The sequence below is a fragment of the Clarias gariepinus genome, chromosome 26 (assembly GCF_024256425.1).
Source record: "Clarias gariepinus isolate MV-2021 ecotype Netherlands chromosome 26, CGAR_prim_01v2, whole genome shotgun sequence".
NCBI classification, from domain to species: Eukaryota; Metazoa; Chordata; class Actinopteri; order Siluriformes; family Clariidae; genus Clarias; species Clarias gariepinus.
The window spans coordinates 12,552,415-12,796,764 of record NC_071125.1 but is presented as its reverse complement, the minus strand read 5'-3'; the positions used below and the strand labels follow the sequence as shown (position 1 = coordinate 12,796,764).

At 38.3% G+C, this 244,350-nt stretch overlaps 1 protein-coding gene across 4 annotated transcripts; it reads right to left on the bottom strand.

Moving 5' to 3' along the window:
* Positions 1 to 10,405: 10,405 nt before the first annotated feature.
* LOC128514134 (dnaJ homolog subfamily C member 13-like) lies at positions 10,406 to 233,927 on the bottom strand. Of its 4 annotated transcripts, XM_053487839.1 has the most exons (57): positions 233,327 to 233,493; positions 210,316 to 210,405; positions 202,341 to 202,416; positions 201,845 to 201,994; positions 199,025 to 199,066; positions 167,822 to 168,022; positions 166,568 to 166,774; positions 161,426 to 161,521; positions 159,743 to 159,834; positions 153,733 to 153,899; positions 151,026 to 151,105; positions 139,436 to 139,605; positions 135,841 to 135,940; positions 124,707 to 124,814; positions 124,398 to 124,553; positions 123,368 to 123,424; positions 122,617 to 122,738; positions 122,348 to 122,423; positions 122,045 to 122,140; positions 121,813 to 121,953; positions 112,193 to 112,210; positions 111,030 to 111,112; positions 107,455 to 107,608; positions 103,548 to 103,651; positions 103,290 to 103,449; positions 101,543 to 101,605; positions 99,646 to 99,747; positions 99,393 to 99,497; positions 93,053 to 93,255; positions 92,760 to 92,844; positions 87,868 to 88,022; positions 87,496 to 87,541; positions 87,192 to 87,346; positions 86,892 to 87,093; positions 86,074 to 86,189; positions 69,312 to 69,390; positions 66,493 to 66,628; positions 65,819 to 66,003; positions 65,641 to 65,715; positions 62,023 to 62,142; positions 61,059 to 61,442; positions 45,367 to 45,480; positions 44,973 to 45,089; positions 44,243 to 44,420; positions 41,807 to 41,898; positions 36,938 to 37,037; positions 36,690 to 36,764; positions 36,147 to 36,259; positions 30,049 to 30,218; positions 28,136 to 28,178; positions 27,882 to 28,055; positions 27,405 to 27,584; positions 23,344 to 23,484; positions 19,638 to 19,781; positions 18,914 to 19,013; positions 13,133 to 13,227; positions 10,406 to 11,389 (listed from the first exon to the last, which is right to left on the bottom strand). In XM_053487839.1, exons 2-56 carry the CDS (start codon positions 210,381 to 210,383, stop codon positions 13,172 to 13,174), a joined length of 6,732 nt encoding a protein of 2,243 aa, XP_053343814.1. In that variant the 5' UTR covers positions 210,384 to 210,405; positions 233,327 to 233,493; the 3' UTR covers positions 10,406 to 11,389; positions 13,133 to 13,171. The 4 variants fall into 4 exon arrangements, with proteins under 4 accessions (XP_053343814.1, XP_053343812.1, XP_053343811.1 ...); XM_053487837.1 differs by lacking the exons at positions 13,133 to 13,227; positions 233,327 to 233,493 and adding an exon at positions 233,885 to 233,927; XM_053487836.1 differs by lacking the exon at positions 13,133 to 13,227.
* Positions 233,928 to 244,350: the final 10,423 nt, after the last annotated feature.

Genomic DNA, 244,350 nt, shown 5'->3' with positions numbered 1-244,350 from the left:
GGCGTGGTGACATCAGGACGCCATATTGGTTGTTGGTAGACCCAGAGATAAAGGATGTGTGCTATCATGAGGTTGTTTTTATTTACATTTAATTAATATTGTTTTGCCATGTAATTGTGTGTATATTTATCAAAAAACTAATATGGGTTATGTGGTGTGCAGTAGAATTGCATTTATAAAAGCCAGCTCATCACTCAAAATATAAAGTAAATAACTTAACCCAGGTGGCACGGTGGTATAGTGGTTAGCACAGTTGCCTTACACCTCCAGGGTCCAGGTTTGATTCCTGGCCAGGCTCGATTCCCGTCTCTGCGCAAATGGAGTTTGCATGTTCTCCCCGTGGTGGGTTTCCTCCGGGTACTCTGGTTTCTTCCCACAGTCCAAAGATATGCAGGTTAGGCTAATTGCCATTACCAAATTGCCTGTAGTGAGTGAATAAGTGTGTGCATGTGTGTGTGCCCTGCAATGGATTGGATTGGATTGGTGTGCCCTAAGCCTCCTGGGATAGACTTCAGGTCCCTGTGACAGAATAAAGTAGTATAGAAGATGAGTGAGTGTGAGTAACCTCATCCAGTATACGGTACAGGTCATTAAATTCTCTGACAAAAATCTATTGTTAAAATGAATATATTTAGACTGCAGTAAATTAATACCAAAGTAGTAAATAGCTAAGTAATCATTTCTATTTAATTTCCGCATAAACTATGGCAAAAACACATCCCCCAAATTTCCCCTTCACTTTGAAAATTTTATAAACCAAAACATTCTAAATTATTATACAATATTGCACTTCTCATTACTAGGAGTTAAATTCAACAATAGTTTATATATTTTTTTATAGATTTAAAAATAGTCCTGAGAACCTGTAACGATGTGGTCGGTCAATGAAAAAAAAACGTGTTAGTCTTTTTTTAGGGTGCTCCCCCCTACTTTTGGGGGTCTTAACATGCTCAAAAGCTCATGAAAATTAGCAGAGAGGTTGGAATCTGCTGCAGAGACGCGTGGCCCGTGGCCCTTAGTGGCCCCCCACATGAGATTTTGCTGCATATCTCATACACCCTTGCACTGTAAAGGACCATTAAACCCTCTCAAGCACAGAAGTGGGACGTCATCTTTATCTGCAGCAAAAGAGGGCAGTGTTGCCATAGATAGCTTATAAAAGTTTTACAAGGAAGGCCTTTATTTGTGGAAATGTAGAATGGAAACTCTTTAATGGTTGTGTTTTGTTTTTCCTTGATGTTAATTCTAATATGGACACTTTATTCTTATTTGTTTTAAATTTGCATTTTATATCACAGACTTTTATTTTAAAGTTCATAAAGGAAAGTGAAAATGGAAGACATACAAGACCACTGATAATCTCCCTCGATCTGGGGCTCCATGCAAGATCTCACCCCGTGGGGTCAAAATGATCACAAGTACTGTCAGCAAAATATCCAGAACCATACAGGGGGGACCTAGTAAATGACCTGCAGAGAGCTGGGACCAAAGTAACATAGCCTACCATCAGTAACACACTGCTCCGCCAGGGACTCAAATTCTGAAGTGCCAGACGTGTCCCCTGCTTAAGCCAGTGCATGTCCAGGCCCATCTGAATGATCCAGAAGGGGCTTGTGAGAATGTCATATGGTCAGATGAAACCATAATAGAACTTTGCGTTTGGAGGAGAAAGAACAATGAGTTGCATCCAAAGAACACAATACCTACTGTGAAGCATGGGGTGGAAACATCATGCTTTGGGGCTGTTTTTCTGCAAAGGGACCAAGGACGACTGATTCGTGTAAAGAATGAATGAAGCCATGTATCGAGAGATTTTGAGTGAAAACCTTCTTCCATCAGCAAGGGCATTGAAGATAAAATGTGCCTGGGTCTTTCAGCATGACAATGATCCCAAACACACCGCCTGGGTAACAAGGGAGTGGCTTCATAAGAAGCATTTCAAGTTCCTGGAATAGGCTAGCCAGTCTCCAGATCTCAACCCCACAGAAAATCTTTTGAGGGAGTTGCCCAGTGTAGCGAATAACAGGGCTCCCATAGAGAGAACAGTCAATAGATCACATTCCTGAACCCCTTCTCCCGGCATGCATGGCGCCATCCTGATAACCTTATCTGGTTCGCTATCTTAAGGGGGACGTCTGTAAAACTAAAAAACTCCACAAGGCCAGATGCTTTGAAGTAGACCCCCGAAATCAAGGGTGTAAATCGGCGATCCGGTAAACAAAGCAGACAGTTTTACAGCTTCACCCCGAGCTGGGGGGAGAACCTATCACACCTGGACACTCTCTTGACCTCTGGAAGACATGCCTTTCAATGAACAAGGGCATACGGCATGGACACTATTTTAAACAAACAAGTGTGCCAGTGGGGCAAAATGCATTTACATATATTTACTCATTATCTTTTATTCCTGTGTATATGTTTGATTATTCTGCATAACTTTAAAGGTGTAATCAGAATTTACAAACCCCTTTTATTAGATAAAGAAAGGAGTGTATGGAGTTAATTATGTGCCAAAATTTGACAAACAAACACAATCTGCTTTGCAAAGAAAAAAACACTTTCTCACAAATGCGCCCAACCTATTTTCTATTATGTACATTTAAATAATCTGTGTCTGTAGTACAATCCTACATTGTAGACAGCTGTTGCAGCGCGAGGTGTAGATACAGTAAGATGCAAGAATCATTGTATTAGACTGCATGAAATTTATAAAACTTTTTACAAGCAGGTTTGTAATAGAATTCAGTAATTCAGTATGTTTACTGTTCATTTAAAGCTTTTTCCCCCGTTATAACTTTGTTAAAGATTATTTAAATGTAGATATGATCACTAATTATAAAAGATTTTGATGCATCATGTCGCCTACGTCCATTATGGATATAAAAAGCCAATGGCAGTTCTTTCAGCCTTCAATAGTTCATTAAAATGCAGCTGTAGTTTGATATAACTGTATTCCCCTACAGGGCTCTATCCTAAAGATAGTGGATTATTAATATGTCTGGCTGTCTGGATATATAATGGACACCTCAAAACTGTTCCCCACTCATATTCCTCTGAGACATAAGGGTAAACCATATAAACACGTTGTTTGAGGTCTCGGGAGAATAAAGTAAATTGACCGATAGCGCCATCTGCTGTTTTGGAAGAGGAAGTTGCTCCATTGCATTTGTGAGAAAATTGATTTTTTTGCTTTGCAAAGCAGATTGTGTTTGTTTGTTAAATTTTGGCACATAATTAAATCCATATCCTTCGGCTCAAACTAATCTGTGTGAATTAGATTGGTCATACACTTTGATGCTTGCCCCAGTCCAGATAATAATTCAAGCAGTACCGGTAAGCTTGCAAAATAAGCAATAAATGGTTGCCATTTGTGAGAAAACATATTATTAGAACCTCTTAGTGTTGAAATTTTGTTATTGACCAAATACTTATTTTCCTCCATAATTTGCAAATAAATTCTTTAAAAATCCTAAAATGTGATTTTCTGAATTTCTTTTTCTTATTTTGTCTCTCATAGTTGTGGTATACCTATGATGAAAATTACAGACCTCTCTCATCTCCTTAAGTGGTAGAACTTGCACAATTGGTGGCTGACTAAATGCTTTTTTGCCCCACTGTACATCACACACCACACACACAAACATGCACAAGCACATTTACTCACATTTAATCACACACAGACTGACAGACCCACACAGACACCAACACACTCAACAAATATTTAGGACCCAAACTGACATCAGCCCTATATAGTGTGTGAAGTGTGAAAGTTGTGCAGTGCACCTGGCGGCGATGGCTTTTTTACTAGGCCCTTTTTCTAGGCATTAGGATGCCTGAGAGTCGCGTGACCCATGACCCTCAGGGGTCCCCACAAAAGATTTTGCTGCAAGAAACTCGGTACACATTTAGAGCTTGTTGAGCCAAACAACTTTCGCACTGCACTCAACAGGAAGTCAGTTATTTTGGAAAAAAAATGGAAAAAAAAAAAATATATCACTCATGCACTATATATATATATATATATATATATACACATACATGCACATATATATATACACATATGTATACACATATACATATGGAGCTGGAAGTTTTTTAGTTCTGCATGCAAAAAAAAAAAGGAAAAAGAAAAACAAACAGACAAACAATTAAATAGGAATGGAATCAAACTATTAATGTATATGAAAAAAGCAAAGGAAGGGCCCCCACACCTGCTAAAATTTCAAGTCTGAATAACGGATTGAGTAGTGAACCTTCTCCAGGGACAAACAGGACATAATATCTCTGAGCCACTGGGCATGAGTGGGTGACGTGGCATCCTTCCACTTGAATAAAATAGAACACCTAGCCAGGAGTGTCGCAAAAGATAACAAACGCTGTTTAGCTGGAGTTAGACACTTGTCTTCCTCTCCAGTGACACCAAAGAGAGCGATCAGAGGGTCTGGTTCAAGGTTGCATTTCAATATGTACGACAAGGTTTTAAAAACATCCCTCCAGAATTTTTCCAAATTCGGGCATGTCCAGTACATATGAATAAGAGACGCCTCAACACTTTTACATTCATCACAGCAAGGATCAATGCCTGGGTAGAAACGGGAAAGTTTAAGTTTAGAAAAATGAGCCCTGTGTACAACCTTAAACTGTAATAAAGAGTGGCGAGCACATAAGGAGGTTGAGTTGACCATTTTAAGAATTGAATTCCAAGTATCATCTGATAGTGACAAATTTAAATCTTTCTCCCAAGCAGCTTTAATTTTACTTAAAGGGGTGTGACTCAAACCCATCAATCCACCGTAAATAGTGGATATTAGGCCTTTACGCAAGGGGGACAAACAGAGGAGATTATCTAGAATATTTACATCAGGCGCTTCAGGGAAATTTGGTATTGAAGAGCTAATGAAGTGTCTTACTTGCAGGTATCTGAAAAAATGAGAATTGGGTAGGTTAAACCTTTCAGAAAGCTGCTTAAATGATGCAAACCTATGGTCAACAAACAGATCTTTGCAAAGCTTGATGCCCTTATTGTACCATTCCTGAAACATTGAATCATGTAAAGAAGATTGGAAGAGATGGTTAGAGACAATAGGACTGGACAGAGAGAAGCCCAAAAGACTGCTGTGCTTTCTGAACTGAGCCCATACTCTCAAGGTATGCCTAACAACTGAGTTATTGATAGATTTAATTGAGGGGATGGGGAGTGCAGATCCAAGAAGTGCAGAGACAGAGAGATTTTTTACGGACTTTATTTCCATTTCCACCCAGGCAGGCCGATTAGGTTGGTTGTGGAAATATGCCCAAAAGATGACAGATCGGATGTTTGCTGCCCAGTAGTAAAAACGAAAATTTGGCAGAGCCATGCCACCGTCTCTTTTAGATCTTTGAAGTAGGGACTTATTCAGTCGTGGATGTTTACCTTTCCAAAGGTAAGAAGATATAATTGAATCTAAAGCACCAAAGTAAGATTTGGGAATAAAAACAGGTACAGACTGGAAAAGATATAAAAATTTAGGAAGAACACTCATTTTAATGGCATTAATGCGTCCCACCAGGGACATGGACAGTGGTGACCATTGTCCCAAGTCCTTTTTTGTTTGGCTCAACAACCTAATGAAATTTTCTTTAAAAAGGTGTTTATGCTTTCTTGTGATTGTAATACCGAGATAGGTAAACTGATTTTTCACTATGTTGAAAGGAAAATTGTGGATACCAGTTGTTAGTGCTGTATTATTTAGCAGAAAGAGTTCACTTTTGTGCAAATTCAGCCTATATCCTGAAAAATAGCTAAATTCACTGAGCAATGACAGCACAGGTGGAAGGGAGGAGATTGGATTTGATATAAAAAGTAGAAGCTCATCTGCATAAAGGGAAACTTTATGTTCTTCTCCCTGCCTCCAAATCCCAGATATATCCCTACAACTGCGAAATGCAATTGCTAATGGCTCAATGGCAAGGTTAAAGAGCAGTGGGCTAAGAGGACACCCCTGACGAGTTCCCCGCTGAAGGCTGAATGGTTTGGACTGCTGAGCATTTGTCAGAACTGAGGCAATATAATAATAATTTAACCCAAGTGATAAAACTTGGACCAAAAATTTTTTAAAGCCCTAAATAAATACTCCCATTCCACACGATCAAAAGCCTTTTCAGCATCCAAAGAAAGGACACACTCAGGGATCCCCTCTGATGGTGTGTACAGGATATCCATAAGGCATCTAATGTTAAAATAAGAAAAACGATTTTTAACAAAACCGTTCTGATCCTCAGATATAATTGAGGGTAGAATATTCTCTAATCTACGAGCCAAGACTTTAGCAAGGATTTTAACATCCACATTAAGAAGAGAGATTGGTCTATATGAAGAGCACTCTGTTGAGTCCTTATCCTTTTTTGCTATGAGGGTGATGCGAGCCTCATTAAATGATCAGCTTACCTTGGTTACCTACCTTGGTTACCTACAGCTTACCTTGCTGAAAAGATTCAGATAGAACCGAAGCTAGTTGTGGTGCAAGGTATGAGGAGAATAGTTTAAAAAACTCTGCAGGGAACCCGTCAGGACCCGGGGACTTACCAGATTGCAATAATGAAATAGCTGAAATGATTTCCTCCTGTGATATGGGCCCTTCTAATTTTAATTTAGAATCTGGGGACAGTGTTGGGATATCTAGTTGAGTCAGGAAATTCTCAACTGAACTATGGTCTTTAGGGAACTCAGAAGTATATAATCGAGAATATAAATTCCTGAATGCATCATTAATTTTAGAATGATCGGTAGTAATGGTACCATCCTCCATCCGAATTTTTGTAATGTGTTGTTGTGCTCTAAATCCTCTTAACTGACTAGCTAAAAGTTTCCCAGATTTGTCACCATGAATGTAAAATTGGCTCCTACTCTTTAATAATTGATGTTCGATAACATGTGTTGAGATAAGTTCAAACTTACTTTGCAATTCTATGCGTTTTTTATACAGATCGGGGTTTTTAAATAGAGCATACTGCTGATCAATATCTTTAATTTGGTTGATTAGATCTTTTCGCTCTTTATAACCCCACTGCCCCCAAACAAACAAAGATAGCTGCTAACAAACAAAGCAGCAAGCTCTTCCATCCTTCCATTCTCCACCTAACCACTCTTCCTGCCGCTTACCACACCATCTTCTGCTCCGACACAGTTTATAAAAACTAAGAATTAAATATATAAATAAAACATTTCCCACTCCAATACTGAAATCTCTCAATAAGAAAACAACACAAAACAACCCCCCTCCCCCCACGTCACATTTTAACACTAAAAAATAAACAAACATGTAAATTACATGTGGCTAGAAATAGAGAAAATAATAATAGAAAAATAACAACAACATGTGTTTAACACAATACTCATACCAGGAAAAAACGTAAACATGGCTAGATTTAAAGTTAAAAAGGGTAGGGTATTTTCTGAGAATTGTAGTATTAAAAAATAAAACTATAGTGCACTACGTAGTTTTCGGCAGACTGTCTATGTGTTTCTGTGCCTCTTCTACCAAGCGTAGCCACCTTTTCTGTCCGGTAGAGAGAGTTATTCGGAGCCGTGCTAGATACAGGAGAAGGCCAGAGTCCACGGTTGTATAACTCAGTCATAACGTCTCTATACTCGGCTCGCTGGCTTAAAACTTCGGGAGTGTAGTCTTCCACGATACGAACCTCCTGACCGCGGTATTCCAGCTTCCCTCTCCGCCGAGCCTCCCGAACCAGAAGGTCTTTAACCTGGTACCGGTGCACACGGAGAATAACGGGCCGAGGTCTCTGACCTGAAGCGGGTTTGGATGCAGGTATGCGGTGGGCTCTGTCAATCTCAGGGGATGGGAGCGTTTCACTCCCAAACACCTCGCACAAAAATTTCAAGAAGAACTCGGTAGGGAGTCCACTCTCAGTACCCTCCGGAAGACCCAGGACACGCAGGTTTTGTCTCCTGCTCCGGCCTTCTAGGTCTACTAACCTATTACTACTAGGCCGTTAACTTAGTGTTACTTTCCCGAAGCCTGGAGCATATGTTTTCCAACTCGCTTACCCGCTGGCTCAGGTCATCTGTAGCAAGTTCTAATGAAGGTACTGTAAGCGCTGTCCATGGTCCTCTACTTGGGCTTGGATTTGGTCCAGTTTACTTTCTAGTAAACTAAACGATGATTTAAATTCAGCCGCTAACGCTTCACGATGTTTATCTAACAGCGCAGAGATAGCCTCGACTGTTAGAGCGGTCGCAGTGTCGTCTTTTTTCCTGCTTTTAACACTCCTTGTAGCCATTATAGATGAAAAGTAGTTAGCCGTGGGGTAGAGTATAAAGTTATTGTAAACTAAGGATTTAATTCAGAATTTAAAGACGAGTAAGGGAGTAAAGAAATAAAAAATTGTCTGAGCACCTAACTCACACGTCTACTCCATGTGGCTGCTAACCGGAAGTCCCGGATGCAAAATTTTAAAGGGATTTTTGTTACTTCAAATAGTTCAGCCCTAAACCTACGCTAAAAAATGGTTAAAAACTTTGAGTGGCCTTATATTCAGTGACACACTTAGTGACATCACACTGTGTAACATCATATTGTGCTACTTTTTTTTCTTTAGCATTTGCATATTTGGCCTATTCTACATATATACACATCACAAATGTTAACACAGATACACAAATCTCTTACGCACTCATATCACACACATACTCCTATCTCTCTCACACAGACACACTTATACAGTGCGTCTGGAAAGTATTTACAGCGCTTCACAGCTCACAGGACCTCTGGAGCTCTGACAGACTGACCATCGGGTTCTTGGTCACCTCCCTGACTAAGGCCCTTCTCCCTTGATCGTTCAGTTTAGATGGCCAGCCAGCTCTAGGAAGAGTCTTGGTGGTTTCGAACTTCTTCCTCTTACGGACGATGGAGGCCACTGTGCTCATCGGGACCTTCAAAGCAGCAGAAATTTTTCTGTAACCTTCCCCAGATTTGTGCCTCGAGACAATTCCTGACTTCATGCTTGGTTTGTGCTCTGACATAACCTGTCAACGGTGGGACCTTCTATAGACAGGTGTGTGCCTTTCCAAATCATGTCCAATCAACTGAATTTACCACAAATGGACTTAAATTAAGCTGCAGAAACATCTCAAGGATGATCAGGGGAAACAGGATGCGCCTAAGCTCAATTTTGCAAAGGCTGTGAATACTTATGTACTGTACATGTGCTTTCTCAATTTTTTATAAATTTGCAAAAATCTTAAGTAAACTTTTTACATGTTGCCATTATGGGGTGTTGTATGTAGAATTCTAAGGGAAAAAATAATTTAATCCATTTTAGAATAAGGCTGTAACATAAAATGTGGAAAAAGTGATGCACTGTACACCACACACATTACAAATGTTAATTTTTTAACATAAACATAACAGAAATTATAACACTCACACAGACTCACATTCCTCTCACACGCATGCACACAGAAAAACACACACACATCACATACATACTAACACGCACATCACAAATGTTAACACAAACTCCTACACCACACACAAACATGCATAAACACATTTACTCGTCATATCTCTCTCTCACACACAGGGTGCTTGAGTCTGCTCATCATTGCATGCAACTATATTTTATATTTAAAGTTATATGCAAATATTTTTAAATAATATCAATAAACAGACATAGGCTATACAACAGTTCATTCTTTTTACAAATAAAATTGTCAGCTCCTGAACAACAACATCTGTCTGGAGTTTTCTCCCGGTACTCCGGTTTCCTTTCAGCCCAAAGACCTGCAGATTAGGCTAATGGCTGAGTGGTGGCACGGTGGTGTAGTAGTTAGCACTGTCGCCTTGCCCCTCCAGGGTCCGGGTTTGCTTCCCGGCCAGGCTCAATTCCTGTCTCTGTGTGAATGGAGTTTGCATGTTCTCGCCATGCTTGGTCCTGAATACAGGATAAAGTGGTATAGACGATAAGTGAGTGAGTGAGTGTACAGAAAATGCCAATAGCTCTGGTTCAGATTTTTCATGTTTGTTGTACAAAGTACTTTATTCCAAAACAGCTGACCTTGGTGTCTTAAATTAACAGCTGACTGGTGTTGTTGTTACTTAATTATCTGACTACCTAATTTCACGATGTAGAAAAATCAATTCAAACTTGTGTCCAAACTAGTGCTAGGGCTACTGCTCTGGCTGGTGCAAATTTATGAAGTACAGGTTGATCTATTACATTAGACAAAAATACAGTGTCAAACAGTCTGCCAAAAGATCATGATGTAGATAAGGGTGCCTGACAAACACTTTTGGAACCACTGCTCTACACTCAGGGAATTGTGCAGTATTTAATACAGTAGTTGAGTTTAAAGTTCAGTTGCTGTTGGCAGAGCCAATGACAAAACACTGTAGACAAACGAAAGGACTGAGGATTCCCTTTTATTCTTAAAATTTTATGTACAAGTGTGACTGATTTTTTTTATTATTGTACATTCAATATAGAAAGTTTATATGTCACATTACATACAGTTTGATAACCGCAATAATATTTCACATATATTTTCATCAGAGTCAGTGTCATTTCTCCTAGGAACTTTTACTGAACCTCATTCTTTCAGGTTATGAACATCATTCTTCACTTAAGTATTCAGGCAGTTATAAATATTTAAGGGATTTCTTTGCATTCTGGGTGAATAAGGTAAAAAAAGCAGTATATCTGGAGGAACTTAAAGATTGTGGTGTGCGAGTGTAATGTGCAGGGGCAGTTCTTAATTTGTCCTTCAAATTGATCAAGTATTAATTTATTTTGGGGTTAAAATAAAACACATGGGTAAGAAACCATGGTATGGTATTACAAAGCTGAAGGTCTGAAAACTTTTTATAGACTAAGATGTGGTTAAAGTAAGAAATCAACAGAAGTCTTATACAAAACAAGTCGGTGCACTAAAGGCATGACATGGAAATTAAGTTGAAATGGAAAGAAAAGTATGGGCTGGTTCTCTAAAGGGGTCTTTCTTTTCCAGGAAAAAAACAACAACATACAAACGTAAACATTTCCTCCTTCTTGTAATACAATAGGAACAAGAGCAAAAAAAATTAAAAGAAAAAACGGAGGTGATTAATTGCTGTGCACTGTAAGAGAACAAAATGAACAGGACATAGCAGCAGACACCTAAGGTAAAGTTTACACAAGGACTCTAATTAACCAACCATTCACTCTTTCTTTAATCATTTATCTGGCAGTCCAATTAAGCCTGCTTCACTTAGAAAAGCGGTGAATTCTCTGGACTATTTGCGCAGATTTGGTTTTCAGCCCAGATCTCCCGTATCATTGTCTACGGGTGGTGGGATGCTGGACAGAACTGTAGCACCTGTGCCAGCAGTTAGATAGCCTGCTACTGCTGGACCTGAAACAAACAAACAAACACACACACACAGACACACACATTACCCACAATATCCAGCATTTGAAAAAATGTTTGTATATTCTAGACTTGTTTTTTGTTTTAATTTAATTAAAAAATATTTCCAAAGATTAATCTTTACAATACAAAAATTCGGAACAATTTGTAAGAAAAAATCCCTGCACCCTGCAATGCTCTTCTTTGGTGCAAATCACAAGTGGAGCATTCATTTTTGCTCGCACCACAGTTATAAATAAACTGATGTATAAATGAACCGATGTAATAAACATTTATCACCTTTAGCTTCGATTACAGCACACCACCTGACTATTCCAAGTCCAATCTTTATGCTTCCAAGCAAATCCAGGCCTTTTTTCTGATTAGTCTCACCAACAAGTGGTTTTCTTATAACCACATATCTGTTGGGTCCAAATCCTGCGGGTTCCAGGATCCAATGTGTTGAAGGGTTCGTAATCCTTTTCCAACAAATTTCTTTAGTTGTTTTTTCAGTTGCTTTGCTTAATGCAACCCAATAATTTAACCCTTCTAAACTAAGTCATTTTTGGCCAAAGATTGTTTATATATACACACTATATTGGCAAAAGTATTTGCTTGCGTGCCTTCACATGCATATGAACTTGAATAACCTCTGATTCCTAATCCATAGAGTTGATAGGATATTGAACCACTATTTGCAACTAAAAAAACTTCAACTGTGAAGGTTTTTCACAAGGTTTAGGAGTGCAATTATGGGAAATATTAACAATTCCTACAGAAGCGTATTTGTGAGGTCCAGACACAGATGTTGGATAAGAAGACCTGGCTCGCAGTCTCCTCTCTAATTCATCCCAAAGCCTCGGGTTGAGGTCAGGAATCAAGTTCTTTCACACTAAACTTGTTCATCCATGTTTTTATGAACCTTGCTTTGTCAACTGGCGCGCAGTCATGTTGAAACAGGAAGGGGCCATCCCCAAACTGTTCCCATAAATGAATTGTCTAAAATGTTTTGATATGCTGTGCATCACACACACACCAGTCAAAATATTACCACCACCATTAACACGTTAAAACCAATAATTCATTATATAATATAGTGGAGTTGTGTCTTGACTGGCCCTTTTTTCCCCCAAAAAAAGCATCATATGAAAACATTTTACAAACAAAAAACAAGATAAAAGTTGAAAAAGATGCAACACAGTACCCAGGAGGCTCAGTAAAACTTAGCTCAAGAATGCCTTTAAAAAGAATGAAATGCTTCTACATTTATTTTTTTTAATAGTTTAGCAACATCAATATTTGTTGCAAAGAAACCTTCACTTTAAAATAATCTGATATGTTTTGTGCAATAAGTTTTACTGAGCAACCTGAAGAACAAGCCACAGTCCTTCTGAGGACTTCACCCGTCGCACCTGTTTTTTTTTCTTGGCAAAACACAGCAGCATTTTAAAGTTTTTTTTTGCCTTGCTTTTTTACCTGCTAATTGCAAATTATTTGGCTTTTGACTATGTACTTTTAAAGCAATCATAAGCCTTAATTAAAACACATTAGGCTTGGGAAGAAATACATTTCTTACTATATACAGTAAAGGGTAAAAAGTTTACTTTACTGAAAGGTAGTTACAAACAGTTCAATGATTCCTACATTTTGGAAGAAAATTCTGATGAGGCAGAAACTAAAAAGATGTATGAAATATAGAAAAGAAGAAAGTAAAAGATGCTGTGAGCATGGAAAAACAGGAAACTCTACCTGCGTAAAAGTTAAGGAGAAGAGGAGGGGGAGAGCCCCCTAGAGACCGCTCCGCAATGGACTACTGGCAGCCAGGAGAGAAGGAGTGGACACACCTTAAAGAGAATAAGAAAGCAAGCAAAATACAGCAGCAAGAGAGGGAAAAGCAAGAAAAAGAAACCAAGCAAATTCTAAATCAGATTGAAAGAAGGCTGTTATGCGATTATCTTTGTAATTACACATGTTTATATTTTTGTTGATGCATGCACGCACAAACACACTACCAAAAACACTGCTCTGTCTGGATTCTTTTCAAAGGTAAAGTGCAGGTTAATTTGTTTTATTTTTACTTCAAAGGCAGACAGCTTGATACTCTTAGAATAACAGTTTAGTGAGTAGAATGTTTTCCTGTCAAGAGACTAATCTCACTAGATACAAAAAACAAATTTCACCAATTTCTTAGTTAGCAATTTGTTTTTGCTTATTAAAACAAATAATGCCAGAAATAGTTGAAAAAAAATACTAGAATAATAACTCGATAATACAAGAAATATCTTCTTGTTGTAAGTCTCTCAAGTGCTCCTGTTGAGGAGTCGCCACAGGGGACGAACTCATCCTCACAACCATTTAGCACAGGTTTTATCTGGGCTTGGGACGGGCACTGCTTCTAGTAGCTGGGGTTTGGGCATTAGCTGAGAATGTAACCCCGGCCTTTCTGAGGTCACTAACCGACCAATTTCCTAACCTTTTAAAAATAATCTATTTAGCTCTTATCAATGGCTATGTACCCAAATCTTGCAGGTGTCAAACCCTTTTTGGAAACCTGACCTTAACCTATCAGCTGTCCAATGATAAATGGGTACTTTGATATTTTCTAGGATCTCCAAGACCCTAGAAAATGTTGCTGCCTAAAAATTTTTATTCATACCCTACATACAGTCCTGCTCAACATTATTGGCACCCATGTTTAAGTACATAATTTCAAACAATGAATCATGTGAAACTGCTTTTTTTCTTATAGAGAACTTGTGATTGATAGAAAAGAGCAAATGATAAACTTAAAAAAATGGGAGAAAAAACTAAAGGTTGCTGTGGCACTGCTATTGGGGCCCTTTAACTATAAATCAGAATGGAAATACATTTTGATACACCAGTGGTAATTCACAAATGACAATCACTGGTGATAAACTGTCAGTCACACATGTCACATAAATTAGCTACTAAATGATGAATTCAGTGTTTTAAAATGTCACATGACACTCTCTGTTTCATAAAGGTGATGACAAAGTAGCTGTCTGAGAGCATCAGAAGTGTCCTTTAGCTTTTTGGCAATGCATACCAAAAGTTTGTTTACAGATGGCGCAATACAGCTTACAAGGAAGAGAACAACATACCAACAGTTAAGCATGGTGGAAGATCCATAATACTGTGGGGCTGCCTTGACTGCTGGCCTTAAATAACTACATACAACGCTCCTCTTTCTTTCTACCATCTCTCACTCACTACAGCCATCCGCTTAGTGTCGCTGAATTATATGGCAGAAAAACAAAACAGCAAAGCAGGGAAGCAACATGGTCATAGGAGATGTGAAAGGAGCAGGGTAAGCACAGACCTGTTTACTCTGACGAAACTGGAGCAATTTTCTAGACATAAACTAAATGCTAGTATTGATCTAATACCAATACCAACACTGGCATCAATACTTATAATATTTGGATCAATCTGCCCAACCCGTGATACAGCCTAGAAATGAGACATTTTAATTGTTTCATGAGCCCCACTTACAATTTCTTCAGTAATTGTCTTTAGCTATGCTCACATTAGAAGCCACATTTTTCATCTATGATTTTTCTTTTTTGGGGGGCAGATTGGATCTGTATACAGTTTCACGACAGTTCAAAATCATAATTATCAGACTTTTATCTGACTTAAATGTGGATGTATCTGTTCTCTGAAACAGCATGTATGCACATACTGTATCAATATGTCTTAACTTGTGCCATCTGGGTTGAAACACGTCATGGGTTTGTGCGAGCACTAATTTCAAACATTGGATAAAATTTTGGCAACAACTATGCTTGGGATTTTGCTCTGGAGGATGTCAATCAATTACCTGTTTTATCCGCTATTGCTACCCCTGCTATGAAATCCCCATGGTTCTGGTGCTGACTGTGCAGAAGCAAAAAGTTGCAAGAATTCAGTTGCATGACTAGGACAATATAAGATGACTCTGATCTGAAAAACATCAGAACTGTGCATTCACACAGCCCTGGAAAATCAGATGCGTCACATTAAGGTAAACAAATAAATCTGAATTTTAATTTTCCACCAAAGTGCTCAGGAGACACAGTTGTATGCTTCAGAAGTAAGCTTTCTGATCACACAGTTGGCTTCGAATAGACCAGCCCTTCAAAGCACTTTGTGATTATAAAGTTAGTACTCAGAATGAAAGTCACCGAGTGTTGTTTCCGTGGAGTGTTTTGGCAGTTGCACAATGGTAGTGGACCTAAAGTATGTGTGGACAGCTGGCTGAGCCCAGACCTCAGCTTTTGTCGAGAAATAGACTCAACAGCGTGTGTCTGCACCAGTGCCAGACAGAAGTGACTAGTTTTTTTATTTATTTTTATTACTATAAGTGTAATAAATATAAATAATTTTTCTTTGCAAAAACAATTGTCAAAAGTACTAAATAATAAAATTCAAATACATGAATTAAAATAATTACATATATCTGAAATTTAGTTTTCCCACCTTGGCCTACTAAAATTTGTAGCTTTTAAACAGGTGAGCTGCAGAAAGGAAAACACTAAATTGTGCTGTGGTTTTGTTGAAAACCCAGATCATACAATATTGATAAAATAAAATTGCCATGACAATTTATAATTTCATAATCATAATTCATTTTTAAAACTTTATTAAAGTGGTTGGTTCCTTGGTAAACTGATAAAATGGTACCTTGTTTAGAGGAGAGCTGGTATAATACTAATAATAATATGTTTTTACATGCTTTACATTAACATTAAAAAGGTAGAGCACTCAACATAGCAGTTAATAAAAGACTTGAGAATGTAATCATTAAAAGTGAAAATTGTAGACAATTATAATCAACTAGACTAAATATAGAATACAATATTAAGTAAAAGTTAATAATCCATATGTAGAAAGTAAAAAAATAATAATAAAGTAAGTAAAATAAACTTGATTCTGTTAATAAAAAAAAAAAAATAAAATTGTCAGGCGTGTATAACTTGGAGTGTCAAATATTAAAAGGGGAATTCCAGAGCTTTGGTGCCACAATTGAGACTGCTCTAGCACCTACTGTTTGTACTGATTCAGTTTGCAGATTGCAGTAATTAAATGGGAGATTAAAGTGTCATAAATTCAGCATAGTTATGCTTTAAATGTCAATAAAATAATTTTAAAATATGCACATCAACAAAGGTGTGACATTTTTAATTGCTTAATAACTTGCTGAAGAATTTGGAATAACCTGTAATTACTGCAAATGTGTTTTTGGGGATGCTAAATAAAAGAGAGTTACAGTGGAACCTTGGATTACGAGCATAATTCATTCCTAAAGCTGGCTCGTATTCCAAAACACGTAAACCAAATTGGATTTTCCCACAAGAAATAATGGAAACGCAAATTATTCGTTCCACAGACCACCACCCCCAAAAATAAAATAAAATAAATAATTAACACAAAATATTAAGTAAAAAAAAAAATTAACCTGCACTTTACCTTTAAAAAAGGTCAAAATAAATCCTGACGGATAAGTGTTTCCGTTTGTGCGTGCAGGCACTGTGTATGTGTGTGAATCTAAAGTAAGCTCCCCTTTCCCCCCTTCTCGTCTTACACATTTTACCCTTTCTCCACTCTTTTTACACATGTGCATGCCAATGACACAGACATAAAAGAACAGGCTGAGCCTTAACAGAAAGAGAAAATGGATTTTTAATCTCTCTAATAAGACTTGCTTTTGCGCACTGTACGCACATGCACAGACACAACATTTGTTTTACGCGCACACACACGTGGTCACAGTGTTATATTTAACAGTACACCTGTGCACTGATGTTGATTATACCAGTGAGAGACGCGCACTAAGACTCAGCAGGGGAGACGATTACCAACAATTCCGCATTATAAGAGAGAGATAAACCGTTGCCTCAGTTGTGATCACGTGACGCTCTGCGTCAAAACAAGAAGCGCATGAGTGATACATGATCGTTTTCCAAGACAAAACTTTTTAAAAAAATCTTTGCTTGTCTTGCGGGACACTCACAAACCATGTTACTCGCAATCCGAGGTTTCACTGTACAATAGTCAGTGCGAGATGTAATGAGAGCAATGACCAGGACCTCAGTGGTTGCCTGAGAAAGATAAAGCAGCCTTGCAATGTTATGAAGATAATAAAAAAAAAAAGGCAGAGAGAGACAGGCAGAGACAGGCAAGACACAGCCATTAATGGTAAGTGTTTAGGCACATACAATATATTAAACAAGACTGATCTAAATCCTGCAACCAACATCTCTGATTTATTAACATTTAATTTGAGATTGTCTTGCTCAAGGGCTCGACGGGGGCTTAAAACCCCAACCTTACGATCAGTTGCCCAATAACCTACAACCTTAACCGTTTAAGTCTCCACTGCAATAAATGATATCCTGCTGTGTCCGAGGTTTTGTAAGCATCAGTGAGATATAAGAATAGAAGAGTTTTGTGATCCGAAATGAGCAGTACAGCTGTGCTGAGCAGGTCTGGAATAAAACCTGAGCAGCAAACTAGGTCCAAAATGTGATTTTTATAGGGAGTTGAAATGTCAATGAGTCAAAAGAAAAACTATATAACACAGAAGCATTGTACTCCGTAGTGAGTGAACTGCTAGTGTTGTTATAGTGCACATTAAAATTACCCAACAATACAATGTTACTTGACATGTTTAAAGTTGAAATTATGTCAATACGTTCTGTGCAAAATACATTTGATGGTTTAAAAGTCTATAGATTACCACAAATATTGTAGATGTTGAGCCAAAAATCTTGAAAGCTAGGCGTTCAAATGAGGTGTGATCTGGCAGAGTCGTGTACTCAGTTTTATGGTATTATGGTAAACCAACACAAAATCACAACCTCGGCAGCACAGAGTTTATAAAATGCATAGTTCATATAAAATAAATAAATAAATGAATGAAAAACTAAAAACGTAACGTGGTGGAACAGCTCAACTGGTAAAGAAGAATCCCAATTTAAGTCACCAGCAGCAAAATGTTAAATTTTGTAAATGACCATGTACATGGTCTACTCAAGGTTAAACTTATTAAACCACCCTTATTAAAACCAGGGAGGAATCTGGTGCTGCAGATTTTGAAGGAAGTTTTGTAATCCCTTTATACAAACTTGAAGAATGAGACAAAGATGTCTGTTTATTGCAGTTGTAAATGTTTCTTAAATTAATTCCACAACCATTCAGGTGTTTTACAATTTTTTTTATGCTGTCGGTCTGGACAGCAATGTTCTTGTTTAATATAATGTTACTGCACACAAGATCATTACAAACACACATATGAGCATATACACAGGCTTACACGAAGCTCATTACAACACAAACACTCGATTTCCCATAACATTTCCACGCCTAAAAATGTGATTTATAAATTCTATGATTTCTTTTCCATATTTTCTTCACTGTGTGATCTCTGTGAAGTGTTGCAATAAAATAGAATATATAAAAGTAATGGAAAGAAAATGAAGACCCTGTAGTCATGTAATTTTAACCAGTAAGCTTGTGTGGACTGTATACCTGTCAGAAAGCCTGCAGTTTGGGATTCCGAGATGAAGAGATCATGTTTTTGATCTTTGAAGGCACTCCACACAGTGGACCGAGACAGGATTTCATTCACCTGCAACAACACTAAAATCTCAAACTGCATGTTTTACCACACCTTTATATATATACAGCATATATATATATATATATATATATATATATATATATATATATATATACACAGTATATATATATATATATATATACACAGTATATATATACAGTATATATATATATATATATATATATATATATATATATATACAGTATATATATATATATATATATATATATACAGTATATATATATATATATATATATATATATACACAGTATATATATATATATATATATATATATATATATATATATATATATATATTTGTTTAAAGGCTTGTTTGACAATTCAATCCTACTTCTTTTTAGTATCAGATAAAAATAGTTATAATTTATTTACTATTTGTATGTGTGCTTTATTTGGTGGTTGATGGCATTAACTAATAAGGTTACATATTAATAAATCTATATATCTAGATATCTTATTATATCTAGAATTTTTTTCTGTAATTCTACTTTTTAAAATGTCAATTGTTAAATGCATTATATATATATATATATATATATATATATATATATATATATATATATATATATATATATTTAAAAAAAAATTATTGAAATTATTTGCGTTTCTCACCTGTTCTCCATACTGCAGACTGCGAGTCATGGATTTAAGAGCTTTGACGATTTGGGCTTTGGTTGCTGAGGGATTGTCCAGAGTCTCTAATCCCACTCCCTCCAGAAGCTTCAGCAAATAAGGCACCAGCTCTACTTTAAGAGCCTGAATAGACACACACAAAAAAAATACAGTATATTTAAAAAAAAAAAAAAAAAAGTACAGTGGACCCTTGCCATGGATTTTGCTTTGACATGCTATGCAGTTTCGGCATACAAACTAGCCAGCCGCGCACACTTCCAATTCCCCACATCTCCGGTAGCCGGTCAAAACTTGTTTGGTTCAAACTTTTTATTGTGTAGTCATCATGACAGATTTTAAGCGACTGTCCGTTTTTAACAATATAAACATGTAAAGAACAATAAAACAAGCATCAAGTACAATAAAACAAGAACCAACAACCACACCCCAAACATTGAAACAAACAAAACAAAAAACAAAACAAACAAAAAAAAATAAAAAATTAAAAATAATTACACTAAACTAAAAATAAAGAGATTTAAAATATGAAATAAAAGATTGCCATTTTTAAAGAAAGCAACTCAACCTGGTATCTACAAGCCATTAAGTAGGAGTAGGAGGCTTAGCAGTAGGAGGCTTAGCAGACCCCAAAAATTGCAATAACAGGGCAAACATCAATACCAACCCGGAGCACCTTGGACATCACTGTAAAGTAGTTAATTTATAAGTTGTACTAGAACGTATTTTGTCTAATGCAGCGGCCCACCATTCCTCTTCAAAATCCTCTCCAAGTTCCCCCTCCCAGGCTCGTTTAATTTGATCAATAACACTGCCATCTAAAGATAATAATCAACCATAAATTCTTGAGATTTGTGAAATATGATGAGGGTTAAACTTCAAAAATTCTTCCCATTCTTGCATAGGAGGTAAAGAGGGGTAGCTAGGAAACAGAGTGGCAGCACAACGTCTAACCTGTAAGAACCGAAACAGATGGAAATCAGGCAGCCCCAGTTCTGAAGACAGTGTATAACCCGCGGCTCGCACTTTCACTTAACAAAAGGCAGCGTTTTAGTCAAAAGGATGATAAACGCGTGCGATTTATCGATAACAATGCAGACATCCCCCCCAGAAGTACAACAAACACAAATATTTAGGCTACTCGCTAGATAAACGCTGGCTTTTTCAACACGCCAGCATGCTCTGATGTGATCTGATTTGTTCAAATCATAATAAGAGAATATATTCACACACACAAACACACACACATATATATATAGAAAGAGAGAGAGAGAAATATATATATATGTATATAAATAAAACGCATTATATATATATATATATATATATATATATATATATATATATATATATATATATATAAGCATAATACGACTGTCCATACAGTAAATAAAAAGAAAAGTATCAAATTCAACTATTAAGTCTGATTTAATTATCATTAATCAATCAAATATAAAATAAATATCAAAATATATCAAATAAATCAAAACAATTTTTTAAATCTATTTTATGCAGAGATGTCCGCTCTGCCTACTTAGTTCATCTAAACCGCCAACAGTGCACACAGTTTGATAAATTCACACCCGTCGTGAATGAAAGCTGAGAAGAGACTCCGCGGAATCTTCTGACACAATGCTTGCTCTGAAGGACTATACTCAACAAGTATATAGAGAATTAGAATCATATTTATAATGAGATAAATAATTAAATAATAAAATTATATCAAATAAGAACTTCATCTAAAATCCAGAACAACCAAAATTCTCATGAAGTAGTTAAATATGCTTATACTGTAGATACATAGGTTACATTTTAAAAGTACAATCGCAAGTAAATTACAAACTGCATGTAATGTTGTAAAATATGATATGGTAGTATAAACAAAGAAAAAGCAATTTACACAAGTGCTCAAATGTAAAGCAAACGCAATTATTAATTTATTGTGCATATTTAACTTCATTCAGCCGTTTAAGTTATATGAAAAATTACGTTCCTACCAGCCCACTATTATTTTCTATTCAAATTTAAAGATGCCCGCGCATCTAGCGTCTAGTATAACAAAGAATACGTGAATGAAGTGAATAATCTTTAATAAAGTTGGCCTAATACAATATTATTTCCAATGGTGAAGCAAACATAATTTTGTTTTAGTCTATTCGCTGAATACAACACGACAACGCGCTCCTAGGTGATACCCACAGAACCCCCCAGTTACTGTAATCCCTTTTCTCACATTTCATTCACGATAATTGTGAAGTTATCAACCCGGTTTCGCTGATGGGGGAATTCGCAGACTTGAGGGGTTTAAAACGACTTAACAAGACTGAGTAGACCTACATGAAAGGTGAGAAGAGGGATTACAGTAACTGAGCGCGCTGTCGCGTTGTATATACTGTACAACACACGTTTATTAGCCTTTTAATAAAAACGCTGCCTTTTGTAAAGTGAAAGTACTTTACAAAAGACGAACAGCTTTATTTCAGTCATAAATTCAAAAGCACATCACATTCCAGCTATTATTTTCAGCTGTGGTTAATAATGGATGAAATAATTATTCAATGCTGGACACAAACAGCAAAAAACATTATGATGATTATTATAAAAAGCCCGAAGCATTTCATGTTCATAAAATAATATTTACTTAATATGACAATATATATATATTGTTCATTCATGTCTACTGATGATGGCGACACATTTCTACGTTTTAAATAAGACATGTTGGCATAGTCACAAATCAGGACATTCGCATAGTTAACACTATCAGATAGCCTACTATCAGGAAATGTAATTCATTTCAAGACCATTTAAACCCAGGCATTGCCATGTCTTTCACTGTTTTGTCCCTGTTAAGACATTACAAAAACTATATAAGAAACTTATAAGGAATTTTAAAGCACGATTTTGGGCATCTCATTTCATCATTATGAAAATAATATGAAGCACATATACACACATTCATCATGAAAGATCTATTGTAAAACAAAATAAAATTCATGTTTGCTTTAGCATTGGAAAAATATTGTTTTAGGCTAACTAATTATACACAATTCTTCATTGTACTTAGTCTGGCTTTTGGATAAAGTCCTTCCATGCCCCATCTGGCAGATATTCAGTGAAGCACAACACATTTATTTAAATTCCCGAATGTTGCTTACGGCAAGTCATGGCATGCCAAGTTGCGGCATCTTGCGGGAAAACATGCGCATTCTTAATGGCCACATCTGTAGGAAATAATGTAAATGTGTGTAACTTATGTGCATGCACAACATTGGTGCAAACCGCCGCGTAAAGTGTTTTCCTAAAGAAACTACCAAGCTCTTTCACATCCTGCTCCACTGTCATGATAAAATACTGAATGTCTTGCACTACTATAAAACATTTCAACTTTAACGGATAGGGAACATTACTGCTGGCCACACAACACCAGCTACACATGCTAAAAACAAAACAAAACACGAGTACTGTGGAATGACAAAGATCAATTAAACTTTTTTATACAGGCATTTTAAATCACAGCCAATAAAATAAACCTCAGACTGATGCAGAAAGAAGCAACTCATTCCGTATAGGAACAAAATTAACTGCCATTGCACCATGCTGATTTTTAACTACTGAATGTCAACGTTGAAAATGAACAATATGAGAGAAATATGTTGTGATGTGAAGAAGGAATGTGAGTGTTTACCTGTGCAACTAGATCAGTTTGCTCTCGCTGGAACATGCGGTTGAGGGCTTCACATCCTAGTCCTGCCATATCAGCTCTGACCTTCATCCCACACATTAATGGCCCAATGATCTCCAAGGCTGCCATGGACCGCACACACAACTGTAGAGAGCGGGTTCACAAACGCAATTAATTTGGATGTAGAAATTACAGCACTTTTTATGTTCAGTTTCTTTAGTTTGGACTTTTTTGATCTTAATAAAGAAGTTTGATCTTTATTTCGAGGGGTTTACCATTAAACGTTTGGGAATTACAGTGCATCTGAAAAGTACAGTATTTACAGCAAAACATTTCCTTGGATTTCATGACTTGGCATGTGCTCTGACATCCACTGTTAACTGTGGGACCTTTAATAGACAGGTGTGTGTCTTTTGAAATAATTTCCAATCTGTAAATATATATATATACTAAACTGTATTTACCTTACTCAAATTGAGCTGTAGAAATTTTTAAGATGATTATTGGAAACAGGATGCACTTGAGCTCAATTTTGAGTGTAACGGCATAGGCTGTAATACATGTGATGTTTTATTATTATTTTTTTTATGAATTTGCAAAGATTTCAAACAAACTTTTTTCATGTTGTTATTATGGGGTATTGTTTGTAAAATTTTGAGAAAATAATTCATTTAATCCATTTTGAAATAAGTCTACAACATAGCAAAACTGTGCTATGCAAAGCAGCGCTGTGAATACTTTTTTGATGCACTGTACAGCCTTCAAAGTCTCTCCTTATCCGTCCCTTCTTTTAATTAAAAGAACTGGCATTGACTCGAAGTGTTGAATTTGCTTTGGCTGTTTTTGGGAACCTGCGTAGCAGATGGCACCAGGATGCTCTATAAAAAGAAGGCAAGCCAGCAAAGTGGCCTCTTTCAGTAGAATAATGCACAGTAGGGTACAACACTGCAAAAGTGATTCAAGAATGGTTTGAGTGAACCACAAGTTTGAGGTGTTAACTTGGCTTTCAATTTCTCCAAATCTCAATCCAATCAAGCAATTATTCTATGTGCTAGAAAAACACATTCAATCCATGGAGGTCCCACCTTACATCAAGACTTAAAGGATCTGCAACTGATGGCTTACTGCCAGATACCACAGCATAACTCTAGTGGAGTACATAGTGGAGTCCATACATTGACAGGTCACGTCTGTTTTGGCCAAAGGGGGAAACACCAAAGATTTGGAAGGTCTTCTGTCGGTCTGTGTCGGTTTATTCTCTTTTTTTTAAAGGAAAAAAATTATTAGACACAATTAAACCCATAAATTATGTTATTTTTAATACTTTGCACTCAGTGACTGGCTGAAGTCTAGAACCCACTGAAATCCCTAGATGCTGGGCTTCTGGTCTGGTGATTGATCTTCCAGGCCTTTTCTGCAGCTTATCGTTGTAGAGCAACAATGCACAGAAATGGACACTCATGGACATTATTCATCTGTGCACACACTCCAACGCACTGTAGACGGACAATCATGGACATAGCACACTTGCACACACATTGCACATTTGCACAAACAATGCTCAATTGCACAATTGCACACTTCAGACATGTTTCATTCATTCTACGTATTATTTGCATTTGAATTAATTTTTGTTTGTACAGATAGGTTTATATTTTTTATATATTTTGGAAAAAAATTATATTTTGTTCTACTTTCTTATAGTTAAGATATTTATTTATTGCCTCTTTTCTATTTCTCATTATTATTTTGTGTTAAAATAGGAAGAAACTTTGAGAGGAACCAGACTCAACAGGGAACCCATCCTTATTTTCGTGAAAACGGATATTAGGGATTGATCTGCATAAAACTATGTGAGACTGGAAGTTCAGTATAACAGGAGATGTGTTAAATTAAATGGAGTCCAGTTTGTTCCTGGAGGCTCAGGTAGACTGTAGGAAATTCCAGTCCTGAACTAGATTTAACTTGATAAACAAGCAGGGTCTTGACATACGAGTAAGTACGCATTCGCTTTAATTGCAGAGTCTCACGTGATTACAACTTAGCCAATGATTCTTCCCTCTTGCATGCTGTGTAATTGTAATCGTCTCCTATGGTCATTCTCAATGTGTGTGGGTCACTCGTAACACATACGTCACATACAAACGGACGCGCGCACACACTAACAAACACTGCTCTGTCGGGATTCTTTTCAAAGGTAATGTGCAGGTTAATTTATTTTATTTTTACTTTATATTTTGTATTAATTATTTTTAGATAAATATTTCTGGGTCGTGGAATGAATCATCAGAGTCTCCATTATTTCTCATGGGAAAATCTGCTTTGTTATACAAGTGCTTTAATATACAAGCATGCTTCTGGAAGGAATTATGCTCGCAGTCCAAGGTTTAACTGTGGTTGCTAGCGTGTTTCTAGGTCACTGCTTTGTTAGTTATTGTTTGTTTCTAGGTCACTGCTTTGATTGCTAGTTATGATGTTTTTAGGTGGTTGATATGCTATATCAATAGGTTGCTATAGTGTTACTAATTGGTTCCCAGGATATTACCAGTGTTGGGTGTAGAGATCACAAAACTCTGGACTTCTTGTAATTCCCAGAATCACAAAACTCACAAAACTCTGGACTTCTGGATTTCTCTAAATCTACAAAAGGAGGTAGGGCTTTTTCATATTTAGCTCCAAAGCTTTGGACTAGCCTGCCAGACTGTGTTCAGGGCTCAGACACAGTTTTTCAGTTTGAAAGTAGACTCAAGACGCATCTCTTTAATCTAGCATATGCGTAACTCATCCCATAACTTCATACTTTAGAACATCTATCCTAAATGGCAATTACGCTAATTCCTCCATCTGTTCTGTACTTTTCTACCCATCCCGAGGCATCTGAAGATTGTACCAGCTTCAGTAGTGCAGGCCAACCCTGCGAGGATCCTGAGGCATCCAGAGAAAACCAGCTCCAGCTGGATTTTGCTTTATGATGGTTGGAGCTACACATCCTGCTCCCAGTGATCCAGACCCCATCTGCCCTCTGCACCTACGGACTCATCCCTATGCTGAACTGGACTTCATGTTAATTTAAAGAATTTCTGTTATATTGTACTTTCTGCTGCATAACACACATGATGTTATATCATCTCTATCTGTTATCACCCAAATGAGGATGGGTTCCCTGTTGAGTCTGGTTCCTCTCAAGGTTTCTTCCTATTGCCATCTCAGGGAGTTTTTCCTTGCCACTGTCGCCGTCACCCTTGGCTTGCTTATCAGAGACATTTCATTCATTCATCTCATTATTATCTAGACACATTTTCCTCACACATACACAAATTATTATTATTAATTTTATGAATTTTTTTCATTTTTGTGAATCTGTTTTGAGACAATGACCATTATTAAAAGCGCTATATAAATAAAATTAAATTGAATTGAATGGAGTACTTGAATTACTTTTTTGATGTAACGAGTAATCTAACGCGTTAGGCCTGCCATTTAAGTACTCAGTTATTTAGTTATATTTTTAAAAGTATTGATGACTAAAGTTAATCTGTACCCCAGCCTCTATTAAAAACTCCAGCCCTAACACACAGGCGAATGCAAGATCACTGTCTTTCATAATAAAAAACAGACCTCAGATTCTACTCCCTGCAAGTAACATTGGGCAAGAAATGGCCTACTCCACTCCCACCGTTTTCCGGGTGCAGACGTCCCTTTAACTTCGACGTGGCGGACGCGGAAGATCCCCTCCTCACAAGCGACGTCAAGATTTTACAAAATCTTAGCTTTTAGCATTAGCACTTAACTACTTAGCCTCGGCTGTGATACGGCTGTTGTTACTTAGCCCACAGCGCCTCTGCTGGCCGAGAGCTCATAACTAGGCAACCGCCTATTACACAAGGGTGTTGCTAGCTGATATTGCTACCAGCAATATCAATCAGGTGCTATAAAGTGCTGCTAGATGATACTGCTGGTAGCTATGCTATTTTAGATCTTTGTTGTGGTATTGCAGACTAAATGACAGGTCTTTCAGTCAAAACATATGGGAAATAAGACTTGGATTCTGTTTGTAAGTATACCTCATTCTCTGAGAGGACATGGATGAGGCGGATGGAGCTTTTAGGAACAGCGCTGTTCTTGTGGTTGAGGGCTGCTAAAATTCGAGGCAGGTGACCAAGAGGAGGAACCTGATCAGCCAACTGAGTCTGAGTACTGAACAAACAAACAGCTGCTGTGGTAACCGTCTCCAACACCTCACCCTGAGATATAGGATGTAAAGGGTGGAAAAAAGAGGGGGAAAGAAATATTAAGAGAAGGGGGCACAAAAAGGATAGAAAATGAGAAAACAATAGAAAAGAGAATGAGAAAAAAGGATAAGGACAAAACAGGAGAAGAATAAGTAAAAACATGGCAATGAAAAATTGGTGAAAAGGATGGTTTAAGAGAAAAAGAAAAATGGAACAATATTGTTATTTTAAAGTAAAACAAATCATATTAGAGCATCATATTTTGCCATCATTTTAGATATCATGAATATGTGTAGAGCCCAGGCTTACATTAGGGTGGTTCTTCTCGAGCAGCTCAGTGAGGGTCTCGAGCAGGGAGACCAGGAAATCTCGAGGCTTGCGCAGCACCCAGCCTGGCTGAGCAATGAACATCCGTAAGAACACTCCACCCACCTCCAGCTCACCGTGCCCTGCTGCATACGGTATTGTGAAGTCCTCAGGAAGCTAGACAAACAAACACAATCAGCTATAGTAACAAATTTACACCTCCTCCCATGAATTAAACTACCCTCTTGCACAATCACCTTCCAGTTGAAATCAGGGTTATCCTTCTGCTGCTTGAAGTGTCTGCAGAAAAAAAACAGAAATAAAAAGCTGATAAAATTTGTGACAAAAATTTGGATAAATATGCGAAAAATTAAGGTTTAAAAAAAAAACGAATAATAAACTATCAAGCTAAATATGAACAAATTTGTGTGTAAATTCTTTGCAGAAGGATTTATATAAGAAATTAGGTGTTCATGAAAATACAGGTATGGAGCATCCAGATACGTTTGATATGTTTCACAAAATTGTAAGTGTGTCCACTCTGAAAAGCAACACCACGCACAAATGGTCTCAGAATGCTTTACTGTTTAGTGACAAACAATGCCTTTTCCAGAAAAATGCAGCACCTTGCCATAAGGCAAAAGTGATAACTAAGTGGCTAGGCGAACAGAACATTAAAATTTTGGTCCAAGGCCAGTAAACTCCCCTGACCTTAATACCATTGAGAACTTAGGGTCATTCCTCAAGCACAAAGCAAAACCAACAAATTCTGACAGCCTCCAAGTATTGATTATGCAAGAATAGGCTGCCATCAGTCAAGATGTGGCCCAGATGTTGATTGACAGCATGCCAGGGCGAATTATTCTTGAAAAAGAAAGGTCAACACTGCACATGTTGACTCTTTGCATAAACTTAACTTATTTGTCAATAAAAGCCTTTGATACTTGTCAAAGCCAAATGCTTGTAATTATACCTCAGTACACCATAGTATCATCTGACAAAAAGATCTAAAAACACTGAAGCAGCAGACTTTGTGAAAAATTAATATTTGTCATTCTAAAAACGTTTGAGCCACAGCTGTATAGTTAACATTTAAAATTTTATACGCAGTTTCTGCTTTTAAAATAAAAAGTGCATTTATGTATTTATTTAGATCATATACACCAATTTAATGAAGATTTATTAAAACTCATTGTTTTACATCAATGATTTGATAGCAATCCAAAATAAATCCATAAATTAAAACAATGATCAGCCATTTACCTAGATCAAATGAAATCATTACCAACTAAATTAACTCAAAACCAGCCATGAGCTTAAATATTGTACATCCATGCGCACAAACTTCTACAATTTAGTTTCATTTGTCATGTATGCCATCCGTAGTTGTTTTTCCGCGGTAAGTTTCATGCGGTACTTTTCACCAAATAAACATGTACTGTTTGCGTGTACTGTTTACTATAACACTGTGACCATGTGTGTGTGAAACATATTTTATTTTGTGTTTGTATGAGAGTGGAGATCCCACTATATAAATAACCAGTTTTGTAGTTGTAGTTGGTAAATTCTAGGCAATTTATCAATGTCCATAAATGTAAATGAAATTATTGACCGAACTTTTGTCTGGCAGAAGTTTTTTTCTTGAATATTTTTCAAGTGGTGTCACGAAATACATTGGAACCTCGGATTGCGAGTAACACAGGTTGCGAGAGAAAAGATTTCAATAAATTTTGACTTAAAAAACGAGCATTGTCTTTTTTTTGGAGCTCTGAGTAGCATGTATCATGCATGCGCTTCTAGTTTTGACGCTGAGCCTCACGTGATCACAACTGAGCCAACGTTTTTTCTCTCTCTTGCGCAGCGGAATTGTAGGTAATCGTCACCCCTGCTGGGTCTTAGTGCTCGTCTCTTACTGGTATAATCAACATCCGTGCACGCGTGTACTGTTTACTGTAACACCGTGACCACGTGTGTGTGTGTGTGTGTGTAACATAGTTTATTTTGTGTTTGTAAGAGAGTGGAGGTCCCTCTGTATAAATAACCAGTTTTCTATTTGTAGTTGGTAAATTCTAGGCAATTTATCTTGTATTTACCCACCATCTGCATGACTATGCCAGTACATGCACTAGTGTATGTACTAAATATAAATTTAAGTAAAGGAGCCACTCACTCAAGCATCATTTCCCGGACAGTCGTGGAGACAGTCTCTCGTGATGCATCATTCCAAATTAGTTCTGGGTTTTCATGAGTGCCCTCAAAGATATGCACTGCAGCTTCAGCATTGTCCCGCATGGCATCCATAAACACACCTGGCAGAAAACGCATTAGGATCAGGCGCACCTGTGTGCCACAGAAGAAAGGAGGAAAAAAATAAGCTAAATACATTTTGCAACCGACATCCTCAAATCAAATCATGTCTCTGATTTAGCACTGTTTACCAATTTCTATGAAGTCTAATTATTTGGAAAAGCTTGTAATTTTATAGTGCCACAGGGTGCACTTTGGAAACAGCACTATTATGGATTCACATTGCATAAATCCTGAATTCTGTGGTCATGGCAAAGATACTGTATGACTGTTTTAAAGGTTCAAATTATTGGCCTACGTAAAGAAAATAAAACAACTAAGGTGATTGCTGAAACTACAAAAACTGGGTTAAGAACTATAAAGTGGATTTTTAAAACCTGGAAAGATAGTGGCGAACATTTTCATCTTCAAGAAAAAAAAAAGGGGTTGGAAAAACATTATGAATGACCGTGATAGATCACTTAGTGAAATTAAATAATAAAAAACGACAGTACAAGTGTAACTCATGGCTCTGTTAAGTAGTGATAGTAAGAGCATTGTCACACTGAGAAATCTAAAAAAAACGCAAGGGATTGGAACTTTACCATTAGGGAGTTCACTTTTCTCTTTGCTAGAGGAACCCTGAATATATTGAATGGATTCTGAATATATTGAATGAAACTCTATATATATATATATATATATATATATATATTAAATGAAACTCTCTCTCTCTCTCTCACTCTCTCTCTCTCTCTCTCTCTATATATATATATATATATATATATATATATATATATATATATATATATATGATATATATTTATAGAATGAAAGTCTGAATATATTGAATGAAATTCTGAATATATTGATTAAAACATGATGTCATTGAAACACAGAGCCATCTTTAGAAAGAATGAGTGAGTCAGTTAGAAACTTGGTTGCTGCGATTCTGAGAAATGAGATTGTCAACAGGTTAGTGAGGGCGTGTACGGCCCAAAATCCATTTCCTCCTCTTTTCCCCTTCCGAATACTTACACTGGAGTTGTATAAAGTGATGTTTGGTAGCGAAAGTGAAGACGGTAGCACTATGGAAGTATAATAGTGGCAAAATTCTTTAAAAGCAAAATAGCAGCTTAAATTACATGAACTGAAAAAAACATGTTGCAATAAAAATGTTTGAATTTTTCTGCATTGCAATTTAATCTGAATTGAAAAAAATCCGTAGAGCTATTACAATGTTTGAAATTTTTGCTACTGCAATGTATTGTGGTTGTATATTTCAAGTGAAAATGTAATTCAAGCATTTAAAATTCAATGCAAAAATATTCAAGTTACTAAATTGTAGCAAAAATATTTTCAAGTGTTAAAAATACAATCTTCATTATTTTTCAATCTTACAAATTCAGGTAGACAAAATTCAGGTTGCAAAAATTCAGGTAATAAATTCAGGTGGCTGAAATGGTCAGAGACTTCATCATTTTTTCACTACCTGACACACTGGACCCTCTACAGTTCGCTTACCGTCCAAATCGTTCCACAGACGATGCCATCTCTCTCATCACCACCAAGCTGGAGCACCTGGGACTCAGCTTATCCATGTGTCAGTGGATCTCCAACTTCCTAACTGGCAGACCACAGGCAGTAAGGATGGGCGGACATGTCTCAGCCTCCATCACTCTCAGCACTGGAGCCCCCCAGGGGTGTGTTCTGAGCCCCCTGCTGTACTCTTTGTACACATATGACTGTGTGGCCACTAACAGCTCCACCACCATCATTAAGTTTGCTGACGACACTGTCGTGGTGGGCCTGATCTCTAATAACAACGAGACGGCCTACCTGAAGGAGATTAGGAATCTGGAGAACTGGTGCCGGAGGAACAACCTCCTTCTAAACGTCAGTAAGACTAAGGAGTTGATAGTGGACTTCAGCACCAAGCAGGAGAGGAACTACCAGACCCCCGTCATCAACAAGAGCCCAGTGGAGAGAGTGGATAGCTTCAAATACCTCGGTGTTAACATCACGCAGGACCTGTCATGGTCCTGTCACATCAACACTGTGGTGAAAAAGGCCCGACAGCGTCTCTACCACCTCAGACGCTTGAGAGACTTCCGACTGCCCTCCAAGGTGCTCAGGAACTTTTACTTCTGTAAAAGTTCGGGAACAGCACCATGCAGGACAGACGAGCTCTACAGAGGGTTGTGCGATTAGCTGAGCGCACCATCCGCATCAAGCTCCCTGACCTGCACTCAATCTACAGCAAGCGGTGCTGGACCAAGGCCAGGAAGATTGTGAAGGACCTCAGCCATCCCAATAATGGACTGTTCTCTCTGTTGAGGTCAGGAAAACGATTCACACCACCACACAGTAATGACCCACATATGGTTTTTACACACACACTGGACATTTGTTTACACTAGGGGCCACTGCACAACTACACTTCGTGGTCATCAAATCACTTAATCACAAGTCACTTTAAATAAATCACTTTAAGCATATTTGCATTGCATAAATCACTTTAAATATGTGGATTGCAAAACCATGGACATTACCATTTTTTTATTACTATTTATTCCGCTGCTCTTATTGTTCTACATTTCTTTATACATTCTCCATATATTTTCTATATTGTGTATTTTTGTTGTACAGTTATTTTATTTGTAACTTTTATTTGTATATTTTGGTTTATTCTTTCCTAGTTAAATTTACCCTTTATTTTAATTTTCATATTTATTTCCTATTCCTATTCTTTTATTTTTAGGTCACAAGCAGTTGTCTAAGCATTTCACTGCATATCGTACTGTGTATGACTGTGTATGTGACAAATAAAATTTGAATTTGAAATTCAGGAAATAAAATTCAAGTCGCTAAAATTCAGGTCTTTACATCCGGGATATCACAAGAAGAGCAGTGGAGTGCCGATTGCTGCTGTTCGCGTTGCAGTGTACTTTAAAGTGTGCTTCCTGCTCCCTGTGCAGTCTACTTCTCAGAAACTACTTACCGGTCGGAATGCAGCACTCTTAACTAACAAGGTTGCCAGTTGCACAATAAACGGTTAAAATAATTCCTCTGCCGTAAACGCTATATTAAAAGCAAATTCCAGATATCCCGCAGCATTGGAGACAATAACGGTAAGACAGGTTATAGACTGCACACTGTATATCTTACATACAGTCAGTATACACAGGGTAATGTGAGAACTGACCAGAGTTACAAGTGCAATGATGAACAAAAACTACAAGATATATAAAAAGGATATAAACAAAAAAATATATAAATTACAATAAAAAAGAGAAATGGGGTTAATTGCAGTGCAGCCATAAATGTACAATTTTATATGTGACAAAGTCACAGTGCGACAGGTATTTATGAGGCGCCGTTGTAACAGGCAGGTGTTTTAATATTAATAGTAGCGAGTTTGTTACACCGTACAGTATACAAAAAATATTAAATCAAACTTCACTCATGCACACACATATGAAACGCTTGCATACACATATATGAAACAGTCACCCATACAGTACATATATACTACTAACTGCTCAAACAACTACATAAAACACTTATGACTTCATATTAAATATTAAACTGAAATGTTGTAATTGCATTGCATAAAATAATTTGTGACAAAAATTAAATTTATTTTTTAATCAGACTGACATTAAACCGTACTATCCACACTTTACGTTTTTCTAATTACAAAGTTTTTATGGTTACCTTTATTTATAAGCAATATAAATTTAACAAAGTGTAAACAGCATGTAGGTTGTTGCTGCTGCTGAGGAAATTAATCCTATTTTGTTGCTGGATGTGACTGTACATTACCGAGCGCAGGGGCAAGAAACCCATCGCTCTCGCGTGTGAATAAGAGCGCTGGCTTTGCTTTGAATATAGCGTTTACGGCAGAGGGATTATTTTAACACATACACCCTTTATTGTGCAACTGGCAACCCAGCCTGTTAGTTAAGAGTGCTGCGTTCCGATCGGTAAGTAGTTTCTGGGAAGCAGACTGCACAGGGAGCACGAAGCACACTTTAACACTAGAAGCACCGCGCCAGTGTGACCTACTTATAACGCGGTTCAGCAGTCATTTGACCGCCTATTGTTTTGAATGGGAAGCTGCTGCTGACACACAATGATCGCTACATGGCGCTTTCACCCAAAGCAAATAGTTTAGCTACAAGATCACTTGAAAATATTTTTGAACTGCAATTTAGTAACTTGAATATTTTTGCATTAAATTTTAAATGCTTGAATTACATTTTCACTTGAAATATACAACAAGCAAAAATAAATAAATTTAAACATAGTAAATGCTCTACAGATTTTTTTCAACTCAGATTAAATTGCAATGCAGAAAAATTTAAACATTTTAATTGCAACACGTTTTTTTTGAGTTCATGTAATTCAACCTGCTATTTTGCTTTTAAGAATTTTGGCACTAATATACTTCCATATAACACTCACTGATTCGTAGTCAAACCAAAAACAAAGGCAATTAAGGCGAAAAAGTTCAGTTGATGTGCAAACAACAGAATTAGACGTAAGGCGAACTCATTCATTGACCTTATTATTCAATATATTTAGACTGATTCTAAATATATTTAATGGATTCCGAATATATTGAATGAAAAATTCAATATATTCGGAATCCATTTAACATTTTCAGACTTTCATTCAATATATTCAGAATCCATTCAATATATTCAGACTTTTCATTCAATATATTCAGACTTTTCATTCAATATATTCAGAATCCATTCAATATATTCAAACTTTCATTCAATACAGCATATATAAAGTTTCATTCAATATATATTTAAAATCCATTCAATATGTTCGCAAGCCGTTTGCCATGGCAAGCTGTTTAGGAAAATTCAATATATATTTTTTATTTTATTTTTAAATGCAGTTTCTCTTTACATAACCCCTAAAAATAAAATAAACACAAATATATACTTGCTAAATAAATGCTGGCTTTGCAGCGCAGCTATGTGGGACGCTTTATTTCAGTAATTAATAGACTAACATTTTTGCTGTGTAGTTGTTTTGTGTGTGCATAAGAATTGTACTTCAATGAGTGTTCTAAAACCATGCTTTTTTTTCCTTTTCTCAAAAGAAGCCCTGTTTTTGTGTGAGGAATCTGAGTATAGGTGTGAACAGCTGAGAAATCAATAGGAGTCCTGGGAAAGACTTTCATGAACTTGGTCCTGTGTTCAAAACAATCTCCCAGGTTTTTTTATTCTCTCTTTTCTGCTAGATTTTGAAATTGCAATTTATGTGCACTTAAATAAGTTTAAAAATCACACATGAATCTAACATATTTACATCAGTCACATTATGAAAGCCCAGTTTGTGCTCTAAATAAATAAGGTATTATTTACATAAAAAATTTATTATCTAATATATTGGTAAAGATTTTAAATTTACACAAATTTAAAAAGATCGCTGAATCAGAAAGACCTCAGACCCTTAAGGGTATTAACCGCTAACAGCAGTGTAGCTTAAAGAAAACAGCGAGGCTAATAGAAGCAACTCTGGACTGAAAGAAACGTTGTACATTGCACAAGTTTATCAAAAAAGAAAAAAGGCACATCAGGACCTACAGGAGGTCCAATAAGTGTGTGACTTAAAATTTATAAATATGGTAATGTTAAATGTGTGGATCAAAGAGATTGAGTATCCTGAGTATTATCCAAAATGTATGGAGTTTGGTCTCAACTGTCAAAGTGAAATATTACTGTAATTCCAATAGTATCATACCAAGTGAACACAGCAGGCTCTAAATTTTGAGCTCATTAAAAAAAAGTATACAATTTAGATTTTCCGTCAATTTATTGTCAATTACACTTTATTCTGTTAATCAATCAGGCGCAGTAATAAAATGCATTTCTTACATTCTGTCTACATTTGTATTCACTTATTATTATTTTGTTTATTAATTTATTTAGCCAAAATTTACCATGCCTTTTGAACTCTTACCTTGGGGCCTACAAGCTTGTCTGAAGTCATCTTGGAAAAGAGCTCAGCCGTCTGAGTGCGCACCTGAGGGTGGGTGGAATTACAGAATAGATCCAAAAGGTAGATCAGTGCACCTGTAAAATGACAGCAGCACAGTAAGCGGTGGTTCTCTACAACTAAATACACTACTGCAGTTTTTCCCCTAGCTTTTTCCCTAACTTAGTGATGTTCAATTTCCAACCAACAACCTTGCCCAAAAATACAAAACCTATCAACCCAGAAGAAAAAAAGACCATCAGGTTCTTCCTCTGAGGTATGTGAACTTCTGCAGGGGCAGCATAACACATTTGGAGAAAAGTGCATTTTGGAGACATAAGTAATGTCCACTCTCCTAAAAAAATTTGTATATTTTGCCCTCAGTATATGTCTCTGTCATCATCGAGATCCCAGCTCTGGATGACAAGTCTAAATTTCATGTGACACCACTAGGGATCCCTACAGTTGATATTAAGCTAGATATGCAGACAACAATCTGGCGCATTAAGTAAACAGCTACAGACTTACCTTTGGTCATTGCCTCTTTGACAATCTTGGTGTTAGAAGTAAGAGCATACAAAGTCTCCAGGACAAGTTGCCTGCCTATGTGTTTATGACAGTGATATGGAAAAAAAAATTACAAAACACAATTAGAATCTCCAATTCATAAATAGTATTCCAATGTGTTAAATGCAAGACATGTTCAAAAAGATAAAAGGTGGAGCACTATTTAAATCATTCTTTGTGTAATTGTGTAATGCAAAAGACTGTTTTACTGGATGGTAAGGAGTGCAGCAACAACAGCAGGTTGGCCAGCACCATAGACTCTGCTATGTTGCTGACGCATTCCTGGTTTGAAGTCACAGTGCTCACAACCTGAAATCGAAATAGTATGTTTATTAAGAAAAAGGCTAATAATTTGAGGTAAAACTACAGGTCAGTTGAACTACACATAATTAAAACTTGGAAGCATAGTGCTGATCTTTGTGGAAGAAATGTGGTTGAAAATAAAATCACGGAAAGAGATCCTTAAACACTTAAATTTGCATGGTAAAAAGTTCAAAAGTTAGTACCCCCTTTTTTAATGAAAAGGTTTTTTTGTGTGTGTAAAAACATCGGATTATAGTGGGTCTCAGTATTAGGCAAATACAACCTTAGACAAATAACATAGTACCCCTTTACTGCTTTTAAACTGCCTTTGTGGTGACACAGCAAAGGTCAGTGACTTACTTACTTACACTCACCCATCTTCTATATCGCTTTATCCTGTATTCAGGGACATGGGGACCTAGGGCTTATCCCAGGAGGCTTAGGGCACAGGGAAGGGTACACCCTGCACAGGGCACGCACACATACACACATCCATTCACACACTATGGGCAATTTGGGAACGGCAATTAGCCTAACCTGCATATTTCGGACTGTGGGAGGAAACCGGACTACATGAAGGAAACCCACCAAGCACGGGGAGAACATGCAAACTCCATGCACACAGAGACGGGAATCGAGCTGGCCAGGAATTGAACCCGAACCCTGGAGGTGCAGGGCGACAGTGCTAAACACTACACCACTGTGCCACCAAGGTCACGTACGATTTAATAAATGATGAATAGTTAGTTTTTATGTCATAAATTGAACAAAGATAAAAAATAAAAACATTATTGTGGCACAATGCAAACGTTTGGGCACCCTACATAGTCAGAACTCCTCCTCTGGCAGATATCACAGCTTGCAATCGCTTTTTATAGCCAGCTTAAAGTCTTTCAATTCTATTACTTGGAATTTTTTTCCATTCTTCCTTGCAAAAGGCTTTTATTTCTGTAATATTCTTTGGTCGTCTTGCATGCACAGCTTTTTTAAGATCTACCCACAATTGTTCAACGATGTTTAAATCAGGGGACTGTGATGGCCATTCCAAAACTTTCGGCTTGCGTCTCTTGAGGTATTCCAGTGGATTTCGAGGTATCTTTAGGATCATTGTCCTGTTTTAGAAGCTATCCTTTTTTTAACTTCAGCTTTTTCACAGATGGTGTAATGTTTGCTGGTATTTAGTGGAATCCATTTTTCCCTCCACCCATGCAATGTGTCCTGTGCCACTGGCTAGAACACAACCCCAAAGCATGATAGATCCACCACCATCATACAAGCAGTTCTCTCAGAGAGTTTTCTTGGTCTTCTAGATCTCATCTTGACCTCCACAGTTCCCCTGAACTGCCATCTCTTAATTACATTTCTCACTGTGGAAACTGCAAGCTGACAACGCTTTGCTATCTTTATGTAGCTTTCTCCTGCATTCTGTGCATCAATAACTTTCATTTTTTGGGTCTTACACAGCTGCTTAGAGGAACCCATAGTTGTTGAGTGTCCGCAAATGTGTGCACAAGGTTTGAAGAGTCAAAGTATTTGTAAAGCTTTAAAATTGTAATTATATATATATATCCTAAAGGATTATTAGGAACACCATACTAATACGGTGTTTGACCGCCTTTCGCCTTCAGAACTGCCTTAATTCTACATGGCATTGATTCAACAAGGTGCTGAAAGCATTCTTTAGAAATGTTGGCCCATACTAATAGGATAGCATCTTGCAGTTGTTGGAGATTTGTGGGATGCACATCCAGGGCACGAAGCTCCCGTTCCACCACATACCAAAGATGCTCTATTGGGTTGAGATCTGGTGACTGTGGGGGCCATTTTACTACAGTGAACTCATTGTCATGAAACCAATTTGAAATGATTCGAGCTTTGTGACATGGTGCATTATCCTGCTGGAAGTAGCCATCAGAGAATGGGTACACGGTGGTCATAAAGGGATGTATATGGTCAGAAACAATGCTCAGGTAGCCCGTGGCATTTAAACAATGCCCAATTGGCACTAAGGGGCCTAAAGTGTGTCAAGAAAACATCCCTCACACCAATACACCACCACCACTAGCCTGCACAGTGGTAACAAGGCATGATGGATCCATGTTCTCATTCTGTTCACGTCAAATTCTGACTCTACCATTTGAATGTCTCAACAGAAATAGAGACTCATCAGACCAGGCAACATTTTTCCAGTCTTCAACTGTCCAATTTTGGTAAGCTCGTGCAAAAAGTGTAGCTTCTTTTTCCTATTTGTAGTGGAGATGAGTGGTACCCTGTGGGGTCTTCTGCTGTTGTAGCCCATCCGCCTCAAGGTTGTGCGTGTTGTGCAAATGCTTTGCTGCATACCTCGGTTGTAACGAGTGGTTATTTCAGTCAAAGTTGCTCTTCTATCAGCTTGAATCAGTCGGCCCATTCTCCTCTGACCTCTAGCATCAACAAGGCATTTTACCCCACAGGACTGCCGCATACTGGATGTTTTTCCCTTTTGACACCATTCTTTGTAAACCTTAGAAATAGTTGTGCGTGAAAATCCCAGTAACTGAGCAGATTGTGAAATACTCAGACCGGCCCTTCTGGCACCAATAACCATGCCACGTTCAAAATTGCTTAAATTACCTTTCTTTCCCATTCTGACATTCAGTTTGGAGTTCAAGAGATTGTCTTGACCAGGACCACAACCATAAATGCATTTAAGCAACTGCCATGTGATTGGTTGATTAGATATTTGCATTAATGAGAAATTGAACAGGTGTTCCTAATAATCCTTTAGGTGAGTGTGTATATATATATATATATATATACACACACACACACAGTGAAACCTCGGATTACGAGTAACGCGGTTTACGAGTGTTCCGGAAGACGAGAAGATTTTTAAATAAATTTTGACTTAAGAAACCAGCGTTGTCGTGGTTTACGAGCTCCGAATATCATGTATAACGCATGCACTTCTTGTTTTGACACCGAGCGTCGCATCATTACAACTGAGCCAACGTTTTTTCTCTCTCTGGCGCTGCGGGTATTCATCTCCTCTGCTGGGTCTTAATGCTCGTCTCCTACTGGTATAATCAATCCGTGTGTGTGTGTGTGTGTGCATATTTTGACACCGCCGGTTCGCACACACACATGCTCTCTTTCTCTCTCGCCTTTACTGTGTGTCAGTGTTTGAGTGTGTGTGTTGTGTGTGTGTGTGTTTCTTTCTCTTGCAATTTTAACTGTGTGTGTGTTATGTGTGTCTCGTTGTTAGTGTGTGTCAGTTTTTGAGTGTGTGTTATGTGTGCGCGCGTGTAATTTGACACCGTGCTGGTTCACTCTCTTTTTTTCTCGCCTTTAATGTGTGTGTGTGTGTGTGTGTGTGTGTGTGTGTGTGTGTGTGTGTGTGTGTGTGTGTGAGAGAGAGAGAGAGAGAAACAGTGCGCTTCACTCGCACAAAACCGGCACGGTGTCAAATTATGCTCGCGCACACACAACACACACTCAGCAGCGCAGGAGAGAAAAAAAACACACATAGCGCCTGTGCGCATAAATGGAAACACTTATTGGTCGGGAATTATTTTTTCCTTTTTTTAAGGTAACGTGCAGGTTAATTTGTTTTATTTTTACTTTATATTTTATATTAATTATTTTTATGTATTTATTTTATTAACGAATAATTTTAATTTCCATTATTTCTTATAGGAAAATGTGCTTTGATTTACGAGTGTTTTGGAATATATATATATATATATATATATATATATATATATATATGCTTTAAATATGAAAGGGTCAATAAGAAATTCGTCCACAATTATGCGAGAGACTGAGAAAGTCATACAGGAAACGATTACATTATTGCTACAAAGGATAGATCTATAAGGATCTGTAATGTATAATCACAGGGGTGATATATATATATATATATATATATATATATCATTATTATAAATAATGGCGCAGTGAAAAAAAAGTTGTTTATCTGAGGTTGTATTTGTCCAATAGAAAGACCAGCTCTGATCAGATGATTATGTTTTTACATAAAAACAATCATCTGTTGATCTTACACACAGAATTAAAAGAGGGAATACTAATATTTGACCATGACTGAGTCTGTATTTAAAAGTGTAAATAAAAGCATTTTTATATGTACACAATGTGATGAGATCTCAAAGGATTGGGACTAAACCACTGTGTGGCCATAAAAAAACTTGTTGGTGAGGCTAATCAGAAAAAAGGCTTCAATTTGCTTTCTTTTTGCATGGAAAAAGGTTATGTGGCCTGATGAGTTAAGATTGACCCTGGTCTAGAGTGATGAGTGCATCAGGGTAAAAGAAGCACCACATGAAATAACGCACTGTGCACCTATTTTGTACAGTGGCCACTGTACAAGCCTCTAGAAGCAGTTTCATGATATGAATGTGCTTCATTTGGTCATTAGGTGCAACAATGTTATGTGGCAATAAAATGAAGTTAGCTGACAACCTGAATGTACTGAATAACCAGGTTATCAATATCAGTGGAACTTTTCTGATGGCACAGGTGTACTTCAGGGCTCAAATTGTAAAAGGGAAGTACCTAATACACATGATCTGGCCACCACACTGTGTCCTATAATCAAAGCTAAAGATTGTATGGAATACATTTTTAGGTCACACTAATAGAAAAAGTAACCATCGTTAGGTGATCTGCACGTTATAAGGTTTAGCCATGTTTAAATGTATTGATCCACTATAACAAGGTTAAGCCCAGTGAAATGCAAACCATTCGTGTTTGTGCAGATGTGTCAGAATTAAAAATACCTCCAGGACTAGTTGCTGAACTTTGCCAGCCCCATGGACTCTGAGCAGCGAAAAAAGCAGTTTAAAATGGCCAATGCATTCTGTTTCAGATCCTGTAAAAGAGCAGAAATGAACACTAACATTTTAAAGCTATACATTTAAAGAGAAAAATTATTACTTGTTAAATATAAAACTTATGCCATCAATAACAACTAGAAATAGATTCCAGTTTTCCCACAGGATTTTGTGAAATTGTGGCAGGTGGCCCTCTGTGGCAAAATGGCCCGAAATAAAATTTTGTACTAATGAATTTTGTAATAATGAAGTCAAATGCACCAATCTGGTGAAGGTTTTGGTGCAAATTAAGATGCTAGAAGTAACAATAAAATTCCACTGGTATTCTAATAAATTTTTTTCTTAAAACCTTTGAAGTACTCGCCCTATCATCCGGAGATCGCTGGTTCGATCCCTGGGTGATGCTGTAGCATTTTGGAGCCGATGGCCTAGAGAGAGTAAAATTGGCCGACCTCTCTAAGCGAGGTGGGATGGGAGGCACTTAGTGCTCTCACATTTATTACAGCGCCATGGCCAGTCAGGGGCGTCTGCGCTTATGCAAACGGAAGGAGCAGATAGCACTGTCCGAGTGTGTTATGCTGCCCCAACGGTGTGTGAGTGAGCAGTTTGAAAAGATGCAGTCAGTAACGTCACATGGTTCTGAGGAAACACGTGATAGTCTGCGGCCCTCCTGACTGAGTGGTCTAAATAGCCTTAATGTGTTGCCCCTAGTAATGGGAAGGAATTGGACAAAAAAAAAAAAATCTATTTTCCTAATCTAATTATCTAGTTGATTATTGACCTGCCAAGTATTTACCCTAGCTACCTTGTTTTTTTTTTTCATCTGGTAATTGATTTTGTTTTCTTGAAATATATAAAAATGCTCATAATCTGAAAATCAATGCTGTAAGCAATCTTAAAACAGGAGTGTTACTTCAACTTGATTAACATAAAAAGTCTGTCACATGAGAAGCAAACTTGCTCTACAGATACATGTTGATTACATCAACATGGTCTGGCAAAACCCTCACTCAAAACCAGTTACAAAGGCACTTTTAGCAAGAAAACATACCTGAGCTAATTGCTTTTATGTTGTCCCAAACTGCCCCTGTGATGTTTTATTTATGGCAAAAGCTACAAAGTTAACTAGTGATGAGGGAAACGAGTCACCCTCACTGGATAGAATGACTCAGTCATTATAATAGAAAATAGCTGTCCTGTAAAGCTGTCCTGATGGTAGATAATCCTAATTTCAGAATCCGTATTAATGGGAATCCGTATTAAAGGCTCAGAGACAACACTTCCATTCCATGTAAGATCCACTTCCTTAGGCACAGTTACGGTTTTGGCCACAAGATGGCAGTATTGGGATAGGGGACAGAGATTTAGTGAAGTGGATTGGTATGCCTTACTTGGTATACAGTATTTGTGTTAAAAGCGTACAAGACTTGTCTTAAAAACAAATCCAATTTACGAATGTGCTCCTGGAACTGAACTTGTTTGTAAGTACCCCCACTTGTACTTAAAAGTCCCCTTTTGTACTTAAAAGACCCCACTATTACTAAAAAGAATTTAAAACTACGTTTACTTTTTAATTATACTTACTGTCTGTCACCAGTTCCCCAAGTTGTTGTTAATTAGTTTCACCAGTCATGGAAGAATGTGTTGGTGGTACAAAATAAATGATTGAATAAACAAACAAATCATAATTTGTTGATAATAAATGGTGTTTTCGGAACTGTTTGTATAAAAGCAATATCATACTAGAGGAAATGCTGTGCACCGCACGTCCATGAGCACATCACAGCCATTCTGATATTTAAGAAAATCAGCACTCTCTCATTTGATACTGATTTTATACATTATATGTTGTTCAACTCTATAGGCCAGTCAACATAAGCAAGGTGACTGATTGCAAACATCATGTAGTAGTGTTAACTAAGGTTCCGACCATTAGATTAGGATACTTCTGAAGTAATGTTATCTATTTGCATATACACAGGTCATAACAAAATTATGGTCAGACAAGTGAATAACTGCAGAGGATACTGTAACATATTCCAATAATGTTTTGGTAGCTCAGATGCAGCTTAGAGATTCCACTGTGTATGACGAAATGAGTGGGGGTGGGGTTAGCTGACTGACAAAGTGAGAGGTGCTTTGCCCAAGCAGTGGTGCAAAACACAATGTTATGTTGTTTTAAACAGTGTTAAAATATTTTTCGATTCATTGTGAAACCGTGAAAGGACAAAGGCTAGGGCTAGGGTTATAGCCTTTGTGCTTTCACAGTTTCACAATGAATTGAAATAAATGATACTGTGCTGGGTTGCCACAGTCTGGGTAATTAATGGATTTATTTATTCAGGATTTATTTATCCTCTGTAGTTCTTCTATAAGCATTACCTGGGTTGTTTCTGATAACATTGCACAGTGCCTCCAAGGCCATCTCTGCTCGGTGTAATCTGTGAGCATGCTGCTGTGACTCCACTTTATTTGTCTGTGTCATAGCCAGCAGTGTGTGGAGGTACTGTGCTTGAGAACCCACATAGTCCAGAAGACTTCCTGCAAAAACCTTTGGATGCTGAATTATGGGTGAATGGATAGAGAGAGAGAGAGAGAGAGAGAGAGAGAAAGCACAATTCCTAAAAAATGATTGCACAATATATTTATAGTATGGTACAGTATGTTGTGTTTAAAGTTGTAAGGTTCTTCCATGTCCTAAGAAGATTGCAGCCAATGTTTTGCTTAATCTTGACTATATTCATTTATATAAAAAGGAGCAGTACTTTATAAATTGAATTAGAATGTTTAAATGTAAATGTCACCAAACATAATTTATAATAAATAACAGGTGACAGTTTATTCTTAGAAATATCAACAAAACATACATATATTCTATATGTTTTAAGATTCTATATTTGTACAAATTAACACTTTTCGTAGGTAAAGAATTTTTAAAGGTGAGAAGATTATTGTTTAGTAAATAATTTATCACTGCTGTTTTCCCACATTTGTCCCCCCTGATTTCATAATTTCCAAATGGAAATTCCAACCTATTTTTAGGCAGAATGATATATAAAATTCTTTAAACCAAAATGAGTGTCTAGTTAAATAATGTGTTAATGTTTCTCACCTCCAAAGGAAAGGTGGGCTGCTCATTATAGACACGTACAAAGATCTCTCCAACAATGAGCTCTTTACTGTGCTCACTAAAGAAAAACTCTGCTCCAAAGCTTTTGTCACAATCACCCTATGAAGAGACACATTTCCAGTCAAATTATGTTCAATGCTTAAAAAATAATAATACAAGCAACTAAAAAATGTGTTGAATTTAGGAAGTTCAGCATCATCTTTCCCATTTTTGCTCCAACACTCCTGCCCCAACTTAATCACAAATTATTACAGTAAGTCAATTATGAAATAAACTATGTTCAACTATGCTATAAAATGATGTGATATTCAGAGTAGAGCAGGTAATTACTAAGTAAAATGTTCATAATGACCCAAATAAAAATCTTTGTGTTTACCTTCTTAATGTTTCCTTCTTGCTGTGCCTCAAGAAACTCAAGGAGCTCAGCTCTGGTTCCATTGTTCCATATAAGATATGGGGTCTCCGAGTTGCTATTAACCAACTTGAGCACCTACAATCAGCAATGACCCACAAATCAGCACATGTTCAATCTACTATTAACATAATACTGATGAATTTAATATATAAAATTTAGCTATAGGTTGATGCACAATATGTTTTATGAATGTTTAACAATCCATTAAATACTAATATGCCAAATTATGTTTTGACCCAACCCCATCAGATCCATCAATCTACAAAAAAGATGAAAACCAATGCTGAAGGACAAGTTCAAGGTAAATATTTTATCTTTCTATAATACACCCATAATAAGTCTAATAAATATAGACGCCGCTTAAGACAGACCCTCCAAGCCGTTTCCCATGCAGGTCCCTGCAAGATGGCAGCTGAATGGCATGAACCCGCCACCTCTTCAATTCATGATGTGTTTGTGTGTGTCAGCGCGCACGTGTAAGAGAGAAAGAGATCTTCTCTACGACACTAAATATCCTACAACATTAAGAGATGTGCAGTATACCGTATAATTAATATAGTTGATAAGTGTTTAACGTGGTGTGTACTACATGACATAAGCGCGATATATGGATAAAAATGTACTGCCATTCTCAAGACACGAACCAGGAATTATCACCTTAACCATTTCACCCCATGGGAAGCTGTGAGGTTAATTGGCTAAAAGTCTAATTTTATGTTAGTAAACCCTTACCAATTACCACAAAGAATACAACATTTACAACACAAAAGACAGCTAGTGTGAATGTGCGTCTCTCTGTCCACAGGTGTGACTTTGCATAGTGTTAAAGTGAGTTATATATTTTAGCACAGTATGTTATGTTCTAACACTCTTAACTCATGCTCTTACATACTTAGTTATTTATTGATGTAAAACATGCTGGTGCACCATTAGTAAGGCAAAAAAGTATTTAGTCAGCCACCAATTGTTCAAAATCTTCCACTTAAAAAGATGAGAGAGGCCTGTAATTTTCATCATAGGTTTACCTCAACTATGAGAAACAAAATAAAAAAATAAAAATAAAAAAAAATTCCATTGTATGATTTTTAATGAATTAATTGGTAAACTCCTCTGTAAAATAAGTATTTGGTCACCTAAACAAGCAAGATTTCTGGCTCTCACAGACTGATAACTTCTTTAAGAGGTTCCTCTGTCCTCCACTCGTTACCTGTATTAATGGCATCTGTTTGAACTCGTTATCATTATAAAAGACACCTGTCCACAACCTCAAACAGTCACACTCCAATCTCGACTACGGCCAAGACCGAAGAGCTGCCAAAGGACACCAGGAAACAAAACTGTAGATCTGCACCATGCTTTGGGGCTGTTTTTCTGCAAAGGGACCAGGACGACTGCTCTGTGTAAAGGAAAGAATGAATCGGGCCATGTATTGTGAGATTTTAAGTGACAACCTCCTTCTATCAGCAAGGGCATTGAAGATGAAATGTGGCTAGGTCTTTCAGCATGACAATGATCCCAAACACACCGCCTGGGCAATAAAAGACTGGCTTCGTAAGAAGCATTTCAAGGTCCTGGAGTCCCACAGAAAATCTTTAGGGCAAGTTGAAAGTCTGCAACAGTGTATAAAAAACCTTGTGAAGACTTACAGAAAACGTTTGACCTCTGTCATTGCCAACAAAGGGTATATGAAAAAGTAATGAGATGAAATTTTATTATTGATCAAATACTTATTTTCCACCATAATTTGCAAATAAATTCTTTAAAAATCCTACAATGTGATTTTCTGGATTTTTTTTTCTTATTTTGTCTCTCATAGTTGAGGTATACATATAATAAAAATTACAGACCTCTCTCATCTTTTTAAGAGGGAGAACTTGCACAATTGGTGGCTGACTAAATACTTTTTCGCCCAACAGTACCTATTACATAAAGAATATATATATATATATATATATATATATATATATATATATATTATTTTTTTTTTTTGTCTGACATTTATAATTTTGTATAATTATTTTGAAAGTATATGAAACCATCCTTGATGTAATGATGTAATAAAATATGTAAATAGGAAAACTTCCAGTGGCACAGTGTCTTATATGCATTAAAAGTCTAACCATTAAAGCATAGTTGGTGACTGATACTCAGACACTGACACGGACATCTCCAAGATGACAAGCTTGACTTAATTATAAAAATATGTTGATACTGCAAAAACTGCAATTAACTGCTTCCCCTGGCAGGACTGTACAGTATTGCAACCAGCTTATTAGAACAATGCAAGAGGGTGTTAATGGAGCGGCGCTTCGTTCACTGTGTCATTGCGGGGGGACCACAGATCGGGCAGGGATCCGTCACGAGTTGGGGAGGATCCTGCCATTGGCCCAGACTGCTGTTTAAAAAGGCTACTACTGTATATCCACCCGTAAGAGAAATTTCAACTTTGCAGATACAGCTTGTTGAAACAGTTTATATTTTACACATTCACAGCCATTTGTCCTCAATACGTGCAAAAAGGCGTCGTCGGGGAAGTACAATTTAAAGTTTTTATACATATTTTCTCTAATCCTGAGCCTTTTTCCAGATTAGCCTTGCTAACAAGTCATTTTCTTTTGGCCACACAACTGAGTTCTCGGCACACTGTGCATGTGGAAATGCTCTTACATTTACTATTAAACTAAAGACATTTCCATTGTAAATTTTTGTGATACACTTTGACCAAGTGTTTAAGTAATTTCCAATCACAGTCATTCATAATTTTTTTACTTTTGTGAAGTCGACAGCTTAGCATTACGGTTCCAAGTTTTAAGAATGATGAACAGTCCTTAAACCTTGGATTGCGAGAAACACGATTTGCGAGTGTTCTGCAAGACGGGCAAAAATTTTTAATGATCAAAACTGGGCCATTTTTCTCTGTCTTGCGCTGCGGAATTGTGGATAATCGGCGTCCTGCTCGGTCTCCTAGTACTGATTATTATAACACGTGTGCGCGCGCTTGTAAAGCAAAAAAAGTCTCATTAAAGAGGTGAAAGATCCATTTTCTTTCTCCTTCTCTGTATCAGCCTGCACACACCTCCTCTCGCCGTCACGCACACACCCTTCCTCCCCTCGCTTTCACACACACACACACACACACACACTCTCTCTCTTTAATGGAAACACTGCTCTGTCGCGATTCTTTTCAAAGGTAAAGTGCAGGTTCATTTGTTTTATTTTTACTTTAAAGCAGTGATTCTGTTAGCATGCGCTCAGCCGGGTGTCATTAACAATGTTTCTTGTTAATTTTTCCTATAAAAAGTCTTTCCATTAATGTGTGTGTGTGTGTGTTTGTGTGTGTGTGAAACCTAAATAAGAGAGGAAGAACCGTTCTAAATCCTCCTCTCCTCTTACTTTAGCTTCACACACACACAGCGCCTGCAAGCATAAATGGAAACACTTATTTGCCAGGATTTATTTAACTTTTTTTTTAAAGGTAAACTGCAGGTTAATTTGTTTTTGGGCTGTGGAACGAATAATTTAAGTTTCTTTTATTTCTTATTGGAAAATTCACTGGTTTACGAGCCCGTTTCCAGGATGATTTATGCTTGTAATCCAAGGTTCCAATGTACCAGCAATTTCAGCAAATAAATTAGCTGTTTTCTTTGCTTGACACAGGACAATAATTTAACCCTTTTAAAAGAAAACAACATTTTCCATGACCACAATATACCTCCGGTTGTTTAAGAAATGAAAGCTACTCACTACATCAGTAAGCGTTAAAATAAAACTATTTTTGGCCTTAAACATATTGATCATTATTAATCATAGATTGTCCAATCTACTGCTGATGGGTATTTACATATTTAAATTTAAATAGTGTCATTTTGGCTAGGTACTGTGGAATTCATCACATTATATGGGAGCAGCATAACATAAAACAAATGGTTACAAGTATAACCTTTGTTCCCTGAGAGAGAGAAACGAGGTACAACACATCATATGGTATATCACGCCGTGTCCTGGCTTAGGACACCTACAGCCAAGCTATGAAGGCAGGCAAACCTGTGGTGACGGGCATAGCCCCGCCTATGATAAGCCGTCGTCAGCACAGTTGACTCTCAGTTCGACAGCTGCTCCTAGCCGAGCTTAGCTGTGAGGCGGGGCAGCAATGTGTGTACCTTGTTCCTCTCCTTTAGGAATTTCCACATCTGAGAACTGTATGCAACAAAAATAAAAATCTGAACCAGAGCTATTGATATTTATTGTATAATAATGAGTCAAAAAACAAACATTGGTTAAATGTTGTTTGAACAGACAATCAAGAACGAACTGTTGTATATCTCTGTACAGCCTTCAAAATGTTTGAAATATTACTGTTATTGTGTTACAAGTGTAGTTTTTGGAGATGTAAGCTTCATAAGCTCTGCACATAACACTGGCCCAATGGAGCCTCAAAGAATTTCTAAACGTTTTCTAAAAGTGGGCAATTGTTATTTACTTACAATATTTTAAAATTTATTTTAAATGAGGTTTGGGCTTGGACTTTTGATTTGGTATCTGTAACAGGTTCGACCCTATTTGCATGGGCGGCACCATGAAGGACAGACACAAGGCAAAGTCTTATGGGAAAAAAGATAATTTATTTAGGTAAAATAGGGAAAAAAAGGGTTAAAGGAGGGAGGACGGAAAGAAAGGGGAAGGGATGAAGTGCACATGCAGGTCCGGGGGCTGTGCCATACTGGCATGCGGGCAGACGACTGGCAAAAAGTGGCAGTGGGCGGAGTGGCAGAAAGGAGCACACGGAGGCAGCGCTCCTGCAAGGAGTGTCTTGTTTAAAGTCTCTGCAGAGCGTCACATTGCCCCACTCACATGCCACTCTGTTTTGCTCCACCACATCACGTACTTCCCGGACCCCGGACTAAACTCTGTGCCTTGCTTTTATAATGCGGAGCAAGCTTGAGATCCTATTAACGTTAATTATCACCAGCCGGCCCGAATAGGCGGCTCCGTCCCTTTGCATACCTGCAGAAGAGGGTGCCCCCTATCTAAATAAATCACATGGTAGCTGGTGTTGCACAAAATTTTAAACATGTTTAAAACAAAAAATTAAACATGTTTTATTACAAGATCACCATAATCTTTAAATTTAGAACTACATTTAAAAAAGCTCCTTCTTTGTCTTTCAACTGTTCCCTTTCAGATGTCGCCACAGCGAATCATCTGCCTCCATCTAACTCTATCCTCTGCAACCCCTTCTCTCACACCAACCAACTTCATGTCCTCTTTCACTGCATCCATAAATCTCCTCTTTGGTCTTCCTCTAGTCCTCCTGCCTGGCAGTTCCAACCTTAGCATCCTTATACCAAAATATTCACCATCTCTCCTCTGAACATGTCCAAACCACCTCAATCTGGCCTCGCTGACTTTATCTCCAAAACATCTGACATGGGTTGTCCCTCTGATGAACTGATTCTCTTGAAAAAGCTATGAACAAATGTATGAACTCATACATTTGAAAAAGCTAATCAACTAAAATAAAAATTTAATTCTGATTTATTATATGAGTATTTTATATATTATTTATATTTTATATTATTTATATTATATATATATATATATATATATATATATATATATATATTATTTATTTTATTTACAAATATTTATTTATATAGCAGGGGGATGAAAGAGCCACATGCAAGACCTCTACTAGTTTCTTATGATCCACCATGCATATTATGAAAACAACAGCAGGGGGGCAGAACATTTTCCTTAGAAAGTTATGGAATAGCCCTCCAATAAATGTTCAGGACTTAAACTCAGAACTTTGCTTATTAAATTATTCAGCCAAGCTTATTTTTAAATAGATTTCCCTTAGGTAAAGAAGCAGATCTGGGAGACTCATAAACGTGGAGTATTATGGTAAACTGATATATTTGGATGCTGTCTTTCCCACTCTCATTGATCACTCAGGTTTGTTGACGAAGTGATTAGTTGCTTTACATCTCAGGAAGCTGTCTTTCCTTCTGGCTCCCCCTTTTAGTTATGCGGTCATAGCCGTCCATCATAGTCATGCCGGAGTCCCTGCTTGTACTCTGCACTACCATACAGGAGCTGGTGCAAGTGCCAGCCCATTCAGTAGCTCGGTGTGTCTTTTCTTTCTACATTTCTTTTGGTTTCTACTGTTAGGTTTAACTTTTTCCCTCCATTCTAGTTTTTAATAGTCTATCTTATGGATATGGAACCCATCTCTGCATAATCCAGTTGTAATCATTTATTCAAAAGAAGAACTCACAAAAGAGTCACCCGCTATTACTTTCCCTGTTCTGGAGGAATTAAGGTGCAGGTATTGGAGCTGCAGAGCTGGCATGAAGCTAAAAGCTAAGCCAAAGGCTAAGCAGTGGAGATACAAGCCCTCTGTTCCATCAGCCATAATTCGCTAACTAATAAGATGGACAAGCTAGCGGTCCTGGTCAGCGAGCAGAGGATATACCAGGAGTGCAGCATGATTTTATTGAGACGTGGCTAACCAGCAACATACCAGACGCTAGCGTGGACATCCCTGGATTTACTGCAGTGAGGGCAGACAAAGACGCCAAGAAGAGCGGCAAGCACAAGGGTGGAAGACTCCCTGTGTATATTTACATCAGATGGTGCAACCCGGAACATAGTATTTTAAAGGAAGTTATCAGCTGTTGGGACATTGAGAGGTTAGCGGTTAAAGTCTCTGTCCTTACTTTGTTCCAAGGAAATTCTCGCAGGGCATTATAGTTTGTGTTTACATCCCACCACGTGCGGACACGGACACAGCAGGTGACGTCATACACACATAACGAGACTGCAAACTCAACACCCTGATGCCTTTGTCGTGTTGTCTGGAGACTTCAATCACGTAACTCTGGATACTACACTCCCTACTTTCCATCCGTTTGTGGATTGTGCTACCAGGAAAAATAGGACAATAGACCTTTTGTATGCTAATGTGAGTATAGCTTACAGTGTCACTCCCCTCCCCCGACTGGGTAAATCAGATCATAGTCTTGTTTTCCTAAAGCCCCACTACAAGCCCGGTGTCATGAGTCAGCCTACTACAACACATACATTCAGAAAACGGTCTCCTGAAGAGATGCTAAAGGACTGTTTTAAATGTACTGACTAGAGTGTGCTGCAGGAGCCCCATAATGGTGACAATGAGGACATTACACACTACACAACAGACTACTGAACTTAAGATCAGTCTGAAGGAGGCCCAGGTGACATACAAAGGGAAAGTGGAGACAAAGTTGCAGGAAAACAACATGAGGGAGGTCTGGGATTGTACAGTATGAAAACCATCACAGGCTGTAAAAAGAAGGACAGCAATATAACAGTTGGGGATGTGGTGAGGGCTAAAGAGTTCAACCAGTTCGTCAACAGGTTTGACTGCCTCACTACTTTACCAACGACTGTCACCAGTCCTATTATCACCTCCCCTGTCCATCAACTACTGTCTCAGTCCGTACCCACACTACAACTACACTATACTAAACATCTTTAACCTGGGAAAGTACCTGAACTCTGGAAAACATCATCACAGTTCCGAAAAAAAAATGTCCTAAAAGATCTTAATGATTACAGGCCTGTGGCGCTGACGGCAGGTGAATTTACATCTGGTGATCTGGATCACAGAATACCTCACCAGACGTCCACAGTATGTCAGAATGAGGCATGGGAGCATCAAAGGGGACTGTCCTCGCCCCTTTCCTGTTCACTCTGTACACCACGGACTACATGCCACATGAAGTTCTCAGACAACACTGCCATTGTGGATTGTACTAGAGATGGACAGGAGGGCGAGTACAAAAGCCCGGTCAAGGACTTTGTGGCATGGTGCAATCTAAACCAGCTACAACTAAACATCATTAAGACCAAAGAGATGGTTATTGACTTTCGTCAGTCCAGGTCTCCTCTGCTACCTGTCTCCACCAAGGAAGTGAATGTTGACAGGGTCAGGTCATACAGATACCTGGGACTACAACTGGACTGGTCAGTAAACACTGACTATCTGTATAAGAAAGGTAAGAGCCAGCTGTTCTTCCTCAGAAGACTAGGATCTTTCAACATCTGTAAAAAGCTCCTGTTGTTGTTTTATCAGTCAGTCATCGCCAGTGTGCTTTTCTACATGGTGGTATGCTGGGGAGGTTGTCTCAAAAACAGGAATGCCGGGCCCCCAGTGTGGCGCAGTGGTAAAGTGCTCACCCTATTATCTGGAGATCGCAATTTTAATTTCAGGGTGATGCCGCAACCTCTTGCAGCCGGTGGCCTAGAGAGAGCTAATTGGCCAAGCTCTCTCAGGGGAGAGGGATGAGAGGCCAATAAGGGGCGTCTGTGAGCTCAGGCAAACGGAAGGAGCGGATAGTGCTGCCCTCCAAGTTTTTTACACCGCACCCAACCACCCAGTTTTCTGTAACCAACAAAGTGTGTTCAGTAAATGACTTTTGTCGCAAAGCTGCTTAACGGACAGACTTAAAAAATGCTTTGTCCCCAGAACCATTCGGCTCTTCAACACCTCACTACAATGACATGGGAATTGTGGACTAGGAGATCTATGCTAGGCTAGTCTGCTATTTACATTTACACACATACAAAATTTCACTGTCACTTTCAAGCTGCTCTTTGCACAATTAATAATAATAATAATAATTCATTTTATTTAAAGGCGCCTTTCTGAACACCCAAGGACACCTTACAGCAAAACATCCAATAAAATAGTAACAATATAAAAATCACATTATAAAATTTACAACATAAATACATCCATCACACATCAAAATAAGAAAAAACAGACCTGCAATTCACACGTAAGCCTCAGTAAAAAAAATACGTTCTAAGACAGGATTTAAAAATATGAAGACTGTCACTGTTCCGTATGTTGGGGAGGGGCAAGTTCCACAACCGTGGTGCCACAAAACTAAAGGTTCTCGCTTCCATTGTACTTAAAAGAATGAGCGGCATACAGAAATGTAATAAATACATAAAAATAATTAACACAAAATACAAAGCAAAAATAAAATTAACCTGCAATTTACCTAGTAAAAATAAATCCAGACAGATAAATGTTTCCGTTTGTGCACGCAGGTGATGTGTGTGTGTGTGCATGAGTAAATCCCCCTTCCCCTTCTCATCTTTTTTTTAATTTATTTTTTTTATAAAAAATTTAGTCCTGTCCAATTATTTTTCCCCGATTTTCTCCCCAATCTAGTCGTGGCCAATTACTCCCCGTCACTAGGAGGCTCCCACACACATCAAGGCTACTACAACCACTCAGTCGGGAGGACGAAAGCTATCCCGTGTTTCCTCCGAACCACGTGACGCGAGCCAACCGCATCTTTTCGAACTGCTCGCTCACGCACCGTTAGGGGCGGAGTAACACACTCGGAGGAAAGCGCTAGCTGTCCTTCCGTGTGCGCGAGCTCACAGACGCCCCTGATTGGCTGTAGAGCCGTGATTAATGTGGGAGCACAAGTACCTCTCATCCCTCCCCCCTGAGAGATCTCGGCCAATCAGCTCTCTCTGTGCCTGTGAGAGGAAAACAGCATCACCCGGGGTTCGAACCAGCGATCTCCGGATGATAGGGCGAGCGCTTTACCACTGCGCCACTCGGAGACCCCCCTTCTCATCTTACACAGTTACCCTTCGTCCACTCTTTTCACACACGCACATACCGAAAACACCGTTATATGAGAAAAATAAACAAGAAATCTCTCTTATAACACTCGATAGAGCGACATACTAACGGAATCACTGCTGTAAAGTAAAAATAAAAAATTAACCTGCACTTTACCCTTGAAAAGAATCGCGACTGTGCAGTGTTTCTGTGTAGAGCAGAGAGAAAGAGCGTGTGTACGTGTGTGAAGGCGAAAGTAGGAGGGGTCTATGTGTGTGTGGCACAGTGTGGCTTGAGCAGAGAGAGAAAATGGATTTTTTGTCCTCTCTAATGAGACTCGCTTTTGCTTTATACGCACGCTATACACACATGCATACAGACACAAAATATGTTTTATGCACACACACGTGGTCACAATGTTATCGTAAACAGTACACACGTACATGGATGTTGATTATACAAGCAAGAGACGCGCACCTAGGTTCCAGCAGGGGAGACAATTACCCATAATTCAGCAGCGCAATAGAAAGAAAAAATGTTCAATCAGTTGTGATCACATGACGCTCAGCGTCAAACTAGAATCGCATGCATGTACATGATACTTGGTACTCGTAAAACCAAGACTTGTTTGTTTCCAAGTCAAAATTTATTAAAAATCTTTGCTGGTGTTGCTTGCAAACCGTGTTACTTGCAATCTGAGGTTTTACTGTATCTTGTACTGTTTTTTCTTGTAGTGTAATTTCTGGTCTGTTCTAACATTACCCTGTTTAGGGACTAGCAGGCCACTCCAAAGGGAGCCGTGAATCTGTCACCTTCCAGCAAAACGCACCATGCTGATAAAGTTCTTTCTCTCTGTGGTGTAAAGCAGTTGGAAACCAGTGGCGGCTGCTAGCTTTTGAAACAGGGGAAGCTCATATTAGGACTTCATCATAAAATTCATTGTTATTTGTACGTAAATTCTGGCTATTTTCCCCTTTCACGAGCTACTTTAATTATATGAACGAACTACCTTTACAATGCTGAAACACTGAGCAAAGTCAAGAAGGCTATAATATGTTTTTTTTTATGGCTAAGTTTATACATAGTTTTATGTTCATCGTAGCACTTCATCTGCAAATCAGCATGGGCAGTGGCGGACTGGCCATCTAGTGGAGTACCGGGAGATTTCCCGGTGGGCCGCTGGCCAGTGTGGACCGACCCAGTCAGTACGCAAATATATAAAAAAATGACGGAAACCATAATATTGCATCTTTTTCCCACTCGAGTGTGTCGATCGCACGGGCGCCGCTGACAAAGAGCGTGTTGTTGCGGGAGAGAGAGGTTGATTTACGACAGCTGTTTAGGGGAATGTAGTCCAGGGCGAAAGATGCATTGTGGGTAATGCAGTCCGGTGTGTGTGAAGTTGAACGCGAATGCGATATGTAAGCTGGGATATAAAGCCTAAGTTTTGTTTTCTTTTCAGTACTTTTTAGTTGGATTTAAGTGCGGGAGCCACCCGAAAATTTGTACTATAACCTGACAATGGGACTGAACTTGAATCTCTGTAGCGCTGATGTATACTTAAGACATGCTGTCAATCAAAAAAGGGGTTCCGCCCTTTAAACAGCTCCTCCAATCATCATGCAGAAGCTCGGAGTCCAGGCCAGCCCACTCCTCGTTTGCTCCTCATTCACCCCCAGAGACGCTGAGCGTCCGTGGGCGGGACATAATCGCAGCGTTTATCCAATGACTGTCTAGTTTCTAAGCACAAAAAAAAAAGTTCAAAGCAGCCGCATTGAAGTCAATAGACGCTGGGCTTCAACGGGGAAATGCATTGTGACGCTACGGGAATGTACGAGAAGAAAATCAAGTCAGCCGACCTGCTATATCTAACTGATTCTGAACGAACTCGTCTTAGAGATGAACGTTTCTAACGCATTTTTTGTCAATAAAATGTTAATACAATAGTACATAATTTAACCATTAATTTTGTGACATTATAGGGGAAGCTGAGCTTCCCTTGCAGTCTTAAAGAAATTCAGACAGCTTTCACCAACCCTGACCTCAAATGGTGCAAATCAGCAAGCTATTGAACAAGGAAGAGACAGTTCACATCATCAGCAACCAAGGAAAGAAACAGTTTCACGTCTCGAACTCAGATGGTGTAAATCTGCAAAGCAACTTGCTTGCACAAGAGAGAAGCATTTTGCATCCCCACCTAAACGGTGTAAGTCAGCACGCAAACCTAGAATGAGGAAGAAGCCAGTTACACAACCCCCTGGCGGTGGCTGACCCCCTGGAATGCATTTTCTGCTTTACCTCTTGGCCCCAGAACAGAGAACATACAGGCTTCATAATGCTAAATCAGTTAAAGTATGCCAGTAGGGCAAATATAAAATTATATGTATGTGCTCATATAGAATGTGTGATATATTTGTGTTGTGTTCAACATGTTTATCTAAACTCAAGATATGGAATATTTGGTATCGCATGAAAGCTCTGTGTAATCAATAAACGTTGATGTGTATGAAAAGTATGTCCTATAAACCGGACTCGTATTTAAATTACTAAAACTACACTGAGGTAGCCTCTCACATGACAGGCCAAACCACAGGTCAATGTATCCACGAAAAGTAGGAACCATGCAGGGCGTGTCTACGCCCACAACCACCTCTGATTGGGACAACCGCCTGTGGGACAAACCCGCGCCATAAGGTCAAAACCCAAGATCAGCCTTACAGGAAATTTGTCATGGGCGTCTAAAGGTAAAGCTCGACCACTTTCTCGGAGCTTGTGCTTCCGCCCTTGCGGGCGTCATCCGCTCTTTATGAACTCTCAACGAGACTTTGTGCCCGAACTCCAAAGTCCTGCAACGTAGAAACCCTCAGAAATAGTTCCAGAACGTCGCCATCGGTAACCACGTAACCTGCTGTGTTTCTGCATTTTTTCCCCCAGTAATCTCCACAAATGTGTTCTGCCTTTCTACCGTTGAATGACAGAGATGGTGACAAAGCGCACATGACTCGGGCTCAGCTAGTGCCTTTCTACATGGGGAATTCCCAAACTGGTAAAGCCAAATAGCGGATTTCTTCTTTGCCGTATTAACTTCCATACTTGTTATAGTTAGCACTGTTAGCATGGTCAAACAGAAATTAACCAAATTGGGATGAAGCTAGTATTCTCACTGACAATGCACCTAAAATCACCGCTCCGCGAGTAGACGACTCACTAACTTAGGCTATTGTCGCTAACACCAAAAAGAACAGTTGATGAACTGGGATGTACCAAAAACATGGGATGTAGAGTTAACTAGCACCAGCTACAAAACTCTTGACAAGAGTCAACCATGGTGGTAATGACTTCATTGGTAGTGCCCTAATGATAGGTGGGAATTGGCACTAAATTAGGGAGAAAATGTGGGGAGAGCAGGACTGAGGGAAAATGCTCTCAGGTACTTGGGATGCTCAGTTGCTCATGGCATGGCTGTTGGAAAATAGAATTCAGTAGATTTATTACCCATCCTAATAAATTTGTGGGTTCAATGTCAATAAATCTTTTTACATTTTGTGGGGGCAAAATCCCTCAGTTTGAAGACACTATCCTTCAACTTGGCTTAAAAATTAATTATGGCAACAAATGTGCTAATTTGCTCTTAGCAAAATGCTCACATTTCTTCTGCAAATGTTACCAGGTCAATACATGTGCAAGCCTTAAAAATAGGGTCTCTCTCCACAAAGACTAATAAATACCAAATAAATAAAATGCACCAATTCACTTACAACATGACAGTAATGACAGGTTGGAGAGCCACTTTTAAACAATATTAATTCCTCATTATATCTAGGTCACGTCTCTAAACCTTTCAAGTTGGTAGTTATTATGCCGCTTCTTAAACAAATCTAATTTGGACGGGAATGAAATAAATTATAGACCGATTTCAAACCCCCCTTTATATCAAAAATATTAGAAAAAGTAGTATCAGCTCAAATATGCACATTCTTGCAGGAAAACATCCTTAAAGAATTTCAGTCAGGTTTTAGGCCCCATCATAGTACAGAAACTGCACTAGTTAAGGTTGCAAACGACTTGATTTTAGCTTCGGACCAAGGCTGCATCTCAACACTAGTCTTGCTTGATCTTAGTGCTGCATTCAACACTATAGTTCATAATATTCTCATGTGATTTTGTAAGCGATCTATAGGTATTCAGCGACAGGCATTAAAATGGTTTAGATCATACCTGTCTGATCGATACCATTTTGTAGATCTAAATGGAAAACTGTCTGGTGTAATGCTAGTGAAATATGGGGTCCCACAAGGGTCAGTTTTAGGACCTCTGCTGTTCTCAATATACATACTTCCCTTATGTATCCCTTATGTAACAATGGATTAGTTTTCATTGTTATGCTGATGATACCCAATTATATATCTCAACAAAACCAGACGAAATACCCAAGTTGTCTAGATTAACTGAGTGTGTCCAGGACATAAAAGATTGGATGACCAATAACTTTCTTTTACTAAACTCAGACAAGACCGAGATATTACTCATCGGCCCAAAAACCAGCACACAACAGCTTTCACAATTCAGCCTGCGTTTAGGATGTACTGTTACTAATAGCTCAACAGTAAAAGACCTGGGTGTAATATTAGACAGTAACTTGTCCTTTGAAAATCATATTTCCAATATCACAAAAACAGCCTTTTTTCACCTTAGAAATATTGCCAAACATAGGAGCATCTTATCCGTATCTGATGCAGAAAAGCTAGTTCATGCATTCATGACCTCCAGACTGGACTATTGTAATGCATTACTAGGTGGTTGTCCTGCATCCTCAATAAACAAGCTTCAGTTACTCCAAAATGCAGCCGCCAGGGTTCTCACTAGATCCAAAAAATATGATCATATAACCCCAATATCATCCCTGCACTGGCTACCTGTTCAGTTTAGAATTAATTATAAAATAGTATTACTTACATACAAGGCTTTAAATGGTTTAGCTCCCCCACATACCTAACCAGTCTTCTGATAGGCTATGATCCACCACGCTACCTAAGATCGCAAAACACTGGACTTCCTGTAATTCCCAGAATTTCAAAATCTACAAAAGGGGGTAGGGCTTTTTACTCTTTAGCTCCCAAGCTTTGGAATAGCCTTCCAGACAGTGTTCGGGGCTCAGACACAGTTTCCCAGTTTAAAAGTAGACTCAAGACTCGCATCTCTTTAATCTGGCATACGCGTAACTCATCCCATGGAGCGTAACTCTCCATTTGTTCTGTACTTTTCTACCCATCCCGAGGCATCTGGAGAACGACAAAGGCATTAGACAGTAGACAAAGGCCAACCCTGCGAGGATCCTGAGGCATCTAGAGAAGGACCAGCTCCAGCTGGATTCTGCTTTATGATGGTTGGAGCCACACATCCTGCTCCTGTGCTCCCAGTGTTTCAGAACCCATCTGCCCTCTGCACCTACTGACTCACCCCTATGCTGAAATGTTAATTTAAAGAATTTCTGTTATATTGTACTTTCAGCTGCATAACACGCATGATGTTATATCATCTCTATCTGTTTGGTTCCCTGTTGAGTCTGGTTCCTCTCAAGGTTTCTTCCTATTGCCATCTCAGGGAGTTTTTCCTTGCCACTGTCGCCATCACCCTTGGCTTGCTTATCAGAGACATTTCATTCATTCATCTCATTATTATTATTTAGACACATTTTTCTTACACATACACAATTTATTATTATTGCTTTTATTATTATATATATTTTATTATTATTTTAATTTATTTATTATTATTTTTTAATGAAATTCTTTCACTTTTGTGAAGCTGCTTTGAGACAATGACCATTGTTAAAAGCGCTATATAAATAAAATTGAATTGAATTGAAATGAATTGAATAATCATTACTCTTGTGAACATCCTACAAATGATAAAATAGATAAATAAATTTATAAATAAATAAAAAATATAGAGAGAGCAGATCAGGACACAAAAATAATAATAATAAAAAAACATTAATTAACCTAATTTCTTTTGTTCCTACCTCGGCAGGTGAGCTGGTGCCTAGTTTACGGGCAATGTATGGCGTGAGCATAGCTGCCAGGCTTTTCCTGACTGCAGGGTTTTCTGGAGGTGGCTCTGGCGCAACCCCATTCTGCTTTGTTCCATCAACATCTCCTCCAGCACTATAGCCTCCAAGGCGGCCAAGAGCCAGGAGACTGAGTTTTGCAAGGCTGTTGGCCACATGCTGCTGATTGGTTTCCTGGCTGGCCTGGACCCCACTCTCCTCCAATGTGAAGTCATAACTGAAGAGGTTAAGAAGCAGTGGCCAGAGTGCACCAGCTTGATACACACGTGTCTGAAGAAAGAAGTCTACAGAGAACGAGCTTACACTCTCCACAGCTAGGGAGGCCAGACGAGGAAGAGTCTGGGGAAAAAGTATAATAACCTTTAGGGCCATTATTGTTTGTTACAGACGCTCATGGTTTTGGTATTAAATGATATGACACAATGTGTGTATTGTTTTATCCCTAATATATAGATAGATACATGTACACATACTACTAGTGCCTATGAATTAAGAACACACAGGTCAAGATTCAGTGCAGGTCTGACATTATTGTAGCTAACATTTTGTAAGTTAAAGTGTAAACGTTTTTTATTTTAATATGCAAGGTGAGAGATGGTGATTCGAATTAAATATTTTTGGAGTTACTTATTTGTAAAACTGGAACAGTTTGTCCTGGGAGACAAACAAGAGACACAAAGCAAAAATGGCCTGTGACTTCCTGAACATGAACTAATAAAGTATGACAAAAAGTTACTAATAAAAAACTAGTTTAGACTATTGACTTTCTTTAAGCTTGATCCTGTTTGAATAAATTTCAGTGGTAAATCCGGGTAAACACATTATGTCTACACTATTCAGTCCGAGAGGTATAAAAAAATCTTCAAGCACAAATTCTGATAAGAAAAGCAAACGCAGATAAAAAGAAACGTTTACTCACCTTGCCATAGTAAAGTATGTGACAAACATTTCTGATAATATTTGGAAGCTCAATGATTTTCTCTCTGCATTCCTCAAACTGAGCTGCTACACTGAAGCACCTACAGATGTGGCCACACACCTGTGAACCAAAAAAACTCCATAAATGTTCCAGAAGAGCTCTTTTAAACAGCACATAAGACAATATTATGCATAGTGAGTACATTTCTTAATTATCATGCACATACAGTGGTTACTCAAAGGGAATGTCTATTACTGCCGTGCACTCTGTCGTGGCCAAACGGCAACAGCCAAAATAAATCAGTCGCAATTCAAAGTAATTTGTAAAATGAATGCCAGGTGGCGCAAAGAGGCATTTAGCAAAACGGCTGCAATTAATTTTGTTTAGACAGACTCTCTGTTTCTATCTGTCTATTGTTATTATTAAAGAAAACAGCACAAACAACAGCTCAAGGACGTGTAAAAACTATTTTTATTTTTAATTGTAAAAAAGTCAATTTTGGAATCATAAGCTCAGTGGTCCGAGCACAACGTAATAATTTTTGTATGATCAAATTACTCGTGGGTTGAAAACATGAAGCGCTTCAGTTTCAAATAATCATTCAACGCTGAACCAGCAAAAGAACATGAAATTAATCATCAAAAAATAATATTCATGTGCTTTTTGCTGTTTTTGTCCAACATTGAACAATTATTTAATTATTAATAATTAAAGCTGCTCACATCTCACGCGCTTTCACTTTTAAAAAATGCAGTGTTTAATCAGCAAGTATATGCCGCCCCTCTTTATGAGAGATGAATATTGAAACAAAGCTGCTTGTGTGTGAATGGCTGAAATGTCGTTATGAATAAGCCTTTTAGTGGATGTAAAATGTTTGCGTGAACCAGTGGTTGATTTAAGAGATTTATAAGAGATTTCTCTTTCCCAGAAATACAACAAACACACATTAATGTGTTAAATAAGCGCCGTCTTTGAGGAGCTGTGTGAAACACACGCCAATGTGAGCTGCTTTATTTCAGTCATAATATACTAACATATTTGCTGTGTAGTGGACCGCGTGCGCACAACCTCTCGCGGGTGAGCCTTTCTCTGAATACGCTGTTTTAACGGGAGTGGGGCTAAGAAACACCACACCGGCAAAAGTAGACTAATGATTATGAATGCGTCGGGAAAAATCACTCTGGCTATTTTAATAATTCATTGATGTGGAGTTTCGGTTCATTTTCTGACACGCTTAAGTTCACTGAAACAAAATAGCGCTGTATCCCTGTTAGCTTTTATTATTTCACAAAATCATAACGTTTTGTCTTCATTGTGCATGCACTCACATAAAAGTAGAGTCTTATACAGGCTATGTATCCTATATGGTTTTATTATATAGTTTTTTTCCCCCATTAATCTAACAACAGCTGTGGCTTACCCACTTTTCCTGATGCACACCCAGAGTTTTCTGGCTCTGCGAGTGTTACACATGATAAAATGTAAAGGCTTACTGTGTTAACATTTACTTTGCCTAAATTCGATGGAACTAAGAAACGCCTATATTTATTTAAAATTCTAAATTTATACTGTAATTTTAGTACTGTAATTGTAAATTAGTTTAACGTTTCACTTGTATTTTATAAGGTTTTGCCGGCGGTGGTACAGCGCACCGGGGGGTTGCTGGGATGTTAAAATGTAATTTGTTAAAATGTTTTCATTATTTATTAAAGAACATTATGATGATCATAGCAGCCTACTGCATTCAATTCTTATAATAATGCAAAAACATCGACATCTGCTGACGCAGTAGCACGTCCTGACAATGTTAGAATTTTTATGGTCATTTAGTTTTGTTTATTTTAGTTTATAAATCTACTACAAAATTAAAGAACAAAATATTAGATGACAAAAAAACTTACAGTACATATGTAGATTTTCTAATTATACATGATAAAATCTAAAGGCCCACTGTGTTAACGTTTACTTTGCTTAAATTCGATCAAGGAGCTGCGGCCATTAATCCGTGAGAGAATGAACTGATGCCTGAGGCGTCAGTCTATAGTTATATAGCGCCACTCAGTGGTAAAAGTCAGCAAACGCACAAGCCAAATGCTGCCAACGTGAGGCGTGGCGGTAAAACCAAAATACCACATAACTAGCATCTGTAGTACTCATTTTATTTCTAATTTATTAGGAGAGCCCTCTTGTTCTTCTGAGGATTTTTATTCTTTGCACTATGGCATCATAGCTATTACATCATCGTCATTGCTATGATAGTGCTGATGTCTGAAAGTGTTGTCATACAGTTCTAAGCGTATTGGTATGCCCCCCTTTTCCAGCTTTACCCCACATGCATGTGCCCACTATACCTACTTTCTTTCTTGTATGTCCGGGTGGCGATGGCATTGGGTGCTTGGGCATGCTCATTGTTGCTTGCAATTATATTTTAATCATTTTGCTGGAAGTCGTAAGCACATCCACAGAACAGACTGTGCTGTCTGGGGCTTTTGGGGGGTCTTAACATGCTCAGACGCACAAATTAAAAGTTGATTGAGTTGAACAACTTTCACATTGCATGTCATGAGCTCCAATTAACAGGAAATCAGTTATTTCGGATTGCTTGCAAGACGCACCCAAAGGAATTGAATACACTCTTCCTAGGGACAAAACCAGGCCTATATGATCTTGAGACATTGAGGATGCAAAATAGGGGAAAGGGATTTTTGATATACTAAACAGGTCAGCCGTGATGATGCCTTAAACTTATGCTGAGTGGTAAATAACTTTGTGTGAGACATTATATTGAGTAACATCATATTTAGTGACATCATAGCGTGATGCTTTTTTCCAGCATCCGCAGCTTTTTGGAGGTCTTAACTTAAATATCCTCATATTCTATTCCTATTTTATTTACAGTCACACATTACAAATGTAACACACACCTCTCTCTTACACACACATGCACAAACACACTCATATATTACACACAAACACACACTAACAAGTCATATATCTCGCACACACATCACAAACACATTCACTCATCACACACAGACTGACACACCTAGGCGCACACACCCCTCTCTCATACACTAACACTCATGTCTCTCGCACACACTAATAATACTAATAATAACAATAGTAATAATACATTTAAATTATATACAGTAAAACAAGAAAAAATTGATAACAGATATAACATTGAGTAGTAAGACAAAATGCACTCACATGACACATACAAACACAGCCAGGCGATGGCGTGAGGTGCTATATATTTTTTTTTCTTTTCCCCTTCATTCAGGGCTTTTTGGGGGTCTTAACATTCTCAGAAACAAAAAGGTTGAAATCTGCTGCCATTAAGATGCCTGAGAGTTTGGGCCCCAGGCGTGGCCCAGTGCATTCACACAAGATTTTGCTGCATAGCACATAGACACTTGCATGTATGCATGTGAACCTCGGTGCACTTCTAAAGTTCATTGAGCTAAACAATTTTCACTATTTTCACCCCCCCCCCTGGAATTTGATATACTCCTCTAAGGAGATTTATATGATTTTGACCAAACAGCGTTCAATATAATCTCAAGACACTCATGATGAATTATGAAGTTTCTTTACTTAAAATTGAGTGCCTCATACCTGTACTGCCATGTCCTCCATTTTGCTGGAAGCCGTAAGCACATCCACACAGCGTGACAGTGCTTCAAGTAAGATCTGTAAGGAAACACATACCCATTATGTTAACTTGGTCAGACACACAACTCCAGCAAACTATTTTAGAATTAATTTTAATAATTATAATAAAAAAGTTTCAGACTTCAATGCCATTTTCTCGTCGCAGTTCTTCAGCATTGAGTGCTGAGCAGTTGACTGTATGAAAGGTGAGCTCAGATGCTGATGGTAAGAGTGGAGAGACTTTGGAGAAAAGCTGCTTATCATTGGTCTCCATGGTAATGGTTTTAATAAGCATGGGGTAGCCTGCATATTTATATGGCTCCAGTTCTGAAAGAGAGAGTCATTCCATTTATTCTATTTTCTGTCTATTTCTTTTTATTAATCCCACCTATGCATTAAAAGTATGAAGACCAAAGTATTAACTTACATCTATGTTCAATGCAATAAAGGCATCATTTCATTCAACTATTCAGGTACATAAATATTTAAACAATGACGAACAATAATACCAAATATTATGAATAATATACAATGAGCTCAAAGGTAAGAAAATGTCACAGAAATCTAACTTTACTTTAATCTAACTAACTTTTTCGGTCATATATTTTGTGAACAGTTTTTTGCAAAACTTCTTAATGGAATTACATTTCACATTACACATCACATTTATTTCCATATTTACACTGTAGTTTAACATCCAGTATGTTAAAAACTACAATACATGTTAATGAAAGAACAAACATAAATAAAACACTTTATGATTAGGTGTTTGCAAAATAACGAATGTTAGGATATAAAAATGTCTTACATACGTACCTTGCTTGTGTCGGTTGAAGAGAATGCTCTGGGCTTTGAGGATAAGGATGATGTTTTCAGGGTCCGGACCGTCTATGAGTCTTGTAGATTTAGTGCACAGAAACTCATATGCTTTGTTCACCTTTTCAAATGTGTCCTGTACGCACAAATATGTGCTTGCACAGTTATGAACACAGAAGATGTGTTTTCTACTGCTACTATATGGCTAGACCTTTACTATTAAAATACACTGCCTGGCAAAAAGGTCAAATCAATGGCCTGCATCAAGCAAACAATGCTGGAACTGGGTTAACTGCAAGTTAAAAAAAAGAATGAAAGAGCACTTACTATAAGTGCTTAGGGAAGCTGCATTGTAAAAAGAAACAGCAGCAGAAATCAGTGCTATGTTAAATAGTTTAAGTACAAAAAATTTCACACTCACTCAGAGGTGTGGACTCGAGTCATGTGACTTGGACTCGAGTCATGAATTTGATGACTTTAGACTCGACTTGACAAAATATAAAAAGACTTGCAACTCGACTTGGACTTTAACATAAATAACTCGGACTTTCACTTGGACTTGCGCCTATTGACTTGTAAAGACTTGCTACTTCCCATAAAAAGCCCAAAGATAAAAAGTATGTGAACGCGGACCGCTCTATCTCTGTTTATGTGTCTGTGCGCGTGTGTGTGACAGAGCGCATGCGCGCATTCGGCACGACATCCAATCAAAGTACGGTAGATTCTTTTGATTCGACAGCGTCCAACACGTGACAACAACGTGCACGCGCCAGTTCGCGAAATGATACCGAAGGTAGTTTTGTTTGGCTATAAAACATTGTCTATATGCGCGGACCACTGAGCTTCTACAGAACGCAGTAAAGGCCAAAAAGGAAATTGTTAGCGTTTTTTAATCCTCTGACGAACTCTAGCCATCAGGATGTGTTTCCCTCGTTATCTTGGACATATTTAGAATGATGAACCTCGGCTGAGTCACTTGTAGGCTGTAAACATGTCAGTACATGCGTTGCATTGTTTATATTTAATCACTGGTATACACTACCCATGATTTGCTGATTTCTTTCATATGCAGTTTGGGTTTATTCAAATAATGTGACCTAGTGAATTGACATCACACGGATGAAATGCTAATTATCTCGCATAATAATAATAATAATAATTATTATTATATAATATTTAATTATAATAATGCTTATTATTAATATTATAATATATAATATTTAATTATAATATAATAATAATTATTATTATTAATAATAATTTATATATAATAATAATTATTACTATTATTATTAATGTCTTGAGACTGTATCTGACGGGTCTCTATTTGTGCATTATGGTTTTGCTGAAAAGGCATATTTGATATGAAATATCAGACAAAATACTGGCATGTTTACAGCCTACAGGTGACTTAGCCGAGGTTCATCATTCTAAATATGTCCAAGATAACAAGGGAAACACATCCTGATGGCTAGAGTTCGTCAGGGATTAAAAAAACACTAACTGTCCTTTTTATTCTTTACCGCGCTCTATAGAATCTCAGTGGTCCGCGCATAACCCTTCGCGGGCGAGCCTTCTCCTAAATGCGCGTTCCCTGTGGCCTTTTCACGGGGGTGGGGCTAAAAAAACGCATCCTGATGGGGGAACCAACTTCGACACAGCACCGGATTGTTTGTATGAGGTAGCCTACGTGAGTGTATCACACAAGGTAGAGAGCAAAGTTCTTTAATGTTATGTGAAGAAAACAACGTTATTGTTTGTATGAAGTAGCCTACTTCATTGAGAATATGTGCTACCATTTTACATTGCTACTAGCATTTACTAACATTTGTATTTTTATGTATCTGAGCAATGTTCTTTCATAAAAAAAGATTTGTTTAATAAATACAGATCTTACAACCATACATAATCTGTATACATTTTATTTTTCTGCTAAAAAGACTTGAAAAGACTCGAAAGTCAAACCGTAGGACTTTGGACTTGACTTGAGACTTGTTGGCTTTGACTTGGGACTTGACTCGGGACTTGCCTGTCTTGACTCGGGACTTGACTCGGGACTTGAGGGCAATGAATTGAGACTTACTCGTGACTTGCCAAACAATGACTTTGTCCCACCTCTGCACTCACTATATACCAAAAACTCTCAGGATTCTGACTAAACTGCTATGTGGCTATAAGAAAACAATTGTTGGTGGGTGTAATGAGAAAAAATGTATTAATTTGCAAAGGCGCATAAAAAATAGAATAGAAAATGATCATGGGGGCTGATGAGGCCAGATAGACCAAACCCCAGAGAAATGGGTATTCCAGGGTAACAAGGAAACCGTATGAAGCAATGCACCCATCAAGCATACTGTTCACTGTACAAGCCTCTGGAGACAGTGTAATGATCTACAATTGCTTTAGTTGGTCAAGTCTAGGCTCAGCAATGTTATGTGGCAAAAAAAGAAAAAACTAAATTCCTGAATGCAGTAAATTACTATTTGAATAAATAACTAAATGACCAGATCTTCCCATCAGTAGATTTTTTTTTCCTTCTCTGATGGCAAGGGCATATTTCTGGATTCAAATCATAAAAGAGCAGATCTGGGAGCATGAGGAATAATTTTTACATATCAACTGACCACCACATTGTGTACAGCAATCAAAGCTAAAGCAGTCAGATGAAATGCAACTTTTTTGGCCAGGCAGTGTTTTTCATTTGTAATAAAATATCTGGCAGTACTATATTTCTTGTGTGTATATGCAAGCATGTTTATAGAAAAACAATCTTTTTAAAAATCTTTGAGAATATATGGGAAGGATATATGTGCACCTACCCTGCCCTCTGGATTTTTGTCTGGATGATATTTTTGAGCCAATCTGAAATATGCTTTCCTGATTTTGCTCTCCTCATGCCTGTTAATGACACACAGACCAATTAGCGTACATTAATCAACAATTAATCAACTATTGTTTTTACCTTAATTTAATAGCCTTCAGGAAAAAAATGCACATATACCAAGGCTGTCAGTGGATTGTCAGGGGTTTGTTCTATATTGTTGGGAAAGAACAGTGTTACCATATACATCAACAAAATGCCTTTCCTCCATTTGTAGCGGTTAAAGCAGAAAAATGTATATGCCAATTATCATAAATTAAATGTGCTGTATTTTACTGATGATTGGTTCATATGTGAAAATCCAGATAAAACCTTTATAGCTCTGGTCTTTGCTGACAGAATGTTGACAGAATGACAGTCCATAGTAGTTACCCAATTGGAATGGTTATTACCGTCGCGCTCATCACCGTGTAAAAAGTCAGCGACCAAAATAAATCAGTTGCATTTCAAAGTCATTCGTAAAATGGCAGTCAGATGGCGCAAAGTGAAATTTTCGCTCGTTGCAGTAAATGCAATAGTGACTGTTATATAACGTATCTCTGTATCTGTTTATTGTTATTTAAGTTCTGGATTATTTCAGGTACTTTAAACACATTGTTGGGTTGCTCATGGTGGCTCATATGAGATGTAGTTTACAAATGAACACCTGGTTGGGTTATTTTCACCCAACAACTGGTTTATCCATTATTCTTTCGTTTCTCCAAATATCAGCCTGCAAAATGTTAGAAATATTACTGTGGGGCCTATATATAATATATATATTACTGTTATTGTGTCACAGGTGTAGTTTTAAGAGTTGTTTAGGCAGGAATGCATGTGTATACAGCTCAAAACCTCCATCAGTTATTAAAGATAGTGTCTATTTAGAAAAAATATATATTTCAAATTAAATTTGTTAATTTAATTAAAATAAGGTTTGGGCTCAGGACTTCAATTCGGCATCCTCCTCTTTAATTTATTTCGTAGTCACATGAAGTTTTCCAGAGCGCACCGGCAGAAGTAGACTAATGATTATGAATGTGTCGGGGAAAACAGCAAGCAGACTGACTCTGACCATTTAAAAAAACGTTTGCATTCATTTTCTGACGTGCTCAAGTTCACCAAAAACAATGCAGAACAGTGCACCTTATTTGCTTTCAAACATTTACAAAATCATTAAGTTTTTTCGTTATTGTGAGTGCGCTTAAATAAAAGTTGAGTCTTATAAAGGCCATGTAGTCTTATATAGTTTTATTATATAATTTTTGCACATTAATCTGACAAATGTTTTTTCAGCCTGTCACGGCGTGCGCCCGAATCAATATCGCTCCTCGCTCACTAGTTAGGCTGTCACTAGTTCAGACATGCAAAAGAGCGGGGCCGCGGAATTAGGCACGGCTGGTGAGCTATTGTTGCTAATGATCCCGATCTTTACACCGCGCTATAAAATACTCAGGGTTTGTTGGGTTACAGTGGATTTTACTACGCGCTGTGTATGCGACGCGCGTGCAACAAACGGGGCAAATGGAACGCGCCCCAGGGACTTTAAAGGAGCGAGAGGTGGGAGGGCGAGCGGACAGATGGCCGTCGCACTCTCACCGCGTAGTAAAATCCACTGTAACCCAACAAACCCCAAGTATTTTATAGCGCGGGGTGCAAGCCCTGGAGCAAGGATAGCTCACCAGCCGTGCCTTATGTCGTCATGCCATGTGGGCATTATAAGATTTGCATTGAAAACTTCTAACTAAAAAGTGTCAGCTGGCACGCCTAAAAATTAGACGCAGGTTAATTTTTTTTATAGTCTAAATAAAAATCCTCCGCTTTAATTTCCTATAGTCTAATCAGCGCTCAACCGCATGCATAGTTTTCCCGAGCGCAAGAATTTTTTTTGTGCTAAATAATATTTATGCAGTATAATCAGGGCCTCTTATTTTTTATTAATCCTGGGTTGTTGTTCTTTTAGTGTCACTGTGTGTGCTTTACAATGCCAGACAACATTCAAATACAAATTATTTACCCTCCCCAGGTGTGAATTAGCTGTTCTCACCTATACATTCAGAGAAACTGAAATGCACCTATCCCCACTTTAAAAACCTCTTGAATCTGAGGCTGACTTTCAGTGATTTAAATTTGTGTAATTTTAATCTTCTGAATTCTAGATTCTAAAGTTGACACTGTTACCTTTTTTAATCCTTGGAATGGACGAACTTGAGATTTTCCTTATGATAGCATAAATTGCACTGTTTTTAATCAGTCTATACACAATAATATTCTTTGGTATTTTTATTTTAAAAAACGGGTATGGGGGCTATCTTGGTTTATTAATCCTTGTGCCTCGTTTAGGTTTAGTATTCAGTGCGCATCTGTTATATTACAACTATATTATAACACTCAGAAATACCTTTTATTGGGGGTTAAGTGACTGATGTGCCTAACATTTTTCAGCTGAGCCTTTGTTTCACTGAAGAATCAACGACCGCGACACCCCTCTCTCTCTCACACACACAAAGAGCAGACCAAATCATTAGCACGTCCCTCCCCCGAACAGCGCAGCCATTTACTTTCTATCCATTTACTTACATCTGAACTGAGTCATTAACATAAGTCACTGATCAATAGCTCATCATATCAAATTATTCATACAGATGTAACTGTTTTACATGAAAATTTACAGGCTTATTACTGAATGATTCACTCCGACAGAGCCATGAGATCAATGGCAGCTGGAACATTTAAAACAGATGCAGGATTATTTTTTATAATCTAAATAAAAATGCTTTTCTAAACGTGGGCTATTGTTATTTACTTACAGTTTTGTAAATTCGTTTAATGTTTAACTTGTATTTCATAAGGGTTTACCAGCGATGGTACAGCGTAACAGTAACTTCCTGTTTTCGTATCGTTGCCGCGAAGGTTTCGCATTTGTATTAGCATTTAATTATATTGCTTTTTCGTTTATACAATAATAATATTAATAGCAATTAGTTTTTACATCTTCATACTATTTGGCCTCGCCTTTTTTCCCCGTTTTTTTGCGCTTTTTGGAGAACGCGCGAGTTTCTTCTTCTAAGAACAACAAACGGAATTCAGCTCAAAACAACTAAAACTCCAACTCAGGTACAATATAATGCATAATATTCAGCTTGTTCAGTGTGTGGAGTGCAGGATGTTTAGACATTTTTCCTCCGTCGTTAGTGGTAATTTTACTTGTGATAGGTGTGTGTTAGTGAGCACTCTGACGGAGAAGATATCAGCGTCAGAGGAGCGCATCCAGTTTTTAGAGAAGGTTAGAGAGTGTGAGAGCAGCGTTATTCCTGTAGCGGACAGTCTGGATGCCACAGGCGGAGATAACAAGCCCCTGACTCCGGCATTAGAGCCCCCACAGCGGGGCGAGCGGGTAACGACTCGGCGGCCTACTCATTCAGCCAAAGCTAACGCTAAGGCTAGCCCCATGAAGCACACCTCTTCTGCGCTTCACGTGTCCAACAGGGTTGCTCTCCTCAGTGATGCACCTGCTGAGAAACCTGAAAGAGCTCTGGTTATAGGAGACTCTATACTGAGACAGGTAAAATTAGCCAGGCCTTTAGGGGCGTCAGCGGCAGTGGTTAGGTGTATCCCGGGAGCCAGAGCACTGGACATAGCAGGTAATCTTAGGGCTCTAGGACAGCACAGGTTCTCCAAGATAGTGGTACATGCTGGAGCGAACGATATACGCGAAGAATAACTTTTTTAGAGGTGTTTAAATTAGCGAAGGCGATGTCCGATGAAGTAGTATGCTCTGGTCCCATCCCAATGAGACGTGGCGACATAGGTTACAGCAGGTTATGGTCGCTGAACCGCTGGATATCCAGGTGGTGCTCTGAAAACAACGTGGGCTTCTAATTATTGGAAGATAATTGGAAGACCTTTGAGGGCAAAACTGGTGTTCACCCCACTCGGGAAGGTGCTGCTCTCATTTCCTGTGGTATAGCTCAGAGTCTCAAAAGAGGCCTAGTTAATTGGTGACAATCCAGAGCCCAGGCCAGCGAGCAGACAGACAGGCTAAACCAACCGTCTGCTAGCTGCATAGAGTCGTCACTCAGGGTTCACTGTATTGAGACTGTGTCTGTTCCCTGAGTTAAGCAAAAATGTAGAAAGACCCAGAAAGTCTGTTTTAGTCATTTAATTAACATAGATACCACAAACTCGGATCATACTGAATGTGCAGCCTGCACCTCTGATCTGAAGCTAGGACTGTTAAATATTAGATCTCTCGCATCTAAAGCAGTTATAGTTAATGAAATTATCACGGATCAGGAATTTGATATACTCTGTTTGACAGAAACTTGGACTAAACAGGATGGGTATGTAGCTCTAAATGAAGCTAATCCTCCTGAATACAGCTACATACACCAGCCTCGGTTAACTTCGCAGTTATTCACAATGATAATTTGACTATTATACAAAAACACGGACACAAATTTTATTTATTTAAAGTTCTCTATAGTAACATAAGTGTAGCTACAAATATTAAGTCAGCTCAGTCGATTCCACTAATTGTCATTTACAGACCTCCAGGGCCGTACTCTGAATTTCTTAGTGAACTTGCAGATTTCCTCTCAAACCTTGTCGTTTTTGTAGACAAGGCGTTAATTGCTGAAGATTTTAATATTCATTTTAAGAATCCAGAAGACCCTGTGCGTAAAGCATTAATGTCCATACTGGACTCGGTAGGAGTAAATCAGTGTGTAGTAGGACCTCTCATAAAGCAGGTCACACTTTAGATTTAATAATATTCTTCGGATTAAGTATGTACGTGCATGTTATTCACAAGTTCTGACGCGTGTCTTTTGTTATACAGTGTCACTGACGACTCCAGGCGTTTCGTTGATTTCTTTGTCTCTTGTTTATTTTTAACATTAAAGTACAACGGTTGTTACAGTTTCTTGCATAAATCCACTGTACTGTAGTCACGACAAGTCGCTTGCTGTGTTCTGTAGCTTCGATAGATTACAGTTACAACTCATTTTACTGTATTCCTTTTAGTTCACTGTCTCACCGGTCAAAAGCTTGGTCACACCTTTCTGTATCCTTCCGTGTCTTAACAACAACTAACAAGGGGTAGCTCAGTGGTTAAGGCATTGCACTACGATTCGGAAGATCCCAGGTTCAAACCCCACAACCACCAAGTTGCCACTGTTGGGCCCTTGAGCAAGGCCCTTAACCCTCAACTGCTCAGATGTGTAACAAGATAAAAATATAAGTCGCTCTGGATAAGATATTAGGTTAAAATTTGAATTAACTTTCTTAACACTTTAAAGATTCGTTAATGGTTTAACTTAAGGTATTCATATCGTTGCGTACCAAATGAAAGGAACATGACTACTTTATAAGGTAATTAACAGCCCATTTCACATATGAGGCACAGCTTATCAATGGGTCTTTCCAGGGTACTGGTTTTAGTTTTGACCAGCACACGTCTCACAAGTCCCTTTTTATTAGGGAACACTTTCGTGATCCCTCCGACGACCCATGAGTTTCTTGGAGAAGACTCGTCAATTATTAGGACTACGTCTCCGATCGTAAGGTTTTTTCTCACTTGAGACCATTTTTGGCGCTCCTGAAGCAAGGGCAGGTATTCACACACCCATCGCTTCCAGAATAAGTTGGCAAGGTATTGAATTTGCTTCCACTTGCAACATGCATAAATGTCCTCTTTTTTAAAAAGTCCAGGAGGCAAGTTTGGCTGTTTTTTCATCAGCAGCAGGTGGTTAGGTGTCAGGGGCTCCAGGTCTGTGGGATCGTCTGTAGCAGTGGTAAGGGGACGGTCATTCATTATAGCTTCCACCTCACACAGGAATGTATGCAAGCTCTCATTGTTTAGTGTTTGTTCTTTTAGTACGGACCTCAAGATTTTTTTAACTGATCTTATCTGCCTTTCCCATATTCCACCGAAGTGAGACCCAGCAGGAGGATTAAATATCCATTGTATCCCCTTTTGCATGAGGACGCCTTAAATTTTTGACTGATTCCACTGTTGGATAGCTTTACACAATTCAGTCTCAGCACCTATAAAGTTTGTTCCATTATCACTTCTCATAACTGACACCTGGCCTCTTCTGCACATGATGCGTCGAATAGCATTTAAGCAGGAGTCTGTATCTAATGACTGCGCAACTTCAATGTGCACGGCTCTTGTTGTTAGACAAGTAAACAATATGCCATATCTTTTAACATTACTTCTACCCCGTTTGACCTCGAAGGGTCCAAAATAGTCTACCCCTACGTTAGTGAACGGTGGGTGATCTGGTTTTATTCTATCACGTGGCAGTTCTGACATTTTTTGTTCACTAGTCTTTGCTCTGATCTTTCTGCATGTCACGCAACTGGATAGAAACCTTCTTACAAGGGAATTCACAGTCGGAATCCAGTATTTCTGCCGCAATTTTGAAAGCATATCATTCCTTCCACAATGTCCGACCTGTTCGTGAATGTCTCTTAAGATTAAAGTTGTGATGTGCGAGTCTTTGGGTATAATGACTGGGTGTTTTACATGCTCAGGCATTGCAGACCTACCAAGACGTCCTCCGACTCTTAGCACTCCATCCTGCAGTACTGGGTCTAGTTTGGAGAGACAACTGTTTCTTTTTTACGGATGCATTACCCTTTTGTAACATGGAAATTTCGTCTTTGAATTTTTGGTTTTGAACGAACTTAATGACTTAATTTTCTGCCATTGTTAGAGACTTATGGTTTTCTGTTATTGAGTTGTTTGCCTGTCCCTTAATCTTTTTTGTTCTCTGTTTAAGCATGTCCTTAACGCAAAGAATCCAGGCAACGGATCTTTTCAGCTTGTACCAGTCAGAGTGATAGTTAATCAATTTACTCACGGCATCTGTGCTCTCTGTAGTCTTTTCGAGATTCACTGAGGCTGAATGTTTAATCTCAATGTCATCCTCTTTCGTCGACAGATCGTGAATGTTTTCAGGCCATTTACTCTCTGTTTTTTTGAGAAAGGAGGGACCATGGATCCAATTGTTGTTTGTCATGAATTTTTTACAGGAAACTCCTCTGGAAGCAGCGTCAGCTGGGTTTTTTGAAGTGTTGACGTACCTCCACTGCTGTGGCTTGGTTGACTCTCGTATGATGGAAATTCTGATATCGACGAAGGTTTTAAAGCAAAGTTTTTCATTGACAATGTATCTCAACACAGTTGTACTGTCGGTCCAAAACACAGAGTCCAGCAGTTCTATTTCCAGTTGACCTTTCAACATTTTGTCGTTGTTTACAGCAACCACTGCCGCTGTCAATTCCATTTGGGGGATAGTAGTTTGTTTTAAGGGCGCTACGCGAGAATTTCCCATCACGAATGCACAGTGTGTGAGTCCATCAGCATTTACTAACCTAAAATATGAGACAACTCCATATCCCATTTCACTTGCATCTGAGAAGTGGTGAAGTTGTGCTGTAGTTGTAACTCCAAAGTCAACTGGTTTTACGCATCTTGCTACATAAAACTCAATTTGTCAAAACGACAATTGATGCAACTCTTGTAGGAGCCTCCATGTTTTTATAAATTGTTCGGGAATGTCATTGTCCCAAGCTAGTCTTTCTTTACACAACTGCTGCATTAAGATCTTAGCTGGCAGTATGACTGGTGCAAGAAAGCCTAAGGGGTCATAAATTAAACTAGTGACTGACAAGATTCCTCTTCTAGTCACAGGTCGCTCTTGTAAACTAATCTTAAACTTGAGCGTGTCTGAATTAATACACCACAACACCCCTAGAGCTCTCTCAACAGGGAGTGCGTCTTTACTCAAATCTAAGTCCCTTATGTCTTTGATTCTTTCACTCTCAGGGATGGAAGTTAGTAATGTACGACTATTACTTGCCCACTTGGTGAGGTAAAACCCTCTACTTTTGCACAGTTTGGTGAGATTACTATGTAGCGCAACTGCTTGATTGTGACTAGAAACAGACTTCAAGCAGTAAGTCTACATAAAACTTTTATATGGTCTACATAAAAGTTTTTAAGTAGTGTGTTGACTGCCTCGGCAGATGCATTGCTGCGGTTTTCCTCTGCTGTTTTCCTAAGGGCGAAGTTAGCTACACTTGGAGATGATTTTGCACCAAACGACCATTTTATACTCGACCAAGTCCTGACTCACGTCTCCATTCGGCCACCATAGGAAACGCAACAACTCTGTGTCCTTTTCCGGAACTCTAACCTGATAGTACATGGCTTCCACATCTGCCATCATGGCAACTTTCTCTTGTCTAAAGCGTGTGAGCACCCTAATGAGTGAGTTTGTCAGGTCGGGTCCCTGTAGAAGCTCGCTATTTAATGATATTCCCTGATAGCTGGCAGCACAGTCAAAGACTACCCTTAGCTTTTTCTTTTGAGGATGGTATACACCATGGTGAGGTATATACCACACTTGCCCGTCTTGTCAACTTGGGTGAGGTGTAGGGACCTTGACTGCATGACCCTTTTCAAAGGTTTGAATACTCTTCATGAAAGGAGCGGTTATTCTTAAACTTCCGTTTGAGGTTCAGTGTGCGCTGCATGGCTGTGCTTCAGTTGTTGGGCATTTGAGTAGCTGCTTTCTTAAGTGGTAGGCCAATGTAGAAGTGATTGTCAGTGAACTGCAGGGAGTTAGCTACATAGTCTAAAAACTGATAGTCCTCTTGTGACAACTCAGCTTTGTCATGACAGTTCCGTTCAGTACAATCGTGGTTGTACTGTTGTATCAGCATTTGTTCTACACTTTCGATGTAGACTCTGTTGACAGCAACGCTCGCTTGCTCATTATCACACGTGCCTTCCTCGACCAACTCTCGAAGAGGTCCATTTATGGTCCATCCAAGAGCGGTCTTTACTGCATATGGCGCAGTGTGCCTGCTGTTAATTACTCGCCATGGTTCTAGGAGCCTATGCTCTTTGTTACCTATGAGAATTTTAACTCTAGCATTAATCTGAGGCAATTTTACTTCGCTGGGGTATGGCCACTTATCAATGTCGTGCTGTTGTGGAATGTTTTCCACTGAGACTTCTGTGTGAACACTTTGGGGAGTTCGACAAAAGGGTTTTCTTCCAGACCACTAACCTCTAAGTCAGTAAGCACGTAACTTCCTACTTGTTTCCTCGCATTCATGGTGCTTAACATGATGTCAATTTTTTTACCTTGTACGTTCAATCGCCTTGCTAATGACTCGGTACAAAAAGTAACAGAACTACCTGGGTCCATAAAGGCGTACACTTCTACTGTCTTATTACCTTTCTTGGACTTTATTTTAACAGGTACAATGGGGAGAACACAATCATCTCCAGCCCCGGTGCACCCGCTTGTCTCATGACTCACTGTAACGGGCGGTGTTCTAACTGGTTCAGTTTCGTCAGCCTTTACGATCGCTTGAGCTGTGTTTTGTGCTGCGATGTGTAGCATGGGAGGATGTTTCCTTAAGCACAACTGACATGTAATTTTCTTTGTGCAGTCTTTGCTTAGGTGTCCTTTTACTAAACATCCAAAGCAGAATCCATTCCTTTTCAAAAAGTCCAATTTGTCCTTATATGTCTTATCATTAAACTGGTAGCATTCATCTAGGGTATGATCTTTCACACAGAATGCACAAGGTTTAGTGAAGGCACTGATAATTGATGCACCACTACTCTTTACTGTAATTAAGTCTTTATGATTTTTACCAACCTGTTTTACAACGGTTGCAAAACTGCTACCACTTTTTCCTTACGTTTTTTGCTTGAGCCCTGATGGAGATTTGTTGCAGTGTTTTTTATCACTAGTTGAAACGTTCAGGTCGCTGAAAAGTGGGTTGGACATTGCCGTTGCTTCTTGCTCTACGAACTCCATCAACCGCACAAACTTGGCTCTTGTTTGAGTGCGCCTTTCATGCTTGTATGCGTGGTTCCTCCATCGTTCACGCAGTTTGTAGGGCAGTTTTGAGACTAATCTCTATCTAGCTCATCCATGTAGTCGATGCTTGACATAGTATTGTGACAGTTTATCAGGAACAGGGAGAATGTGGTCAGCGACTTCCCGTCCTCTGACTTCATTTCCGGCCAGTTGAGTGCCTTTTGCATCAGCATTGTAGCGATTATTTGTCCATTTCCAAACTTGTCATGTAACAGTCTCATAGCTTCTGCATAACCGCGATGTTCTGGCATTAGCTGGCAGCTTTTCACAACGTCCCTAGGCTGTCCTCTAATATACTGCTCAAGAAAGAACAGCCTGTCCAGATTGCTATCAGTTTTGGTTTCGATGACATGTTTAAAGGCTCTTACAAAGGACGTGAACTCAAGAGGGTCACCATCGAATGAAGAAACGCCACGCGGAGGAAAGGAAAGTTGCCTCTGACTCTTCGCAAACATTTCTGTAAGATCTGCCTGAAGTGGCATCCTACCCTGAGGCTCCACTATGTCAGTGTTGTAAAGTGAGTGTTCGTTGCCTTGGGTAGGCCGTTCCATTAGGGTGCTTGACATTATGGGTTTGGCACTCACGGGCATGCTTAAGTGGGTTGCTCGGAGGCGTGATGGCAGTTCGAGGTATTCCGTTGCCGAACTGTGGTCGTAGTGGTCGTTGTGCTCCGGTTCGGGGGGGCATGCACCACTCGTTTCGACGACCACGCTCCGTCTCGCAGGATGTTGTTTTTTACGGTCCTGGTAAGAATTTAGTTCAGCATCGGCTATTGCAAGCGCCATTTCCATTTCCAGCCTTTCCTTTCGTGCCTTTAATTGTGCTTCCTCCAGTTCCAGCGCCTGCCGATCTCTCAAGGTTGCTGCTTTAGCCAGGAAAGCTGCTCTGTTGGCTTCTGCCTTTTTTATTCGAGCTTCAAATGCTGCTGACGTTAAGGACCTCTTGGATGCCACTGACGTTACGCTTCCGTGCCTTTGGGGGGCGGGCATCTTGCGCTCCAGCATTGACACACTGTCATTTGGCGAAACTCCATCGTCAACTGTTTGGGGCAACTTAAAGCGATTACTAGTTTCCACAATCCACGACTTCACTTTTACCATGAATTCTATGCAGCGTGTCAATCTAGGGTAATACCAGTGGTGCTGATCGGTTTCACGCTCTTCATCCTTTGCGCACGATCGCACTTTTACATTGCTTTCAATAAAGTCATTTAGCAGCCCTTCGTATTGGCGGCGCTTGGCTTTAACGTCATGCAAATTACAAGCATTATCCATAAGCGCCTCTAGTTCGTTGTATAATACAGTCAATTGACTCCACTTGCCGTCTCTGGCGTTCTTCAGTTCGTGAAGCTTGTCTGGAGAATAATTTTTGTTGAGCACCATCACCTGCTCAGATTCGATGATAGCAACGTTGTCCTCGCCGTGTGACATGGTGAAGTTTAAAGCAGGCAAGTTTTCTTGTTGCTTTCGGTTGCTGTTGGCAGTCGATGCGCGTTTTTGAAATCGCACGCGCGCTCTTCACTCCACGTTCACACTCTTAAATCACTTATCTTCATTTTTGCAGCGGAGCAAGCTTTTAAATTTACATGTACGAGTTTTACATGTTTACATGTTTTTCACAAGTTATGACGCGTGTCTTGTTACAGTGTCACTGACGACTCCAGACGTTTCGTTGATTTCTTTGTCTCGTTTATTTTTAACATCAAAGTACAACGGTTGTTAAAGTTTCTTGCATAAATCCACTGTAGTCACGACAAGTCGCTTTTTACTCGACCTCAGTGCAGCTTTTGACACCACTGATCATAGTATTCTTCTCTATCATAGCTCTCTCTCCTGCTAGCTAGAAGACGGATCTGGCCTCCACTGGTGTTGGCAGCTGTTTCTCTGAGGACTTGACTGTTCAATAGTTCAGGACTGGAACTTCATACAAGTCTACCTGAGTTTTCAATAACTAACTGGACTCCATATTAACATCAATTAACATCAACTGTTATGCTGAACTGCCTGCCAACTAACACACAGTATGAATGCAGATGAATGCTCTCTGTTTCCAGGGGTTCTCACCAGATATAGAAAATATGATCATATAACACCAATATTATCATCCCTGCACTGGCTACCTGTTCAGTTAAGAATTAATTACAAAATAGTATTACTTACATACAAGGCTTTAAATGGTTTAGCTCCCACATATCTAACCAGTCTTCTGAAACGCTATAATTCACCATGCTCCTTAAGATCAAAAAACTTTGGACTTCTTGTAATTCCCAGAATTTCAAAATCTACAAAAGGGGGTAGGGCTTTTTCATATTTAGCTCCAAAACTTTGGAATAGCCTTCCAGACAGTGTTCGGGGCTCAGACACAGTTTTCCAGTTTAAAAGTAAACTCAAGACGCATCTCTTTAATCTGGCATATGCGTCCCATAACTCATCCCATAACTTCATACTTCAGTACATCTATCCTGAATGGCAACTATACTAATTCTCTCCATCTGTTCTGTACTTTTCTACCCATCCCGAGGCATCTGGAGATTGTACCAGCTTCAGTAGACAAAGGCCAACCCTGCGAGGATCCTGAGGCATCCAGAGAAGGACCAGATCTAGCTGAATTCTGCCTTATTATGGTTGGAGCTACACATCCTGCTCCTGTGCTCCCAGTGATCCAGAACCCATCTGCCCTCTGCACCTACTGACTCATCCCTATGTTAAACTGGACTTCATGTTAATTTAAAGAATTTCTGTTATATTGTACTGTACTTTCAGCTGCATAACACACATGGTGTTATAATATCTCTATCTGTTATCACCCAAATGAGGATGGGTTCCCTGTTGAGTCTGGTTCCTCTCAAGGTTTCTTCCTACTACCATCTCAGGGAGTTTTTCCTTGCCACTGTCGCCCTCGGCTTGCTCACCAGGGACTATCTGACCATTTTGATTCATACACATTCAAATTCCTTACAAACTTAAATAATTCTTTTGATCGTGTAAAGCTGCTTTGGGACAATGGCAATTGTTAAAAGCTCTATATAAATAAAATTGAATTGAATTATTTACTATTTAAGGAAATTATGATGATCTGCCACGGTGTGCGCCTGTGATGGGTGTGTGCCCAAATCTACTATCGCTACTTGCACACTCCGTAGGCTCCCTGAATAGGCGGCAAAGGGCCGGAGGTGCCTATTCGCGCCGGCTGGCGATAATGCCCGTGCAACATGGGTCGAACCCGTTACAGATCTTAAAAGCCTACTGCATTTCATTCTTATTGCAAATGTAAAACCAATTATACTATAATGCACTCTAGCTTCGCTAATAACTAGAACCCTTCCCTTTGCAATAATCAGTTTGATATTAATTTAGTTAATAAAAAAAATAATAATTTTTTTTTAAAGGAAATCAAACTGAAACTGATGGAGTGGATTATAGTACAACTGGTTTTACATGTGTAATCCACATAACGAAAAAGCCATTGAACTTTATTTTTGTAATGTTATGCGCTAAAATGCCTCCACGGATTGCCCCTGCCCCTACATAACCTCTATCAAATATTATATTAGAACATAAATTAATAGGTTTAATAAAAAAAAATCTAATTTGGACGCAAATGAAATAAATTATAGACCGATTTCAAACCTCCCCTTTATATCAAAAATATTAGAAAAAGTAGTATCAGCTCAAATATGCACATTTTTGCAGGAAAACATCCTTGAAGAATTTCAATCAGGTTTCAGGCCCAATCATAGTACAGAAACTGCACTAGTTAAGATTGCGAACGACTTGTTTTTAGCTTCGGACCAAGGCTGCACCTCAATTTTAGTCTTGCTTGATCTTAGTGCTGCATTCAACACTATAGATCATAATATTCTCATAGATCGCTTACAAAATCACATAGGTATTCAGGGACAGGCATTAAAATGGTTTAGATCATACCTGTCTGATCTATACCATTTTGTAGATCTAAATGGAGAACTGTCTGGTGTAATGCCAGTAAAATATGGGGTCCCACAAGGGTCAGTTTTAGGACCTCTGCTGTTCTCAATATACATGCTTCCCTTGGGTAACATCATTAGAAGACATGGGATTAGTTTCCATTGTTATGCTGATGATGCCCAATTATATATCTCAATAAAAATCTCAGACTAAAATACATAAATTGTCTAGATTAACCGAGTGTGTCCAGGACATGATATTGGATGACTAATAACTTTCTTTTACTAAACTCAGACAAGACAGAGATATTACTCATCGGCCCAAAAACCAGCATACAACAGCTTTCACAATTCAGCCTGCGTTTAGAAGGATGTACTGTTACTACTAGCTCAACAGTAAAAGACCTGGGCGTAATATTAGACAGTAACTTGTCCTTTGAAAATCATATTTCCAATATCACAAAAACAGCCTTTTTCCATCTTAGAAATATCGCCAAGCTTAGGAGCATCTTATCTGTATCTGATGCAGAAAAGCTAGTTTATGCATTCATGACCTCCAGACTGGACTATTGTAATGCATTACTAGGTGGTTGTCCTGCATCCTCAATAAACAAGCTACAGTTAGTCCAAAATGCAGCCGCCAGGGTTCTCACCAGATATAGAAAATATGATCATATAACACCAATATTATCATCCCTCCACTGGCTACCTGTTCAGTTAAGAATTAATTACAAAATAGTATTACTTACATACAAGGCTTTAAATGGTTTAGCTCCCACATATCTAACCAGTCTTCTGAAACGCTATAATTCACCATGCTCCTTAAGATCAAAAAACTTTGGACTTCTTGTAATTCCCAGAATTTCAAAATCTACAAAAGGGGGTAGGGCTTTTTCATATTTAGCTCCAAAACTTTGGAATAGCCTTCCAGACAGTGTTCGGGGCTCAGACACAGTTTTCCAGTTTAAAAGTAAACTCAAGACGCATCTCTTTAATCTGGCATATGCGTCCCATAACTCATCCCATAACTTCATACTTCAGTACATCTATCCTGAATGGCAACTATACTAATTCTCTCCATCTGTTCTGTACTTTTCTACCCATCCCGAGGCATCTGGAGATTGTACCAGCTTCAGTAGACAAAGGCCAACCCTGCGAGGATCCTGAGGCATCCAGAGAAGGACCAGATCTAGCTGAATTCTGCCTTATTATGGTTGGAGCTACACATCCTGCTCCTGTGCTCCCAGTGATCCAGAACCCATCTGCCCTCTGCACCTACTGACTCATCCCTATGTTAAACTGGACTTCATGTTAATTTAAAGAATTTCTGTTATATTGTACTGTACTTTCAGCTGCATAACACACATGGTGTTATAATATCTCTATCTGTTATCACCCAAATGAGGATGGGTTCCCTGTTGAGTCTGGTTCCTCTCAAGGTTTCTTCCTATTACCATCTCAGGGAGTTTTTCCTTGCCACTGTCGCCGTCACCCTTGGCTTGCTCATCAGAGAAATTTTATTCATTCATCTCGTTATTATCTAGACACATTTTTCTCACACCTACACAATTTATTATTATTATTATTTTATTTTATATATATATATATATATATATATATATATATATTTTTTTTTTATATTTTTTTTTTTTATGAATTTTTTTCATCTTTGTGAAGCTGCTTTGAGACAATGATCATTGTTAAAAGCGCTATATAAATAAAATTGAGTTAAGTTGAGTTTATGATTTACAAATCGCACCAAACGAATCTGATTATAAAATAAGCAATATAAAAAAAAGACATGTTGTATTGGGAAAAATTATATAAATTATATATTTTTTCATATATATATATATATATATATATATATATATATATATATATATAGTGTAAACATTTTTGTATTACATGACAAGCCCCTGCAAAATAAATGTTCCACAAAATAAACATTATATGAGAATTTGTATTACGTCTCTTAATTTTCGTGTATTAATTTGTCACGTGCCTAGGGTTAATTATAATAGTAATCATATATTTGATAATAATAATAATATGAATTTTTGATTATGATATCCTAATATATTTGATAGAGATTTTGTGGAGGGTGCAATCCGTGACGGGGCATTTTAGCGCATAACACAACTTTACTGCTGTTCATCTTCATTGCTCAAATTCCCCCCTCTCGGTTGGCGACTTCGAGTGACGTCACTGACGCTGATTAACAGGTTTCCGGGTAACGTGTTGGAAATGCAATTTCAAATGGATTAGCGATTGCATTTGAATTTTGGCCAGCTTGATGCGCGACCCAGAGAAAGTAAAAAAAGCAAACGTGGTCATTGATTTTCCTATTTAAATATGTCAGGTTCATGACTTGTAAGACATGGGAAATACAAATGCAAATGGACTTTCCTTTTTCATTTGAAATTTGGCAGTCAGTGTGCGTTCACAAAGGCAAAAACAGGAAACGGTAATGCAAAGTTTGCAATTGCAGTTGAATTATGGCACACTTTGTGCGTCCACATATGGGAAACGCAATTGCAAATGTAATTCGCAATTCCTTTTGAATATTGTGAGGGGTTTTGCTCCATACAGAGCACACACTTCAATAAAAGTATAATCATATAATTTATCTGGAAAATGATATGATTATACTTTTAACTGAATTTTCCAACAAGCAAGGTTACAGATAGGTCTGTAGTATGCAGGGCAAAATTAATCGAACATATTCTGAAAACAAAAGTTACAAATGCAAACAAACAGTTCTACAATCAGGGCTCATCAGACAGTAGTTCTGTAAAGCTGTTCTCAGATCTGTTGCATTTGTGCAATTCTCGGTCATAGAATTTTTTTTTTTAAATTAGTGTAATACAGCAAAAAAGACATACTGGCCCTGTCCGACAGGAAGGTTCAGCATCTCATAGGCATCGTCCACCGACATGGAGGGGGGTTTTTTCTCCACCTCTTTTTTCCAGGCTTCCAAAGTGTCCTTTAATAGCTTCACCTGTGTATGCATTAAAAAAATTTAACAAACAGTGTAAAGGGAAACCTTTTCCAAGATATTAGTAGGTTTTGTGTACAATTATTATCAGATAACAATAATCCAGATAAATCCTTTAAGCCAGCACACCAAGCAGGTGAAGGCTGTAACATATTTCTTAGTCCCATGTTTTGACCAATAACCATTGTGTATATACGGTGTGGAAAATAATTATTTGATCCCCTGTAGATTAAGTTTGCCCACTTACAAAGAAATGAAAGGTCTATAATTTTTTATTATAGGTTTAATCTTGAAGAATAGAGACAATCCCTGCCTATCCCTGGAGACTTAGGGCACGAGGCGGGTACACTCTGGACGGGGTGCCAATTTAATCAAGGGCACACGCTAAATCACACACTACGGGCAATTTGGGAACTCCAATTACCCTAATCTGCTTCTTCCTAATTTTGGACTGTGGGAGGAAACCGGAGTACCTAGAGGAAACCCACCAAGCAAAGGGAGAACATGCAAACTGCATGCACACAGGCAGGAATCAAACCCGGTAGGCTAAATGAATAATTCAGACCCAGAAAAAGACTAGTACAAAGTAATCATTTAAAACCTTATACTACCATGACATACATGTTCATGATAAATGTATGTACAGTTCCGAATGTAACAATATATATATACTGTATATTGCATATATATTGTATTTTGACTTACCGGATCCCGTATAGGCCAATCAGGAAAGCGATTAGCGTCACAAAGGTGACGGAGGTAGTAGATGTTGCAGAACAGCTCATATTCCAGCTGAGGGAAGCTAATTACTGGGATAGGGCAGTACTGATATAGAGCACGAGTATTGCTCTGGAGCCGAGGAGTGAAATCAGCCAGGTGAGCAGCGATTTTTTCTATCATCATACGCCTGCATCATTCGCGTGCACACAAACACACACACATATCCAGACTTAGAGCACTGACAATTTAATTATGATGATTAACATCTGGTCTGCATTGACGTACCTCATCTCACTGCTCCAGATTGCTTCAGGGGTGTCAAATTCTCCTAGGAAGATCTCTGAGAAGTGCTCAGCCTCATAATTTTCCAGATAACACACCATTGCCTCAGGTAACACTGATCCTAATACACTCCTCTGCACAATGTCCTGACCTTTAGCCTTCCACACACAAACACAAGAAAAATGTTAACTAAATGTTATTATATTTTTAAAAATATATTTATCTTAATGTTTCATATCTACGCACTACCTATACTACTACTACTATTTTCTTGATCATGAGAGTTGGAATCACTGTGAGGATTTACCTCTTCTGATTTGAAGGCCTGTTTTAGGTGAGTGTACTTCAGAAACCTAGAGAAAAGAAAATTTTTATTTTGAATGTGTAAATCAGGAACAGTCTGCCTAATGCTAGTAAGGTATTTTTAGAAAATTCTTCAAAATATACTTAAGGGTTATTCCAAATATCACAGACATGATGGAATGATGGACAGCAGTTGCAAAACCTTTTTTAGAACCATGTACTATATGCATTTTTTCAGACACATCCTAATGCTATTAACAGCAACAAAACTGTCGATGTCATGATTCAGAACTATTTATTTACATGCCACCTGCAGTTCCGTGTTCATTTGGAATGTAACCGACTAAACAAAAGTGGGTGAATGCATGTGTAATACCGTGCCACTGGAAGAACATTAGAGCCTGTATACATCATGATGAAAAAGAAAACACCGGTGAGGTAGAGACGTGGCAGGTTGGGGTTGTCCTGCATCACCAGGTACAACAAGATGGCTACCTTCTCTACTAGGATGGGGTCAAACGTCAGCAATAGCTACAAACACAAAAGATCCAGCAAAGTTAGGCACACAATGGTTAAAGAAAATGTACATTTTAACATAAGGTGTAGCATGGAATATTTAAAAGCAAAAAAAAATAAAAATCATCATCAAAAAGTGTGACATGGTCACCCTGGGGGAAAAAACAGCACAGCCTCGAGTGTGATATTGCTTTTATATGACAGTTCCATAAATGGCATTTATTATCAATATATTTGTTTGTTTATTTAACCAGTTGTTTTGCTACGTGAACACAAACTTCCAAGCCTGGCGGAACTGATTAACCGTGAATGGTGGAGCTGGCAACAACCATTAGTGACCAACAGTCAGTTTAATTAACATGAAAAAAAGGAGTTTTAAATTGTTACCAATACTATGTAATAAAACATGAGAAGAATAAACTATGAAAGCGCTGCATATTCCTGTAAGTTACTCTTTATATTATAACTTATTCTATTTAAAAAAATTGTGCTATGTTAAGTTCTGGGTTTTGGGGTTAAATCTCAAATAGAGATAAATGGAAAATTTGGGTTTTAGGGTGTACAATCAATGGTTTACAGATTATTACCTAATCATTTTACTTTTTTTCTTTGCAGAAATGGCTAACATCAATGTAAATGCGAATTTTGGAGCATTAGAGGTACTGTATAAGTAACCTAGTTAAAACATCTAGGTTGTATTCTTATATGCTGGTATAAACATTAAAACAGTTTAAGTTAAGTCAGAGTTTTCATCCTAATTTTAGTTAGAAATCATTACTCTTTTTTTTATTATTTAAAAATTATTTGATGTGGCTGATAGAAATGTCAGATACCTTAGACTTTTTGGCAAAAATATTTAAAAACAAAATTTTGTTCTGCATTAGCATAATAATGCAGATTTCGCAAATACTGTAGATTAGTTAGCAGTCTTGCAGGCGTAAAGAGCCACGTAATGGTTTATTGGAGATAAAACTCTTTTTGATCAATTTTTAGATTGCATTCCAATGCAATCCAATGCCTCATGTAAACATAAAACATTTTCTGATTGCATGTTACAGAATGGCCTTCTAGAGAAGTGAAGTTTCCATAATCCTTCAACCAAAGTATTATATTTATTTTTATCCCATTTACCATCCGTATTCTAAATTCTATTGATGGTATTCTTAATTAATCAGATTGCTTAAGAATTGCAATGTCTGATTACACGTCTTTTAACAGACACGTATCTTTTAACTTACAACGTTATGACCACTAGGGCTGCAACTAACGATTATTTTGATAATCAATTCATCTATTGATTACTGAAATGAATAATCAATTAATCGTATTACAGCTGTCACAATTAACTAATGCCCCTTATTTTGCCGTCAGCTTTTAAATTGAGCCTGCTTTGTGCATGTTGTAACTAACAAAGATAAAGATTAAAACTTTATTTAAAATAATGTCTTTTAATTAACTATGCTGATTCAACAAAACCTAAAACTAAAGAAAATTTAAGTAGAAGCAGAAAAATATAACTATTAATTAAAATTAAAAATGAAAATTATTAATTATTATTAATTATGAAAATTAAGTTGGAATGATAAGAAAACTGAAGGTAAATCTGTGATGAGGGGCAGGGTCAAGTAAAGTGAAATGTGAAGGGCCAAACAGTGAAGTTATTAGAAAAAAGACACACACCTGAGAAGAATATGCCTAGTGGGTGTGTGCGTTTGTGTGTGAGCGCTGCTGTTACCTGAAAAAACAGCTCAATCAAGCATGTGTAATTTTACTTCAAAGGTAAATTAAGGAAAACTGGAATTAAAAAACGGATCAACAACACGGAGTCACTAATTATCTACATTTTGTTCAGGCATGAATCCTTTTCTGTTACCTGACTCTCACATCCTTCACAAGATAGTGCTTAGCCAGGTCCCTGCCAGCACAGTCTTTCCTCCGATTCTAGCGAATTAATTTTAGATTAAAATTAATCTAGTTGAGATTAATTAAAAAAAAAAAAAAAAAAAAGGTTTCCCTTTTGATTCTTTAGATCAGGCCACATTCTTTCACCATCTAGTTCTGATGATGTTCTGATCATGTGCCCATTTTATGTATTTTTGGCGGTGGACACGGGTTAGCACTGGCACCCTGACCAGTCTGTGGCTACACAACCCCACATATGCCAGAAACCCAAATTTTTTAGCCATTTGACAGCAGCACCTCCATTGGCCAGACCAGCCTTCGCTCCCCATGTGCATCAATGAGCTTTGGCCGCACATGACCCCATCTCTGGTTGGCTGATTTTTCTGCCTTGGTAGAAAGTAGTTTCCTTTTGGTAGATCCTGACCACTGCAGCCTGAAAACATCTTACAATAGCTGCAGCTTTTAAAGTTTTAGAGCTTTTCACAGAGTCTAGAGTTGCTTTTCCCAAATCATTCACCCACTTCAGGTGCCAGTGTAATAGGGTCAGCTGTCTATTAGCTGCAATCCAAGAAGGGTCCAGGCCCAATCAAGTTTTTTTTTTTTTTGATTGATTGATTCCTAAGACAAGATTGGCTAAAATATCCTGACGTCAAGGATAGATGCGACATTCCTCTCGTCACTTTCCTTATTATCAGCAGGGGTTCTGGGCAAGTTTCGTCAGTGGCACTTACTTGAAGTACTTTTGCAACTGTTTGCATTAATTGCTATATTTGGCACCAAAATATACAATCAATTCCATTGATCTTTTAACATAAAGATGTTATAGCTTTCTCTTCTTTGTTGGCCAGAAATTCCAAAAAGGCAAAAGGAGGTTTGTATTCCAAAACACTCTTAAACCAAATTAAATTTCTCCATATTAAATAATGAAAACTCAAATTATTCATTCCACAGACCCCCAAAATATACATAAAACCAATATGTAATATAAAGTAAAAATAAAACAAATTAACCTGCACTTTACCTTTAAAAAAGTACAAATAAATCCCGACATAAGTGTTTCCATTTATGCACGCAGGCACTGTTTGTGTGTTTTATGTGTATGTGTGTGAAGCTAACGTAGGAGACTCCTACTTCCAGCCCCTCCCGTCTCTCCCTTCTCACCTCAAAGAATCGTGACAGAGCAGAGTTTCTGTGTAAAGCAGTGTGTATGTGCGCGTAATTTGACACCGAGCCGGTTCTCACACACATTTTCTCTCGCCTTTATGGTGTGTGCGTGTTTGTGTGTGAAGCACCCCTCCCCTTCCCACACTAAAGGCGAGAGGGCGAGAGAGAGAGAGAGTCTGTGTGTGTGAACCGGCATAACGATGGGCTGAAGGAGAAAATAGATTTTTTACCTCTGTAAAGAGACTTTTTTGCTTTACACGCGCGCACACGTGTTATAAGAAACAGTACACACGCGCTTACAAACACAAAATAAAATATGTTTTACATACACATGTTGTTAGTAAACGGTACACGCGTGCACAAATGTTGATTATACCATAGACCCAGCAGGGGAGACGATTACCCATAATTCCGCAGCGCGAGAGGGAAAAAAATGTTGGCTTAGTTGTGATCACGTGACGCTCGGCGTCAAAACAAGAAGCGCATGCAGGATACATGATACTCGGTGCTTTATCGGTGCAAAATTTATTAAAAATCTTCTCCCAAGTTATTTAACCTTAACGGACGCAGTGAGTAGCTTCTTATTTCTTAAAAAACTATGTCAGAAGACATATCTTGTGATCATTGCAAAGATGTTGCCCTGCTTTAAAATGGTCAAATTATTGGCCTGCATCAAGCAAAGAAAACAACTAAGGAGATAGTTGAAATTTGGAGTTGGAGTTGGAAGAACTGTCCAACTCACTATTTCAACTGGAAAGCGATGGTGAACCATCATCTTCAAGGAAGTAATGTCGTCTGAAATATTTCAGAATGATTGTGATCAAAGATCACTTAAATATTTGGTGGAATCAAATCATGAAAAAAAAAGTAAGAGCATTTCCACATGCACTCCAGGATTGGGAGTAAATAGCTGAGTAGCCTTAACAAAACCGAACAGTGGAGAACCGGAAAAGGTCATGTGGTCTGATGAGCCAAGATTTACCCTGTTGCAGAGTCAAGAGCACCCTTCATGCTTAGTGCCTACCATACAAGCCTGTGAGGTTGCCTCTGTTGATCAAGTCTAGGTTCAGCTTATTAAAACAATGCCACAGCGAATGGCTGCCATAATTAAAAAAAAAGATAGTCTAACAAATCATTAGGCCGGGTAGTGTATAATATATATTGAGATGTGCCACGAGGAAGTTGGTTTACAAATTACAATAGGGTATTGAGAATACTCATACTCCAAGACCCATGTGTGTTTATGGATTTTTTATGGTTTTCTTCCCCCTTGTTCGATAAACTTGTACTGTAATTGATCAATTTAAATATTTTGGGGAAAATATGTCCTCATTATAATTTAATATTGTTTTTAGAGCAACAACATACGTCTGCCATGTATTGAAAATGCTCGACAAAATCAAAGCATGAACTAAACTGAAAAAAAAAACATCCTTGATGATGTTTCCATTTCAGCCATGGAGTCTCAGGTGTGCACTTTCTAGCAGTCAGCAAGGTTTCTGCTAAGAGTAAATCTTTTGAGCAGGAGAACATCGATAACTGCATCATCTGTTACATGAACTCTAACAATAAATAGACAAAATGCATAACATGTGATTCATTAGTAAATAAAAAACTGTAACCATTGTCATTCCCCCATCATATTTTAGCTCTAATTTATAGTCCATGTTAAGGTAAACTTAATACCTGAACAATGTGGGGAAGGCAAGTGTTGTCACTAATTAGCCTCTTCACTTTGGGTAAAGGTCTGATAATGGCATTGTCCTGATCTCTAAAGAAACACAGACGAGACAGAAAGAAAGACACACACACAGAGTATCATTAACACTAACACTAATCATTAGATAAATTTAAACAAAAATACAAACAAAAAAGGTGTTTTATTTATGCATCATATCAAATAGACAGGGCTATATAAAAAAAGAAAGTTCGAAACAAGCAAAGACCAATGCATAAACATATGTAAGTATGTGTTGCACCTGCTAGGGAAGTACGAGCACATGGTGATGAGCATATTGAGGATCAGTGTGGCCAGGTCGGTTTCATTCATTACAGCCTGTCCACTGGCCAGTGTGCACCACTTTAGCTGTGGAATGGCCTGAAGGGGGCGCCAACCATCCATGCCCTGAGCCCAGCACCGAGTCTTTGCAGTCAGTGTGCCCGATTTCCAGAATTCCTGCATCTGAGTTAGCATTCAAGAATATGCAAATTTTACTTTGACAAATTCCTATACAACGCCAACTTCAATACAATCAACAGCTTATAACTACATTTATGACCATTGGTTTTATTTATATCCCAAACTAATAATTCAGCCTTAAATTTAGCACTGAAAGTGGTTAACAATAATTTGAAACTGTTAAAGCCAATATCATAGTAGTAGGTTGAAGGAAAGCAACTAAAACTGTTTATCTAGTAATGTTATACCAATGCAGGCTGAAGCAAATGTACCTATGGCAAAATTTTATTTCCTTTCGACCATTAAACAGAACTCAACTTTAAACATGATTCATGTCTTCATTGTATGAAGATAACCAGTCTATAGTTTGATATACTGTGTTTAACAGAAACCTTAATTAAACAGAACAAATATATAGCTTTAAATCAAGCTAGTCCGTCTGGGTATAGCTACTTATACCAGGCTCAGCTAACTGGTAGAGGACGGGGCGTTGCAGTTATTTACAGTACAATGATAATCTGACTATCATACCAAAAAACATGGACACAAATTGAATGCATTTGTTCTCCATAGTAACATACAGATGTGGCAATTAAGAATTCATGTTTTCCCGCGAGATGCCGCAATTTGGCGCGCTGCATGCCAAGACTTGCCGCAAACAACATTCAGGAATTTAAATAAATGTGTTGTGTTTCACTGAATATCCGCCAGATGGCGCATGAAAGAACTTTATACAAAAGCCAGACTAAATACAAAAAAGAATTGTGTATAGTTAGCTAGCCTAAAACAATATTTCTTTTAATGCTAAAGCAAACATGAATTTTATTTAGTTTTACAACAGATCTTTCATGATGAATGTGTGTATATGTGCTTCATATTATTTTCATAATGATGAAATGAGATGCCCAAAATCGTGCTTTAAAATTCCTAATAAGTTTTTTTTACAGTATATGCTTTTTGTAATGTCTTAACAGGGACAAAACAATAAAAGACATGACAATGCCTCAGTTTAAATGGTCTTGAAATTAATTTATTTTCACGATAGTAGGCTATTTGTTAGTGTTAACTATGCGAATGTCCTGGTTCGTGAATATGCCAATATATCTTTTTTAAAACAGAGAAATGTGTCGCCATCATCAGAAAACATGAATGAACAATATATAATCAGGAAAAAAAGAAACATTCCTTTTTCAGGACTGTGTATTTCAACAATAATGTTGTAAAAATCCAAATAACTTTACAGATCTTCATTGTAAAGGGTTTAAACAATGTTTTCCATTCATGTTCAATTAACCATAATCAATTAATTAACATGCACCTGTGGAATGGTCGTTAAGACCCTTACAGCTTACAGAAAGTAGGCATTTAAGGTCACAGTTCTAAAAACGCAGGACACTAAAGAGACTTGTCTACTGACTGTGAAAAACACCCAAAGAAAGATGCCCATGGTCCCTGCTCATCTGCGTGAACATGCATTAGGCATGCTGCAGGGAGGCATGAGGACTGCTGATGTGGCTAGGGCAATAAATTGCCATGTCCGCACTGTGAGACGCCTAAGACAGCGCTACAGGGAGACAGGAAGGACAGCTGATCATCCTCGCAGTGGAAGACCACGTATAACAACACCTGCACACGATCGGTACACCCGAATATCACACCTGTGTGACAGGTACAGGATTGCCACAACAACTGCCCGAGTCACACCAGGAACACACAATCCCTCCATCAGTGCTCAGACTGTCCGCAATAGGCAGTCCATGAGGAGGAGATGCACTGTAGTACTTCAAGCAGCTGGTGGCCACACCAGATACTGAATGGTACTTTTGATTTTGAGCCTCCCTTCATTCAGGGGCACATTGTGAAACATTTTTAGTTTATGTCTTATGGTGTTGACTCTTAGTGTTCATACAAATTAAGTTTACTGAAAGTAAAAACAGTTGAAAGTCAGATAATGTTTCTTTTTTTGCTGATTATATATATTATGATAATTGGGAAAATATTATTTCATGAACACAAAGTGCTTCGGGCTTTTTATAATAATCATCATGTTTTTTGCTGTTTGTGTCCAGCATTAAATAATAATTTTATTCATTATTTAACCATGGCTAGAAATAATAGCTGGAATGTGATGTGCTTGTGAATTTATGAATGAAATAAAGCTGTTCGTCTTTTGTAAAGTACTTTCACTTTCCCCGGCCTTTTTTTAAAAAGTCGCACGCGCAACTCACTTTCACTTTGCAAAAGACAGTGTTTATTGTTTAGTGTATATTTAAAGCGCCTATAAAGCACAAAATACAGCTAGTTGTGAGAACTGCTGGTTACTGGCTGGCTTACATATGTTAATGGATGGCTGCTGTAAGTGAAAGGTGTTCGATGCCTGCTGTGATTCTTAAGTGGGAAGAAAACTGTCTGTATTGTAGATCACAACAAAGTTTGCTTTAATCATGTTTTTATAAAGTTATAAAAGCTACAACTCTTTTATCCAACTTGTATTGTTCCTTTTATTGTTTGTTGGGCCTGAACACTCTACAAAATCAATATATGCTCATGTTTTTTTTTCTTCCTAGCATTAATATAAAACCATTTTTAAGTTATTTTGGTGCAAGCCATTAAAACGTTTCCACTTTCGCTTTTTTTTTTTTACAAGAATCAATACATCTGCATAATTTAAAAAACAAATTGCACAGATATAATCCACAAACTGGGTGTGTTTTATATAAATATTTCGACAGAACTTTTTAATATTGTGTATTAAGTCATTATTATTAATTATGTCCACTACGTTTGATGTATAAAGCATTAAATGGTCTCATGCCACAGTATCTGAGTGAACTGCTAATGTCTTACGATCCGCCACGACTACTTTGTTAAGAGAATGCAGGCTGCTTGTCAGTACCACATATTATGAAAAATACAGCTGGGAGCAGAGCTTTTTCTTATAAAAGCCGCAAAGTTCTGAAATAGCCTTCCAATTAATGTCCGGGACTCAGTGTTTAAGTCTAGGCTAAAATATTATTTATTTAGCATTTTTGTAAGTAGATCTGCCGTAAAGGAGCAGATCTGGGGGACTCATGGACAGAGTATTATGGTGAACTGGTATTGGTTCTTCCCCACTCTCATTGGTCAATCATGTTTGTTTATGGTGAGGTGATTGGTTGCTTTACATCTCAGGAAGCCCTCATGTCTGTGTTTCTCTCTGCCTCTTCCTTTTTGTTAAGCTGTTATAGTTAGTCCTGCCAGAGTCCCTGCTTGAACTCGACAGATGCTACACTATATTTACATTCACCTTAAACATTATGCGACTGTGACCATACTTAACTGTTTTCTCTCTTTTCTATTTTCCTCTCATTGTTTGTCTGTCTCTGTCGAGCTACACATGTCATTCCTGCTGCCAGTAATTCAGACCCCTCTGCTCTCTGGACCTGTCTGACTCCTGGTGCCCTGCTTCTGGTTGGAGATCTCGTCGCATGAATGCCCTGTGTGGTCTATCTTGTGACTGCAGTCGCTCGATAGGTCAGGACTGAAAAAAGTCGATCTGAGCTTTCAATAACAAACTGGACATCATTTTAACTTAAGAAAATCAACTTTTATACTGAACTGCCAGCTGCCTAACACAGAGTATGACTGCAGATCAATCCCTTCTATCCGTTTTTACCAAAATAAGGATGGGTTTCCTGTTGAGTCTGGATCCTCTCAAGGTATAGCCACCGTTCCCCTCGGCTTATTTATCAGGGACCATCTAATCGTTTTGATTCATACAAACATCATTTTATTTTAATAGTGTAAAGCTTGTTTTGCGACAATGAAAACTGTTAAAAGCGCTGTATAAATAAAATTGAATTGAATTAAACATTAGCTAACTAGCTTTCTTATATATATATATATATATATATATATTTATATATAGCATTATATATATATATTTATATATAGCATTATATATATATATTTATATATAGCATTATATATATATATTTATATATAGCATTATATATATATATATATATATATATATATATATATAGCATGCATATTTATACATTTGAAATCTGCGTCTACATTTTCATGTATAGAATTAGTTTCAGCTGAAACTCATGATCAATGGTTTAGGTTAGTGTTTATTAGTTTCAGCCAAATCATTGAAACTAACAATAGACTATGGTACTCTCTTGAGAGGGGATTGGAAGGTGTTATTCATTTATTTATTCTCTACAAGGGCACTAACTGCACAGACAAAAACTGTTATCTTCTTGTACTGTTACAAAAATTCTAAATATAAACAAACAAAATACACCTTTTTTTCTCAGAGGTAAACGGAAAAGTGAAGTTGTTCAGCTGTTTAGTGTCACTATGCAGATGTTACACACACTGTAGTTATCGAAATCTTTGGTTTAGTTCTCATTGAGTGGCCACACATCACTTCCACATTTCCACATTCGCGTGGTCCGTTGCCTAGCAACATCAAACGAAACGAGGCATAATTGTGGTGTTTGCTTTGGTTATGACATAGCATAGTTTATTATTTGCTGTAGTAGATCTGATTTATTTAAACCCAATAATACAGTTTTATATCCTCAGGAGGGGTCATTACATTGTTCTAGCATAGATCTGCTCCATCTAAAGCACTGTCACACACAAAAAAAAAACATCCGACAGTTCAGAAGCTTTAAATAGAATGAATGAACTAATTAATTTTCTTAAAACGTGTTAAAATTATTTATCTTATAGATAGACTTAGTGACTCCCCTTAGAGACTCTGTAGTAGATTTTCTCAATTAAATATGGAAAAAAAAAATACAGCTGATTATCAACGCGGGAATGAATGGCGCATTGCCCAAGTGCAAGTTTATCTTGGAGCTAAATTATTTGCTTTGGGTGAAAGCGCCATCTAGCAATCATTATGTGTCAGCGACAGCTTCCCATTCAAAACAATAGGTGGTCAAATGACCGGTGAACCGTGTTAAAAGTAGGTGACACTGGCACGGCGCTTCTAGTGTTAAATGCTTAAAGTTTCTTTGCTATTTTTACAGTGCTGGCTGCTATGTAAATCTTGTATATCAGAAGTGATTGCAGTCTCTGACACTTACTGTAGTGATAATTTCGTCAACAAAAATACTGTCGAAAAATATCCGTTGACATCCCTTTTTCCTATGACTAAGACGAGATGTCATGGATATCACTAAACAGCAATGAAATCAGCATGCAATATTGTTGACCAAAAAGAAGAGACTAAAATGTGGTTTAAAAAAATACAAACTAATAAAACATCTTTCTATATTTTTGCCAACATTTTTTTTGTCAAAATCCGCTGTAATAGTGTGTTCATTTATTATTATTTAGTGTTTCCCAAGTTACAGCGTTCGGCATATCAAAAGTAGTTTGCGCACACTGTGAAGGGATGTTACAAGCTTTTTCTTTATATTGAACCAGAGAAAAAAGCGGATGTGTACTAATATACGACGGGAAACAGTGTGGGGACAATTGCTGGCAAAAATACCACAAGCCTGAAGAGACACATCAAGGCATGCCATAAAAATCTCAAGGTAGGTAATTATGTTTTGTTATGTGTAATGTATTTTATTTTATTTAATAGCTAACCCGTTTTTAAACCTACTAAGCTAAGAGGCTAGCTACTGATCCATAGGAGTTATCCTTACCAAGTGTGTAAATTCATTAAAAAAAAAGTTTTAAAACACTGTATTGTCCATACTGCTCCTATTGTTTTGTAGTTAAAAAAGGGTATTGGGCTTGCAGCAGCAGTTGTTGTGATGGTTAAAAAAAAATATAATTAGCTGAAAACATCAAATAAAAAGATAATTAAATGTTAAAATAAATTTTTTGTGGAAAAAAAGACTAAAATTTAAAATAGCTGACAAAATTAACACTACTGACACTACAGGTCTACAAAATCATGACACAGCTTTTAAAATATGTTAAAATAATATATATTGCCATGCATACAGACAAAAATTTTTTGCAAGACTGCTGCACCATGCAATCATTTGCTACACTATAAGGGTTCAAGGAAAGTCGTATAAATATAAATAAACCACACTGCTGTTTACTACTGTTATAAGTGTACAAATAAAAAGCATGGACACTTACTATACAAAATATCACTGTTTCGTAATGCAACTCACCTCCTCAAAGCTAAAAGGGCCTCTCCTTTCCTTATCAGCATTCCCAAAGTACCACTCCTTCTCATTTTCCCTCTTCATGTCTGGAGCTGCTTCTAATACATTACTCTAATGTATAAATGTGCACACACACACAAAAAGAAATATAGTAGTTTTATGCTCAAACAACATACAGTAAAGAAGCATTTTTTATTATAATAAACAAAGATGCACACATTCATAAAGCTATCAAACACAGAGCCACAAATTTACAAACCTGTAGTGGAACTGTAGCTCTGCTGGTATGGAGGTGGGCTAAGGTTAGCAAATCTACAAGGATGCGCACACCATTCGAGTCCATTATGTCCTTGACGTTTTTCTGTTTGAAATAAATTTAAAAAAGTTAGTAAGTAAGGAAATAAGTAATGGATCATTCTTGTTTGTCAGCATGGATGCTGTAGTCAATTAAAATCTGGGCCATTTAGAGGCTAAGTGAACACACCCCTGAAACCATTCCTAAACATTGTTTTTTGACAAAGTGGCAGCATGCATTATCCTAGTACAGTGGAACCTCGGATTACAAGCATAATTCGTTAACCTGCACTTTACCTTAAAAAAAAAGTAAAAATAAATCCTGACATATAAGTGTTTCCATTTATGTGCACAGGCGCTGTGTGTGCGTGTTTTTCTCTCTTTTGCGCTGTGCGCACGTAATTTGACACCGTGCCCCACACACACACATTAAAGGCGTGAGAGAGAGGGGGGGAGAGAGAGAGTGAGTGTGTGGGTGAACCGGCACGATGTCAAATTACGCGCGCACACATAACACACACTCAAACACTGACACACACTAAAGACGAGAGAGAGAGAGAGATAAAGAGAGAGAAAGTGTGTGTGTGTGTGAACTGGCACGGTGTCAAATTACATGCGCGCACACACAACACACACATTTTGTAGTGCAAGAGAAAGAAAAGCACACACACAAACATTAAAGGCAAGAGAGAGACAAAGGGAGAGAGTGAACTGGCATTACGCACACAATACACACTCTGCAGCGCAAGAGAAAGAAACACACACACATTAAAGGCGAGAGAGAACCAACACGGTATTAAATTACGCACGTGCACGCACACAACACACACACTGACACACAGTAAAGGCGAGAGTGTACAACACACACTATGCAGCGCAAGAGAAAGAAAAACACACACACACGGATGTTGATTATACCAGTAAGTGACGAGCACTAAGACCCAGCCGGGGAGATGATTACCCACAGCAGAAGAGGAAAAAAAAAACGTTGGCTCAGTTGTGATCACGTGACGCTCGGCATCAAATCAGGAAGCGCATGTGTGATACATAATACTTGGTGCTCCAAGACAATGCTCGTTTTTCAATTCAAAATTTATTTAAAATTTTTGCTCGTCTTGCTGAACACTCACAAACTGTGTTACTTGTAATCCAAGGTTTTACTGTATTACAGAATACTATTGCTGTCAAGACAGTTTAAGTACTTGGTACATGTTAAAGTCTCGTGCACAAAAACAGGAAGATTCGAGGTCCCAGGAGAACACTATTTGTTCACAAACTATTTTGTCAACTGTTAAAAGCACTATACTAATAACATTTAATAGAAAACCAGCAATCCAGCCTCCACCAATGCACTTCATATTACTTAAACACCTTTCCAGTTATACTGAGCTTCCAGCCTCCTAACAAACTGTCATCCTCAGATTACTCACCAGGGAGTATTATTATATTTTTATTATTTTTTTAATCTATAAAGAAGCTAATTTAACTAAATTTTATTGAATAAGGCCTGTGTGAGTGATTTTCACTTGGGCTCATTGAGGAGAACTAAAAAAATAAAAACCCCAACTCACAGCAACACTATCACTAATTATTCACATTCTCTTCAGGTGCGAACCCTTTCCTACTTACCTGACTCTCACATCCTTCAGTGAAAGGCCACCCACCACCAGCACAAAGTCTTTGCCTCTGATTCTTATAGACATTTTGCTTTAAGTTTAGAGTGAAATGGTATTTGGTATTTGCCATCATGCTATGATTCACTTCACTGCAGTAAGCCTAACGCTCTTAGTTTAAACTAATGAGAAATATAGTGAACTAAACTCAATAATGAAATTGGTTATATATTTTAACATAGCGCTAACCTTATTCAGAATGAGCTTGTTGAGGAAGAGAATAAGCCTGTCTCTCTCCAGTTTATCAGTACACTGCAAAAAAGATAAGAGAAGAAAAAAACATTAAAACATGTACATACACCTTGAAAATAGAAGACCAAAACTAAAAAGAACAGTCTGGAGCAGACCTACAGTATATAAGGTTACTATCAAATTAAATGTTGATGTAAAGAAATGCAAAAGGACATATAGATGCAAAAATTCTTTTTTTTTTTTTTTTTTTTTTAAATCTACCCATCTTGTTGTTTTGGCAGAAAACTATGAATGTCTATTTATGTTGTGCATGTCTTTACACAAACAAAAAAAGGAAGGAAAAGGCACAATAAAAGTAAGAGATGTTAAAACAAAGGGACTGTAACCAGTTAAAACATTGTGTAAACCATACCTTATAAATCAAATTAATGAAAAAGATACACCTTAACACAAAGGACACATAAATTGTACTCTAAAGACTGTACTTTACACTAAAAGTAAATATAAAGTGCCCTGTATAATGCTAGATTTGAAATGCATGTCAGTAGGGGTGTAGTCAAATGTCAGATGGACAAGTAACAGTTAAACCAGTAGGTAAATATTTTCATGTGTCTGTCAGTTTATTTGTGTGTGTTTCTTTGTACTTTCACAATCTGTTGTAACCAAAGTGCGAAGAGTGGCAAAGTAGTGGGAGTCTGCAACAGTATGAATTTGAACAGGGTGAAAGCAGTGAGCCACAGTAATGACACTTTCTAAGGTTTAAATGACTGTCAACATAAGGCCCTTTTCCTTCCTTCTTTCTTTTCTAATGCATCCTGTAGCTCAATCTATCTACTGTACACTAAAGCTGAATCTTCTGTACCCATCAGGACCAAGGCAAAGCCCAGCCAGGTTCACTTACAATCGGTGAGGGTGTGTGCATGGAGATGTTTAAGAAAATCTGCTGACTCAAAAAAAATACATACTTGATATGAGTACAAGATCTACAAATTTAATAAGTGGTTTCTGATTTCAGCAGGGCTCAAAAACTTGAGGTATAAAATTACAAGACTTGCCTTCTTTGGTGCTTGTTGCATTTTAGAGTGAATGTAAATTTTACACCTAAAGTGTATACAGAAGCTCCATAGTGAAAGAAAGGAAATGTAAACTGTACAACAAAACTGTCCTTGTAGCATAAAAAGTTTATACTAAAACTGTATACCAATGGCGCTTACACATTAGTGCCCCGGGATCATTTGCGAGAACACTTGAGCCCAAAGCCATTAATTTCGATCAGTTAGAATACACACATTCCACGCTCAAGTACTGTTCCCAAGTCCCCTGGAAGAGGTGGTCTCAGGAACGATACAGCATACTCAGGCAGGAATCGAATCAAACGTGGAAGCAATCGTACATGAGAATGGATGCTGATCACTGTTTACAGAGGATGTCATCAGTGCCGCCAGCTTCCTCCGAAATCTCTGAATGTGTGCGCCAATTTCATTTTCTGAACTACAAATCCATAGCTGATAAAGTAGGAAGGCACGGGAGAGTGTAAATCAATTGTTCCTAATGTGAAAATGTTCTAAGACTGTATACTTAAACAAAGAGACACTGTACTTGAAACCCCAAAAAAAAAGTAACTGCGCACTATTTAAAAAAAGAAAAAAAAAAGGAAACTATGACAAAATACATAAAAATTGTAGACCAAGACAAAAGGACTGTAAACAGATTTATTTGACCAGCTGATAATAAGTGAACTAACCCTATCCAACATGCCCACTATGTATTTGGTGTCGGTGAAAGGGCCGATTTCCTCACAGCACTTGCCGTATACTATCGTCAGAGCCTGCAGGCACAAACACTTCATTGCCACCTTTGGTGTTAAAAGGAAACGATGATATAGTTCGTTAAAGAATTCATACCTGCAAAGAAAAAAGTAAAAAGAGAGAAACAAAGAAACGTCATGAAGAAACCTCACAACAAAGAAATTGTGTGTAGTGCTTTGCAAGATGATATGTACGATCTCTTGATGGCTCCAGACTCCTCATTCTCATCCTCCTCCAGCAGCAGACGCAGATAATAGTCCCCAATTTTTATTTCATCAGAAAGGCACTCATACTTCACCTACACACAGAAAACAGACATGGGCACACTGAGAATTCTGAACAGAAATGCTATTCGATAATTTGAAAATAAAACCAACAACAACTAAATAATAATAGAAATTAAGCTTGCTTAACTAGGAAAATGGCAAAAAATGTAGAATGCAATCCAAATAAATCATGTTAATGGGACGATAAATATGAGACTCTTTTCTTCTACAGAGCTGAATATAGCTTTAACAGTACACTTTGGTGAACCTCCGCCGGTCTCAAGTTTCTTATAGAATGTTTTCTTTTAGGATTGACCTGTTGTCGGCTCCATCCATCTTGCCCTGGACTTTTCCCAGTAGTGCTAGGTTTCTGCCAAGCACAAATAGTTTAATTTTGGTCTCATCAGACCAGAAAACTTGTTTGCATGATTGCTCCAAATGTTCTTTTACATAGTTTTTTAATTTCTTTAGAGTTACCCTTGGCCTCTTAGTTACTTTTATGAATCGTACCCTCTTATGGGCTATTTAGTGTTAATACATGACATCTAGTCTTAAATAAGTAAATTTTGGTTCCAGGGTATAAAACCACGCATTGTGAAAAAAATAATAAAAATAAGGGAAGATTAACAATTAAGCAAAGCCATTGTAAGCATTATGTTATGCTATGGATATGCTTTAAACTGCTCTCAGCTTGCTTTCAAAATGCAACTGTGAGTAGATGGCCTGGTTACATAGTAGCTCTGAAGACACCTGTACCAATTAATTTGTGGGCTCGAAGCAAAATTCGAGTACAATTAAATGAAATAAAGAGATTTAAAACAGGTTTCCTTGGACAGACACATGATTTGTATAGTTAGCTTTCAGGTAAATTAAACTCAAATTATTAACATAAGTATTGCCTCAACAATATGCCTATATTCTGCCAGAAACTTAAAGAATGCTAGGCCTTGGGCTGTATGATGGTGTGCTATTAGTTCCTCTGTTAACAAACAAGAATAGGATAAATAGATCACCCCATTTTCCCTAATTCGCAGTCAGGTAAACAATAAGATGATGCACAATCTACATGTTTGTCCATCAGTTTACAACAATGATACACAAGTAAAACCTTAAGGAAAATGTGCATTAAGGACATACAACTACCAACCCTAAAAATAACACCACAGAACATGTCTGAGCCGGTCCCACAAAAAAGCTAATGTAACACTGGAAAAGTTTTAAAAGAAATATTGTGCCTCAGAGTGGCGCAGTGGTGCTCGCCCTATCATCCGGAGATCACTGGTTCGATCCCCGGGTGATGCTGTAACCTCTTGCAGTCGGAGGTGTAGAGAGAGCTGATTGGCCGAGCTCTCTCAAAGAGAAGGGATGAGAGGTACTTTGTGCTCCCACATTAATAACAGCTTTACAGCCAATCAGGGGCTTCTGTGAGCTCACGCAAGTGGAAGGAGCAGATAGCGCTGTCCTCCGAGTGTGTTATGGCATGTCCCAACGATGCGTGAGCAAGCAGTTCGAAAAGATGCGGTCGGCTGGCGTCACGTGGTTCGGAGGAAACACATGATAGTCTTCAGGCCTCCCAACTAAATGATCGTAGTAGCCTTAATGTGGAAGCCCCTAGTGACGGGGAGGAATAGGACATGACTAAATCAGCGAGAAAATCTGGAGAAATCCTGTTGCTTTTTTTCAGAGGAGTGCAGAATGGCTGTATATATATATATATATATAAATATTTAAACATTTAATTTAGTAATACTGTTAAGTGACTGATTATAAGCACAGGTTATCCCCTACTTACGAAGGAGTTCTGTTCCAGGAGCGTATTAATGAATCAGATTTGTTTATAAATCAGGAATCAAACAAGTCTTAAACGCTTTTGACACAAATATACAATATAAACCCTACCGATCCACTTGACTTAATCCGTCCCCTATTGCAACACTGCCATGTCAGGTGGCCTAAAACTGTAAACGCTCCTAATGATAAGAATCTTACAGTAAAAATGTTGTTCCTGCGCCTTTAACTCACATGGGAAATACTGGGTGCCATTTTGTGTCAGAGCGAATTTTCCTATAAGAAAAAAATGGAAATTCTTTTCCACTTTCTTGGACTGTGAACTCAGTTCTCAGTTTTGTTGAGGATTTCCTGAAATAAGAATTATTCATCATCAGGACAGTTTTACCAGACATCCATTTTCCATCATCGAGCTCCCGGACTGAATTATTAAAACTGGTGAGGCCGACTCATTTCTCCCGCACCCTCACATGCACACATACAATATACCGGACTTTAGACATTTTATATATTCAAAATATAAATTTTGTACAATAAAGGTGAGCTTTATATATATATATATATATATATATATATATATATATATATATATACACACACTCACCTAAAGGATTATTAGGAACACCATACTAATACAGTGTTTGACCCTCTTTCGTCTTCAGAACTGCCTTAATTCTACGTGGTATTGATTCAACAAGGTGTTGAAAGCATTCTTTAGAAATGGTTCCCGATAACGATAGGATAGCATCTTGCAGTTGATGGAGATTTTTGGGATGCACATCCAGGGCACGAAGCTCCTGTTCCACCAAATCCCAAAGATGCTCTATTGGGTTGAGATCTGGTGAATGTGGGGGCCATTTTAGTACAGTGAACTCATTGTCATGTTCAAGAAACATTCAATTTGAAATTATTCAAGCTTTGTGACATGGTGCATTATCCTGCTGGAAGTAGCCATGGTATGGGATGGACATGGTCAGAAACAATGCTCAGGTAGCCCATGGCATTTAAACGATTTGTGAAGCCACAACACGCACAACCTTGAGGCGGATGGGCTACAACAGCAGAAGACCCCACCGGGTACCACTCATCTCCACTACGAATAAAAAAAAGAGGCTACAATTTGCACGAGCTCACCAAAATTGGACAGTTAAAGACTGGAAAAATGTTGCCTGGTCTGATGAGTCTCGATTTCTGTTGAGACATTTAAATGGTAGAGTCAGAATAAGAACATGGATCCATCATGCCCTGTTACCACTGTGCAGGCTGGTCGTGGTGGTGGTGTATTGGTGTGGGGGATGTTTTCTTGGCACACTTTAGGCCCCTTAGTGCCAATTGGGCATCGTTTAAATGCCACGGACTACCTGAGCATTGTTTCTGACCTTGTCCATCCCTTTATGACCACCATGTACCCATCCTCTGATGGCTACTTGCAGCAGGATAATGCACCATGTCACAAAGCTCTAATCATTTCAAATTGGTTTCTTGAACATGACAATGAGTTCACTGTACTAAAATGGCCCCCACAGTCACCAGATCTCAACCCAATAGAGCATCTTTGGGATTTGGTGGAACAGGAGCTTCGTGCCCTGGATGTGCATCCCAAAAATCTCCATCAACTGCAAGATGCTATCCCATCAATATGGGCCAACATTTGCTAGAGAATGCTTTCAGCATCTTGTTGAATCAAGGCCATGTAGAATTAAGGTAGTTCTGAAGGCGAAGGGGGTCAAAGACCGTATTAGTATGGTATTCCTAATACTCCTTCAGGTAAGTGTACATCCACTAACATTTTCAGAGACAATTTTAGGGATAATTACAAATTAACAATTTTACTGACAAAAAGCAGAAACTAGCATTAGCATTAATTATAAGTTACTTTGTGATCAATTTCTTTTGTTAAGCCTCCTCGCTGCAACTGAACCCTTTTTATTATACAGTTAAAATGAAGAAAAATATTGTTTGTCCAACAAATTAAGCATATTTTTCATTGGCAAAAAATAAATAAAATTACAGTGCAACCATGGAAATCCAAAAAGCCTATACTCACCTCAAACTCTTGATGATTCCAGGAAATTACATTGGTACTCCCAAGCTCTCTGTCTATGTTGAAGGAGCGCATTTCTCCCTCCAAAGCATCACGGAGTTCTTCACGAGTCTTCAAGTTCCAGATAAGATTTGAGTGTGCATGATCCAAATGAAATCTGCAAATAGCATCAGCCATATACACATGCACATTACTCATATTTATGCCAGTTAGAAATAATACTGAAACTTTTTTACTGCTTTCAGTATGTACCCCCATATTTATGATTCACATTATAGATAGACAATGACCTGAAGTATTCTTAAAAAAATGCAATGCTCAGTATTGGCCACGAAAATGCACCAAGTTATGATGTGTCTATGGGTTTCAGACAGCAGGCAGTTATTAAAAGGGATTTGGAGATTCTAGCCAAGCCATCTAAAATTAAATACTTTACCTTCCAAAAACTGTTTTAAACTTACACAGTCAAGGACCAGATTACTGTGCCTGCAACTATACCAAACCCGCCATTCCTATTAGCAGTCAAGTTTGTATGGACTGTGGCAAAAAGTTTTGAGAATGACACAAATATTGATTGTCACAAAGTCTGCTGCTCTGGTAAAGTAATTTTCTCTGATAAATTTTCCCTTTTCCAATTATTTAGGATATTCAGGAAAAAAAGCTTATCCAAAGAGAAGGTTGTCAGTACTAACATCAGTTGATCCTTGGCTGCCCATTTCCCTGTCACAGGATCAATGGTTTTCATTCCTTAAGTCATTTTTAATAGGTCCTGTCCCTTGAAGACCTGGAACATCCCACAAGAGCTGCAGTTTTGGAGTTACTCTGAACCGGTCACTTAAATTTAATCACAAAGTAATTTTTGGCCTGAAAATGCTCAGTTGGTGCCCTATATATCCCACCTACTGTAACAAGATATTCAATGTTATTCACGTCAACTGTCAGTGATCATAATGTTATGGCTACAGCAGGTAAAATAAATATTAAACACATCACCAATTTTCTCAGTTAATCTATTTCTAAATGTGTTATTGACATGAGATTCTTAACAGGTATTGGTAACAACCCATGCAATCCACAAATGCAAAATCAAACCATAGATTTCCATAAAATACGTTGTGTATATGTGATATAAGAAGAGGAGGTGCAAAACGACATGGAAAGCCAAGACACCAGGTGAAATCAATCAGTAATCCTGCCCCTTGTCAGTGCAAATTAATATCAACTGATAGGCTATAAAAAGGGGTCTCATTAACAAAGTGTCACACAAGAAACCCCTTATGATGGGTAAAAGAAAAGTGCTCTCTTAAGAGCTTTGCAACTTTATTGTTGCGAAACATACTGATGGCATTGATTACAGAAGGATTTCAAAACTTTAAAAATGTTCCAATCAAAACTGTGGGGCCATAATTCGGAAGTGGAAAGAACATAATTTCACCATAAACTAGCCACGACCAGATGCTCTCACAAGATTTCTGACAGTGGAGTGAAAAGAATTATTAGAAGAGTTGTCCAAGAGCCAAAGGCCACTTGTGGAGAGCTTCTGAAACACCTGGAATTAGCAAGTAAAATTGTTTCAAAGAAGTAATGCACTCAACCACCATGGACTGTATGCTGAAGAAAAAGCTTTTAAAAGCTTTTTTAAAGTTGCTGCACAGCATTTGGACAAGATTTGGTAACATAATTTTAATCACCTTTTTATAGCCTATCAATTGATATTAATTTGCACTGACAAGGGGCAGGATTGCTTTCCAATTACTGATTATTTTCACCTGGTGTCTTGGCTTTCCATGCCGTTTTGTACCTCCTCTTCTTCATGTGTTCAGTACTTTTCCCTGTGTCATATCACATTATTATACACAACATATTTTATGAAAATCTATGAAATATAAAAAAGTATATAAAGTATTAAATTAATATATATATATGGTGGTAAAGTGCTCGCCCTATCATCCAGGGATCGCTGGTTCGATTCTCGGGTAATGCTGTAACCACTCACAGCTGGCGGTCTAGAGAGCTGTTGGAAAAACATGAAATAGTCTTTGGCCCTCCCGACTGAGTAGTATTACTAGCCCTAATGTGGGAACCCCCTAATGACGGGGAGGAATTGGACACTAATAAATTAGGGAGAAAATCTGGAAAGAACAAAAATCTTACTCCAAGCTTTTTTTTGAAAAGTTGGCAGCTATGACGCATATTTTTAGGAGTAAAACTTTGTCATCAGACTGAATTACGAAATTAAGAAATTCTTAAATAGACATTTTAGATTAACACATTTCTATTGTGCATCAGACTTTAACATGAATATATCTACATAATTAATCGTGTTTAATCATACCTATTTACCCTAAAATATAACTTTGTTAATTTTGTCATCACTTCCATCTACATTTAATAAAAGGATTTTTGACTGCCGAATGGTGCTAAACAAGTCAGGAGGTGATAAAAACCAATAATGACTCCATAAATGTGCTTAAAAATCAATGACGGCTTGATAACATTGCCTGATGAATTGATACCAAAAGATTAACGAGGTGTTAATGTTGGGAGCAAGGTGCCGAAATTTTTTTTTAACTTGCTCCAATTTTCCTCCCCACATTAACGACGCTGTTGAACAGGTCAGAATTCATACAGACCCTAAAAGAGCCTGTCCTTTAAGCTCTGCAGAAACTAAACAAATTTACCTCAGCAAGTAAGAGCATTTACACACACAAAGTGTTACATTTTCTCAAAAAAATGGGACAAAACAGGTGTGCGGACATAAAACAGAAACCTGTTGTGGAGCCAGAAAACAATATCAAGATTTATCAGGCTCAAATTAAATAGATCTTTTTTTTTTTTTTAGAAAATGTTTTTCAGTGTTTTGAGTGTTACCTGAGGGCCTGTCAGCTTCCATCATTTTATTATGTTAACTAGATGCTTTGCAATTGAAAGTAAATGGGCTTATCAAATATTTGCCCGTTTTAACACTCTATTATGCTATTTGATGCATCACTCATAATGCTGAACAACAAACACTAGTAGTACAGCAACATCACGTAAGGACAATTTTTCTGATCAATGCAAGAAAGACAACTATGCTACCCAAGTAATGATATAAGTTAGTAGCATCACCCAAGACACTCTGGCTAATGTGTGTTGAAATTATTGCAATGGCAAATTTTTTAGGTTAATTAAATACTACACAAATAGACTAAGGAACAGCTTATTCCCCAAGTTATGGCTTCCATCACATCTATCTCCATACAACCTGCAACTATACCTAAGCTCTGAAATTAAGCTATACAGTACCTTACTAATCAAATAATGCCTCCATTATACCCTTTCTGTAAAACTGGCATTATATAAATAAAAAAATATGTGAATTTTTAATTTGTATTTTTACACCTGCATCATTTGCACATGATAAAATGCTGCTTTTCATTTACCTATTTATTTTCCTCTTTTTTTCCCTTTGATGTTATAATAGAGTTTTCATAAAATAAAATACATTTTTATGTACCCAATATAATAATAATTGAGAACTTATTATTCTTAGTATAAATTACAAAATATAAATGATAAGCAAATACAGTATATACTTGTAGTAGAAGAGCTCCCAATTGGCTTCTATTTTGATCCGCTGTCTTCTTTTCCGCAAGACAACAGGCTTTTGGTTAGCGTTCTGGAACCAACAAACACGCATTAAATCACTGTAAACAAATGGTTATTTAATCATATAATTAATAAACAATTAATGTAAAATATAAAGTAAAAATTAAACGAAATATAGTTGCAAGCAACCATAAGCGGGCCCGAGCACCCTGTGCCATCAATCCATGGTTGTTTTGTGTGTGTGTGTGTGTGTGTGTGTGTGTGTGTGTGTGTGTGTGTGTGTGTGTGTGAGACGTGTACGTAAAAGTTTGTGATGTGTGTGTTAGTAGGTGTGTAATGTGTGTGTGTGTATGACATGTGCGTGATGTGCGTGTGAGAGACATGTGACTTATTAGTGTGTTTGGGTGTATGTGTTGTGAGAGAGAGGTGTGTGTGTGTGTGAGAGAGAGAGAGAGAGAAAGAGAGAGATGTACGAGTGTGTGTGCGTGCATTGAGACCACCAAAACCCCAGGCTGTAATGGCAAGAGAAGAGGAGAATGGAGGAGGCTACTGTGTGGGACTTTCACACACAAACACACACAAGGAACCTCTCTAATTAGAGCCTAAACACTAAGACATCAGCCCTATGTTGTCATTGTGTGTGAGGGCTATCTTGTTTTTTCTGAGGATTTTTGACAAATCCTCATGACAAATATTTAGGGTTCAAGCTGACATAAGCACCATTACCTCCTAGTGGCAAGTTGATGTGTGCTTGCTTCTGCTTAATGTGCATGCAAACACACATGGTCACTATGTTATAATAAACGGTACACACACAGATCTTGACTATATGAGTGACACACACCCACTGAGACTGAGCATGGGAGAGGAACACCCATAGCGCAGCGTGAGAGAGAACCACAATTGGCTTAGTTGTGATCATGTGACGCTGGGCAGACAAAGTGCATGTGTACTACTCATATATCAAGACCTTGCTCGTTTATTAAGGTTTTAAAAAATATTTTGCTTGTCTTGCAAAACACTTACAGATGTAGTTAATTGCAATCCAAGGCTCCACTGTATAATAAAAGTAACTAAACAAAAATTCCTAGTTAAAACTAATAGATTTAAAGAAAGTTATCAAACTGTGTTGGTGCTCAGTTATACTCACCAAATTATTCCTGTCCTGCTGCATTGATTCATAACAGACAACCAATGAACAATGAAAGTGGACAAGACAGAGATAAAAGAAATATTATTAATACTGTGCTCATACAGAAAAGGTGATAGTTCAATACAAATACCTTTTTTTTTTTTTACATTCTCTTTATTAAGTTTTTTAAATTGGCACAACATTTCAATACACTTCTTACAAAGTGTATTTATCAGAAATGATATATGAAAGGGGGAAAAGAGGGGTGATCTGGTTAGGGTTTTATTATTGCCTTCTTATAAAAAACTTAATAAAATTTTTTAGTCTTCTTTTTAGTGAAAATCTGATATTTTCCAATTGTAGGTAGGGTTGAGCAGTGTGGTGGATTTTTTTGTTTCCAGTTGGGCAAAATCAGCCTAAGTGCTAAAAATACCATAGTTTCAAGCACTGTACGCAAACCTTTAGCCAGCTCTTTATCACTACAAACACCAATTATAGCTAATATTGGGTCTTGCTCCAGTGTTTTTTTTTTTCAACACCTCAAACAATAACTGAAAAACTGACCAATTATTACTGATATTAGGGCAGTTTCAAAACATATGAGTGATGCTGGAATTTGACCACAACTGTCACATGGCGGATCCACTGCGGGAAACATTTTGGAGAGCTTTTGTTTGAATAGGTGCAGTCTACGTAAGATCGTAAATTGTAGAAGACCTAGTGCTTCATCACATTGCTTTTTTGCTTTTTCCCCATGCCTCTCTTAGATGCTCTAATAAAATGTCACAATCTATCTGTGATAATTTATTATATGTAATGAATATTCCTCCTTTAGTAAAAAAGGAGGTTTCTCTTTTCTTAAATTCACTGTAAAAACAGTCAGTTCATTTGTGTGGTTTACAGCTTGTTAAGAAATGACAAACTGTTTTAACAAAACTGCAGGTTTGCAAATATATATTAAAAAAAAGTCAATTAGGTAGATCAAATATCTGCTGTAGCTGCTGAAGAAATAATAAAAAAAAACAATTATTAAAATATGTTAAATATAAGAAAGAGCTAACACTGTTATCAGACCAAGTCTGAAATCTTGAGTCAGTTTGGTAAGAGGGAGAAATATATGATTAGCGATTAAGGGGCTTAAAATAGAGCATACTTGCCTCTTAAAAGGCCTTCATATCTGTTTCCAAAAGTTTTAAGCAACAAAGCTGAATAAATTTATGCTGACAAAGAGGAAGGTGTACTTGATTTATTTTCCATATCACACCATTCTACTGACCTTTATTTTATTCCAAATAAAAGTGTTCTTATGTTACATGCCTAACAGTACAGATGAAAATGAGGTAGACCATCCCTACTTTTGGCTTGATCCTCTATAACAGTGGTTCTCAAAGTGTGGGGCGCACCCCACTGGTGGGGAATACAGACATGACAGGTGGGGCGCAATGAACGGGAGGGAATTAGTGGAAAATAATAGGAAAGTACCTATTATAATTCATGCTTTTCTTTATTGACAATAAAGATCGGACACTCGAAACTAAACAATCACACGCCAAAAAATGGATCATTAATACAAGTAAATTAAAATAACGTCAGAGAAAAAGTGGAACCATAGTGCAACAATAACGGTTTAACGCCGGCATGTTAATTGCAGAGGAACAATATATAAGGAAACATTCGGTATTATATATGTCATTTCATTTATTCCAATGTGTATGCTGATGTTTATGTATTTTTGTTAAACATTAATATTTTATCAGGCAGTACTAGTCTGGCATTTCTAGTTTCCAGTGAGGAAACAAAGTAGCTTTTTGATCCTTTAGGCGCTGAACAGAGGGGAAGATCAATATCGTTCTACGCTTTTTGTTGCTATGCGGCATTTTGCGATGATCCCTAAATCATTCGTTGCACCGTAGAGAATAATGGTGTTTATGCTTTTAAACATGTATAATTTAAGGCGGATGTAGCTTAAAGACAATGTAGAGAGGAAATATATGTGGGTATCTTATTCGCGGGTTTATTTACGCAGCTATTGAATTCGGAGATGCGAATATCAAACTAACTTTACCGCGGACACAAACACGTGTTATTCGCTAAAATGCCCCCCTGCCATGGATTGCCCCCCTACGTAATCTCTATCAAATATTATATTAAGACATACATTCAAAGGTTTATTATTATTAAATATATTATTACTATTATAATTAACCCTAGCCACGTGACAGCCGAGACGACGTCGAGACGATTAATACAAATCCCCCAAAATTATTTATTTTATGGCACATTTATTTTGTAGGAGTTTGTCAATGTACAAATAAATTATTTATCACAAATTACACTAAATAAATATTGTTTGTGGTGAAAAATTACAGGAAATTATTTTTATTATAAAATAAGCAATATAAAAATATACATGTTGTATATGAAAAAATATATATAATTTATATATTTTTCCCCTATACAACATTTTTTATATTGCTTATTTTATAATTATATTCGTTTGTTATAATTTGTAATTTTTAAACCATAAACCTATGAATTTATGTTCTAATATATTATTTGAAAGAGATTATGTAGGGGAGGCAATCCGTGGCAGGGGGGGCATTTTAGAGCATAACACCTGTTCAGTAGCGTCCTGTATGTAGTGAGCATAATAACGTCAATGGATACATTTGTTACATGGACCACAAAGAAGCAGGTGATTCAGCACTATCAGCCTAATCAACCAAAAAGCCTATGATGAAGCCTATGTTACGCTTGGATTCATGGTGGGGATGGTGAGGGCAGAGGAGAGACCCGTGTGTGTTTTGTGTCTTAAACCACTGGCAGCAGACAGCATGAGACCCAACAAAGTAGGAAGACACTTAGAGACAACACACCCCAGTCTTGTTAATAAGCCACTCGACTTCTTTGAAAGAAAGCTCTAGATAAGTGACGAAGTAAGCCTGTTATAACAATTGCACATGTATTTTATCTGTTTTAAACATGCCGTTATTTGATCTTATTGGTTTAGAAATTGATATTTCAATAAATAGTACACTTGGCCGTTTTCGTTATCATTTTGTTGACAAGTGGGGCTTGAAAATTCACCCACCCCCTTAAGTGGGGAATGACAGAAAATGTTTAAGAACCACTGCTCTATAAGTATATCGTCTCAATTCTAGGGTTCTTTTAGTTCTAAATATATTGAGTAATTAATCTCTCCAAATCCCTAAAAAATATTGATTAATATAGACTGGGATACATTGAAAAATAAATATTTAGGTAAAATACTCATTTTCACCATATTAATATGACATGCCAAGGAAACAGAGAGATTAGACCACTTCATAAAAATATGTTAAGTATATTCATATAGCTTCAGTATGCTTTCTTTAAAAAAGTGTAGAAAAACATTTAGTTATAGTGATGCCTATGTATTTAAAAGGGTTTACTGCTTTGAAAGGAAAAGAGGAAAAAGCTTGGACCTTAGAGATGATTAAGAAATATAATACTTTTAGCAAAGTCAATCTTGTATCCTGGGATTTAGCTAAAATTGGCAATGTTTGGTATTGACTGTAGAGTGTTGGAGACGTAAACTAAAGGTCATTGCCGTATAACAATCTTCTTTGTCTTTCGGCTGTTCCCTTTCAGGGGTCGCAACAGCGAATCATTTGCCTCCATCTAACCCCATCCTCTTCTCTCACACCAACTAACTTCATGTCCTCTCTCACTGCATCCATAAATCTCCTCTTTGGTCTTCCTCTAGACCTCCTGCCTGGCAGTTCCAACCTCAGCATCCTTCTACCGATATATTCACAATCTCTCCTCTGAACATGTCCAAACCACCTCAATCTGGCCTCCTCAAAACATCTAACATGGGTTGTCCCTCTGATAAACTCATTCCTGATCCTATCCATTCTTGTCACTCCCAAAGAGAACCTCAACATCTTCAGCTCTGCTACCTCCAACTCTGCCTCCTGTCTTTTCTTCAGCGCCACTGTCTCTAAGCCGTAGAGCATCGCTGGTCTCACCACTGTCCTATTCTTTCATTCACCTGTCCTATTCTTTCATTCACCTATTCTTTTCATACACCTTTCCTTTCATTCTCGCTGATACTCTTTTATCGCACAACACACCTGACACTTTTCTCCACCCATTCCAACCTGCCTGTACCGGCCTCTTCACCTCCTTTAAACACTCTCCATTGCTCTGGACCGTTGACCCTAAGTACTTAAAATCCTGCACCTTCTTTATCTCTGCTCCCTGTAGCCTCACCGATCCTTCTGGGTCCCTCTCATTTACACACATGTATTCCGTCTTGCTGCGGCTAACCTTCATTCCTCTGCTTTCTGAAAGCATACCTCCACCTCTCCAAATTTTCTTCCACCTGTTCCCTGCTCTCGCTACAGAGCACAATGTCATCTGCAAACATCATAGTCCATGGGGACTCCTGTCTTACCTTATCTGTCATCCTGGTAATCACCAGAGCAAACAAAAAGGGCTTAGAGCCGATCCTTGATGCAGACCCACCTCCACCTTGAAATCTTCTGTCACACCTACAGCACATCTTCCCACGGTCTTACAGCTCTCATACATGTCCTGCACCACTCTAACATAATTATCTGCCACTCCAGACCTTCTCATACAATACCACAGCTCCTCTCTTGGCACCCTGTCATACGCTTTCTCTAAATCTAAAAAGACACAATGCAACTCCCTGTTACCTTCTCTGCACTTCCCTGCCAGCATCCTCAAAGCAAATACTGCATCTGATGTACTCTTTTTAGGCATAAAACCATATTGCTGCTCACAAATGCTTACCTCTGCCCTTAACCTAGCTTCCACTACTCTTTCTCTTTCCCACAGCTTCATTGTCTGGCTCATTAGCTTTATACCTCTATAATTGCCACAGCTTTGCACATCCCCCTTGTTCTTAAAAATTGGCACCAATACACTTCTCCTCCATTTCTCTGGAATCCTCTCATTCTCCAAAATCTTGTTAAACAAACTTGTCAGAAACTCTACTGCCACCTCTCCTAAGCACTTCCATACCTCCACAGGTATGTCATCAGGACCAACAGCCTTTCCACTCTTCATCCTCTTCAACGCCCTTCTCACCTCACTTCTACTAATATTTGCTACTTCCTGTTCCACAACAGTCACCTCTTCTACTCTTTGTTCTCTTTCATTTTCCTCATTCATCAACTCCTTAAAGTACTCCTTCCATCTTCCCATCACCCTCCTGGCATTTGTCAGTACATTTCCATCTCTATCTTTAATCACTCTAACCTGCTGCACATTCTTCCCATCTCTATCTCTCTGCCTTGCCAACCTGTACAGATCCACCTCACCCTCCTTACTGTCTAGACTAGCATACAAGTCCTCATATGCTCCTTGTTTGGCCTTTGCCACCTCTACCTTCACCTTACTCTGCATCTCCGTGTACTCCTGTCTACTCTCTTCAGTCCTCTCAGTGTCCCACTTCTTCTTAGCTAGCCTCTTTCCCTGTATACACTCCTGGACTTCCTCATTCCCCCACCAAGTCTCCTTGTCCACTTTCCCCTTACCTGATGATACACCAAGTACCCTCCTACCTATCTCCCTGATCACATTGGCTGTAGTTGTCCAGATTCCTGACAGACTCAGTACAAAAGTAAATAGTGATAAATAGTGAAATAAATAAATAAAATAAATAAATAGTGAAATAGTAATACAAAAGTAAATAGTTTTGCCTTAGGTAAAGCAGCAGATCTGAGGGACTCATGGAGGTAGAGTATTATGGTAAACTGGTATGTTTAGATGCTGTCTTCCCCACTCTCTTTGATCACTCAGGTAAGTTGATGGTGTGGTGATTGGTTGCTTTACATCTCAGAAAACCCTCACGTCTGTTTCCTTCTGACTCTCCCTTTTAGTTATGCTGTTATAGTTAATCCTGACTGATGTTGACAGCTGGTTCTCTAGGACTTGACTTGGCAGCAGTCGCTTGATAGTCTAGGACTGGAATTTTCCACAAGTCTACCTGAGCCTCCAATAACTACCTGGACTCCATATTAACATCGATTAATATCAACTGTTATGCTGAACTTCCTGCCACCTAACACACACAGTATAAATGCATATCAATTCCTGCTTTCTGTTTCACCCAAATGAGAATGGGTTCCTCCCTATTGCCATCTCACAGAGTTTTTCCTTGCCACTGTCGCCCTCGGCTTGCTCATCAGGGTCTATCTGACCATTTGAATTCATATACATTTCCATTCCATACAAACTTAAAGTCTTTTAATTGTGTAAAGCTGCGACAATGACGGTTGTTAAAAGCGCTATACAAATAAAATTGAATAGAAATGAGTACCCTAGTTTAAAAGGGATTGGGACTTGGTGTGTGAATAATAATTAATAATCGCCTAATATATAAAAAAAAACAGGAGGCGATTCTTGATTTATACTGTTTGATCCCTGGAGATCAGTGAGGGAAGAACTTTAAGACGAGTGGCTAACACCTTAGCCAAAATGTTATCATCATCAAGAAGACTAATGGGTCTATATTTTGACTGGGGTCTAATGGGTCTTTATCTACCTTGTGTATTGAAGAGATTGTAATGTCCCCTGTTCACAATTGTAAATAGTCTGCTTGTTCACACTGTAAATAGTGCACTAAGACAGCCAGATAAACATCCTTCCTTCAACCATGACTCTGAAGACATTAGATGCTATTCCACAGGTTTATTGGCTTTATAAAGGGTGAAACTAAAATAAAAACAATCTTACATTAACAAAAATGCACGTTGTGCTTAGACTTAAAACTTATGTAACTATGCCATGTGATCAAAGACAGTTAGCATTACATTTTTATAAATAACCAATTCTCAAGCTCCATTTGCATACATATAAATCAATTAACTAATATGAAATGTAATACATACAGACGATGCCACAGTACAGGTAAGATGTTTACAGATAGTAGGAGGTTGCAACTGAAGCTACCATGTGGTCATCTACTTTGTATAAGTCAACTTCCTGTGACATCACTGCTAAGAAAAATAACTACAACAGCCACTAGTGGGTGCTAAATACACACTAAATAAACACTGTATAATAATTGTAACAGCACAGAGATATTTGCCTGATACAATATTGGTGGTAGACAACCTTTCTCAAATGATTCAATAAAGACCTCCAGCAGTGGTGAAATTTGGTTACTGGAGCATTTATAAAATTCAGTTGTAAAGCCATCTGGACCTGGGGATTTTAACTTTTGCATGTTGGATAGTGATTTCCAAAACTTCCCTATTTTCCATACTTAAGGAGGGAATGTTCAAATCAAAAGAACTAGGCTATATATGATGGGTCATTAACAGATTCTGAGAAATATCATTTGTCCTGTCTCTCTGCAAATTTCTGTTATCATTCTTTATGCTGTTATCTCTTTAATTTGCCTAGCAAGAAGGTCTCTCTATCTTTGCACTCTCTCTCCTTGCTCGTATCAAACATTCAGCAGTCTCTGAGGTAGGGAGCAACTAAAATTCTACAGTTCTGGTAAAGGGGATTGTTGATCTATTTCAAGTATTTTGTTAGTTTATTTAATATTTTGTTTTTTAGCATTGTTTCTTAGCAGCACGGTGATGTAGTGGTTAGCACTGTCACCTTGCTCCTCCAGGGACCAGGAGTTGCATGGAGTTTGCATGTTCTCCCCATGCTTGGTGGGTTTCATCCAGGTAGTCTGGTTTTCTCCCACAGTCCAAAGACATGTATTGGTATTCCCCCCAAAATTGCCCGTAGTGTGTGAATAGGTGTGTGTGTGTGTGTGTTCCCTGCAATGGATTGGCACCCTGCCCAGGGCGTACCCCGCCTTGTGCCCTAAGCCTCCTGGAATAGGCTCCAGGTCCTCACGACCCTGAATACAGGATAAGCAGGAAAGCGGTATAGAAGATGAGTGAGTGAGCATTGTTTCTTTATCGTAGAATGAGAAATAATTTGCCCACGCTTTAAATGCATCCCAAATTGTGGATTTAGAGATGTCTATCGTCTTGTTTGTTTCTAAATAAAATCTTATTTAAGATCTGGTTTGTTCTACAAATGTTTTTTCAGCTAATAATTTATTGTCAAATCTCAATTAATACTAACTAAACTAATAGTGTCTTGTTTGTTATCAAATAATATTAGTTTTAATTAAAGTTGTTTAACATTACAATTACCTTGTGTTGATCATATACAGTAGGAATGACATTTTATTTACAAAGACCCTTCATTTTAACATGCTAAAAAGTAATTGGACAAACTAACTTATAAACATTATGATTACTTTCAATACCCTGATGCATAAACTTTTTCATTTACTTTTGAGCCTGTAAAAATGGAGCACTGTATAAAAAGGCTGTAATTCCATAACACAATATACAGTGAATCTCTAAAAATAAATAGCCTTTTTTATTATTTAATTAGTTAAAAAAGTGAAACTCATTCTAGATTAATTACACGTAATTACACATTTCAAGCCTTTTTTGTTTTCATTTTGGTGATTATGATTTACAGCTCATGAAAATCCAATATTCTTTCAAAAATATTAGAATAATTTACTTTGAGTAAATTACTATTTATAATTTGTGGTGTCATGTCAACTGCCGGTGTTAGTCCACTGTGTCCAAAGTCAACGGAGTCATTTACCAGGACATTTTAGCGCATTTCATGCTACCCTCTGCTGACAAGCTTGTGTGATGCTGGTTTCCATTTTTCCATCAAGATTAGCACCAACCCAGATGGCCAAAACAACCACTAACTGTTTTTGACCATAATATTACCGTGCCTTAATTGCCAGCCAACTCCCCTGACCCCAAGCACATCAGTGGGGTATTGTTTCAAGCCTTTTGATTTTGATGACTATGGTTTCCAGCTCATGAAAATCAAAAACCCAGTATTTCAAAATATTAGAACATTTTATGAAGATGAATTAAAAAAAAGAAATTTGGATTGATTTTAATAAATGTTCTAAAAAAATTTACAGGCAAATGAGAAACACCAGACCCACAATACAGACGAGATGAAGGCTGTTATCAAAGCAACCTGGTCTTTAAAAAGACCTCAGCTGTGTCACAGACTGATTGCCTGTCACCATGCCACATTGATGCAGTACTTAATGCTAAAGAGCCGAGACTTTAGAATTGAGTGCATTGTATTGAGAATTTCTGTATGTAAATATTTTTTTTAAATAATCTTGATAAATGTTCTAATATTTTGAAATACTGGGTTTTTGATTTTAATGAGCTGTAAACCATAGTCATCAAAATCAAACTTCAAGAAGATATTAAAATTTTTCAAATTGCATTGTATTTGTTAAACCCCTTTAACCTGAGGATGTACAGAAGCAAAAATGCACAATTGTGTCACTATTGTAATACTCACGTACATTCCAGTAATTAATATTGATAAAATGTTGTCGACAAACAATTTTTTATTTTGGATTACTAGAAAGTAGAGATACAAAAGAGACATATGATTAAGTAAAGAGAGATTCTAGAGGTGCTTGTACATATGTGGTTGAGGACAGTTGGGACATAGAACCAGTGTCCTTTTGCACAGATTTTAGAATGTGCTTTTCTATGTTTCTGCATTTACTAAGCGTATCTGCCTTTGGGGGAATCCTTAAAGATTACTTGGCTCACCTCCTTCTGTGCAATGCCCATTTTGTCTCTCCAGTGCATGAGCACCTGGTCAGCCTTTTCTTTAGCAAACTTCTCCACTTCTTTGGCAGCCTTGCCTGCAATTCGCTGCCACTCTGGAACCTTAGAGCGCCCAAACTGGTCCTCCAGAGACAGAAAATAGGAAGTGATGTTAATTGGGCATATGAAATAGCTTTTGTTCATTGTAACTAACTCAATAAAGATCTCAAATTACAGAAGCAATCTTGAGGTTGTCACGGATGTGCATTCTGTCCACGTCCTTCTCTGGCACAGGGTCAGTGCTGTCCAGACATGCCAGGAGCCCAGTTGGCTGGAGGAACAAATGTAAACAAAGAAAAAAAAACATCATAAAAAGCTATTTAAAAAAGAAGGAATTAAAGAAATAAGCAAAACAACCAAAGAAAGATCACCAGAAGCATGTTGGAATTTAGACCAATTGACTGTTTTTTAATAATAAAAAAAGAAATAAATAAAAGAAATAAAACCCTTAATAGGGATAGTCTGTGTGCAATCTCACTAAGATTCTCTTGAGGAGGTTCATAGCAATAGGATTCTCAGCCATCCACAAACCCACAAGGTGACGGCTCAGCTGTCTACAAGCAAAACAAGAGCATTTTCTTTTTACTTAATTTATTTAATGTTTACAAAATGCAGCAAGATAATTATAAATTCTGCACTTAATAAATTTTACCATGTTCTGTAATGACATTGGGCATTTTAATTGTCCAAAAAAAACAGGCTTGGGATAAAGACTGGGGTGTGGTGCTGATAATAAAGGGTGTTTACCTGTTTGTAAGCATCCTCTGATCAGTGCTGACTGTAAACATTGATGTGTGTAAATGTCGAAGTAATGCACCTTCACTTAACGCCAAGTCTTGCATCTTTGTGGCTATTTCCTTATCCCCCTCCTAAATACACACACACACACGCACACACACACGCACAGATCTAGAAAATATAATAGACCACTGGAAAAAATAATCAGTTATTTAAGTTTTTTTTTCTTACAGGTGCATGTATTGGTTAATTTTTTTGTGAACTGCTGACAATATTTATTCTAAATTCAAAATATAACTATTGTTATTTGGAGAGTATATTTAAAGGAAATGACAACCACAACACAATAAAATGAGTCAAGATCATGCAGTATTTGCAGAGTTTTAATAACAAAATGCAAAAAAACAAATGCAAATAATTTGTAAATAAATTGTGTTAATATTTTTTTTTGTCTCTCCAGTGCCTAACCCTAACCCTTGGCTGAATAAAATGAAGTCAGTATTTGGTGGAATAATCGCGATTTGAAATTACAGCTTTCATGCATTTTGGCCTTTTCACCATTTTTTCACATTGCTGTTGGGTAACTTTATACACTCTTTTTGCAAAAAAGCAAACAGCTCAGCTTTGCTTGATTGTTGATGACATTCCAGAAGTTTTCTGGAGTAAATGCAGTGGTGTCTTATTTTTTCCCAAAGCTGTATATGTATATACATTGTTCACGCAAACAAAAGTAATATTTTACAAATTAACAGAATCTCACCTCAATGATGGCCTTCATAACCAAGCCTGCACCCTTAACTATAGCCATAGAAGGATGCTGCAGAGACAGACAACAGATAAAGAACAACAGTATAAATCTAGAAAAATTTAAGACGTAACCTAGCGTATACACAATATGACCAATTGTCAGTGACCACTATTATTATTATTTGTATTTATTATTTTTATTATTATTATTTGTATGCTGTAGACCTTCCTGAACATGTTTAGTGTTGGTTGAAAACCTTTGTACCACTTCATGATTAAATTACAATGGACCATATAATAATTACACAACTGTAGCTTTAAACCAAATGTTTGACAAAAACATTGAGAAACGTATGCCATTTGTAGGAACTTCTTTATCACACATGTGAAAGCATTAACAGTTGAAAGACCAGTGGAACCGTGTCACTGGTGTTTACTGATGGTTTGGCTGATGATAAAATCAACACAATGAATCAACACCAATTTCAATTAAATGATGCTTAAACGTTCTTAAAGGGCTCAATTAATCTGCTGTGCTAAACCTAACTGAGCATGCATTTTACTTACAGAAGGCAAAACTGATGGCTGAAAGAAGCAGCACCTCAAGCTGCAGTAACAGACTGGCAAAGCATCTCAAGCGAGGAACTTCAGCATTTGCTGATGTCCTAGGTTCCAGACTTCAGGTAGTCAAGGATTTGCATTCAAGTATTAAAAAATTATCCTCATGTTAATAAATATGTTACTGTAGTTTCTCCAATTTTACTCTTGAAAATGAAGACTACATATAAATGGATGTATTTCCTAAAAGGGCAATAAATATTTTTGATGAACACATCTAATTTAACCAGAAATTAAATCCATTGTGGAGGTGTACACAGCCAAAATTATGAAAATTGTCACTGTCCAAATACTCACTGACCTGACTGTATAAGTTTACAAATTTTTGCCCATATAGTGTATCTTTTCCGAAGCACAAACAAGCAAAACATATTGTTTTGCTTACATTATGTTAGCATTCATAAGCAAATAGTTTTGACTCAGACCTGGAAAAGTTTAAAAAGTGTGCGTCCATTGGCGGCCACCATCTCCAGCAGCATGTCAAACTGCTGGCCTTCACTCGTCTCGCTGTAAGGTGCACAAAGGGCAAAGGTCAAGAAATCTAGCAGTGCACTGATCACTAAAGCACCTGTACCGTGGCCCTGAAATAGAAGACAGATAAAAACAATGTAAGACTGTTGAACCCTAGACCAGAACTATGCATATTTGATGTCTTTGAGGTTAGCAAAGTATATGATCTGACATTTAAATAGCTATAATCAAAACACTTTATGGCAATCTAATGAGCAGTTTACCACATTACTGATGAATTTCTCCAAAAGGCTTTCCAGGAACTTTTTGGAAGATAGAAGAGAAGCTTTGTTGAGCTGCTCCTGTCTCAAGTCATAGTCATCATGCATTGGCTGTAATAGCAACAACACAAATATTAATAAAAAAATAAATACTGACTGTGCTTGTCAATTCTACCACTTAACCCGACATGAAAGAGTTATTGAATATTACTAAAGTCACAACTCAAGGTTGACTGTGTGGATTTTACAAGCATCAATCACTCCACACTATGATACACTGAATAATTCAGCCTTTGGCATGCCCCCTCAGATGCATGCCCTAAATGAAGCAGACAATACTAATGAATTTTAAAATTCAGTTAAGATTAATTCAGTTAATAAATAATAATATTAGTTAATCAAACATAAAAAAATTATGAGCTTATTCAATTAGCATGAAGCCATATCAGCTTTCAATGACAGGTTTATCTGCAGCTCCAAACACTCTGGATGTTTTGCAGAGGCCTTACTGTTAACGTTTTCAATGGATCTTTTTTTACATTTGATATAAACATTAAGCACTAAATTGTAAAAGGCCCCACCACGAGAAAGATAACTCATTGTTAAGCAGAGGAAGATTAAAAATAAAGCAGGAAAACATGTACCACAAGGGCACTTCAAAATACTGTCTGTCCTGGAGCCCAAAGACACAAAGCCACTACAGATAGTCTTAGATTCATTAGCAAAAGGACAGAATGGCAGAGAAAGAAAAGGTGTAGGAAGGCATATATTGATACTAGTGAATAGATTTAGTAAGTGGATGGAAGCATGGCCAACAGCCAATATAGATGCTAAAACAGTGGCTATAGGTTTTTTGTATCAAGGTTTGAAATCCTAAATACATTCTGTTTAGATCACGCTAGCCATTTGGTAAATTATATTCATTGGGATTTGTACATTACAGTGGAACCTCAGATTACGAGTAACGCGGTTTACGAGTGTTCCGCAGAACGAGCAAAATTTTTTAAATAATTTTTGACTTGAAAAAACGAGCATTGTCTTAGTTTACGAGCACCGAGTATCATGTTCCACGCTTGCGCTTCTTGTTTTAACACTGAGCGTCACGTCATCACAAGTGTGCCAACGGTTTTTCTCTCTCTTGCAGCGGAATTGTAGGTAATCGTCTCTCCTGCTGGGTGAATACACACTGCTGGGTGTGTGTGTAATGTGCGTGCACACACACATGCATTAACGGGGAGACCTTTTTAAAACCATTTAAAAATTAGCAAGTAACATCGCTAGTCACACTCGCGTGAGCGCATACTAACGGGATCACTACTGTAAAGTAAAACAAGAACAAAAAAAATTAATTAAACAGCTCTGAAAAGCTTTGAAAACAGTCGCGACAGAGAAGAGTTTGTGTGTTTGTTTGGCAACCTGAGAAGAGGGTAGCTGTAAAGCCGAGACCTATCGTCTCCCCTGCTGGGTCTTAGTGCTTGCAGTGTTTTTGAGTGTGCATGTGTGTGTTTGTGTAAGGCAGAGAGTTTGTGTGTTTGTTTGGCAACCTGAGAGAAACGGGCTGTAAACGTAAGCGAGCCCCCCTTCAGCCCACCTTCTCTCAGGTTGCCAAACATACACACAAACACTTCTCTGTCACGATTGTTTTTAAAGGTGAGGAGCTGTTTAATTTGTTTTTTGTTGTTGTTGTTGTTTTACTTTACAGCAGTGATCCTGTTAGTATGTGACTAGAAATGTTCCTTGCTAATTTTTAAACGGTTTTAAAAATGGTCTATCCGTTAATGTGTGTGTGTGTGTGTGTGTGTGTGTGTGTGTGTGTGTGTGTGTGTGTGTGTGTGTGTGTGTGCGCGCGCACATTTTACACACACACACCCAGCGTGCACAAACGAAACCCCTTATCTGTCGTGATTTATTTTTTAAATTTTTTTAAGGTAAAGTACAGATTAATTTGTTTTATTTTTACTTTATATTTTGTATTAATTATACTTATGTATTTATTTTTTTGGGCTGTAGAATGAATAATTTAAGTTTCCATTATTTCCTATGGGAAAATTAAATTTGGTTTACGAGTGTTTTGGAATACGAGCCCACTTCCGGAACAAATTAAGTTTCCAGTTCCACTGTATTTGCAATGACAGGAAGGGTCAAAAGGCCTACAGAAACGTTGGAAGCAAAATGGTCTAAAGTATGTAAAAGTAGAAGGATATATTGGGTGCAGGCCCTACTAGTAGCATTGATGAACCCACAAATGCAAAGTAACTGCATAATCTGACCCTGCCTAAAATGCTTACTGGACAAAAATTGTCTGTGCCATACTTATGACTTACAAAGATCAGCTTCAAAGTGTGAATGGCAACTATGTAAAGCACTTAACTGATATGCACCAAGTTCTTTGCCAAAAGGTAAAAAAAAGTACAGTGGAACCTCGGATTACGAGCATAATTATTTCCAAAAGCGGACTCGTATTTCAAAACACTCGTAAATCAAAGCACATTTTCCCATAAGAAATGATGGAAATTAAAATTATTTGTTCCACAGCCCAAAAAAATAAATACATAAAAATAATTAACCCAAATTATAAAGTAAAAATAAAACAAATTAACCTACACGTTACCTTTAAAAAAGTAAAAATATATCCTGACAGATAAGTGTTTCCATTTATGCGCACAGGCGCTGTGTCTGTGTTTTTCTCTCTCCTGCGCTGCTGAGTGTGTGTTGTGTGTGCGCGAGCGTTATTTGACACCATGCTGGTTGTTTTTAAGTGAAGCACCCCCTCTCTGTTTCTCACACACACACACACACACACACACATTAAAGGCGAGAGCGAGCGAGCGAGAGAAAGAGAGAGAGAGAGTAAACAGGCACGGTGTTAAATTACGAACACACACACTCAAACACTGACACATGTGAGGTGGAAGCTATAATAAATGACCGTCCCCTTACCACCGCTACAGACGATCCCACAGACCTGGAGCCCCTGACACCTAACCACCTGCTGCTGATGAAAAAACAGCCAAACTTGCCTCCTGGTCTTTTCAAAAAAGAGGACATTTACGCACGTCGCAAGTGGAAGCAAATTTAGTACCTTGCCGACCTATTCTGGAAGCGATGGGTGCGTGAATACTTGCCCTTGCTTCAGGAGCGCCAAAAATGGTCTCAGGTGAAGAAAAACCTCTCGATTGGAGACGTAGTTCTAATAATTGATGAGTCTTCTCCAAGAAATTCATGGGTCGTCGGACGGATCACGAAAGTGTTCCCTGATAAAAAAGGACTTGTGAGACGTGTACTGGTCAAAACTAAAACCAGTACCCTGGAAAGACCCATCGATAAGCTGTGCCTGATATGTGAAATGGACTGTTAATTACCTTATAAAGTAGTCATGTTCCTTTCATTTGGTACGCAGCAAATGTCTAAAGTGTTAAGAAAGTTAATTCTAAAGTGTTAAGAAAGTTAATTCAAATTTTAATCCAATAGTAAATGTTGTGGCCCAATTGTAAAAAAAAGGAAAAAAACAACAAAACAAAAAATGTGTGTAATTGTCAGTCTTCCTGCCTGTCAATTAGGGGCTGGAAATGTAAGGGCCATATTTCATTCTTGTGATTTGTTGTTATGTTTATCTTATTTCAGTTTATTAGTTAAGCATTAAGCATTAAGTATCATACATATAATTTGTATTGTGACATCATTTCATGTGTTGTTCTGTGACATCATCCCACAGTTATGCAGTTCCATGTCTATCACGCACGTTAGTTGTAGTTGTTGTTAAGACACAGAAGGATACAGAAAGGTTTGGAGCACACAAGCTTTTGACCGTGATAACGTGAGACAGTAAGCTAAAAGGAATACAGTAAAATAAGTTGTTGTAACTGTAATCTATCGAAGCTACAGAACACAGCAAGCGACTTGTCGTGACTACAGTGGATTTATGCAAGAAACTGTAACAACCGTTGTTTTTGATGTTGAAAATAAACAAGAGACAAAGAAATCAACGAAACGTCTGATGTCGTCAGTGACACTGTGTAACTAAAGACACGCGTCAGAACTCGTGAATAACATGCACCTACACTAATGACGGAAGAAAAAAAAGAGCAGCACAAGAGAAAGAAAAACAAACACATGCACTCAAACACTGACACACAGCAAAGGCGAGATAGAGAGAGAGAGAAAGAGAGCAAGCGTGTGAGAACCGCCGAGGTGTCAAATCACACGCGCACACACAACACACACACTATGCAGCCTAAGAGAAAGAAAAACACACACACGGACGTTGATTATACTAGTAATAGACGAGCACTAAGACCCAGCAGGGGAGATGAATACCCACAGCTCAAGCGGGAGAAAAACCGTTTCAGTTGTGATGACGCAACGCTCGGTGTCAAAACAAGAAGCGCATGTGTTTTACATAATACTCGGTGCTTGTAAACCACGACAACGCTTGGTTTTAAGTCAAAGTTTATTAAAAATCTTTGCTTGTCTTGCGGAATACTCGTAAACCGTGTTACTCGTAATCCAAGGTTCCACTGTACATCAAAGACTACTACAGTCCGGGGGAGTAAGACCGATAAGAGTAGTCTTAGTCACACCCACAACTTAAAGTAGAGGGTGAATTACAAGTCATTACAATAGGGATCATCATATCCAGAAGATCACAGGATAAAGTGGGACAAAATTTGACATTTATGTACAACCGATCAGAGGGATTTGGGCGGAACAGATACATCACTCCAATTTCCATTCAAAAGCTGTGGCCATACTCATCAAAAAAAAAAAAAAAAATACACTATTCAATATGACTAGTGTAGAGGCTGATTCCTTGGGGCAATATGTTATTGTGGTGGGCCAGCTTTATTCCCTCACAGTCATCCTGCACAATATTTATGCACCAACCTGGGATAACCCTGCATTCTTTTTAAATCTTTTCTCTCGGTTACCAGATATATCACCACACCAACTTATTCTTGGTGGCGACACGAATTGTGTACTTTCCCCACGTTTTAGACCTTAGCTCTTCCAAAAAAGCCCCCCTTTCAAATCAGCAAGTTCAATTAAACTTTTTCTTAAATCATATAGCTGATGTTTGGCAGTTTCATAACCCTACTTCCAGAAAATATTCCTTCTTTTTCTCTGTTCATAAGACCTTTTCCCATATAGATTTTTTTTTTTCCTAGACAAGAAACTTCTTCCTTTTATTACCAAATGTCCTTATGGAGCTATAGTTGTATCTGATCATGGTCCCCTAATTATGAAAATACATATCCCCAATACCCAATCCAGCTACCGTCCCTGGAGGTTCAACTCCTTGCTTCTATCAAAGGAAGCTTTTACTGAATTAATTACCTCTCAACCAAACACCAGGGATGTCCTCTTTGACTATATGGGAGTCACTTAAGGCATATTTACGAGGCCAGATAATTTCATATTGCGCAAGGAAAAATAAAAATGAAACTCCATGCCTTAAAAAACTGGCTGATGAGATACTGGAGCTAGATAGACTATATAGGAATATTCCCTCTGCAGACACAATGAAAAAGCGTATACTTTTGCAGACTGAGTTTGATCTTCTGTCAACAAGGCAGGAGATTAAAAGTATTATTACTTATTTTTAAATCAAGATATATGTCCTATGAGCAGGGTGACAAGGCTGGGCGAACACTTGCTCATCAGCTAAGACAAAGGATTGCCAATCAGTCCATCCCTGTAATAAACAATAAGCAAGGCTTAAAAAATACTGATAGCCTTAAAATTAATGCTTGTTTCCGAAATTATCATCAGTCACTATATACTTCCGATTTACATGTCGATCCTCTTTTCCTGGAGGACTTTTTTCAATAATATACATATCCCTCCTATAGATCCAGTGACGGTTGCTGAATTAGAGAAAAAAACTCATGGTGGAATAGATAGCCTTAGCAATTAGATCTACAGTATGCAGAGTGGCAAATCACCAGGACCGGATGGTTTCCCAACATATTACTTTAAAGAAATTTCAGAGCAGGTTTCTCCTTTACTGTTATCAGTTTTTAAAGAGTCACTTTCCTGACCCCAACCATGCGTCAGGCAGTTATCTCATTAATCCTTAAAAGAGAGTATAGCTCATTCCGTCCAATCTCCCTTCCTAATACCAATGCCAAAGTGCTTGCCAAAGTGCTTGTGCGACGTTTAGAGGCCCTCCATCATATCACCTAACCAAACAGGGTTTATTAAGAATCGTTATTCTTTTTTTAACATCAGACGACTTTTGAATATTGTTTATGGCACCTGTCCACCTGGCACACCAGAGGTAGTTCTCTCATTGGATGCAGAAAAGGCATTTGACCCCAATGCACAATCCATCTTTTTAATACACTGGTGAGGTTTGGATTTGGTCGTAAGCTTATATCGTGGATAAAAACTTTTATACAAGTCTCCATTAGCCGCTGTGCGTACTAATAACAGCATATCTGCTTATTTTGAGCTTGAACCCTGCACAAGTCAGGAATGCCCTCTGTCTCCACTTATATTTGCACTCGCAATGAAATCACTTTGCTTTAACTGTGAGACAAAAATTCTCCAATTATCAGATTTTAACCTTTATTTGGAACAAAAAAAACACCAAGAATTAAAAGAAGTACACTGCAGAGACCTCGTGCAAAAGGAGGGATGGCACTTCCAAATTTCATGTATTATTACTGGGCAGCCAATATAAGAGCACTTATGTTCTGGTTAAGTAATGACATTAATCCCCCTGTTTGGACAATTCTGGAGGGGGCCTCAGTTAGGCCATTTCTCTAATAGCATTATTGTGTTCTAAAATACCATTTATTCAACCAATCTCTAGTTTAACCTCTAATCCAGTTGTTACTGTATATATTCAGTTAAAATCTGGAATCAATTCAGACTATCATTTTCCCTTAAAGAGTTACCACAGGCTTTCCAAATTGCTAAGAATTACACATTTGTTCCATCTATGATGGATGATGCTTTTAAAGTTTGGGCTAAAAAGGTCTTATGGTCTGGAACTTATATAGATAGAAATTTTGCATCCTTCGAACGGTTGTTACAAAAATACAACATTCCCAAATAACACTTCTATAGATACTTGCAGCTTTGGAATTTTGTGGCATTGAATTCTAATAATTTCCCAGCATGCATTCTACTTTCTTTATTAGATTCAATATTTGAATGTAAATCAGTCCAAAAACAAACTATACACAGGATCTATAAAATACTCAATATGTATAATTCAACACCCTTAGATTTACTCAGAAATAAATGGTAGACAGATTTAGATGAACCAATTTCAGAGGAAATTTGTATTATATCATTACTCCATCACTGTTTAGTACTCCGTGAACTTACTATATTCATCATTACATCAACACCAGTCACTTAGTTGTATAACTATTCTGAATTTGTTGATTTCCCACTTTTTGTATTTGTGTTATTTTGTGATCTTTTTTTTTTTTTTATTCTAAGCAGCTTAAATAAAGCAATTTTTTTTCCTATTGGTAAAGTAGGGACGAACAGAGCCCCCAAAGAGAGCTATCAACCGATCACATTCCAGAGCCCCTCTCCCAGCCTGCATGTCGCCATCCAGATAACCTTATCTGATCCGCAAACATAAAGGAGCGTTTATAAAACGAAGCCGCAGGAAATTTAACTAGGCATGGGACAGGAAGTTTGCTGTTCCTAGAGCCACGCTAAGAGCAGATGCCTCAAAGTAAGCCCAAAAACAATGGTGTAAATCAGCGACCTCGTTGACCTACAGAGCATGCTTTTCAATGAACAAAGAGGCATAGAACATGGCCACTATTTTAAACCATCTTTAAAGAGTGCCAGTAGGGAAAAAAACTTGTATACATATATTTAATTAGTGTGTTTTTATATTTGTGTGTAATGTTTGATTATTTGATATAACTAAGACTTGTAATCAGCATTTACAAACCCCTTTTTATTAGATGAAGATAGAAATGAGTGTGTAAGATATGGGATATGGGATACGTAATATCGATCGAAAGCTTGCTTTATTTAAAGAACAGTGGTGTGTGTCTGTGTGCGCATGTGTTTAACTAGCGTAGTTTTATGTATCGTAAATTAGTCAAATAAATTCTTGTTTCTTTATAAAGAACTGTTGACTTCTGATCCAGAGCTAAAACACTACATGTTAATGGTGGAGAATGCAACAGTCATTCTTTGTCATTATTATAAAACCCTACAGGATTAATAAAAGTCTTCTGAATTGAATGCAGTGAATCGAATTGTACTACATGTAAGATTTAAAACTTACCAGCACATGTGTTACTAAGAAATGTTATATAAATTGTGTCTCAATGCTTTGGTAAAAAATATTAATATGCCAAGGAAGAAACAAAGCAGTCGGTGAAGCTGTACCAGATAATACAGGCAAACAACTCATGTTGGAATAGAAAAGGGCCTCCCCCAAACTGTTGCCACAATGTTTGAAGCATATTATTGTCCAAGATCTCTTGGTATTCTATAGCATTAAGATAATAAGATTATCTCCTTCACTTGAGATAAGGGGCCTAATTGAACTTGTGAATTAATTATTTAACAGGTTTGGCCAAACACCTTTGTCCATATAGCGTATTGGAGAATAGATTTCACAGCCCATGAGGTTGCAAACATCTTTTGTGTGCTATAGCAGAACAGACATTAAGACAGTTTAAACCATCTGGGGTCTGAATACTTAAAAAAAAAAAAATCTAAATGATTTGATTCAGTGCTCTTTTTAAATTAGTGTAAGTTTAACATTTTTACCAATGTAGTGACTAATTTCACTTTTTTACATAAAACACAAACTGGGCTTTCATAATGTGGCTGATGTCATGGATTCATGTGTGACTTTTAAACTTATGTCAAAAAATACAATTTTAAACTCTAGCAAAAAAAACTGTGAAAATGGAGAAAAAACAAACCTCACAGATAATTTTGAACACAGAAATGAGTTCATGAAATTCCTGAATGAGTGCCCATAGCAAAACAACTTAATTAATATAGTGGTAAGCAATGATAAGCAAGTCCAAGCACCCTGTGCCATCGCCTCCCGGATGCACCACACAACCTGTGTGTTATTTGAGTGTGTTAAGACCCACTAAAAGCAATCACAGCCCGGGTGCACTGCACAACTTGCGCACATCACACACTATATAGGGCTGATGTCAGTTTAGCCCCTAAATATTTGTTGAGTACGTTAGTGTGTGTGTGTGTGTGTGTGTGTGTGTGTGTGCGTGTGAGAAATGTGAGTGTTTAGTGTGTGAGAGAGAGAGACAGAGGTGTGTGTGTGTGTGTGTGTGTGTGTGTGTGAGACAAGTAAATGTGTTTTTGCATGATTGTGTGTGTGGTGTATGTGTCTGCATGTTAACATTTGTGATGTGTATTAGTATGTGTAACGCGTTTGCGAGACGGGACTTGTTAGCGTGTGTACATGTGTGATGTATGCGTCCATTTCTGCATGCATGCGAGTGTTAACATTTGTGATGTGTGTGTGTGTGTGTGTGTGTGATATGCAAGTGTGTGATATGCGTGTGTGTATGAGTGTGTGCGTGCATGTAGATATGTTTGTGTGAGTGTGAGAGTGTTAACATTTGTAATGTGTGTGCGTGCGTGTTATTAACCTTTCAGCATAAGTTTAAGGCATCGTCACGGCTGACCCGTTTGAGATATCAAAAATCCTAAATGTCTTTAGATCACATCGCCCTGGTTTGGTGCCGATTGTATAGATTCCGTAGGAGGAGTATATCAAAATCCATTGGGTGCGTTTTTGCAAACGACCCAAAATAACTGGCCTCCTGTTGAGTTGAGCCAAGGACATGCAATGTGCTATGAGCTCTAAATGTGTAGCGAGTATGGTGTGAATACATGCAAGTGTGTATGAGCTATGCAGCAAAATCTCTTGTGAGGGCCCTGAGGGCCACAGGCGAAGACTCTCGGGCATCCTAATGGCAGCAGATTCCAAACTGTCTGCCAATTTTCATGTTTTTTTGAGCATGTTAAGACCTCCATAAAGGTGGGAAATAAAAAAAAAAATAATAATAAAATAAAAAAAAAAAAAAAAAAAAAAAAATTAGGATGCCCGAGAGTCTTCGCCTGTGGCCCTCAGGGCCCTCACAAGAGATTTTGCTGCATAGCTCATACACACTTGCATGTATTCACACGATACTCGCTACACATTTAGAGCTCATAGCACATTGCATGTCCTTGGCTATATATATATATATATATATATATATATATATATATATATATAGACAGAGAGAAAGAGAGAGAGAAAGGGTTTGCAAGCAACGATGAGCGGGCCCAAACAACCTGCGCCATCGCCTGTTAAGACCCACAAAAAGCTATCGCCCCCAGGTGCACCGGACAACTTGCACACTTAACATAATGTGGCTTAATAGTTTGTGTGTGTGTTTGTTAACATTTGTGATGTGTATGTGCGTGGAATAGGCTGCAGACGGAAAAAACATGATGTACATGTGTTTGTGCAGGTTTGTGTGTGGTGTCTGTCTGTGATAACATTTGTGATGTGTGTGTGTTAGTATGTGTGTGTACGACTACCTTGTTAGTGTCTGTGTGTATCTTTGTGATGTATGTGTACGTTTTTGTGTGTGAGCGCGAAACAAATCTGCTAGCATTATGTCATCTTACGTAACACTTTATCTACCTAGGTTGCTTCCAAAAAGATGTACTAAAATGTGCACAATCGCAACAGTTTGTTCTTCTTGCTTTAGGTACCAGCAAGATTTTAAAACTACTTGCACCCTACCTAAAAATTACCCATTATAACTAAAACTAAAATGTGAGATCGCACTGAAACCTAAGTGAAAAATAGGAGTGAAGTCACAGAAAAAAACAAAACTAAAAATAATAATAAATACAGTCCACAATGACAGAAACCAAAAACATGGATATAAGGAATAATATGAGATTGTAAGGGGGTGAAATTAAACTGTTAGTCAGTAGATCTTGAAAATAGCTTGGCTATTGTATACAGATTTAATTCCAATATTTTTTTTTTTTTTTTTTTTTTTTACATTTACCCAGCCTGTTCAAATTAAAACATTTATGTCTTAAAGTAAAGGCTAGTCCAGACAGTCCGGGTGAAATAGAGAAATATCCTTACAAGGGTCAGCCAGCTACTTACACACATAAGAGCACAAAGCATGTCAACAGCAGCATGCGTCACACCATTATTGTTCCTCTTCAGTGCTTTAACAGTCTTCACACCCAGTCGCTCCCTAAACCTGAAGCACACACATTTACATCTGTGAACACCATATATTAGTAGTTATGAGTTCACCAGACTCATAAATAAAACAATGTCTGTAACTGCACTAACAAGCACAATGAATAAGCTTAAAGAGCATCCATAAAATAAAATAAATAAGCGATAAAAAGGGGAAAAAAATCCAAGAAGGAGAAGAAAATCTAAAATAATATTCAATAAAGGAGCTCACTGGACCAGGATATGATTAAAAGACAGTTTAGCCAGAAACAGTAATATGAGTAACTTTAGGGAGCAAGCCAATTTACTTAGTCCCATTATGTGGAAGTGTAGATCTTTTACAGATAAAAGGCTCAACATGCTACCCATGAGCTGCGTTTAACAACCTTCTATTTAGTAAGGAGTTTTATTAAGTAAAATTAGGTTAAGAAAAGAAGGCAGAAATAATGATCTTTATACAAGTGTATAAATTATTATATTTCTTTTGATTTATCCTTAGGAAAAATATTGTTACAACTGCCAGGAATTCCCATTTTTTAAGACATTTTGGGCTGTGACATGACAGTAGTTTATTTATATAAATACATTTTAACTTTGGACACAATGCTTTTTTTTTTTTTTAGAAAGCATGTTGCTAGCAAGTGTTAATGTCAAACATGGGATGCTACAAATGTGACTAAGCAAACTGCTTACAGTAGGAAGACAACCAGCATGCCTATTACCGCCGTAATTATCGTGCAAAATGACAGCGGCCAAAATAAATCAGTTGAATTAAAAAAAAAAAAAAACTACAGTGATGGTAATTTTCACATCTGAGTACTTTATACAACAAAAATGAAAAATCTAAACCAGAGCTATTGATATTTATTGTACAATAATGAGTCAAAAAAACCAAACACTGGTTAAATATTGTTTAGACAGACCATCAAGTTCACTATTGATAATAATTTATAACTTGATAATTTTATTTGAACAAAGAATGAACTGTTATATAGCCTATCTCTGTTTGTATCCGTTTATTGTTATTTTAAGAAATACATTCAAGGACATCAAACTTTAAATATAAGAATAACTGGTAAAATAGACTTTCAGAATAAAACATAATAACTCAAAAAATTGCTCATGTTGGGTCAAATGAGATGTAGTGAGTCATTTACAAATGAATAACTTGTTGGGTTATTTTGACACAACAACTGGTTTATTCTTTATTCTCTGGTTTCTCTAAACGGCAGCCTGCAAAATGTTCGAAATGTTAATGTTATTGTGTCACAAGTGTAGTTTTAAGAGTTGTTTAGGCGAGAATGCATGTGTGTACAGGTCAAAACCTCCATCGGTTATTAAAGATAGCGTTTATTTAGAAAAAATAGCCGAACAATTTTAGAGATCTGAGCTTCAGGAAATCTCCTAGCGCCTGCGCATAACAGAGACCCAACGCAGCCTTATCCTGAAATAATTTCTAAACGTTTTCTTAACGTGGGCTATTGTTTAAAATTAGTTTTTAATTAGTTTAAAAGCAGACATGTCAAGTATATATTTTTCACGTCTGTAAGGCAAGTTTCGTTTCATTTTCTGACGTGCTCAAGTTCATGTAAAACAATACAGAATAGCGCACCCTGTTTGCTTTCATTACTTTACAAAATTAAAGTTTTTTCATCATTGTGAGTGCACTTAAATGAAAGTGGAGTCTTGTAAAGGCTATGTAGCTTATATAGTTTTACTATATAGTTTTTGCACATTAATCTGACATTCTGATGCACACCGATTTTTTTTTTGTTGTTGTTTTTAATTTCATTCTTATAATAACACAAAAACACAAGCTGGGCTAAATGACAACGACGTCTGCTGAAGCAGTAGCACATCCTGACAATGTTTTAATGTTATGGCCATTTAGTTTAATTTATTTTAGTTAATAAATCTACTACAAACTTAAAGAATCCAAAATCTAAGATGACACAAAACCCTAAACGTGTAGCTTTTCTAATTACACATAATACAATCTGAAGGCTCACTATGTTAACGTTTACGTTGCTTAAATTCGATCCTAAAAAGATTTAATTAAAAAAATTGTGCTGTAATTTTAGTACTGTGATTATGAATTTGTTTAATTACAATGTTTTAATTGATTCTCATTAATCCTGGAGAGAATGAACTAAGGGCTGAGGTCTCAGTCTATAGTTATATAGCGCCACTCAGCGGTAATAGCCAGCAAACGCAAAAACCCAAATGCTGCCGCCGTAAGGCGCGATGGTAAAAGTAGAATTCCATCTGTATGTGACATTAAACATATACATGAGCTCCCTGACCATGAGAATATTCTGGTCAGAATATATGAAAATGTAGTTTCACATACATTTTTGCTAATCACCTTCAATGTACTAAGCTCAAATAAACAGTGTTTAAGTAGATATACACTGACCAGCCATAACATTATGACCACTAAAATGACTAACATTGATCAACTCTGGAAGAGACCTGGAAGAGGGTGGTTATATTAGGCATAAAGTAAACAGTTTGGACATAGGCAGTTGTCAGAAAATACAGTTCATAGTTGCAGACTGTTCAGGGTGCCCATGCATACACTATCAAAAGCTCCTGCAATGTGCACAGGAGCAGTAGATGAATCACATTTTCTTTTGCCTTATGTGGATGGTTGGGTGGCAGATGGTGTCTGTTACTTACTGTAACTGGGGAAAAGATCATGGTTCATCAGCATGTGGGTATTACTTCGATATTTACCACCTACTGAACCCTACTGAACATTAGCATGAAGGCTGTCATGTGATATAATTTACGTGAAGAGTAACATTCCGCTAATAACTGTAATAACAGCCCAATTGGGAAAAAGAAGAGGCAAAAATTTAAAAAGACAATCAGATAGCAGTGAATTTTCAGTTAGGGTGAAACCGGTGATTTGACAATCCATTCAGTAGGTATGTATTAGCAACACTTGAGCCAAGTGTTTCTCTTTAATTAAAATAAACATCTTTCTGCACATGCTTGCAACATAAGAGAGTAAACTTAGGTGAAGTTTCCTTTTTGCTTCCACTGCTGATCAGTAAACTACATGAGAACAATTAACTGTCACCTGTTTACGTTCATCCAATGCATCCTGCCAGACTGCAAACATAGCTCAACAATAGTGTAAAGGTGTTGACTAAGCCTCGAAATTCTTTAGATCTCTATTTAACCAAGCATCTATCGGACGTGCTGGAAAAACATGTCCAAGTCGCAATTTACATGACTTAAATGATGACTACTGACGGCTTGGTGCCATTTACCACTGAATAACTTGAGAGGTCTAGTGGTGACCATGCCTTGACGATGTTTTGGCGGGAACCTACTCAATATTACATGGGTGGTCAAAATGTTATGGCAGATCTATATTGAGATATATTGAATTTAGAAAGTTAATGTCACAACATATGTCATAATAATAACAATAATAATAATAATAAAATAATAATAATCATCATTATCATCACTATGCATTTGTAGTAGTAGCAGTTGGTAGTACTTAGGGAGCTGGGTAAAAGCTTGAAAGCCAGCTTTAGAGGCAACGAGTCGTCTGATGGCCTGAAACTGAGCCTCCAATTCAGCATTGGGCCCACCCAGTTCAGCATCCTGGGACAGGAGTGCCAAGACAGCATTGTTAATCAGTTTTTCCTTGTTCTCTGAGAAAAGGCCCTGCAAATAAGGAGATTTAAACACATACATTTACACAGGTAGCATATGACATTAACTGTTCTGTCTATATATTGTATAAAAAAATGTTTTTGTATTATATTTATAAATTTATTGTAAAAAATATACTTTACAAAAGCTTTTTTTCCTGGTTAAACTCATCTTTAGCAAGCCAACATTTAATATATGCAGCCTGGCCATAAAATTAAGCAAATATTAAACGGCCTTTGTATTGAAAACTAGTGATTGTTTTTGTTGGCAAAAAATCTTTTAGCCTTATCCAATGTATTAAACAGCTTCTCATTCCTTAAACAGGCATGTCAGATGACATATCCTACACATGTGGAAAATATGGTACTGTGTTTCAGAAGGGTCAAATTATTGTCATGCAAGCCGCTAACTCCGTATGCTCTGATATGTGCCGTTGTGAATGTGAGAATGTGTTTGGTTGTCCACTAAAGGGTACCTACAGCTCCACCCACATGCAACTACTGTATTACCTAGAAATGGAGTGTGGTCAACTCGCTGCCGTTTCTTATGCTGCTCCAGTGTTTCGGCAGATATATTATTAACTCACAGTATGACATAAATGTAGAAAGTGATTGTCACGCTGTCTTGTGTTATATTCTACACTGGCACAGGCCTTCCTTGCCGAACATAACTGCACGCATCACAGTATTACAAAGTTGATGACATGAGAAATGCCTATGACACATTTGTGAAAGATCTAGCAATTTCTTTGCAGTATTCCCCCTAAAATATTTGGAGGTGATCGTATAAATTATATAAATCCCTTAGGGGAAGTACATTGACTTAGTACCCATTGTGTGTGCGCGCGTGTGTTTTTGTGTCTGAGTGTGTTGCAAACAACCCAAAGTTGGCTTCCTGCTGAGTAGAGTCCATGACATGCACAGAGAAAGATGTTGGGCGCCACAGGTTTCGCTTGCATACATGCAAATGTGTATGAGCTATGCAGCAAAAACTCATGTGATGGCCCCGTGCCACGCCCGAGACCCAGCCGCTCAGACATCCTAATGGCAGCAAATTCCAACTTGTAGGTTAAGACCCCAAAAAAGCCCCAGATGCTGATGTCATAGTGCTTGGGCCCTAATAAGACACTACTACAGCACCTCTACAAGTATGGCACCTATTTCATTCCAGGGTCCCATTCCACCACAAACTAAAATTTGATTAGGTGATTGCCCAAAATCGATGTCAAATCTTATTTATTGAGGAAAAGTATGAAAACCACTGCTGTGATAATTAGTTTCCTCTTCCATGTTACAGACTGCATAGCAAACACACGGCAAAATCAAACTGCAGACACTAGGGACATAAAAAATTAATCTCTACTAATAGGGATAACCAGAAACAAATTTTCATGTCATTCAACAACTGTAATCTGATATCAATTGACATTTAAACACAGTGGCAAATTAAAACTGATGCATAGATAGTGCGGATTGGAACAGGATCCTAGATGTGGGGGTGAAGTCATGCAAAGCCAGGAAAAGCACTTCATCAATATGAAGCAATGAAGAACCAAGCAGACGTATGGAAAGGACCACAGGAACTGGACTGTAAATAAGTGGGGAAAGGTCAGCTCCAAATGAATCCAATTTTCAGTTTTGGCCAACAGTTGGTCGGCTCATGGTTAAATGAAGGCACAGAGCAGACTTTAGGCCACATTGACCACTTGATCAAGACCCAGTCGTATCCAATCAAGCCTTGTGTCACAGTGGTGTAACAAAAACAAACTGTACACCCTTGGGTCATTAGCACAAAGCTAATCGTGCTAGCCAATACACCTAGAAGTAATTAACAGGAATAGCTTTAGCATTACTTAAGCTATACACATTTTAGATTCTCCTGGTAACCTTCATTAGTGGTGCTTGCAAGGCAAAGCACTACTATTACTATCTTACAGGCTTATTTTTAGTGGTGCTTGCAAAGCATCACTATTGTTATCTTGCAAACTTATTATTCTTTTTCTTCTTCTTCTTCTTAAGTTCGGCGCGTAACTAGTCTCGCACCCCCAAAATCCTATTGACTTAACATTGATACCAACTTTGAAGGATTGTAGTGCGGACAGGGAATTTTGTAGAAACGGGAAATTCACCACATTTAAAGAGGTTTGCAGCCTGTGTCAAAAGATACCATGCACATGGGTATAAGTTTTACCCCCGGGGCAATAAAGGTCCCCAAAGTTGCCCTGTTGACTTATAATGGGGATTTTTGTGAATTACTAGTCCTGCACTGTTCATCGTAGACCCATGAATGAGGTGTCAAATCGTGCAGAATATTCGGGAATAATTTTCTTTGACTTTTGGTAGACATTCGTCGCACAGTTTTCCCAAAATTCCCCAAAAACTATCCCGTTTTTCCCCATTAATTTCAATGGGAAATGGCCTGAAAAAGGGTGACAACCCAGGCCAATTTAAAGGCCTACCGTTTGGCCCTAGTTTGTCGTAGAAACATCATTTAATATCTTTAAACGGGTCACGAGACTTTGGACTTTTATGGATTAGGTCCATGTCTCGTCATCTTTTACGGTTGTTTCACAAGAGCAGTTTAAGTTTTATGAAAATTTAGATTTTTCATGAAATGTTCGTGCCACTGTCAACTGCCATAAAAAAACAGAGTGTGGAGTATAATTTGAAAAAAAGGCATTTTCTCCTTCTTTGCTGCCCAGACCTTCTGGCCTACATGTATAATTTTCACGGTTTTCTCACAAATGCCATCAAAGCGCTGCCTCATCCCTCTAGTTCCCCCCCAGACGCCTATTCTAAAACTGTAAGAATAACTTTACAAAGGTGTTTAAACTCAGTGGTAGCTCAGTGGTTAAGGCACTGGACTACGGTTCGGAAGATCCCAGGTTCAAACCCCACAACCACCAAGTTGCCACTGTTGGGCCCTTGAGCAAGGCCCTTAACCCTTAACTGCTCAAATGTATAATGAGATGAAAATGTAAGTCGCTCTGGATAAGAGCGTCTGCCAAATGCCAAAATGTAATGTAATGTAAATGTAAATACATTGATATCTGATGCAGTAGTATGATCTGGCCCCATCCCAATATAGCATGGCGACATAGCTTACAACAGGTAATGGTTGCTGAACCGCTGAAGGTTTTCCGAAAACAATTTGGCCTTTATAGACAATTGAAGTACCTTTTAGGGCAAAGCTGGCCTGTTAGGGCGGGACGGTGTCCATCCCACTTTGGAAGGTGCTGCTCTTATTTCTTGTGGTATAGAGCTCATAGTCTTAAAACATGCCTAGTTAATCGGTGACTACACAGTGCCCAGGCCAGGAAGCAGGCAAACAAGCTAATCCAATCTGCTAGCTGTGCAGAGTCGTCACTTAGGTTCCCATATTGGGACTGTGTCTGCTCCATAAGACAAACTTGTTTTAGTAATTTGATCAACATAGAGACCACAAATCCAAAGGCCCATTAAATACACAGCCAACCTTTCTGATCTGAAGCTAGAATTGTTAAATATTAGATCTCGTACATCTAAAGCGCTCACTGTTAATGAAACTATCACAGATCAGGACTTTGATACTGTGCTTGACAGAAACCCGAATTAAACAGAACGAGTATGAGATCCATTCATTAGTGAAGCTATTTCTTCTGCATACAGCTATATACATCAGCCTCGTCTAACTGGTAGAGGAGAAGGCATCGATTAACCAGGTATAACACCACCACAGAAATCTCCACAACATGTAGTAGTGAGGACTTTAGGCTTTGAAACCAGACAATTTATTGGGTGCAGATAAGCTAACCATATCAGATCAAAACCTAGAATATTTTACCCCCCTTGAAAAGAATGAACTAATTTTGCTGTTCTCAACCTGTGTATTACAGAAGGTACCCAATTGGAATGGTTATTACGATCGCGCTCACAGCCGTTGTAATAAAAACAATGTTCGAAATATTACTGTTATTGTGTCACGGGTGTAGTTTTAATAGTTGTTTAAGCGAGAATGTGTTTGTCTACAGCTCAAAACCTTTATCAGTTATTAAAGATAGCGTTATTTAGAAAAAATGCTTCAACGATTTCGGGGGGCTTCAGGAAATCTCTCGGCGTTCTGCACATAACACCAGTCCAACTCATGTCGGAAAGAATTTATAAACGTTTTCTAAACGTGGGCTATTTTTTTTTTTTTTACTTATATTTTTTAATTTAATTTACAGTGGCTTGCAAAAGTATTCGGCCCCTTTGAACTTTTCCACATTTTGTCACATTACAGCCACAAACATAAATCAATTTTATTGGAATTCCACGTGAAAGACGTGAGAAGTGGAACGAAAACCATACATGATTCCAAACATCTTTTACAAATGAATAACTGAAAAGTGAGGTGTGCGTAATTATTCAGCCCCCCGAGTCTATACTTTGTAGAACCGTTTTGCTGCAATTACAGTTGCCAGTCTTTTAGGGTACGTCTCTACCAGCTTTGCACATCTGGACTGAAATCCTTGCCCATCCTTCTTTGCAAAACAGCTCCAGCTCAGTCAGATTAGATGGATAGCATTTGTGAACAGCAGTTTTCAGATCTTGCCACAGATTCTTGATTGGATTTAGACCTGGACTTTGACTGGGCCATTCTAACACATGGATCTTCTTCTTTGTCTTTCACGGGTCGCCACAGCGAATCATTTGCCACTATCTAACCCTATTCTCTGCATCCTCTTCTCTCACACAAACTAACTTCATGTCCTCCCTTACTGCATTTATAAATCTTCTCTTTGGTCTTCCTCTAGACCTCCTGCCTGGCAGTTCCAACCTCAGCATCCTTCTACCGATATATTCACAATTTCTCAATGTCCAAAATTTCTCCAATTTCACAATTTCTCCTCTGAACATGTTAAAATCCTGCACCTTCTTTACCTCTGCTCCCTGTAGCCTCACCAATCCTCTTGGGTCCCTCTCATTTACACATATGTATTCTGTCTTGCTGCAGCTAACCTTCATTCCTTTGCTTTCCAGAGCATACCTCCACCTCTCCAAATTTTCCTCCACCTGTTCCCTGCTCTCGCTACAAAGCACAATGTCATCTGCAAACATCATAGTCCATGGAGACTCCTGACTTACCTTCTCTGTTATCCTGTCCATCACCAGAGCAAACAAAAAGGGCTTAGAGCCGATCCTTGATGCAGACCCACCTCCACCTTGAACTCTTCTGTCACACCTACAGCACATCTCACCACTGTCTTACAGCTCTCATACATGTCCTGCACCACTCTAACACTTATCTGCCACTCCAGACCTTCTCATACGATATCACAGCTCTTCTCTTGGCACCCTGTCATACGCTTTCTCTAAATCTACAAAGACACAATGCAACTCCCTGTTCCCTTTTCTGTACTTCTCCGCCAGCATCCTCAAAGCAAATACTGCATCTGATGTACTCTTTCTAGGCATAAAACCATATTGCTGCCATATGTTTTGTTTTAAACCATTCCATTGTTACCCTGGCTTTATGTTTAGGGTCGTTTCCCTGCTGGAAGGTGATCCTCCGCCCCAGTCTCAAGTCTTTTGCAGACTCCAAGAGATTTTCTTCCAAGATTGTCCTGTATTTGGCTCCATCCATCTTCCCATGAACTTTCAGCTTCCCTGTCCCTGCTGAAGAGAAGCACCCCCAGAGCATGATGCTGCCACCACCATACTTGACAGTGGGGACATTAGATTACAGAGTAATGTGCAGTGTTAGTTTTCTGCCACACATAGCGTTTTGCATTTTGGCCAAAAAGCTTTATTTTGGTCTCATCTGACCAGAGCACCTTCTTCCACATGTTTGCTGTGTCCCCCACATGGCTTGTGGCAAACTGCAAACAGGACTTCTTATGGTTTTCTGTTAACAATGGCTTTCTTCTTGCCACTCTTCCATAAAGGCCAATTTTGTGCAGTGCACGACTAATAGTTGTCCTATGGACAGATTCCCCCACCTGAGCTGTAGATCTCTGCAGCTCGTCCAGAGTCACCTGGACGGCCTGTCTTGGTAGGTTTACAGTTGTGCCATACTGCTTCCATATCCGAATGATCGCTTGAACAGTGCTCCGTGGGATGTTCAAGGCTTTGAAAATCTTTTTGTAGCCTAAGCCTGCTTTAAATTTCTCAATAACTTTATCCCTGACCTGACTGGTGTGTTCTTTGGACTTCATGGTGTTGTTGCTCCCAATATTCTCTTAGACAACCTCTGAGGCCGTCACAGAGCATCTGTATTTGTACTGACATTAGATTACACACAGGTGCACTCTATTTAGTCATTAGCACTCATCAGGCAATGTCTATGGGCAACTGAATGCACTCAGACCAAAGTTATATGTAAATGAGGTTTGGGCTCAGGACTTCGATTCGGCATCGTAATCCCCCTTTTTAATTTTCTTTTACAAAATCATAACGTTTTTTTCGTTATTGTGAGTGCACTTAAATAAAAGTTGAGTCTTATAAAGGCTATGTAGTCTTATATAGTTTTATCATATACTTTTTGCACATTAATCTGACAATGTTTTAATTTTATGGTCGTTTAGTTTCATTTATTTCAGTTAAAAAATCTACTACAAATTTAAAGAACATAAAATATAAGATGACAAGACCCTACACTTGTAGCTTTTCTAATTACACATAAAATCTAAAGGCTCAGTGTGTTAATGTTTACGTTGCTTAAATCCTTTAAAATTAAAAATGTAATCCTTAAAATATTTAATTTTAATTATAAATTTGTGCTGTAATGTTACTACTGTGATTATGAATTTGTTAAATTACAATGTTTCACTTGATTTTATCTGTCTAGACGAGCTGCAGCTCATTAAGCCTGGAGAGAACGACCTGATGCCTGAGGCGTCAGTCTATAGTTATATAGTGCCATTCAGCGGTAAAAGCCAGCAAACGCACAAATGTAAATGCTGTAGCCATACGCCGCGACAGTAAAAGTTGAATACCGCTTGTCCACCTACTGTATGTAACACCTCTCGACACCCCTCACACACACAGCAGACCATATCGTCATTAGCCCGTCCCTCCCCCAACCAGCGAAGCAATGAGCATTTACTTACATTTGAGTCAGTTACATAGGTCACTGATCAATAGCTCATCATTTCAATTTATTCATACAGATGCATCTGTTTTACATGGAAATTTACAGGCTTACTACTAAATGATTTACTCTGACAGAGCCATAAGAACAGTGGCAGCTGGAACACCTAAAACAGATGCAGGATTATTTTTATAATCTAAATAAAAATGCTTTTCTAAACGTGGGCTATTGTTATTTACTTACAATATTTGTTAATTCAATTTAAATAGGGTTTGGGCTCCAGGATGTTGAGCATCGTGATCCTCCTCTTAACTTTCCTACGTAGTCTAATCATCCCTTAACTGCTCGCATATAGTTTTGTAAATTCGTTTAAATGTTAAACTTGCATTTCATAAGGTTTTGGCAGTGGTGGTACAGCGCAACAGGGGTAATTATTTACCTGTGATGGGCGTGCGCCCCAAATCTACTATTGCTACTCGCTCACTTCGTAGGCTCCCTGAAAAGGCCCACTAAGGACAGCGCGAGAAAGAGCTGCGCGAGCTCCCGCTGCACCTTCACTCCCACACCACCGAAATGTAGAATTAAAATTTAATTTGAATTCTACATTTGTACTGTCATTTTAGTACTGTGATTATGAATGTTTAACTACAATGTTTCACTTGATTTTATCCGCTACTACGTGCAGCTCTAATTAATCCTGCAAACAATGAACTAAGGCATAGGGGGTCAGTCTGCAGTTATATACTGTAGCGCCTCTTAGCGATAAAAGCCAGCAGACGCACAAACGCAAATGCTGCCGCCGAGCGCCGCGACGGTAAAACCAACATTCCGATTGGGTAACTACTGTAGATCCTATACCGACATGTTTTCTCAAGCAGATAGTATCAGGAATAACATAACCCCTGTTGGAAATAGTTACCTGTTTACTTAGCAGTGGGTATGTTTCAAAATCTTTTAAATAAGCAGTCATTAAACCACTAATTAAGAAAACTGACTGTGACCCCTGTCAGCTGTCCAACCACAGGCCAATATCAAACCTCCTCTTTATCTCTATGATCCTGGAAAAGATAGTAGTACAGCAGCTATGTTTATATCAACATGGGTATAGCATACACAAACTGTATCAGATTTATGCCTCATCTAAGCACAGAGACAACGCTTGTTTAAGTAGTAAATAACCTACTATTAGCCTCTGATCAGGGTTGCATCTCTTTGCTTGTGTTATTTGACCTTGCAGCTTTTGTATGATATAATCAGGGTTGCATCTCTTTGCTTGTGTTATTTGACCTTGCAGCTTTTGTATAATATTAGTTTTCACTGTTATATAACTGGGTGTCATCAGCATGTCACAGCAAAACCAAATAAGAAAAGCCAGCCAAATAAAGCTGAGGAATGTATGAAGAACATAAGAGACTAGATGTTAATTAACTTGCTTCTGTTTAATCCTGACATGAGGTTCTGGTACTAGAACCAAATACAACTTAAAGTAGGCTTTTCGATCACACAGTATCTCTGGATGACCTTAATGTTTTATAATTCATCAAGTGCAACAGTAAAAGACCTTTGTGTATAGATTCCAATTTTTTATTTGAAGCTCATCTAGATAATATTACCAGGATAGCATTTTTTTTCATCATATTGTCACTAAACGATGCAGAAAAATTAGTTCACACTTTTATCTCTAAGTTGAATGATTCTAATGCCTTACTGTCTGGATGTTTAGCTAGGTGCATAAACAAGTTTCAGCTAGTCCAGAATGCAGCAGCGAGAGTCCTCACTAGAACCAGAAGATATGAGCACATCACCCCTATCTTATCTTCACTCCATTGGCTCCCTGTGAAATTTCGCATTGATTTTAAAATACTACTCTTGACATATAAAGCATTAAATGGTCTCGCGCCGCAGTACCTGAGCGAACTGCTAGTGTCTTACGAACCACCACGCCTACTTCGATCAAAGGATGCAGGCTGCTTGTCAGTACCGCGTATTATGAAAAATACAACTGGGGGCAGAGCTTTTTCTTACAAAGCCCCAAAATTATGGAATAGTCTTCCAAATAGTGTTCGGGCCTTAAACACAGTGTCTCAGTGTTTAAGTCTAGGCTAAAAACCTATTTATTTAGTCAAGCATTTTTATAAATAGATTTGCCTTAGGTAAAGGAGCAGATCTGGGGGACTCATGGACGTAGAGTATTACGGTGAATTGGTATGTTTAGATGCCGTCTTCCTCACTCTCATTGATCACTCAGGTTTGTTGACGGTGAGGTGATTGTTTGCTTTACATCTCAGGAAGCCCTTATGTTTGTGTTTCCTTCTGGCTCTCCCTTTTAGTTATTCTGTCATAGTTAGTCTCTGCTTGCACTCCACAGTTAATATACATTCACATTATACATTGTGTGACTATGACCATACCTAACTGCCATCTCTTCTCTTCTTCTCTTTCTCCCCTTTTTTTCTTTCCTCTCTCCCCGTCTCCCCCTTTCACTCTTTCTCTCTCTCTGTCGAGCTACAGTACACATGTCGTTCCTGAGCTGCCAGTGATCCAGACTTCCTCTGCCCTCTGGACATGTCTGACCCATCCTGATGCCCCGCTTCTGATTGGAGATCTCGTCACATGGTTGCCCCGTGTGTCTCTTTGGGATGCGTCTGGTGTCTGGGGATGATTCTCTCTACCTAGAAGATGGTTCTGGCCTTGACTGGTGTTGGCAACTGTTTCTCTGTGGACTTGACAGTTCGATAGTTCAGGACTGGAACTTCTTACAAGTCTACTTGAGTCTTCAATAACATGGACTCCATATTAACATCAATTATCATCAACTATTATAGCTGAATTGCCTGCCACCTAACACACTGTATAAATGCAGATCATTTCCTGCTTTCTGTTTCACCCAATGAGGATGGGTTCCCTGTTGAATCTTGTTCCTCTCAAGGTTTCTTCCTATTACCATCTCAGGGAGTTTTTCCTTGCCACTGTCGCCCTCGGCTTGCTCACCAGGGACAAATCTGACCATTTTGATTCATACAAATTCACATTTCATACAAACTTAAATAATTCTTTTGACTGTGTAAAGCTGCTTTGCGGCAATGAAAATTGTTAAAAGCGCTATACAATTGAATTGAATTGAATCTTATACATTATGTGACTGTGGCCATACCTAACTGTTAGCTCTTCTCTTCTTTCTCTGTCAAGCTATATGAGCCAATCCTTTTCCTTGCCACCATTGTCCTCGGTTTGCTCATCAGGGCCAATCTGATCATTTTGATTTATACAAATTTTCACATTTCTTACATAGGACCATAATTATGTAAAATAATTGTGTGTAAAGCTGCTTTGTGATAATGAGCACTACACAAATAAAATTAAATTGAACTTGAGGTACACTTTTTCCAGGAACACTTCACTTGAGTGTTCCTGGACATATGTGTATTTTTACTAAATAACATCCTAAAGGGAAAAAAAAAAAAAAAAGTTTCCTTTCTTTATTTATGACCTTGAAAGTACTTCTTGTAAACTCAAGTATTCATGCTTTTAAGATTTTAAAAGTGATAAATTTGATACTGAATTTGATATTCAAAATACCTGTAGTGTTTTGAATATGTAATGTCACGTACCTGGTGTGATTTAAAACTTTTTAACCGTTGCTGTGATTCTGCCACATTAGACATTGTATCTCATGGTAATGGAAAAATGCTACCATGTCAAATTACCATTACTGAAATTGGGTTAAGAACTTTCCAACACAGTATTAAAACCTGGTAGGTTAGCGCTGAATCAGCGCTTTTGGAAAAATAAAAAAAGCCATGAAAACAAATCAAAGCTATATTTAATATTAAAACTAAAAGCATTTCTATACACAACATGCAATTAAGACTCATAGAAAAGGGAGTAAAAAGCTGTGTGGCCATAAAGAAACCAATTTTTTGTTATGCTAATTGAAAAAAAGGCTTTCATTTGACTCTTACTGGAACTCAATCAACTCTGGCCCATGCAATACAGGTGAATTTATATGGATGTACATATACTACCAGCATGTAATTAGTGGTGCTTGCAAAGCAAAGCATCACCTGCATTATTCTTGCAGGCTTCTTTTTCTTTTTATTCTTCTTCCGTACAAACTAGTTTGACATGTAACAAGTTTTGTACCATTTGTCGTAGACCCACTAAAAAGTCGTGAAATCGTGTGGCTTATTCTGGAATCGGGTGCTATGACCTCCTACTCCACCCCCACCCCCTTGCCCCATGTTGTCCAAATCATTATCATACAAAGAAATATATATGACTTTATTTTAATATTCAAAACACAACTGTTAAGATTTAATAAATTTGCTTAATAATTGAGTCAAATTCTGATTGCTATTTTGAAATACCAGAGAATAACTTACGTCTTGGGTGACTGCATGGAGAACTCCACTGTAGGAGATGTTGGCGTTGAACCTGAACACTGCATCAGCAAAATTTCCATCTATGTAAAATAAAACATAATAAAAGAAAAAGGTGTTAAAAATATTTATTTAATTTTTGTTTGCCACCTAAAGGAAACAATAATTGCTTATTATTATTAGAAGAAAAAAATTGACACCCATCAATTAAATATGTAACGTATAAAATAACTTTCAATTGAACAGTAATAGGTAAATACATAGTTAAAAGATTATGGCAATTATTATCAACTGTATTTAGGCTTTAAGTGTGGGGTTGACCTTGAATTTGTTACATTCCTGTTAACATACCCATGTGACCCCCATAGTTTTAAATATCTATTATAAACTTAGAAATTCCATTGCAACTACCTTAGTCTGACATCTCAGCAACATTGAACTATATATAAAATTCCACATATCTTATTCAAAATTCATATCATCTTTTTTTTTTATTTAATTTTGTATTCAAAACATTTTGTGTTTTACTGTGATAGATTGGTGATAGATGTGTACTTACAGTACATTACCTTTTATGGTAATTGTTTATGTAATGCATATTTAAATACATTTTCAAAAAGACAAAATGCAGTACTTGAATAATCATAAGCATGATCATGAAAGCCAAATTATTATTTTTTACCACAGTACTGTTTTCAGACTGTAACCAGACTGGTCAAAAGACTGATCATTTTCTATAACAGCATGGCTCTGATCGTAGTCCCAGGTGTAATTTAAAATCACAGGACTTAAACATTAACATACACCAATCATATGCATAGTATGCAGTTATTTCTATGCCAAAAACTGTTTTGCACTGTGTAATGCACTGCATAGCGTTCATGGGAGTCACTTGTCAAAAGAACGAATGATTCGGAGTAGAAGAGTCATTGAGAAATAATCGTTTAATTCTGTTTTCTGTGTACTAGCAGAACCCTTCAATTCGGTTTCCTGTACTGCACTGCACAGCATCTATGGGAGTCACGTGACAAAAGAACGAACGAAAAGACTCAAAGTTAGGGAGGTTTTGCGATGCTTTGCGCATGCACGCCCAATAGAAAATTAACGTATCACTCTCCGAGACTACTCGTTTATCTGAGTCATGTTAAAGATTTGTTCAAAAAGAACGAATCGTTCATGAACAACCCAGTACTACTACCTATCTCACCTACGCGGTTTCACACGGTGGCCATAAGTATGGTTCATCGTGTTTCCCCGCGAGTTTCCGCACGAAAAAATTAAACATGTTAAAAATTTTTTTGGAGGTCTCCGCAGAAGCTTGCAGACTCTGCAAAAACTTGCAGAACGTCAGTCAGTCACTCGCTTTTTTTGTTTGCGTTTATTGTGGCATAAGTTGATTATGCACCTGTTTATCAGCATATGGTAAATGTCTCTCACACATACTAAAAACTAATATACATTTACATTTAGGCATTTGGCAGACGCTCTTATCCAGAGCGACTTATAAAAAATGCTTTAAAGTTTACCCCACTGAATACATACTTACACTGGGTTAACTAGGTTAATAACTAAATGCCATTTAGTCAAACACAACTGGAAAGTGGTAATACATAGTAACATATGTATTATGGAAATACATAGCACTGGAAATACGTAGTACTGTCTGATCAGATACAGGCACATGCAGTTCTAATTGGGCTTTAACAAAGTATTCGATAATAAAACCTGCCGTGTTGTTTCGAACGGTTACACAGAGACTCTGAGAACAGAGCGAAAGCTGCCGAGGAGTATACTGGAAGTGTGTTAAGATTGAGCAATAAACCCCCTTACCGTTTACACTGTAAACTATGTATTGAATAACTATAACTACCTAACACTCTTACATGTGACTTTTATTTTATTACAGAAGAGTTGAAAGTCCTGTTTTTTTCTTAAGCGCAGTCAGTGTTTTTTGTTGGAAGAAAAAAAAAAAGAGACAAACATAATCTCAATTCCCATGGAGAAAAATCACATGGATTCACATAAATCACAGTGATTCACATTTTAACAAAATAAATATATTTAGAAATAGATTGAGAAATATGCTAAATCTCTCCATAACTCCAAGACACAAACATGACTTGGCCTCCAAATTCCCATAATCTCAGTATAAATGAGCATCTGTAGGATATGCTAAGCAAACAAATGTGATCCATAAAGAATTAGGATCACATTCCTACAGAAATTAGGTCCTGTTGCCAGATACCACAGAACACCTTCAGAGATCTTGTAAAATGCACATCAATAATAGAATAATATACTTTGTAAAGAGATGGTTATTTTATTCATCATTTAAGTCTCAAGTGCCACAGATTTGCAACAGCCAGTATGTTCAGCAACATCATTGGCAATTTACTGAAGAAAAAAAAAAAAAAAAAAAAAAAATTAACACAATCTAAGACATCCTGTTATTAGAAAATTAACATTTAAGTGGTAACAACACTTCCACCCTGCACTGCAATGCACCACATCACCCTGTTATTAAACATTTGCCTATAGTTTACTTCTTACTTATTATATACCTACGCCTTTAATGTGAAATGAAGATTAAATGCCTCTAGATGGGACCCGGAGATACTCTTCATCTCACATTAAATGTACATCATAAGCGCCCCTACACTGATGGGTTTTTCAGTTTTAAGTATTAAAGATTTTAGAACACTCTACATACTGGGTGGAGCAGCGAGGAATTTGAGATGGAGGCTCTCTACCTCCTCATCAACAGGCATGCTGAGAAGTCCCCAGCGCTGCCCTCTTTGAGTGGAAGCCATTTTTACGCACACATCTCTATTACCAGAAGCTCGTACACCATCCAAGAGACTGGCCATCAGAGAGTCCCTACAAAGAGACACAAAGAAAGAGAAATACAGTGAGAGAGTGAGAGAGAGTGAGAGAGTGAGTGTGTGTGTGTGTGTGTGTGTGTGTGTGTGTTGTTAGTTAGACTTAAACATGTACAGGTCACGTCTCTTCGTCAGAAGAGCTAAAATGCAAAACTGAAAAATTCTTCTTTTAGAACTCTTAACGAGGTCTGTGTTCCTCAAGTTAAATTTGTCATTTCTAAATTTAGTTTAGCTTTTGTAGTTCTGTAACTGGATCTACCAATAAACTAGGAATACAATGCTAACAAGCCATAGTAAAAAGGGGGCATATTCAGTCAATAAATTGATTCCTCTTCTGTGCTGCTAATAAATCCCCTGCTATTTCGCATGCATGGATTTAAGTCTGGACTGGGCCACTCCAAAACGTTAATTTAAGTTTTTTGTGGCATTTAGAGTGGGTGTGTTTTCGATCATTGTCCTGCTACATAACTAAAGAGCACTTCAGCTAGAGATCACAATCTGATGACAGATCTCCTTCAGCATTTTCTGGTAAAGCTCCAACGCAGTCCCGGACCATCATACTACCACCACCATTAAATGTTTAAATGATTGAATGTTTAAATGATTAGATGTTTAAATGATTAAATGTTTAAATGATTAAATGTTTGTTTCATGAAATGCTGTGTTAGTTTCACGTCAGATGCACACCACAGAATATTAGCCCAAAAGTCTTGGGGATAATCAAGATGTTTTTTGGAAAATGTGTGAGACAAGGCTTTGGTCAGAAGTGACTTTTATCTAGGAACTCCCCCATGGATGCCATTTTTGCGTGGTCTCATGTCTTACTGTTGAATCATGAACATTGAGGCAAGTAAGGCTTGCAGTTCTTCAGATGATGCTCTGCATTCTTTTATAACTTTGTTTTTTATGGGGGAGTAGATGACTTTCACATAGGTCCATGTAGTTTTGAGAAAAAAACCTTTATTAAATAAAATCATCATTTACAAGAAATTATTTGTGTTTACTCATTTTTTTAATAAATATTTTAATTTTTCTGAATCAAATTTGCAAAAATAATTAAGAAGAGGCAAATATGGAGAGCAGCAATATGGTTTTATGCCTAGAAAGAGTACATCAGATGCAGTATTTGCTTTGAGAATGCTGGCAGGGAAGTACAGAGAAGATAACAGGGAGTTGCATTGTGTCTTTGTAGATTTAGAGAAAGCGTATGACAGGGTGCCAAGAGAGGAGCTGTGGTATTGTATGAGGAAGTCTGGAGTGGCAGAGAAGTATGTTAGAGTGGTGCAGGACATGTATGAGAGCTGTAAGATAGTGGTGAGATGTGCTGTAGGTGTGATAGAAGAGTTCAAGGTGGAGGTGGGTCTGCATCAAGGATCGGCTCTAAGCCCCTTTTTGTTTGCTCTGGTGATGGACAGGATGACAGATGAGGTAAGACAGGAGTCTCCATGAAATATAATGTTTGCAGATGACATTGTGCTCTGTAGCGAGAGCAGGAAACAGGTTAAGGAAAATTTGGAGAGGTTGAGGTATGCTCTGGAAAGCAGAGGAATGAAGGTTAGCCGCAGCAAGACGGAATACATATGTGTAAATGAGAGGGACCCAGGAGGATCGGTGAGGCTACAGGGAGCAGAGGTAAAGAAGGTGCAGGATTTTAAGTACTTAGGGTCAACGGTCCAGAGCAACAGAGAGTGTTCAAAAGAGGTGAAGAGGCGGGTACAGGCAGGTTGCAATGGGTGAAGAAAGGTGTCAGGTGTGTTGTGCAATAAAAGAGTATCAGCGAGAATGAAAGGAAAGGTGTACAGGACAGTGGTGAGACCAGCAATGCTCTACGGCTTAGAGACAGTGGCGCTGAAGAAAAGACAGGAGGCAGAGTTGGAGTTAGCAGAGCTGAAGATGTTGAGGTTCTCTTTGGGAGTGACAAGGATGGATAGGATCAAGAATGAGTTTATCAGAGGGACAACCCACGTTAGATGTTTTGGAGATAAAGTCAGAGAAGCCAGATTGAGGTGGTTTGGACATGTTCAGAGAAGAGATTGTGAATATATCGGTAGAAGGATGCTGAGGTTGGACCTGCCAGGCAGGAGGTCTAGAGGAAGACCAAAGAGGAGATTTATGGATGCAGTGAGAGAGGACATGAAGTTAGTTGGTGTGAGAGAAGATGAAGCAGAGGATAGGGTTAGATGGAGACAAATGATTCGCTGTGGCGACCCCTGAAAGGGAACAGCTGAAAGACAAAGAAGAATTAAGAAGAGGCAAATACTTTTCACAGTTCTGTATATATGACAAAAAAAAACATCCACTACTTTTTGTTCTTTTTTGAAACCTGTGCTTAAACATGACGTTCAGGTTTTTTCGCCTTTTATTATGATATTTTTTAAAAAGTTATTTGCGTGGCCCTTTCTACAGCTTGTTGTTAAGTCCTGCCGAAGGGATCCTGACAAACTGATTCCTCATTCACAACTGTTAAAAAGAAAAGCATACTCAATGCTTTCATTGGCTGCATGCACAAATTAACACATAAATCCTCTTACTTCTGAGGGAATGAAGACGCACCAGATGTTTATTTACAGTGAAAATATTCCAACATTAAGTCTTCTATGCATGTACTAATAATTTTGCATTAAATTGCTTTCTTAACAAGAGAACTTTTTGTGCAAAAGTTTGGCACAAAACTAGTCCCATACGGTTTGTCTCATTCTTGATCCTATTCATTCTGGTCAACTAAAAAAAAAACCTCAACACCATCTGCTACCTCCAGCTCTGCCTCCTGTCTTTTTTTTTTTTTCAGTGCTACCGTCTCTAAACCATAGAGCATCGCTGGTCTCACCACTGTCTTGTACACCCTTTCTTTCATTCTCGCAGACAATCTTATCAGACAACACACGTGACACTTTTCTCCACCTGTTCCAAACTGCCTGCACATGCCTCCTCACTATATTTCCACACTATCCGTTGCTCTGGACAATTTACCTCAAGTACTATAACGAGTTTGATGCATGGCCATAAACACAGACACGAGGCGAGGTCTTAGGGGAAAATTATAAAATTATAAGAAAAATTAATAAGGAATAGGGTTTAAGGAAGGAGGAGAGAGAAAGAAGGAAAGAGAAAGTATGTGATGGTCGAGTGTGCAGGTGCAGCTCTGATGGCAGTGCCCAGCTGGCATGTGGGCACATGCGGCGAGCGATGGCTGTGCGGAGAGTGATAAAGTGGGCCCGCGTGGGAAGTGGCTCTTGCGACTCCATTGGCACTCTACTTCCCGGTGACCTAGCCAGCCGGCCCCTCCCAGCCCTCCACTGTTTCAGACGGGAGTCCCCCTCAACGTCCAATAGCTGGGTGGCTTTCCTGATTGGAAACAGGAGCCTTAAGGTGGATGCATAGCAGCCTTTTCCCTCTTCGACAGCAGGATCCCGAAGGCTGGCTTTGTGCGGGAGTGCCGTAAAAGCTTCATGCGGCTGTACTTCATGCAGCAATCAAAGGACTGCTTTTAATTTCGATTTCTTTGAAGTCCCTGGGTCGTGTTACATTACCCCGCATGCATGCCACAATTCCCTGTTTTCCAGGTCAGTCACACAACTCTGCTTCAGATCAGGGCAATAGCAGACAGATCAGACCAGACCTCGAGCTACACTTACAGAGTAAGCTACGAGCGACAAAAGATTGATCATGACCATCATAGACACACACCATGACAGTACTTAAAAGTCCTATACCTTCTTTACTTCTGATACCTGTAGCCTCAACATTCTACTTCGGTCCTTCTCATTCACACACATGTATTCTGTCTTGCTGCCGCTAACCTTCATTCCTCTGCTTTCCAGAGCATACCTCCACCTCACTAGATTTTTGTCCACCTGTTCCTTGTTCTCGCTACAAAGCACAATGTCATCTGCAAACAGTCATAGTCCATTGAGACTTTTGTTTAACATCATCTGTCATCCTGTCCATCACCAGAGCATACAAGACAGGGCTCAAAGCCGATCCTTGTTACAGACCCATCTCCACCTTGAACTCTTGTGTCACACCTATAGCACATCTCACCACTGTCTCACAGCTCTCATACATGTCCTGCAACATTCTAACATACGTCTCTGCCACTCCAGACTTCCTCATACAAAACCACAGAACCTTTCTCTGCACCTCGTCATTAATTTTCTTTAAATCTACTAAGACACAATTCAACTCCCTATTACCTTCTCTCTACTTCTTCATCAACATCCTTAAAGCAAATACTGCATCTGTTGTACTCTTTCTAGACAAAAAAACATATTGGTGCTCACCTCTGCCCTTAACCTAGCTTCCACGACTCTTTCCCGAAGCTTAGTTGTACGTCTCATCAGCTTAATTCCTCTGTAGCTGCCACAGCTCTGCACATCTCCCTTGTTTTTAAAGATCGGCACCAATACTCTCCTCCTCCAGTCCTCTGGGATCCGCTTTCTCTCTCTCCAAGATAAACAGACTAGTCAGAAACTTCACTGCCACCTCTCCTAAGCACTTTGCTGTGTTTAGCTTCAATCTATTATAACAATGCTAACATACTAGAATACTAGGTTGCTAATTCAGCTAACTTAGCTTTATTTAGTTCTTACAAAACAGACATGATAGAAAATTTAGCCTCGATAATGGTCACATTTTAAACTCTCTAAAAGAGCTACCATTAAAAATGTCATTACAAATTAACAATTAAAATCTGCAAACAACAGATCCGTTTATACTAAAATTCCTTATTTTGTTTCCAATAGGATATTTTCCTCCCCAGCCAGCCACATGTTCTGCATTTTGACAAAAATATTGTGGAAAAAGGGGTGTGGAAGAGTTCATTTGCTTTTAAAGCTATTGTAAAGTAAAAACAATAGAATAGATCTGGAACAGGGATTTTCAAGCCTGCCTGAATGCATTATCTAAGCCGTTTCAGCTGAAACATGACAGACACATCTGGAACCCATGTTTCTATGTACTGTATAATGTAAAAAAACTACATGTTATACATTTGTGCATTTACACAACTTTGTGGGAACAGCAAACTGGCAATTGGTGCGATAGTCAGGTTTTCACAAACTTTTTATAATATGAGTAAACCAATGTAATATGCACAGGGTGCTCACAGTTAAACAATTGAAGAACTGGCCACCACATACTATAGCCTTGAGAAAAGTATTAAAAACTTTGCAATGTGCTGCAAAAGATGCTATGGAGTATTTTGACTCTCCTAGAAACAGTAAATACCTTGGTCATAAATTGATGAAACTTTGGATAGGAGTAAACAGAGACATTGCATTAGGTTGTTGAAATGATGCCATGGCAAATGTGCACTGTAAAGATGGATAAAGGTGATTCAATGAAATAAGTGAGCATGCAACTTGTAAAAAATAAAACATTTAAAAATGCCTCTTACCTTTTGGGTAATGGCAGTACACATGCATCCAAAAGTATTTAGAGCTCCATTTTAATACAACATTTTTTTTTATTACAGCTGAAATAAACTGTACTGCCCTGGAACTAAATACTGTAAATAACATTATGTAACAAAGCTGTATTAATACATTAAAATTTATCAAATTGTAATGCTTGTGTAATGCTAGTTAAATGCTAGATGTAGATAAAATAAGGGGTGCCCAAGTCATATAAAGCTAGAAAAGATTCTTCAGAAAAGACTTGTGAATGTTAGAAATTTAGAAAGAAATTCTGAAAAAAAACTGATACAAATTCGGAATTGGGGGAACTAATGTTTTATGGCTTTTAGAAACGGTAGTACTTAAACTGAAATTAAAGCATGGGTGAAAAAACAGAGACAGGGGAGAAGAGAGAAAAACAGGGAGAGTGGAAGAGAGACTGTGTTACCTATCTGTGGAGCAGTACTTGCGTATTTGTCCTCTGATAAATTCGACTGTGAATATCTGAGGGTTCTCAGCATCACAGATGAGCGCAAAAACCTGAAGTGACACAATTACACAAGATTAATAAATAGTCCTGCAGAACATACCCAATAATAAGAAAGCAACAGCAAGTTTATTATTAACTGTATGCTTAAAAACTATGAAATAATTAAATATATATGAAAATAAAAAATACAGTGGAGTCTCGGATTAACGCGGTTTACGAGTGTTCCGTAAGAAGAGTAAAGATTTTTAATAAAAATTTAACTTGAAAAAGAGCATTGTCTTGGTTTACAAGCACCGAGTATAATGTTTAACGCATGCGCTTCTTGTTTTGTCAGTAATCACAACTGAGCCAATGGTTTTTCTCTCTCTTGCGCTGCGGAATCGTCTCCCCTGCTGGGTCTTAGTGCTCGTCTCTTACTGGTATAATTAACATCTGTGCACGAGTGTACTGTTTACTATAACACTGACTACGTGTGTGTGTGAAACATATTTATTTTTGTGTATGGAAGCGCGTGTACTGTTTCTTGTAACACACGTGTGCGCGAGTAAGGCAAAAGAAATTCTCAATATAGAGGTTAAAAATCAATTTTTTTCCTCATCACGGTGTGTGTCTGTGTGTGTGTGCATGTGCGAGCGAAATTAGACACTGTGCCAGCTGTGAGTGTGTGTGTGTGTGTGTGTGTGTTTGTGTGTTTGTGTGTTTGTGTGTGTGTGTGTGTGTGTGTGTGAAACCCCCATTCATAAACGTACACAGAAAGAAGGCAAAAGACACATTCTGCTCTCCGAAACTCTGTCGCAAATCTTAGAGGTAAGGTGCTGGGTCATTTGTTTAACTTTACAGCAGTGATTGTTAGTTTTCGCTTACACGAGTGTCATTAGTGATGTTTATTGCGTTTTTTTTATTTATTTTTTTAGATAAAACAGTGTAACGTTGATTTATGACCGCTGTTTACGGAAGTGTAGTCAGTGCGGGAGATGCATTTTGGGTAATGCAGTCCGGTGTGTGAGAACGCGAAGGCGAGATCTAAGCTAGGATATAGAGCCTGAGTTTTGTTCTTCAGTATTTTTTTTTTTTGTTGGATTTAAGTGCAGGATCCACCCGAAAGTTTGTACTATAACCTGACAATGCAGAAAATAAAAGAACGGAGGCATCGACCAGTTTGTCCATCTCATCATTACACGAGCATGAATTGACGGGCTGTTACGCTGTCGCGAGCAACATTAAAATAAAACTGAGAAGCTTTAATAATTTAGAGGAGAACAACAGTCTTTCCGTTAATGTGTTTGAGTGTGTTTAAACTAGAGAAGAAAGTTTTAATGTGTAATATGAGTAGGGGCTGAAAGCAAGAGTCTCCATTTACTCTAGCCTCACACACACACAGACACACACATTTGCAACTGCGACAATTTTCTGAGAGAAAGGTTGCGCTTTCTTACAGAATTGCAAGGGGGCCAATATTTTTGGCCATGACTGTATAAGGTAAGAAGAAGATACATGTTGATACATTACATATTGAATTGCATTAACTACATTTATTTGGTATAAACTTGCAACTAGAATTGAAAATATAAAACGATTTATATAATATAATTTTATATTTATATAATAATTATTTGCTCCTTTATAAACAGTATGGCTCACCTCTCCAAAGGGTTTTATGGTAACGATGTTGTAGGAGCCAGGGTCTCTTTCTACCAGACATGTCTCTGTGAGAGCCAGGATTCTCTTTACAGGCTCCTGAGGGAAAAAAAAACAGCACATTAAGCTTTATGGCCCAAAATTTTGACTATAATAATATGTCAGTAATATGGTGGTGTGTTATTATTTTGACTATAATAATACACCAGTATTGTGGTCCACCATAATCTAAAATTTTAATTATTACTGCTACGCAACACTACTAACGGACTATAAAGCACCAACATCCGGTATGACAAACGCGGACGTGTCTCTGGCAGACAAGCTGAACACCTTTCTATGGTCACTTTAAGGCTGCAGCTCCCACTCACCTGGACACTAGGAAGGGAAATTATGATAAAATGCTCTTTGTCGAATACAGTTCAGCATTTAATATCATCTGAGAGTCAGCCCATCTCTGTGTCAGTGGATCTCCAATTTCCGAAGTGGCAGACCACAGGCACTAAGTGGACACGTCTCAGCCTCCCTCACTCTCAGCACTGGAGCCCTCCCAGAGTTGTGTTCTCAGCCGGCTGCTGTACTTATTGTACACGTATGACTGCGTGGCCACTACCAACTCCACCCACCATCATCAAGTTTGCTAATGACATCAGTGTTTACATCATGCAGGACCCGTCATGGTCCTGTATTACATCAACACCATAGTGAGAAAGGCCCTGCAGCATTTCTACCACCTCAGACGCTTGAGAGACTTCAGACTTACATAACATAGAGAGCATCCTGACGAGAAACATCACGACCTGGTTCGGGAACAGCACCATGCAGGACAGACTAGCTCTACAGAGGATGGTGCAATCAGCTGAGCGCATCATCCGCACTAAGCTCCCTGACCTACACTAAACCTACAGCAAACGGTGCTGGACCAAAGCCAGGAAGATTGTAAAGGACATCAACAATGGACTGTTCTCCCTGTTGCGGTCAGAAAAGTAATTTCGCTTCCTGAGGGCCAATACAGAGAAACTAAGGAAACTTCCTATATCCCGCATGCGATACGGTCTCTAAATCAGAACACGACAGAGGACTAAACCTTTTTTTGCACATTACACACTTATGGACAGTGGTCTTTTTGCACTCATTCTGGACATTCATGGACACTTTTGTTCACTTATGAACAACCTGCAAATTCATAGCCATCTACACATATTTCTATAAATGTGCCCGTTGCACTTAAGACACTTTCATGCATATTTGCACACACCCCAGGACATTTCTATTTAAATCCCACTTCATCTTGAACAGAAAATCATTACTTTTCCATATTTGTACAGCTAAGTTTTCTTACATTTTTCTTAAATTTAATATTTTGTCTCATCTTCTATAAGATATATTTCTTTCCTTAACTAAAGTTATTTTTCGATTTATTTCATATTTATTTTCTATTAATAACCTTTTTATTTTTAAGGCCATGGGTGGTCGTTTAAGCATTTCACTGCATATCGTACTGTGACTGTGTATGTGACAAAATTTTAAATTAATAGTTATCAAAAAAATCCTTAGCAACAAAATGTTAGAAAAAAAACATACACCATATGAAAATCTTAGAAAAGGAACAAAAGTGGTAAAATGTAAAGTGTTTGCAACTGATGATCAAAGGTGACTGTCAATGAATGGTTATGACTATAATCTCAATTTCCTGAAGGAGAGGAATAAGGTACAGAACAAGGTACAACACATATCGTATAGGAGATCACATCTACTCATGTCCTTACGAAAGACATCTCTATGCATGTATCTTCATTCATGATCTGTTTAGAAATTATATTTTCATACATGCACACATTTTGGATGGTCATAAATAATGGAACAAATGCGCAAGTGTTATGACCTGGGGTTGCTTCAGTTGCTCAGGTCTAAGCTCAGCGACATTATGTGCCTAAAAAAAGTTAGCTGAGAACCTGAATTTACTGAATGACCAGGTTATCAAATCTATGTAGTTTTTCTCCCACACTGAAAAAAGGCATCAGTTGTTACCACTTTGAGAAACGACACTCCTGGGCAGTAGAAATGACAGGCATGACAGCCTAGTGGGGCGCACACAGGCAGTATGAGCGAAGCCAGCATTGAAACACTTGCAGGTTCAACAGCCCCAGAGGCACCACAGTAATCATAGACGCCATTATCCCAATTAACTGTAAAAAAACACTCGCTTAAAACAGAGCGAAGCAGCACTGAAGTGCGGCTTTTCTGTACTCTGACACAAAAAAGCACATCTTTTCTGTGCTTCGGCTGGTAACGAAACAGATCAGATATCTCCAACTTTTCTGCATGTTCACTGAGAAACCCAGAACCTAAATAAGACAGAACTAGCACTGTCTCTCCAGCTGCTCTCTGGAGCTTGCTATTAGTGGCCAGTCATCTTAATAGGCAACTATGCGAATGCTTCCCTGCCCAAGGGGAGGCAGTGCCGCTTTTTTCACGTATTTACTAAAGTACTTCCATTTTACGTTTTTTGACATTTTACTTAAACTCTACTACATTTTCCTGCATTGCACATTTTACTTACACATTATGCAACTTGGGTTATTCCTTTTTACTTATAAGCATGAAAAAATGTCTAGTAGTGACAGGGCACACTATGTGTTTTATATTGGCTGATTTACTTTGACCTGTTGGTTGCATCTATTAGATGGATTTACCTAGAAAACACATAGCATTACCATTATACGATCAGTGTTAAAGCCTATAATAATAAGTACCTGCAAAAAAAAAAAGGGCTGAATCTAACTCATTAAATAACTCACCACTGCCTTGAAAAAGGGTTGAAAAGCAAAGAAACCTTCCACTGCGTATATGTTTAAATTAAATGTTGTTACCATAATTACGTTGTGTGCATATCTAGTTAGTTAGCCAAGTGATTGTGTGCAACCAAGGTTTTATAGGAAAATATTAAACCTTATCCCCAAAATCCTAAAAGGTTGTTTTATCATAGTACAGAGAGTGTGCCAGTTAAAGTGGTAAATTACCTACTACTGGCCTCTGATTAATGTTGTGTCTCCTTGCTAGCATTGCTTGATCTTAGTAGAACTTTTAATACCACATACTTTTCTCATTGACAGATTAGAAAATGTTGCAGGGATTAGAGGAATGGCGATCTCCTGGTTTAGGTGTTATTTGACTAACCATTATCAGTTTGTAGATGTAAATAGAAACTTTTTTTTCCATATCATTTTACTTTTATTGTTTGAAGTAGTAAAAGACTTGTGTAATTACTGATTCAACTCTTTCATTTGAAGCTCTGGTAAAAAATATTTCCTGGACAGGCTTATTTCATCTTAAAAATACAGTGAGACCTTCAATTGCGATTAACTTGGTCTGTAAGCGTTTTGCAAGACAAGCTAATTTTTTTTATATACTTTAACTTAAACAAGTGAGATCTTGATATACGAGTACTGTATGTATACACTTTGTCTGCCACCTGTCACATGATCACGGGTTCTTCTCTCGCGTGCGCTGTGTGATTATAGGTAATTGTCTCCCATGTTCGGTCTCAGTGTGCATGCATTTTTCATATAGTCAGCATCCGTGTTTACTATAACATTGTGACTGTGTTTAAGTATTTTTCATTATTTTGTGTCATTATTAAGTGTAGTGACTGTTCTATAGTAAATGAACTGCATTAACAGCTTTGGGGAAGTAAAAAATAGGTTAAATAGGCTGTAGCAGTGGGGAAGATTAATCTGTTAATGCACAAAAATGCAATGTCACATTTCTGTAAAATACACAATGGAAGCAGAAGCAAGCGTTTCCAGAGTCTCTGACTCTCTGTCAGAAAGCAGTGACCCCATTAGTGAGTGAGTAAGTGAGTGAGTGAGTGAGTGTGTGTGCGCACGCATGTTTGCAAAAGTATTTCTATTTTTTCTATAATTATTATGCGAATCATCAAAGTTTTTTTTTTTTAAAGCGCAAAATAAAAAAAAAAAGTGTAATCCTAACTATTTCATTTTTTTGCAGTGCCCAGCCAATCCAGTTTACTTATCCAAATCTTCTTGAGTGTATAACACAAAATATAATTTTTTCTTATTAGAAACTTAATATATCAGGGCACTGAGTTGAGACATGAATTTTGTTAACACCTGAAATCTTAATAAAGGTTTAAAAAAAAAAAAAAAAAAAAAACATATACACATACATATATATATATATATATATATATATATATATATATATACATACATACATATATACATACACACACACACACACACACAGTGAAACCTTAGATTGCTTGTCTTGCGGAACACTTGCAAACCGCGTTACTCATGTATCACACATGCACTTCTTGTTTTGACAAGCGTCATGGGATCACAACTGAGTCAACAGTTTTCTTTTCTCTTACGCTGCGGAATTTTGGGTAATCGTCCCCCCGGTTGGGTCTGAGTGCGTGTCTCTTACTGAAATAATTAACATCCGTGCACGCGTGTACAGCACATCAACAGCACATAAACAGCACACGTTTAAAGCAAAAGCCCCTCCCTGACACACCCCTCCTACTTTCACCTTCCGAGACACACACTCTTTCTCCCTGCTCTACACAGAAATACTGCTGTGTCGTGATTCTTTTCAAAGGTAAAATGCAGGTTACTTTGTTTTAAATTTTACTTTACAGCAGTAATTCCGTTAGTGTGGCGCTTAATCGAGTGTCATTAGAAAGATTTCTTGGATTTTTTTTTGTGTGTGTTTTTGTTGTGCGCGCATAAGTGTAAAAAGAGTGGAGAAAGAATAACTGTGAAAGACGAGAAGGGGGAGGGGCTCCTTACTTTAGCTTCTCACACACACACAAACACACAATTTGAGTTCCTATTATTTTTATGAGAAAATTTGATTTGGTTTACACGTGTTTTGAAATACGAGCTTCTGGAATAAATTATGCTCGTAATCCAAGGTTCCACTGTGCGCGCACACACACACACACATATATATATATATATATATATATATATATATATATATATATATATATATATATCCCTCGTGACAAATTTTATTTAAATAACATTGGTTAATTAATCTTCTTTACTTTGTTTAAAAAAAAAATATTCAAACATTTATCTTCCTGTTTAAAAATTACAAAGCTGTGTGTCTTACCACATGTCGAGGAGAGATCTTTTGCACTACGAACTCAGCAAGGGATGTAATGCTCTCATCTGAAGAATATTTGCCAAGCCTTTCACTAACAAAGCATTCAAAGGTTATAGGCTCCTTTCTCAGACGCAACATAATTCCAATAAAGGTTTCAGCATGCTCTATAGCACTGCGGATGATCTCTTCACGGTGCTCTGATGCAAATAGGTGCTTAAAAAAAGAGAAAGAAGAAGGAATCTGAATTGAAAATTAAATGTAGAACATTTATCATATAACCTATTCAATACACATTCAGGATTAAGTCATTTAAAAGGCTAAATATTGCACAGTAGTATTTCAAAGTTAGTAGACCCTCTTTTAGTTCTATGTTTTTTTTTGTATACTGTAATAATATTTAATAATAGCAGGCATTAATATATACAACAAATACAACCAACATTTTTTTTCCACAGTGCAATTATTTATTTAACAAAAATATAAGGTCATCTGTCTGACAGCTAAAGCTTGGTCAAAATTGGGTCATGCAACAACGATCCGAAGCACACTAGTAAATATGCACCAGAATGGCTAAAAAAATAATAATAATAGAATCAAGGACCACTGAAAGGATGTTCCAACACAGCAATGTGAGACTAATAAAGTCATACAGGAAACAATTACTTTGAGATATTGGTGCAAAAGGTGGATCTCTAAGTTTTTGCACAAGTTCTTTTTAGACAAAAATCGAGTGTCATTAGAAAGATTTATTTTTCATTTTTGTTAAATAAATAATGGGACCATAAGTTACATGTTGCTGTTCATATGACATTTTATTTGCCCAATACTGAGACCTGATACAATCAGATGAGTTTTTACACGAAAACATAGAAGAGGGGGTACAAATTTTTGACCATGACTGTTTGTGCAAAACATTAATTCTACGTATGTATTAAATGGTACGATATAAATGTACAAGAGGTTAAGGTTAAGTTGATCTGTAAAAAAAAAAAAAAAAAAAAAAAAGGAATTGACTAATACTCTCTCTAGACATTAATAAGCATAACTACTTTATATCACAGCTGTTATCTGCTGATAAACAATTAAAAAACTAGTCTTAGGCACACAATTATTTTGAATAAGCAAGTACTATGTAAATTCATATAAATTAAGAAAGGAAAAAATCTTCATTCTTTTATTTTGCTTATTATTCTTATTAATTAAAAGGTAACCCTAAGAAAGTACCAGATTGAGAACAGTGATCCCTACAATCAGACTTACCAGTCTGCTGAAGCCTCCATAGAGGATGCAAAAACCACCTTGGTAGTCTGAAAGTTCTGCAAAGCCTTCGATGCAACGGTAATCATAGGAACAGATAACACGGTTGGTGTGAAGGTCGATCTGGTCAATGCCCCCAGGAGTGACCTCTAAGCCCACCGTCTTCCGTGTGTCACTCCAATGATGCTTGTAGCAATTATAACGCTAATAAAGCAACATTCCAATGTAAAACATTAAAACATCCCATAATTCAATGTGAATGAAACAATCAAATCAGTAAACAAAGCTCTGAGCAGTGATGCCTATGTAATTAAAATCTAAACAGCAATAAAAACTATTAGACATTGTTCTGCTCTGACAACTTTTTACATTTTATACGAGTCATTCTTTAATTTGGGGTACATTTCACATCAATAAAATACTACAAAAAAGTAATTTCTTTCCCAACAGAACAAAATATTTTATTTAAAGAAAGCTGTATAGCCTATCACTGTATCTGGTTATCGTTACAATACAATCACATTTAAAGACATCAAACTTTAAATACAGAAATAACTGGAAAAATAGACTTTCCAGATAAAAAACTAGAATAACTCCAAAAATATACTGTCTTACATTTGTGTAAATGTTTTACAGGAATTTTTTATCCAGAAATTTTGTTGTACTAAATAATATTGATGCAGTATAATTAGAGTATCATAATTCACTATTTGTTTTCAGTTTTTGTTGTTTTAGTCTTATTGTGTGTGCTTTACAATAAGGGCTGCACCAAAGAATAGATATAAATCGATTACTAAAAGGACTGGCAACGAATTTCATAATCGATTCGTTGTGTCACGTGACGCGGAGACATTTAATTATTTAAAAAATGAAATAAAATCTTTAGTTGAGCGTGGAGCGGAGTGAACACATTCGGTCTCGCGCACTGATGCTAGCAGAGTTTGGCGCCTCAGACAGGGCGGAGCAAAAATAAAATTTTAAAAAAGAAGCGGAGGTAGAGAAATACAAAATCGGGTTAAGTCTGCCCTGCTGAGTCTTAGTGCCCGTCTCTTACTGGTTTAATCAACAACCGTGCACGTGTGTACTGTTAAAATTTTTTTTTTTATTTTGTGTGTCATATGCGTGTGTACAGTGCACGTTTAAAGCAAAACAAGTCTTATTAGAGACGTACAAAAAATCCATGTTTTCTCTCTGCTTAAGGCTTAGCCTGCTCTTTGCTTGCTGTGTGTGTGTGTGTTTGTGTTGTGTGTGCGCGCGTCATTGGACACCGTGTCAACCCCCCCACCCAACAAACACACACAGACACACACACACACAGACCCTTCCTACTTTCGCCTTCACTCACACACACACACACACACACACACACACACACACACACTTTCTCTCTGCTCTACACAGAAACACTGCTCAGTCGCGATTCTTTTTAAAGGTAAAGTGCAGGTTAATTTGTTATATTTTTACTTTGTGGCAGTGATTTCGTTAGTGTTCTTAAAAATTAAAATTGGTTTACGAGTGACAGATTAATCGATTATTAATCATCAGTTGCAGGCCTATTTACAATGTAAGCCAACATTTAAAGCAAATAATGCACCCTCCCCATTTCCCCATAAGTGAACATGTCTCAGCTGTTTACACCTATTAACATTGTTACCGTGTTTTTTAATCCCTTGAATGAAAGCGATGAAAATTTTCCTTATCAAAACATGTGTTGTATTGTTTTTTTAATTACTATATAAAAAATTTTATTTAATAATTTTACAGAATATATGATTTTTTTTTTTTATAAAAAATGTCTATTTCAAATACTAAAATTAAATTTAAATATTTAAAATTATTCCATGTGTAAAACAGCATAAAAATCATGGGTTATTTATAGAGTGATTAAAATAATACAACGCATGTTATGATTAGGGAATTCTTAGTCCCTTGCATTACAGGGATTAAAAAAATTATAATGTTCATTTTAGAATCCGTAAAAGCTTAGCGGTCCGTAAAAAAAACTCTCAGGCGAGCCTTTCTCTGGATACAGCGTTTTCACAGGGGTAGGGCTAAGAAAAACGCATCTAGGTTTATTAATCCGTGCCCTCAATTTTTGTTAATGTTTAACTACAGGGGTTGGACAATAAAAAACTGTCCAATTTAGTGTTCAAGGTTTCATAGCTAAATTTGACCAGCCTGGTGGCCAATCTTCATTGATTGAACATTCCACCAGTGAGAGCAGAGTGTGAAGGTTTCATTAGCAGAGTAATATCACAGTTTTGCTTAAAATATTGCAATGCACATGTAACAGGTAATACTACGATAATGGATAATATAACACTGAAATCAATATTGCTATGGGCTAGGTTCGACTCTCTGGAGGATAATTTAAATAAATCCGTAGGCCTCTTTATATAAAACTAGTAACAGCCTGTTTTATTACACAATTGGTAAATTTCTCAATTGAAGAGAGGAATGTGTAAGTGGCTCGGCAACACATGAATGTGATAAAGACAATTCAATTTAAATTCAGAAAGAAAAAAAACAACCAAATAATGAAAATGTCCAAAAGTTTTCCGGGTCCCTTGTGTTATTCGCTGGTGTGGTGGAATCCTTTTTTTTCCCGTGAAATGTAAAGGCCTTGTTTTCTACTACTACCCGGGTAGTGTAAAAGTGTAAAATATCAGCTTAGCTGCAGTTGCAAAGAATCCCTCCAATAGGATAGGTCGGGGGTTGGACTCCGCAGTAGGACTATCTTCACCAATTCACTGGGTCTGGCTCGCCATCGTTCACAACTATACAGTTGATCACATCACACGACGGACTCGGCAAGGGAAAAAAACCAATCTACATAAAGCAACACAATTCACAATTAAATATTCCTCCGATCCATCCCAGCCTAGTATACAACACCACTTTATGAACAAATCAGAAAAATTAATCATAGTGCAAAACATCAGTCACATGTACCAACACATTAGCTTAACCATTTAACAGTGACAATAAACATACTGTACAATTGTGCAGCTAAATCTGGGTTAACATGCAGGTTAATCTTCTTAAACCCAAAATACAGAGATTTATATTTATATATATATATATATAATATATATATGTACATTTTGCTTCTGAGCACAATATCAAATATATATGACAAAATCTAAATCCATTAGCCTTCCCAACCTTTGTTTGTGAGTACAAATTATACAGAAGTATACATTTATTCACAACAGTCATCAGCTTTTAACTCTGACTGGTTTTTTTTTTCATACACAACATACATAATTGGTTGACTATTACTTAGTAAACATATCCACTAAATGCATTTCGGTCAAGGGAAAAAATTAAACAGCTCACCAGAGTTGAACTCCTCCTGTAACAATGAACATTCTTCAAACGATTTGCAAAAAAACACAGCAAGAATCATCTAACAAAAAATCTCCTCTTTTGCAAAGCTAAGCACCATGTGCCTTCTTTTTTTTTTTCTTCTTCTTCACTTCCCCTACCAGAAAATCGACATAGCGGCCCCCAATGTGCAAATCATGGTACTGCACCACCCCTTAAAGTCACAGTGCAAAACTTAAGGGGGTTACATCCTCCCCTCCTGAATCTGCATGCGCCTCTGCATGTAGCGCAGTTTTTAGGAGTTCAGATGTATCCTGAGCTAACACCCTAATTTCAGGAAAAGTACTGACTTCAAGGGCTTGGGCAAAAGCTTGGCTTAGACCATCTAACAGGGAATGCATGACTAATACCAAGGGACTACCTAATGATTTATAGGTCAGTCTATCAGGTTGTTCCCTATGTCGCACGGAACGCCTGAGCCCAAACACCTCTTCAACAGGTTCGTCTGCATTCTCAATATACTCCACACTAACAGCATCAATGTTTTGTCGATCTTCTCTTGCTTCGTTCGCCTTTGCCTCAAGTGGTTCAGCACCATTAACAACCAACTCTTGATTAGAATCATCATTGCCATTAATTGATTCAGACTCCTCAACAGGTGAGTTCCTCATCATCTCTCCCAGAAACTTTGCAGGCATGGCATCTTCTGTCGGGGCCTCTTCTGATAAGTGGTGGGAAGACTGGACTTCCTCAGGTAAGCGCCCCTCTCCATTCTCTCCTAAAGGTTGAAATGGCCTTGCATCAGGATTTAATGCAATTCCACTGGCAGAACCATTTGTAGCTTCTTCGTAAGTCACATCTCGAACAATCGTTATGGTGGGATATGATGTATCTGGTGTGATCTGAGGGAAATTATATTCTACCTCTCTCTCATGATCATAGACTGGTTCTTGTGCTAATTCATTTGGGCCTACAGTTGTTTTCCTAGGGCATGGAACCTTTACCTTTCTCTTTACTTTGTCACCCTCATCAACGGACATGGTGGGAGTCAAAAATCCACAGGGTAGGAGCAAATCTCGATGGAGCGTTTTTTCAGGACCACTCATTGTAAAAGGCTTCACCACATAAACTGGAGATTCATTTATCTGTTTCACCACTTGGTAAATGGTGTTGCTCCATCGATCAGCTATCTTATGCTTTCCTCTTATGCCCACATTTTTTACAAGGACACGATCCCCAACATGCAAGGTAGATTCTCTCACCTTCAAATCATACCTTTGCTTGTTACGAAGACCCATCTTTTTACTATGTTCAATAGCTGTTTTATAACTCTCTTGCAAACTTTCCTGCAGCTTTTTGACATACTCTGTGTGAGTGATTCTCTTTTCCCTTTCTGGTGTGATACCAAAAGCCACATCTATAGGAAGGCTTGGCTGTCTTCCAAACATTAGTTGATATGGGGAGAACCCAGTCGTATCATTCCTGGTACAGTTATAGGCATGTACCAGTGGTTGAACATGGTCACGCCATCTTGCTTTGTCTTCTTCCTGTAAAGTCCCAAGCATTTGAAGAAGGGTGCGATTGAAACGTTCTACGGGATTTCCACGTGGGTGATAAGGAGTAGTTCGAGTCTTCTTTATCCCTAACAAGAGACAAAGATCCTTTATCACAGCAGATTCAAAGTCACGGCCTTGGTCGCTGTGCAAACGCTCAGGAATCCCGTAATGCACTAAGAAATTTCCCCACAAAGCTTTGGCAACTGTTTTGGCTCTCTGATCAGTGGTTGGGACTGCCACTGCGTATTTAGTAAAGTGGTCTGTGATAACTAAGATGTTCTTTGTTCCACTGTTATCAGGCTCTAGAGACAGATAGTCCATACAGACGAGTTCCAGGGGCCTGCTGGTTTCTATATTGACTAAAGGGAATGCTCTTTCTGCTTTGGCCTTCCTCCTGATGCATCTCTCACAAGTGTTGACCTTTCGTTCAATGTCTAAGGACATCCTAGGCCAATAGAAGCGCGTGCGAACCAAATCTAATGTCCGTTCTCCTCCCATATGTCCTACCGAATCATGCAGGGCTTCCAATGCAACTTCCCTATATTTCTGAGGAAGAACAAGTTGATAAGAAGACTTCCCTTGGTTCATGCGCTTCCTATATAGAACTCCATCGATGAAGGTAAGCTGATCCATTACCCTGAGTATCAACTGAACTTCACGGGTTTCATGGCATCTGACACGGTAAGGGAGGCGTTTACCAGTATTCAAGAGTTCTATCACTCTACCTAGGGTGGGGTCCTGTGACTGTTCTGTTACCCACTCTTGTAGAGACATCCTAGGGAGAGTGCTAAATCCAGGAAGTAGATCTGTCTGGAGGAACCCTGCTGGAATGGCATCTGCATTCATGGCCAAACATTCCAGAGCAGCAGATAAATGATCTTCCTCTTTGCCTGCCTCAAGTTCACACAACTGGTGTTTCTGGCAAATGGCTTTCACCGCCTCACTTGGAAATGAGGTGGTGCTCTCTTTTTCCATTAATTGAGAAATGAATTGACTAATGCGGTCATCCTCAGCCTTAGAACTGGAATCTATATCCGACGGATGGTGTGGTCGCCGGGAAAGGCCGTCGGCATCTTGATTTTTCTTCCCTGCTCTGTACTGAAGGCTGAAATTGAAATTTGATAAGGCTGCCAGCCAACGGTGTCCAGCAGCATCAAGCTTGGCTGATGTTAATATGTACGTCAGTGGGTTGTTGTCTGTCATGACAACAAACTCTGCCCCGTACAAATAGTCATAGAACTTGTCTGTTATTGCCCACTTCAAAGCCAAAAACTCCAGCTTGTGTGTGGGGTAACGCTTTTCACAATTGGATAACCCCCGGCTAGCAAATGCAATAACCCTCAGATAGCCTTCTTGTTCTTGATATAAGGCAGCACCCAAACCATGTAGGCTGGCATCTGTGTGAAGTATATAGGGTCGATTTGGGTTTGCAAACCCCAACACTGGGGCGGTGGTGAGTTTTTTAATTAACGTCTGAAAAGAAACGTCACACTCAGGTGTCCATTTGCCGCCAAAAGGCTTCTTAAAGTCGACGTTTGAAAAAAACTTAGACCCCTTTTTCTTTTGAGATAGACAGTAACCAGCAGTCAGCGCATTTAAGGGCTTTGCGATCTTTGAGTAGTCTCTGACAAACCTACGATAATATCCAGTAAATCCTAGAAAAGATTTTAGCTCACTGATGTTAGTAGGTTTTGGCCAGGTGGTAAGTGCTGCAATTTTATCAGGATCAGTCTCTACACCATTATCTGAAACAATATGTCCAAGGTACTTTACTGATTTCATAAAGAAACGACATTTGTCTGGGGACAACTTTAGACCAAATTCTTTTAATTTGTTCAAGACCCTCATGAGACGTTCCTCATGTTCCTCCAGACTGCTGGAAAAAACAATTAGGTCATCAAGAAAAATGAGGACTTCTTTCAGATGCAGGCTGCCCATACACTTCTCCATGACACGCTGGAAAGTGCTTGGTGCATTTGTCACCCCCTGTGGCATCCGGTTAAACTCCCAGAATCCCATGGGTGTCACAAATGCTGTCTTATGTTTGTCCTCCTCTTCGACCTCAACTTGATAGTATCCCGATTTTAAGTCCATAACAGAAAACCATTTGGACCCCGTTAAGGCAGAGAATGTCTCTTCAATGTTTGGCAGCGCATAGGCATCCTTTATTGTTTGATTATTTAGCTTTCTATAGTCTACACAAAGCCGAATCGAACCATTTTTCTTTTTTACGACTACTATAGGTGAAGCAAATGGACTTTCTGATTCCCTAATAATGTTCGCATCTTTGAGTTCTTGAAGATGGAGCCTAACAGCTTCGTAATCAGAGGGATGGATGGGTCTTGCTCGCTGTTTAAAAGGGGTCGGGTCAGAGAGGCGAATTTTGTGCTTGACCGCTGTGGTGTGCCCATAGTCAAGACCATCCATCGCAAAAACCTCAGGAATAGAATTGAGCTTCTCTGCAATCCTGTTTCTCCATTCCTTAGGAAGAGGTGAGTTAGTGAAATCGAAAGTAACCTTGTTATTAAGGCTGGTAGAGCACACAACATTGCAGCCAACAGTGGTCGAGGGATGAAGGGTTTTTAACTTGTGCTGTTCAACAGAGGCGCCGCTTAGTAACGACAAAGCCGATGGAATGTAAAGTTCAGCTAAGCAACATTTTCTTGGGAGTGTAATTTCGTGAGCCGTTTCGTTCTGAAGAAGAATGGGAACTTTAAACGATGTTCTTCTAGGACTTTTGAGGACATAACTGCAAAGAAGCAGCCCTCCAGGGAGACGGGAGTGAGTACACGGTTCTACCAACAGAGGATCATCTCTGGGTGTAGACACACCTCTAGCATATCCATCTAGGGCTATTTTCTGACCAGGGGGTATTCTAACAGCTTGTTTTCCTTTCAATTTGACTTGACCAACCTTACCATTTTGCTGCTCAATATTGTACCGGTGCAACAGGTTCTGGACCAAAAGAGAATATGGACGTTGGCTCTTTAGTACAGCATGGCCATTACTATTCGTGATACAGCACTTAAACAAAGTATCCAAGGTGTTGGTGCCAATAAGTACTGGGATCCCAAGATTAAATTTGTAGTCGGGTATGATGAGGGCTAACGTGGTGACTGTTACAGCCTTTCCAGCTATTTCTTCAGGAAAATGTATGTTAACTTCAATGTAGCCCAAATATGGCACCTTCTGCCCTGCAGCTCCTTCGACCTCAATGATGGTGTCCAGGGAAAGGATTGAATGTGATGACAAGTAAGCATCATAAAAAGACTTTGACACTGTTGTTACCTGTGACCCTGAATCAAGAAGGGAAATACAAGGGATACTTTCGATGACGATATCAGCAGTGCATCTGGGCCCTACAATGCCATGAATTAAATTACTATCATTAGCTGGAACACTGGAATGGGTCTGAATCTCTGCACTCTCTTTATTTAATTTGTTGGGACGCTTCTTCCCACAAAAGGCCCCAGTATGTCCCATTACTGAAACCCTACCCAGTTTGACGGCACTTCATTTCTCTTCATCCAGTTATCCTGTTTAGCTCTAAGTTCCTTATACTTTTGGTCCACCAGGGCTTTGTTAATGGAGCCTTCGCACAGCCTGGCTATATGGCCATCCTCTCCACATCTAAAGCAGAACCAAGGCTTAGGCGGTTTACTTGGTACTTGTTGTGCACATATTTCTGCTTTAGCTGGCATAACTTTCGGGCTTTCCACCAACTTGAACTCACATCCTTCCCTCTTTTTAGACTTGGCAGACTTTAACTGCATTTGTAGATCAGCCACCTGTTTTCTCAATGCCTCAGTTTCAGATAGGCAAGCTTGGAACACAACAGGGTCACCATAGACAGGGGCTTCAGAAGCAAACTGCGTGTGGTTTGTTGCTTTATGTTTTGAACCACCCATGTGTCGCTGCATCCGGTCGAGTTTAGCAGCTCTTCTGTCCTCTTCGGACCTGAGCAGTAAAAGCAGCTCAGCAAAGTCAGGTGGCGTTTTCGTTTTAGACTCAAGCTGAAGGGTAAGTATCAAAGAATGATCCCAACAACCCCGCTGGAACTGCTTCAGTAAATGACGATTTGCGGAGGACTGCTCCACTCCATTACGCCTGATAGCAGTACTAAGAATCGTCTGCAGTCTCTGTAAATAGTCAGAAGCTTTCTCACCCGTGTCCTGATGAGTGTTCAAGAACCGGGCAAAGATCTCATCGCCATCCTCCACCAGCCCATAAGCAGAATCAAGAAGCTTTACATAATCCTGTGGACGAGCAGTTGAACCAAGTTGCTTAACCACATCTGAGGCTGGTGGTAAAAGACTTTCTAGGATCTTTCTCCGCTGAACATCTGAAGGGAGAGAATCTTGAAGTAAAAGATCAACATGGAGACACCATGTATCGAAGTCAGCTTCGCCTGGGGGTTTTGGAGTTCGCCCAGAGAAGGAGCGCAGCCATTTCGAATGTGCTTGTACTGCGGAAGCATCATTTTTAATGACATGTTCAACAACTATTCGTTGCACCTCAGGTGGATTTAATTCACCAGGGGAGGGTACATTCAATACAGACTTTTGAGTCTTTTTCCTCACTACTGGATCAGGCCTCCTGTCTAAATTATGGGTGCAGGACTTCGTTTTCGGCCTTCTATGCTGCAATTTCTTTCTGTATCTTTGCGGAATGGAGGTGCTCTTGTCAGAAGATGTCGCGTCTGAACCAACATCATCACTACTGACATCACTTGAATCCAGGAAGGGTTGTTCAGCTTGGCCACATGACTGTTTAGTAATTTGGGCTAACACGTTGACACTATTTACATGCCAAGTAACTGTGGAGTCTCGCACATTTTTAATCTCTAGGGGAAAATTGGGCTCCATTAGCGTAACAGGAATGTGTGTATCAAATTCTACTACTACAACAGAGCCCCCTGACTGTACAATACTTGGGGCTACTCTTATCACTTTTACGACAACCCCATATTTTCCAAGGGTTTCAGTAATGTCATCATCAGCTTCATTATCAGCAACCCCTAGCACACACACAGTACAATCTGCTTTGACGTTGTAGTGTTTCTCAATATCTGAAATCCTCATGTTGCCTAACCACCCCTTTTTTTTTTTTTTTGCAGAAAAAATAACAGAAAATGTCACTAATTTAAATCTAACCAATTGTGCTTAGGCTGTAATTATCCTCCTGGCTGGCTCGCCAAAAATTTGCCTGTAACAGGTAATACTACGATAATGGATAATATAACACTGAAATCAATATTGCTATGGGCTAGGTTCGACTCTCTGGAGGATAATTTAAATAAATCCGTAGGCCTCTTTATATAAAACTAGTAACAGCCTGTTTTATTACACAATTGGTAAATTTCTCAATTGAAGAGAGGAATGTGTAAGTGGCTCGGCAACACATGAATGTGATAAAGACAATTCAATTTAAATTCAGAAAGAAAAAAAACAACCAAATAATGAAAATGTCCAAAAGTTTTCCGGGTCCCTTGTGTTATTCGCTGGTGTGGTGGAATCCTTTTTTTTCCCGTGAAATGTAAAGGCCTTGTTTTCTACTACTACCCGGGTAGTGTAAAAGTGTAAAATATCAGCTTAGCTGCAGTTGCAAAGAATCCCTCCAATAGGATAGGTCGGGGGTTGGACTCCGCAGTAGGACTATCTTCACCAATTCACTGGGTCTGGCTCGCCATCGTTCACAACTATACAGTTGATCACATCACACGACGGACTCGGCAAGGGAAAAAAACCAATCTACATAAAGCAACACAATTCACAATTAAATATTCCTCCGATCCATCCCAGCCTAGTATACAACACCACTTTATGAACAAATCAGAAAAATTAATCATAGTGCAAAACATCAGTCACATGTACCAACACATTAGCTTAACCATTTAACAGTGACAATAAACATACTGTACAATTGTGCAGCTAAATCTGGGTTAACATGCAGGTTAATCTTCTTAAACCCAAAATACAGAGATTTATATTTATATATATATATATATATAATATATATATGTACATTTTGCTTCTGAGCACAATATCAAATATATATGACAAAATCTAAATCCATTAGCCTTCCCAACCTTTGTTTGTGAGTACAAATTATACAGAAGTATACATTTATTCACAACAGTCATCAGCTTTTAACTCTGACTGGTTTTTTTTTTCATACACAACATACATAATTGGTTGACTATTACTTAGTAAACATATCCACTAAATGCATTTCGGTCAAGGGAAAAAATTAAACAGCTCACCAGAGTTGAACTCCTCCTGTAACAATGAACATTCTTCAAACGATTTGCAAAAAAACACAGCAAGAATCATCTAACAAAAAATCTCCTCTTTTGCAAAGCTAAGCACCATGTGCCTTCTTTTTTTTTTTCTTCTTCTTCACTTCCCCTACCAGAAAATCGACATAGCGGCCCCCAATGTGCAAATCATGGTACTGCACCACCCCTTAAAGTCACAGTGCAAAACTTAAGGGGGTTACACACACAACATTATGAGTGACATATTAAAAGAGTTTAAAAGAAGTAAAATTGTTGATGCTCACTACTGCTACAATTTGACACCATGCCAGTTGTGCGAGTGAAGCACTCCCTCTCTGCTTCACACACACACACACACACACACAAACTAAAGGCGAGAGAAAGAAAAAGAGATCCCGCATGGTGATACACGATTTATGTGCTCGTAAACCAAGAAAATGCTCGTTTTCCAAGTCAAAATTTATAAAAAATATCTTTGTTTGTCTTGCAGAACGCTCGCAAACTGTGTTACTCGTAATGCATAATTCGTTCCGGAAGTGGGCTCATATTCAAAAACACTCGTAAACCAAAAGTAATTTTTCCATAAAAAATAATGAAAACTTAAATTATTTGTTTTACAGCCCAAAAACATAAATACATAAAAATAATTTATACAAAATATTAAGTAAAAATAAAACAAATTAACCTGCACTTTACCTTACAAAAAAAATAAAAAATAAATCCCAGCAGATAAGCGTTTCCCTTTGTGCACACAGGCGCTGTGTATGTGTGTGTTTGTGTCTAAGGCTAGAGCAAACATTTTCTGTCATTCCCCACTGAAGGGAGTGGGCGAATTTTCAAGCCCCACTTGTCAACAAAATGATAACGAAATCGGCCAAGTGTACTATTTATTGAAATATCAATTTCTAAACCAATAAGATAACACGAAGTTCAAAACAGATAAAATACACGTGCTATTGTTATAACAGGCTTACTTTGTCACTTATCTAGAGCTTTCTTTCAAAGAAGTCGAGTGGATAATTTACATCCGCCTTAAATTATACATGTTTAAAAGCATAAACACCATTATTCTCTACGGCGCAACGAATGATTTAGGGATCATCGCAAAAAGCTGCACATGAACAAAAAGCGTAGAATGATATTGATCTTCCCTTCTGTTCAGCGCCTGAAGGATCAAAAAGCAACTTTGTGGGCACACTGGAAACTAGAAATGCCAGACTAGTACTGCCTGATAAAATATTCATGTTTAACAAAAATACAGAAACATTAGAATACACATAGGAATAAATGAAATGACATATATAATTCCGAATGTTTCCTTATATATTGTTCCTCTGCAATTAACATGCCGACGCTTAACCGTTATTGTTGCACTATGGTTCCACTTTTTCTCTGATGTTATTTTAATTTACTTGTATTAATGATCCATTTCTTTGTGTGTCATTATTTAGTTTCGAGTCTCCGATAAAGAAAATAAAAATTAAATAAGTTAATAAAGAAAAGCATGAATTAGAATAGGTACTTTCCTATTATTTTCCACTAATTCCCTCCCGTTCATTGCGCCCCACCTGTCATGTCTGTATTCCCCACACTTTGAGAACCACTGGGCTAGAGTAAGTGGAGACTCTTGCTTTCAGCCACTCCTGTCTCCACCCTCCTCATCTTACACATTAAAACTTTCTCCTCTTGTTTGAATTAAACACACAGACACATTAACGGAAAGACTGTTGTTCTCTTCCAAATTGAAATGAAGCTTCTCTGCTTTTTTTTATGTTGCTCGCAGCAGCGTAACAGCCTGTTAATTTATGCTGGTGTAATGATGAGATGGACAAACTGGTTGATGCCCATTATTTTATTTTCTGCATTGTTAGGTTATAGTACAAACTTTCGGGTGGATCCTGCACTTAAATAAAACAAACCAAAAAAAAATACTAAAGAACAAAACTCATGCTCTATATCCTAGCTTACATCCCCGCATTCGTGTTCACACACCGGACTGCAGTACTCACAATGAATCTTCCGTACCGGACCTACACTTCCGTAAACAGTGGTCATAAATCAACGAAGTAAAACAAACAAACAAATGACCCAGCACCTTACCTCTGAAAAGATTTGGGACAGAGTTTCTACGGAGAGCAGAGTGTGTCTCTTGCCTTCATTTCTGTGTGCGTGTGCGTTCGTGAATGGGGGTTTCTCACACACACACAGCCGACACAGTGTCAAATTATGCACACACGCAATAAGACCCAGCAGGGGAGACGATTCCGCAGCACAAGAGAGAGAAAAACGATGATACTAGGTGCTCGTAAACCAAGACAAGGATCGTTTTTAAGTCAAATTTTATAAAAATCTTTGCTTGTCTTGCGGAACACTCGTAAACCGAGGTTCCACTGTATACACACAAAAAAAAATATGACACGGTAGGCCTTTTAGTGTGAAAGGTGACACTTTCTTTGTGCCACCATTTGTTTAAACTTGGGCATAAAAAGTGTGAGGGCCAGGCGGAGGCACTGATGTAAATGTTCATTGGTGAGGGTGTTGAAAAGGCAGATTCACAGCAGTACATTGAAGCAAACATTGTAAGAATTTGAAGGGCCATCTTCTGCAGGAGAGGAACAACTGCTGCAGTAACCATCTTTGTCCAGAACGTGACAAGGTCACAGTAAGATTCCTGCAGTGCTAGGTTTTCTTGTAGCTCAATTAGCTCTGTTTGCAGCGAAGCAGCACTGGCCCATTGAAAGACTTTTGTGGCTTTATTAAGAATTCTGCAATATTTTTGACAAGAAATGGACTTTCGATGCACAGCAAGACTTGTTTTCTCAGAGGGAAATCTTCAAAACGAGTTTGGAAAATTTTAATCAGCTTGTCCAGGAATTCAGCATAATTGTGATTGTGATCCACAAACGGTTTGGCTTTTGCACTCTTCTGATTCAACAGAAATGTCACCAGCTCTTTCCGTAGTGCCCAAAAACGCTTCAGTACCTTGCCTTTACTAAGCCACCGGACATTGTTGTAAAGGAGCAAATCATCAAATGTTGCATTCACCTCTATTAAAAATAAGCGCAATAAACAAAGTTGCAGATCAGAGGATGCTCTCAGATAATTGACTTGTTTTATGACTTATGACATCTGAGTACCATTCTCCAAGGCTGGCACACAAAACCATCTGGGGAATTATGCAGTGGTATGCTATGAGGTCAGGGTGGTGAGTTCTCAAGCACGACACTAATCCGCTCTCTGTCCCAATCATACATGATGCGTCATCAGTAGCAATGGAAACAACATGCTTAAGGTCTATCGCTCTGTCGCTAAGCATCTGTGTCACTGCTTCATAGAGATCATCCCCCCTTGTGTGTCCATGAAGGTTTGTGAGACCCAAAACATCTTCATAAAATTCTCCCTTTTCTTTATTAAAAAATCTGACAAAGACCATGAGTTGTGCATTGTCTGTGATGTCTGTGGATTTATCTTAGAAGACCTAAGGTGTTTAAGGAAATTATCAAGTATTTCAGTTAGTCTTGCAGCAGTGGAATCAGAACAGGGTATTTGGGTTTCTGGATTATTTTATCTTTTAAGTGCCTTTAAACCAGTGGTTCTCAAAGTGTGGGGCGCGCCCCACTAGTGGGGAATACAGACATGACAGGTGGGGCGCAATGAACGGGAGGGAATTAGTGGAAAATAATAGGAAAGTACATATTATAATTCATGCTTTTCTTTATTGATTTATTTAATCTTTATTTTCTTTATCGGACACTCGAAACTAAATAATGGCACACAAAGAAATGGATCATTAATACAAGTAAATTAAAATAACATCAGAGAAAAAGTGGAACCATAGTGCAACAATAACGGTTTAACGTCGGCATGTTAATTGCAGAGGAACAATATATAAGGAAACATTCGGTATTATATATGTCATTTCATTTATTCCAATGTGTACGCTGATGTTTCTGTATTTTATCAGGCAGTACTAGTCTGGCATTTCTAGTTTCCAGTGCGGTAACGAAGTTGCTTTTTGATCCTTCAGGCGCTGAACAGAAGGGAAGATCAATATCGTTCTACGCTTTTTGTTGGTGTGCGGCTTTTTGCGATGATCCCTAAATCATTCGTTGCGCCGTAGAGAATAATGGTGTTTATGCTTTTAAACATGTATAATTTAAGGCGGATGGAGCTTAAAGACAATGTAGAGAGGAAATATATCTGGGTATCTTATTCACGGGTTTATTTACGCAGCTATTGAATTCGGAGATGCGAATATCAAACTAACTTTACCGCGGACACAAACAGGTGTTATGCGCTAAAATGCCCCTGCCACGGAGTGCCCCCCCCCGCAATATTCTCTATCAATTATTATATTGGGACATGCATTCAAAGGTTTATTATTATCGAATATATTATTACTATTATAATTAACCCTAGGCACGTGACACTCGTCGAGACGATTAATACAAATCCCCAAAAATGATTATTTTATGGCACATTTATTTTGTATGGGTTTGTCAATGTACAAATAAATTATTTATCACAAATTACACTAAATAAATATTGTTTGTGGTGAAAAATTACAGGAAATGATTTTATTATAAAATAAGCAATATAAAAATATACATGTTGTATATGAAAGAAATATATAATTTATATATTTTGCCCCCTATACAACCTTTTTTTTTATATTGCTTACTTAAATTCATGTGTTATAATTTGTAATTTGTAAACCATAAACCTATGAATTTAGGTGGGCAATCCGTGGCCTAGGTCTGGGGCATTTTAGATCATAACACAGTGGCGTACAGTGTGTAGTGAGCATAAGAACATCAGTGGATACATTTGTTACATGGACCACAAAAAAGGAGGTGATTCAGCACTATCAGCCTAATCAACCAAAAATCCAGCCGAAAGGAAAACATGATGAAGCCTATGTTGCACTTGGATTTATGGTGGGGATAGTGGGGGCAGAGGAGAGACCTGTGTGTGTTTTGTATCTTAAACCGCTGGCAGCAGACAGCATAAGACAAAGTAACAGCAGACAGCATGAGACAAAGTGTCTAAAATTCTGGAAAAGATAGTATCACAACAGCTATGTTCATATCTACATAGGAATAGCATACATGAACTGTATCATTCAGGATTTAGGCCTCAACACAGCACAGAGACAACACTCGTTAAAGTAGTAAATTACCTCCTAATGGCCTCTGATCAGGGTTGTGTCACTATACTTGTGTTACTCGACCTCAGTGCAGCTTTTGACACTATTGATCATGGTATTCTCCTTCACAGATTAGAAAATGTAGTAGGAATTAAGGGAACGGCCCTCTTATGGCTCAGATCCTATTTGACTGATCGTAATCAGTTTGTAGATTTAGATGGTGACCATTCCTCATGTTCTCAAGTTGAGTTTGGTGTTCCACAGGGTTCTGTTTTAGGCCCACTGCTTTTTTCCCTTTAAATGCTTCCTCTAGGTAACATAATTCGTAAACATGGTATTAGTTTTCATTGTTATGCTGATGACACACAAGTATACGTTTCAGCAAAACCAGATGAGAAAAACCAGCTTACTAAAGTTGAGCAATGTGTGCAGGACATAAGAGATTGGATGTTAATTAATTTCCTTCTGCTTAATCCTGATAAAACAGAAGTTCTAGTTATAGGACCACAAGCAGCTAGAAGTAAGTTTTCTGATCACACTGTGATTTTAAATGGCCTTTCTGTTCCATCAAGTGCAACAGTAAAAGACCTCGGTGTGATTATAGATTCAAGCCTTTCATTTGAAGCACATGTAGATAATACTACCAGGATAGCATTCTTTCACCTCAGAAATATTGCCAAGATAAGAAATATATTGTCACTAAACGATGCAGAAAAACTAGTTCATGCTTTTATCACATCTAGGTTGGATTATTGTAACGCCTTACTTTCTGGTTGTTCAACTAGGTGCTTAAACAAGCTTCAATTAGTCCAGAATGCAGCAGCGAGAGTCCTCACTCGAACCAGAAGATATGAGCACATCACCCCTATCTTATCTACATTGCATTGGCTTCCTGTGAAATTTCGCATCGATTTTAAAATACTACTCTTGACGTATAAAGCATTAAATGGTCTCGCGCCGCAGTATCTGAGTGAACTGCTAGTGTCTTACAATCCGCCACGCCTACTTCGATCAAAGGATGCAGGCTGCTCGTCAGTACCGCGTATTATTAAAACTACAGCGGGGGGCAGAGCTTTTTCTTACAAAGCCCCAAAATTATGGAATAGTCTTCCAAATAGTGTTCGGGACTCAGACACAGTCTCAGTGTTTAAGTCCAGGCTAAAAACCTATTTATTTAGCAAAGCATTTTTATAAATAGATTAACCTTAGGTAAAGGAGCAGATCTGGGGGACTCATGGACGTAGAGTATTAGGTGAACTGGTATGTTTGGATGCTGTCTTCCCCACTCTCATTGATCACTCAGGTTTGTTGACGGTGAGGTGATTGGTTGCCTTACATCTCTGGAAGCCCTCATGTTTGTGTTTCCTTCTGGCTCTCCCTTTTTAGTTATGCTGTCATAGTTAGTCTTGCCGGAGTCTCTGCTTGCACTCTGCACTAAATATACATTCACTTTTTACATTGTTCGACTGTGACCATACCTAACTGTTATTTCTCCATCTCTTTGCTCTCTACTTTTCTGCTCTCTCTCTCTCTCTTCCCTTTTTCTTCTACCTATCTCTCTGTCGAGCTATACATGTCGCTCCTGAGCTGCCAGTGATCCAGACCCCCTCTGCATGCTGGACCTCTCTAACTCATCCTGAAGTCCTGCTTCTGGTTGGAGATCTCATCACATGGATGCCCCCGTGTGGTCTGCCTGGAATGCGTGTGGTGACTGGGGTTGGTTCCACTTTTCCATGAAGGTGGTCCTGTCCTCGACTGATGCAGACAGCTGTTCTCTGAGGACCTGTGACTTCAGTCGCCCAATAGTTCAGGACTGGAATTTTTCACAGTCTACCTGAGCCTCCAGGAACAAACTGGACTTTAATCTTACACAGCTCTTCTTATACTGAACTTTCAGTCTCGCATATTATTATCTGTTTCACCCAGATGAGGATGGGTTCCCTGTTGAATCTGGTTCCTCTCAAGGTTTCTTCCTATTACCATCTCAGGGAGTTTTTCCTTGCCACTGTCGCCGTCGTCCTAGGCTTGCTCATCAGGGACAATCATATAATTTTGATTCATACACATTCACATTTCATACAAACTTAATTCTTTTGATTGTGTAAAGCTGCTTTGTGATGATGTAAATCGTTAAAAGCGCTATACAAATAAAATTGAATTGAAATTAGGAAGACACTTAGAGACAACACACCTCAGTCACGTTAATAAGCCACTTAACTTCTTTGAAAGTAAGCTCTAGGTAAGTGACAAAGTAAGCCTGTTACAACAATTGCACGTGTATTTTATCTGTTTTGAACTTGGTGTTATTTGATCTTACTGGTTTAGAAATTGATTTTTCAATAAATAGTAAACTTGGTCGTTTTCGTTATCATTTGTTATCATCAAGTGGGGCTTGAAAATTCGCCCACCCCCTTAAGTGGGGAATGACAGAAAATGTTCGAGAACCACTGCCTTAAACAGAGCAGTCATCACTTCACTAATACACTCTTTGACTACTTCAGCATCAGAGAAGGGTTTCTTGTATTTTCCCAGGACCCATGCTACTCTTCAGCTACGTTTACACTGTCAGGTAAATGTGACCCAATTCTGATTTTTTGCTTATGTGTGAAACACATCGGATGTGTTATATGTCCATGTAAACAGAAAAAAAAAGATTTGTTTCAGGCCTCCTTCAAGTGATTCATGTGTAACCAGACAGATCGGATATCCTGACTTATTGTGTTCTGTACGTCATTAAAACTGTGACTTCTTCGCAGTTTAATGACAATGTTATTCTCCGGTGGAAGCGCGTGTGGTATTAAAACATCGCAGGTGACATGGAAAAGGAAAAGCACCTCCCCCCTATCTTTTTTTTATGCTTATTTGGGCTAAATAACATTTAGAAATCAGTATTTGGTAAATGAAGCATATGCGCAGGCTGCAATTATGCAGTTTTTTTCTCTGTTTTAAAACCATGGTGACGTTTCGCCAACTTTGCATATATCGCAGAGCGTCAAGCATACTTCACAATGTCTATCTTGGCTAGTGTGTACAAGAACCTCCCTTAAAGTTTGCGCAAAGTTTCAGATGGCATGGCAAGTGTAAACATGTGTTTCGGATATGAGTCATAGTTGAAAGAACGTGTAAACAGGCGGTCAAAAAAAATCAGATATAGGCAACAAATCAGAATTGGGCATTGAGACCTGCAGTGTAAACATAGGCTTAGTGAGGCTTCCATTGCCTGCTCCTGTTGTGTGGCTGACCTAACTATTACACTGCTTGTAGATTCATAGGATGATTTCAGCTGGTTTATTTTTATGGTCCTTACCTCTGAGTTTTGAGGGTAATTTTGTTCGAAATGTGCATGCTTGGTTTCATAATGGCGTTTTCCATTACCACTTTTGATGATTGCTTCCATCTCGTTGCAGATTAACCACATTGGTTTTCTGCTTAGTAGTGGGAATGCTGCTATCACGATGCTGTTACAGCTGCTGTGATTGGACATAGATGAATTGGCCAAGTGGAAGCCTCAAAGATATATTGCGCGGAATCACAATTGCGCACCTAAATGGAAACCCATTTGGATTATGATTAAATTTGCATGTTTGTTTTGGTGTCGATCCAGATTTAACCGTATTTGGGTTCGGATGCAGACCAGAGTCCGCCTATTGAGTACCCTGGTCCTACACCATACTAATGAATTATTGTGGTCTAAAAATTTACATAAATCAAATGATCAGTAGCTCATGATACATATATTTAAAATTTTATTTACATGGAAGTTTACAGGGTTGTCACTGAACGATTTACCCTGACAGTGAGCCATATAAGAACAGTGGCAGCTGACACACCTAAAATAGAATTAGAATAGAATCAGAATTATTTTTATATTCAAAATAAAAAAGGTTTTTTAAACTTGGGCTATTGCCACTTACATATTTGTTAATTTTATTTTAAAAAAGGTTTGGACTGGCATCGTTTAATTCTCCTCTTTAATTTCCTATGTGGTTTAATCAGCGCTCAACCGCATGCATAAAGTTTTCCAGTACGCACCAGCAGAAGTAGACTAATGATTATGAATGTGTTGGGGAAAAACAGCAAGGAGACTTTGACCTTTTTAATAATTCATTGATAAATTAGTGATTTATGATGAAGGTAATCATGTTATCTCGTCGTCTCCGAAATTTGTTTTCCATTAGTTTATGTAAAAGCAGACATTTTGCTTTCTATAATTATATATTTTTTATGTCTGTGAAGCAAGTGTACACAAAGTGTAAGTTAATTTTTTGACACGCTCAAGTTCACAGAAATCACTCAGAATAGCGCACTGTTAGCTTTCATTATTTTACAAAATCATGATGTTTTGTCGTCATTGAGTGCACTTAAATAAAAGTCTTATAATAGTTATGTAGTTAATTTAGTTTTGTTAGATAGTTTTTGCACATTAATCTGTCAATAAATGTGGCACACCCACCTTTCTGATGCACACCCAGGGTCAGTTTTTTGACAACACTAGTGTTTCACATGATGAAATCTGAGGCTCACTATGTTAACATTTACTTTGCTTAAATTCGATGCAAATAAAAAAAACTATATTTAATTTTAAAAAATCTAAATTTGTACCGTAATTTAAGTACTGTGATTAAAAATTCACTTAATGTTTTACTTAAATTTATCCGCTACCACATGAGCTGCGGCTCATTTATCCTTGACAGAATGAACTCTATATGAAGTCTATAGCCTATGGTTACACTAAGTGCCCTTACCGGTAAAGCCAGCAAACTCACGCGGCGGTAAAACCATTATCCTGGTTGAGTACCATATGTAACTTTGCTGAGCCTAGACCTGACACTGACTTCAGATGGCCACTGTACATGATGGGTCCATCACATGTGCTTTCCCTTGTTACCCTGACACGTCTATCGCTCTGGAAAATGGTCAATCTAAACTCATCACACCACATGATTTTTTTCCATTGCTCCAAAGTTCAATTGAGCTCCATAGCAAATAGGGATTCTGATTGGCCTTACTAACAATTTTTTTTTTATATATCCACACAGCTGTTTAGTCTTGTAAGTGAGTGTATGGAAATGCTTTTGCTTGCAATAATAAACAGCTGCAGTTTTCACAGAAGTTTTACCATGGAACTTTAATATAGGTAACAATTTGTCTATTTTGGCCCGTAATTTTTAGGCCTAATTGTATGGTTATGTCATTTTCTTGAACAGTTTACCAACATAGTTAAACATATAACTGAACTAAAAGACTAAAGTAAGTATGAAATATAATTTGTATAAAATTGTTGACAGTCAATTAAAATACTCGGTGGCAATGATCTATTACAGATAAAAATACTGTGTGTACTCTTTTATACAAAGCATATATACACAAGTGTGTATGTGTATTTGGTATATATACACAGTATATATACTCTGTCTGTGTGTGTATATACAGTCCCGATCAAAAGTTTAAGACCACTTGAAAAATGGCAAAAAATCATATTTTGCATGGTTGGATCTTAACAAGCTTCCAAGTAGAGCTTCAACATGCAACAAGAAGAAATGGGAGTAAGACAAAAAAAAATAAAAAATTGAGCATTCTATTAATTGAAAATAACGATTAAACTGAAACAGGCTGTTTTACAGCTGATCAAAATTTTAAGACCACATGCCTTTAAAAGGCCAAATCTGTGCAAAGATGTGGATTCATCGTCATTTTCTGTCAGGTAGTCACACGTTCTGATGGCAAAGGCAAAAAAACACTCCCTTTTTGAACGTGGTCAGGTTGTTGAACTGCATAAGCAGGGTCTCTCACAGTACACTATCGCTGCTGAGGTGGGACGCAGTAAGACAGTCATTTGGAATTTTTTAAATGATCCTGAGGGTTATGGAATAAAAAGTCAAGTGGAAGACTCAAAAAAGTTTCACCAGCACTGAGCCGGAGGATCCAATCGGCTATCCGTCAAGACACTGGACAATCCTCAAGGCTGTTTCTGGTGCTGACTGCAGCCCCATAACCATCAGACGGCATCTGAGACTGAGGGGCTTCAAAAACATAAAACGTCTTCAAAGACCTCGTCTCCTTGCACGCCACAGAACTGCTCATTTGGACTTTGCAAGAGAGCACCAAACATGGAACATTCAAAGGTGGAAGAAAGTTTTATTCTCTGCTGAAAAAAAATGTAACCTTGATGGTCCTGATGGTTTCCAACGTTACTGGCATGACAAGCAGATTCCACCCGAGATGTTTTCTACGCGCCACAGTGGAGAGGGCGAGAAATGTTCAGAGAAATGTTCCCACTCACCTCATGGAAACGCTTGCATCAAGCATGCCGCAACAATTTTTTTAAGTGATCAACAGTAATGGTCGAGCTACTCAGTACTGAGTTCATGTTTGGAAGTTTGATTTCTGTTTTGGGGAACAAAACTCCCAAAGCGCCAGGATCGTCTCCTAAAGAGGATTCAGCTGCGGGATCCCACCAGTACAGAGCTTGCTCAGGAATAGCAGCACTCACAATACTTCCAGTACTCACAATAAGTTAGGGATATTGTGAGAGACTTAGTGGATGTCATACATACGGTGTTTGTTTCACTTCAGACATTTTTTGCATAGGGAGGCAATTGTATTGGGGTGATAGACACACCTCATTTTGTGTTTTCCATGTCTCATTGTGTACAGGTGTGCCTTATATTGGGGCCAATCCCAAATGACAACCTCTTTCAATGTGGCATCAATTTTAACATTCTGTGGGTATAAAAAGCTGATATTGTCAGTAAGTCATTTCAAGTTCATCATTCAAACATCCATGAACACACATCACCACTTAACGGACGAGCAGCACCACCTGGCCTGGCGCGCCTTCGTGTCAGGGGCAGGCAGTCAGATGTTGCTCGTGAACTTGGTGTGTCTCAAAGTGTCATCAGCAGACTTGCATCAAGACACAGAACTACTGGCAAAGTTCATGAAAGACCCAGGAGTGAAGCCCCACGAGTGACAGACCGCAACATAGCTGCAGGCCTGTTTATGAGATGCGAGGGGTACTAGGGTTTCCAGACAAACCATTCGCAACCAACTTTACCGCTTTGGCTTGAATGCCGGACGACCGTTGCAGGCAACTCCACTGATATCAAGGCACCACCATGGACATTTGCATTGGGCACAAGACCATGTGACCTAGACAATGCAGCAGTGGTTGCACAGAAATTATTGTCGTCAGCGTTGCTGGAGAAGGCGAGGTGAGCGATACGCTGAGGTCAACATGGTCCCCAGAGTTTGCTTTGGTGGAGGAGGTGCACCAGTCTGGGCAGGCATCACCAGTCAGCGCAAAACAGATTTGGTTATTGTGCATGGCTCAGTCACTGCACGTTTTTACCTCAGAGACTTCAAGGATTACCTCAGAGACATTAAAGAAGTCATAATCATACCCCAATTTGACTTTCCCCCCAACTTTCTGTTCATGGATGATAATGCTTCACCACATCGTGGCAGAATTGTCACAGCTCGACTTCAGGAAGTTGGAGTGCCTCATATGCCATCAATGTCCCCTGACCTGAACCTCATAGAGCAAGTCTGGGACCAGTTGAAGCAGAGACTGTATGATTGTACCCCACCCCCACGTGACCTGGTAGCACTTGTAGAAGGGTGGAACGCATTCCCTCAGAACAACATGAGGCGTCACTGTCAGCTGTCATTGCGGCAAATGGTGGAAACACCTTCTAATGACATTGTCAATTTTAGTTATTTGGGACTATCCATGTTATTGTCAAAATTTTTGGGTTAATTAATTATTAAACTAATAAAAATAGTGTTTCTTCTCATACATTATTAGTTATATCAAAGGTAACTTTTACTTATTTTATTTAAATTCAGAGCAAATAGGAAAAGCACTCATGTAAATAATATATACATGACTAACTTATTATTAATAATAATAATATATAACTAACTTATTGTGAGTGGTGTGTGTATATATATATATACAGTAGTTGATCAATTGGAATGGTTATTACCGTCGCGCTCACCGCCGCGTAAAAACGTCAGCGGCCAAAATAAATCAGTTGCATTTCAAAGTAATTCGTAAAATGGCCAGGTGGCGCAAAGTGACATTTTTGCTCGTTGCCGTAAATACAACATTGACCGTTATACAGCGTATCTCTGTATCGGTTTATTGTTATTTAAGTTCTGGATTATTTCAGGTACTTTAAACACATTGTTGGGTTGCTCATGTTGGATCATATGAGATGTAGTTTACAAATGAACACCTGGTTGGGTTATTTTGACCCAACAACTGGTTTATTCATTATTCTTTCCTTTCTCCAAATATCAGCCTGCAGAATGTTTGAAATATTACTGTTTATTGTGTTACAGGTGTAGTTTTTAGAGTTGTTTAAGCAGGAATGCGTGTGTATACAGCTCAAAACCTCCATCAGTTATTAAAGATAGCGGCTATTTAGAAAACATGCCCAGTGATTTCGGAGCTTCAGGAAATCTCCCGGCGCTCTGCTCATAACACCGGGCCAACTCATGTCGGAAAGAATTTATAAACGGTTCCTAAACATGGGCTATTGTTTTTTTACTTATAATATTTGTTAATTTAATTTAAATGAGGTTTGGGCTCAGGACTTCGATTCGGCATCGTAATTCTCCTCTTTAATTTACTCCATAGTTTTAATCAGCGCTCAGCCGCATGCAGGGAGTTTTTCAGAGCGCACCGGCAGAAGTAGACTAATGAATATGAACGCGTCGGGAAAACAGCAAGCAGACTGACTCTGACCATTTAAAAAAACGTTTGCGTTCATTTTCTGACGCGCTCAAGTTCACCAAAAACAATACAGAGCAGCGCAGCTTACAACACTTACAAAATCACAACACTTACAAAATCACAACGTTTTTTCGTTATTGTAAGTGCGCTTAAATAAAAGTTGAGTCTTATAAAGGCATGTAGTCTTATATAGTTTTATTATATAGTTTTTGCACATTAATCTGACATAGTTTTTTCAGCCTGTCACGGCGTGCGCCCAAATCAATATCGCTCCTCGCTCACTAGTTAGGCGGCCTCCCCTTCAGACATGTGAAGCAGCGGGACCGCAGAATTACACATGACTGGTGAGCTATCGTTGCTATCGTTGCCATCGTTGCCTGGGCTTGCACCCCGCGCTATAAAATACTCGGGGTTTGTTGGGTTAAAGTGGATTTTACTACGCGCTGTGTATGCAGCGCGCGTGCAACAACGCGGAAGTGCGGCATGCAAGCAGGGCAAATGGAACGCGCCCCACGGACTTCAAAGGAGCGAGAGGTGGGAGGGGGGCGGTCTGGCCATCCGCGGAGAGCAGAGTCAGTGCGAGCAGACGGATGGCCATTGCACTCACACCGCGTAGTAAAATCCATTGTAACCCAACAAACCCCAATCATCACCAGCCGTGCCTTATTCCGTCATGTCATGTGGGCATTATAAGCTTTGTATTGAAAACTTCTAACTAAAAAGTGGCAGCTGGCACGCCTAAAAATAGACGCAGGTTATTTTTTTAATAGTCTAAATAAAAACGCTCCGATTGAATGCAAAAATAATGTTTATGCAGTAATTCCTATTAATCCTGGATTGTTCTTTTAGTGTCACTATAGTGCTTTACAATGCCAGACAACATTCAAATACAAATTATTCACCCTCCCCAGATGTAAATCGGCTGTTCTCACCTATACATTCAGAGGAACTGAAATGCACTTCTCCCCACTTTAAAAACCTCTTGAATCTGAGGCTGACTTTAGGTTATTTAAATTTGTGTAATTTTAATCTCCTGGATTCTAGATTCTAAAGTTAACATTGTTGCCTTTTTAATCCTTGGAATGGAAGAACTTGAGATTTTCCTTATAATAGCGTAAATTGTTTTGTTTTTAATCAGTCTATACACAATAATATTCTTTGGTATTTATTATTATTATTTTTTAAACGGGTATGGGGGCTATCTTGGTTCATTAATCTCCGTGCCTGGTTTAGGTTTAGTATTCAGTGCGCATCTGTTATATTACAACTATCATAACACTCAAATACCTTTTATTGGGGGTTAAGTGACTGATGTGCCTAACATTTTTCAGCTGAGCCTTTGTTTCACTGAAAACGACCGCGACACCCCCTCTCTCTCACACACACACACACAGAGCCGACCAAATCATTAGCACGTCCCTCCCCCAAACAGCACAGACAATTACTTTCTATCCATTTACTTACACCTGAACTGAGTTGTTTGAGTAACATGGGTCGAACCCGTTACAAATCATAACAGTCTCCTGCATTTCATTCTTATAATAACGCAAAAACACAAGCGGGGCTGAAAGACCGACATCTGCTGACGCAGTAGAACGTCCTAACACTGTTTTAATTTTATGGTCATTTATTTCAGTTAATAAATCTACTATAAATTTAAAGAACACAAAAAAATAAGATGACAAATCCATACACGCTTTTTTTTCCTAATTACAAGTGATAAAATCAAAAGGCTCTCTGTGTTAACATTTATTGTGCTTAAATTTGATCCTAATAAGATTTAATTTAATTTGAATTTTAGAACAGTGGCAGCTGGAACACCTAAAACAGATGCAGGATTATTTTTTTATAATCTAAATAAAAATGCTTTTTTAAACGTGGGCTATTGTTATTTACATGCAATATTTGTTAATTTAATTTAAATGGGGTTTGGTCTCCGGAATGTTGAGCATCAGGATCCTCTTCTTTACTTTCCTGCGTAGAATCAGCGCTTAATCGCAAGCATTAAGTTTTGTAAATTCGTTTAATGTTTAATAGTAAATAATGACCCCCGTTGCGCTGTACCACCGCTCGGAAAACCTTATGAAATACAAGTTTAGGACAATTATGATGATCTGCCACGGCGTGCGCGTGTGATGGGTGTACGCCCAAATCTACTATAACTACTCCCTCACTCCGTAGGCTCCCTGAATAGGCGGCAAAGGGACGAGAGCCGCCTATTTGTGCCGGCTGGCGATAATTAACGTTAATATGATCTCGGGCTTGCTCCGCATTATAAAAGCAAGGCGCGGAGGTTTGTCTGAGGTCTGGGAAGTACGTGATGTAATGGAGAATATAAAAGAAGCATGTCAGTGGGGAGATGTGATGCGGCCCAGGCGCTTTAAACAAGGGCACTAGAATTCCGCCCTTTGATCTCTGCGCTGAGGACAGCGCGAGAAAGAGCTGCGCGAGCTCCCGCGGCATCTACACTCCCGCACCGTGCCCGCCCTCGCAGCCCCGCTGCCGAAGAGGAAAAGTGTGGTTAGGTTTTTGCGTCAGCGAGAACTCGCGCCGGCCATCGACAGCGGGAGAAGCGCCGTCACGAGGGAGCGTGCAGGAGCGCTGCCTCCGCGTGCTCAGTTCTGCCACTCGCACCAACACTTATCGTCAGCTGTGTGCCCGCATGCCAGTGTGGCACAGCCCCCGGAACTGCACATGCACAATCTTTATCCCTTTCTTTCCTTTCTCCCTCCTTCAACACTTTCCTTTCCCATTTTACCTAAATAAATTACCCTTTTTCCGTAAGACCTCGCCTCGTGTCCGTGCTTTATGGTGCCGCCCGTGCAACATGGGTCGAATCCGTTACAGATCATAACAGTCTACTGCATTTCATTCTTATAATAATGCACAAACACAAGCGGGGCTGAATGACCAACATCAGCTGACGCAGTAGAACGTCCTGACAATGTTATAATTTTTATGGTCATTTATTTTAGTTAATAAATCTACTATAAATTTAAAGAACACAAGATATAAGACGACACAAAACCCTACACGCGTCTTTTCTAATTACATGTGATAAAATTTAAAGGCTCACTGTGTTAACATTTATTTTGTTTAAATTTGATCCTAATAAGAAATAATTTAATTTAATACATTTGTATCGTCATTTTAGTTCTGTATTAATTTGTTTAACTACAATGTTTTACTTGATTTTATCCGCTACTACGTGCTGTTCTAAAACTCTGTCTCTCATTAATCCAGCAGAGAATGAACTAAGGCATGAGGCGTCAGCCTGTAGTTATATAGCGCCACTCAACGGTAAAAGCCAGCAAACGCACAAAGCCAAACGGTACCGCCGAGCACGGCGACGGTAGGACCTACATTCCGATTGATTAACCACTGTATGGAATATATAGTGGAATCTCGGATTACGAGCATAATTTGTTCTGGAAGTGGGCTCGTATTCCAAAACGCTCGTAAACCAAATTTAATTTTCCCATAAGAAATAATGAAAACTTAATTATTAGTTTTTACAGCCCAAAAAAATAAATACATAAAAAAAATTAATACAAAATAAAACAAAATAAAACAAATTAACCTGCACGTTACCTTTCAAAAAAGTTAAAAATAAATCACAGATAATCTGACAGATAAGCATTTCCCTTTGTGCATGCAGGCGCTATGTATGTGTGTGTGTGTGTGTGTGTGTGTGTGTGTGTGTGTGTGTGTGTGAGGCTAGAGTAAGTGGAGACTCTTGCTTTCAGCCCCTCCTGTCTCCCCCTCCTCATCTTACACATTAAAACTTTCTTCTCTCGTTTAAACACACTTACACACATTAACGGAAAGTCTGTTATCATCTAAATTATTAAAGCTTCTCCGCTTTATTTTAATGTTGCTCGCGACAGCGTAACAGCTCGTTAATTCATGCTCGTGTAATGATGAGGTGGACAAACTGGTCGATGCCTGTTCTTTTCTTTTCTGCATTGTCAGGTTATAGTACAAACTTTCGGGTGGATCCTGCACTTAAATCCAACTAAAAAAGCTACTGAAGAACAAAACTCTCTATAAACGCTCTATATCCTGACCTAAATCTCACATTCGCATTTACACACAGCGGACTGCATTACCCACAATGCATCTCCCGCACTGGACTACACTTCCGTAAACAGGGGTCATAAATCAACGTCTCCCTCCCGCTACACTGTTTTATCTAAAAAAGCAATAAACATCGCTAAAGACACTTAACTAACAGAATCACTGCTGTAAAGTAAAACAAACAAACAAATGACCCAGCACCTTATCTCAGAAAAGATTTGCGACAGAGTTTCTTCGGGGAGCGGAGTGTGTGTCTCTTGTCTTCATTTCTGTGCGCGCGTGTGTGTTTGTGAATGGGGGTTTCACACACACACAGCCGGCACAGCGTCAAAACAAGAAGCACATGCGTTATACACGATACTCGGAGCTCGTAAACCACGACAACGCTCGTTTTTTAAGTCAAAATTTATTAAAAATCTTTGCTCGTCTTCCGGAACACTCGTAAACCATTTTACTCGTAGTCTGAGGTTCCACTGTGTGTGTGTATATATATATATATATATACATAATATATATATTAGGGCTGCAACTAACGATTATTTTGATAATCGGATAGTTGGGCGATTATATTTTCGATTAATCGGATAAAACCTAACCGCTTCTTTCATTAGATATTTCGCTTATAACTATTTTTTAAAAACATAAATCAGGGTATTATTTATGTATAAAAATAAACTTTAAAAAATGCAAAAGCCACATATAGAGTTTATAATGTTTAATTTGGACATTTTAAACCTTAAATGAAATGTAGTATATAATATATACAGTATATATATAAATATAGTTAAAAAATACACTGATATATTCAGTTGATAAGATATAAACAGCTAAAATAATGTAATTTTGTATAATAAAATTATGTATGCATAAGTAAAACCACAGTTAATTACAAGTTAACTTTGTAGTGGACTATAAAAAAATTGTAGAAATGCAAAAAGCTAATAGTCACAAATATACTGTTATTTGCATTCGCTGAAAATCTCAACAATCACTAAATGTAATATTCTACTGTTATTCACACCGTGTAAATTAAGCTAATCTAAAGTAGAGCCATTTAACTAATCACTATTGCTCATGAGGTGATTGCGCAATGTGATGCTAGCGAGTAGCACGTGAACAGATCTAGCGCGACTGTCCCGAAGTTAACAAACAGTTTAAACTAAAAGCACTTAAACTATACAACTTCTACACGATGAAGAGATACAGTTTTACCGACCCTGCTGACGTTTCGCTATCCGTAACACCAACATCAACATGTATGGCAGATTGCATGAATGTTTTCTCTTTAAGTGTTCGTGCATGACGTGCCGTGAAAGCTCGGTCTTGCATAGCGTGCAGGTTACCGTCTTCTTAGAGGCGTTTAATGTAAATCACTCCCATACCTTGGAGGACTCGGGGCGCGCGCTTTTTCCTGCCGGCGCTTCTGTAACCTCCATTGCGCGAGCGGCTGTGTGTATTTGTGCATCTTGGGGTCGCGCTTCTCAGTAACGTGCGCAGCCCAACTAATCGATAACAGCATTCGTTGACAACGAATTTCATTATCGATAATTATCGATTTTATCGATTAGTTGTTGCAGCCCTAATATATATATATACCTACATACATATACACATATACATACATACACACAAACACACATACATACATATACACACAGGAAGAATAATTTAAACTTAACATTTAAGGGTAAATTCATATGCAATGAAAAATATATTTAAGATTCTATGTATTAAATGTTAATAAATAAATTTTTATATTTCAATTAAGATATTGATTAAGAATAAATAAATGTATCAAGGTACAGCACCCCGAAGTACCCCACATTACACAAAGTACCCCAAAATTACAAAATGACTCGTATATACTATTGATGAACACCAGCATGTATCATGTACATTTGACATGTAAACAGAGCCTACAATTATGTGATAAATATTACTGTCATGTAAGAGGAATCATATTTCATCCTTCTTATTAAACATCCTATCCATCCATGCATTCCATCTTTCCATCCATGCATTCCATTTACCCTATGAATTTTTTGTTTTTTTTTACTTATGTAAAAAGGTTGACAATACTCACTCTTCCAGTTATCTTTCCCTCAGCAAAGTCTGTTCTAAATCTCTATAGAATAAAAAATGGCAAGCATAAGAAAACACATCAAGCTAACAATGTGTGTGGTGGCCTCATAAAACATTCAAATGATTAAATGTTTATATTTGCCGTTATTTGCCTCCCTTGCACACATAAAATTTCAGTTGCAAGCCAAGAAGAGAAAGTAAATTAGACATATGTGGAATGCTAACAAGCATGATATAGCACATCAAGGAGACATACACTACTCAGTCAAAAAAAACTAATTTCATTGACCCACCCATCACTCTGCAACAGAGTAAATTTGGACTTATTAGACCACATGACCTTTCTTCAATGCCCCACAAGCCATTCTTTATGCTCCGGAGCAAATTTAAATCTTCCCCGCCCCCCATTAGCCTCACTGACGGGGTGGTTTTACGGGTAAACAACTATTTAATTGCAATCCTTTAAGTTCACTTCGCTTTGTGCATTTGGAAATGCTCTTACTTTTAATAATAAACATAGTGGTGAGTTCTACTGTTGATGTCTGATCTTTTCTAAGGGACCATAAAAAATGCAGCATGAGACATCATTTTCACATATGAATTGGCCACAGCTAAATCCAGACCTTACCCTATTGAAAATCTTTGGGATTGCTAAAGAAGATTTTACATTGGAGTCCAACTCTCCCAACATCAGTACAAGTTCTTGGAGAGAAATTAGTCTGTCTCTGGATGCTGTGACATTGCATAAGCGTATGTTACTTTTTGGGGGGCCAGGCAGTATATATGTACATTACAATTCTTTTTTTTTTCAGTAACCATCATTCAAAGGAAAAATATACTGTCCACATCAATTAAAGCGCAAATTATTTTTAAAAAAATCATCGAGCATTATATCATCACGGCTCATGTTGCATTTGAATTTCACAATTGAGTATTGAATACTTTCAGACTTTATGTATACATTCAAGCAACTGATATTAAATAACATTTTGAATCTAAAAAAAAAACCTAAAACATGCTATGTTGCATGTTTTTTTTACTTGACAACTGCTGTGTGTAAATACAAGCTGGCCTATACTGACAACTTACTTCTGCTTTGACAGCTGTGTCAAGTTTGGCACGTTAACATATTCGGTAATAGAAGCTTATGTGCACAACTGCAGTTGATGTATGTACAGTCGTGGCCAAACGTTTTGAGAATGACACAAAGTTTTCACAACGTTTGCTGCTAAACTGCTTTTAGATCTTTGTTTTGTTTCTGTGATGTATTGGAATATAATTACAAGCACGTTTCAAAGGCTTTTATCGACAATTACATGAAATTTATGCAAAGAGTTAGTATTTGCAGGTTTGGCCCTCCTTTTCTTAGGACCTCTGCAATTCGACTGGGCATGCTCTGGGGCAAATCCTGACTAATAGCAACCCATTCTTTCATAATCACTTCTTGGAGTTAGTGGGTTTAGAATTAGTGGGTTTTTGTTTGTCCACCCGCCTCTTGAGGATTAACCACAAGTTCTCAATGAGATTAAGATCTGGGGAGTTTCCAGGCTATGGTCCCAAATTTTTTAACGTTTTGGTCCCCGAGCCACTTAGTTATCACTTTTGTCTTATGGCACGGTGCTCCATCGTGCTGGAAAATGCATTGTTCTTTACCAAACTGTTGTTGGATTGTTAAAAGAAGTTGCTGTTGGAGGGTGTTTTGGTACCATTCTTTATTCATGGCTGTTTTTTTGGGCAAAATAGTAAGTGAGCCCACTCCCTTGGATGAGAAGCAACCCCACACATGAATGGTCTCAGGATGCTTTATTTGTTGTATGACACAGGACTGATAGTAGCGCTCACCTTTTCTTCTCTGGACAAGCCTTTTTCCAGATGCCCCAAACAATCGAAAAGAGGCTTTATTGGAGAATATGACTGCCCCAGTCCTCAGCAGTCTATTCACCATACTTTCTGCAGAAGATCAATCTGTCCCTTATGGGTTTTTTTTGGAGAGAAGTGGCTTCTTTGCTGCCCATCTTGACTCCAGGCCATCTTCCAAAAGTCTTCGCCTCACTGTGCGTGCAGATGCGCTTACACCTGCCTGCTGCCAGTCCTGAGCAAGCTCCGCACTGGTGGCACTCCGATCCCGCAGCTGAATCCTCTTTAGTAGACGATCCTGGCGCTTGCTGGACTTTCTTGAACGCCCTGAAGCCTTCTTAACAAGAATTGAAACTCTTTCCTTGAAGTTCTTGATGATCCTATAAATTGTTGATTTAGGTGCAATCTTAGTAGCCACAAAATCCTTGCCTGTGAAGCCATTTTTATGCAACGCAATGATGGCTACATGCATTTCTTTGCAGGTCACCATGGTTAAAAATGAAAGAACAATGATTTCAAGCATCACCCTCCCTTTAACATGTCAAGTCTGCCATTCTAACCCAATCAGCCTGACATAATGATTTCCAGCCTTGTGCTCGTCAACATTCTCACCTGAGTTTAAAAGACGATTACTGAAATTATCTCAGCAGGTCCTTTAATGACAGCAATGAAAAGTGGAAAGGTTTGTTTGGAATTAGGTTAATTTTCATGGCAAAGAAGGACTATGCAATTCATCTGATCACTCTTTATAACATTCTGGAGTATATGCAAATTGCTATTATAAAAACTTAAGCAGCAACTTTTCCAATTTCCAATATTTATGTAATTCTCAAAACTTTTGGCCACGACTGTACGTGTAATGGACTTGTGTATGGACTTGTAATGCACCATGGTTTAAATATACTCTAACTATACCCTGTTTACTTTCCTTCTTCTATCTTGCTTGTTTTTCTCTTTTACTCACCAATGCCTCCGTCAGCAGCTCTGTGCGATGTTCAGTTGAAAATTTGAGTGTCTCAGACTTCTTCCCACTACCCTTTCGAAAGGTAAGGCTAAATTCGGTGCCCTGTCCTTTTCCCACTGGTAAGATACCACATATATCCCCATAAGGCCACTGTAGGAGGAGTCACACAGTCAGTACCATGCATGTACAACTTGCAAAAAATGTGTTACATGACAATATTTCTAAAACAAATATCCCTATAAGGCCACTGTAGGAGGAGTCACACAGTCAGTACCATGCATGTACAACATGCATAAAATGTGTTACATGACAATACTTCTAAAACAAAGTACTTAAAAAAATAAAAGCATTAAAAAATATTTTTTTTTAATTTAAGCATACTAATAAACACAAAACCTTGTGTTAATTTTTTTGTTATTTTTTTTACTTAAAAGCTAGAACCAATGTTATCAACCTCTACTGCATTTGGTTATAATATTGTGACTAGTACTCATACCTGGTTTGTAACTTCTAACGTCGTAGGGTTGTATGTTGTCATGCCATGAGTCCCAATAGAGAAAACGCGCTTATACCTAGAAAGAGAAAAAACATGCATCTGACCATTAAGAACGCATGTTTCGAGGAAAGGAATCTTTCGAGCTGCTGCGGCAGCGTGCGGCAAGCTGTGAAAATGCCGTTCATTACCTGTAGGGGGCGTGTTTCAATTTGAAGTACAGTGGAACCTCGGTTTACAAGTAACGCGGTTTAAGAGTGTTCCGCAAGACGAGCAAAGAGTTTTAATACATTGTCTTGGTTTAAGAGCACAGAGTATTATGTATCACACATGCGCTTCTTGTTTTGATGGCGAGCGTCACGTGATCACAACTGAGCCCATGGTTTTTCTCTCTCTTGCACTGCAGAATTGTGGGTAATCGTCTCCTCTGCTGGGTCTTAGTGCTCGTCTCTTAATGGTATAATCAACATCCGTGCACGCGTGTACTGTTTACTATAACACTATGACCATGTGTGTAAAACATTTTATTTTGTGTTCGGAAGCGCGTGGGTACAGCTGTTTTTTTATAACGTGGGTGTGCAAGTGAGTAAAGCAAAAGAAATTCTCAATACAGAGGTTAAAAATCCATTTTCTTCCTTAGCTCATTGCTGTGCGTGTCTGCTTCACAAACACACACACAGACATTAAGACGAGAGACTCTGCTCTACACAGAAACCCTGCTCTGTTGCGATTTTTTTAAAAGGTAACGTGCGGTTTATTTGTATGTTTGTTTTACTTCACAGCAGTGATTCCGTTAGCATGCGCTCACACGAGTGTCGGTTGCAATGTTCGTTGCTTATTTTTCAGACAAAACAGCGTAGCGGGAAAGAGAGGTTGATTTATGACAGCTGTTTACGGAAGTGTAGTCCAGTGCGGGAGATGCATTGTGGGTAACGCAGTCTGGTGAGTGTGAACGCGAATGCGAGATGTAGGATTTATTTTGACTATTTTGAAAGGTAAAGTGCAGGTTAATTTGTTTTATTTTTAATTAAATTTTTTTATGTATTTATTTTTTTGGGCTGTGGAATAAATTATTTAAGTTTTCATTATTTCTTTTGGGAAAATGCAATTTGGTTTACCTGTGTTTTGGAATACGAGCCAGCTTCCAGGACAAATTCTGCTTGTAATCCGAGGTTCCACTGTATTGTGTGTTTACCAAAGCCGAAAATGTGTTCTCTTTTAGGCGCCCATTGACAGCAAGCTCATAAACGTGTCTACTGTAGCTTAAACTGTAAAGACTGATATGCATTTATTCTTTACTTTCTTCTCTCCTTCAATGATGATACTTCTTTGACTGCGCTTTCTCCATTCAGTATTATTAGTAGTAGTAGTGCTCCGAATTTATTATTGTTATGATTCTTATTATTGTAACGAACCTGCGCGTGTGCAAAAAGACAAAGTAAAACAAAGAATACAAAAATGTATAAGTTAGCCTGAAACATTATTGTTTAATTGTGTATATGTGCTTTGAATATACACTAAACAATAAACACTCATTTTGCACAGTAAGAGTGAGTCACGCATGCGCGTTTTTGAACAAAAGCCTGATATAATATGCGCAGATATGAGCAGATTTATCAATGAAACTGCAGACATACTCCCCCATACAGTAAATTAAAAAAAAGTATCAAATACAACTGTTAAGTCTGTTTTAATAATGCTATTATTAATCTTTTTTTATCCATTTTATATAGGATATAGGTTATTTTTTAAAAGTAGGAGGGGGTCACGTGGCTCTGGCGAGGATGGCTGGTTGATTGTTTTGCTCCGACAACCCGCACACAAAAAAAATTATAATACCCCTGTAAAGCTAATTAATTCCCCAAAACAGTGTGACATTTTCATCACCCGGCTGTCATGGCGGATACCAGACGTGTTAGCTGAATTGAAATCACTGAGAACGGAGCTTGGAACCAAATTGGACAGTATTGAAAAACGATTAACTGAAGTATCATCATCGGTCAAGACATTAGAGAACAACCTGACAAAAATTGCGGTAACGAGCAATGAAAAAAAGAGAATTAGGCGTAAACGTGTGCTCACTTTCCCTTAAAAAAGAAAAAGTTAATATTGCCTTCTTGCAGGAAACCCACCTGTCTAAAATAGAACATCAAAAACTTAAAGAGATTGGGTAGGCCAAGTATTTTTAAGTTATACAACTCAAAAAAAAAGAGGAACAGCTATACTTGTACATAAAAATTTTCCTTTTTTATTTAAAGAACAACAGAGCGACACAGAGGGAAGATTTATATTAATTAAAGGTACTTTATATGAGTAAAGTGAGTAATTACTTTAAAGGGGTCATACAGGCCTACATGCACTTTTTTAAGCCGTTTGGACTGAACTGTGTGTTAGGAGAGTGTGTACACAACCTGTTTTGTCACTGTTGTATATAATTGAGTAGTGGCCCCTTTAAGAAAAGTGTAAGTAGGGAGTTGTCAGGTGACCTGTACTCAGAGGCAGTCAAGCAGAGACAGAGAGTAGCGTGTTCGGCTTTCCTTGCAGTGAAATGCGATATTTGAGTACTCCTTGCTTGTAGTAGCATCGTAGGTATGTGTTTATTGTTTTTTTTTTTTATCCCTACATGTGTTTTGAAATTATTGACAGCACTTAATTTAAGTGTTAAGTTCTTTCTTAAAAAAAAAATAATATTTCTGACTAGGTTAGCATTTTTTTGCAGTTCATAGAGTGCTAACACTACATGTACAACAGTGCAAAAAATAAGGTTTTGGTAACTGTCTGTTAAATGTTAGTGAATATGTTATATTTGAAAAAGTGCTACAGTTAAAATGAGAACATTTAATTTATTTCTTTGAGCATTTGTTTAGCTGTGCATTTTACACAGAAGTTTAATTGGATTATTCTTTTGTACTTTTAAACATTTCAGTTTCACCTTTCTTGTAAATGTATATGGGACTGCGACTGTGGACAAGGGGAGTCTCGTCTTCAGAGTCTTGATGTTAGGAAAGTGTTTATCTGGCTGTCAAGTTATATTCAGGACATATACCGAGGGCAGCACACAACCACTCTACGATCATAAAGATCCGCCCAGTGGTTTTCTTTTCATTTATTACAATAACATGCCCCTTCTGAAATCAGGCCAATCGCAAATGCCTTGCCGTGTGACACCTCACCACAAGAGGCCGCTCCTACACTAGTTGATCGACACTGGTGTTTTAGCAAAGACCCGCCCCGAGTGAGAAGAAGCTGTCGGCCATTGTTTTTCGCCGCTGGAGCAAAATGGCGCCTAAGCGAGTGTTGTGTACAGTTGTTGGGTGTAATAGCGAACACAGCAGTCGTCATTCACTACCTAGGGTTAGTGACCTAGTTTACCTACCTAGGGTTAGGTATCTGAGCCACTGAGGACGCAGTGGCTGAATTTAGTTTTTGAAGCTAACGTCCCCGCTGATTTACCTAAATGCGTTCATGTTTGCGATAATCATTTTTCACCAGATTGCTTTATAAACGCGGGTCAATATAAAGCAGGTTTTACTAGGAAGCTGCTCCTAAAAATCGGATCTGTACTAACGCTTCGTGTTCCTGCTTCATCTTCACCAGGCTCAGTGAGTAATTTCTTTTTCTATGACTCTTTGCAGATCGCCTTTTCTAATAATCACGATGAATGCGGAGTGTAAGTTAACTTACACTCTCATAGAACATGGTTATGGCTTCTTCTCTATGTACATCCGTCTCTATATAATCCCTAATCGCCCGTTTATAATAAACAATGCATTAAGGTGATTGTCTAGTTGCAAACTGTGTACGTAGTCGGAAAACTATATTATGCTTACCTTTGTTACGTTAGATGGTTTATAACGATGTCTGTCGAAGATTAAGAAGTCATGTAAACACATCAGTAAACACATCGTGTCCGTATCTCTCTCAGTAAGTTTCTCCGCTTTTTGTTGTTGTTGCTCGCGGCAGCGTAAAAGCCCGTTAATTCATGCCCATGCAGTAATGAGAAAGACAAATCGAGTCGATGCATGTCCATTCTTTTAATTTCTGCGTTGTCAGGCGATATTACAAACTTTCGCATAGGTTCCGTACTTAAATCAAACCAAAAACGACTGAAGAAAACAGGCTCAGGCTCCATAATCCAGCGTTTTCCAGTTTGGACTGCATTACCCACAAAGCACTGCGTTGTGGGCAATGCTTTGTGGGTAATGCAGTCCAAAGCATTGCCCACACTGGACTACACTTCCGTGGCTATACCCCACGTGTGTTGTGAAGACACGCCCCACAGAACTGGGGGGGAGGGAGAACATGTGCGGGCTCAGCAGAGGTCATGAGCATTTAAATTAGCATGTACTGAAACAGGTTGCTGAGAACAGAGCTAGTTTTTACCAGGTAAAAGTAGTGTTTTTTTTACACAATCCTTTTGAATTTTTAATTAACGTATAATACAAACTTTTCATTAGGACCCTAAAGATCATATTAACATTTAATGAAAAATGGGATGTGTAGGACCTTTAATGAATACCTATGCTCCAATACAGATACCCCCAAATTTATGAGCAATATTGTTACTTTATTCAATCAATACTGTACTTCTTTAGGACTTCTGGCAGGGGACTTCAATTGTTGCTTGGATGCAAATTTGGATAGGTCTATATTCTTAATGTGTAATCATAACTTTTCTAAAGCCCTTAAATTAGCCTCCAGTGAAGTAGGCTTAGTTGATATATGGAGAAAATTAAATCCTGGGACCAGAGATTATACATTTTACTCAAAAAGACATAATACATATTCCCACATAGATATGTTTCTTTTGCCTCAAGAATATATTTCTTTTGTAAATGCATGTACTATCGGATCAATACTTGTATCAGATTATGCACCAGTTTATCTTAGGTCAGCTCCATGGGTCAAGGCTCACCTCAACATAAACACTGGAGGTTTAATTCCTCATTACATAATTCAAGGATTCAAGGAGCTTTATTGTCATACCAGCACACTTCCATGTTCTGGTACGAAATTAGGACCCAGGTCCCATTTAAGCCACAGAGATAGCATAGTAGTATAATTATGAGGGTGTAAATATGTATATACATAAATATAAATAAGAGCAGTCAGAGATATATTATGCAGGAAATTAGACATAAACTATACATAGTGAATTGCACATTTTCAGAGGCTGTATTGCACACATTATAGGGTTATATATATGTATTGCACCATAGAGTTATATATTACACTAAAAGTTTGATTGTGTTTAATGGGAGAGGACCTACAGAGCACGGCTAGAGTTCAGCAGTCTAATTGCTTCAGAGTAAAAGCTGTTTTTGAGCCTGGTGGTCTTGCACTGAAGGCTCCTCGGCCTTCTAACCGAGGGAAGAGGTTGAAATAGAGCATGTGCAGGGTGGGTGGAGTCCTCAATAATGCGGAGGGCTCTTCCTCTGCATCTTGCAGTGTACAGTTCGGTGATAGATGGGAGCCTGCTCCCCACTGTCCTCTGTGCAGCCTTAACTACTCTCTGCAGGGCTTTCCTCTCAGCTACGGTGCTATTGCCATGCCACACAGTGATGTAGGAGCTGAGGATGCTTTCAACCGCTCCTCGATAGAAACTCTTCAGAACCAGGCTTCCAAGCCCACCTCTTTTTAGCTTCCTGAGGAAGTAGAGGCGCTGGTGGGCCTTTTTAATCAGGCCCGAGGTGTTGACGCTCCAGTTTAAGTCCTTAGCTATATGGACGCCTAGATACTTAAAGCTGGAGACCACTTCCACAGCTGCTCCATCAATGTGTAGGGGGAGAGGAGTTTGCTTGTCCTTTCTGAAGTCCACCACCATCTCTTTGGTCTTTTTTCACATTGATGCAGAGGTTATTTCCCCTACACCACTGTACCAGTTGTTCTACCTCCTCTCTGTAATAGGATTCATCGTTGTCAGTGATGCGTCCCACTACTGCTGTGTCAACTGCGAATTTGACTATATGACAGCTGGAGTGTCTCTAGTGCTTAAGAATTAATGTCTGTCAAGAGATGGTGTTGAAGGCAGAGGAAAAGTCCAGAAAAAGCAGGCTCTTATTCCCCAGGTGTGTAAGGGCTGTATGGGGCCACTTACGGGGATAAGCTGGACCTAGATGAATACACTTCTTCCATTCTCGGCTTTATATCTAAATGTGCTGATGATGTAACCACCACCAAGACAATTACCTGTTTTTCTAATCAGAAGCCCTGGCGGAATGCTGAAGCAAAGGCTCTGCTGAAAGCTAGGGATGCTGCATTTAGGGCAGGTGATGCATCAGCACTAAAGTTGGCGAGGAAACAACTGACGGCAGGCATTGGGAGGGCTAAATCCACATACGCCCAAAAAAATCAAGGGTCACCTTACGTCCAATGATCTGCGAAGTATGTGGAAGGGCATTAATTGCATCACAGACTACAACACCAAAGATGCACAATGCCATAGGGACCCCGCCCTGCCTGATATACTAAACTCATTCTATGCCTGCTTCGAGGAACATGACAACCCTCCTCCCTGTACCAAGCTCTTGCCTCTTGATAGCACACCAGATAAAAGAGACATCGCTTTTTCAGCGCTGAAAATGCGAGGGAAGTATAGCGTAATTGAACTGTTGTACATCAGAGACAGTTTATTTATAAAAAATAAGTCTTACAAACTAATATAGACCAAATACATTTTGTGGTGTGTTAAAATATTTTACGCAACTTTTTTTTTTACATCAAAAACTTTGAGGTTGACATTTGTGGCACTTTATTTAGACAAATTCTGAGAAGCTGGTATTGTCCCTCCTCTAGCCTCTGATTAGCTGAAAGTGAATGAATACAGCTGCAGTGGACAATACAATGTAATATTAAGCACATGCAGGAGAGGCACCGGAAGTACAATTGGAGCGAGCAAGAGAGTCTAAATGTAAGAGGTAAGGTTTGCACAAACCAAATTAAAATCTGAGCACAAACAACAGTCTTACATTTAGATTTTGCCACAATGACGACAAACTTATCCTAGTAAACAGTCTATTTGTTATATGGTTAAAGTCCGTGTCCCAGGGGCATGTTAAATGAGTGGCAATCTTACATAAGGAATCACGATGAGAGAAGCGATCAACTATGACTAAATCATTTTCCTGGCCTGATTACTAAATCTTTCAGAAATTAGATTGCATGTATGAATTGACCAAGATCGTGATTTTTTTTTTTTAAACCGCCAACTTTTAGATTATGCTGAGGACATTAATGTCAAAAAAATTATATTCATCTACAAAGAAAATAACAGAGGATTTGTCATTGATGTAAGACTGTAAGTATGAGGGAACAGATAAGCATCTGTATTACTGGGGGTCCTGACAGACCATACAGTAGACTTTTCCTTTCTCATTCATACTTTTTTTAATGCTCAACATCTTATACAATAAATCTGATGTTTTTAATTACTTCTAAAGAACATGTTATGTTTGTCAAAACATCATGATGTGGGTTTATTTAAGGCACCCCCAGGTAATTAAGCCCCCGCCAGGCTTTTGACTTTTTCCTCTTTTTGACATTCTAATATGTTCACACGCAAATTAAGAAAAATTAAATTAAAGATTTAGCTATCATTTCTGTTACACGTCACACTTGATTTAACACTATAATGTTAGATTAAACCTCCTGCCTTCTCTGAGAGGTAGAGTGCTTCTTTAAAGTACTTTGAGGAAGCTTGCACATGATGCATAAATTACATTTTCACAGTTTAATAATGTGAAACAACTGATCATCTATGTTTATATACAGTTAACCCAAACCATTAGAAATGTGCAATAAGAAATTGCTACTGGTGGTTGTAATAAAATAGATTCACAGTTTATTATTTAAAATAATTCATTCTCTAAACAAGCCAATTCAAGCTTTCATAGCACAGTACTTTGCTGAAAAGCATGAAACGTAATCAATGCATTTACTGTGCCTTAAAGTATAAAAGAGAGACAAACAGGTCACTTACTTCCCCCTCCAGGAGTGTTTGGTTGTGTAAAAACAGGCCAAGTCTTTATTCTCTTTGAGGACGTGCATCTTTCAGCAAACTTAGTAAAGACTGAAAAGTAAAGACAAAGAAATAAATGAACATGAGAGAACACTGCCTGGCCAAAATCAATCATTTGGATTTAAAGGGGACTTATTACGGAAATTAATTTCATAAGAAAATTTTGGACATTCTCATGGAAAATTGAGGGTCAAATCACATGATTCTCATTTATTTCAACCAATATTTACTGCACGCAAGTTAAAAATAAATAAAAAACATTTTTTAATTGCTGTTTACCCAGGGCTTTTAACACTTGAAACAAAAAAATTCCTTATTTTAAGCCCATACAGTGAATTAGTTAAACACGGTTAAACATGAAATAGATTTATTATTTTTATTTTGAGGTAAATATCAGTTTGTTGCATAGTCTGAAATTAATTACACAGTTTACAGGATATACTTAATTGTTAAAGAATGTTTGCTCAATCATAACATACTTCTAGCATACTTCTATGTACATTTACATTCACGCATGTCAGACACGCTTATCCACAGCGACTTACAAAAGTGCTAAAGTTTTCAATATTGGATAGATCCTTACACTTGACTGATTACCAGCAAAGTACTAAAGAAACAGATATGCCTTAAGTCTGCGTTTAAAAATTGCCGAAGACTCGGCTGTATACAGACATCTAGAGAAAGTTCTTTCCACCACCAAGGTGCCAGAACAGAAAAAAGTCTAAATGCACATCTTCCTCGATCTCCGAGAGACGGTGGGACCAGCCTAGTAGTGCTGGAGTATTGGAGGGAACGTTAGAGCTGAGAGGTATGTGGGTGCTGGACCCTTTTTAGCTTTGTATGCAGGCATCAGTGTGTGTTAACTTTTGTGATGTGTGTTAGAGACATGTGACTTGTTTGTGTGTGTGTGATGTATGAGCGTTTGTGAGTGCTGTGTATGATCCGAGTGTGTTTATGCATGCGAATGTGTGAAATGTGAGTGTTTGTGTGCGTGTCTGTGTGTGTGTGTGAGAGACATGTCTGTGACAAGTGAATGTGTGCGTTTGTGAGTCTGTATGTTAACATTTGTGCTGTGTGTTAGTAAGTGTGTGATGTGCGTAAGACGTGTCTTGTTTGTGTTGTGTACGTGTGCATGTGTGATGTACGAGTGTGTTTGTGTTGTGTATGTGTATGATCCATGAGTGTGTTTGTTTGTGCATGAGGTGAGTGTGTGAGGTGTTAACACTTGTGATGTGCGAGTGTGTAGAATAGGGGGAATTTTATGGTTAAGTTATCCAAATAGCAGAGGATGTTGGGGAAAAAAAAGCATTACACAATGATGTTACTCAATGTGATGCCACTTAACGTGATGTCACTGAACAAGTCACTGAATATAATGTCACTCAACATAATGTTACACAAAGTTATTCACCACTTTTCAGCGTAGGTTTAAGGCATCGTCACGGCTGACCTGTTTAAAATATCAAAAATCCCTCTACAATTTTGCATCCTCAATGTATTAAGATCACATAGGTTTAGAAAAACAAGAGAGCCCTGCGCTCAATGGTACTTGCGCAATCACTCCAGGGTTATTGAGCATGTTAAACCCTCCAACATGCACCGCACAACTTGCTCACTACTTGGATTATCTTGGTGTAATGTTAAAAATTATGTGTGTGTGTGTGTGTGTGTGTCAGTATATGTGTGACCACTCACACAAAACAAAAGGGCCCCTCACACACACAGTCTTGGGCCCTAATATCCTTAAAAAAAAACAATAGGGCCCTTCACACTATGACGAAATAGGGCTAATGTAATGCTTGGGGCCTAATAATGATGATGTTGGTCTTTCGGCTGCTCCGGCAAGGGGTCTCCACAGCGAAATATCCAGTCCGCACAACATCTTGGCACAGGTTTTACGCCGGATGCCCTTCTTGACGCAACCCACTGGTCTTAGATTTTGTTCAGGAGTATATGTGACTTCTCCAAGATTTTGTGCCATTTGCGTTACCCAAGTCAGTGCTTCTGTTGTAAGAGAGGATGCTATGCAGTGCTTTACACTTCATAAAATGTGCAGGTAACTACAGTAATACTGACATTTTATAGCATTTAATAGCTCCTTCAAGATTCGTAAGCAGAGAGAGAAGAGGAAAGGCAAGAGTTTAGGAGTGATAGTAGGGACTTTGAATGTTGGGACCATGACAGGGAAGGGAAGAGAGTTAGTTGATATGATGCAGAGAAGAAAGGTGGATATACTGTGTGTACAGGAGACCAGGTGGAAAGGTAGCAAGGCTAGAAGCTTAGGATCAGGGTTCAAATTGTTTTACCATGGTGTGGATAGGAAAAGAAATGGAATAGGAGTTACCCTAAAAGAGGAGTTTGTAAGGAATGTTCTAGAGGTGAAGAGAGTATCAGATAGGGTGATGAGTCTGAAGCTGGAAATTGAAGGGATAATGTTCAATGTTGTTAGTGGTTATGCCCCACAGGTAGGATGTGAGTTAAAAGAGAAGGAAAAATTCTGAAGTGAGTTAGATGAAGTGATGCAGAGCATCCCCAGAGATAAAAGAGTGGTGATTGGTGCAGACTTCAATGGACATGTTGGGAAAGGGAACAGAGGTGATGAAAATGTGATGGGCAGGTTTGGTCTTCAGGACAGAAATGTAGAAGGACAGATGGTGGTGGACTTTGCAAAGAGGATGGAAATGGCAGTGGTAAATACTTTCTTCTAGAAGAGGCAGGAACATAGGGTGACATATAAGAGTGGAGGCAGAAGCACTCAGGTCGACTACATCTTGTGTCGACGTTGTAACCTGAAAGAGATCAGTGACTGCAAAGTGTTGGTAGGGGAGAGTGTAGCCAGACAACACAGAATGGTCGTGTGTAAAATAACCCTGGTGGTGAGGAAGGCAAAGAGGACAAAGGCAGAGCAGAGGACAAAGTGGTGGAAGCTGAGAAAGGAAGAATGTTGTGAAGTCTTTAGGGAGGAGTTGAGACAGGCTATGGGTGGTCAGGAGGTGCTTTCAGTTGACTGGACAACTACAGCCAATGTGATCAGGGAGACAGGTAGGAGGGTACTTGGTGTATCATCAGGTAAGGGGAAAGTGGACAAGGAGACTTGGTGATGGAATGAGGAAGTCCAGGAGTGTATACAGGGAAAGAGGCTAGCTAAGAAGAAGTGGGACACTGAGAGGACTGAAGAGAGTAGAAAGGAGTACAGGGAGATGCAGAGTAAGGTGAAGGTAGAGGTGGCAAAGGCCAAACAAAGAGCATATGAGGACTTGTATGCTAGGCTAGACAGTAAGGAGGGAGAGGGGGATCTGTACAGGTTGGCAAGGCAGAGAGATAGAGATGGGAAGGATGTGCAGCAGGTTAGAGTGATTAAAGATAGAGATGGAAATGTACTGACAGATGCCAGGAGGGTGATGGGAAGATGGAAGGAGTATTTTAAGGAGTTGATGAATGAGGAAAACGAAAGAGAACAAAGAGTAGAAGAGGTGACTGTTGTGGAACAGGAAGTAGCAAATATTGGTAGAAGTGAGGTGAGAAGGGCGTTGAAGAGGATGAAGAGTGGAAAGGCTGTTGGTCCTGATGACATACCTGTGGAGGTATGGAAGTGCTTAGGAGAGGTGGCAGTAGAGTTTTTGACAAGTTTGTTTAACAAGATCTTGGAGAGTGAGAGGATTCCAGAGGAATGGAGGAGAAGTGTATTGGTGCCAATTTTTAAGAACAAGGGAGATGTGCAAAGCTGTGGCAATTATAGAGGTATAAAGCTAATGAGCCAGACAATGAAGCTGTGGGAAAGAGTAGTGGAAGCTAGGTTAAGGGCAGAGGTAAGCATTTGTGAGCAGCAATATGGTTTTATGCCTAGAAAGAGTACATCAGATGCAGTATTTGCTTTGAGGATGCTGGCGGAGAAGTACAGAGAAGGTAACAGGGAGTTGCATTGTGTCTTTTTAGATTTAGAGAAAGCGTATGACAGGGTGCCAAGAGAGGAGCTGTGGTATTGTATGAGGAAGTCTGGAGTGGCAGAGAAGTACGTTAGAGTGGTACAGGACATGTATGAGAGCTGTAAGACAGTGGTAAGATGTGCTGTAGGTGTGACAGAAGAGTTTAAGGTGGAGGTGGGTCTGCATCAAGGATCGGCTCTAAGCCCCTTTTTGTTTGCTCTGGTGATGGACAGGATGACAGATGAGGTAAGACAGGAGTCCCCATGGACTATGATGTTTGCAGATGACATTGGGCTCTGTAGCGAGAGCAGGGAACAGGTGAAGGAAAATTTGGAGAGGTGGAGGTATGCTCTGGAAAGCAGAGGAATGAAGGTTAGCCGCAGCAAGACGGAATACATATGTGTAAATGAGAGGGACCCAGGAGGATCGGTGAGGCTACAGGGAGCAGAGGTAAAGAAGGTGCAGGATTTTAAGTACTTGGGGTCAACGGTCCAGAACAACGGAGAGTGTGGAAAGGAGGTGAAGAGGCGGGTACAGGCAGGTTGGAATGGGTGGAGAAAAGTGTCGGGTGTGTTGTGCGATAAAAGAGTATCAGCGAGAATGAAAGGAAAGGTGTACAGGACAGTGGTGAGACCAGCAATGCTCTACGGCTTAGAGACAGTGGCGCTGAAGAAAAGACAGGAGGCAGAGTTGGAGGTAGCAGAGCTGAAGATGTTAAGGTTCTCTTTGGGAGTGACAAGGATGGATAGGATTAAGAATGAGTTTATCAGAGGGACAACCCACGTTAGATGTTTTGGAGATAAAGTCAGAGAGGCCAGATTGAGGTGGTTTGGACATGTTCAGAGGAGAGATTGTGAATATATCGGTAGCAGGATGCTGAGGTTGGAACTGCCAGGCAGGAGGTCTAGAGGAAGACCAAAGAGGAGATTTATGGATGCAGTGAGAGAGGACATGAAGTTAGTTGGTGTGAGAGAAGAGGATGCAGAGGATAGAGTTAGATGGAGGCAGATGATTCGCTGTGGCGACCCCTGAAAGGGAACAGCCGAAAGACAAAGAAGAAGAATAGCTCCTTCAAGAAGCAGCTCACAAATTTTTATTGATAATGTACCTCATGAAAATAGCAGCAAAATAAATACAGTTTACAACAAAAAGTGTTTCCTTATTTGAGAAACACCATAAAACAAACAGCAACTGAATATATTGTATAAAGCAAACCACAAAAAGAATGTAAAAGTTATTGATGATGTTAGTCAGTCACTTGATGGAGGTTGGTTGTTGTCTCGACATAGCATTAACACAGCCACACAAAATAAAAATAATCATTGCCACATTTAAATGCTGTAAATAGTTAAACATGCTAAAATTCAATAAATCATTTATGGGTTTGTAAAACTTTATAATTCCATGAATTTGTCTTGCTTACTGCTAATGACAGATTTAAAAGGCATAGCAGAGTTACCAAACTGTTTCGCTATAATTAGATTTTATGCTTTTCCTAAGTGCTAAGCTATCGTTTAGACTATTTATTCAGGTTATTGTTGGTTTTTCAGCTGCTCCCAGCAAGGGTTCGGATGGTAAACCCAAACGCGGAGTAACACGAGTAGGCAGGATAACCAACCAACCAATTGTTTTAAGGACTCTCTCGAATGGGGAGCAAGGGATAAACACAATTTAACCTGCATCCTACTGACACACACTCAGCGAAAGCGTCCGAAGCGACATGGGCAAACTCAATGACTGAGCGATGTGCTGCACCATCTTGTCTCCTTTTATGCTTCCTGGTTCCGGGTCCTAGTGCCGGTCGCGGACCGAGTGTGCATGACACAAGCTTGCCGCAAGGGCTAGTCATTTAAGCGCGAACGAGAATCGTTTTGCAGGGATCGATGTCACAGGTTAATTTTTTTTTTTCCTTTTCCCGAATATTCGAATCTCAAAATGAAAAACCGAATATTCAAATATTCTGGTCCAGCCCTATTGGAAACCTGATGTTTTTATGCAATTGTTTGGTGACAATGCCTTGCATGTAGATTACCCAAACTGTTTCTCCTTTGAATAGCGTGTGGGTGTGTCCTGTCTCAGGTCATTATCAGATAATGAAGAGAGATGGAAAGACCATACATTGCCTTGGTTTCATAAAGATTACATAAAGTGACAATATTTGACTTGCTTCAAATAAAAGTAGACACTAAGTTTTCTATAGATATATTTCTCATGTTATTTTAAGTATTTGCTTCAGGTAATTTTAGCGACGTGTTTCGGAAAGGTTTTTGCAGAGACTAAGACGGCTGAAAGCACACTCTCTACAGTGGTTACTCAATCAGAATGTAGGTTCTACCGTCGCCGCTTTCGGCGGTACCGTTTGGCTTTGTGCGTTTGCTGGCTTTTACTGCTGAGTGGCGCTATATAACTACAGGCTGACGCCTCATGCCTTAGTTCATTCTCTGCTGGATTAATGAGACACGGAGTTTTAGAACTGCACGTAGTAGCGGATAAAATCAAGTAAAACATTGTAGTTAAACAAATTTATAATCACAGAACTAAAATTACAAAACTTTACAGAACTTAAATTAAATCTTATTAGGATCAAATTTAAACAAAATAAATGGTAATACAGTGAGCCTTTGGATTTTATCACGTGTAATTAGAAAAGACGCGTGTAGGGTTTTGTGTCGTCTTATATCTTGTGTTCTTTAAATTTGTAGTAGATTTATTAACTGAAATAAATGACCATAAAATTATAACATTGTCAGGACGTTCTACTGCGTCAGCTGATGTTGGTCATTCAGCCCCGCTTGTGTTTTTGCGTTATTATAAGAATGAAATGCAGTAGAATGTTATGATCTGTAATGGGTTCGACCCATGTTGCACGGGCGGCACCATAAAGCACGGACACGAGGCGAGGTCTTACAGGAAAAGGGTAATTTATTTAAGTAAAATGGGGAAGAAAAGGGTTGAAGGAGGGAGAATGGAAAGAATGGGATAAAGGTTGTGCATGTGCAGTTCCGGGGGCTGTGCCACACTGGCATGCGGGCACACAGCTGACGATAAGTGTTGGTGCGCGGAGTGGCAGAACTGAGCACGCGGAGGCAGCGCTTCTCCCACTGTCGGTGGCCGGCGCGAGTCCTTGCTGACGTAAAAACTTAACACAAACGTCCTCGCAGCCTTTTCCTCTTCGGCAGCGGGGCTGCAAGGGCGGGCACGGTGCGGGAGTGAAGATGCCGCGGGAGCTCACGCAGCTCTTTCTCGCACTGCCTCAGCGCGGAGATCAAAGGGCGGAATTCTAGTGTCCTTGTTTAAAGTCCCTGGGGCGCGTCACATCGCCCCACTGACATGCTTCTTTCAGATTCTCCATCACATCACGTACTTCCCAGACCTCGGACAAAACTCCACGCCTTGCTTTTATAATGCGAAGCAAGCCCGAGATCATATTAACGTTAATTATCGCCAGCCGGCACGAATAGGCGGCTCTGTCCCCTTTGCTGCCTATTCAGGGAGCCTACGGAGTGAGCGAGTAGCGATAGTAGATTTGGGCGCACGCCTATCACAGACGCAAGCCGTGGCAGATCATCATAATTGTCTTTACCTTGTATTTCATAAGGTTTTTCGAGCGGTGGTACAGCGCAACAGGGGTCATTATTTACTATTAAACATTAAACGAATTTACAAAACTTTATGCGTGCGATTAAGCGCTAATTCTACGTAGGAAAGTAAAGAAGAGGATCCTGATGTTCAACATTCCGGAGACCAAACCCCATTTAAATTAAATTAACAAATATTGCAAGTAAATAACAATAGCCCACGTTTAAAAAAGCATTTTTATTTAGATTATAAAAAATAATCCTGCATCTATTTTAGCTGTTCCAGCTGTCACTGTTCTGGAATTCAAATTAAATCAAATCTTATTAGGATAAAATTTTAGCACAATAAATGTTAACACAGTGAGCCTTTAAATTTTATCACTTGTAATTAGAAAAGAAGCGTGTAGGGTTTTGTGTCATCTTATTTTTTGTGTTCTTTAATTTTATAGTAGATTTATTAACTAAAATAAATGACCATAAAATTAAAACAGTGTTAGGACGTTCTACTGCGTCAGCAGATGTCGGTCTTTCAGCCCCGCTTGTGTTTTTGCGTTATTATAAGAATGAAATGCAGTAGACTGTTATGATTTGTAAGGGGTTCGACCCATGTTAACCAAACGACTCAGTTCAGATGTAAGTAAATGGATAGAAAGTAAATGGCTGTGCTGGGGAAGGAAGGTGCTAACGATTTGGTTGGCTGTGTGTGTGTTTGAGAGAGAGAGAGAGAGAGAGAGAGGTGACGCGGTCGTTGATTATTCAGTGAAACAAAGGCTCAGCTGAAAAATGTTAGGCACATCAGTCACTTAACCCCCAATAAAAGGTATTTCAAATTCAAATTCAATCTTTTATTTATTTAGTTGTATTTAGTTGTAATATAACAGATGCGCACTAAATACCAAACCTAAACCAGGCACAAGGATTAATAAAACAAGACAGCCCCCATACCCGTTTTTTTTAAAATACAAATACCAAAGAAGATTATTGTGTATAGACTGATTAAAAACAATGCGATTTACGCTATTATAAGGAAAATCTCAAGTTCTTCCATTCCAAGGATTAAAAAGGCAACAATGTTAACTTTAGAATCTAGAATCCAGAAGATTAAAATTACACATATTTAAATCACTGAAAGTCTCCAGAAGAGCCTCAGATTCAAGAGGTTTTTAAAGTGGGGAGAAGTGCATTTCAGTTCCTCTGAATGTATAGGTGAGAACAGCCGATTCACACCTGGGGAGGGTGAATAATTTGTATTTGAATGTTGTCTGACATTGTAAAACACTATAGTGACACTAAAAGAACAACCCAGGATTAATAGGAATTATTATACTGCATAAACATTATTTAGCACAAAAAAATTCCTCGCGCTCGGGAAAACTATGCGTGTGGTTGAGCGCCGATTAGAATTTAGGAAATTAAAGCGGAGGGTTTTTATTTAGACTATAAAAAAATAACCTGCGTCTATTTTTATGCGTGCCAGCTGCCACTTTTTAGTTAGAAGTTTTCAATACAAATCTTATAATGCCCACATGACATGACGGAATAAGGCACGGCTGGTGATGATTGGGGTTTGTTGAGTTACAGTGGATTTTACTACACGGTGTAAGTGCAATGGCCATCCGTCTGCTCGCGCTGACTCTGCTCTCCGCGGATGGCCGGAGTGGAGTCACTCTGCTTGCTGTTTTCTCGACGCATCCATAATCAAACTTCATGGAAAACTTCATGAGTGCTGATTTAGACTATGGAGTAAATTAAAGAGGAGAATCACGATGCCGAATCGAAGTTTCATTTAAACTAAATTAAATTAACAAATATTATAAGTAAAAAAAAAACAATAGCCTACGTTTAGAAACCGTTTATAAATTCTTTTCGACATGAGTTGGCCCGGTGTTATGCGCAGAGCGCCGGGAGATTTCCCTGAAGCTCCGAAATCGCGGGGCATTTTTTCTAAATAGACGCTATCTTTAATAACTGATGGAGGTTTTGAGCTGTATACACACGCATTCCTGCCTAAACAACTCTTAAAACTACACCTGTGACACAATAACAGTAATATTTCGAACATTCTGCAGGCTGATATTTGGAGAAACGAAAGAATAATGAATAAACCAGTTGTTGGGTCAAAATAACCCAACCAGGTGTTCATTTGTAAACTACATCTCATATGAGCCAACATGAGCAACCCAACAATGTGTTTAAAGTACCTAAAATAATCCAAAACTTAAATAACAATAAACCGATACAGAGATACGCTGTATAACAGTCACTATTGTATTTATTGCAACGAGCGAAAATGTCACTTTGCGCCACCTGGCGGCCATTTTACCAATGACTTTAAAATGCAACTGATTTATTTTGGCCGCTGACGTTTTTACACGGCGGTGAGCGCGACGGTAATAACCATTCCAATTGATCAACTACTGTATATATTTCCCTCTATATTTTCTTCATTCTAAAAACCACAATGTTAAGTTTATTATTGTTAGTATAAATAAATAAAATTAAATCCTTGTGATGTACTACACCTAGGGCTGGGCGATATGGCTGAAAACTGTATCACGATAGTGTTTCATATCGGTCGATACCGATAATTATTGATATTTTTATGACCCATTTAAAATAAGGACCAGGAGAAAAATATATTACATTTAAACATTTTTATTTTAAACTTAACCTTCCTCTGATCATAGTCCCCTCAGTTATTAAAACAGAAATGTCAATAATCATGAAAAACTTAAATAATTAAAATGTAAACACATTGTCTAAAGTCACAATGAACACTTAACAATTATCTCTAAGGTGCAAAATGAAAAAAAATTTAAGAAATGCTTAATAAAGTGTAATAAAATAGTGCAAAGTGCATTTTCTGCTTATGAAAAAGAATCCAGCAGACCAGCATAAGACAAAAATATGGCGCAACCAAACATGATACTGTTACATGATTGGCGTTAGCATATCACTCCCTACGTTACCAGAGAGCGAGTGCCTTTGTTAATGCAATTGTCACGGGTAGAGATGCTCCGATCATCATCATTTTTGGGGCAGATCACCGATTACCGATCACCAAGATCATGATCTGCTAATTGCCGATCACTGCCAAACACAGAATGGCAGGGGAATGGGAATCTTATCTATAATCTAGCAGAGTTTGCACCATTTGTAGAAATGAAACTAACTCCAAATTAACTATATTGAAAAAAGAAAACTGTAGAAATAGGCTACAGTCAAGATCTTGAAGAACCACCAAGTGTTTATTTTAGAAAATTTGAACTTAAAGCTACTGTAGACCATCTTTCCCAAATAAGGCAGAGTAACTTAAAATTATTCAAAAAAAAAAGAGGGGTCAGGCAGACCAACACACATCAGATCAGCTCAATGGGATGTTGCCTCTCAATACACAGATTACAGGTCCTTCTCAAAAAAATAGCATACTGTGATAAAGTTTATTATTTTCTGTAATGTACTGATAAACATTAAACTTTCATTACACACAACTGAAGTAGTTCAAGCCTTTTAATTATTTTAATATTGATGATTTTGGCATACAGCTCATGAAAACCCAAAATTCCTATCTCAAAAAATTAGCATATCATGAAAAGGTTCTCTAAACGAGCTATTAACCTAATCATCTGAATCAACTAATTAACTTTAAACACCTGCAACAGATTCTGAGGCTTTTAAAAACTCCCAGCCTGGTTCATTACTCAAAACCGCAATCATGGGTAAGACTGCCGACCTGACTGCTGTCCAGAAGGCCATCATTGACACCCTCAAGCAAGAGGGTAAGACACAGAAAGAAATTTCTGAACGAATAGGCTGTTCCCAAAATGCTGTATCAAGGCACCTCAGTGGGAAGTCTGTAGGATGGAAAAAGTGTGGCAGAAAACGCTGCACCACGAGAAGAGGTGACCGGACCCTGAGGAAGATTGTGGAAAAGGACCGATTCCAGACCTTGGGGGACATGCGGAAGCAATGGACTGAGTCTGTAGTAGAAACATTCAGAGCCACCGTGTACAGGTGGTGCAGGAAACGGGCTACAGGTGCCGCATTCCCCAGGTCAAGCCACTTTTGAACCAGAAACAGCGGCAGAAGCGCCTGACCTGGGCTACAGAGAAGCAGCACTGGACTGTTGCTCAGTGGTCCAAAGTACTTTTTTCGGATGAAAGCAAATGTTGCATGTCTTTCGGAAATCAAGGTGCCAGAGTCTGGAGGAAGACTGGGGAGAGGGAAATGCCAAAATGCCTGAAGTCCAGTGTCAAGTACCCACAGTCAGTGATGGTCTGGGGTGCCATGTCAGCTGCTGGTGTTGGTCCACTGTGTTTTATCAAGGGCAGGGTCAATGCAGCTAGCTATCAGGAGATTTTGGAGCACTTCATGCTTCCATCTGCTGAAAAGCTTTATGGAGATGAAGATTTCATTTCTCAGCACGACCTGTATTACTGTGCTCAACTGGCCTGCCAACTCTCCTGACCTGAACCCCATAGAGAATCTGTGGGATATTGTAAAGAGCAAGTTGAGAGACGCAAGACCCAACACTCTGAATGAGCTTAAGGCCGCTATCGAAGCATCCTGGGCCTCCATAACACCTCAGCAGTGCCACAGGCTGATTGCCTCCATGCCACGCCGCATTAAAGCAGTCATTTCTGCAAAAGGATTCCCGACCAAGTATTGACTGCATAACTGAACATAATTATTTAAAGGTTGAATTTTTTGTATTAAAACACTTTTCTTTTCTTGGTCGGATGAAATACGCTAATTTTTTGAGATAGGAATTTTGGATTTTCATGAGCTGTATGCCAAAATCATCAATATTAAAACAATTAAAAGGCTTGAACTACTTCAGTTGTGTGTAATGAATCTGAAATATATGAAAGTCTAATGTTTATCAGTACATTACAGAAAATAATGAACTTTATCACAATATGCTACTTTTTTGAGAAGGACCTGTACAATTTATAATTAGCAGCAAAATGTAAAATTTGTTACACCAAAACTAGCTACTGCCACAAAGGACAAAACTATGGCATGTGTTTTTTTTTCTGTTATCATTATGAACGTCTGATGTAGTTGAGAAACAACTACATCAGATCCAAAAAAATAAAATAATGCAAGCCTGTATTTTATTGAATTGGGTTCGTTTCCAATAAACTTTCCAATTAAGTATTTCTAATCAATTAAGTATTTCTAATACTTAAGTATTTCTAATACTTAAGTATTTCTAATACTTAATTAAATAAAATACATAAATAAGTAATTAAATAATCACAGAAGACACGTCGTATAAAAGAAATGTTGCAAGCGCGTGCAGACAGTTGAGCGCACACAGAATCGAGAAGCTGCGCATGCGCGGAGAACACTTTAAGTGAGCAGGGGATAAACTGCACGCGCAGAATCGAGCTGTTGAGGGCAGTGGAGATATTGCACGCGCATAGAGTGCTTCGTCTGCTCTTGTAGCGTGGACGGTAAACCGAAACACGAAAATAGCGCGAACAGGCAGGATAACCACGAGAGTTATAATAAGAACTCTCTCACACCGAGAGAAAGAGTTTACACAATTCCGCGTTCTAGCAACTCTCACTCAATCAGGAATTGGACCCAAAATTGTGAGTACTCTCATAAGATCCGGCGAAGCGTCAGACTGAGCGATGTGAAGCACCATCTTGTCTCCTTTTATACTTCCTGAATCGCGACCGTACTACTTCAGGGTCCTAGTGCCGGTAACGGATCGAGTGAGCATGACAGCAATCAAACTAGCTTCGCGACCTCTGTTTTCTTCCGACAAAGAATAAAAATTATAGAACGTTTTATTGAACACATTTTTTATTGATATCGATCACGTGTCTATCGCGATACATATTGTTATCGTTTTATCGCCCAGGCCTAACTACACCTATGTCTATAAAAATGATTTTGCAACAATGGGCATTTTAAGTACCTTTCACAGTTAACAGAACAAAGTTGTCCCATCCACAGGAGAGCCAACCCCAAAGGGTTTTAATGTTTTCATTTCATATTTTAGGTAATTTACATGTTTTTTTTTCTTTCTATTTTTTATATGCAAAATATATTTATATAGTTGGAAATTGCTTATATTATTGGGTGGCTAGAATTGATTATCTGCATTTGTATCATGGGGAAAATGTGTTTTGCAATATGAATTTTCGCTTTAAGAGCTTGTCTCCCAAACATTAAATTCATATGCTGTAAAATTTAAATATGGTGTCTCTTTGGGACTTAGTCACCTCATGGATCATTAGTGGCTAAAAGGCTAGTACAGTATGTACTTCCACAAAGGGGATTTATGAGTAGTTAATTTAAAGCTACAGGCACTAAAAGGGAACCTTTTAAAGAGAATTCCAGGAATACCAGTTTTGTCCATTAAATATTTAACATACAGTGAAACTTCGGATTGCGAGTAATGCGGTTTGCGAGTGTTCCACAAGAAGAGCGAAGATTTGTAACAAATTTTGACTTAAAACAAACAAGTCTTGGTTTTCGAGTACAGAGTATCATGTATCACGCATGCACTTTTTGTTTTGACAAGTGTGGGTTAATTTGTTTTATTTTTACTTTATATTTTGTGTTAATTATTTTTATGTATTTATTTTTTTGTGGCTGTGGAATAAATAATTTGAGTTTTCTTTATTTCTTATGGAAAGATTCGATTTGGTTTACGAGTGTTTTAAAATACAAGCCCGCTTCCGGAGTGAATTATGCTCACAATCCAAGGTTCCACTGAAAATGGAAAATATAATGTTCAGGGCAAGATTGAAGCAGAAATAAGTTGGGATTATCTGTGCTAAGAATTTAAAGTATTTTTAACACACTTACAGAATTTGACAATGGACAATATATTTCATGATTTGGAATCAGTAAGTGATTCACTTCACAAGGCACCCAGAGAAGAGAAGGCTTTGGGTTTGTATTTCTGTGAAATATTATGACAGTTCCAAATGTTTCATTTACACATACAATGCAGCTAAGTAGATAAAGTCTCCTATTGGAATGGCAACGCTAATTCTCTTGACATTTGTGTATGGGATCCAAAGAAGAATGAGATGATTGGTCTCATATCTCATATATGGGAGCCTTTATTTCCTGATGGTTATGTCACGATAAAAAAAAAAAAAAAAAAGAACATGGTCATTTACAACACTATTGGTAAGGCTGTTTAGTTTTTAGTCTAACATATATTGAAATATTGAAATATTAAGTCTTAGAAGTAATTTAAATAGCACTAAATAGTCGGTGACATATCCCTTGCTTGCAGTAACTGTGAAGTTGATATAGTAAAGTCTACATGTATAGCATGACAGAGACAGGAAGAGGGAAAGAGAAAGAGAGAGAGGAGAAGAGAGAGAGCAGAAGAAAAGGAGATATACATTGTGTGACTGTGACAATACCTAACTGTTATCTCTGAATTTATAGTCTACACCTGGTGGCTCAGTGGTATGCGTTTCGCCTGCTAGGCGAAAGGCCCAGGTTCGATTCCCAGCCAGTGCCCAAATGATGCAGTGAGGGTTGCGGCTCCAGCCGCTGATGCAATGAGGGTTGCGTCAGGAAGGGCATCTGGCATAAAACCTATGCCAAGCTTGTATGTGCGGACCGAATGGTCCGCTGTGGCGAACCCTTGCTGGGAGCAGCTGAAAGACCAACAATAACCTGAATAAATAGTCTAAACGATAGCTTAGCACTTAGGAGAAGCAAAAAAATCTAATTGTAGCGAAACAGTTTGGTTACACTGCTATGCCTTTTAAATCTGTCATTAGCAGTAAGCAAGACAAATTCGTGGAATTATAAAGTTTTACAAACCCATAAATTATTTATTGAATTTTATCATGTTTAACTGTTCATTACTGCATTTAAATGTGGCAATGATGATTATATTTATTTTTATCTTGTGTGGCCGTGTTAATGCTATGTCAAGACAACAACCAACCTCCATCAAGTGACTGACTAACATCATCAATAACAAAGGGCTAACCGCTAAAGCTACTTCTTCTGGTCTACTCAGGCTAGTTCATGACAACTTGCCTGTATCCATATTACACAAAAATGTTAAAAAACAAATAAATGCACTCCCCTTAGTCCGCAGCAGTTGGATGAACTGTTCGACATAAAAATGCAACAGACACACACACACACAGAGATTCCTGCCTTTATTAGAAATAAGAATATATTCAGCCCCCTCCCACCGAAGCTTCGAGTATTCGATGTTGATCATTACCAAATACTCGAAGCTCAAAAAATGGTATTCGGACCAGCCCTAGTTTCCAAACAGATTCAGTGTGTTTCCTGCACGAGATGGCATTCGCTATACAGACAAGGAAGCTCTTCAGAAGCTTCTGGACAGTGAGGAAGAATTTACCTTTTCCTCAGAAGAACACTGAGATTCAGAGAACAAAACAGCTGCACTTTTAAAACTGAAAAATTATTCCAGAAGAGGAGAATAATCCAGCAAGTTGTTAGGATAGACAAGTTATCAAATCTAATTTTTTTTCTGATAATATAAAACTTAAAATTAATTTGTCCTCATTTTGGGATGCCTGGTTGATGGCATTTGCTAATGTCATGGGTGTAAATGATTAAGATGAACTATATACGGACGGTCTATGGCCCATCAGCAGATATTTATTTGGCATATTGCTCAACAACATATATATTGTGCATCTGTACCCATTAATTGCCCATCCATTAACTTAGAACAATGTATGCTATTTTTTTAATTTATTATTTATCATTATCTTTTTAATCATATATTTAGTTATTTTTATAAATGTGGCTGCACCATCCTTGAACCGGGACATGCAGGTGTCAGTCATTTTTAAGTGTGATCAAGCACAGACGTAAACATACAGATGTAAATCATAACAAAAAAAAGTCCTGGTACGATTTTGCAAAAGCTTGAGTTGTCTTTATGCATGTCTATCAGTGATTAATGATGATGATGATAAAATAAACTGCTGTACAGTAAATTATTGTGTCATCATCATGGCCATGTTTTTTTTTTGTGACAGTTGTGACAGTAAAAATTATTTGCCACCTGTTTGAAAGAAAGCAAAGACAAACAAGCAGGCAAGATACAGACAACCCACTATGTCATGAAAAACACAGACTGATGGCATGGTCCCACAGACACTGCGATTACAGCCCGCATGGATACCTGCAAATACGGTTTGGACAAAAAGCACATAGACTGACCTCAGATGCCAGGAATGCTGCCACTCTTTGTCAGAAGTTCTGTGTGCATTGCAACCTGGTCTCGCGCCGCAGTAACTGAGTGAACTGCTAATGTCTTACGATCCGACATGCATACTTCGTTCAAAGGTTGCAGGCTGCTTGTCAGTACCGCGTATCATGAAAACTACAGCAGGGGGCAGAGCTTTTTCTTATAAAGCCCCAAAGTTATGGAATAGCCTTTCAAATAGTGTTCGGGACTTGGACACAGGCTTAGTGTTTAAGTATAGGGTAAAAACCCATTTATTTAGCCAAGCATTTTTGTAAATAGATTTGCCTTAATTAAAGGCGCAGATCTGGGGGACTCATGGACGTAGAGTATTATGGTGAACTGGCATGTTTAGATGCTGTCAAAAAGACATTTTTTTAAAGAAATTGCAAATATATTGCAAACTTTGCATTACCGTTTGCTTTTTCGCCTTCGCAAACGCACACTGACTGCCCATTTCACTACTTATTTGCATTTCCCATGTCTTACAAGTTATGAGCATATATATGTCATATTTAAATAGCAAATCGATTACCACGTTTGCTTTTTCACTTTCTCTTCGTCGTGCATGTAGCTTGCCAAAACTCAAATGCAATCGTCAATCCATTTGCAATTGCATTTCCAAAGGGTTACACGGAAACCTGTCAATTAGCGTCAGGGGTGGGTCTATACTGTGGAGCGTGATTGTATGGGGAGTGACGTTACTCACAGTCACCAACCAGGAGGGGGAAATTTGAGCAATGAAGGTGAACCCCGGTAAAGTTGGTGTCATGCGCCACAATGCCTCCCTGCCACGGATTGCACCCCCCACAAAATCGCTATCAAATATATTAGGACATCACAATCAAAAATTCATAATATTGTCAAATATATTATTATCATCAAAATTATCATCATCATTATAATTAACCCTAGGCACATGACAAATTAATACACGAAAATTAAGACACGTAATACAAATTCTCATATAATGATTACTTTATATTGTTTCAATCCGTGGCATGGAGGCATTTTAGCGCATAACAGCGATGAAGTCACTAAGGGACTGTCTAAAAAGTTCATGACCAAGACCCAACCGGTTGTTGGGAACAGATAATTTGTTAAATGAGAGTCAGGGTGTTTATTATACTGTATATATAAAAAAAATAATATTAATTGTACTGTACCATAATCCACTCTATCCTTGTAATGACCTTTGCAATATTCAGTTTAATAAAAAAAAATTTATACATTTTTACAAAAAAAAGTTAATAGCTTTATGTGGATTACACATGTAAAACCAGCTGTACTATAATCTAATCTACCACTGCTAATAACTACAACCTTTTTTCTCATTCAGATTGATTTCATTTTTCTTTCCCTAATAAAAAATGAACAACTTAATTGATATTAAACTGAACTTCACACTTAAACTTTTTAGACGGTCCCTTAGTTACTCCATCGCTATAAAGCGCCGGTAAGCAGTGTTTGACAGATTTAGCTGTAACAAGAGAAGATTTAAAAATATATTTATTTGTAATAGCTTCTCTGTCCACTCCAGAGTAAAAAAATATGTGATTTGTCATTTGTGTGTGTTTATTTCTTGATAAACAGATCAGATAATCTTGGTTCACCTCTATTGCTCAAATTTCCCCATCTTGGTCGGCGACTGCGAGTGGCATCACTCCCCATGCCATCACGCCACACAGTATAGATCCACCCCTGACGATGATTGACAGATTTCCGTGTAACTCGTTGGAAATGCAATTGCAAATAGAATAACGATTGCGTTTAAGTTTTGGCAGGCTACATGCGCAACACAGAGAAAATGAAAAAACTAACGTGGGTATTGATTTTGCTATTTATATATGACAGGCTTATGACTTGTAAGACATAGGAAATGCAAATGAACTCTGCTTTTTCATTTGAAATTTGGCAGTCACTGTGTGTTCGCGAAGGTAACGCAAAGTTTGCAATTGCATTAGAATTGTGTCACACTTTTGCAACCACATATGGGAAACGCAATCTCTTTTGAAAAATGTCAGGGATATCACTCCATATATATATTATATACTAGGGCTGGGCGAAAAAACGATGACAATATGTATTGCGATAGACACGTGATCGATATCAATAAAAAATGTGTTTGATAAAACTAGGGCTGCAACTAACGATTATTTTGATAATCGATTAGTTGGGCGATTATATTTTTGATTAATCGATTAATCGGATAAAACCTAACCGCTTCTTTCATTAGATATTTCGCTTATAACTATTTTAAAAAAACATAAATCAGGGTATTATTTATGTATAAAAATAAACTTTAAAAAATGCAAAAGCCACATATAGAGTTAATAATGTTTAATTTGGACATTTTAAACCTTAAATGAAATGTAGTATATAATATATACAGTATATATATAAAAAAATACACTGATATATTCAGTTGATAAGACAAACAGCTAAAATAATGTAATTTTGTATAATAAAATGATGTATGCATAAGTAAAACCACAGTAAATTACAAGTTAACTTTGTAGTGGACTATAAAAAAAACTGTATAAATGCAAAAAGCTAATAGTCACAAATGTACTATTATTTGCATTCGCTGAAAATCACAACAATCACTAAATGTAATATTCTACTGTTATTCACACCGTGTAAATTAAGCTGATCTAAAATAGCGCCATGTAACTAATCACTATTGCTCGTGAGGTGATTGCGCAATGTAATGCTCGCGAGTAGCGCGTGAACAGATCTAGCGCGACTGTCCCGAAGTTAGCAAACAGTTTAAACTAAAAGCACTTAAACTATACAACTTTTACACGATGGAGATACAGTTTTTACTGACTCTGCTGACGTTTCGCTATCCGTAACACCAACACGTTTTCTCTTTAAGTGTTCGTGCATGACATGCCATGTAAGCTCGGTCTTGCATAGCGTGCAGGTTACCGTCTTCTTAGAGGCGTTTAATGTAAATCACTCCCGGACCCTGGAGGACTCGGGGCGCGCGCTTTTTCCTGCCGGCGCTTCTGTGACCTCCATCGCGCGAGCGGCTGTGTGTATTTGTGCATCTTGGGGTCGCGCTTCTCAGTAACGTGCGCAGCCCAACTAATCGATAACGGCATTCGTTGACAACGAATTTCATTATCGATAATTATCGATTTTATCGATTAGTTGTTGCAGCCCTAGATAAAACGTTTGATAAATTTTATTCTTTGTCGGAAGAAAACAGAGGTCGCGAAGCTAGTTTGGTTGCTGTCATGCGCACTCGCTCCGCGACCGGTACTAGGACCCTGAAGTAGTACGGTCGCGATTCAGGAAGTATAAAAGGAGACAAGATGGCGCTTCACATCGCTCAGTCATTAAGTCTGCCCATGTCGTTTCCGACGCTTCGCCGGATCTTGTGATTTTGGGTCCAATTCCTGATTGAGTGCGTGTTGCTAGAACGCGGTGTTAGCTTCTCCGCTTTATTTTGTCATTTCTCGCGGCAGCGAAACAGCCCATTAATTCATGCCCATGCAGTGATGAGAAAGACAAATGAGTCAATGCATGTCCATTCTTTTATTTTCTGCGTTGTCCGGCGATATTACAAACTTCCGGGTGGATTCCGTACTTAAATCAAACCAAAAACTACTAAAAGAAAACAGGATCAGGCTCTATATTCCAGCTCATCTCACATTTCCGCGTTCACGCACATTGGACTGCATTACCCACAAAGCATTGCCCGCACTGGACTACACTCCCGTAAACAGCTGCCGTAAAATCAACCTCTCTCCCGCAACAGCGGGTATATTTTTATATATAATATATATATATATATATATATATATATATATATATATTTATATATACTTCTGGTCCGCTTCCGTTTGCCCGTGACAGTTGCATTAACAGAGGCACTCGCTCTCTGGTAACCTAGCAATGAAGGGAGTGATACACTAACGTCAATCATGTAACAGTATCATGTTTGATTGCAACATGTCGTTGTCTCATGCTGGTCTGCTGGATTCCTCTTCAAAAGCAGAAAATGCACTTTGCACTATTTTATTACACTTTATTAAGCATTTCTTACATTTTCTTTCATTTTGCACCTTAAATGTTAAGAGATAATTGTTAAGTGTTCATTGTGACTTTAGACTTATGTTTACATTTTAATTATTTAAGTTTTCCATGGTTATTGACATTTCTGTCTTAATAACTGAGGGGACTATGATCAGAGGAAGGTTAAGTTTAAAATAAAAATGTTTAAATGTAATATATTTTTCTCCTGGTCCTTATTTTAAATGGGTCATAAAAATATCAATAATTATCGGTATCGACCGATATGAAACACTGATATCGTGATACAGTTTTCAGCCATATCGCTCAGCCCTAATATACATACACACACACACACACACATACATACAGTCCTGATCAAAAGTTTAAGACCACTTGAAAAATGGCAAGAAATCATATTCAACATGCAACAAGAAGAAATGGGAGTGAAACAAAACATTTTTTTAGCAACAAACAGGTTGTTTTACAGCTGATCAAAATTTCAGGACCACATGCCTTTAAAAGGCCAAATCTGTGCAAAGATGTGGATTCATATATGAATATATAAATATGAATATATATATATGAATATATATATATATATATATATATATATATATATGAATATATATATATATATATGAATATATATATATATATATATATATATATATATATATATATATATATGAATATATGAATATATATATATGAATATATAAATATGAATATATATATATGAATATATATATATATATATATGAAATAAAATCGTATTTCATCAAATAAATACGAATAAAATATACAAATAAAATTTATATACAAATAAAATCGTATTTCATCAAAAAAATAATTTTTGCACAAAAAAATTTCTACCAAAGAGATAGAAATATGCCTTTAAGCATATACCCAGCTTAACAAAGACACCATCTTATCCAAGGGTCTGAATACTTGTGTAACATAGATGGCAAACAAACAAACAAGCAGTCAAGCAAATAAATCAATCAATTTGAAAAAGTTAATTTGGACTTAAGTGTTGGAACAATGTTCTCCACCAGCCGAAATGATTTGGAAGATATTCAAACTTAAAGAAATTTTGTAAAACCAATGCCAAATTGCACTGAATCTGTTCTGGTAGTACATAGTGCACATTTTCCTCCATAGTTTAGTATGACTATAATTTCAGAGAGAGACAATAATTCCAAAAGGGTGTCAGATGACAAAGATTCCTATCTCTCAGGATAAATCAATAACAAGTGAATCAAGCAGGAGAATTGCCATTACTGCAATTAACGCGCGCACACAACCGTCATGAAACAACATTTAAGACTCTATACAAGATAGAAGAGAATTAAATACTCTATCCTACTCCAGGTTTAAACATCTTTGGTTGGTCTGCACACATTTCCTCATCAGAGCAACAGTCACTCGGACCTAAAAGACTGCATAACAGGATGGACAGCATTTGGAAAAGGCTGACCTATGTGACCGTTTACTTTGACTTTGCATGTTTACTTCAACCTGCATTTATGCTCGTTCTTGAGCCTGTGGTGCGAATAAATAAAATGAGGTCTAAGGCAATTTGATGTATTTTAAAAATACTACAGGAATCTCAAATCGTCTCTACCCGTCTGGCAGCAAAGCAGAGGGGGCGCTGTTGCTCAGGGGACGACTTTCTCTTGTAAAAATAACTAACGTCACTACCGAAACAAATAGTTAACGTTATTTTCCGAATATAGATTAAAGTAGATCGATATATTAAAATACAGATCCAACACTAAGCTGTTATGCATACGTCTAGGGAAAAAACAACTGTGGTAGATATTCGGGTGCAAGTTAACCATCGGGTCTTTCAGATAAATATGGACAAACCTATTGTAACGGCATTGCTGCAATTAATTAACCTTATGTGCCAATGAGTATAAACAGCTATACAAAGGAGTCATGTAATGGTATCAAACCAGGGCATAATGTTTAAGTTATAGTTGACTAGCTAGCCAACCGAGTGACTAAAATTAAAACACAATGACTGTAACCAGTTGAGCTTTACAGCAAAATAAACACTCAAGGCTCGATAGTCTTTCACTTGCCAGCTGTGTTACAGTAGGCTGTAACCAGGTAAACTATCCGAGAGAAAATGCATTAGAAAACTAGTTTCCCTACATCAGTGCATAAGTCCAGCTAGCTAGCCATAGCTAGCTAACATAGGTGCGTACAACCTTTACCTTATTACCAGATGCGACTTGTTTACGTTCCTGTACCCGCAGCCTTCCAAAACGCGTCAATGTTCCTTTGTTTTTCGAAAATTTGCCGCTGAACATTGACAACTACGCTTCGCTCAGTAATAAAACTCAGGACGGAGCCATGTTCTGTCTACACAAAGAGCAATTCTGCGCATGAGCCAACCACCAGCTTGTCACGAGGATGTCAGCTGATTAGAGAGACAGGAAGCAGCAAACAGCGGTGTGCAGGTTAATTCAATTCCCGAAATCTCGACGTATTCGGTTTACGCTGCTTAATTGTTTCATTAAGATACATCATTGGCTTAGTTATGGGATGTCGAAATCAAATTTGTTTTATTATTTTGCTCCCACCCAGTAAAATGTATATATATATATCTACTGATATGCAGTCCTTTGCCAACGTTTCCTACTTTCTATTCTAAATGATAGAAGCACTGCCAAAATATAACATTTTATGGAAGTCAGCATTTCGTGACACGTTTTTAATGATTTTTTTAAGATATAATCCCCAAATTGATCGTACAACAAAACCACACAAACCTGCTGCCAGTCCTAGCATAGATTTGTATCGCCAATGCCAAAGCAGTGAAACATGACGTATTTTAAAATGCGCATGCGCATGCACTAAAAAGATAGGGTGACTTTATAAAACACGGATGTCATGTCAGCGTTCTTGTGATCCCCTGAACGTCAGTAATGACTGTCTACACATACTGTATGTATGGTAGAATTTGTAATAATGATTACATAAATACCAGCGGCAGTGATGGGAAACGGGATTAGCCCATTTGGATGCTGTATGTTTCCTGTTTCTATTTGAAAAGTACTAGTCATTATAAGTAAAAGTACTAGGCATTATAAACAGAAAGATATGAAGGTGAGAGTCAGTGAAGTAGCTGCTGTAAAAAAAAAATTGGATTGTATAATAAGATGTACATTTCCCTGCTATTATTATTATTATTATTATTTAAAGATGGGGCATTGGTGGCTCAGTGGTAGGTTTCTTATAGGTATAGATTTCATACTAATATGATTAAATAATGAAACAAACTTGTGTCACCACTGCTCATTCTGCTGTCAGACATCCACTTGAAGCCTATGAGCATGTTTTAATTATACAGATCAGAAAAAATAATCATGATTTTATTTTGTATTTTGCTCATGAAACTAAGATGTATTTACCACCCCTGCCACAACAAACATTGTGCTTCTAAATAAATGTATAGGAAAAGAGTACAATGGAAAAGTACTCTAACTAGTTACTTTTATCAGAAAGTAATGCAGTAATGTAACTGATTACTTTTTAAAGACAGTAATTTTGTAATGTAATTAGTTCCTTTAAAAAGTAACCCAACACTGTAACCCAAAAAGTAACCCAAAACATCCCCCAACACTGGACCCAAAACTACTCAAATCCTTGGCCTGATAAGGCGAAAATTTTACTTGGGCCAGAATCATGGGAAGAGAAAATTATAGAGAAAGAAAGAAGCAGCTCATGATCCAAAAGGATAGCACATCACCTGTCTAACATTGTAGAGGCAGTTGTAGCGACGAACAACTCACACCTGGACACTTTCTTGACCTTCTGGGCACATGCCTTTCAATGAACAAAGGCACACGGCATGGACACTATTTTAAACATCTTTAAAGTGTGCCAGTAGGGCAAAACGTATTTACAAATATTTCCTCAGTATCTTTTATTTCTATGTATATGTTTGATTATTCTGCATAACTTTAAGGGTGCAATCAGCATTTACAACCCCCTTTTATTAGATAAAGGACGGAATGAGCGGGTAAGATATGTAATGTTTGATATTAATCTAAAGCTGGCTTCATTCAAAGAACATTGGTGAACACGGGAAATTAGTAGCATGAATCGAGCTCATGCATAATTAATTTATAAAAGGTATTAAAAACTCCAACTGGATAGGTCCCACGTGACAGCCGAAAACACCGGGCTAATGTATGCACAACCACGTGAAGGCGTGGCTAAGCTCCGCAACCACATACGATTGGACCAATCACCTGTTTGACGGACTGACCCCGAAGGGACAAAAACCCTAAAGAAGTCTACAACAGTGCAGTAAAGTTAGCATCACTACTGCAACCTACAACATCTTCCAAGCTGCTACGCCGCCGCTGCTGGCATCATCCGCTCTTCAAGAACTCTCAACGAGACCCTGTGCCAGAACTACAAAGTCCCGCAACGAAGAAAACCTCAGGAGAAGTTTCAGAGCGCAGCCATCGCTAACCAGGCAACCAAAGTCTCACTGAAGGGCTTTCCCGACAGACGTCATCTCTACAACAGCGCACCAACCAATTAGCAACGCCATGATTCCCTTCGCTGGATGCGAACCAACGAATGAGAACGAAGCATAACGCAAGTAAACAAATAAAGATGCATACCTTGCTGAAGTTGCTGAAGGTGCTCATTTCATAACTAAACCGTAAGATTAAATCCAAGACTCTGCTCTTTCATTGATCTAGTAAACAGTACTAGAATAACTTTATTCATTTTCACCTTCCAAACTGTTTGTATATATATATATGTGCGTGGGTTTAAGTAGCGTAGTTTCATGTGTCGTAGATTAGTCAAATAAGTTCTCTTTTCTTTATAAAGAACTGTTGTCTTGGTCATGTATTTTAAAGTCTAAACATTTGCCCAGATCTTGTTACATGGCTCATAATTGCTATATACTAGATTTTGTGTTATCATCGTTGGCCAAGTGATAAGCAGAACTAGTAAGATACACTAAATTGTGCTAAACGCTGGACGGGTAGTCGATAAAGGGTACATTAAAAATTTAATTCAGTTAATCAAATTACCCCGAATCGTTAAAGATCCTATACACCTTTGACCTAGAGCTAAACGTTACATATTAATGGTGAAGAATGCGTTGGGCATTGTGTCCACATTAAAATGTCTACATTTATTGACGGAGAATGCGACGGTCATTTGTTGTCATTATTATGCAAACCCTACAAAGTGGCACGGCCTAAGCATTTATGGCTGCCAATGGAACTGGGTTTCATGACTTGACTGCTGATTACACATGCTCGCAACCCAATAGAATATGCTTTTCATTTCCTGTGGACAAGACTAAAAGAAGAAAGATCTACTAGATCTCCCTGATAAAATCCCTTCTTTAATATAGTATAATCTAATAGATGACACTAAAATAAATAAAAACAGTTTAAAAAAATGTAAACATCAATAACTCAAAATTGGTTCATATAACTGTCCTTCATTTTGAACAAAAACGTTTGGCTATCAGGCAAGTAAATCATTTCCGAAAAAAGCCTGCATCTATGATTAAGCTAGCCCTACCTACTAGTAGACATTGATAGTAAGTTAGATCAACAATACAGATAGAGTTTAGACATAGACTACCAGGTCAAATAAAAGTCACACGCTAATATTTTTAAACCTCCTTTAGTTTTTGTTATGAAGAAAATGATTTTTTTTTTTTTTTTGAAGAGTTAAAGCACTACATGAAGTATTCTTAAACACATCTCAACATCTTTCAGTAGGATTAGTATCAGGACTTTGTGGTAACCATATTTTCATGTGTGAATATAATACCTCATGCCCCAGAACCACTTTTTTACAATTTGACCCTGGTGAATCTTGGTATTGTCATCCTCAAATATACCAATTCCACCAGGGAAGAAGAAAAACATTGATAAGATAACTTGTCATTCAGTATTTATTCCCACATAATGTCCATGCTTTTTTCTTCTGATTCTAAATACCATTCACTCTGGAAAATCAAATTCAAATTTTATTTGTCACATACAGAGTCATACACAGTACGATATGCAGTGAAATGCTTGTACGACCGCTAGTGACCTTAGACAGAAAATAAAAACTATATATAAGGAATAAATAATAATAAAAAGAAATACGAAAGAAAATAAATTTAACTAGTAAAATAAACTGTACAAATAAGGGCATAATAAAAATATTACAAAATATAGAAATATGTGAATATAGGGAGGAAAGAAAAAAAAGTATATCTAAAATTTTTAAAGTGGCAATGGCTGTGCAAATATGCATGAAAAGTGACTTAAGATGTGCAATGGTCAGAGATATAAATATTTAGTGATGTGTATTGTAGAAATGTAGTGCATGAATGTGCCTATGATTGTCTAGTCAATGTCGTTGTTTAAAAAGATAATACTCCTGTGTGGTACAGTAGCGTGATTGAGAGACCTTATTGCCTGCGGGAAGAAGCTCCTCCTCAGTCTCTCTGTGTTGGCCTTCAGGGAAAGGAATCGCTTCCCAGACCGCAACAGAGAGAACAGTCCATTTTTGGGATAGCTGAGGTCCTTCACAATCTTCCTGGCCTTGGTCCAGCACCGCTTGCTGTAGATCGAGTGCAGGTCAGGGAGCTCGGTGCGGAAGATGCGCTCAGCTGATCGTACCACCCTCTGTAGAGCTCGTCTGTCCTCCATGGTGCTGTTTCCAAACCAGCTCGTGATGTTTCCCGTCAGGATGCTCTCTATGGTACAGGAGTAGAAATTCCTGAGCTTCTTAGAGGGCAGTCTAAAGTCTCTCAAGCGTCTGAGGTGGTAGAGATGCTCCCGGTCCTTTTTCACCACAGTGTTGATGTGACAGGACCATGACAGGTCCTGCGTGATGGGAACACCGAGGTATCGGAAGCTGTCCACTCTCTAAACTGGGCTCCTGTTGATGATGGGGTTCTGGTAGTTCCTCTCATGCTTTGTACTAAATCACTTTCTGTCCACTATCAACTTTGTCTTGCTGACGTTCAGGAGGAGATTGTTCCTTTGGCACCAGTTCTCCAGATTTCCAATCATCATTGTTGGTGATCAGGCCCACCACGACAGTGTCGTCAGCAAACTTGATGACGGCGGTGGAGTTGGTAGTGGCCACGCAGTCGTGGGTGTACAAAGAGTACAGCAGGGGGCTCAGAACACAAACCTGGGGGGCTACAGTGCTGAGATAATTCATAATTCAACATAATTCCCTTTCCTAGCATCCAGGTGAGTGAGCGATGTGTGGAGGAGACATCGCTCACTCACCTGGATGCTAGGCATCTTCAGCAAGGTATGCATGTTTACACAACTTCAGCAAGGTATGCATCTTTATTTGTTTACACATCTCCTCCACACATCGCTCACTCACCTGGATGCTAGGAAAGGGAATTATGGTCTTAAATGCAGAGCTGTAGTCGATGAAGAGCATTTTAACATAATTCCCTTTCCTAGCGTCCAGGTGAGTGAGCGATGTGTGGAGGAGATGTGAGATTGCATCGTCTGTGGAACTGTTCTGGCGGTATGCAAACTGTAGTGGGTCGAGTGTGTCCGGTAGTGGAGAAATGATGAAGTCTCTGACCAGGCGTTCAAAGCACTTTATCACTGCTGAGGTGAGGGCTACAGGATGATAGTCATTGAGAGAAGCAGGATGAGGTTTCTTTCGGACAGGAACAATAATGGACTCTTTGAAGCATGTGGGGATCACCGACTGAGATAAAGAGAGGTTGTATATCTCTGTGAACACAGGTGCTAGCTGGTCTGCGCAGGCTCTGAGAATACGACCTGAGATGCCGTCTGGTCCTGCTGCTTTCCTGGTGTTCACTCTCTTGAAGGCTCTCCTCACGTCATGCTTGGTGATGATGAATGCGTTTCCGGTGCTGGCAGTGTCTTCCTGTCTGCAGCCGTTAGCGCCGCTAGTATTAGCATTGCTAGCGTCTTTAACTGCAGCTTTGAAGCGAGCATAGAAGGTGTTCAGCTCGTCTGCCAGAGTCACGTCCGGGTTCGTCATACCGGTTGTTGGTGTTTTATAGTCCGTAATTGTCCTTAATCCCTGCCACAGGCTCCTAGAGTCACTCTGTTGGAGCTGTGACTCTAGTTTTTTTCCCTAGCACTGCTTCGCCTCTTTCACCGTCTTCCAGACGTTGTATGACGCAGCCTTGTATGGTTCCATGTCCCCCGACCCAAGTCCCGTGTTGTAGGCAGCGGTGCGAGATCTCAGAGCGTCGCGGATGGTTTTATCCACCCACGGCTTCTGATTGGGAAACGTTCTAATAGTCTTTTTCTCCATGGTATTATCCGCTAGTTTCTCAATGAATCCCACAACCGCTTCCGTAAACACGCTGACGTCATCATCGGAGCTGCCATGTCTCGGTGAAGCAGAGGAGATTGCAGTCCCGAATGTCTCTCTGGAACTTTATCCTGGCCCTGAGGTCATCAAACTTGTTCCCCAGTGACTGGACGTTGGCGAGCAGAATGCTAGGCAGAGGTGTGCGATGTGCACGGGCTCTTAGCCTGTTCCTGACGCCGACTCGTTTCCCTCGTGGCCACCGCTTCGAGTCGCGTCCTTTTCTTATGGCTTATTCTCTCTCATACAAGTTCTTATTAGCTTGTAATATTAGCTATTACACATTTAATAACTTATATATTTTTTATAATTTTTAATAATTTCACTGTAAATTCTGTTGCATTTTTATATGAACTTCAAATAAAATACTTGTATGTGTGTGAATATTAGTGGTGTCAATTGACTAAAAAAGTCACTGTAATGTAGCTAACTACGGTCATAGACTTATATATATAATGGCATGCTATTTTGGAAATTATTCATAAGAAACTTGAATAAAAACTGAATATTTTAAATTAAAAAAATGAATATATTGATTGAAACCTTGGTATATATTAAATGAAAACTTTGAATATATTAATTTAAATCTTGGTATAGATTGAATGAAAACTGAATATATTGATTGAAAACTGTATATATTGAATGAAAACTTAATATATTGATTGAAAATCAATTTATTGAAAGTCTGAATAAATTGGATGAAATGTCAGAATATATTAAATGGATTCTGAATATATTCTGAATATATTGATTGAAAACTTGACATATATTGAATGAAAAGTCAGAATATATTAAATGGATTGTAAATATATTGAATTAAATATGAGATTATTCAATGGATTCTAAATATATTGAATGAGATGTGAGAATATTTAATGGATTCTGAATATATCAAATGGAATATATCAAATTTGGAAATCTGGAGAACTGGTGCCAGAGGAACAATCTCCTCCTGAATGTCAGCAAGACAAGGCAGCTGATAGTGGACTTCAGTACAAAGCAGGAGAGGAACTACCAGACCCCAGTCATCAACAGAAGTCCAGTGGAAAGGGTGGACAGCTTTGATACCTCTGTGTTCACATCACGCAGGACCTGTCATGGTCCTGTCACATCAACACCGTGGTAAAAAAAGGCCCGGCAGCGTCTGTACCACCTCAGACACTTGAGAGAATTTAGACTGCCCCCCAAGGTGCTCAGGAATTTCTACCATGCAGGACAGACAAGCTCTACATAGGGTGGTGCGATCAGCTGAGCGCATTTAGCATTTTTATCTTCCACCTATTAATGTTGCCTTAAAGATATTAAACATATACTTTAACACTAGTAAAAAGAACAAAAGAAAGACTTTGGTCTCTGTGCAGATCTGGATGAAGTACTGTAAGACAGGATTTATTGCAGCAATAAAACCCAATGAGCCAATCCAGCAATGCCTGACTTATTTGACTGTAACATACATGCTCATTTTATACAGTTTGCAAGAGGAGGGGCACACACCTGGTCTCCCTTCTCTGTACAGTGTTTCTATTTCTTAGTAAATTATTCACCCATTATAGTCCAACTCTTTCCAACAAGATCACCCATTTACTGGGAAATGTGCAATCATGTCTTTGCATACATCCAGTTTAGCCATGGTCTGAGTTTTCAGAGTTTGTCCTTCTTTTTCATCTCTGACAAAGTTAAGTTGTTTATGAAGTGTAATGAAGTCAACAGAGTTTGGAATCTGTTGCGGGACATCACATCAGAAACAGGTGTACCGTGTGTCTCCCAAAACATACGGACACCAGACATTTGCATTAGGCCCATCTTCAGGTACATGCCAAGAATCTTCTCAATTTCCTTATTATTGGTGTTTACAGATGTTCCATTTTTTTGCAAGCTGTACTCATTTGTGTTTCTTGTCAGAGCTTCAATCCTATCTTCTGTCACAAACTTTTGGAAGTACGCCAGAAGGGTGAGAAGGGAGGTAGCATCATTGGTGATTTCTGAACCAGAAAAGTCAGAAACCTGTCACAGGCCACGGTGTGGTTTTTTTTGGTTGGGGCTTGATGTCCACATTATCATTGGTTAAGCAGTCAGTGGGTTGGTGGTTTTGTTTGACCATTTCACGTGCATCTTCATTTCCTGAGTCACTTGCATCATTGTAATCGGAGTCCATTTCAAAATCGCTTTCTCCATTTTGGACTGCAGCAAAGTTCTAAGTATTATCCATTAAAGTAGTACAATTTCAATGCAAATGCTAATCAAAATTCACATTTAATGTATAAAACTACATTTAAACAGTACTGTGGCCTGTTATGTTCTCTGCTTATCATACTAAAAGAGACACAAGCATCCCTCCTCGAGCAGGTTCACATTCACACCATCCCTGAACAATGCAACAGGCTACCACTCTGACCCAACGCTGTAGAATTACAGCATAGACATAATAAGCTCTAAATCAAATTTAATTAATGTTTTCTAAAATAACTATATATGTATGTGTTCTAGACATTGTAATAAACACACAAAAAATATTTAAGGAATTTTACTTACTTAAATTTTGACAAATAAAAAAAAAAAAAAACAGAGATCCGCTCAATGCAAAGTTTGTAGGTAGAGTAAGTTCATGGCAAGATGACCAGACCTATAAACATTGGCTGGGCTTTTTTTTAGAATTGTTAAAAGTGATGTTGTAATTAGGGGGGGCGCTCTTGCATGGCAATGGAGTAGGACGTGTTTGGCTCGTGTTTTATCTCTCTGGCCAGGCAAATATGAACTATACAACACCTAGCAGGTACTCAACTTTATAGTAAAAGTGAAACTAGTGATTAGTAAAGTAATCACTGTGTTAATTACTGTATATGTATTGAGATTAATATATGGCGCAATGAAAATAAACAGCTTTTCAGTGGAAATGTTGCTTCACCTCCACTCTTGTACATAAACAAGGATGAAGCAGAGAAGGCCCTTTGTAAATTTGACACACTAGAAAATGTTAAGGAAGATGAAAAAGAAGATATTCTAGTGAATTTTTCATTTGTCTTCTCCGAAATGAAGGACATGCTAGTGTTTTTAGAAAATTTAGGAGATACAATGAAAATTTAATTAGTTTACTGTCAAAAAATTAAGGATAATCCCATGTAGTTTGTCATTGCATTTTGAATATGTATCTCTATTGTTGGTTTTTATACCTGTTTGGGTAATTCTTTAATAAATGTTATTATTAGTTATCATTGCTATGTGCAACATTTTTTACTATCATTAATGTGCTATATAAAATAATTAAAATGTATCAGTTTGAATAGTCTCCTAACATACTTATAATTTAGCAAGTGTATATAGCAAGTAAGGGATAGGCAAATATTAAAAATATACCTGCTAGGTGTTGTATAGTTCATATTTGCCTGGCCCAGAGAGATTTAAGCTACTAAAATAGTCATGGAAATCTGGCTTCTTATTTACACCATTGTGCATAATAGAATGACATATTTCCATTTAATTTTTAAAGTGTAAAATCAATCTGGGCCAGGACATTTTCACTTTTACTATACAGTTGGGTACCTGCTAGGTATGGTATAGTTCATATTTGCTTGGCCAGAATGGTTTAAGCCACCAAAATAACATTTTATTAATAAACTGCGCAGCTTTCGCCAATGTGAACACTCCCGTTAGTAACAAGGCGAATAAGGAGCTAACTTCAGCCGCAGAATGAGACGCTGCGCAACAATAAGCCAAACAAATCATAAGCTGCGAATAAGGAGCTAACTTCAGCCTCATTTAACGTGGTCAGACAATTCAATGTGGTCACTTGTTTGAAAACATAGGTAGCTGCAAACTTCACTATTACCAAGACTGTGTCGAAGTGTTGAGCCGTGCGCGCGCTCGGGCTCCGCTGAGATTTAACGAAGAATTAGTCGCTATCTTTCCGGATTATATTGCGAGTGTTGCCAAGGCGTTTACCAAGGCTAGGAAATTACTGCGTAATCATCAGGGCGTCCGGTATGGCATCCTATACCCAGCCCGTTTACGTGTTTCACACAACTGGAGAGAAAAGGTATTCACAGATGCAGAGGAAGCCATAAGGTATATCAGGAAGAACATTATCCCCGCAGAGGCTTGAAAACTATGCAAACACTTAACTTATCCGGTCTATACCGTTCTCCAGCCTAGACCGCGTTTCAGTGGAGCAGTGACCTAAAAAAAGGTTGTTTTTAGCTCCTCCCAGAGGGCGTTCAAGGTACTATTCAGTCATGAGCAGGAGACTTTCCACGGATAATTCTGACATGACAATATTTACTTAATAGTCTCGCTGCTAATGGAAACATCACTAATTTTACTATTGATATACCGTTAAGGTTTCCTTCCCTACTTTTTTTTTGGTTTATTTATTTTATTTTTATTATTATTGTTGTTGTTATTAATATATAGAGCTGTTGGCTCTGTAAAGCTCCTAACACAAACACTTAATGAGTGGATTTGTTTTTGCAGGATATTTTAAGTACCATTTTCTTGTAGGTGATGGGGGGGGGGGGGGGGGGGGGGGCGGGGGGAGATCTGGTTTTTTTTTCTACCAGACTTATTCTGTCACATGTCCATGTTAATTTTCACTCACTTTAAATTGCTTTTATGGATTTCATTTATATAAATACGTCCCCTTAAGATGACAGGTATCCAAACTTCCAAAGGGCTGGATGGCTGTTCAGTTAATTTCATGAGCTGGAATGTTAAGTCACTTAACCATCCAGTGAAATGTAAAAAGTTACTTGCACATTTAAAACAACTTGATGCGGACATCGCATTTCTTCAGGAGACTCATTTACGTACAACCGATCATTTCCGGTGTAGAGGGATTTGGGCAGAACAGATATATCACTCCAATTTCCATTCAAAAGCTTGAAGTGTG

Coding starts and splice junctions, on each gene's coding strand:
- LOC128514134 (XM_053487837.1), bottom strand. CDS start 210,383: ATGCACGTCCTCAAAGAGAATAAAGACTTGGCCTGTTTTTACACAACC. Junction 103,450..103,547: donor TCTGGAGCCATCAAGAGATC/GTACATATCATC, acceptor TTTTCTTTGCAG/GTATGAATTCTTTAACGAAC. Junction 45,481..61,058: donor GCACCAGCTCACCTGCCGAG/GTAGGAACAAAA, acceptor TGCTGATTGTAG/GTGCTCAAGTTGGTTAATAG.